Below are 202,922 nucleotides of genomic sequence, written 5' to 3' on the forward strand. Positions count from 1 at the left end.
ACTATTAGCGGTAAATATGCCCAATGGCCTGTGATGGGACACTAGATAGGGTGAGATCTGAGTTACTACAGATTCTTTCCTGGGTGTCTGGCTGATGAGTCTTGCCCACATGCTCAGGGTTTAGCTGATCGCCATATTTGGGGTCAGGAAGGAATTTTCCTCCAGGGCAGATTGGGGTTTTTTCACCTTTCTCTGCAGCATGGGGCACGGGTCACTTGCTGGAGGAGTCTCTGCACCTTGAAGTCTTTAAACCACAAGTTGAGGACTTCGATAGCTCAGACATAGGTCAGGGGTTTGTTCCAGGAGTGGGTGGGTGAGATTCTGTGGCCTGCATTGTGCAGGAGGTCAGACTAGAAGATCAAAATGGTCCCTTCTGACCTTAAAGTCTATGAGTCTAAATCTGTGCTTCCTAGCACTGAAAGGTTAACCCATAATAAAATGTTAGCTAGAAATCCTGAAGCATCTTGTCACAAGAAGAGAACTAGCTCACAAGAACAGACTCAACACCAGTGGGGGCTGGGCTCCAGTGGGCGCAAAAGGGGAGGGCCTGGGGGGCTAGCCAACCCAAGCCAGGGGTTCACCCACCGCTCATGCTCAACACTTCCCTTTCTTCCAACAGGTGGAAGCTGTTTCTCACCTTTCCCAGTTGCATAATAAGCTCCAAGTTTATAGCAACTCTCACTGTTCTCATTCTTTTCACAGTTTTCTTTTAGCACCTTGGCAGCTGCTTCAAAGTCCTTCTTCACCCCCTCCAAATAATCAGCCAATCGATGGCAACCTGCGAGGAAGACAGGGATTAAACAGTTTACAAACTAGGCTCAGCCTAGGCCATTTGGGAGCTTCACTGCAACACAAGAACCGAAGACGATTGGTCTTTCTAATATGGTATCTTGCTTGTCCAGGTTTAGCCTCATTTTTCTATAGTACAAACCCACTGGAAGCTTTACCGTCAGCTCTGAATTCCCACCACCCCAGTTTGTCTGTGCAGGGCTGCACCCCGGGACTAGACCGCAAGCACAGATTAAAACAAACATCCTAGACCTGGCAGCGCTGCTTTGCAAGAGAAACCCCACACCTCGCTTTCTGCAAGTAGAGCTGGCTTAAAAGACCGCCCCAGGCCCCCGAGCTACAGGCACTTCCCAGAGCGGTGAGGCCCAGTGACCTTGGCAGCATCTCTCCACTCGTGCATGAAGGCAGCAGCTAGGAGAGGCCAGGGACCAAGCGCTCCACCGGGAGGACCCGCCGCCCGCATCAGGGGCCAGCCCTCGGTGCCGGCAGCTCGGGCTGGGTGCAGCCGGGCGCTGCGCCGGGTTGTCCACTTACCGTCCGGATCGCCCTCCTTGTAGCACTGGTAGCTGTACTCGATGCCCAGGTTCTCCAGGTAGCCCTTCACCTCCTCCTCGTCCTCCAGGTTGACCAGCCCGGCCATCGCCCTTCCACGGGGGGAACCTGCCGCCGCGCTACAAGGTGACTCGACCACGAGCGATGCGCCTGTCCCTCCTGCAGGGCCCGCCCGCACCCGGAAGGGAATAGGTACCGCTCACGGCCAGCGGGCGGAGCAGAGCGCCGAAGAATCGATGCGCGGCATCAGCCCATTTACAGAAGCGGAGCGGGCGGGCGCGGAACGTGGAAGTTGTGGTCAGAGCAGCTGCTCCTGGATAGTATCCCCTGCAGGCTACACCCCCTGGCCAGGCCCCAGGGCAGGAGGGCAAGCTAGGGGCACGGGGCTCTAGCAACGGGGCTTTCCAGGCCATTCTCTTTCGCTCTCCTTTTGTCTGATCACTTTCACTCTTTCTCTAAACTTTTTTTTTTTCATTCACCCCTTCTGAAACTAGCCTTGGATCATTTTATTGCTATAGATACATGCAGTAAGTTGGCTCAATAGGTTATTATGCCTATCGGTGCTCTTTGCCCAAGAGCCATTTAATTGATCTTACTGAATTACACCTACGAATATACTTACAAGCACAATACTATTTTGCACCCAGACTTACCCAAGCACTTTACAAATGTTAAATATGCCTCAAAAACTAGTTATATGAAAATGGGGAATCTTTCCATTGAAAAAGAAAAGGGCTTATTCTACTTTCTATTCTCCTGCTTATTTCTCTTCTCCTCTTTCTTTGGGTAAAGTATATTTTAGAGATGCTGTGCTTGCTCTGAGCTGCCTCAATATGACAGTCTCAACAAAATAAGGGGCCAGCTGCACAAGGAAAATGCCCCAAATATCTCATGTGTTGCTGGCAACCATTTTGAGCAATAGGTCACTTTCATGGTGCAGATGGGCTCTTACTTTCTTGAGAATGAGCTCACTTTCCCTTCAACCAGCTTTGAAAACTAACTACTAGTAGCCGAAACAAACTGTTTACCTGACCTCAAGAAGAGGTCTGTGTAGCTTGAAAACTTGTCTCTTGTAACAACAGAGGTTGGTCCAATAAAAGATATTACCTCACCTACCTTGTCTCTCTAATATCCTGGGACCAACATGGCTTTACAACACTGTTACAAAAGCATGAAAGATGCCTGTTGCACCATAGCTCCAGGTCACTTCCCATACTGATGTTGACAATGTTTTTGGCATTGCCAAACCCAAGTGTTCACTAGTGAGTCAGCCTGTCTCCCCTACCCCCACCCTAATAAAAAGAAGTTGGTTTACAAATTATGAGATTTTAAAAATAATAAATTTTGGGTGGGGGTTGCCTTGTGGGTTTTGAGCCTACAGTGATCATGTTTTCAAGTTGTTCTTTACAGCTATTAGGGCTAGAAACTTAGTTTTAAATAAATGAAAGCTGAGATTGTTGTGTAATTATATGATTCCAGGAGCTGTGGCTTTAAGAAAAACATCAAATGTCATGACTTGTGATTAAAATTGTGAGTTGGCAACACTTTTTTTTTGCCTATCTGGACTAACAACTACATAGTATTCAACACCATTTTAAGGGGAGAAGGCAGTGTTGATAACTACTGTCAGCAACTGTGCATTTTCCAAGTATAGACAAATCTTTAACACCATATGATCCTGGGCAGGCCATACAACTTCCGTGCCTCAATATCGTCCTTTAAAAAATGGGGTTAATACTTATTTACCTTCTTTACATCAGTGTTGTGATAACTAACAATTTAATGGTCCTTTTTTACAGCCTCTATATAAGCAAAACTTCTATTGGCTTCAGTTAGAATTTTGCCTGCATATGGATTGCATTGTGGAGGGTAATATTTGTAAATTTGACATCCTCTAATGAAAGGAAGTATAAATTAATTTAGAAATTTGGGTCTTCTGATTTATTATTTGTTATTTTGCTGGTTTGGGAATGAGTATTGTTCATGTGGCTGTACCTGGAGTCGTCAAGAAGCTTAAATGCAAGCTCTTTATATTTTCATTTTAGCTAGTTACGGTGGTATTATTACACTTTACACTGTATCCTGAAACTGAAATAACTGAGACTGGTGCACTCTGTGCTGACAAGAAACTGTAGTGTATGTCCGTGGGAGAGAAGTGTTCACTACCACCTACATCTATGGACCAAATCTGCTCCCATTAAAGTCAATTGCAAAGCCCCCATTGACTTCAATGGAAGTAGGATGAGGCCTTTTACACTAGAGACTTGCAATTACTTTGTGCTGGAGCCTCTGCACAAATACCTGTTCCTGAACTTGATCAGTGACCAGCTCTACCATCAGCAATGCAGAACTGAGAATTCTGTATATCACTTAATGAGATAATAGATTATTTTAATTCTTGGTTTCTTTTTAATAAAACATGCTAACCCTGGTCCTTGTCGTCCCCATTCCATTTAGGTGTGTGGATGGGGGGGATTACCGTTTGAGTTACACCAGTGCACACTGTCACTTCATAGGCTAATACACCACTTAATACCAGTAGGGATTCAATAGATGTTAATAAAATTAAATAAAAAAAATCAATAATCACACAAACTCCTCCCAAGGGGAAACAGGAAACAATTGTAAGATGGACAGGAAAAGGAACGTACAATGGAATTGCTAACCACGATTTATTAAGATTTATTAAGCGTTGCTTGTCCAGCTTGACGAGATTTTGGTTTAACGGGGCTGATTTTCAACAGACCTCAGCTCCCAGCGGGCCCCCTGCGCGGCTGCGTCCCGACGGCTAACGCGGCTCCAGCAGCAGCAGGAGCGCGGCCCCTTTAAGGGAGGCGGGAGGTGGGCCCGGCCGCCCCTAGCCGGCTGAGGCGGATTCACTTCCAGGTCGACTGGGCGGCCCTGTGCCCCGGCTCGCTGCTGGGTGACGGAGCCTGGGGACCCAGCGCAGAGATGGTGAGTCCTTCCCCCCCCCCCCCCGCGCCATGGGGTTTGCAGCGCGCCCCACGCGGGGTGGGGTCGGGGCTGCTAGCACAGCCCCTGGCGGGCTCGGCTGAGGTAAATTCCCCTCAGGGGCTGTTAGAGGCGGGCGCGGAGGCCCTCGCTGGGGGCGGCCTGGCGGGCGATGGCAGCGCGGCGCGGCGCGGGGGGAGCAGGACCGTTCGCGTTTACTGCGGGCCGGCAGCCTGGGGAGCGGGTTGTTGTGCAACGGGCCGCTGAGCGGCGTGTTACATAAGCCGGGACCGAGGCTGCAGGAGCCGGGCGGCAGCTCCGCGCCGTGCAAGGGCGAGTGACGTTCCCTGACAGCGGCTCGCCTTGGGAAGTTAAAAACCAACCCGCCTCGGGGGCCCTTCCAGAGCCCCCTGAGGGCTTAGCCGGGCGCGCGAACTGTACCTGTCCCCTGCTAGGGTGGGAAACAGACGTTTTAAATATTCCTCTTTTTAATTTTTTAATTTTTATTTGTGGGGGAGAGAATTCTTTGCTGCGTGTGACAAATCTGCCCAAGACACACATTTACATGCTTATAATCAGAGGAACTTGGATTGAAGGAGGCATTATGCTTCAGGCTGCCATGTGCATTAGGTTGCTGTTAGTTGCTGAAATCCATGCTGTTTATTTTATTAACTTATAATATATACTACTAATTACAATTTAATTTTTCATGCTTAATAAAACATCTATTAAAATAGTCATTCATTGTTTTTAAACAAAAGCTTTTAAAAAGCCAAAGAAAACTATTCTACTTTATAAGGCAAAACTATAGTCACTCTTGGCTGCATTAGTATAATGCTGTTATGTATCTTGAGTAATAATATGTCAGTCTTTCAGATGTACACCAGAAAAGACACACGAGGTCTGCTTATCTTTTTGACTGCCTGCTTTGTGACTTTTATTTATATGAACTTGACAGGATGGAAAAGTACTGAGATCGAAGGGACTCAGTCAAGTAGTTTAGATAGGTAATTTAGGCTGTGTATACAAAAGTCTAATCACACATTTCAATAGAAATGTTTGTGTATACTTCTATATAAAACAGCTTTTGTTCAGATTTAATCAGTCCTAGGCAGTGTTTATAACTTGAACATGGCAGCACTGTGTTAATGCGTGAGAGCTGGAAAGTGAAATTAATTAGAAACGAAAGGGAAACTACTATAGTTCATTTCCATTTTCCAAGTTGAGTGAAATGCAAAAACTTAACAGCATAAATAGAAAAGTAAAATTTTGAAAATTATTTCACTTCTAACCTCATATGTTCTTAAACACAGGCAAGGACTCAATTTCTTTTTAGCATAAGATCTTGAACATGTCCTTTTTAAGGAAAAGGACAGTACATTAGAAGATCAGAAATGCTTCTGGCTCTGATAAAATAGTTATAGGGCATGTCCCCATTGTCATGTTACAACAGTAGAGAATTCCAAGAAGAGTCACTTTTTTCCCCCTGACACTTATTGAGGAACTTCATTAGAACACAGAAAACAGTATTGCCCCTACTGGGTCTTCTGCTTCACTGTACAGTTTATGCCAAAAACCTTCCCAAGCTCCCTCCCACCTGGCTTTATGCCACAGATTTACAGAAGCAGTGCACGCAGCCTCATGCCCACCACTATGGGAATCAATGAAGTTCATGAAAGATGTGTGGTGTTACTGGTGTGTGTGTATAATTAATCCTAGTTAATGGATATTGTTGGATGCCCTTCTGGCGTGAAGAATAAGCATTTTGAACGGAATCAGACTAGAGATGGGCTGAAGCTTTAATATTTTTATTTGAACTTCCCCTAAAATTCAGGGGTGTTTAGATCTATGGTATTGGTCTGGGCTCATCTCTGATCACAAACAGACAATTTTTTAATCTGCACCCCTATCTTCCCAATTTATTTCAGTTACTGGTCCATCAGCAAAGCCTAATAACATCATTGGACTTTAATCTCTGATACACAGAAGTACTTAGCTTTTCTGGCAAAAAGAATGGAAAGGTGGCAAAAGCAATTAATATCATCAATGTTTTGCCTCTGTCAGATGTTGAAGCAGCAAATTACAAGCACTGGAGTTGATGTGAGCAAGGGACATCTTTTATTAAATGGGAGTAGATTTCATATGCTGTTGATATGCTGATTCTTGATTGAGAATCAACAGTCGTCATATGCTCTTCAATGTGTGAAGTAATTTTAGGATAGACAATTTCTTCCCCCTCCACTTTTAAAGAGAAGTGATTTTGAAATGATTACCAAAATTCTGTTCAGAAGACTTTCAGGCATCCTTTATACATCATAAAGAAGCAAAAGAGTCTAGACATCCCATTCTCCCCCCCCCCCCCCCTTAATATCTTTGAGTATAGCTGTAGCCAAAATTTACTGCTTACTGGTAATGTCCAACAAATCTTATAAGAAAACTAGTTAATTAGTAATAAAGTACAATAACAATACTTCAGAGCATTTTTGTAAACACTAAGCACTACAAGTCCCCTGTGAGGCAAGTAAGAATTGTCTTCCTTTTACAGATGGGGAAACTGAGGCAGAGAATTTGAGTTACCAATCAAAGGTCATAGAGGAAGTTTGTCTGAGTAGGAATTATAATTTGGAGCTTCTGGTTCCCAGCCCTGTGCTTGCAACTCTCAACTGTGTTAAATTAAAATGTCTTTTAGCTGACTACATGTGATTGGTTAAAGATGGGACAAAGGTAGGGTGAAGTTCCTGAAAGTATGCAGTATTACATGGAACAGTTCATTTATAAAAAGATACATCTTAATGAGTTAACCAAGAGGATTACATGAGGCAGATGAAGTAACAGAATGGAAGCCACATAAAGGAGAAATAAAAGACAAATATAGCCAGAACATTCAGTTTAAAGGCAAAATAACATTGCTCTTGGAGTTTGAGATGTATCAAAAATTGACACCCTTATTTTCAAAATCGTGTAGGGGAACATGTACCGGTCACTCAGCGTTCTTTGGTGTTAGTGTTGAGAATGATTCATAATGTTTGTGAGTCACTCCTTATGATGATGGAATCTGGTTGATTAAAAACAGTAGGCTGTTATTGGGCACTAGAAGACTGAACAGAAAAACTATATTAAAAGATTAAGATTATGTATTAATAAGAGAAGTTCAGAGGTTTCTCATGATTATTTCCTGTCTTGCTGTTAGTGTCTGATATACCCAAGGATATGTTTTGCAATACCTTGGCACTATATGTAGGATAAATATGAAATTAAAGAATTAGGGTTAGTTTGGTTAAGGAAGAGAGGGTGTGTGTGTGTGTGTGTGGTAAAGAAGGGCCTTGACTAGCAAGTAGAAGGAAGGCCTTGAAAATACTGAGTTATAAGGTCAGTAGGAATAAAGTAGGGAGAATGTCTGGTTCAAAGAATAACTAATGAGATAAGGGAAAGCTTCTTTTAAAAAAAAAAAAAAAAAAAAAGCCTCTGACAACTGGGGTGGCTGCAGATGGTTTTAAATAAGACAAAAAGAATCGGTCTTAAAATGAGTTCCCATGACCCTTCCCAACCCACATTCCAGCGTTGAAGCCTCTGGGAACCCAGGTGCAATGGAAAAACTGTTGGTCAGTAAGAAGGAGGAGAGCAAAGACCTTGAAAAAGAAAGAAGGTTGTAAATCTTACCTGGATTAAGACTGGAAATAAGGGTGAACGGTCTTAAATTGGTTTTTAGCTGAAGTCAGTAACTGGCAATGATATCACTTGTTTGTTGACGGGTATAAAAAGTAAACTCTTAAAGGGTTCATTGCTAATACCTGCCTGACCATGTTGAAGCCAACAAGTATAGGTAAGCACCCCAGGTTTAGTCTGTTTGTAAGTATCTTGATCAAATGCTTATAAATGTTTGCTACTGTTTGGACGTAGTAAATTGCTTATTATTTAGGCTTTTTAGGCATCTTTAGAGCAATTGTATAAATACCATTTGGCCTTTGGATTTAATAAAGGAATTTAGGGTTAAATTAGTGTCATGGTAATACTCTGCATAAATAATAATAATTCCAACACAAGGTGAAAAAATGTTGGCTATGATTTGAAAGAAGACTATAAAAATTGTCACTTTGGGTCCCAGCTTTGTACAGTAATGAACAGGTCTTCTTCAGTCCTTTTTAATCTTGTACTTAAATACCGTTTGTCATTTATCAGTTTTAGTATTAATAGAATGTTGCCCCTTATTTTGAGGCTATTTTAAACTTTCAGCTTTTCATTTCTAGTAGGTTTGAAGCAGCGTGGGTTGATTTAAATCAGCAATCAGGAAACCTTGATTTAAAGCATTTATTTTAATCTTGTTTTGCATTTGTACTTTTCAGTAATTTTCCTAAAGAAAATTTTATTCTCATTGGTTGGTATAACCATTAAAACATGTTAACTCGCATCTAAATATAGCCTTTACTCTAATTTTTGAATACATTTTTGCTAATCAGGAGGACACACTAACTGCTTTAATGGGTAGATATATCTCGCTCCACATACATTATTCAGATTCTTAATTTTTACAATTTTTATCACATTAAGAAATGGTGAATGATGCATTTCTTATTTACTAGATAATGTTCCACTCTTGGTTTGTGTCAAGCTGCATTTGGATGGAAATTGGGATTCAACTAAAAATGAACAAAAATATTTAATAATTATTTTTATTAGTTAAATATTACTGCCTTAAATATGCTGATTACATAAGAAACATACGTTTATCAAAACATATTTTTCTTTTAGAACAAAGGAAGGATTAACGATAATTAGTGAATTATCTGCACATTTGGGTCAGATTTTCAAAGGTATTTTGGCATCTAATCTCCTTCCAGATTTTAGAATTAGTAGATCTCATTGTCTCCCACCTGGTTTTTATTTATAGATTGGAAGAGGAAAACAAGCTTTCCTGCTTTCTCAGATGCCAAGTAGTTTCTCAACTTTGAATGAACTAATCCAAACTAACAAAATATTCCCTCTGCATCTGCTGCTAAACTAAAAGTGATGAAGGCAAAAGCTTTTGTACACAACAGAAATAGAAATAGCATTTGTGAAACATCAGCGTTTGCTCCAATATAAAGATTGAAAATAATATAGATTCTTAATGAGTGCATGAAATTGTGACACATTTATAAAATTTGAGTTGACTGTCACAGTTAAAGATGTTTTCCTCATGAGTTTGTATATATTTTAAAATGTAACACTGATTAAAAATTTGAAGAGAGCTCATTATTGCAGTGTATAATTTTTGGTTATTTATTTAAATGATTTTAAGATTATATGATGTTTAGGCATTAACATTGGTTGTTATAAGTTCAAATTTTAAATTTAAACAGATTTATTTATAAAAAGAAAAATATATTTAACTTAAAAATCTGATTTTTAAATAATAATTATTCTGTTTTAATCCACCTTGCTATAAACTAATCCGCATTTTGGCTTTGCACTTCAGCAGACGATATACCAGTATCCGACAAAAGCATAGTCTCTACACCAGCTAGTTCATGGTGGGAGCTTAGTGTTTCTTTTGAATATAATGCGTTTTAAACATCCTGTCTCTCTTTTGTTTGGAATAGGGAAATGGAAACAGCAACATCATCATAATGCAGTATATTCCATTAAATTACTGTAGATCATATTTAATATATTAACTAAATTTAAAAGGATGTTATTCTTCAGATGCAAAGCGAGAGATTTAATAGTTAAAATTGAATGTATGATAATAGGGTGTCCCCTCAGCAAATTTTGTAATGCTATCCTTGACGTTAGTGATGAGAATTGTGCTAAGAAAACACTGACTGGTACCAAAATACTATGTTTATAAATGGGCTTGATCATTCATGGCCAATATTTTTGATTTAACTCTAATGTCTCAGTAATTTGGTTGTGTTTTGCTTATGACAGGAGGAGGCATCTCCATATACTTTACTTGATATCTGCTTGAATTTTCTGACTGCTGACCTAGAGAAGTTTTGTACAGAAAGGCAAGATGGAACACTGTGCTTGCAGGAGCCTGGAATATTTCCACAAGAAGTGGCTGATCGACTGCTGCAGACTATGGCATTTCATGGTAAAATCTTTATTTTGAAGGCAGCAGCTGTAGGTTTTCCACTAGAATATGACATTGCAGCCCCTACTTTATAGTCTAGTAGAATCTGGCACTGGAGCCACATGAACCTTCTTCCTTAATCTCCAATGAAGAGGGATTTTTGCTCTTCTGGCTTTGTCACAACTTCTGCTGAATGCATCATGGATGGATAGATAGCTCCCCTCGTGGATAAAATGTCCTTTGTCCCATGTTTATGACCTCAGTTTAACGTTTCTTTTCAATTAGATGTCAGCACTTTTCTCTCGGGTTCTTATTTGTGTCAGTTCATCAAATTCCTTTAATCCTATCTCTTTCTGGAGATGCTCAGATATTTAATTAGAATGTTAATAGTATCTTTCATGGAGTAATTAACTGAAGTCTGTCTGTTCCACCCTGTATCTGCATAATTACATCTAAAATCATCTGGCTATAACACCTTCATTCATTTCATGTTACACAGTAAGCAGTGTGCATAAAATGTATTTCCTTGCTGAAAAGACAATCCAAACCAGGGAATGCACTATAAAAAACTGTCAAAACCATTCTTTTCTTCTTCTAACTATATAGTAAATGCAGGCCTAACATATGTCTTCACTAAAGTCTATTTTTTGATAAGGGTGGCCACCCTGTTTCTGATATCAGACTCCAGGCCTTCAATATGGACCAGCCAGGAAATGGAGGGTGGGTGGAACCTCAGCAAAATGTTTTGAATTTTTGTCAAATTTCTAACCAGTTCTCATAAGTTTGTGGTAGGTCCATATAAATGCAGGTTTTAGTCTAAAATGTCCATTTCAAACATAATTCAAGGTTTTTTTAAAGACAGGTTAATTGAACTTCTCAGTTGAACTTTTCAGTCTTATACAAAGCAGATTAGGTTTTGTATATGTTGCTATTTATGCCGTGACCAACCTGTGAAAAATGTGTGATTTCTCCGCAGAGTTTCTGAAACTAGGGCCCCAGACCCAAAAGGGGGTCACAAGCCTGTTAGGGTGTTGCAGTATTGCCACTCTTACTTCTGCGTTTCCTGAAGCTGATGGCAGGATGGAAATACCATGCCACCCTTACTTCTCTGCTGCTGCTGGCAGGCAGTATTGCCTTCAGAGCTGGCCACCTGGCCAGCAGCTGCCACTCTCCCGCCACCCAGCTCTGAAGGCAGAGTGGAGAGTGGTGGCTGCTGGCCGGGTGCCCAGTTCAGAAGGCAATGCTGCCTGCCAGCAGCAGTGGACAAATAAGGGTGGCATGCTATTTCCACCCTTACTTCTGTGCTGTGGCAGCCCTGCCTTAAGAGCTGGGCAGCCAGAGACCAGATTTCATGGTCCGTGATGCAATTTTCACGGCTGTGAATTTGGTAGACCCCTAATTATAACTACATTGACTGCAAACCGTGTATTATGAACCAGTTATTCTTGTTAACCCTTGTCATTCCCCCCCCCATAGATTAAAAAAAAAAAATCTGTAATATAACATAAACTTATTGCTGTTTTCCAACAGGGCTGCTAAACGATGGAACTGTGGGCATCTTTCGAGGCAACCAGATGCGTTTGAAACGAGCTTGTATCCACAAAGCAAAAATCTCTGCAGTGGCTTTCCGGAAAGCATTTTGCCATCACAAGCTGGTAGAACTTGATGCTACGGGGGTGAATGCAGATATTACAATCACAGACATCATAAGTGGACTTGGCAGCAATAAATGGATCCAACAAAACCTTCAGTGCCTTGTGCTGAACTCATTAACTCTCTCCTTGGAAGACCCATATGAAAGATGCTTCAGTCAGTTGTCTGGTCTTCGTGCTTTGAGCATTACCAATGTGCTGTTCTACAATGAAGACTTAGCAGATGTTGCATCACTTCCAAGGTTAGAAAGTCTAGATATATCCAATACCTCTGTCACTGACATAACTGCACTCCTCACCTGCAAGGATCAACTTAAGTCTCTGACCATGCACCAGCTGAAATGCTTGAAAATGACGACCACGCAGATTTTGGATGTTCTAAGAGAACTAAAATATCTGAATCATCTTGATATTTCAGATGATAAACAATTCACATCAGATATAGCACTTCGTTTACTAGAACAGAAAGATATCCTACCTAACCTTGTGTCTTTGGACATTTCCGGAAGAAAGCATGTTACAGATGAAGCTGTAGAAGCATTTATTCAACAAAGACCAACAATGCAGTTTGTGGGACTGTTAGCTACTGATGCTGGCTACTCAGAATTCCTTACAGGAGAAGGAAACTTAAAGGTTTGACTTTTTAAGTTTGTCTATTTAAGGTGGTTACAACAAACATGTGGTTCTCCCAGAATGAAATTATAGGTTCACCTCCCATCATAGTATTTTTATCTGTTAATGGCAATTGCTAATAACTGTGGCTCAGGCCTTCATGTAACTGTTCCTGTGCCAAAATTTGGGTCATATTGTCTATTTTTCTATACCAGTCAGTGAGTCTTGAAGTACTGCTTTGAGATATCAAACCTATGGGAACAGGACGATAGCACTGGATAGTCTGAAACTATTTATTGGCATAATAAACTCTGGTTCCTTGGCGTGACCTCTAGCATAAAGCATCAATATTTCAAAGCCTCATTCATATTGATGCATTGGCATTTGACTGCAGCTTTGAGCAGTTCTACTTAACACACTAGATGCAATAAAACTTTATACTCAGGAACTACTTTTGTACTCCAGCTCAACATCTGTTTTTCAGATCGATGTTTCTGCCTGTCACCCAGCCCTTTTATTACATCAGTGACACACCATGATGTGAGCCTCACCTCTCCCCCCTCTTTTCTGGATAGGGCATTGGCTACCTTGTTCTCAAACCCCTCAATATGTTTAATACTCCTGCAAAGCTATACTCCAGTGTATCAATCTGGAGTTGGTTCCTTTTGTTCTCTCGAACCATATTAATGGTGAGTGATCTGTTAACACCCTGAACCACCTGTTGGAATTATCTGAGCTGTTTTACACCCCACACAATAGCGTAACATTCCTTTTCTATTACGGGGTAATTCTGTTCAGTGAGAGACAGATTTTTTGCTCAGAATGCAATGGGGTGTTTCTTCCTGGTCTGCATCAGTACATCTCCTAGGCCTGTGTTGGATGCATCAATTCAATTCAAATACTTTCTTAAAATCTGGACTGGCCAAAATGGGTGTGCATCTCTCCCTTGATCTGTTCCCTCATTGTCCCTATAGTTCTGTAAGCCCTTCTATTTACTAGGTGTGCATCACTGGTGTTAATGTGGTGGTCTCTCTGGTAAGTGAAACCAGGTTTGTTAGAGAATACCATTTTTTGACTTTGTAACACAGCCACTACTTTTTTTTTTTTTTTTATGGGGGTTAGCCCTTCACTTAAATTAATGCTCTCTAAAGAGTTCTCCTCATTACTCTCAGACATTAAGTCTAAGAGAGGCATCTGCATAGCATATCCTGTTTACTATAGCCTCTCCGTTATGGTAAGCTTTTACTCTGCTAATATGTACAGTTTGGGGTAAACCCCGACTATAGGGTTTTTGTACCTGATAAGTGACTTCATTTAGTTTCTCTATCACCTCAGAGGGACCCTCCCATGAGAGTATTTCATGCTTTTTGTAGGGGCTAATACCAAAACATCTATATTAAAGGCTCTTTCACTTGTCTTCTTGTCATACCATGCTTTTTGTATAGTTTGGCTTTCTTCAAGATTATGCTGTACCAGCTCCATAATGGTTTTAGCTCTGCCATGAATTTAGATACAAATTCCGTTATATTGAAATGTCTGCTAATGTGTGAGCAGCTGATTTTTGTACTGTTACCACTTAAGAATAAACAGTAGGCAGTAATTTCCAGTGAGATCAGAACAGTTGTATAACAGTCCAGCAAAACTTCTCTATGAAATATCTTGTGAAGATAAACTGATAACCCTAGGTAATATAGTATGTGAGACAGACATAAGAGACATAAGAGTTCCAAATGGTGTGGGTTTTTTTACTTGTAAAATGCATCGTAGTTTAGTGATAATCAACACTGTATTTTATCAATAGAGCAAGTAAAAACATGGCAACAGCATCCCTCAGAACACTGTAGTATGAAAGATTATTTCCTGGTCTGGCAGCAAGATCTGAGAGATTTGTTTGGCCCAAGCAATATGGGATGCAGAACATTGATTGTGGACTTATATAAACACATCAAATGCAAAGTCTCTTGGCAACTTGTAAAGGAGCCAAACATATATCCCTTCAGATATCCTGAGGTGAATTAACGTAACTTTTTTATGTGTATGACTGAGCCATCCCCTCCCCCCCCTTGCAAATAACAATTCACCAACTGCAGTCAGTGAACATTTACTTGCTCCTAGGAAACACATGAAGTACCAAAGCATATTGCTTACCTATAAAGAGATTTAAAAAGCAATGGCATTAGATAATGGGAGTGCTTGCTGTAACGGGGGTGAAAAAGATACCAGGTGAGCAAGGGAAATTTTTGAAAGGTACTCTCCAAAGCCTAAGTTCTTTTGTCTTGACTGCCAAAAAAAGAAGAGAAAAGTGTGTTCTTAACCTGAGTTTTATGGGGACTCATAGAAGTGTAGGACTGGAAGGGATCTCAGTAGGTCATCTAGTCCTGTCCCCTTCCCTCAAGGTAGGACTAAGTAATAACTAGACCAGGGGTTCTCAAACTTCATTGCACTGCAACTCCCTTCTGACAACAAAAATTACTACATGACCCCGGAGGGGGGACTGAAGCCTGAGCCTGCCTGAGCTCCACTGCCCCGGGCACGGGGGCCAAAGCCAAAAGCCTGATTCCCATCATCCAGGGCTGAAGCCCTTGGGCTTTAGTTTTGGCCCTGCGCGCTGGGTCTCAGGCTTCAGCCCTGGGTGGTGAGGCTAAGGCTTTGGCTTCTGCCCTGGGTGGTGGGGCTCGAGCTTCATCCCTGGTCCCCAGCCAGTCTAACGCCAGCCCTGGTGATCCCATTAAATGGGGTTGCAGCCCACTTTGGGATCCCAACCCACAGTTTGAGAAACACTGAACTAAACCATTCCTGACAGATGTTTGTCTAACCTGCTCTTAAAAACCTCCAATGACAGAGATTCCACAACCTTCCTAGGCAATTTGTTCCAGTGCTTGTTAATTAACTCAAGGTAAATTCTAGTGAAGGCAATTGTTGTTTTTCACATGAGTTAGCAAGTTGAGTTAAAGTCTAGGCTTTAAGAATACATCTTTTTCTTTTTTTTAAAAAAGAGAATATAGGACCTATGATACTTCTCATTAATAGAATTCTGGGAAGCTATAGCTACTGATTGAACTAATTAGTAACCTGCAAAAACGGAAGCTTTCTCTCATTGATGTGGCTAAAACAAAGCACCACCTCCAGCTGAGACAATTGCATCAACTATATTGTTTCAGCAGCAGCGTGTGCCCATTTGTGTGTGACGGATCATGCAGCTGTGAATCTTGCTTATAAGGCAAAAATTGACACCAGCAACATTAATTGGTTATGGAGTGACACTCCTCCTGCCTGATTGGTTACAGGGAGTTCTGGTCAAAGATTGGATTGAAGCTGAGTTTTGGTTTATAGTTAGGGCCCTACCAAATTCACGGCCATGAAAAATGCATCACAGACTGTGAAATCTGGCCTCCCCTGTGAAATCTGGTCTTTTGTGTACTTTTACCCTATACTATACAGATTTCACGGGGGAGACCAGCGTTTCTCAAACTGGGGTCTCGACTCAAAAGAGGGCTGTGGAGGGGGGTCACAAGGTTATTGTAGGGTGGTTGCAGTATTGCCACCCTTACTTCTGTGCCGCCTTCAGAGCTGGGTGGCCGGAGAGTGGTGACTGCTGGCCAGGTGCCCAGATCTGAAGGCAGCACGCTGCCAGCAGCAGTGCAGAAGTAAGGGTGGCAGTACCATACAATGCCACCCTTACTTCCACGCTGCTGCCTTCAGAGTTGGGTCAGGACCCCTAAAGTTACAACACCAGGAAATTTCAGATTTAAATATCTGAAATCATGAAACTTATGATTTTTTTAAATCCTATGACCGTGAAATTGACCAAAATGGACTGTGAATTTGGTAGGGCCCTATTTATACTGTACAATGTTACCTTATTTCGATGGGGAATGCTAAAGTGTGTCTAGTCCTGGGTTACTGCAGGCAGATCATGCACTAGGTAGATGAAATGTTAAAAACACAGGGATTTGGATAAAATGCCACCAGCTTTGGAACAATAGTTTTGCACAATTAAGAAATTTCAAATTCTGAAATACAGTAATGACAGCTTTTAAAAAATGGAAATATAAACTTCTTTGTCTGTTCATAGGTGTCTGGAGAAGCAAATGAAACTCAGATTTCTGAAGCACTGAAACGGTACAGTGAGCGGGCATTCTTTGTGAGGGAAGCACTCTTTCATCTATTCAGCCTTACACACATTATGGAAAAAACAAAGCCTGAAATTTTAAAGGTAAAACAATACACTTCAGATGAGAAAATCTTGCCCTGTTCTGTAAGTTTAACTTCAGATGAGCATCTGGAAAGCTTATAATATACTGAAAACTTAGTGTATGTTATGTAGTTTTCTTCTGCTGGTTTAGTTACTTGATATTGCTTAAGAGGTTTAGTAGAAATCATTAAGCTTCTGTTAATGTTCATGTGAAAGTGATTTATGTGGTAGTAGTGTGGATGGTGCAAAAGAGTTGATTTTCCTCTGAAAAGAGGCACCAGGCTAATTCAGCAGCAGTATGAATTCATTTTACAAATAAATACTTCTGAATATGGCTTAGAATAGTCTCCTAATATTGCATTATGACATGCTAACTATTGAACAAGTATTGCTTAAAGATAGACAGACTATTGAGTTACCTGTAGGAGTTATTAGACTAAAAGCCTGTCCCTAGGCCACTAGCTTTGTATCATTGGAGCCCCAGAGGTAGTTCAATCTTTATCATTCCAATGGAAGGAGAGATCAGAGAGGTTCAGTTTTCTAACAAAAAAGATTATTGATCAGCATCTTTCAAATTAAACAAGTGACTTTAAGAAAATATCATGATTCTTCCAGCCCTACTGTGTTAGCAGGAGATATTGCTGCTTGATCATGTTAGTGTCAATTGCAAAGAGCGTTTGGATATTCAATCACCAGCAAAGATTACTCTTCCATTTCCCTGTGTATAAGGTATTTGTGACAAGTTTACAAAGCCAAAAACATAACCTGAGAAGGGATGGCTATAGGCCTATGGTAAATTAGCAGTCTTATTGCTGTAGTAGCATTAAGATTATTTGCTTGAAATAACTGAGCAAAAGCAGAGAGGCTCTTTCGAGATACTGAAATGTCACTCATTTGTTGTTGAATGGGTTGTTGAATTGAGTGAGAGGTAGGGAGGAACTGTGGGGCATCAAATCACCAATGGATCCAGGGTTGCTCTTCAGTATGTGGATTTATATATAATGTGAATATGATTTTGTTTGTCTTTCAGCTCGTGGTTATTGGAATGCGAAATCACCCTCTGAACTTGCCTGTGCAGTTAGCAGCAAGTGCATGTGTGTTTAACTTAACCAAGCAAGATTTAGCAGCAGGCATGCCTGTTCGACTACTGGCTGATGTCACTCACTTACTCCTTAAGGCCATGGAACATTTTCCCAACCATCAACAGGTAAAAATATTAGGTTTCTTTTTTCTGTGGATTTCTCATCTTAACAGGAGGCCTAATAATAGAAATACAGCCCAGGTGTGTGATGTGTTTCTACTTTTGAGACTATTTTAATGCTATGAAGTATTGACTCTAAGCTAAATAGAGCCTCAGCTGTCTCGTAAACTTGATGGAGATCTAACCATCCCTGTAGATGTTGCAAAACAATATGAACTTAACAGAGAAGAGGCAAGGTCTGACTCTACCTCAACAATGGCCTTGAACAGATATACCCAAATACGTTTGTGTACAGTATGCACACGTGATATATTGTAACTTGAAAGGCTGCTCTTTGTGACAGTTTTACTCTTAGACTGCAGTACATTAATATAATCACGATGCATGACAGAACTTGTAGAAGTGCAGTTGGATAGTTAACTTACTAGAATTAAGGAATCTGTGGTTGTACTATTGCTATGAACTGCGTCACTGTACAATGAGATTCCACCTAACAGGCACTAATAGTAGCTGCATTTTCCCACTGACAAACACATGGGCAAGGAATGTCTGGTGCCTTTCTGTCCTTGATTTTTGCATTCCCTGGAGTCACTTCCCTGTTGAACTTTCTGCCTCATAGGAGTGCAGTTTGTAGAAGCAATGTTCCTCTAGCATAGCTTTTTTAAAGACTTTATTTTACTGAAATCAAACTAATCAACAAGGACAATAAGAGGCAAATAAAAGAATGCCTATTGTCATCTTTATCAACCATTGTATGCACAAAACTCAGTAACTGTGCTAAACGTTTCCTCACACAGCAAAAAACAAAGAACCAGAACAGAAAGGAGAGAGACAAACAGGAGAGATACCACCATTAGATATCTGACAGCTATGTCCCAATGGTTATCGCCATGATATTATCATTATCCAGGCAGGATTGAGTTAAGTAAAAGTCCAGAACTGATTGTGTTGTCTTTTACAAAAACAGCCCTAAAGTTTCTGGTAGAGAATTTTGGATATATGGGTACCACTTCTCTCTACATGGTGCCTGTGGGTTATTGCTCAGTAAAGCATGATTAATTGAATGTATTGGAGGAAAGCTTCCCTCCAACGAGGAACGTGGAAACTTCTTTTGTAGTCCCTAATTACAAAACTCATTTTGGATGATGAGCCGCAAAGTAGCATTAGGCCTGGCAGGATTTGCTTGTGAGGTGTTTCAAAGAGGTCAAGCTAGTTGAAAAGTGTGGGAGATTATCACATTCCACAGGCTGAGAGGAATGAATGCCTACCTTTTTCCAAAAGTTAGCAAATGCCTGATATAATGAAAGAGGCTGCCATTCTCAGCAGTATGTTTTGGGCAATTCTCAGTCTAAAATGTCAACTTTAAAGACTGTGTACTGGGGGCAAATAAGCCCTGTTTTTAATATCTGGTACAGTGTTTCCCTTCCACCATGGGTCTAGAGCAGTGATAATCAGACTGGTGGAACTGGCTCTTTGATGTGTCTCCTATGGCTCTTTGCAGCACATGATATTAAAACACTCTCTGGTTAATAATTAAATCAATAAGGATGCTTTTACTATGTTGTTAACTATTTAAAATATCATCTTGCACTAAGTTATTAACTTATTTGCTGTGAGAATAATATTTAGTTGATATATATATTTCTCCTGTCATTCACACTACTGTGGCTCTTTTGGGTAATGTTGATCGCTAATTTGGCTCCTGAACCACTGAGGTCTGAGTATTACTAGTCTAGACCAGGGATCTCAAACTCAAATCACCACGAGGGCCACATGAGGACTAGTACATTGGCCTGAGGGCCGCATCTCTGAAATCTTTTCATACAACGATACAAAAGTATTGTCAAAAATGAAGAAGGGGAAAAAAAAAGAGTAATACACTATGCTATTAAAAGTCAATGTATTAACTTTTAAAAAACTGTAATGTGAAGAGGGTTTTTAATAAAATATAAACACCTGTAACTATTCCGTATGTGGTCAGTAACACTGATGATCTACACTAACAGTCTATCAACACAGCTGTAATGGCAGGAACTTTTTAAAGTAACTATTCAGACAAAGTACATTGCCACTTTTAACAAACAGTCTTCCCAACTACTCACAGTAAAGAAGCATATGTGTCGAACTTCATACCTCAGACTGCTCATCTAGTCCATGAGGCCCCGCCCCTGCCCCACCTTTTCCCACCTCCTTCCCCAAAGTCCCCACCCCAACTCCACCCTCTCCCTGCCCCTATTCCAGAGGTGGGCAAACTTTTTGGGCCGAGGGCCACATCTGGGTGGGGAAATTGTATGCAGGGTTGGGGTGCGGGAGGGAGTGCCGGGTGTGGGAGGGGGTGTGGTGTGCAGGAAGGGGCTCAGGGCAAGGGATTGGGGCAGAGGAGGGGTGTGGAGTGTATGAGGGGGCTCAGGGAAGGGGATTGGGGTGCAGGGGACAGCAGGGGGTTCAGGGCAGGGAGTTGGGATGCAAGGTGCAGGCAGGGAGCTGGGGGGCGGGGGTGCAGGAGGGCTTCAGGCTCTGGGCTGGCAGCGGCATGCACCGGGGCCAGGGCAGGCTCCCTGCCTGCTTGCCCCGTCCCCAGCCCCGCGCCGCTCCAGGAAGCCGCCCCTGGAGGATGGGGGGGCAGAGGGCTCCGTGTGTGCTGCCTTTGTTGTGCCTCCAGGTACCTCCCCCGAAGCTCCCATTGGCCGTGGTTCCCTGTTCCTGGCCAATAGGAGCTGCGGGGGGGCTGTGCCTGGAGGCAAGAGCAATGCACGGAGCCCTCTGCCCCCCTGCCCAGGGCTGTGGTGCCGGCTACTTCTGGAGAGGGCGCGGGGCCCATGGCGCCACGGGAGGCAGTCCCGCAGGCCGGATCCAAAGCCCTGAGGGGCCGGATCTGGCCCGCGGGCCATAGTTTGCCCACCCCTGCCCTATTCCAATCCCTTCCCCAAATCCACGTTCCGGAGGAGGAGCAGAGACGCGGCGTGCTTGGGGCGGGGGGGGGGGTACCCGAGGGGGAGGGGATCTTGGCTGCCAGTGGAGTCGCCGCCTATGGGGGGGCCGCAGGAAATAACTCCATGGGCCGTGTGTTTGAGACCCTGGTCTAGACAGTTTTGATACAGACCTCTTTTTCCAAATATTTTGGGGGTATTTCTTTACCCAAGTCCACTTCCAAAGGTTTTCTAGTATTTTCCTCTGTTGGCAACAAATTAACCATTTTTATAGTATGGATTTTAGAGATCATGAATGATTTGCAGATCTCATTAATTGTGATAGGATAACTGGCTTAGAGTGCTCTGTGTTTTGGGATATAGCTTTGAAGAAAGTTATGGATTTTTTAAAAACTGTTTCTCCCACCTTATTGGACCATTGAGTTTAATTGTAAGAGGAAGAAATGTTCTAGGTGCAAGACTATAGTACAGCCAATTATATCTCTGTAGCCATGTCTACCTGGCTCTTATTAAGTTGTTGACCCTACCCATTTGGAGGTCAATTATTAATAGTCATTCTAGAAACCTTAATTAACAATAAGAAATTGGCATTGTACAACTTGACACCAGTTTCACCCCCAAAAAGCCTTTATACTTTGTATTGGGTAAAGAGACCATGCAAAACTTGACTCCCCAGTATTGTATGGCACATTCTGTAGTGAAGAGGGTGTTATTGTTATGTAAAGGACTTTGCTTTGTTCTAGAAAAATGTGCATGTTTTTGCTTTGACACTTCTCTTGTTTAGAAGTATAACCATTTACAGTACAGTACATGATCCATCAAACTCCACGATTCTTATCTAACAAGGAAGCACTTTGCAATTTTTGTATTTTTCTGCTGAACACTTTTTTGATCTCATACAGCTGCAGAAGAACTGCCTTCTTTCACTATGCAGTGACAGGATCCTTCAGGATGTTCCATTTAACAGGTAAATTTAATCCTATTAATTAAAATGGGATGTAGAGTAACATATCAATGGGTTTTGGTTGTTTAATCTCCTGGATTGTAGCGTTTATTTTTGAAATATGCTAATTGTTGGCCTAGTCTCAGGAAAAATAGAACTCTGCCATTTTGGAGACCAGATATTGATTCATAGGGTTAGATTCTGATCTCAGATCCCATAGTAACTCACTTGTGTATACACGAGAAATTTTTGGGGCCCATAATTCACAATTATATGGATTATAGGTCTGAAAAAATCCTTGTCTAGACAAGGGAATTGACTTCAGTTAAATTACTCCAGCTTTACACTGGTGTAACAGAGGTCAGAATTTAATCCCCAGTTTGCTGACTCTCTCTGGAATTGTGGAAGTGAGTTTTGTCATTTTGAAGTGGTCCCTTTATTTAGAAATGTCGTTGGAAGGCTTTGGAAGGTTTGCATCCAACATGCCTAGGTCAGATGATGAAGGATAAAGAAAGTGAGGGGTTATCTCTGGTCTTGAGCCAATTCTCCGTCAGCTCTTTACAAAAGAGAACCTTGTGCTTTTATATTAAACGTCTAGTAAAAGAGACAGTGGGGGAGCAGATCCTGAAATCTGAGTAATCCCTGTGATCTTGGCCTAACTGAAGATTTTATATTTTCTGTAGCAGGCTGGCAGACTGTAAGCTCTTCACGTTTTCAGTAGAGATTTCTGTTGGTGGTGTTCCTTGGTTTACCTAAAAGCTGTTGTAAAAGCTGATGTTGAAACTTTTCTGAGGGTATGTCTATACTACCCACCGGATCGGCGGGCAGAGATCGATCCAGCGGGGGTCGATTTATCATGTCTAGTCTAGATGTGATAAATGGACCCCCGAGCACTCTCCCATCGACTCCTTTACTCCACTGCCGCGAGAGGCGCAGGCGGAGTCGACGGGGGAGCGGCAGCAGTCGACTCACTGCAGTGAAGTAGGTCTAAGTACATCAACTTTAGCTATGTTATTCATGTAGCTGAAGTTGCGTAACTTAGATCGATCCCCCCCAGTGTAGACCAGGCCTTTGTGTTGCTCTGTAAATTTCACTCATTGCGTGGGCCTGACACTAGCTTTGCCTGCTCTTAATTCCAATGTTCACTTCCACCTGCTTGGGACAAAGCACAGTGCTTCCGATTTCTACTGCATGGGGGCATCCTGGTCTGATGTGCGGTGTGTATTTTCTATTTCAAAGGCTTATGCAACTTCTGTTCTGAAAATAAAAACTGTTAACTTTCAGATTTGAAGCAGCCAAGCTTGTTATGCAGTGGCTATGTAACCATGAAGATCAAAATATGCAGAGGATGGCAGTGGCTATAATCTCCATTCTAGCTGCAAAGGTACAAGACTTATACATGTAGAAGTGCTGAAGTATAATTTCCCAGGTCCTGATGAATTTTCTGATATTCACCTAATGTTTTTGTTTATAGCTTTCAACTGAGCAAACAGCTCAACTTGGTGCAGAGCTCTTCATTGTTAGGGTAAGTCCAATGCTGTGTCTTACAAATTGCTACCCTGGATCTCCTATTTTAAATCATTTTGAAATTGGCTACAGTTAGATGTATTCTATTAAACTAAAAATAAGTAGTTAAATTTTACCTTCTGTCAGTACTGCTACCAGGAAAAGATTGGCATTCCAGACTGTCAGGAGAGGACTCTGTCACCATGTTAATGAGGGTGGCCTTTAGGCCCAGCTAAATAGAAGCCAAAGTAAATAACTTGATTGCGTCAGGACTTAAATGACTGCAGTATGGATGGAAAACTCAACTCTGACTCAAACTTTTTATTATTTGCAATTTACTTTACCTTGAAAACAAGCTCCCGTGGACATGTTTACTTTGCCATGCAGGTACAGTACATAGGGCCACCGTGGTGTCAGCTGGCTGCAGCAATACGTAGAGGTTAAACTAAGTATCTCACGCCTTTTAAAAAAGTTTAACATGTTTTTACTGGAGTTTGGAATAAAATTGTAACACAAAACAAACTGAAGTCATTGTTCGTGGGACCTGGTTTTAGGAGCAGTTTGATGGCTTCAACTTCAGGGCAGTGGAAATACACATTTCAGAAATGGCTCTCTCAATTTCTTGAGAGAAACTATAATGCAAAACACATCTCTGCTGGCGCCTTACTTATGGCCAACCAGTATACCAAACTACATTTCCTTAATGTCTGTGCAGGATAGATGTTCAAGAGGAAGCTATTGATCAGTTATAAATCTTAATTCTCGTCAGAAGAAATTAGGTGTCTTAGTGGAATTCATTGCAGAAACAAAAAAGTCAGACTCTTGATCCAGTTTATTTGATGCAAGTCACTAAAAGTAGTGACTACTAGTTATTAAACACCCAGACTGAGGCTTAAATTAGTATTTAATATTTTCCCCTACCAACCTTTAGTTTAATGTTTTTCTTTTTTTTTTTAAATGTGCAATAGAATATTTAGGAAAAATTGCCACTGCTTGAAACAATCAAACGGAGGTGGTGGTCTTGTACAGATGGCCCATAACAATCCTGCAAGAGGTTTAAGAGGTAGAGAGATGGAAAAAAACAACAACCCACAAACATGTAGGAACAAAATTAAAAAGGCCAAGGTACAAAACAGGATTAAACTAGCTAGGGACAAAAAATGTTTTCTTGTTACCCTTTACAAATACATTAAAAGCAAAAGGGAGACCAAGGACAGGTAGGCCCATTACTCAACAAGGAGGGAAAGGCAATAACAGAAAACGCAGCAATTTTTTTGCCTCCTTTTTCACCAAAAAGGTTAGCAGTGATTGGACATTTAACACAGTGAACATCAGTTTAAATGGGGTAGGATCTGAGGCTAAAATAGGGAAAGAACAAGTTAAGAGTTACGTAGACAAATTAGATGTCTTCAGGTTGGCAGGATCCGATGAAATACATCCAGGATATTGAAGGAACTGGCAGAAGAGGTTTCTGAGCACCTAGTGATTATTTTGAGAGCTCATGGAAAGATCCCAGAGGAGTGGAAAAGGGAACATCTAGTACCTATCTATAAAAAAGGGAATAAGGACAACCGATGGAGTTATAGATAAGTCATCTTATCCTCGGTACCAGGAAAGATAATAGAGCAAATAATCAAACAATCAGCTTGTAAGCACCTAGAAGATAACGTGATAAGTGACAGTCAACATAGATTTGTCAAAAAAAAAAAAAAAAAATCATGTCAAACCAACCTAACATACTACTTTGACAGGGTAGCAAGCCTTGTGGATGGGGGGGGGGGAAGCAGTAGATGTGAATCTCGAGTTTAGTAAGGTTTTTTGATACTGTCTCATAAGCAAACTAGGGAGATATACCCTAGATGAATCTACTGTAAGATGGATGCACAACTGGTTGGAAAACTGAACTCAGAGAGTAGTTATTAATGGTCCACAGTCAAGCTGGAAGGGTATATTGAGTGGGGTCCCACAGGGATCTGTCCTGAGTCTGGTACTATTCAATATCTTAAAAAATGATTTGGATAATGGCATAGAAAATACACTTACAAAGTTTGTGGACAATACCAAGCAGGGAGAGGTTGCAAGCATTTTGGAGGACAGGATTAGAATTCAAAATGATCTTGGCAAACTGGAAAAATGTTCTGAAATAAATAGGATGAAATTCAATAAGGACAAATCCAAAGTACTACTCTTAGGAAGGAATAATCAATTGCATAAATACAAAATGGTAAATGACTGTGTAGGATGGAGTATTGTAGAAAAGGATCTGGGGGTTATAGTGGATCACAAACTAAATATAAGTCAACAATGTAATACTGTTGCCAAAAAAGCTAACATCATTCTGGGATATATTAGCAGAAGTGTTGTAAGCAAGACATGAAAGGAATTCTTCCACTGTACTTAGCACTGCTAAGGCCTCCTCTGGAGTATTATGTCCAGTTCTGGGCACCACACTTTAGGAAAGCTCTGGACTTTCTCAAATTTGTCCAGATAAGAGCAACAAAATCATTAAAGGTCTAGAAAACATGATCTACAAGGAAAGATTGGAAAAAAGTGGGTTTGTTTAGTCTGGAGAAAAGAAGATTGAGGGGGGACATAAGTCTTCAAGTATGTACAAGGTTGTTACAAAGAGGAGGGCGATAAATTGTTCTCTTTATCCAGTGATGACAGGACAAGAAGCAATGGGCTTAAATTGCAGCAAAGGAAATTTAGGTTAGACATTAGGAAAAACTTTCTAACAGTAAGGAATGTTGAGGAGTGGAAATAATTACCTAAGAAGGTTGTGGAATCTCCATAATTGGAGATGTGCTTTCATCATCTAACATGTTCTTTCATTTAAGAACATGTTAAACACCTGTAAGGGATGGTCTAGATAATACTTAGTCCTATCTCAGTACAAGGAACTGCACTAGATGACCTATCAAAGTCTCTTCCAGTCCTACATTTCTATGATGCTATGAATATGCTTGCTCTCTTATAAAAGAATGCAAGCATAGGGCGTATAGGAAAATAATTAGGAGAAATATACAGAAAAATGACTGTGTTAATCACTAAGTATATAAATCTCCATTCTAATCAGAGATGCAGTTACCCTAGTCATTGCCCTAGTCTGTGCATAAGTAAACAAAGATGATGATATAGGAATAGAGCACACAACTTCAAAGCTAACTGTCCTTTTTGTTCTTCCTTTTTCAGCAACTTCTACAGATAGTTAAGCAGAAAACAAATCAGAATCTAGTGGATACTACACTCAAGTTTACACTGAGTGCGCTTTGGAATCTCACTGATGAATCTCCAACCACATGTAGGCACTTTATTGAAAATCAAGGTCTAGAACTCTTCATGAGAGTCTTAGAGGTGAGGACTATGGTTTATGCGGTGGATTGCATTCCTTGGTTCTAAAATTTCAGCATTAACAAACCATTATTTTGTGGCTTACATAAGCTATATTTCACTTTACAGTCTTTCCCATCTGAGTCGTCTATCCAACAGAAAGTTCTTGGCCTTCTGGTAAGAAGAATAGAAAAATTATAAATTTCACAGAAATACAAGTTGTTCTTAATTGTCTCCCTATTTAATTTCTATTTGAGAATTGGCTTAGATGGTACACTGTTAATTATACTTTATTTTCTTAACCTTTAATCTTACATATTGGGTTCTTGTGAGCTATGCATTTGACATCATGATTTTTAGACTACATTGCCAGTGTTCCCAAAGCACCACCTTATGTAGGAGTGGCTATTTAATAGTTATTATGGACAGTCTGAGCCTTCAGGAAAGGGTAGGGAGTAAGTCCTCAAATGACTTCAAGGACTCAAAAGAAGGTTAAAGGTTGAAAGTCAATGGGACTTTAGGGTCCTAAATCACTCTGGGTAAATTCTCAAAAGGATCTGTTTAGAAGTTTTTATTCTTTTTTAAAATAAGAGCATAAATAACTTAGTGATCTATGTCTTAATGGTTTGAGGGAGTCTTTCATGGAAGGGAATGTTTTGAGGTAGGAAGTGAAAGCCATTAACTTTTAGACAAATTCAGAGTAAAACGGGGAGATTTTCAAAGGCAAAATTGGCAGTTAGATGCCTAGCTCCCATCTATGACTTTGAAATTTGCCTCTAATATCAATACATATAACTGAGTTAAAGTTAGACACCCATTAATACATCCTCATTTCTATTGATATTTTCTCAATTCTGTTTTCCTACAGAACAACATAGCAGAAGTGAAAGAGCTACATTCTGAGCTAATGTGGAAGGACTTCATAGACCACATCAGTAAACTATTGCACAGTGTTGAGGTAGAAGTCAGTTACTTTGCAGCTGGGATTATTGCTCACTTGATATCTCGAGGAGAGCAGGCCTGGACATTGAGTCACACTCAGAGGACATCTCTTCTTGAACAACTGGTACAGAAATAGCTAAAAATATTCCCTGCTTTTGTGTTATATTAATGTTAATTGCCTGTAATTAGCATTAAGTATTTCAGCACTTGGTTCTCTATCTTGCAGCACTCAGCCATTTTGAATTGGCCAACGCCAGAATGTGAGATGGTTGCCTACAGGTAACTACTGCCTTGATTTAAAGTTTGGAAAATACTAACTCTAGCACCCTTCAGCTTGCTCTAAAAATTACAGATCTGTGCCTGAAGCATTGTAGGCTGCCTGCCAAACCATGCTTCTGGACTGTAACCTCTAATATCTCACCTTGGACAAGGTGGCTTGACCTTTGGGAGTGATGGGAGAAATGAGTCAGCCTGGGTCTCCTTTCAGAGCCAGATATAGGGCTGTTCTTTTCCTGTCTCCTACTACAGCCAGCCTTACTTCTTTAGCTAAACTTTCGAATTAATGTTCAAAGGACCATATGAAGAAACTAAACAGCATATTAGCTATTGAGCTACAGTAATATAAGGTGGTATTGTATGCCACAGATTCTGGGTTTTAAGGCTGGAAAGGACCATTAGATCATCTTGTATGACCTCTTCTATAACACAGGTCAAGTACTCCTGCCTGTAAGTAATGTGAGGCACCAGATGCTATGGCAGGGGTGGGCAAACTATGACCCGCGGACCGGATCCGGTCCCTCAGGGCTTTGGATCCAGCCCGCGGGATTGCCCCCTGTGGCGCCGTGGGCCTGGCATCACTCTCAGAAGCGGCCCCCGGGCGGGGGATCAGAGGGCTCCGCATGCGTTGTCCTTGCCTCCAGGCACCGCCCCCCGCAGCTCCCATTGGCCGGGAATGGGGAACTGTGGCCTATGGGAGCTTCGGGGGGGGGGGGGAGATTCCTGGAGGCGCGGCAAGGGCAGCGCACACAGAGCCCTCCGCCTCCCCTCCCCCAGGGGCCGCAGCGCTTCCTGGAGCAGCGTGGGGCCGGGGACAGGGCAGGCATGCAGAGAGGTAAGCGGCGCCGGGCCAGAGCTTGAACCCCTCCTGCACCCCGCCCCCCAACTCCCTGCCCTAAGCCCCCTGCTGCGCCCTGAACCCCCTGCTGCACCCTGCACCCCTCCTGCACCCCACCCCCTGCCCTGAGCCCCCCCCCGCAGTCCGCACCCTTCCTCTGCCCCAATCCCTTGCCCTGAGCCCCCTCCTGCACACCACACCCCGCACTCCCTCCCAAACCCCTGCATACAACCGGCCCTGCATACAATTTCCCCACCCAGATGTGGCCCTCGGCCCAAAAAGTTTGCCCACCCCTGTGCTATGGCTTAGAGTCATGATTTACTGGTAAATAACATAAATAAACTATTTTAAGCCCTGGGAACAAATGTCAAATACTGCATCCAAGACTCTAACACAGCGGTTACACCCAAAGTGGGTTGAGACCCTATTGTAATGGGGTCGCCAAGACTGGCATTAGACTTGATGGGACCCAGGGTCGAAGCCCGAGCCCCACCACCCGGAGCCAAAGCCCGAGGGCTTCAGCCCTGGATGGTGAGGCTCAGGCTTTGGCCCCCCCACCTGGGCAGTGGAGCTTGGGCTTTGGCTCCTCTGCCCCAGGTGGTGGGGCTTGGGCGGGCTCAGGCTTTGTTCCCCCCTACTGGGGTCATGTAGTAATTTTTGTTGTCAGATGGGGGTCGTGGTGCAATGAAGTTTGAGAACCCCTGCTCAAACATATCACAATTGTCTTTCTTACCTAGACCCTTAACTAAATATGTAGTGAAGGTATGGTCTCGGTAGTAATGGTATCCAGTAGCCAAATGAAGTGCTGAGCATCTGTTTTTGTTTTTTATCTGTAGGTCTTTCAACCCTTTTTTCCCACTACTTGGCTGCTTCATGACGCCTGGGGTTCAGCTGTGGGCAGTGTGGGCCATGCAGCATGTCTGCAGCAAAAACCGTATGTACTAGGAATAAAACTACATTTAAATTCCTCTCTCTCAACATATAGTCTACCAGAATAACTAAAAGAAACCAGGAAGTTCTAATGATCTTCATCCTTAACTCTGATGGGAAAAGACATGTTAAGGTTTTGCTTAAAATAGGGGCAGAAACTCTTTTAAACAATACTATTTTATCTACATGGATTTTATTTTTGATATGCACATTAATTCAAAATAGATGCATGTTAAACAAATACTTCATTGGGCTTTCTAGAAATGCATTTTGTTCAGAAATTTCAGCAATAAATAAAATACAAAGTTATGGACAACATAAATTCTGATTCCATTTAAAGAAGACCAGAGAGTATAGCAAGCAGTAATCTCCTGGGGATTTGTGGTCATCCTGGTTCTTCTTCGAGTGCTTGTTCATGTCAATTCCATTCTAGGTGTGTGCGTGCCCACGTGCACAGTCATCGGAGACTTTTGCCTTAGCAGTATCCGTAGGGTTGGCTGCGGCGCCCCCTTGAGTGCTGTGCTCATGTGGCGGAATATCAGGCACCGCCGACCCTACGCCTTCTCAGTTCCTTCTTACCGCCCCTGATGGTTGTTTGGAGCGCCTTGTCTTGCATTGCAAAAGTGTTAGCAGTTTTTTCAACCCATTGTTCTGTCTCCTCTGTAGTTAGTTTTTAGGTACTTTAGTTTGACCAAGTGTTAGATAGTTTTAGTAGTTAGAGTCCTGACTGGGACTTCGCTGCGGAGCGGGGCATGTCCGGTTCCCCAGGCTTTAAGCCATGTTCATCGTGTACCCAGCTGATGCCTATTAGTGACCCCCACGATAGCTGTTTGAAGGGTCTGGGGGAATCGCACAGAAAAGACAAGTGCAGGATCTGCAAGAACTTTCACCTTTGAACTCAAAAGGAGTGGGATATCCGCTTGAGGGCTCTCCTCATGGAGGCTGCACTTCATCCTGGGTTGGAGCCCTCCCAGTTGTAGTCCACGCTAAGTACTTCGGTATTGGCGCGCAGCACAGCACACCGCCAGCACCAGAACCTGCCCGGCACCGTTCCCCTTCGCCGGTGCCCAAGAAGCAGCTGAAGCCCAAAGGCCCATCAGCACCACAGGACAAAGGGGCTTCGGGCAAAGGATCTGTGCTAGGCCACATGCCCACCCCGGAGCTGTTGTGGTCTGACCCCCTAGCCCAGTCAGGGATCTGCCTCCGATTCCTCAAAGCAGCAGGGGATCCTGGCCCATCGTAAGGCCACTTGTGCCCGAGGTGGCCCTGGCAGCCAAGGACCAAGTAGACTGGCCCGCACCTCAGGTACCAAGCCAGGCGATGGACCCGGTTAAGGCCCAGACCTCTAAGGGCAAGCCGGTTATGGGACCTCCCTCCAAAGCAATGGAGCATCCTTGGTCCCCAGATCGCAGGCATTGATCCCCGTCACCACGGCATAGGACCCCGGTGCTGCAGCCTCGATCTCTGGTTAGAAGACCCAGGTCTCTAACACCAAGGTTGCCACCTATGAGGCGTGGGATGCCCGAGTTGCGATGCCCATCCCTGTATCTGCGGTACCACCAGCCTCCCGCCAGAGATCGCTGCAGTGCAGATCCTCATCGCCTAGGCAGTCCCCCTGGTGTCGATCTCTCTCGGTGCGGGATCGTTCCCGGTCGTGGCACCGGTCTCCGACTCCCCGATACTGCTCTTCAGGCAGGCACTGTTTCCTTACCGGTCGCCGACGAGGGTCAGCTGATAGACTCGGGCATCTACGGCTGTGCCCTGGTTGCCAGAAAGGCAGTGGTCCGAGATGGAGGGAGAGTTCAGCCTCTCACCTAGGTGGCTGCTCCATTTCATCTACCGCTCCGGCTGGATTTGCTGTCACAAAACCTCAGCACCTTCCTGCACACGAACCTAGCAGCATTGCACTTAACGGCTTGGCTGCTGCATGGCTAAATGTGGAGGAGCAGGAGTGCTCGGCTGGAGTCCAGCAAGTCTTGCTGGCCGGAGAAAGCCCTCCACTAGAGGGACCTACACGACCAAGTGGAGGCAGTTTATGTGCTGGTCCTCAAATAAAGGCATTCAGCCCGAGCAGTCTTTGCTGCATTTAATCCTGGACTACCTTCTGCACCTCAAGCTCCAAGGCCTGTCCCTGTCATCCATTAAGGTCCATCTGGCTGCTATTTTGGCTTTCCACCTGCCATTAGAGGGCAGGTCGGTTTTCATCCATGGCATGTCTGTCAAGGGCCTTGAGTGCCTCTACTCGCACATCAGGGACCCAGTCCCTCCGTGGACCTAAATCTCATGTTATCTTGGCTCATGGCACCCCCCCGTCCCCTTTGAGCCTCTGGCTTCCTGTTCTCTCCTCCTCCTTCCTTGGAAAGTTGTGTTCTTGGTTGCAATAACCTCAGCCTGCAGGGTCTCTGAGATTAGGGTACTTACTCTGGAACCGCCCTATACAGCTTTTACAAGGACAAGGTCCAGCTGCGTCCACACCTGGCCTTCCTGCCCAAGGTGGTCTCCCAGTTTCATGTGGGCCAGGACATTTATCTACCCGTCTATTTTCTGAAGCCCCATAAGTTGGAGGAGTGTTAGCTGCATTCCCTAGATGTTAGAAGGGCGCTAGCCTTCTACATTGAACGGACCAAGCCACTCCGCAAATCTACGCAGCTGTTTGTTGCAGTGGCCAACAGAATGAAAGGTCATCCAGATTCTGCTCGAATAATTTCTTCTTGGATCACCACCTTCTTCGCTACTGCTATTACCAGGGGAAGGTGCCACCTCTAGTGATTGTCACCGCCCACTCAACCAGGGCGCAAGCCTCTTTGGCAGCTTTCCTAGCCCAAGTGCCTATCCAGGACATCTGTAGGGCGGCCACCTGGTCATCTAGCCACACGTTCATGTTCTAATACGCGCTTACCCAGCAGGCCTGGGATGATCCTGGCTTCAGTAGAGCAGTATTGCAAGCCACTAGGTTGTGAACTCCAAGCTCATGTCCGAGGATACTTGTGAGTCACCTAGAATGGAATCGAGATGAGCAAGCACTCGAAGAAGAAAAAACAGTTACCTACCTTTCGTAACTGTAGTTCTTCAAGATGTGTTGCTCATGTCCATTCCATTACCGCTCTCCTGCCCCCTGTCAAGAGTTGCCAGCAAGAAGGAACTGAGAGAGCGTAGGATTGGCGGCGCCTGAAATGCCAATGCATGAGCACGGCACTCAAGGAGGATATCGCTAAGGCAAAAGTCTCCGACAACTGTGCACGTGGGTGCGCAAAACCTAGAATGGAAGGGACATGAGCAACGCATTTCCAAGAACAACAGTTACGAAAGGTAGGTAACCGTTTGTTTTATTCTAATCTCCATTCTGCAATCATAGAATCATAGGGTTGGAAGGGACTTCAGAAGGTCATCTAGTCCAGCCCCCTGCTCAAAGCAGGGCCAATCCCCAGACAGATTTTTACCCCAATTCCCTAAATGGCCCCCTCAAGGATTGAACTCTCAACCCTGGGTTTAGCAGACCAATGCCCAAACCACTGAGCTATCCCTTCCCCCCATGACTTGCTGTGTATCATGAAGTGGGTTTCTTAATATCAATGCCCCATTTGAGATCTGATGAAAGGTGCCATAAGAGAAAAGTATTAATTCCTTTAGAGTACCTCAATGCAACATGACTGAACAAACTCACTACTTTCAATGCTCATTGTTTCTATTTCTCATGTGATTTAGGTGCATGTGTCCTCACTGCTCTCCATACTGTATGTGTATAGCAGCTTTCCTTTCAGAGATCAATGAGTTACTTTCAGTGCTGGTGTGTAATGCCATTAACAGCAATAGCTTTGTGCCTGCTTATATCAGGGCCAAAAATCACTTCTTCCACAACAGAAATGCATGTATACAACAGCACACCGTAACAGTGCATAACAGATTACCACAGGAAGGGAAAACTCCATTCCTTAGCTTTTTGGGCATATGCTTAGTGCTGTATAAATGTTCTGTAGGGATTTTCTTCTAGGTGTATACTGGTCCTGGGTCCAGGGTGACCATTCCTAGATTGAGAGATGAGCTGACAAAGCTGTATTATTGACCGGCCTAAAGATAATGGAGTGTATAACTAGGACACTGTAACCTATGTGGCAACATTAAACTGAAATTGCAAAGCAGGGACTCCAGCCTATCCCAAGCCCTTTTCTCCTCTGTGTCCCCCACATTACTATCAGATCAGTATAGTGCCTGCTATCTAACTTATTAATTTTGGTATGTATGTTATACTGACCTAATTTCTAAATTTTCCATTTGCTGCAGATATTTGAATTGACAGTGAGTAATGGCCTGATAGAAATTGTCAGCATAGGGAAAGCTGGAGAAATTGGTAGCTAGGTAACAAACCCAGGAATTACCATACAGGATCAGACCAGTGGTCCACCTATTCCTGTATGCTGTCTCCAACAGTGTCCAGTACCAGATGCTCCCAGAGGAAGGTGTGAGGAAACCCCATGGTAGATAGCTATAGAGTAACCTTCTTGTAGAGGAATCTTCCTAACTCATCATTTAGAGATTGCCCTGTGCCCGTAAGCATGAAGGTTCAGTTGGGGAAGCATGGGAGCTTTTGGTTATTGATATCCAGGAGGTGGTGGGGCTCTTGGTATTGGGGACAGGACAGAGAACTTTAAGGTTGGGAGGAGTAGGGTTTAAATTCCTGGGGGTGGGTGGTGGTCCCTTTTTGTCCCCCCCCCACCCCCATTGACAACCCTTGATAAGAACTAGCTGCCCCTCTGAACCGTGCCCCAATATTCCACACAACATCCAAAATTGACAACTAAGTATATTGACTTGATTCTGCTAAATTTGATCAGCAGTGAAATATTTAATGTCCGTGCTTAAATTGTTAACCTCCGTGTCCCCCCCACTGAGGTGAATGGGGACAGTTTAAACTTCTCCGAGCTGTTATTTGTGGATAGATTTGTTGACAGATATTTGTAGGCAACTATCACTCCATTAAGTTACATTAGCCTCATGATTTGAAAACTTTCTTTACAACCGTGAGAGACTTAATTTTCTAAAAATGAAAACTCAGATTCTCAAGCTAAGCTGTACTCCGGTTTAATTGTGCATTTTTGCATTATATACGTGGCTCCAGATACGATCAGTGCTCCTGTATGTAAGAATGCTGAAGTCATATATAGTTGAAATGTGTGTTACATACCTTTTAAAGTCAATAATACAAACGGTCAGAAATGTGGAGTTTTGTATCGGGGGGGAGGAGTGCATTCCTGGCAACTTACAGTAGGTACCATTTTAAAAAGTTGCATTTATCAATGGTCAGTGCACTGGGTTTCTGTGAAATTTTTTCCTGTTTACAGAATGGGGCAATATTAATATTGTGATATCTCTGATACTGTGTCATGCTAACTGATACATACTGCAGTCAGCAATAACAGCAGTTTGTCTGTTTAGGTACTTACTTAGATCACATTAGCATGTGAGTGCCAAAAATATTAGAGTGTATCATTGCAACACAAATGGGAGAGAGAAAAAAAAGTATTATTCACATTTTATAGGGTGTCACAGGAAGTCAGTGGCAGAGCTGGGAATTGAACCCAGATGATATGAGGCCCAGTCAAAGATCTTAACCACAAGAGCCTTCTTTCCCATTACAATGAAATTTTACTGAATGACAATGCAATTTTGCAGACACTTTTTCAAATTTCCTAAATGTTGACTGGAATAATAGATAGATCAGTGTTAACTCCACCACCTGAGTGTATTTCACAACTGGTTTTCTTCTCTACAGACAGTTAACTTTTTTTGTATATCTCATTTCAGCTGCCAGGTATTGCAACATGCTAATTGAAGAAGGTGGATTGCAGCACTTATACAACATCAAGGAAAATGGCCAAACTGATCCAGATGTCCAGCGAATTGCAATTGCCATTCTAGATAGCTTAGAAAAACATATTGTACGTCATGGGAGACCACCTCCATGTAAAAAGCAGCCACAAGCCAAACCAAACTGAAAGCTGCAGGTATAAGTTTGTAAACCATCCTCTCTGTAATAATTCTTTATCACGTGTGTAGTTGGAGTTACTTGTACTACAGTGGTCACCAGTGAAGTTATTTGCTAACAGTTGTGGTACTGGATACCACTTGTGGTAACTCATGGGCAAATGTCTACTTTAATGACAACTTCTGAGGGGATCTATGATCAATGCTTGATCTAGTCATACCTATAGGATTACTGATGACTACAGCAAGGTGGGACTTCAATAGTTTGGAATGCACATCCAAAAACAAACCTCTAGGAATATCTTGTTTTGTGACTTAATTGTGGGACAGAAAGCTTGTTTCATCCCTGTCATTGTTGAATATAGAACTGTTTATCAACTCAGTGTTTGAATAGAACTGTCTGCAAGAGTGGTGAATCTCACAATCACAGCTTTAAACAAAAATTCACGCATGCACTCATGTAACTAAGGTAACCAGAATGTCCCATTGTTTATGGACCCTCCATAAGCCCAACTAAGTCTTCAAAATTCCTTGTTTTGGACCTGCAAGCTGTGTCCTTTGTCTCTCCAGCACTAGACTGTTGTCTTTTCCAGCTGTTGGCTTCCCATGACTCATCTATGCTGCCTTAGCAAGGTTAGGATTAGCACTGCTTTGGTGCAAATGGGAAACACTGAATTGCCTGCTCTGAAGGAAAGCAATAAAGGTACAGGTGGCAGTGGGGGACAGGGGAAAGCTTGAAATGCTAAGGGGATAAACTGAGTTTGACTTTCAAACTTAAAACTAAGGTTTTTTTTAAGGAAGTGGTAGGAGAAGGAGGGAGCTCCACATCAGAGCTCAAAATGTTAGTTGAAGTAGGATAGCCCTTCTCATCACATGGAGCTGCATGTCCTGACAGGAGAACCAGGATATTTGGTCATCTTTTTATAACAGATTATTGATTGCTTTGCCATTTCTTGTACATATTTTGTCAGTATTGTGCAGTGATTTGTATTCCCAATGCATTACAGTGCAAAATATCACCCAACATCATATATAAGGTCCTTTGTAAATTGCATTGTTGTGCGGAGTGAAATTTTACATAAAGCTGTCAATGGTAATAACGTATTTCTTCCTCTGTTATTTATGAGTTTAAAAGCTGTGTTGAATGAAATGGAGATTCCACAGCGTACAGATGCTTGATTAAATACAAGTGATGGAAGCAAGCTACAACATGAGCTCAAATTCCCTTTATTTCAAAGCATTGTTTACTAATTCTCCTTGTGCTGTCTAATGGCTGTCTTCGCATCTCCCTGCCAAACAATGGAGCAGGATTCTACTATTGTTGAACTTATTGGCATTTTAGTTCCAATTCCTGAAGAGAAAATCGCTGTACTGTTTACCTTATGGGAAAGGGATGACTGACACAACACCTCTTTACTTCACTATAATAGAGTTAACACACCATCTACAATCTTGAATAGTTTCATTACAGTGTGTGTGTTAGAAACATTAACAAAGTGCTTTAGTAATGTTACCATTACCACATTGCATAATGCTTTGTTTTGTACTCAAGGTATTATCTGGGTAGCTTCATTCCTCTACATACATCTGAATGTATGTAGTTTCCTTGACCTAAAAAGAAGTGAAAATTGTCAGACATAAAATTATGGGATTTATTTTTTAAAAAAAGTTTGGAAGAATTGTGTTTTATGGGCAGTTACTTTTACCTTTCAGACTAGAGAAGTCTTGACTTCTACTGTGAAAAGTCCATTGCAGGAAATGGAACACACAATCTGCCAATATCAGAGTTTATGGAAACTTTGTATCACTTGGTACTGAGAGGTTTTAAATGAACATAACCATTTGGAATGCTGTTTTCCCCCAGTAAGATGGCTATTCTAAACACATTAGATTAAACTATACAAAGTCTGCTATGGTATATGACCCAAAATGGAAACTGGGGCACCAGTCTGGCTAGCTAGGGCATCACTTCATGAGATTATGTGGAACAAGCATAATGCAACCACACAGAGTTGCCAGTAATGCAGTCTTTCATGGTCTTTACAATAGCCCATTCCAGGTTACTCTTCAGAAGTGTCTGATGGTATATTGATTGTGGAGGTGACTACAACACTAAGATATCTATTTCACTTGTGATATTTGCCATATTATGAATGAATAATCTGTTAATGCCTCTACTCTAACTTAAATGTTTCTGTAAATGTATGAACTGCTGAGGTTACCTTGATTGAAATTAAATGAGATGACTTACAAGTAAGTAGTTCAAGCAGATCTAAAGAATAGTGAAACTGAGTTTTTTGCCCAAAGACTGTGCATGAGGAAGTGGCTCCTTATTCCAGTATAGATGTTTTTATCTATTTATAAACTACGTTTATAAAACAAAACAAAAACTTGTTTTCCAAAAAATACATTCCTTCTAATAGAGGAACCAGTTCTGGTTTAGCTGACAGCATTCAACTGTTTTAAGTACCCATTATTAGAAGCTAAAGGACAAATCATTAGCATATCTGCCTATCTAATAGGATTTCATAATATTCTGAAACTGCTGTGATGGGAAGGTAATAGTTATATTTAGAGTAAGCATTAGGGATAAATGCTAGCATGTGAGATGATGCTTTCTAACTGTTTTTAAAAAAAGGTTTTGAAAGTTATATAACTTAAATATTCTGGTGTACATATTTTAAATGAAATGATACAGTTTGTGCTATACATTTACCTTGTTTAGCCTGTGAAACTCCTGGGCCAAATTCTGCCTGGAGTTCACATCACTGGGGAGTCAAAACTTATTTTCTGTCACTATTGTGTGTGAGGTTTTATTATTGGTTTGTTCTTTTTGAAATGTCCAAGTTTAAGTTGAGGAGTAGAATGCAAAGAGCTGTGTTTTAAAAACCATCTTTAGCCATCGCTATGATCATTTCCATGGCTTTTCCCTTGCTATCAGTATTTCAGCTGGGCTCAGTGCTTTGTGACACTTCTGGGCTGTTAGGATGGTATACAAACAGAGGTAACCTTTTAATTGCACAGCTTTCTCCCTAAAAGCTTTCTGAAGCAATTTCAGAATTTTACCCGGGCAACGCTTACCAACTACTGTAATTTTCAAGATTAAATGTACTTAAACCGGAAAACTGTTCGATGTGGGAATGGTGTCAGATCTGTCTTCATTCAGAGTTGAGTCGTATAGGAAAACTTTCTTTAATATTCATTGAATGAATGATGTACATTTAGTCAGGTTTCAGAGTGGTAGCCGTGTTAGTCTGTATCAGCAAAAAGAACGAGGAGTACTTGTGGCACCTTAGAGACTAACAAATTTATTTGGGCATAAGCTTTCATGGGCTAAAACCCACTTCATCGGATGCATGCAGTGGAAAATACAGTAGGAAGATATGTATACACAGAGAACATGAACTGGAATTAATTTGCAAACTGGACACCATTAAATTAGGCTTGAATAAAGATTGGGAGTGGATGGGTCATTACACAAAGTAAAAACTATTTCCCTATGCTAATTTTTCCCCTACCGTTACTCACATCTTCTTTTCAACTGTTTGAAATGGGCCATCCTGATTATCACTACAAATTTTTTTTCCTCCTGCTGATAATAGCCCACCTTAATTGATTAGTCTCATTAGAGTTGGTATGGCAACACCCATTTTTTTTTGTTTTCTGTGTATATATATCTTCCTACTGTATTTTCCACTGCATGTATCCGATGAAGTGGGTTTTAGCCCACAAAAGCTTATGCCCAAATAAATTTGTTAGTCTCTAAGGTGCCACAAATACTCCTAGTTCTTTTTGCACATTTAGTCGTGTCTTTATATGATGCTATTCATTCCTTCTTAAGCTTTCTTAAATTATTGGATCAAAGTTAGGCAATGAGAAATGATTGTCAGTAGTATTTAAAAAGGAGGAGACCACTTAACTTCTTCACAAATAACCTGTTACAAAGCCCTTCGGTTTAGTTTTTTGTTACCTTTTTTCAAAGCAAATATATTGTTGCCATATAGCACAATCTGACTTAAATGACAGTGCGCTAAATCCATGGATTGACAACAAAAAAACCAACCAACCATAGAGATCGGCAGCACAGATGGTTATTGTATCTGAATTAATATGTGGAAAATTAAGTTCTCATTCAAATTATGAACAAAGGTGATTATGTTTATTGGCAAAATCTGGCATTTGCGTTAGCAGGTGGCTTATGGTAATGGACAAAGTAACAGAGCAATAAGTCTTTATGCCACAACAATGGTGTGAATTTCTGAAGAAAGGGGAACAGGATTGCAACATGCATTCTGTTGGACAGTGAAAAGAGTAGAACAACACTACTTACTTGCACAAAAGCTTAGGCAAGATTTGCCAAGAAACCATAATTGTTTCCCTACATGTACTACAACCTTTTAAACAGAAAATAGTTGTTTTTTTTAAACTATATGCTAAGTGTCAAGTATCATGTGCCTTTCTTCTGTTTAAACTGTAATACAGCAGCATAGTTCTGTAAAATGTGACAATTGTTCAGTAAATGTAATGGTTGTGTTTTTAAAATACTATTCAATTATCCAGACACACAATACTATTTCCCCACAGGGTCCAGATGAGTGGGGCGTGCTGCATATGGATTGTAACACAAATTTCTAACCAATGCTTTATTTGGGTGTTAATGTTGTATGTTAACTATAGGCTTTGCCTAAATAAATGTGTATGTATATATTTTTTTCTTTTAGAATAATGAATATGCTGTTTGACAGAAATGAGAGAGGCTGCATTGAGCCAAAACAAGTCCGTACAAAACGGACTATATATATATCTGTTTAAAGGTGTATTATTTTTTACTAGTAAAATAATGTACAAGCTGCCACCATCTATGAATGTAGCAAAACACTTATTTCCCTTTGACAGTGTGGCTGTCTTAAAATGAAAAACAAAGTGCATTACCATCTTACGTTATGATGTGAGGCAACAACTTTTTTGTTTCCATTAACAATCAAATCTTTGGACTAGACCAGAAATGGGCTACCTGACCCATTTCTTTCAGTAGGGGGAATTTTAACTAATGTTTCTCTTGCTTTTGTAGAGCTTTTGTGATTTTTTTTTTTTCTGATTTCACGAAATTTGATTCTTCAGGAAAATGGTTCTAGACAAGTAAAACTTTCTGTAAAAGTTCTTTCCATGTTTTCTTACGAACAATGAAGTATCTAAACGTTCAGCAGGCGATTGCTCAGTTTCCAACTTTCTTAAAACCAGTTAAAGCAGAAATGAAAAAACCTGTTTCTTTTGTTCTCACTGTTGCATTCCTAAATTTACATTAATTTGGTAATATATAAAATAGGATATGGAAAGGAGATGGGGGGGGGGAGGGAGTAATCAATACAAATTAAGAAACAGATACTTTACAAACACTAATGAACAGAGTAAGCCCAGTGGATGATTTGTATTTGGAAATGGGACATATAGTCAGCCTTTCCCAGCTTGACTTGTGTGGTTGATAGCAATCAAAGTATTGCTATGTGGTGGCTGGCTCCATGGCCTTTGTGAAATGAATTTTGTGGTTTCTCCATTAACAAAAGCCACCGCAGTTTGTACTAAATAGCAACTTTAAACTTCAGCTTCTCTATTGAGACTCAACTGGTGGAAGACTGAATGAAGAACTGTGCTCTGATACAATGGAAATGGTCTAGAAGGACAACCTCCCGCATACTCAAAATTAGTGACCTTCAGTGATGCCTAAAGAAGGATGAAGAATTGAGTCCTTCTCAGTATTCCTCACTTTGGGCCTGATTCTAATCTCACAGTAGCTTTGTACATTGATAGGCATACTGATTTCAGAGGGGCTACTCACTTACCTTAGGGTGACAGCAAAGTCAAGCCTAATTTCAAATGGTCTTCAATTTTCAAAGTCATTTAGAATGGACATTAATATGAACCTCAAACTGGAATTTGTTGGTTTATCCTCTGCACCCAGTATGAGTACTGTCAGCTGCCCTGGGGACTGATGCCATAAAAGCCTAAACCAAACATTGCAACAATTGTTTTTAAGTACAATAACCATATGCTCTAGATCACTGGTTCTCAAACGAAGGGGCGGCTTCCAAGGGAGGAGCAGGAATGTATCAAGGGAGGTCCAAGCTGTGTAGGGTGGGTTGGTTGGTTTTTTTTAAAGAGTTCTGGCTGTCAGCCCTGGGTGGCTGGGGCTTGTGCAGAAAAGCCTTGCACAGCTGGGAGATGGGGACAGCTGGAGCCCTGCTGTTCAGGCTCTCCTCCCCTGCCCTCAGTCCCTCACTTGGAGGTGGTGGGGATCTGGCTGTCAGCCCCGGGGTGGCAGCGGCAGCACAGAAGTAAGGGTGGCAATGGGCTGTTATCTGCTATGAAAAGTGATGACATGAAGAAGAGGGGACCCTAATCAAATAAGTTTGAGAACCACCACTGCTCTAGATTGTGTGGTTTTCATATATGCCCTTCCCACATGCCCAAAATATTTAGCTTGTAGGCTGGTGCCCAAAGGTATGCTTATTTAAAGTGTGGCTCTGCTCTGCTGATCATGTATTTCTTACTCAGTGGATTTGATTCTACTTCTTTATAATGGAGTTTTACCTTTTTGTAAACTGTTAACTCTAAGGGCTCACAGTAACCTTTTGTTTTACACCAGTCGATGTAGTATTGAGCCCACTACATCTACTGTTTGTGTGTAATCAGACTTTTATCTAGTCACTTTGTGTTGATAAGCTTTTCTTCTTTTTACTCCTGTTTAGCCCTCCAGACCTGACATAGCTAAGGTAGAGTGACCTGAATTTTATTCCCTCGTGCTTTATCAACAGAATTGTTTAGGAAGTGCCATTTATTTGTACCAGTCCATGCACCCTCAAGGCAATGAGGCTGCATAAGAGTCACTAAGGGCATAATTTGATCTGTAAAATCTTTTTACAGGGCAGGTGGTACACGTACAGAAAGGGAAGACTCCATCTTTTGTAGATTTGGAAGTTATAAAACTATATTTTAAATTGAGCTCCTAGTATGTTAAAAATCATGAGTCAAGCTATCCAGAAACATGAGATGAGCTTTAAAAATCATAAGATTATGTAAAAATAATCTTTTTATTTGCCTTGTGCTTTTTGAGCCCTGGGGGGTGCTAAGGTCACATTTTGAAGCTTTCTCCACAGTCCCAAAACGTACTTTTCTTTTACAGTAAAGGTTGAAATCATCACATAGCCACTTGGTTCTAGGAGTGGGGGCCTTTTTAAGGAAAAGAATAATTATGCGCATCGTGACAAAAGCATGAGCTTTAGCACTACTGAGCTCATTCGTTTGTAAAACCAGACATCACGGAGAAAGAAACAGAAAGTTACCAGGCTTGGATGGTTATTTTAGCACAATGTGACGTTATGGGTTTGAAGTTATCCCTCATCGTCTCGTTCTCTTAAACAGAGCTAAGGAAAGACAACGCCGCATCGATTGTGGGCGCGTCTGTAAGCGACCAGACAGGAACCGGGGGGGCGTTAGGACGCAAGGAGGCGCTAAACCCGCCAGGGAAGGGCAAGGAAGAGGCGAGTTCCTAGGACCGGCATCATCAGGCGGGAGGGGGCGCTGTGAACATTCAGGGGCTGCTCTGGGCTCGCCCCATCCACAGCTCGGAGCTCGCTCGTGTTCCCTGGCCCGAGCTCGGGCCGCCACGCCCCGGAAGCGAGCGGGCGGCGCCTGCGCTGTGGCCGGGCTGGGCTCCCGGCGTTCCCGGTAGCGAGGCTGGTGGCCCCGAGCGCCCAGCTAGGCGGAGAAAGCGGCGCGGAGAGGGCTGGGGGTTGTCTCTGCTGCGCAGGCCCGAGCCCCTCGCGCGCGGGGGCCCCGCCCGCCCGCCATGGTGCGGTTCCTGCACGTCCAGAACCGGCAGCGGCCGCCGCCGCCCATCTGCAGCGACTGCCCCGCTGTCCAGGTGCGGGGCTGCCCCGGAGCCGGGCGGGCATGGGGGGCGCTGCGGGAGGGGGGCGTGTGTCTGTCTGTGTCCCCCCTCCGAGGGGAGGGTGGGACAGGGATCCCCGGGGGTCGCTCTGTTTAGGGCTCTAGAGCATGGACGTGCCCGAGAATCACTGGATTCAAGGCTAGTCCGTTTCCTTCTGGATCAAACTCCTCTCCTGGGAATCAGGCCTCAGAGAGATCCTGAGGTGAGGTTGAACTAAAACACCCGCACTGGTTGTTACCACCCTTTAAAAAAAGCGGTAATTGACTCTGCTAAAGTGTTGGGTGAGTTTGAGTTGTTACACGTGTGGCCATGGTAGCCGTCCCTTTAAATCCTGACTTGTGCCCGTTACACATTAATATCAAACCAAACGAAGTTAAAGTGGACTGTTCAGGGTGGGAGATCAGTGCATTTGAAATAGGGGTGGCATGAGGATGTCTGGCCTGCATTAATATGCAGTTTATTCTGTCTGACAACTTATCTGGAGGAGCATCCACAATCACCAGCTACTCCTAACTGGATGCTTTCATGGCTACGCAGCAAGAGAATTTTCAGTTTCGAGTCTGAGCCTGCAGGACCTTTTCATAAAATGTCTATTGCTGTCAAGGTGTGGAGGGCTTGCAGGTTTGGTTCCTTGAAGTCTGAGGTCTACCATAATAGGTTGTTGTCTCAATCTCTGTAAGCTCCCTCATTGTGATATGTATTGAGCTATATAAAGTAGGTAGTGGGGCTGGAATACTTTGCTTTAACCTGAATTAATCATTGTGAAAGTATTTTGGTTAGTTGTAATTTGATTAATGTCTTATTAATGTGTGCAGGATTTTTATTTGCTTACAACAGGCTGAGGCATCTCCATACTCTTTACTTGACATCTCTTTGAAAGCACTGACTGCTGACCTAGAGAAGTTTTGTACTGAGAGGCAAGATGGAACACTATGCTTGAAAGAATCTGAAAGACTTCCCCAAGAAGTAGCTGATCGATTGCTGCAGACTATGGCATTTCATGGTAAGACAACTATCTTGGGATCAGCAAGTGTAGATCTGGTGGAAAAGCTGGATGTCGGGCACTTTAGTCGTTTGAGTTGTATTTTTAACATCTGAAATCTTGGCGTAATACCACCTCAAACGTTCTTTTCCACCTCATATTTCATCTTTAGAAATCTGATCACCACCACCTTCAGAAAGTTTGTTCTTTTTACCCCCAAAGTCATTTCTCTTGAATTGATTGCATCTTGTTTCTACTATTACATTTTCTCTTCTGCTTTTCTTAAATTGGAATTATCTAAATTTGAAGGCTACCAACATTTCCCCCCACCTATGGTGTCTCTCTCTCTCCTCCCCCCCCCCCCCCCCAAGATTTTAGTGTGCCTCCTCTGCTCACCTCAAAAATGAGAGAAGGGTGGACATTTATTTTAAAATATTAGTTAACAATATTTATTTTGGTTCTATCTTGGACTTGGTGAAGTTCTGGTGAAAAGTCTGGGAAAGGCAGGGCGTGTCTGTGTGTGGGGGGGGCAGACAATAAAAACATCTCTCTGGCATCACAAGTTAGAAATATGATCCATTTAATCTCTTTAAATCTTGCTTTCTTTTTTCTTTCAGCTAGTGATGGACACTCTGTTCATATTGTGATTCTGTACTGAGTATGGAGGAATTTATATAAAAATAAACGAGTGGAACTTTATTTTCATATCACACAGGCCTATCGGGCTTAAGGAATTTAGAGCAGTAAGAAGAGGGGTCTATGGTTGTTGTTTGCCGTCTTGTAGATTATGAAAAGATTATGTGGCTATTTTGCTTATTCATAAGATTATCCTTGTCTACAGTTAGTTAATTTAATTGTTTTATGCTTCTCATTAAGCATTAAGTGTTGGAAACTATGAATATCTGATTTTTGATTGGCCCTAAATAATACAGCAATTGGAGTTTCTTAGCAAAGTCATGGGAATAGGATTTATGTATAAAAGCTTGGGAATAATTACCAGATTTGGTTTATTTAAGTATTGTATATTGACTGCAGTAAGGAAAGCAAGTTATGTTGTTGCCCTGTGACTTACTGGTGAACTGGTTCATTTCAGGTTAACTAATTTATAGTTACACTTTTATATTTTTCCCTGTTGGCAAAGTTGAGGTAAAATATGTCACAAGCTAGCCTAGTCCTCCACTGAACAGACCCCTGTGTGTGGTGACTGCAGCCAGCCGCTGAGTCCCATGTGCTTCTCAGGCCTCTGGGTTTGGGTAGGAACTGATCATTGTTCCTAGCTCTGGGTCTCTCAAGCGTACTCCTTGGTCTTGGGCCTGGCCTATGCTTAAAAATTAGATTGACCCGGCTTCATCGGTTAGGGGTGTGAAAGAGAACCATAGTTAAGTTGACTTAGCCATGTCTATGCTGGGGGGTTATGTTGACAGAAATATTCTTCTGTTGCCCTAGCTACTGCCTCTTTGAGAGATGGATTAGCTACGTTGATGGAAAAACCCCTTCTGTTGATATAGGAAGCGTCTACACTATAGTGATACAGCAGCAAAACTGCAGCATAATAGCTGTGCCACTGTAGTGTAGATATGCTCTTAGGAAAACAACAAACATTCCCTCTCAATGTCAAAGTCCTTCAGCTCAGCAGCCCCTCCTGGTGTCTGGACTTCTTGCTTCTGATGGTGGAATGCTGCCCCTCCTTCCTCAGAGAAGAAGTCTCCTTAAATAAAGTATTTCCTCTTTCGCCAAGTGGTCAGGCTGGGCAACTCCAGCTCTTCCAGCTATGTGCTTTGATTATAACCTCCATCTTGGGTTAAGACATCCAGTTGGAACTGAAAAAAACGGGGGATTTTGGCCCCCTCCTCAGACATGTTTCTGCACAGAGTCCACTGACTTTCAAAATCAGCGATCCCTGCTTAACAGCAAGCCTATTCTTCCATTAGGCTAGTCACTCAGAGTAGATGGCCCTGAATGACTTTGTCATTGTTAGCTCTATAGGAGGTATTCCAAACCTCAGTATTATCACACAGTGCCCAGAATAGACTGTCTTTGGTAGGAATTAAACGGTTTTCAGTTCCACCTGGATGTCTTAACCCAAGATGGAGGTTATAATCAAAATGGGGTTCACAAAACAAGTTTGTGTCAAATTGTACATTCCATTTTATCTTTGTGTCACAGGACACATCTAAAGAGAGCAGCTACCAAGGGTGGAAGGGAATTATTTAAGGTAGCACAAAAGTGTAATGTACGACAGGGTTCAGTCTTGTCATCGTTGTTCAAAGTGTATGTCAGCCTGCTGGTTGAGATGGAGATTTTTGATTGTTAAATTATTTTTGGTTTGGATGTTTTAGGAAAAACAAGTATCTTACAAAAGGAGGACAATGCGGGGTTTTTTGTATGCTTTAATAACCTTCATACAGTTCCCGGGTACTTCTTGTCATAGGTTTTCTGACATTAAATACTTAGAAGTAATAGGATGAAATTAAGAAAACGAAAATGTAGGCTGTGGAATCATCGCTTAAGGTCAGCAGTGGAAGGCCCTTCAGTTGGGACAATTAAAGCTAGATTGAGCAAAGCACTAGGAAAAAGTAGTGCACAAAACATTCCGGTATTTAGCTGTTTATACTCTAATCAAGTAGGACTTACACAACAAATCCTTAACTAAAAATTCCAACATCGTCTCTTCCAGACTAACTCTGAGAATTCTGTCTTGTCTTCGCTTCTGCTTGCTGGTTGTGTTTTTTCTTGATGTTTCATTGGTTAACATCATGGATAAAATGCACACCATGGCTGAAATGATTCCAACAAATGTTTAAATGTTATACCATATTTCCTAATTTAGGTAACAACTTAAACTAATCTTAACAAAACTTTCCCACCGTTTCCCAAATAATTGAGGCTTATGGATTTAAATGCTGCCTGATCATTTTAAAATGGTCATGTTAAAATGTCCCATATGTGATAATTCTCACATTTTTTAACATAGTCCTGACTATATCCATAATCTGTTTTCCTGTAGAGTATGTAGAAATGGTGTCCTGATTTACTAGGATATAAGTATAGGGTTGAAAATCTATATATGCTGTATTTGTAAAGGTAGTCTTGGAAAGATGTGATTGAAAAGCTAACCACCAGTGGATGCTTGAATTTGAGGGACAGGTAAAGGATCATTAACTTATTCTTTTCCCCTTCTCTTGCTCTTCTCGCAAGTACACAGTCGTGACCTTTAAGGGGGAATTTTTATGGTTCTGTTAGCTCTCTAACAAACTGGAATATCAGTGTGTGTATAAATCTACCATTTAACATGAAAATAGAGCATCAAGGAGTTTGTACTTCAAGTTATAGTATGTTTTTACTCTCAAATACTTATTGTATAATGAACAGTATAGAACATAATGAAGATTTTTAGTCAGAATAGAGAGTTTAGCACATTTTAATATATTTAGTAACAGTGTTTCCACCAAGCCCACAAAGATGAGGTACCCTGCATCCAATGTAAAAGAATGTATTCCTTGCCACATACATGTTCAGGATGTAATATGTGAGGAAGGCTATAACACTTTATCAGTTCACTATCGTAAGCCTTTTTGAGGATTCAAAACATGAGGAAGGAGAAACATCTCCTTTCAAAATCCTAATGCAGAAAGATTTCACCAGCACTGTGCACAGCTGGCAACTGCAGCTTTACATTTAGGACAGGCTGGGTCAGTTCTCACTAGTGTCCTGGCAGCAGTGCCAGGGACTTGCTGCATAATTTTAAATTAAGGCTCGTATGTATGTGGGGATTCCAGAATTGTTTTACATTCTCAATTTTTTTCATTTATTCTTCTCCGTTACCTGCTCATAGATTGTTTCCTTGCCTTCTAAGAATAATCCTTACAATTTCCCCATGTATGAGTATACCTCCTGGCTAAAGTGTAGTGAACATGAGGGATGAAATACTTTCTATTGTTCCATTACGTTGCTGTCCGCTGTAACAGACTTATTGCTGTTTCCCAATAGAGCTGCTGAATGATGGAACTGTGGGCATTTTCCGAGGTAACCAAATACGCTTGAAACAAGCTTGCATCCGGAAAGCAAAAATATCTGCACTATCGTTCAGAAAAGCATTCTGCCATCATAAGCTAATAGAACTTGATGCTACAGGGATGAATGCAGACATTTCTATTGCAGATATTGTAAGCGGACTTGGTAGCAATAAGTGGATCCAGCAAAATCTTCAGTGCCTTGTACTGGACTCATTAAGACTTTCCCTGACAAATCCATATGAAAGGTGCTTCAATCAGTTGTCTGGTCTTCGTGCTTTGAGCATTACCAATGTTCGCTTCCACAATGAGGATTTAGTGGAGATTGCTTCACTTCCAAGGCTGGAAAGTTTGGATATATCCAACACTTCTGTCACTGACATAACTCCACTTCTCGCCTGCAAGGATCGACTTAAGTCTCTCTCTATGCACTATTTGAAGTGTTTAACAATGACTACGCCCCAAGTCTTGGATGTCATAAGACAACTAAAGTATTTGAACCACCTTGATATTTCGGATGATCAGCAGTTTACATCTGACATACCGGTCTCTTTACTAGAGCAGAAAGACATCCTACCTCAACTAGTGTCTTTGGACATTTCTGGCAGTAAATACATTACTGATGAAGCTGTAGAAGCATTTGTCAAACAGCGACCTGCAATGCAGTTTGTGGGACTACTTGCTACTGATGCTGGCTACTCTGAATTCCTTTCGGGAGAAGGAAACTTAAAGGTTTGAGTTTAAAAAAAAAAAAAAGACACATTTGCATGCAAAAGGAAGTGTGATCTACTGTGTTGAGTGTAGGAAGTAGAGTCAGGAACTCTGAATCCTACTCCTAGTGGGGCAAAAAAAGAGTTCAGGGAGAGGAGCAAAGATACGTTATTTGGCTCTTCTTTGCCCCACTTCTCTCTGACTAATCCTGTCCTCCTAATGAAAGTAACTTTGAGAATAAATCTAATAAAGGTCAAAACAGTTTGTGCAGTTAACAGTTGAGCTTGTTGAATATCAGGAATGGAAAAAAACAAAAATTAAAATAAAATCGATTAATTCAATGAAAAGGGCAAAAGAAGTCGTAGACTAACATTACTAGTGTTTGTCCAGCTCTGTTCTGCCACCCGAAGTTAAAATGAGCAAAAAATTGAATTGAGACAGACAACTGAGTTGAGGTGGGATCAGTTTTGTTTAGTGGTCTTGCCTAGATGCATTTATCATCCATATGGAGCACTAACAAACTGCTGTGTTGTATTTGAACTATTTCCGTGGCTCTGGGCAGAGCCTGGACAGAACTCAGGATTGAGATCTTTGAACAGAAGGCGCTGTCACAATGCAAAGAATTTATCTGGAGAATTTTCTAAGTATATTCTTAGATTACTACATGTGAGTTATATTATAGCTCGGGTGGGCAAACCACAGCCCGTCAGATCTTTTAATCCAGACTTCAAGCTCCCGCCGGGCGGCTCCCGGAAGCCAGGCTCTGCGCAGCTCCCAGAAGCAGCGGCATGTCCCCCCTCCGGCTCCTATTTGTAGGGGCAGCCAGGGACTCCATACGCGGCCAATGGGAGCTGCAGGGGCAGCGCTTGCAGATGGGACAGCATGCAGAGCCGCCTGGCCGGTGCCTTGCCTCCGCGTAGGAGTCAGAGGGGGGACATATCGCTGCTTCTGGGAGCTGCTTGAGGTAAGCGCCGCCTGGAGCCTGCGCCCCAACCCCTTGCCCCAGCCCTGATCCCTCTCCCACCCTCCAAACCTCTCAGTCCCAGCCCGGAGCACCCTCATGCACCCCAAACCCCTCAGCCCCACCCCAGAGCCCGCACCCCCAGCCAGAGCCCTCGCCCCCTCCCCCTGCTCTTCAACCCCCTGTCCCAGCCTGGAACCCCCTCCCGCACTCTGAACCCAGGTGTGGCCCTTAGGCCAAAAAGTTTGCCCACCCCTGTTATAGCTAGATGACCACTTGCTCATTGTAACGTCATATTTTGAAGGGTTTTGGATAAGACTAATTTATTTGCACAGTTTCAAAAGATCCAACTTGTCAAAGGTAACGTGAAATTTTCCAATTAAACTTCAGTGTATTAACTGTTTTGTGCCCCCAGGTATCGGGAGGAGCAAATGAGATTCAGATTTCTGAAGCTCTGAAGCGTTACAGTGAGCGGTCATACTTTGTGAAGGAGGCTTTCTTTCGTCTTTTCACCCAGACGTGTTTTATGAGAATAACTAAGCCTGAAATCTTAAAGGTAAAAATGAATTGCTGGTGAGAGTAAATATCAACATATTTGTTGTATTTAGGTATGTATGTATAAAAATCTGTAACTTATCAGGTACACATCCCAGACTCTTCTCCCTTCCCTTGAGTTAGCTAGTATGCTGAGTGGGGTTATTTCAGAAGTACACTTGCAGAGTAACCCAGGTGCTGTAATCTCCTTTCCTGTTGATCATAACTGTCACAGCAGGTAACAAAGGAAGAGATGGATTTGGAGAGAGTTCATGCTTCTCCCTTCCAGAATTTTAGAGATTAGGGCCAATACCCTTAAATGGATTTGAATTTAAATGGGGAGTTGATGAAGGCATGCTTTGTTTGTTTCCTCCATTTAGGATTCTGACTGCAATGTGATGGACTGGCTGTAGCTTTTGCAGTCAATTCTAGGTAGAACATGTTAACTAGTCCAGCCTGTTAGCTATGAAAGTATGGGTGGGACTGACTAGGTCTGCATCTGGTGCAATTTTGTGGTTAATCAAAGATCACAGAAGACATTCCTAGCAACTTCTTAGGTGTCCTGGAGAAGCAGTGAAGGACTGCCCTCTTGCCATCCCCAATACTCATTCTCTATTGGCTATTGGAGGTCAGATGCCATCAGGTGCAGTCATAAATCCTGCCTCTTCCCCAGGGTGTTCCCCCTGTTCACAATAATATCACTTCCATCTCCCCCCAAATTTAGTTTGGGTCACCGTCCTTTTACATCCTGCGGATAGTAGGACACACACCCTTCTCTAGGTGGTATGATTGCAGAATAAAGTTGATGCTCACCTTAGCCTCTAAGGATAGAACAAGAAGCAATGGGTTTAAACTGCAGCAAGGGAGGTCTAGGTTGGACATTAGGAAAAAGTTCCTAACTGTCAGGGTGGTTAAACACTGGAATAGATTGCCTAGGGGGGTTGTGGAATCTCCATCTCTGGAGATATTTAAGAGTAGGTTAGATAAGTGTCTATCAGGGATGGTCTAGACAGTATTTGGTCCTGCCATACGGGCAGGGGACTGGACTCGATGACCTCTTGAGGTCCCTTCCAGTCCTAGAATCTGTGAATCTATGATCGCCATTACAATCCTACTGCGCTACTAAGAGGGTGCACTGCTGGGTATACTTGTTGCTTTTGGTTAATAACTATTTAAAAGATTCAGTAATCATAATTAGAAGTGCATCATAACTTGTACAATGCAGTATTGTGACTGTCGTACAAAATTAGAAATATGAGATCTTATTATGTGAACATAACTTTTCTATTTCAGCTTGTGATTGTTGGAATGAGAAATCACCCCTTGGACTTGGCAGTGCAGTTAACTGCTAGTGCGTGTTCTCTTAACTTAACTAGACAGGGTCTGTCTGCTGGCATGCCTGTTCGTCTGCTGTCCGATGTGATCCATTTACTACTCAAAGCCGTGGAAAACTTTCCTGAACAACAACAGGTAAAAGGGCAGGGAGCACAATTTTAATTCGCTTCTCCTAACAAGGAGGGCTATAATATAAAGACAGAACAAGTATGTTTCTGCTCTGAGAAGGCTTCATCAGTATTGATGTACTGATATTTTGATCAAATCAAATGAAATGCCCCGATTAGCAGAAAAGACCAGATTTGTAGAATCTGTGGCTTTTTCCCCTAATTTCTCTCTTCTGCTTTGCATCAGTAGAGGCCAACACTAAGGTTGGATGACTGGTGCTCTCTCTACTCTCATGCAGCTTAACAATTTTCTTTTTTACTATTTATAAATTATGCATGCCATTAATTTTAACATTCAGATTCCTCTACAGTGTTAATCTTGCCTTGTCATGTTTCATCTTTGCTCTGTATTAGCCGACTTCTTATATGTCACTTAATATAGTATAATGAGTACACTTAATTACACAGAAGAATAAATCGAGAATAAGTAGTCTGAAATACATAGAAAGCTGTCATCCTGATTCTATGAAAATACAGGAAATGCAGGTTGGACTCCTGGGAAAGTCAGGAGACTGACAGACCTGTTATAAAGCATGTCCTATTGTTCTTAACCAATATTTGTGAATTGGTATAAGTGGTGAAGTGCCGTAAAATTACTCCTGAATTTTAAAGAAGACCAAACAACAAAAAACTCTGCTTGCATCACCGCTGAAAGTCTCCAGCTTTTCCTGTGCAATCAAATGTGGAGCTACATCAGAGTTGACTTCCTATGGGAAGTATAACTAAAATCTCAATTCTCACTGAGACATCGGCATCATTCACAGCTAGGGAAATATTGAAGCAGTGACAGGCATTTTAAGGACTGTACTGGAAATGGGTATAATTAGTAGATATTTACTAATCGAAGTTACCTTTCAAGCTAGCTGTCCTCTGTACAATGTAGAAATCTCTCTTGCTGTATAAAGAGACTTGCAGCATTCTTGCTGTCATGAGGCCTCAGATGCATTTTAGTATTGGCATAACTTAAAGAGAATTATTAGAAGCTTGTCTTTCAGCAAGCAGATGAAATTAGTCTGGCACAAATTCAGTCATTACTTCCTCCACAGCAATTAGATTTCTTTAGTTTCTGTTCAGAAACAAGAAATAGCAGTTCCAATACTTGTAATTCCACATCGAGGACTGATGTGTAGTGCTTTCTGAATTGGTGGTGGATTGAGATCTCCCACTTACTCCTATCCTCTCATAAGTCGAAAAAGCTAACAATGCTAGCCACCATTAGGAAAGGGATAGCTAATAAGAGAGCAAATATCATAATGCCACTATATAAATCTATGGTACACCCACACCCTGAGTACTGTGTGCAGTTCTGGTTGCCCCATCTCTAAAAAAGATATATTAGACGTGAAAAAGGGCAACAAAAATTATTACAGGTACGAAACAGCTTCTGTATGAGAAGAGATTTAAAAGACTGAGACTGTTCAGCTTGGAAAAGAGATGACTAAGAGGGGATATGGTAGAGGTCTATAAATGGTTTGAATTAGGGAATTATTTACCCTTTCACATAACCAATGAATTAATAGGCAGTAGTTTTAAAACAAACAAATGGAAGTACTTCTTCACATAACACACAGTCAACCTGTGGAACTCATTGGCAGGGGACATTGTGAAACCCAAAAGTCTGATTGGGTTAAAAAATAATTAGATAAATCCATGGAGGATAAGTCCATCACTGGCTATTAACCAAGATGGTCATGGTCACAATCTCATGCTCTGGGTGGCCCTAAACCTCCGACTGCCAGAAGCTGGAACTGGATGAAAGGGGATGGATCACTCAATAATTGCTTTTTCTGTTGTCTCTTTGAAGCCGCTGGCATTGGCCACTGTCAGAAGACAGGATACTGGGCTAGATGGATAATTGATCTGATCCCATATGCCCCTCTTACATTATTATGAGATAGCACACACTAATGGTTAGTGGCAGCAATATTCATGTGCTTTTCTTGAATCCAGTCCGGGCTGATAGCAAAGGCTGTTAAGGAAATGCTTTAGATCCAAAGCTGTGATACAGCCAACTGTAATCTTGTAGGATGGTACCAGTCTGCCCTGCTTGCAACACTGAATTCATACAGCTGATACTGACCCTTGAGGAGAGGTTAAGGCTGGTAGTGGGGACTTGGACTGAGATTTTACAAAGAAGTCCAATTCTTAGACTACTTTGAATATGAATTAAAAAAATCTCACAGATTTTTAAGATAAAATTTAACCTCTTCCCCATTCCAAAAACCTCCTTGTACGATAAAGTTAAGTAAGGAACAAAACTGGACTCATTAATATCATACGTTCTAGGGGAGATTGCATTATCTGTACTGCAGAAGCCTTTACATTGTTTAAGATTTTGTTTATGGTATCTCAATTCCATCCTTTACTTGTTTAATTATTAGTGTCTAATAATACAATACATGGTTCCCTAATGATTAGTGAACTGCAAAATTATTATAAAATAAAATATGAGAGTGTGCTTCTGTAACTTCATGAAATCTTTTTCTCCCCCCACAAACAGCTGCAGAAGAATTGCCTCCTCCTACTATCTAGTGTCAGGATCCTTCAAGATGTTCCATTTAACAGGTGAGTGACAGCCCAATAAATTGAAATAGGATGTCAAACAGCATGTCAAATATTTGGAACAAATTTTCTTTTTTCTGATTTTCTTTTTTTTTATCATAACTTTCATCTTTAAACTTTCTTTTGGGGATTCTCAATTAACTAGTCTTCTGAATTGTCATTCAGAAATTTTAGGTTCGCTTCCTAGGGCCTGATTCTTGCTTATAGACTCATAAACTGCAAGTAACTCTACTGAAGCTGATGGCGTTACATTTGTACAAAGCTGGTGGGAGATCAGACTGGCAGTAAAATCTTGGCCCAATTGACATCAATGGCAAAATTCCTGTTGACTTCGGAAGGGCCAACACTTCAAGGTTTCTAGCTCTTTGGACATGTTCATCTGCTGGAGGGATAGGCAGTTGCCTTGTATATGACTTCAGTGATCTTTCTTATCTTTCAATGGTGTTAATACACTATTTATGACATTGTTGTGTGCAGTGTTGTGGTAGACGTGGAGGTCCCAGGATATTAGAGAGACAAGGTGAGCGAGGTAATATCTTTTATTGGAACAGCTGTTGGTGAGAGAGACCAGCTTTCGAGCTACACAGAGCTCTTCCTCATGTCTTCCTGAAGAAGAGCTCTGTGTAGCTCGAAAGCTTGTCTCTCTCTCCAACAGAAGTTGGTCCTATAAAAGATATTACTTCACCCACCTTGTCACTCTATTGATGACATTGGCAATTGACTGCCTGGAGGGAGGAATGGGTGAAGGAAGCAGAAGGTAAGAGTGGAGGATTCTTTGCTCTGACAGGAAGAAAGGGAAACCTTTCTTCAGATGTGGAGAGGGGGGTTGGTGGTAGTTCTGTTAGTAACAAAAGGCATCACTCATGCATTAATAATGAGTTATTTACTGTTGCTCACTTAGTCATTTTTTAGATAGCCTTTTAAAACTATTGGATCCCTCTTAAAATCTTTCTTGTGGCCCGATCAAAGGCTGCTATAAATTAGTCTTTGTTATTGCCCACTTTCGGGGGTAGGGAGAGGATTTGCAAAAATCAGGCTTGTGCTTTTTTCTATCCTTTGGAAACTAAGCATGTTTCCTTCCGTTTCCAGAGGTTGATATGAGAACCCTAGAGTCTGAGATGCAAGATGAAATTTAAGTTTTGTATAACTTACACTCTGCTGTCATAATCTAGGTTTGAAGCTGCCAAACTTGTTATGCAGTGGCTGTGTAACCATGAAAATCAAAATATGCAAAGGATGGCAGTGAATATAAGCTCTATTCTAGCTTTGAAGGTATGTGATTTAAATTTGGAAATGTTCAAACTTCTGTTTCCTAATTTCCAACAGATATTTCAGATACTCATGTAACATTATTTACTTGCAGCTTTCATCTGAGCAAACAGCACAACTAAGTGCAGAGCTCTACATCGTTGTGGGGGTGAGTTGCACATCTCTCTGTGACATTCTTTATCACTAGGTATTAAACCAACATCATGTGAGAAATGACTCCGTTCTGAGCAACCCACATTTGTACAGCACAGAGCATGATGGGGCTTAAGGTCTTTTGGTGCTTTCACAATAGCAATATGAATTATTACTAATGTCTGCAATGAGAATCAAAGCCAAAATCTAAAACCTTATTTTTTGCTTTTCTTTTACAGGAACTTCTTGAAATAGTTGAACAGAAAACAAATTTGAATGAAGTAGATACTACTTTCATGTTTACCCTGAGTGCACTTTGGAATCTCACTGATGAATCCGCTACCACCTGTAGGCACTTCATTGACAACCAAGGGTTAGAACTCTTCATGAGAGTTTTAGAGGTGAGGGTGTGAGTGATTGTGGTAGATTGCTAGCATACATCAAAACTCTCTTTAATGATGACCTTTGTTTGTCTTTACAGTGTTTTCCATCTGATTCAGCTATACAACATAAAGTTCTTGGCCTTCTGGTAAGATCAAAATGAAGTTCTGTTTTAAAAGAAACATTAGTTTTCTATTATTTGTTTCTATGTAACTTTCAGTTAGGAAATACCTGGAGGGCATGTTAACTTCCTTTAGTAAAAAGAGATTTTCTCCCTTACAATTTAAGAGTATCGGCTTATATCCTTAGGCACTCATCTCAGCATCATTTTACATTACACTGATGATTTTCTGAAACCCAGTTTACAGTACACGGATTAAACTTGGAATAACCATTCAGCAGTCAAGGCATTTCCTTCAGTAGTTCTGCAGGGGTTAGGGGAGCAAGTGGAATGAGTACAAGTACCCGAAAAAAGATAAAGGACCAGTTCTGCTACTGCTGAACTCGATGGCAAAACTCTTGTTAAATTCTGGATTGGACTCAAAATTAAGTAATGTAACAAAATATGAACTGTAGGTCAGGGTTTGGTGTTTTGTAGTTGTGGTTTTTTTTGTTTTTGGCTTCAGTTTGATTTTTAGGTATTGAAGCTTTCAGAGAAACAACTGTTGTGATAGAAAATGGGAGGTATAAGGCCCATCATCCTTCAGAAGAAATTTATTTACTTATCATAATGCTTATGAACGTTGTATATGCTGCTTATCTTGAGCACACTGATTTTTTTCACCTATTCTGTCTTACAGAACAATGTAGCAGAAGTGAGAGAACTTCAGTCTAAAATAATGTGGAAGGACTTCATAGACTGTCTCAGTGAATTATTGTGTAGTGCTGAGATAGAAGTCAGTTTCTTTTCAGCTGGGATTATTGCTAATTTACTATCTAGAGGAGAGCAGGCCTGGACACTGAGTCAAACCCAAAGAAAATCTCTGATTGAACAACTGGTACGCTGGCTAAAACTGATACCCTAGTTTTATTCTAGTACAGTGCTTCTGCTGTTTACTGTAAATATTATAATATTTAATTTTGTATCTTTACAGCATTCAACCATTTTGAAGTGGCCAACACCAAAATGTAAGATGGTAGCATTGGTTGCCTACAGGTAATGAATTCGGAATAATGTCTTGACAATATTAACTCTTGTACTGTTTCTGAAGTTTGTGTACTTACTGTATTTCTGCTGCTGTCGCCGCCAACCTCTTCACCCTAAATGTTCTCCTTTATGGAACACTGCTTTTGTAGCAGATTTCTTGGACACGTTTGAGTAGGGAATGTAGGGGAGAAAAGCCATTTGGAGCCTGCTGAAATACTGTTCTGAGTAGTTCTAACCAGCTAAAATAACACACATCATTCACTGGAACCAGATTTGGGTCCTGCACCGATGACTTCAACATTCCAAGCCTTTTTTTAGGAGCATATAAATTGATATGCTGCATTACACTGGTGGCTTATAGTCTAGTATCCTGTCTGTGAGTGTGTCCGGTACTACCAGATGTTTCAGAGGAAGTTGCAAGATACCCCATAGCTGAAAATTTATAGAATAATTGGACTGTTAAAGGATGCTTTTGCCTAACTTCTGTCAGTTAGAAATTGGCTTAAATCCTGAAGCATGTGGCTTTCTCTTTTTAAAATAATTAAAACCACCACAACCTAATGTAATTGTGGATGCTCCCATTAGCCATATGGCTGTCTTAAAGCTTTATAAATCCTGCCAAAGCATTGGCCTCTCATGAATGAGTTCCATAGGTAACTATTGTGGAGGTGTTTTTTAAAATTTTCCTTGAATTAGGAAACTTAATGGTTTTAAATTTTGTCCCCTTTTTTCTTATTTAGAGTATAAATGGGAACGTGATTTTTTTTCCATATGCCATTAATTATTTTATATATCTTTATCCCTTCTTGTTCATCTACAATCTAAACTAAACAATCCCAATCTCTTTCCGTATGGAAGGCTTTCCATGCCTCTCATCACTTATTACCTATTTACAGAATCATATAAATGTAGGGCTAGAAGGGACCTTGAGAGGTCATCTAGTCCAGCCCCCTGTGCTGAGGCAGGACCAAGTAAACTAGACCACCCCTGGCAGGTGTTCGTCTAATCTGTTCTTAAAGACCTCTGTCGGAGAAAAACAGAGTTCTCACTCTTTCGGTTGGGTGCAGCAAATCAGATACTTTATTATCTCTAGCAATTGCGTGGAGGGAGAGAGCTGAACAGGTCTCTCTACAGGTAAACAATTACAGCAAGCATTTATACCTTTGTTACAGACAATAATGAGCAACAGCTGCATTTTGTTTATACATAGGTCATCCTGATCTTATTTTTCTCACTTATTTTTAGACTCTAGTCTACATTCCATATCATCTACACAAGGTCGCAACAACTTCTCACACAGTTCTTTCCCACTCGCCTCACACAATCCTCGCTTCTACAAATCTCGCGTTATTAGGGTTACAGTTAGCCTGACTCCTGCTAACAGAAGAGACTGTTTGCATTGAAATCCCCTTCCAATCCCTGTCAGGCCTTGCTCTACTTCCACACCTCCAATGATGGGGATTCTACAGTCTCCCTTGAAAGCCTATTCCAGAGCTTGAACTATCCAAGTTTTTCCTATCTAACCTAAATCTCCTTTACTGTAGATTAAGTCCATTACTTTTTGTCCTACCTTCATGGACTTGGAGAACAATTGATCATCGTCCTCATTATAACAGCCTTTAACATATTTGAAGACTGTTATCAGGTCCCTCCTCTGTCTTCTTTTCTCAAGACTAAGTATGTCCAGTTTTTTTAACTTTTCCTCATAAATCAGATTTTCTAAACCTTACATCATTTTTGTTGCTCTTCTCTTGACACTCTTCAAATAGTCTGTATCTTTCTAAAGTGTAGTGCCTAAAACTAAACACAGTACTGCAGCTGAGGCCTGCCCAATCCCAAGTGTAGTAGGACAGTTACTTCCTGTGACCTACATTCTCTGTAACTCAATCTTTACATCATGATTTGAAGACTTCAGTAACTCAACCAGAGGTTAGAAGTCTTTTACAGGAGTGGGTGGGTGAGGTTCTGTGGCCTGCAGGAGGTCAGACTAGATGATCATGATGATCCCTTTTGGCCTTAAAGTCCGAGTCTGTGTGACACTTCCATTAATTCAGCCCAGAATATTAGGCTATTTTGCAACTGTGACCACGTTTAGACCACATCTAGATCACATTTCCTTAGGGTTTTTTTTATGAGAATGTCACATGGGACTGTGTCAAAAGCCTTACTATAAAATCAAGATGTATCATGTCTGCTTTCCCCCCACATCTTCTACACCAGAAATTGTGTCAAAGAGGGAAATTAGATTGGTTTGGCACAATTTGTTCTTGTCAAATCCATGTTGGCATTTACTTCTTACCCTGTTATTCTCTATGTGCTTACAAATCAATTGTTTAATAATTAATTCCAGTATCTTTCCAGGTGTCAAAGTTAGGCTGACTGTTCTGTAATTCCCTGGGTCCTCACCCATCCTCCATGAGTTCTGGAAGATAATTATTTATTAAATACTTTTATTGCTGCTGCTATTAGAGAGTGACTAGAACTAGCCATAGTGTCCCAGAGGAGGGTCTACCATTGACTTCCATAATGGTATTACAGTATCTTCGGTAGTACTTTCCTATCCCTTTTGATACATAGCCTCCCTCTTCAGTCACTTTTTTGACTGCCACACTTGAGTGTTTCCTGGGTGTTTAATATTTAATGCAGAATCCAACACTGTGTAGGAGAATACCTAAAGCTTAATGTGCTGAGACAGCACAGTTACTCTGAAATAAAGGTATCTGGTATCACCATGACTTTGCCAAATATATTTCACTTTTTAACCCATAGATCCTTGAATCCTTTCTATCCATTACTTGACTGCTTCACGATATCTGGGGTTCAGCTCTGGGCAGTGTGGGCCGTGCAGCATGTCTGCTGCAAAACTCGTATGTATTCAACTTTACAGTTTAATCTTTTAATATGAAATTGGATGGTTCTCATGTTCACTCATAAGCCTGTTGGATAAGTACATCAAAGTTTAAGTCATTCTTTGCTGACCTCTTATTCATATAGGGTTTATTTTGGATATTACATTCAGTGACTCAAAACATTGTAACAAGCTGAGATCCAGTTCCTTGGTTTTTAAACTGATCTGTGTTGGGCAACAATAGGGTAGTAAATAAAATGGCTGGTCAGGATGAATTTGTCTTTTATATAAACCTCATGAGTAAGGCTATGTTTTAGTCACGGGTATTTTTAGTAAAGTCATGGATGGGTCACAGGCAATAAACAAAAATTCACGGGTTGGTGACCTGTCCATGACTTTTACTATATACCCCTGACTAAATATTGGGAACTCTGGGGGCGCCCGCTGGAGCTGGGGGCGGGGGGCTGGCTCCGGGGCGCCGCTGGAGCTCAGGGGTGGGGAGTGGCCTGGGACTGCCGCTGTCACTGCTGTCAGGGCGCGGCCCAGGACTGCCACTGTCACTGCTGTCAGGGCGTGGCCCAGGACCACCACCGCCGCTGAGGGGGGACTGGTGAGGCTGGCCCCCAGGTGGCCCTGCTGTCAGGCACATCTGCAGGCTGCAGAAGTCATGGAGGTCCCGGAAAGTCCCGGAATCCATGATTTCTGTGACAGACTCACTCATGAGTAAGTAATGCAATTCTGCAAACAATGTATTCTCTTTAAATTGAAAAAACAATCATGTAGAATTCACAGATGTATTGTAACTAACAAGTCTCATTGCTGCTTGCTTTGTTTTTTTATGTTACTGTGTACATATGTGTGAGAGTTGATGGATGTGTCATCCCTACTCACCCCATTGCTTTTGGGACTTCACTGTTCTGCTCTTGAGCATTTCCTAAGGTGTCCTCCATACCATCAAACTAAATGGCAATGTTTATGAGGAATATTTCTGTGTAAGGGAGCAGTTACCAAAAGTACTTGGGTTGTATTCATTTTGATATCCTAAGTGTTTGGAAATTATCATAATGTTTGGCAGATGCACCAAGTTTCTACCTTAAAGCAGGGTAATGTCAGGATACTTGCTCTCAGGATATATGAGGTGGGATCTGTGGCAACATTATGCTATAGGGGTTGCAGTGAGTTGAAAAAGAGGGTATAATTGGAGCTGCTATTGAGCCAATTCCCTAACATGGTGTTCGTGGCACTGTTCTGTTGGAGGTTCTGTGTTTCAGAGGAAACTTTTTAAAACCGAAGTTCTGATCTTTTTTTAAAAACCCTGTAATCCTCTTCAGAATAGGGTTTTACCTACTATTTCCTACAGTGTCAGTGTGGATGCTGTATTCCACTCCTCTTCCTGCCCTAAACTGTTGTGTAGCATGGCTGTATGCCATATTCCACCTCAGGTCTTTATACGTCTGTAGTAGTTTATAAATTTGTAAAGAGTATTGTGGACTACAAAATCATTTATGTAATGTACATCAAATAATTGGACCCATGTATGATCACTGGGTAGCTTTAAAGAGCAGTAGTGTATAGTCAGCCAATCTGCATATGCGTGCACTAAAGTCAATGTCAACTTAATAGCCTGTTTACAACTCAGTTTTTAATAAACTAGTTTGATTCCAAATCCTGTTCCAGTTCATTTAACTATATCTGGGAAATGTTGATCCTCCCTTCTATACTTAATAATTTTATTACTCTAAGGATGGTTTGAAGTCGTCATAAATGGGAACAATCAATCCAATGCTGAGTACTATTTAAAATCCTATCTAATATTGTGCATGTCAATTTAACTGCATCACTAATTATGTAGTCTAAATATTGGCTGAAGTCAGAGGCAGCATAACTGGATTAGCTAACACTTGAATTTTTCTCCTAATGTAGGTTGTCATTTTGACACTCTCTTAGCAAAGTCCCTAATAAAGATGCACTTTCTCTCTCTTTCATTTCAGCTGCCAGGTACTGTAGCATGTTAATTGAAGAAGGTGGCTTGCAGCACTTGTATGACATCAAAGAAAACAATCAGACTGATCCAGATGTCCTGCGAATCAACAATGAGATACTAGACACTGTAGAGACACACATGATGTACTATGGGAGACCTAAATATTTAAAGAAGCCACAAACCAAATCAAATGGATAGCTGTAGATATAACTGTAATTTTCCTTTGTTATAATCCTTCACAAACTGTACTGAGAATATCTGGTACTATTGATCACTGCTTAAGATGGGCATTCCTATAAGATTACTGCTGCTTACATTGAGGAGGGCTTGTTACAGCCAGAGTCCTCTAGGAATGGCTCATTTTGTGACTTGACTTTTGAGGCGGGACATGAGGCTTTGGGATAGATTTTTAAAGGTATTTAGATGCAGATAGGTGTGTAGATTCTTCTGAAAATCCCACGAGATGCTTATCTGCATCCTCAGTTGTCTAAATACATTTTAAAATCTGGCCCTTCACTTCCTTCAGTTACTGTTTGGAAACTGCTCCCATTTGGTTTGTCAGGCAGGGCTTAAACAGAATGCTGTGTGCTTGCAAGTTAGTATTTTTACACTCAAGTCTTTGTGCTCACTTCTCACTGTGACCAAAGTGTGCCAAGGGCCATCACCAACTGAGTCTTCAAAGTCACTTGTAAGCTGTGTCCCTTTTCTAGTCTTACCAACACTGGACCACTATCCTAGTCTTTCCATGCCGTATCAACAATGTTTGAAATGATATTTGTGGTGTAGAAAGGAACAGGCAGGAAAAACTTTAAAAATTAATCAAAAGTTAGGAGTAGAGAGCTTCTGCACACCCTCACCCAAAAAACCAAAACCAAACATGAAACTCAGTGGGTAAGAAAATACCTGAGATTACCCGTTTCCAATACAGTACCCAGAATATTTGGTCTCCTTAGAGGCAGACTAACGGTTGCTTTAGTGTTTCCAAATTCTGTCTTTAGCAATGCACACACTTTCCCACTGACTTTAGTGGGAGTGAAATACAGGTCATAGGAGGGTAGAATTTGACTGTGTTGTGCAGTGAATTATATCCCCATAGTCCAAAATATCACCAATGTTCTGTGTAAATCTCATTGCTATGAAATTGTAAATTTAAAACTTAACTATAATGGGAGTCTTCCAAAGGCTTTTTTAAGTTTTCGTATAATAAAATATAAAAAACAGGTCTAAGAACAGCACTTACACATGTATGGAAATTGGAGTTCTGTTGAAAGAAATGGAGACTGTGCAACATGCAAGTGTCTGATTAAAGTGTAATTGTTGAAGTAAATGGTGCCATGAATTCAGGGTTCTATTGTTTCTTAAGTGTCAACTTTCTGGAAAGAATATGTGGGTGAGGGCCCCTGAGAGGTTGTTCTGCACTGTCTGAGTACTGGGAAATTCCAGTGTGGTTTCCCTTCCCTTAATCAACTCATCCCCCCATGCCCCCCCCTTTTTTGAAATTCACATCAAAGTACAGTAAAAATCCATCACACTTACATGATGATGCTGGATGTTTTACATGTTTATCTTTATCTAAGGTAGTTAAGTGAATTTTATCAGATTTACTTGTCTCACTGTTTATATTTCAGGTAAGTCAACTTTCATTTTCAAATTGTTAAAAATTTAAGTATTGCAGCATTAGTAGTATAGGGCATTCTTTAACTGGTTTAATTGAAATTATTGAAGTCTTTCAATTGTTAAGAGTCTTTAATTAAACTTATTTGGGGGCACAGTTTTTAAAATTCCAGAGATCTGCTCCTAGAAGCTATTGTAGCAATTTCAAACACCTAGCTACGAACCAGGGAACTATCAATTTGTGAACTGGTTTTTTTAAAGCCTTGTAGCTAGCTGCCTATTGTCTCATTCCTAGAATTTAGTGACATGAGTGTACACTACTCAGTTTGAAATTGCCAACTAGAAATATAAAGTAGTTTCAAGTACTGCCCCTGCCAAGTTGATATTTTTTAAAATAGAAAAATGTTAGTGAAAATATTTTGTTTAAAAAAAAAAAAAGGAAGTATTTACATGGAAACGTCTGGTTCTAATATTACAGCAAGTTACTGGTCCTTGCCAGCACCAAGTACGTCACAGCAAACCACACAAAGAATTAAGGCACAGAGTTTATTTGTGGTTTTCATACAATACAAAGAGGAAACAAAGTAACTTTTGCATTCCAAAAATTGGTAATGAGTTCTGAAATTAATTTAGGCCAGATCCCATGACCAACAGCGATCTATGCTTTTCCTTTCAGGCCTGAACACCTCCATGTACTAGGAATAAGAGGCTAGTTCGGGCATTAAACTTATTTATCCATTTGGCTTATCTGTTGTAGTTACAAGCAGGTATAGTGCCCACTTAAAATGAACTGAGGCCAAATTCTTTCAGCTTGACCACTGTACTGGCCTTTCATTCACTGTGAACCTGTTCTGGATTTAGACCTGTAGCAAAAGGCTTTGTCTCTCCTGACAGCTTAGTATACAACCCCAGTCTCCCCTATGACTTTAGTCATTATAGCCTTACCAGTCTAAAAAGCCTTGTTTTTTGTTTAACGAAACTGTTCAATACCTTAATTATCCTTGTAAAACTGTCTCCTATGGAGTGTCCAGGAATGTAGCAGTGTCCATGGCAAAGAATTAAGATTGTAGAATTTAATATTTAACAATTTCCATTAAGTTTAAGGTTGTGCACCTCCATTTTACTTCCTAAAGACTCATGCCCTGGAATAAGGAAATCCTTGGAGGGCTATTCCCCAATAAACTGGGGTGGACGTTTCTCTCTGAAGGCAGCCATCCCTTCTTGGCGGTCTCTTGTAGGAATATTCTGCATTACAATAAAAAAGCAGTTTATTTTGTAAAGTTAGGCAGCCAATACTGAATTAAAATCACGGTCAATATACTTAGAAGTAAAAGCTTTTATGGATATTAAATCAACATCTCAGAAGTAAGGTGGTCAACTGCCACATCTTACAAGGAGGAAAAGTTTAAATAACTTTCAGGGCAGGGCATAGCACATGAGTACTTGATGCAGTCCAATGGACAATGCCATTGAATTTAATGGCACTGTCCTCCATTATGTACAGTAAGATCCATAAGCCCAAAATAACTCATTTTGAGGATACAAAGAAAATATTCCACTGGAAGAGAAGTCTTGCATGCTCCTGAAATATGGTTTTCAACCTAACCAGAAAACCTTCTGATACATACAGTACAACAGGAATCTAGTGTCCAACTCAACCAGCCCCCAAACCATCACAATGTAAGGGCCCATGCTAGAAATTGTATACGTGGGTACATATGGCTAAATCTAGTAAAACATGCAATTCTTATTCAGTAAGATCAAGTTAGGGCCTTGATGGACCAAGTTCAGTCTGAGGCAGGTGCAGGAGTCCAACTAGCATTCATAGGAACCCTGTTAATGGGAAGGTAAAACTTAAATCCATGTTTAAGGGCTTGCCTATACAAGAAAGTTATTGTGGAATAAGTCAGGGTGTGAATTTAAAACAGAACAGTTATTCTGGAAAGATGGCATGGACACTCTTATTCCAGAGTAAGTATGCCTTTTTGTGATTTAAGATTAATCCACTTCTGAATTAGTTGAACTGATTCAGAGTAAGAGTGTCCATAGATGAGGTTATTGCAGGATAGTTATTCTACAATAGCTACAATATAGACAAGCGCTAAGGGACTTCAGTAAGTTTTCAAATGTTTGTATGAGTTTTAACCATTAAACTTCTTATCTCATGGAAGTTGAGGCTATTACAGTATTTAGGAAATGTACAGTGTGATTTTTAAAAAAAAAAGATAACATACCTGTGCATAACACATTCCCTCAATAGCCATCCCCGATGCAATATCCACCTGAAGAGAAAAAGTGATCTCTGAAGTACACAGCATTTAAACTGCAGTACCCTTTTGAGTATTTTCCATGATTAAAGGTCAGAGTTAGTATTAAATTACTAACTCTAACCCTAGCATTACTGTTATAGTATTTACAGCTAACATGGAGTCAGAATCCTGCTCTACCAAACTGTTAGGTTTACCTCACAGCGCTGTACAGCTGCAAGTGTAGCCAAGGCCTGTCTTCGTACAGCTGAGTAGGGAAAAGCGCTGCAGTCTGTCCACACTGACAGCGCAGTGGCGTGGCCACACTTGCAACATTTGCAGCTGTGTTGGGAGCGGTGCATTATGGGCAGCTATCCCAGCATTCATGTGGCTGCAACGTGCTTTTCAAAACGGGGGTGGGGTGGGGTGGAGTGTGACAGGGAGTGTGGGGGGAGAGAGAGTGCTTTTTGGAGCGTGTCCGCACTCTATTTTGCAAGTTCCGAACTTCCGGCCCCCTGCTCATTCATTCACTCACTCAAAGTGAGGAGCAAACTGTTTGCTTTTTCTCTGTGGTACGAGCCCGCATTCCTGCAGCCGATCACAACAATGGAGAGGATTGGCCAGTTGACAAGGTGATTAGTACAGCGCTGCAAGCGTTTACACTCACACCCGTGAGTCGTAGCCACTCCACCTCCCCGAGAAGCATAAGAGATACAGCGGAGTACCTGCAGCGGTGTACCCAGGGAGATACAGCACTGTAAGTGCCCTGCCAGTGTGGACAGGGAGTGAGTTACAGCACTGGGGGAGGCTTTACAGCGCTGTAACTCGCAAGTGTAGCCAAGGCCTTAATTTTGTTCATGCCTCAGGAGTCACTTACAAAGAGACTGATCCCTTATTGAAAACAGGGATTAGAATCCATTTACAGAACTTTCTTCATGACTGTTCTAAACATTTTTACTGCTGTTTTATGAGTCGCTCTTAAATTTTTGCTTCACTGGACATTTCATAAACATTCTCTTGGGGGGGGGGGAAGTTACCTCTATCCCTCTGTTTATTGCCAGTTTGCCCATTTTCACAGCGATGGGAGCCTTTAAAACAAAAAAGATAACTGAAGTCACTTCAGTGTACACTAAAAGGCAGTAGTTCATAGCTTCCAAGGGCAGGAGGGACCATTGTGATCTAGTCTGACTTCCTGTATTACAGTCCATATTATTCTTTCTTCCAAATAGAGCAGGGCAAAATGTTTTGCACACTGTTTTCAGCAAAAGAAATAAAGATTTGGCAACAGCAAGACTTTTTAAATTCATGTTTAGGTTTTTTTTTTGTTTGTTTTTTTTACAAGGAACTGCCCCCCAAATTAAAAATAAAAGCTTTCATTTTAACATTTTCAAAACAATGTTTCAACTTTTACCGTTTTTTTAAAAAAAGATCATTTTAAAATCTAGTCGAAATTTTGTTTTGACAATCTGTTTGGAAATTTTGAAAAAATAATTTTCAGTTTAACCCAAAACAATTTTTGTTTTTTGGGTTTGTTTGGAACTGTCAACAAACTGAAACGTCAGTTATTCACCCAGCTTTTTCCAAAGGCAGTCTCTTGTCTTCAGGAGTTTGCAGTAAAGCTAATACTATATATAGCCAAAAAAGCAAAGACTGTCTACAGTTCATAATAGAATGTACTTTTAAGTATTCAAGCCAAAGTTTTCAGACTTGAGTGCCTAAATATGCATTCTTGCCTAAATATATGGCCTGATTGTCAGAGGCGCTGAGCACCCACAGCTTGCACTGAAACAGTGGTAGTGCTAAGTACCACTGCAAGACAAATTAGCAAAACAAAAATCAGCAGATTGAAAGTTATCACTTTTAGGGCTGGATGTGTACAGTGCTACCACTTTAGAGAGAGCAGTCCCAGATTGTTATTTCAAACAGTGTATGATGGTTATGTGTTCGATGCACAGAATAAGAATGTTCTAATGCTAAGGAACCATTAGTTGTGTCTCCTACCATTCCTAATGGAAGTAAAATACAACAGCTAATGCGGTGGGAGACGATGAAGGCTATTTTGATGGAGTCATTCAGATTCCATTCATGAAGAGGAAACAAAAATAAGTTCTGTTTCTCACACTAATTTCAAAGATCTAATTTTCAAAGCTTGCCTCCTTTTTGCTGGTGTAAGCAATGACACCTAGAGGTCTGATTGTGCCCACAAGTCAGCTAGTAGATGTCTACATTGCATCATTTGCACTTAATTGAATCTGCTAAGAGAGAGATTGGGTTGACGATGCTTTAAGAAAAATAAGTCCCCCGAGATTTTAATATTTCATGGAAAGAGGTAAGAAGCTAGCCATGTTCCACAAAGTAGCCAAAACACATGAGCCAAATAAACAATACTGACCTGAGGAAGAATTTCTTTAGCTAAGGTTAATGCTCTCTGGTAAGCAGCATCCCCTTCATCATTCTGTGGCACTGTGTGGTTTACTAATCCTATTGAGAGTGCTTCTTGTCCATTAATCTGTCTGCCAGTGAAAATGAGTTCCTTAGCAAGACCTATTCCAATACAGCGGGGCAGGCGTTGGGTTCCACCTTAAGACAATATACCACATTATGGTTTTCTGAGAAACAAATAGCAAAAACCACTCAAATATATTTTACCTGTTTATACATGTGAAAAACATGGTGTTTTAGTAGTACCGTGCACTATAGCCGCTGTCAGCAGAGGAGCTCAACATTTCACACATTAAATCACAGCACCTCGGTGGAGTGAACAAGTATTCACATGTTGTATAAAGGGGAAAAATGAAAGGGTGAAATGGTCTTCCTAAGATCACAGGAGGTCAGTAGCAGAGCTCGGACAAACTCTGCCATTCTGACTCCCTGCTCCTTGCACTGGCTACTAGATAACACTTCCTTTGTATATAAAAGGATTTTCATCAAGTACCCTACAGTAAAATTCACATGTAGCTGTGAAAATATTAGAAGATTTAATGAAGATAGGTTACCTGCACCTGGAAGAAGTCCTCTGGTGGTCTCAATCAGGCCCATTTTAGCTGATGAAGCTATTTTTAAATAAATTTTTTTTTAAAAGTTACTTTCTCACAACAGAAGATAGCTGTTAACATTACACTAAGATCATTTTCACTCAGAGAATGCCAGTGGATGAATCCCACTAGAGTCAATGGTGTCAAGTGGCTAAATTCCTTTCACACTAAACATGCCTCATTTTGTATTGAAAGGTATCAAAAATGCAACTAAAATGAGTGTGACTGCAGTGATTAGTCACATTCTGTGATTTGTGTGGACTTGGTTATGATGGGCATACTATTTGCTGAGCAAACTAGAGCTATGGATCTTGGCCTAAACACTTTTCACACACACACACACACACACACACACACACACACACACACACACACACACACACACACACACACACACACACACACACACACACACACACACACACACACACACACACACACGTTTGTTCCACAAAAAGAGGAGAAATTTTGATGGCAGCTTTTGCTGAATAAACGTCTCTCTGCCTATCTAATACCTTAGCACCAGCTGGAAGGTGATCTCTGTGCAAAGTTGATCTTTAGCATTCATTCAATGTGGGCATCCTGCAGCTAGACTCTCCGTTCTCAATTGAAGACCAGCCTCAAATGCTAGTTCTTATTGCATTTTTTAAGACATAAGCTGTTTAAGACAAACAGCTCTGAGGTGTCTGTTGTACAATCAGAAAATTTATCTTTTAAGGAGCATTAAGTTACCAAACTGCCATTTTGGGAGATTTCAGGAATAAGATGGGCCAGGTTACAACATTAACTTCAGGTAGCCAGAGAGGATGGGTGCTACAGTCAACCAACCCCAGCTACAAGTTAGGTGATGAGGAGCCTGGACTTAAATATCCTTTGTAGCTGACTGCTTCCAGGAAATTTGGCATTTTTTTTCCCCAGGAAAAAGGGGGCTAAGGGTGTGATATGAAGAATCAGAAGGGAGGTAGGAATTAAAGCATTTTGCTAACTTTTTAAAAAAACCTCACCCATTAATGTATATGCTGTGTTTACTAGCGATATTAAGCATTTTCATATTAAGCAATAAGAAGGAAATCTGGTAGCACTATGAGAGCTACGTGGGGACACTTATTCCAAAGGCAGGGTGCACTGAAGAAGTTGCAGTACCTCACTGGACTGGGAGCCTCTAGAAGAGAGTGTTACTCCCTCTGAAATGGATGCAAGTGGGGGAGGAATTAGGCTTGGAATTAGCCTGAGATCAGACTTGTGCACACCAGGTCACTGGGTGATAAGGTAAAACTGTCATAATTCAACTTGTCACATGATCTCAGATAATGGAGGTGTTTTGAAAAGAAATAGCAGCTCTCTGATCTTGTGCAAGTTACAAGTACATAGGGATGGCCCAGTCCCTCTGTTGATGTACTTTCTAAAGGGTCTATTCTCATCAAGGTGCAGGGACCTCACTGCTAAAAGTAGGTTGGACCAAACCAGAATTGATCAGTCACCCAATAAACCTGCTCTTAGTGGGCATTAACCATATACCCCTACCACCAACAGGAGATTAACCCCTTCCAAAAGAATTTTAGTGTAACTCATATTGATACCTCATCTAAAATTGTTTCCCCTTTTAAACAAAAGACATACAGCTTTCTCAAATAGTTTAATGTCACCAAAATTTTAGGCAAGTGCCTATTCATTTCCTACATTACACAAGTTCCTGTCTTAGCTTATCAGAAAGGGAACCAAACAGCCTTTACATTACTTTCAAATGTTGTTTAACTAAAACCAGTGAGTACTTTAAATATCCCATATTTGGCAGTACACATACCTGCTATTCGAAGATCACACGCTAATGCCAATTCCAATCCCCCACCCAATGCATAGCCTTCTATTGCAGCTATTGTGGGCATAGGCAGTGCAGCTATTAAAGACAAAACAGATTTGAAAGTTTAATTACAGGAGCGGTTTTTCAGTGAGTGTTTCATGTAATTACATCTCAAATGTTCAAAATTTGGTATGATGCTACAATGATTTCAGTAAGTCAAAAGGAACAAGGAAACGGTCTTCAAATGGTAAAAAGTTGTGCTTTTTTCCTTCCTCCTCCTCCTCTTTAAAAATAATTCCACATTATAAAGCACTGAAATGTAAAACAAAGTTTATTTTCTCAAACTAAAGCTCTGCCTCCTTGAAATGGAGATAACTGGATGTTCACATTTAATGTGTGACAATGGAACAGTCAATTAACAGATTCTACACTCTGAGGCACTCTCCATGTTCCATTTTATATGGCTACAAATGGTCAGTCCCTACTGCTGTCCAATTCAGCTGACCATTACATACTGCATTTAGTATGTTTATGAACATTACGTAAGTCTCCCAACACTTGTGAGCTAGGTGAGTATCTCTCCCGTTTTAAAGTTGGGGAAACCAAGGCACCTAGTGGTCAAGTATCTCTTGCAAAGAAAAAACAAACAAATCACACTGAGTGAATAGAAAAGTTAGGAACAAAATCCAGAAGTGTTATCTTGAAGTTTCTGGTTCTAACTACTCAACAACACTCCCTCAAACATCCCTTGGTGCTTTGTAACATGAAAGTCCCATGTGGGTGCAGGTATTTTGGATAATACATTTATCTTCTTCTTACTGTTACTTTGATTGATATTCTAGTCAGATTCATTTGTGTTTTAAACATCTAGCTAAAATATCTCCCTCCAGGGACAACAGAACAATTCATTAATACAAGAAGAGAATTGACTGTGCAAATCCACACTTGTCGAAAAAGGAGGTAAAATCTTCAGAGGCTATTCCAACTTGAAATTGACTCAATGATCCAAGCACCTTTACTATTCTATATAGGTTCTTGTATCACACCTATCCCTGTAGTATCTGAGCACCTTCCAGTATCATGCATTAAGTGACATGACTAACATCTGTCATGTATGGTTCATTCTTTCATATCCTCTCCCACTGGGGGAGAGCTGTGTGTGCTATGAAGTGGGGTTTTTTTGAGAGTGTATTTGCTGCTCTCATTTCTCTTAGAGAAGGTAGCTCCAAGAAGCGCACCTTGCACTTGGAGCAGAAGATAGTCCTTAGTTCCTTAGACGGAAGTTCATTCCGCAGTCTGGACCAGGCCCCAAGAACCGTCTCTTGCATGGACGAGTTTTACCCTTTTAGGGGAGGTATCCTTATAAAGTTTCCCTGATATAGCACCACTGACTGCCCCCCACGGTGTGGACATATATAGAAATAGATGTTTTATAACTGATCATTTACCAATTTCATCCATTAAACTTCTCAGCCTGTGAACAAAGTGTCCAACCTCTGTATCATTCATTTGTGCACGCTCCTTTAAGTCAGCACCTAAAGTGTGGAGGAAAACAAGGAATTCAGTGATAGAAGAAAGGTAACAGGCAGTTGAGCAGCAGTGCTTGATGTGACTATGCAGGAGAGTCAAGTTCAAAAGTGGGATGACAACTCTCTAGACTACTGGAGCTAAGGTGCAGCATCCCTGGAATTCAAGCATTCAGGCTTTAAGAATGGTTGTGGAGTGCTCTGCTCTGTTGCTGTCTTTGTTAGACAGTTCCTAGAGCAGCACCAATTCCTATGCCTAAGGAGGTTAAATCTCAAAATTGAAGGGTAGGGGCCCTCCTGTGAGCAGCCCATGGGTCTAACTGGGAAGAAATGGTAATATAAAGAGAGAAGAGCTAGTCTTCAGATGTAGCTTGCTCTGCCTGCTGAGGTCTCAATTTCTAAAGCAGGGAGTTACATATGCCTAGCCAGGACAAGGCATTGGTTTGTTCCTTGTTACCCCACAACATCAAACTGATTTCCTTAAGTTTGTTTTTACATCTGTTGCTTAGCATAGTCTAATCTGTACAACATAATTTGAAGGGATCTGTTTTTAATATCAAGTCACAGAACATTTGTTACATACCTGCACAAAACACGCCTTTGACTTCACTTTTAAACACTACCACACGGATCCTTTCATCACAACGGAGACTTTCTAGAACTCTGAATAGCTAAGAGTTTAATCAAGAAGAGGAGTTAAGAAAAACTGAATGTGTCAAGCATCTAAATTACTATGCATGTTTAAATGACTGAAGATCCCTATATTTTGATAAAAGTTTAATTTCCTTGTTCTCTGTGGGCATAGGGATCTCTTAGAAAGCCAGCCTCAAGGATGGTCCTTGCTCCACACATGGTTTCTACAAGCCTCTCCTGAAACTCTTTGAATTCCCCTCTTCTCAATCCCATCCACAGAGGTTTTTCTGCATCCCTGACTGTCCTTCCTCTTCAGAGTTGCGCAAGGCTTCCTCTGAAACAGGTCAGTCCCCAATTTGACCAAAGGGGTTGCTTATGACCAACACAAAGTCTCCTTTCCCCAGGGACTAAGCTGCCTTTTGACTACTCCCAGCCCCTGCTGGCCTAGCAACAAAGGACATAGCTCTAGTCTCAGACTTGGATCTCACACATGGTACCTCACTGCAGTAGGCCTAGACCATCAAGCTGAACCCAGCCCAAGTTGTTAAGCCCAAACAATGGACCTACATGGAGAGCTGCTTTGGGGTGAAGTTCTGATACCTTCCAGACCCCTTCCATTTGTTGATTTTGAAACCCAGTCCTACTGCAGGACGGACATTAAGGAAACCAAATACACAACTGGTTGTTAGTCTAACAGTGAATTTACACAGGTTCATTCACTAACAGTAAATTGTATATTCGATTAAAATAAAATAATGTACTAGATACAACAATGATTAGATTGCCAAAAGTAAATACCAGGGAGATTTCTGAAAGTAAGCAAGATGGGACCATTCTGAAGGCACACATATTTTTTGCCATAACAATCATGGCAGCATCTCTTTAAGTGGAATAATTTAGTGTTGTTATAAAAGCCAGTCAAATCTTGCTCCCTATCCAGAAATATTTTTGATAGTTCAAAGTTCTCCTGTTAGGAGATTAACAACAATAAATTCTTGCTTCTTTATTTTGGTGCATCTCTGATCTGTGAGTTCATTTTCCCTAGCTGGCAACACAACATGCTCTAAGTTTTTCCTCTTTGATAGACAGTGGAAACCTGAGATCATGAATGTCCAGGAGCTACTAGTGCCCCAAGATACGGGGAAAAGGAGACACTGAAGCTCTGGAAGGCGCATCCAACAAAAATGTAGCAGTGTCCCCATCTGTAAAATGGGAGTAACTATACTTAACCTATTTTCCAGCCTCTTTAGAGTGGTGAGAATTAGTTAGTATGTGTAAAGTCTTACATATTAAAAAAAAAAGCCAAAATACAAAGTGATTGGGTGCTTAAGTTTTCTCTTCTGCAATTACTATGGCCATTTTACTTCTACAGGATACATTTAGATACTGATCACAATTCTAAACAATATTTAGTCTAGAGATAGAGAAGCAGATATACTTACTTCATTAACAAGTACTCTTCCCAGTGAATTTCTGGCATGGGCTCTGTTCATCAGGATTTCAGCAATTCCTTTAGAAGAGACAATTTCAGTTACATTTTGTTTAAAGATACAAGTTATATTTGACATGGCAAGTCTTCTTGGAACAATAGCCCCAAGTACTGTAACTCTTCTTTCTTGAGACTTTGTATAAAGATTTTTTAAAATATAAAGTAGGCTGCTTAAGTGAGTGAGTTTTAAATGGAACACGCCAGACCACATTGTGAAATTCAGCACTACAGAATCAATGTGAGGTTACATAATACTGCAAAAATGTAGATAAATAATCCTTTAACTTAAAAGTGGACCTCTTGTCCAACTTGGCAGTTCTAGGTGTTCTTTGCATTTTTTTAAACCTAAGAACAGACTGGATCCATGTAACAGTTCCATTTTGCATGCTGTTCTGCTTTCCCCATACTGTCTTCCTGCTTGGATTAGCTGTTCAGGTATTTTCCTTAATGGAGAAAACCTTCTTCCCATACCTACTGCTTACAGGAGAACAACAGCACAAACTGGACAATATCAGTAATGGTTCACTGTCCAGAGCCATCTGGAAAATGCAAATCCATTTCTCATAACTAAGCCTGTTGTGTAATCACTAGTTTAAGAATCAGGGGCCTTGCCTTGCTCAAGGTTCTCAAAGTCCAGCAAAAAAAGCAACACATTGTCCGTAGAATATTAACATACAGCTTCTCCGTATCATGCTGTTCTTGAAAGAAAAACAGCCTCAGAAGTGATGTGCTGTAGCGAAGCCATTTACAAAGTTCTCACTGGTGCAGAACAGAAAGGGGACATGGGTTCCATTTCCAATACCCCACACATTCTGTGAGGGTGGGCATTAATAACTTCCTCATTTATTTACAGGCATTTCTATTGTGCTCATCACCTTCTCTGAGCGTTTCATGAGTGAGAATGAATAAGTCTCCCATCATCACAGGATGTTGTGAAGTATCATCCCCATTTTACAGCTAGGGAAAGCGAGGCAGAGAGGTGAATTGACTTGCCCAAGGTCACACAGCAAACTTGTAGCAGAGCAAAAAATGGAACCCAGATCTCCTGTCTCCCAGCAACTGACAGTTGTGAATGTGTACAGTTCCTTTTTTCCTGATTGGACTCTTACTCCTAATTTCCCTAGTCCTGTCCAGCTCCAAATTTGCTCTATGATCCTGTTGCTGCTGTACATGAAGATGCACAACAAAATATACAAGGTTAATATTTTCTACACTGCTAGAAGATCTTTACATTTGAGCCACTGCCTTTGTGACTGGCTGGCTGGTGTGATATCACCATCGACCAAATGGAAGAGAAAAGTCAACTAGCAATAAAGACATGTGCAACAGCTGGCATAGGGCTACGATGGAAGCTAGCACTATGAAAACTGTACAAAACCAAAACATTGCAGAAGAAGCTAGAGAACCTGTTTTGCAAATCCCAGAACAAGTTAACCTCCTTGAAAGCTTGTTGTGTGGAAATCTTACCTTATCCTCAAATTGACCTGCAACTCTTCTCCTCTAACCCTAAGGTTATCCGACCTTTATTACTGTACATTACTGACATCAGAAAAAAAATAAACCGAGTGAATGTAGAGAACAGATTATTTATATCCAAGTTCATTGCATGCTTCCTGCACAGCTCTTTTCCTGGTGCCCATCTGTGTTGGGTCTTTGTAGTTGTACCTGTCAGCCAACTGTGGACCAAATAAAGGACACCATGTAGGACAAAAAGATTATAGAGAACTTTATGAAATTTGCAACCTGAATAATCACCTTAACATGGTGTTTCAGCCCAAGCACAAATCAGTAAAGTTCCAGCTGCACTACAGAAAAACTAACCTATCACGGGAGCCTGTTACAAGTCGTTAGTACCACATATATGTAGAACATAAATCATTCCAATAGAGTAGATGGATCTGAAAGTGTTTCAGCCAACTTCCTGAATTACACTGAAGTCTTGCCAAGTCCAAGATTTAAGCACTGTTCAAGGTGACAGTTGGAATATGTTTTGTCCCTTTGACACAGGGTCAGGAGCTACCCAGTTGTAACCAGATCCTTTAACATGGTTGCTTTTCGGGGGTAGATGGGAATTGTTTTTTGCCCCATCTCTGCTATCTATCTATCTATAAATAAATACATACAGTTTGACAACAGTTCTGGTACAATATTCCTGGTTCTGCTTTGTTACAGAACAACATACTGCCCATATGGCCCATACGTACTGTGTGGATAGGCCCAGAGTGCATTCGAAATGGGTTTAAAATAAAGGCCAGGGCCCAAGTCTCTAGCTGGCCTAATGCTCGTTATAATCTGGCTACTGTACAGTTTACTCCAGCCTATACAGACCTGGCAGGGTCAGATCATGATCAGGCACATGATTATTAGCAGCTGTTAAACTGGACTGTGTGTTTTTTATTTATTTGCCAGCTGCGATTTCGGGGTAGGGAGGAGAGAAAGCACCTCTACAGAGTTACTTCGTGTAGCTCGGAAAACGGAGTCATTTTTGTGGGCCAAGACTTGAGTAGCGCAGGGGGAGAGGTAGGGGATGAGAGCTGATTCCCTCCTGCAGCTACCTCCATTCTAGGGGAGGAAGCTGCCTGGCCAGCACCGGACTTTCTACTTCTCCCTCCCATGGGACTGGAGGGGCGGGTCTAGACTCACCGCTGCTTTCGCCGCCGTGCACATTGACCATGATCTCCTTCCCCCCAGACGAGGATCTCTTGCTGTAGCCGCCGACCCCCCGCGGGTGCGGCGCGGCGAGCGCCCTGCACCCAGCTGCAGCTCTCCCCAGCCGAAGCATTGTGCTATTTTTCAAGGCTTTCAAAGCGACAACGGCGGCTGCTTCCTCCTGCACCTACCTCCAGGTTTGGGGAGAAGCTCTGCTGCGCCACCCTCTGGTGGAAATGCTTCCTGCAGCCTCCAGAGGGCAGGGGAAAGTAGGACCCACCACTCCAGCAAAATTGCAACTGGGCTTGGCTCTGATTTAATAGGAGCCGGGGGCAAGACCCCACTGTCCTACTGGGAGAAAGGGGGCTCAGAAAAGGTTGCTGATTTATTTAAATGATGGTAGGAAGCTCCATCAGAAATGGCAGGAAATACTGAGGGTCTGCAAGGAAAGGTGACAGGTTATATAGACCTGAAGCATTGCTCTGTGTGGCTCAAAAGCTTTTCTCTCTCACCAACAGAGACTGATCTAGTAAAAAGCAACAGAGGGTCCTGTGGCACCTTTAAGACTAACAGAAGTATTGGGAGCAGAAGCTTTCGTGGGTAAGAACCTCACTTCTTCAGATGCATCTGAAGAAGTGAGGTTCTTACCCACGAAAGCTTATGCTCCAATACTTCTGTTAGTCTTAAAGGTGCCACAGGACCCTCTGTTGCTTTTTACAGATTCAGACTAACACGGCTACCGCTCTGATACTTGATCTAATAAAATATATCATCTCACCCACCTTGTCTCTCAGGTTATATGAGAGGCAGTTGCCATCTACAAAATCTATGGCTTTGATCCTGCCACCCTTTAATTTTAAGCACTGCATGGGTTCATTAAGGTCTAATTAACTCATTTGTCATTAAGGACTAAATAACTAATTTGGGATCAGAATTAATTAATTATTTTAGAAAGGATATAGAAGTTAATCCAGAAGGAAAAACTCATTGTATCTATACATTTTTATAAAAACATTTTAGTCTATTTTTGTGTGTGTGTGTGGAAGGAGTGATTAGCTGACATGAGAAACAAAAAATCTACAATTTATCTGAAAAAAAAATGCTATATATAAAATAGTAATTTTATGTTACAAGAATCGGATCCCAAAACATTATATTTACTGTGACAGACATTAGACATGGTATAGCTGTTACCGAAAAAAATAAAAAATGATATATTCATGGGAGAATGGGGCCTGTTCTCCAGCCATGGGATACAAATAAATTCTCATTTTAAAAAAATGTAGTTTCTGTGATGGGAAAATGAGGGGGACAAAAGAGCGAGAAATACTTAACTATCTGTCCAGTTCAGTGGGGTGGGGACATGTCTGAGCAGAAGGGTTTTGCGGACTATAACACAAGAATTGGGGCTTCATTTTCTCATTCTATCACAGACTTTCCAAATGACATTGGGCAAGTCATTTAGGCCCAGATCCTTAACAGTATTTAGGCACCTAACTCCCAAAGGATCTGAGCCTTAATCTCTTTGTGCTACTCCCCCATCTGCAAAATGGGAACAATAAAACTTCACAGAGGTGTTGTGCAGATTCATTAGTGTTTGTGAGATGCTCAGATGCTACAATGATGGAAACTACATAACTCCATAGATGCACAGGACTAGAAGCCAGGAACTGCCTTTCTGTCATAGGATATGAGTTACTCCTCATAATTTATAGGGGGACAATACCACCCTGAGTTCTAATCTTACATCTGACTTCTTTTGTGGGCTTGAATAATTCACTTACCCTCTCTGCCTCAGTTTACTTATAAAATAGGGATATTAATACTTACCTAACAACACAGGTTTGTGAGGATTAATTAACAAATATCTGTACAGTGCTAAGTATATTAATTATTATTATTGAGGAATGTACCAATTGTACAACACGACAACTTTTCAGAGCTGTACAATTAATATTTGAAAATTTAATAATTTGGTAATCTGGCTATCCATTTTTTTCTAGGGACATTTCTGCCAAACTTGCTATCTGAATTTGACAATAGTTACAGATTGCAAAAGGCTCTTTAAATTTCCTTGTTAGAGCTATTTTGCAGACCTCATTCTCCCTTTCAAGTGAATGACCCAGCGACACTGACATCCTGCATGGCCAGGGACACTGAGCCACTGACACCTGCCAGCCGCCACCTTTGGCCAATATTGGGCATAGCACCGGGCCCAGAGTCAGAAGGAGAAAGCTGCCCCGCCCCTGCTGCACCCCTTCCCACCCCTGCTCTGCCCCAGCCCCACCCCCACTCCACCCTTTCCCCTCCAAGCCTCCTCCTCTGAGCCACGCATCCCGGGGGACTGCAGCAGGGGTCGGGCCTGTCCTGCACTCACCGGGCGGCGGGAAGTGGAGTGACCCAGCCCACTCCGCTCCGCCGGCTCCCAACCGCGCCACTGGTGAGTGCTGGGGGGCGGCTCCTCCCCCAAAGTCCAGGAGCCACAGGAGCAGAGTGGAGCAGGCTGGGACCGGGTCACTTCACTTCCCACTGCCCTGTGAGTGTGGGGTCAGGCCTGCCCTGCAACTACCGGGTGGCAGGAAGTGGAGCAACCTGGCTCCAGCCCGTTCCGCTCTGCCAGCTCGTGCTGGGGGGTGGTTTCCCCCCTGCCCCCCAAGCCTGGGGAGGAGATGGAGTGGTGGGGAAGGGGCATGGGATGGGGAAGAGAAGGAGATGGGGCAAGTGGGGGCAGGGGGGAAGCTGGAGCCCAGCATGCAGTATCCCCTTGGCAGAAGCTGGGGCTCCCCTGTTAAGCAGGCCCATTGAACCGTCACCCTGACAAGCCCCCCCTCCCTGCAGCTGTACCACCCCGATGAGCCCCCGCAGACACCCTCCCCACAAAGCCCCAACCACCTGCACCTGGACCCCCACCCAAATGAACCCCACCTCCCCTGCACCTACAGCCCCCCTGCTGAGCCCCAAACACCTTCACCTGGATCCCCTGCAGATAGGGTGACCAGATGTCCCAATTTTATAGGGACAGTCCCGATTTTTGGGTCTTTTTCTTATATAGGCTCTTATTACCCCCCACCCCCGTCCCGATTTTTCACATTTGCTGTCTGGTCACCCTACCTGCAGAGTCCCATTGACCCTGCACCTGGAACCCCAATGAGCTTCTGTGCATCCAGATCTCCAACTGAGCCAGCCACACCCATATTGCCCCACAGAGAACTCTCTTACCCCCACACTAAGTCCCTCTGCACTTGGATCCTGCTGCTGGGCTGAGCCTGCTCACCCATACCTGGTGCGCCTGGCACAGGCGGGCAGGGCCCAAGGGTGTTTCTGGGGCAGGCCTGGCCCTTGCACTGTGTCAGGGACGGGTGCAGCCTCACTGCCGAGTCCCTGTCCGGGGTGGGATGGGGGGGGGGGGCTGCAGGGTAATCTCCCACCTCCATGTAACCAGTGGCCTGTGCTCCCCACTGCCATGTTGGAGCCTCCACATTTATTTATTGACAAAATTTGCAGAATTTTACAATATTGTGCACAGAATTTTTAATTTTCTGGTGCAGAATCCCCTCAGGGACATGGGGTGCTGGGCAGCTGTGCTGGTGGGACTGTGAGGAAGGTGGTGGGCAGTGGGGAGGTCTCTAGGCGGGGAGCACTGGGCGAGCGGTGTGGTGTGCAGGGTGCTGTGCAGTTGTGGTGGGAGACCAACAGGGGAGGTCTCTGGGAAGGGTGGGGACTGGGCATAAGGGTGGGGCACTGGGCAGGGGGGCGGTGTGGTGCCAGCCCGCCCTCACGGGGAAGGGGCATGCTGGCAGCACAGGGCTGGGCAGGCCAGTGTGCCCTCCTGCTGGGCTGCACAGGGCTGCTCCTGCCACGCTGTGCCTCATTGCCCCCAGCCCGCCCTTCACTCTGGAGCCTGACCATCCCGCCCCCTCTGCACCTTGCCCAGGGGGGCCCACAAAAAGTTAATCCGGCCCTGCCTTTGGCGGAGGTTAAACATTAACAGCGGGCTCTGGGCGGCGCAGACCGCCCACCCGCAGGCCACCCCGCCCCTCGAGAGTTCACAGTCCAAGGCCCCGATCCTGCCCTTGGCGGGAGGCGGCACGCGCCACGGCCGGCGGTTAACGCTCCTCAGAGGGCACGCGGCCGCCGCGGGTGCGAGCCGGGGGCCGGTCCCGGGAAAGGGGCTAGGCAGCCGGACACCAGCGCAGCCCTCCAGCCCCAGCTATCGGCCTTGGTTGGAGCGACCCCAGCAGAGGCCCCACCCCCATAGGCCCAGTGGCCGGATCCGCTCTGCGGCGGTGCCGGTCTGGCTGCGACTCCAACTGCCCTTTCTACCACTGACACGGAGGCGACCTCGTCCTCCTCCCGCCCGCTGCCCTAATGTAAAGCCGATGAAAGGGACAAGTGGCGGCAAGGAAAGCAACGGTTTATTATAAGGGCGCTGCCCCTTTAAGAGAAGGGGCGGGGGGAAGAGGCAGGAGAACTGCGCCTGCGCCTACCCCTCCCCTCCCCGGGGGCCCCTCATCGACCTTTGGCTCTTCTAGCCTGGCAGTAAGGGGCGTGGCTCCGGGATTGGGCGACCCGTCCTCTCGGCTAGCTAGCGCCCGCCTCCTTTTCGCCCAGTGGCGGCTCGAGCGCGCGTGCGCGCGCTCCTCTCACAGCTGCAGGATGGCCCCGTTCGACAGGAGAGTGTTTGTGGTGGGAGTCGGGATGACCAAGGTACTCAGAGCACTGGGCGCCCCCCCCCGGCACCCTGCGCCTCCCCCGGGCGCCTATCGCATGTGTCTCTGCCCCCTTCTCTGAGGGGCTCGGGGGAGCTGTGTCCGCCCCAGCGCTCAGCCGGATCTGGGGCTGGACAGCGGAGATTGTGGGGTGAGTGGCGCCGCTGTCACCCTCCGCCCCAACGCCTTTTCCGCCTCACAGCGTTTCCTTGGGTCCCTAATTATGTAGCTGCGCTCCCTCTGCCGTGGGGTTTTAACTGCTACCCGTTATCGTAGTATCTGGGCTAGGGTTACCAGATAGCAAGTGTGAAAAATCGAGACACTTTGTGTGTGTGTGTGTGTGTGTGTGTGTGTGTGTGTGTGTGTCATATATAAAACAAAGCCCCGAACATCCGGACAGTCCGATAATCTGGGCACAGGATGTTTCCCTTCCCCCATCCCTGAATGCTCTGAGGGGACGAGATTTGGGGCCAGCTCCCTGTGCAGCAAACGGCTTCCACTCCTCTCATGCTTTAACCTCACGCCTGTCTCCCAGAATGGTTTTAGGCATGACTCTTCTGCCCCCTGCCTCCAAACTGTCCTGGTTAATAGGTGTCCCTCCTCCCCCAAAGTTGGAGCCAAGCATATTCCTCTCTTTTTGAGTTAGGGGAGTATGTAAGAGAGGAATGTATTTTTCTGGATTTGACAAAATCCAAAGACTTTCTTTGGGGAGCCGATCACTGAAATGGCTCCACTTGCCCTTGTTAGAGATCCATTCACAAGTGGCTAGTCCTCAGGAATAGACCATCCAATGCATTTTTGGAAGAAGTGCTTTAAAACTTGTTAGTTTGCATGTTTAGTAAAATATATAATCTTTTCCAATTAAGCTACTGCTTGTGGCACTGTAGAGATGTGGAACTCCATAGTGCACCAGTGAAATATTTTCTGTATCTACTGTAATTGAATGTAAAACCTATGGGGCTATTGGAAAAAACGTAATTGCAGACCTCCATTGTTCCAGAGGTTTGGACTTTTGTCTACACTTAAACCTCTACAGCGGCACCACTGTAACACTTCAGTGTAGACCAGGGATCGGCAACCTTTGGCATGCGGCTCGCCAGGGTAAGGACCCTGGCGGGCCGGGCCGGTTTGTTTACCTGCCACGTCCGCAGGTTCGGCCGATCGCGGCTCCCACTGGCCGTGGTTCACTGCTCCAGGCCAATGGGGGCGGCGGGAAGCGGCGCGGGCCGAGGGATGGGCTGGCCGCTGCTTCCCACAGCCCCCATTGGCCTGGAGCAGTGAATTGCGGCCAGTGGGAGCCGCATTTGGCCGAACCTGCAGACGCGGCAGGTAAACCGGCCCGGCCCGCCAGGGTGCTTACGTGCCAAAGGTGCTTACATGCTTTGGTGTGCCAAAGGTTGCTGTTCCCTGGTGTAGACACTACTCATGAGTGGAGGTAATTTGCCAAGGGTAATGGGGAGGGGCTGGGGAAGGCAATGGCGGGGCTAGAGGTAATGGGGAGGGGTGCCGGATGAGGCAGCGGCGGTGCCAGGGTGCCATTTTCCCTAAGGCTAAGCCTGGCAGGGCCAGCCTTAAAGGTGAGTGCTGTGGGCGACCTCCCAGAGTGCCATGGTCAGGGGGGCTCTGTGGTCAAGAGGTGTTGCTGGAGGATGCCTTGGCAGTCACCAGGACGTTGACTGTCTCACCCCTGACAGGCATAGCTATGCTGATGTAAGTTCCCATTGTATACCACCACTGGATTCCATGTGTTCTAAGCCTCCCCAGTCTGACTGGAGCCCAAGCACTGCCTTGGGGCCCCTGGGTACACTCATGAGGGTGAAGATCTGGCACCTCCTCCTGAGAGCTTAGACCACACAGCTCCTTGCCCAGTCCCTGGAACCAGTGCCCTTTATCCTCCTGCTGTAGCATTTGGCGACGCCTGGGAGGGGCAAGAAGGGTCACATTCCCCTCCCCAGACGCCTGGGAGGGGGCCACATTCAGCAGGGAACTGCAGCGGTGAAAGGAGCAGAACGTGGGGCCGCTGGTGGTCCCACGCCAGCAGCTCCTCCGGCGCGGCTGTACCGCCCCCAGCCCTTCCATACAGCTGCGTCTCCTGTCTGGGTTCTGTACAGCCCCGCTGGAGGACAGGACTGGGCTGGGGGCGGTACAGCTGCGCCGGAGGAGATGCTGGTGTGAGGCTGCCCGGTAGCCCCACGTTCTACTCCTTTCACTGCTGCTGCAGTTCCCGGCAGCAGGAGGACAGAGCCTTCCCCCCCCTTCCCCATGGGATAGGGAGGGGACAGGGAAAGCGTGGGCCCCCCCCGGGCTGGGGGCAGGGTGGAGTCGTGGGGGGGTCATGTTCCCCCCTTTAGCTGGTGCCCCCCTTTGTGTCCCTCCCATGAGTCGCCCAGCCCTTCACCTCAGTTTTCCCCTTTTTTCCTAAATAAACCAAATAAGTATTTTACAAGTTCAATAGCAACATCCCTCCTTAGGATCCGGTTTATTAACTTTTAAAGTTAAAAAAGAAACACAAAAGTCTTCCCTTCATCTTTAAGCTGGGCAGAGCCCCTAAACTCCCCTGGTATCTCAGGGTCTCCATCCCTTCCTAGGTGTAGGGTGATCATACATCCCGTTTTGGCTGGGACAGTCCCTTTTTTAAGCCCTGGTCTGGACAGCCTTTTTGGCAAAACTGGGCATTTGTCCCGTTTGCTCTTGCCAGTTGCAAATTGCTCGGAAAGACTCGCAGCCTTAATTATGACACTGGCAGACGAGGTGCCAGCTCATGCCAAGACCTCAGGCCTCACTGAACACTTACAAATGCATAGCTAGAAACTAATCTTGCTTACCTGTGTGTTAGCATTATCAAAATAAATGTTAGATGTTGAATTGTTAAGCATGTGTTCAGTGTTTTTAAAATGCTTGTAGGATGTTGCATGTATTGTTCTCACTCAGCTATACCCCATGTTATAAATTGATAGCAAGCATTTGCATTGTAAAGTAAACCTCTGTGGCTGTGTATATCATCAAACAGGGAAAAAGCCTCGTGTAATTCAAATGATGGTTTTCCCCCACCCCCAGCAGCAGCATCGGCGTCCCCCCCTGCCGCCCCCCTGGAGGAGCAGCATTGGTGGGACCCTGGAGCGCCCTCTCTCCCCCAGGAGCAGCAGCATCTGCGGGAGCATTCCCCCCCCCCCCCCCCCCCAGCAGCTAAGATTTAGTTAGTGGTATTTTTAGTAAAAGTCATGGACAGGCCATGGGCCGTGACTTTTTGTTTATTGCCTGTGACCTGTCCATGACTTTTACTAAAAATACCCATGACTAAATCATAGCCTTAGTCATGATTTCATTGTGTGATCCCTGGTTCTTGTTTTATTTGAAAGGGTAAATAACAGTTCTCAATTTACTTTCTCCACACCATCTATGATTTTACAGACTGCTATTATATCCCCCCTCAGTCATCTCTGATCTAAAATGAACAGTCCCAGTCTTTTTAATCTTTCCTCATATGGAAATTGTGCCAAACCCCTAACCATTTTTGTTGCCCTTCTCTGTAAATTTTCCATTTCAAATACTGTATATCTTTTTGAGATGGGGTGACCAGAACCACATGCAGTATTCAAGGTGTGGGTGTGCCATGGATTTATATAGTGGCATTATATTTTCTGTCTTATTTTCTATTCCTTTCCTAATGGTTCCTAAACTTCTGTTAGCTTTTTGACTGCCGTTGCACACAGAACAGATGTTTTCAGGGAACTATCCACAATGACACAAGATCTCTTTCTTGAGAGGTTCTAAATTAGCTGTTACCAATCATTTTGTATGTAGAATTGGGATTATTTTTCCAATATGCATTAACACTGAATTTCATCTGCCATTTTGTTGCCCAATCACCCAGTTTTATGAGATCCCTTAACTCTTCACAGTTTGCTTAGGTCTTAATTATCTTGAGTAGTTTTGTATCATCTGCAAATTTTGCCACCTCACGGTTTGCCCCCTTTTCCAGATCATTTATGAATCTGTTGAACACCATCGTCCCAGTACAAATCCTTGGGGGAGCCCGCTATTTACCACTTTCCATTGACCATTTATTCCTACCCTTTGTTTTTACTTTTGCTTAAGAGCCTTTGATGAGGGATCTTATCAAAGACTTTCTGAAAGTCCAAGTACACTTTCATCCATTGGATCACCCTTGTCCACATATTTGTTGACACCCTCCAAGAATTCTAATAGGTCGGTGAAGCATGATTTCCCTTTACAAAAGCCATGTTTGCTCAACCCCAACATAGTTTCAACCAATTTGCCTGGTACTAAAGTTAGGTTTACTGGTCTGTAATTGCAGGATTGCCTCTGGAGCATTTTTTTTAAATCAGCATCACATTAGCTGTCATCTGGTACAGAAGCTGAATTAAAAGACAGGTTACATACCAATTAGTAGTTCTGCAATTTCATATTTGAGTTCCTTCAGAACTTCTTGGTGAATACCATCTGGTCCTAGTGACTTATTTCTGTTTAATTTATCAATTTGTTCAAAAACCTCCTCTATTGACGCCTCAGTCTGGGACAGTTCGTCAGATCTGTTACCTAAAAAGAATGGCTCAGGTGTGGGAATCTCCCTCACGTGAAGACCAATGCAAAGAATTCATCTACCTTCTCTGCATGGCCTTGTCTTCTTTTAGCACCTCCATTGTCCAGTGGCCACACTGATTGTTTGGCAGTCTTCCTGCTCCTGATACTTAAAAGTTTGCTGTTAGTTTTTGTGTCTTTTGCTAGTTGCTCTTCAAATTCTTTTTTGGCCTGCCTAATTATACTTTAACACATGATTGCCAGAGTTTATGCTCCTTTCTATTTTCCTCAGTAGGATGTGACTGCCAGTTTTTAAAGGATACCTATTTTCCCCAATCACCTTTTTTACTCTACTGTTTAGCCATGGTATTGTTTTGTTCCTCTTACTTTTTTTTTTTTTATTTGGAGTACACATTTAGTTTGAGCCTGTATTATGGTGTTTTTAAATACTCTCCATACCGTTTGCAAGCATTTCACTCTTGTGACTGTTCCTTTTAATTTCCATGTAACTAGCTTCCTCATTTTTGTGTAGTTCCCCTTTTTGAAGTTAAATGCTACTATGGTCGGTTTCTTTGGTATTTCCCCCCAACAAGGATGTTTAAATTTAATTACATTATGGTCCCTACTATAGCGGTTCAGCTATATTCACCTCTTCGGCTAGATTCTGTGTTCCACTCAGGACTAAATCAGGAATTGCCTCTCCCCTTGTAAGTTCTAGAATTAGCTGTTCCAAGAAAGTCATTAACGGTGTCTAGAAATTTTATCTCTGTATTCTTTCCTGAGGTGACATGTACCCAGCCAATATAGGGATAGCTGAAATCCCCATTACTGGGTTTCTGTTTTTGTAGCCTCTCTAATCTCCATGAGCTTTTCACAATCACAGTCACCATCCTGGTCACATGTTTAGTAGTCTATTCCTACTGCTATACTCTGATTATTCAAGCAGGGAATTTCTATCCATAGAGATTCTACAATAAAGTTTGATTTCTTTCATACACAGTGCTACTCCCCCACTAGTGTGACCTACTCTGTGATTCCCATATATTTTGTTAAATCCTGTTCATTAAACGCAAATGAGCTATTGTGTGAGATCAGGGATCAAAGACTTTAAGTGCATTTATTTATTAAGTGCGTCTTTGGTGTGAGGTCTAGAATACCAGTTGATCTGGGGTAAGTGAGTGGTCTCTTGGGACTGGAAGCAATCTGAATATTTTGTGATTTTTTGGGGGTGGGGGGGGCGTAAGTGACCATTTATCACAAAGTCTAGCTTGCCTGGGTGGCACGACAGACTGGAGAGGCTAAGAGGACTGTCTGTGATTCCATGGTAAGACTGTTATAGTGATCCAGAAGTTCACATTTGTTACTGGATTGGCAGAGTCTAATTATAGAACATACCGCCTGCTTAGGATGTCTGCCCTGTTTTTGACAGCCTACCCTGAGGTAGGCACTCACAGTCATGAGCCATTCCATACAGCATAACAGAAATTAATAGGCAGCAGGTATAAAACAAACAGAAGGAAGTACTTCTTTCCACACAGTCAACCGATGGAACTTGTTGCCAGAGGATGTTGTGAAGGCCAAAAGTATAATTGGTTTAAAAAAAGAACTGGAAAAGTTCATGGAGGATAGATCCATCAGTGGCTATTAGCCAAGATGGTTATGGTTGCAGCCCCATGCTCTGGGTGTCCCTAAACCTCTCACTGCCAGAAGCAGGGACTGGTCAATTGGATGGTTTGCTTGATAATTGCCCTGTTCTGTGCATTTCTTCTGAAGCATCTGGCACCGGCCACTGTCGAAAGACAGGATACTGGGCTAGGTGGACCATTGGTCTGACCCAGTAGAGCCATTCTTATAATAACTTCATAATAGCAACTAGAATTCATAAGTCATACATAGGTTCTCCAAAGCATCTAAGGGGCCTTTATTTTCCCCCCCTCCCAGGCCCTCTGCCCCACCGTATCACTTATTTCAACAACCATTCTTGAAACGTAGTTTTAGGAGAGTGGTGGACTCTTTACTGTCTATCTAATCCCTTTCTTGTTCAATGCACATAGATGAATTCTTATTTGTTAACCATTATTTCTGTTAAACTAATTCAAGAACATATGTTTTAAATATGTAGCGTAAATGCATAATTTATGGCTAGCTCTTCAGCATTAGCCAAGTTTGCAGTCTGTTGAGAAGTCCTGCATGAGGACAGTTTGGCAGTGGAAGACAATATACCTCTACCCCGATATAAAGTGACCCAATATAACACAAATTCAGATATAACGCGGTAAAGCAGCACTCCGGGGGGGGGGGGACGGGGGGGGACGGGACACTGCACGCTCCAGCGGATGAAAGCAAGTTCGATATAACACGGTTTCACCTATAACACGGTAAGATTTTTTGGCTCCCGAGGACAGCGTTATATTGGGGTAGAGGTGTATTAAATGTTGGATGCTTAATATTAAGATTTCAAATACCTCAATAAATGTAATTCCAGTGCACCTTATAGGCATAGGTGACAACTTTCTCCGGCACGGTGGGTGCCCGTGCCCCCCCCCCCCCTGGCCCCGCCCTGACTCCACCCCATCCCTACCCCATCTCCAAAGTTCCCTCCCTAACTCCACCCCTCCCTGCCCCTATTAGATCCCTTCCCCAAATCCCCGCCCTGGCCCCGCCTCTTCCCCCAGCGCGCCGCGTTCCCCCTTCTCCCCCCTCCCTCCCTGCCCCACGAATCAGCTGTTTCGTGGTGCAAGCGCTGGGAGGGAGGAGGGGAAGCAGGATGCGGAGGTGAGCTGGAGCGGGGGGGTGGAGCTATGGGGAGCTGCCGGTGGGTGCTGAGCACCCACCAATTTTTTTCCGTGGGTGCTCCAGCCCCAGAGCACCCACGGAGTCGGCACCTATGCTTATAGGTATCTTTTACTGTATTTAATCATTCAGCTGCTAGTTCACTGTATATTTCTTATTTACAATAAACTTGCCCTGGTGGAGAAGGACTTATTTCCAACAGCAGTAAGACATTTTTATGCTTTTAGTAAAATGAACATATGTTTCAGTTGCTAATTTGAACTGATGTGGAGATTGTAATAAGGCATTTTATAAATTTAAAATAAACTCAAAGTCTAGGTAGAGAACTTAGAAAAATAAAGGATAATATGTCTTTTGTTTAAAAAAAAAAAAAAAAAAAAAAAAAGCCTGAGAAGAGAAAGGGGCCTTGTGCTACGCCTTAAAAATCACCAGACTTGGGCTTCGTTAGAATAGTGGGGAAAGCAAATTCTAGAGTTGAAGGTCTTCTGCTGAGAATACCCTATTGCTGTCTCCTTAAATCTTTGACTCTAGAGGGTATCTGCTTGAGGAGAGAGGAGGAAGAAATGATGTATGACAGTTGGTCTGTCACATAGCCAGGACCCAAGTCATACAGGATTTGGTAGATCAAAATCATTATCTTCTTGACAATTTGGCTGTATTTCTAATAACATTGTCTTAAGTCAGGTAAATACTATGTGAGCATATTCTTTGCACAGCTTTACTAGTTTTGACATAAATATCCTCTTCTAGTTTTTATCCTCTTTTAAGCAGACTGTTAATCATGTTGAGTGGGCCAAAGAATATAGCTTTTGGACTGCAGTGAGAGCAAGATGAGGCCCCATGTGGTGTGCTCAAACAAAGGACTAGGAAAAGTTGTGTAGCTTGTCAGAAACCACGCCTAAAAGTCTCATTAGCTTTTTGTTTCGGAGCCTTTCAGTATCATATAGTTGCACACTATTTGGCCTCATGGGAATATTTCTGTTGTCAATCTTTAACATGTTTGGCCAGTAGATAAACAGTTAATGTACCTATTATGACCATTTTCATAGATCATTTGTCATTAATTTGTCAAAAAATATAATAATGTCTTTGACTTAGTATAGGTCTGTATGTATCTACATTGAACTACACACTTCATTTTGTTTTGTGAGCATCATCTTGGTTGTAAGACTAAACTGTGCCCTGTTCTCTTTTTGCCTCCATCTTTGACTGACATTCTGAGAGGCCTTGACAAAGGGTGAACAGTGCAGAGTAATCAAGGGTCCTTAACTCTGGCAGTACAGTAGATATGCTAAAGAGGATGGCTGAGCTGCAAGAAAACAGTGCTCCTCAGTTGTCTGGTAGGTGGTGTTGAAGCAATGGGAAACCCTTAGCAGAAAAGAAGGAATAAAGACAAAAACTGTTAGAAGTTGCTCACTAAGCTAAGGGGAAGCCTTTTGATGCTGGACCTGAACAGCTCAAGGGAACTTGGTGCAGGCGTCAGAGATCCATGATCAGGAAGAGAAGATTGAATCAGAGGAATAGGGTCCAGGAAAGTGGACCTAGGACCCCTGAAGATACTGACCAAAATCCAACAAATGCTTAGGAATGGTGGTGACTCCAGGGGATTGTCCACACTACAGAGCCTTTGCTGGCATGGATATGCAGGCAGAGATCCCTAGTGGAGACATAACATATGCCGGCAAAACAAATTCTGCCAGCATAGCTACACCACCACCTAGACGACATTACCTATACTGAATAAATTACTCTTTCATCAGCATAGTTGCGTCTACATCAAGGGTTTTGCTGCCATAGCTGTGTCAGCAAGGGGGTGTGATTTTTTTCACACTCCTAGCTGATATAGCTATGCTGGCAAAACTTTGTCATGTAGACCAAGCCTGAGAGAGGGAATTGCATACAGGTGTTCATTTTTGCCTAGACCTGTGTCTCTCATGTGATTTGTCTATGAGTAAAGTATGATTTGTTTAGAAATTCCTCTGCAGAATCTGTTACGTGCTTTAACTGTCACATGGTCTTGGAGCTTATGACAGCTGGACTACAGAGTCCCTTTCCTTAGAAGTGGTACCAGATAGTCTGTGCCCAAGAAGCATACCTGAGAGGCCAAAGCTAGACACTGTGGCTGAATTCTGCCCAGACACAGAGTTGCTTAAAAGCACGTGGATTCAGTATGTAGATCCAAACACAACTTCATGGTGAGCATCTGGAAGAGAGAGTTTAGCCAAGACTGTGACAACCTCAATTAAAACATCAATAGGGTCTGAGAAATTGCTAATATAGTAGTGTAGGTAGAGAAAGATCTTTTGAATAAGGGATGTTATTAAACACAGAACACTCTAAAGTACAAGATTGTACATGGATCCATTCCCTTTCACTGAATCTTTCTGGCCTTCACTACAAGGGTATTGGTATATGTTATTAAAAAGAGGTTTTGAAAAATAGAGATAATGAATGTGAAGGGCTGGGATTGGGGCTATAAAGGTGAGCATATGCAGATGTAGAATCACATTTTCATATTGATAATAGTGATGAACACAGATATTTTAAAAAACATTGGGAAGGGGATAATGGATTTCACTTTTTTTTTTTAAGCAATTATGTTTCAGTTAATGATCTAAACATGGAAATAAAATCTTTTGTTAACATATTTTATCACTATTTATTAAACATTTGTATGTAGCACATTCATGTTTGTCTCTTTATATAGAGAGAATAAAAGTACAGTCCCTGTTGCAAGAATGAAGGCTAGACATGACTTGACACCTAGGTTATGATGCATAGTGAGATGACATCAGGCATGGGAAGGGAGGCTTACACAAAATAACACTGAACTTGCTTGCTTTTGTAAGGTACATATATATTTGCACATAGCCATAAAATTGTGTAAAAGGACAAAACCTTTGTCAAAACTTAGTGATGGTTATAAGTACTGTATTAATCAGTAAGAATGAAATTCATTCCGTCTGCGCCTCTCTCCTATTCACAGATCTGTCTTAACACAGAGCCAAGAACGCCCTGGCCAGTCTCTCCTTTCTGGCCAGTTCAGGGCCAGCACAGAGCACAGCCTTGGTTCTCGGGAGGAGATGAGCCTCGCCTGCATAGTCTCTGTTCATGCTATACCAGGGGTGTGCAAACTTTTCCAGTCACGCCTCCCCCGCCTTCCCATTAATGGAATCTGTCTGCGCCTCCCCCTCCCATTAATGCAGAGCCAAGTCTTCCTCAGCAGAGGAGCTTGGCCTGAAGGCAGAGCTGGGGGAGGAACTGGGGATTGGGAGGAGCTGGGACTAGAGGCGGAGCTGGTCTGGGGGCGGAGAGGGAATGAGGGCAGAGCTGGGCTAGAAGCATGGTGCTCCCTCCCTGTCCTCCATGGGGGCTGGCCCAGGCCTGGAGGCAGAGCAGGACTGGGGGCTGAATGGGGCTGGGAGAGGAACGAGACTGGGGGCGAAGCGTGGCTGGAAGTGTGGTGCTTCCTCCCTGTCCCCTCCCCATGGGGGCTGGCTTGGGCCTCACTGCATGCCCCCCCAAAGGTTCCTCCTCAGCCCCATAGGGGTATGCCCCACAGTTTGGGGAACACTGTGCTATACACTGTGTAGTTTCTGTGGAACAACGACTTTGCATGAGCCCTCTGCAAGAGGGATTTCACCCCGGGTGTTCAGATATCAAAACATAATTTACTCATATGACACTTGAGTGTAGCAATTTGAGCAAAATATCTATATTAAGTTTAAATCTTGTTTTTCTTCCTGCCAGTTTGAAAAGCCTGGTGTGCGGGAAGATTGGGATTACCCTGACATGGCTAAGGAGGCAGGTAATTAATGGCCAAGATGACTTTTAGTTTTAACATTTTTTTTCTGAATTGTATTATGAGAAAGGGTAAAATATACAAGAACAGGGAAGCAACCAATGAACATTCAAGACAGCAAATTTAAAACCGATGAAATGAAATACTTTTTTACATAGCGCATAATTGACCTGTGGAACTCGCTGCCACACAGAATCAGAGCCAAGAACATAGGATTCAAAAATTAATTAGATATTTAAATAAACAATATCCTATGTAGTTGCACTAGCTAAAATTAATGTACATAAGTGATATCAACTTTCATGCATAGGCATACCAGCTGATCACTTAACAGCCAGGAGGAAGAAGCTTCTGTTGTTAAAACTATGTACTAACGAAATTTGAACTATGTGGCCCGAGAAAATGTTGGGCATATATCACAGGGCTCAAATATTTATTATATTCCAGCATTATCATCTTATCTTTAGACCTTATGCAGCCATTTTGACACTTTCATTGAAATAATTACGTATTAGACAAGATTTTCTTGTCTTAAATATACTAGTCTTCTACAGATTCCTGATATAACAATGAGTCGGTTAAGATACATTGTTTCCTCTTTCAAACACAGTGGGCCTTTAAGTTTGTTTCTGTAGTGCATGTGTAATACTATTTTTGTATATTGTTTACATAGATGCATACTATAATGTGCCTTTTTATTCAGAGGGATGAAGAATTTATTTTACTAGATTAGCTTCTAAATTTTTGCAGAAATCAGAGCTACATTCAATAAAAAATGAATTAGACTTCTATGGTAGAGGATGAAAAGCTAAGTTTTGTATGTTCCTCTAGACTGCAGAAATCTGTAAGAGTATTTAAGTCTGTCCCTGTGAGAATAAATAATAGATTTGCCCTTGATTTAATTTCTTTAATTGCCTCTCTATAACTTTTGTTTGGATCATTTTCTCAAAAAATATTTTATTTACTTTTTAAAAAGTTTTGACTGCTGGATTTAAAAAAAACCCTCTCTCTAGGTCAGAAGGCTTTAGCTGATGCAGGTGTTCCTTACTCAGCAGTGGAGCAGGCATGTGTGGGCTACGTTTACGGTAAGTTATGTTACCTGTTTAGGGTGTGAGTTTGCAAACACCCACTTACTTAACTTTATGCATATGAGGTGTCTCATCAGTGAGAATGAAATTTGTCCATTCCTGTACAAAACCTAACATCCACTCCTCCTTCCCCATTCCTGGATCTGCCTTAACACAGCGCCATGCTTAAAACTATGCACCTGTATAAGTCTTTGCAAGATTAGGGCCTCAGATTTTTAATTAACGCAGATTCAAGCCTTAGTGACCTGTAGAGTGTCCCGTTATTTTAATCATTGGTAGGTATAGATTTCAAGGCAACGTGGTACACGTGCGAATATCCTAAGTAGCTCCCATTACAGGATCAGGCCCCTACAGTGTTACCTTTTGTGTTTGATCATCTCCGGCACCTTATGTGAGTTGTACACAATCTATACATTCTTATAATTGTTATGGTAATGTCATTCATTGCAGTAGTTTAAATGACAGTATAGTTTTGCCAGCTGGTGCCACCTCTGGAGGTTGAGAAGTTATGCTAACCTTGCCTGCAAAGCTAGAACATCACCTTTTTAGAGATCAAGTCGTTTTCTCAGGAGGCATTTCTGTTGTTCTTTCTTCCTTATCTTTTCTGTATTTTTTTTTCACAGTACTTAAAGATACATTTATAAATGTTCTTTTTTGCAGAGCACGTTTGCCCAAAATCCTGAGCTAGTTATAGAAAAAAGATTAATTATTATTTGGGCAAAGTCAGTCCTCCTTCAAGTACATTATGGAAAGGAAATGGTATAACAGGGAAGTTCAACGGGAAGGTTAACATTCTGAGAATTCTTTTCTTAAATCACCCAATTTTGAGTAGACAGCACAACAGACGATGTAACTATGTAATTAAACTACTTCTAGCAGTAACACTACCACTAAGAAGCCAAACAACATGGCAAAGCTCTCTTTAAAACAAATTAGGCCAAGAAGAGTGAATGTCAAAATACAGTCTTTCAGGGTCATTTCAAAGAGAAGGATACAGGTCAGTGAAGAGCATTTCTGTGACTTTTTTTATAGTCCTGTAAATAAGTGGCATTTTATTGACGAAATAAAGAAGAAATAAAACTAAGGTGATTAAGTTTCTTTGAGGATTTATGTTATATTTTTGTAATCATTAGAAAGTAGCCAAGAACTTTCTTAAAACGAGTAGTTAAAGATTTAAATAGAAATATTGCTCAACCTCCTACGTTGAAAAATTATTAATCATATAAATTAACAAAGAATTTTGCTACAAATGCTTAGAAATCAAGTACCGCATATACTCGTTGATAAGCCAAATATTTTTGGTAAAAAAGTGACACATCAAAGAGCGGGGGTCGGCTTATAAATGGGTCTACACCAAAATTTGATGATTTTAAACTCTCTGGAATCATTTAATTAAGTATTTAATACATTGTCATTTTGATTACCTGGAGCGTTCACAGGCACGCAGCTCCCATTGGCTGGGAACAGCAAACTGCGGACTGGGAGCTGAGGGGCTCCGTGCCTGTGAATGCTCCAGGTAAACCAAACGCCCAGGCCCGCTAGCGGCTTACCCTAACGGGCCAGGAGCCAAAGTTTGCCAACCCCTGAAATATAGAGTCAACTTATGAAAGGGTCATAGAGTTTTTGCTATTTTTACCTAACCATCTTGGGGGGTTGGCTTATAAACGAATGGGCTAATGAATGAGTATAGACAGTAGTTTGAGTAGTTTGTTTTGCCATTTAAGAGCAAAATAGGCATTTTGGGGTCAAGTGAATATTAACACATTTACAGCTGGAATTGAAGAAAAGGAAATATACTCCCTAGATAATCACTTTTCAGAATTTTAACCAGCCAGGAAAAGTCAAAGGTAAGCTTGAATCTGAGGAGTTAATTTCTTAGGGTGAAGGAGAGAACTGTATTTATTGTCTAGAAAGACATTTGGTAATAAATACTGCCATATTGGTATGTGCCTAAACATGTAATAGGCAAGCACATGGTCCTTCTAGCTTATTTTAATAGCAACTAATTTCAAATTTCATTTTATTTTAATACAATACTCTTTACAGAAAATTCAGTCTGGCACACCACTTTAACCACCTGTCTTCCAATAAATGTGTTTGTGATTGACCAGATACGAGCAGAAGAAAATCTGCTGGGATATTTAGGGAAATGGAGTCCATGCCCTTTGAACACAGCTCAGGTTGACTCTTAACCCCTCGTGATGCTTCGTATGTGTCTGGGAAACTAACTCCCCTAGTGTCATGAGTGTATGTATCTGGAACAGGTATTGTATTGTAGACTATTATTTGTACAACCTGGCAATAGTGACTGGACCGCTTTATAACAAGGTTAAGTGCTATCTTAGCTTACCTGTTGCTATCCATTGAGTTGGAAAATTGTGCTCTTCAAAGATTTTAGAAGTGTCTTTTCAAGAATCAAAATATAGCATTACCCTTATGTTGTTAGAATTTTTGCTACTATATGACTACTCTCCACTTTCTTTTAAATGTTTCATCTTTGTCTAAAGGTGACTCAACATGTGGTCAACGGGCGATCTACCACAGTTTGGGATTAACTGGCATTCCTATCATTAATGTTAACAACAACTGTTCCACTGGATCCACTGCTTTGTTCATGGCCCGGCAAGTGATCCAGGGAGGTAAGCTATGTTTGTTTAGAATTAATTAGCAGTGATGTTATATATATATATATATACATATATATATATATATATTAATTTTGTGAATCGCACTCTGAAACAAATGGGGTGAAAGGGAATAGTATGTTCTCCAAATTTCATAAATTACATTTATTCAGTTTCCATAAGCAGAGCTACATAAATTCTCTGCCTGCCTCCTCAGACTGGGAAGGGTGATGGGTATCATCTATTGATCAATTTTGTCATGCTCTGTGTGTGAATAGGGATCCCTCCATATGGAGTAGATTGCAGGATAGTAGACTAATACAGTAAGCAACATTGGTTTAAGTAATCTAAAATTGTTTGTCTGTACTTTCATTTTTAAGAGTAAAACTTAATGGAAGTGCCAGCATTCAATTTTTTGTTATTCTGCATTTTCTTTACAAAATATTGACAATTTCTGTTGGAATTATTATTTGAAATTATTAATATAGGAGGCCACCGGATACTAATTTAACCATAAATTCCTTTATTAAATCCAGAGGCCAAATGGTATTTTATACAATTGTTCTAAACATGCCTAACAGCCTAAAGATAAGCAGTCACTACACCCAATACAGGAACAAGTATTCATAAGCATGTGAGCAGTATACTTACAAATAGGCCAGACCCAGCGCAAATCATCTCACTCTGGCGTGCTTTAGCATGATCAGTTAAGGTCTAACAAAGAATCTTCAGATTCCTGGCTCTCTTTATATCCTTCAGTTAACTTACAAGCTTTAGCAAAACACAGTTTGAAGCAGTTTATCCTTGCTGCTTTCCTCCCTCCAAGGCCTTTCTTTCTTATCTTCTCCCCCTGCCTTGCTTACCAGCAGAACAGTGAGAAGGTGTGTGCTTGTTTCTTTTAAGACAGTTTTTCTTTGTCTTTGTCTATTGCAGCTCTTTATTTTATTAGTTACCTTTTGAACTATACTTCCTTCCCACACTACAAGTAATAAGTAATACTGCACTGAAAATTCTCTTAGTTAAAAGGTGATCTTGGAAAGGAAAGCGCCTTTTTTGGTGTATAATGACTTTTTTTTTTTTCTGCTTATGTTTTATGCTTGAAATATCAGGTTTTGATTTTCAGTTTTACTGGAAGGACTTTTTGAAGAACTGAAACTAGTGGGATTATGGCATCATGAGAGACTGAAACCTTGAACCACTGAGAGCAGAAGGGAGTTCTAGTCAGACTGTTTAAATTTTGTTTGGTTTTGTATTGTGTTAACTTTAAATAACTCAAACTCTTGACTAACACTTTAGGGAAAAACTCTTTGTGAAAGATTCTATATCTACTCCTTTTCAACTGAAGGGTGAGGGAGTTTACACTCTATTTCTCTAGTTCTTCAGGGAGTTTTATAGCACAAAAAAAGGGGAGAGGAGGACACATGATATTTGTATTATTTCTATATTTTAAAAATATTAACCATGATTTCCTCTAAAAAATTGTATTTCAGTATTTGTGGCTGAGGTGAGAACACCTGGCAATGCTAAGAAATTGATCTTTCAGAATTAAAATAATTATATGGTTTGAAATAAAGAAATCTGATCTTCTAAGGTACATTTCCTATTTGACATCAATAATTTGTGTAACCTCAATACCATTTTCATTCAAACTTGACTCAAATTCAGAAGTGAAGAAAAAGAAGGAAAATGTACCAATTTTTGTATTTTTTTTTTTTTTTAGGAAAATGCATATTTATAGTACATGATCTTTAGACGTTTAGTCATATTTCAAATAACGAAAGCTTTATTTTAAGGTTTGGCAAATTGTTCTTTGGCTCTTGGCTTTGAGAAGATGGAAAGGGGGTCCCTTGAAGCTAAAGTAAGTGTCTTTTTAAAATATTTGCACCTTTTTTTGAATGTAATCCAGGAGTACAAATGTTTAAAATGTATAAAAGACTTCCAAATCCCCATGTACACATCAATTTGTTTAAGATATCAGACAGATTGCTTACGGTAAATTATCTACATTTCCATCAAAATAGCTAAGGTACCTTTCACAACCATTTATTGGGAAATATAAATGTACAATGTGCAAATCTTGTATCCACAGATAAGCGATTAATTTCCCAGTAAATTTATCACTATCGGAAGACTAATGTTCAATAGTTCCTAACACCTGCGGTATGTGACCTAGATGAGTGGCTCTCAACCTTTCCAGACTACTGTACCCTTTTCAGGAGTCTGATTTGTCTTGCGTACCCTCAAGTTTCACCTCACTTAAAAACTACTTGCTTACAAAATCAGACATAAAAATACGAAAGTGCCACAGCACACTATTACTGAAAAATTGCTTACTTTCTCATTCTCAAATAAGTCAATTGGAATATACCATATATACTCGTTCATAAGCCGAATTTTTTTAGTAAAAAAGGGAAGCACCAGAGACGGGGGTCGGCTTATGAACGGGTATAGAGAGGGAGAGGTGGGACACAGCCCCTCCCCCCAACAGAGGGGGCAAGGAGAGGCAGCACAGCCAGCAGAGACAGAAGGGAAGAGGCGGGGCCAGAGTCTCTCCGCTTCTGGCCACGCTGCTCTCCCCCCAGCCTCCGAAGCAGCTGTAGCTCCGGGGCTGGCAGGCTGCTGCCGTGCTGCTTGGCCCCGACCCCCAGAGCAGGCTGTGGCCGCGCCGCCCGGCCCGCCAGAGCACGCTGCAGATGTGCCGCCCGGCCCAGCCCGCTGGAACATGCTGCGGCCATGCGGCCTGGTCCAGCCCGCCGGAGCAGGCTGCGGCCGCTCTGCCCAGCCTGCCGGAGCATCTCCAGCCAGGCCAGAAACATCCTCCCCTGGCCCTCCCCAGATAAGGTGGGAAGGGATGGGATGGGGAGAGTGTGGGGGTTCCGGGCTAGGGGTAGGGTCATGTAGGGGGTGGTCACAGGGGTTGCTCCCCTGACTCCCAGCTTCTGCCCCCGAAAAAATTTCCCCACCAGTTGCTGTCCCGGCCTGTCGGGGTAAGCAGCTGGCGTGCCGGGACACTTTGTTTACTTAGGTTTACCTCCGTGCCTGCGGACGCTCAAGGTAAACAAACCATCTCGGCCCACCAGCGGCTTATCCTGATGGCCCGGGAGCCAAAGTTTGCTGAACTTAGGGTCAGCTTATGAACGGGTTATAAAATTTTTTCCATTTTTACTTATCCATCTTGGGGGGGGGGGTCAGCTTATAAATGAACTGGCTTATGATCGAGTATATACGGTAAATCTTGTACTTACATTTCAGTGTATAGTATATAGAGCAGTATAAACAAGGGTTTGTCTGTATGACATTTTAGTTTGTACTGACTTCACTAGTGCTTTTTAAGTAGCCTGTTGTAAAACTAGGAAAATATCTAGATGAGGTGATCTATCCCCTGGAAGACCTCAGCATACCACGAGGGTTATACATACCCCTGATTAAGAACCACTGACCTAAACCAGTGTTTCTCAATGACCGATCTGTGGACTGGCGCCAGTCCCTGAGATCTCTCTGATTCAGTTTAGGAAGGCAGCAAGCTGTTCCCTGGTATCAAAAAGGTTGAGAAACACCGACCTAGTCTATATTAAAAACAAAATTGAGGGGAGGTGCAGAAAATTACAAATGGTAATACTGAGGTACAGAGTGGTTAAAGTGATTTGCCTAAAATTGCACAGCAAGTTGGGGGGGGGGGGGGGCGGGGAGGAGGAGGAAGAGAAGCCAAGTCTTCTCACTCCTAGTCCCATGCTGAATCCAGTAGACCCAAAATGCCCTCTGGGCTTTTTTTAAGGGCTTCAATAAGGTCTTTTCCCTCCCCACCTCCCATAATGCAGTTGCTGACTGTCTTCTGCTTATCTGTCCTTTCTTACAAGTAGGCAAGTTATTGACATTTCAAAATATCCTACCCAGGCAGAGTGCTGTCCACCTGAGCTGTTAAAAGAGATATTCTCTTTTTCTCAAAATCCATTATATTTTTGCAGGAATACTGTAGTTTATAAAGGAAATGGATAATTCACCTTAAACTTGCCAGTTGCTTAATTTACAACTATTTTTATTTTTAGTTCCCAGACAGGACAAATCCAATAGATAAACATATGGAAGTGATGATAAACAAATATGGCTTGTCTGCAGCTCCAGGAGCACCACAGTTGTTTGGAAATGTTGGAAAAGAACATATGGAAAAATATGGTACTGTTCAAACTTGTGAGGAAAAATCCTATTGCAGAATAAAGTATTAAAAGAAAAGTGAAAAATTTGTTTGGGAACTTATTTATAAACCGTTATTTCATGACTTCCTTTTCACCAGGTACAGTAACTTGCCATACCCAACATCCACAACTAATAGTGTTCGGAAATGGGAATCTTGATCAAGGGATATTTTTAGAAAAGTAGATTCATGAGGCAGAGTTAAGGTTGTGGTGTATACTCTATGCTGTACAGTAGTTGTGGTAGTAGTAAGGTTTGTGCCTGTATAGGGTATGTACTGTAAGGAGGCTTAATTTTTAATTTATTTGCTTTTGTGGTTTTGCGCTTGGTATGGATGTGTTTAGCAACATTAACAGTTTTATGACTACTTTTGTGTATTAGTCATATCTCAATTTACATTCTCAGAGTACCACCATTGCAATTCCTTCAGCTCTCACCAACCAAAGGAATAGCAGTGCCGTAATGGCTTCTAAAACTTAGTCTCTTATTTGGCAGCACATATTCCTGCCAGACGAACTATTGGACATTTCGTATTTAAAATTTATTTCAGATGATTTATGGAAATAATTTAGAAGACAAATGTTTCAGTGTAATTAAATTGCTGTGAAGTGGACAAATAGTAATATATGAACATATCTCTGTTCAAATTTGGGTAAAATTGATAGCTGTTAGCCTCTTTTGTATTTTCTATGTGTCTGATAATGACAATACAGTGCATTAGATATCTAAGTTGGACATTTTATCAGCTGGAAATCAGCCAGTTTTAAATAATCTCTCATCTAGTAATTGAAACATTTACTGACCCAAACCCAGCTGTATTGCAAAGAATCCTTAATATAATGGATCTGTTATAACAGAGATTTTATAGCTAGTGCCATAAGAATTTGAACTGAATACAGCATCCCTATCGCTTGTTAATAAGTCTGTGAGAAAATATTACAGCCTCTCAGTATAACTTGACTTTTTTCTTTCAGGGACAAAACAAGAACACTTTGCAAAAATTGCATGGAAGAATCATAGCCATTCAACTAACAACCCGTGAGTGCAATATTGTACTTTGGTAATGAAAATATAGCAAGAAAACCAAATTTGAAAGAAATCATGTATTGCACAACAGTAAAACTCAAAGTATAAAATAGACAAGACACTTTCCATTATATACAATGAGAACAATACTCCAATATAAATTCTCTATTCATTGCCTTACGCTTTGTTAAATTACAGTATGAAAGCAATACAGTGGGTGTAGCTATGATTAATATGTTTTCTTCCTGAGATTATGCTAAAATAAGATGTGTGTTTTTCCTAGGTTTTCCCAGGTCCAAAAGAAGTACAGTTTAGATGAAGTGTTGCAGTCTCGCAAAATTTATGATTTTTTGACTCTTTTACAGTGCTGGTAAGAACAGGACTTTGATACTATGTAGAAATAAATGCTGAAGCACTTTATATTAAAAAATATTTTAATTTACCACTGGATTATAAGCTGTAGACTTTTTTCAAATGCTGTACCATCTATCTTCAGAGTATTAGATGCATTTTATAAATTAAAATTTAAATAAATAAAACAAAGTTCAGCCCATTTTGCTCTAACTTTAACTAGATAATTCTTATACTATAACTCACTAGACAATAGTATACCTCATTTTCCTGTTTTCATATATTAGTGCATTTCTGCTGCTGTTTAACAAGGTTTTTTCCTCACTGCTGCCTTTCCTGTCCACCAATGAAAGAAATTTTCCAAAGTCAGCACCATTTCTAATAGAAATTTGAGCAATATCCTCTTTTAATTGAAGAAATCTGTTTCAATAAAAGATTTTGCTAGAAGAGTTCAGCCAACTTTTTGATGGAAAGGTCAAGGTGATGTCAGCAAACCACTTTGGAATAGTTTATGGATCTAATTTGGTTACATATCAATGACTACTGCCACGAATAGCACTCTTTTTCTGGAAAACCATTTGTTAATTGTGTGCAATGAGTAAATCATTCTTTTATGTTCAATTAGCCCAACATCTGATGGAGCTGCAGCTGTGGTTTTAGCTAATGAGGAGTTTGTGAGAAAACATGGATTGGAGTCAAAAGCAGTGGAAATTGTGGCCCAAGAGATGGTCACTGATCTTTCAAGTACATTTGAGGAGAATAGTTGTATTAAGGCGGTAGGTTTAAAATTTTTCTTTTCCCCTGCTCCCCACTTCTTATGCACATTGATTCTAATACTACTACAGATGTTTCCATGATAAAAATATCCAGATAGCACATGCATTGTACTTCACTATGAAGTAAAAATAAACTATATACTGTACACTTCAAAAAAAATCTTCTAGGATAAAAGACATCCGTGGAGTAATGCTAAGAAAACAATTTTTATATGTGTATATGTACGTATATAGATATTAAGTGTAGGATTTTAAAAAGTTTAGTGTTACGCTGCACTTTTCAAATTGTTTAGAACATCAAATTAAGGAGAGAACCTAAAAATTTTGAGACAGATGCAGCAATCATTGAATAATCTGTTTGTGACTTGAACCCATGTATCTAGTTTTCCTTCTTTTCTACAGAAGGGTTATGAACCTGAAAACCACGTAACCATCAATGTGTGGTGGTTATGTCATTCATAGGTATAATTGCTAGTTTGATTAACTTAAACCCAGAGGTAGGCCTAAACTGCAAAGTTTGGATGCAGAGCCAAGTTTTCTCAAAAGTTAGGGGTTATTTGCATCTATAGTTCTAGTATGAGTCAGTCTATTGTAATTAAGGACCAAATTCTGTCCTTTGTTGCATAGGTTAATGGAGCTGTGACAGTTTTCACCATCTGGGAATCTACCACATAATATTCAACCTCACTGATGTCAGTGGGGTTGCACGGGGTAATTGAGGGCCAAATTTGGCCCAGTAGGTGCAAATCAAATTAATGCATTCCAGAAAGTCTGATTTTAAAAAATATTGAATATTAGCATTAAAGTCAAAGATGGCTGGCAGCAGAGGTACAGATTACTAGCTAAATAGAGATTTGAGGCTAAACTTTCAACTGACATAAGCATTTGCAATTCTTCTGACATCTATGGAATTGCGCCCAATTATACCAGCAGCATATCTTGCCCTTAATGACTAAATAATTTTGGCTGAGTATATTTTTACATGTGGGGAGAAGGAGTGGAGGAAGAACACAGAGGAGCCATCACTTAGACTGTTCCTACAATAAAGCTTAGAATCTCAGATTTCTTGCTGCAAAATTATGCCACATAATGGAAATCTAAGACTGCAGTACGAGGCACATTAATATTAGAATAGATTACCGTCACTTATAGGCCAGCTCACTTATAGCACATGTTCCGGTCACAACTAGCAGATGAGCATAGTCTAAAGTCTTGAACTGTGTAACTCACAATTTGTTGTTGTAGGTTGGCTATGATATGAGTAAAGAAGCTGCGAAAAGATGTTTTTCCAAAGCAGGTCTGAAACCTACAGATGTGGATGTGATTGAACTCCATGATTGTTTCTCATCTAATGAGCTCATTACTTATGAAGCTTTAGGACTTTGTCCGGAAGGTAATAACATTAATGAAGAATTTTAGTTTATTAAAATGGACAACATTAAACATGTCTTGTAACTTTGGTGTTTGTAACAAATGTTATTACTGCTTCATTGCATGAATCTGTCCTGTATGGTAAGAGCATTATTCTGTAACTTCATAAGAGTGAAGAAAAGCAAAATATTAATAAGTCATAAATAAACATATTGTAAAAACTGTAATTGGACAAATGACTCCATGTGGTAGTCTAAATGAATATCAAAAGATAAATTAATGCATCACAGATACATGGTGCAAAAAATCTTGTGGTTAGCAAGTTGCAGGGGGAGAGTTCTCTTAAAAGGAAGTGTGTGTGTGCGGGGGGGAGTTGACTCACTTTCCTCCCTCTTATTTGTGTCTCAGCTTCAGGTCCCCCTCTTTTCAGCTGCTCAAGCTCTTGTTCCCTGTTCCTAGACTTGTATTCATTTATCCTAGATTTTGCTCTGCTTCCTTCCAGCTACTGCTGTGGCCAGTTGATCTTGCTACTTCTCAACCTTCTTAACACCATTGGTGCTTCCCTGCTGCTTCCAGTGGCAGTTAGGTTGCTATGACCTAATTTTCTGGCTAGTGTGAGTAAACACAGGTTTTTTTTTCAATTTTTCTTTCACACTTAATTCCCAGATGCACTTAGTCAACATTTATAGTTTTAAAAAAATCCACCAACACTTAGAAAGGTATATTGAATTGGAAAATTTGGGGGCTAAAAAAATTAGAAATCTCCTAAAAGGTGTCTCCTATTCTAATATCTTAGTTTTCCATAAGTTTGCTGACTATGCATTAACATTTTGTATTTAAGGTAAGACCTTAAATTTTAATGTTGTAGTGTTTTTTTTACTTAAGGGGTTTGAACAAGAAGCATCAAATATAGATTTAAACCAATCATACAGTAAAGTTATGTGGCTTTATTTGAAATTTAAAGATAGTTTTGCTGATCAATTGTTTCAGAAGTATTCACAGAGAATAAAGGAGGGACTCAGTCTCAGATATGATTTTTTTTTCTTGATTCCAAATACAATACATCCAGAAGCCTTTGAATAGGTCCCACACAAAGACTCTTAAGCAAAGTAAGCAATCACAGCAGAAACGGGGGAAGGTCCTCTTATTGGGTCAATAACTGGTTAAAAGACAGGAAACAAAGGGTAGGAATAAATGGTCAGTTTTCACAGTGGAGAGGGGTAAATAGCAGAGTCTCCCTAAAGATCTATATTGTAACTAGTGCTGTTCAACATATTCATAAGTGATCTGTAAAAAGGGGTAAACAGTTAGGTGACAGTTTGCAGATGATACAAAATGACTCAAGATAGTTAAGTCCAAAGCAGACTGCGAAGAGTTACAAAGGGATCTCACTAAACTGGGTGACTAGGCAACAAAATGGCAGATGAAATTCAGTGTTGATAAATGCAAAGTAATAAACATCAGAAAACATAATTCAAACTATACATACAAAATGTTGGGTTCTAAATTAGCTGTTTACACTCAAGAAAGAGATCTTGGAGTCCACAATGATAGTTCTCTGAAAACATCGGCTCAATGTGCAGCTGCAATCAAAAAAGCTAACAGGAAGAAAAATTAGGAAAAAATAGAAAATAAGACTGAAATTATCAAAATGCCACTATATATATCCATGGTACGCCCACACTTGAATGCTATGTGCAGTTCTGGTCACCCCATCTCAAAAAAGATATATTAGAATTGGAAAATTTACAGAAAAGGGCAACAAAAATTATTAGGGGTATAGCACAGCTTTCATATGAGGAGAGATTAAAAAGACTGGGATTGCTCATTTTAGAAACGAGACAACTAAGGGGGATATGATAGAGGTCTATACAATCATGAATCGTGTGGAGAAAGTGATTAGGGAAGTGATATTTACCCCTTTACATGACACAAGTGTGACGCTGGCAGACCAGGTGCCAGCTCATGCCAAGGCCCCTACTCCTCTCTGAACACTTACAAATGCATAGCTTGAAACCAGTCTTGTTTACCTGTGTGTTAGCATTATCAAAATAGATATTAGATTTATAACAATGTGCTTAGTGTTTAGACTTTATGGAATGCTTATAGGATGCTGCATGTATATCAGTATCCCATGTCATAAAGTGATGTTACAGCGCAAACTTTTAAACTATAAAAATGTTTGACTGTAAATTCCCCACAGTCACGGGAGAAGCATTGCCAAGTGTGAAATATTAGTTTACCCCAAAAAGTATAATCTCCTGCCCATCAGGAAGAACTAGTGCATTCAAATGAACCATTGTTGAGCAAAGACTTTGTTGATTGCTCCCCCTAGTCACCTATATGCAGGAGTGCTCGTCCCATCAGCTTGGATTCTGGGGTGAGTGGGGATAAAAATCTCTGACAAGGAGAAACTGTCTCTTTATACTGTTTGAACTCTGAGGGGAAAAGATTCCTAGACATAAGCAAGAGATTCCCAAGCTTCTTGGCTTGGGTTAGCCCCAAAGGACATAAAAACTTGCTTATTATAGAAGCTTCTATTACCTTTTGAATTTAAGATTGTACCACATTTGTGTGTGTATGCTTACCTGCTTTAATCTTGTAAATAACTATAATTTCTTTTCTTAGTCAATAAATCTTTAGTTAGTTTATTATAGGATTGGCTACAGGTGTTGTCCTTGGTTTGAGATCTGAGTACAATTTACCTAAGGTAAGTGACTGGTCCTTTGGGACTGGGTGTAACCTGAATATTATTGTGATTTTTTTGGTATGAAGTGACCATCTATCACATAGTCCAGCTTGCCTGGGTGGCAAGATGAACTGGAATGCCCAAGGGGACTGCCAGTGATTCCATGGTAAGACTGTTATAGTGCTTTAGGAGTTCACACTTATTACTGGGTTGGTGAAATCTAATTATAGAACATACAGCTAGTTTGGGGTTTCTGCTCTGCTTTTGACAGTCTGTTCTGAGTTTGGCATTCAGTCTTGAGCCACTCCAGACAGCATGACAACAACAATCAGGGGTCACCCAATGAAATTAATAGGCAACAGCTTTAAAACAAGTGTAAGGAAGTACTTCTTCATGCATCGCACAGTCAACCTGTGGAACTCATTGCCATAGGATGTTGTGAAGGCCAAAAATATAACTGTGTTTTAAAAAAAGAATAAGATAAGTTTACGGAGGATACGTCCATCACTGACTATTAGCTAAGATAGTCAGGATCACAACTCCATGCTCTGGATGCTCCTAAACCTCTGATTGCCAGAAGCTGTGACTGGACAATAGGGGATGGATCATTCGATGATTGTTCTGTTCATTCTCTCTGAAGTAGCTGGCATTGGCCACTGTCGGAAGACAGGATACTGGGATTGATGGACTGTTGGTCTGCCCCAGTATAGCTTTTCTAATGTTCTAATGTTCAAAATATATTGAAGTATTACATTTCAGATTTTAAAAAGTTCAGCTTTTAAATTTATTATTGATTTTTTCAAAAATTGAATTAAAAAGTTGAGAACATCCTCTGTGAATCATTTTCTGAAAAATAGCATGATTTTACTTAAAAACCACTAGGTGGTGTATAGTCTTATTTATGAACAGGCAAGCTGAGATTGAGGATTCAACAGAAATGCCTGCAAGACTAGACTCAAGATTTTTAACTGAACGAAGCTTTAAAAAGATCTCTTCCTCTGTCCTTTTCTCCTTACTATCCCTTCCCTTTCTCTGACCTGTTCCTCTATACCACATTATTATTTGCTGGGTCTCTGTGGCACCAGGAGCAGCAAAAATGGTTGCAGTCATTTTCTATTTATTTAGATATGTACACTCATTAGTAAAAAGAAGCACCCACTCTTTGTTCTACATGTGTCATGGTGCACCTAGAAAATGCAATACACTGCTCCTGTTACTCCCATTTGGTCAATTATTAACTTATAACTCAGTAGCATATTTTATATGGCATTTTTTCCTTGTGTTCTAATCAATTTCACTCTTCAGTCAATGTCATGAGAATATGTTTTTTTAACTTCTTACACCCTGAGAGCTCTTCAGTGGGAAAATTGCTCAATCCAAATGCACAAGATTATTTGTTCACCCCTATGAATCAAAATCTGGTACTTCATGTGGTTTGTGTTGTTTGAATACTGAAACTGTTAAGTAAGAATGTATGTATTTAAAAGTATTGAGTCTGCAGCATGCCAACAACTGCCATTAATATTACTGCTTTCAGAGTTGTAGCCATATTGGTCCCAGGATATGAGAGATACAGTGGAGGAGGTAGTATCTTTTATTGGATCAACTTCTGTTGGTGACAGAGACAAGCTGTTGAGCTACGCAGACCTCTTCTTCAGGTCGTGTACTTGAAAGCTTCTCTCTTCACTCTTGGGGGAATTTTGTGCCAAAAAATGAAAAATTCTGCTCGCAGTATTCAAATTCTGCAAATTTTATTTGTCAAAATAACACTGTATAATCACACCAGTTTCAATTATTTTGGTAATTTATTTCAAAATATCTGTCAGCAAGTATGTCTGTAACAATACAGACACACACAAAAATTCCCCCAGGAGCAGAGATTTAAAGAAACCGCTATGACAACTCAGTTCCTGCTTCTCTGACCCCTCCCCCACAGAGCCCAGCCAGGGGGCCAGAGACTCACCCCCCCCTTCCCCTCAGAGTCCAGCCATGGGCCCCCCAACCCAGACACTCGCACCCCCTTTCTCCCAGAGCCCAGCTATGCCTCCTCCCCAGCTAGGGTTGCCAATTTTGGTTGGACATATTCCTGGAGGTTTCATCACATGACCTAATATTTAATTGAAGATTAATCTTTAATTCTTGGAGATTCCAGGACAATCCTGGAGGGTTGGTAACCCTATGCCCAGCCCATACACTCATACCTCCTTCCCCTCCAGAGCCCAGCCGTGGGGCCCTCCCTGGCCCAGACACTCTCACCCCCTTTCCCCCAGAGCCCATCTGCGGGCCCCCCCAGCCCAGACACACCCCCACAGAGGCCAGCTGCGCCCCCGACCCAGACACTCTCAGATCCTACCCTTCTAGAACCCAAGGATCCAGAAGCAGAAACAGCCTGATGTTGGGTCCCAGGCTTGCAGTTTCCTGCGTGCCACCACCTCTTTTCTTCCAGGCGTCCTGGGAACTGCAGCTGCTGGGAACCGTCCAGTTCCCTCCCCCTCTCTCTGGCCTTGTTTTCTATTTAGGAGCTGGACTCTGCTGGGTCTAGCAGCCCTAGTGGCGGCCAACATCTCTGCAGCCCATTTCTATGGGGGGGAAAAGGAAATTCTGCGTGCCCAACATTAATTTCCTCAAAATTCTGCATTGCGCAGTGGTGCAGAATTCCCCCCAGGAGCATTTCTTTCACTAACAGAAATTGGTCCGATAAAAGATATTCCCTCACCCACCTTGTGTCTCATTAATATTACTGCAAGTTGTGATTTCCAGTGAAAAACATAACAGTATTTGTAATGACTAACTGCTCCTTTTCAGGTACATTTGCTCTTTTCATTATAATTTTACCAATTATTAATTTAATTATTGTATAAACTGAAAAGCTTATATAGTGTTCTAAAATATATATTTAGTAGGCAATGGAAGCAAATTAAGACCTATTGTCTAACAGCTTACACTGTTTGATGTTCATATCATTTGGTTATTTCACGTGTTCCAAAAGTTTTATGCACTACAATTTTCTGGTTTTGGCTGACTCAAAACATATGCAATAATATCCAGAAGTAACAGTAAGGTTTAAAAATGTACCATAAGGTGACTTTTTTTTTTTTACCACTATTTTCCCCTTTTCAATTACTGTTTTATAGGAAGAGCTGGGGAGCTGATTGATAGAGGAGACAATACTTATGGTGGAAAATGGGTGGTAAACCCCAGTGGTGGTTTGATTTCTAAAGGACACCCATTGGGTGCCACAGGTAAGGCAAATATAGAATTTGTATTTCTAATGATTTTGAGGTCTGCATGTGGAAACTGACAGTTTCTCCATCAGGTTCTGAAGGTATCCATGATTATGAATGGTGAAATAATTGTGCAGAAGGAGTGCTGGGGTCTGAGAATATAATGTGTCTGTCTAATGACTTCCAATATGTAAGAAGTTATCTTGCTATTGGTGGTTTTTTTCACTTACAAAGGTCAAAATACTCTCTTGACTTCATGCAGTTTACTCTTAATGTTTGCCACCTTTGAGCTATGAATATGAATTTTGTATTTGTCATATACATTTCATTATTTAACTAAATGAATAGTTCAAATAATAGAGGATGATATGTGACATAACTTTTGCTTAAATTAAAAGTGATTTTTTTTAAAAGGAGTGGGCTAGAATTTGTTTTTCTTAATTAAAATAAAATCCATTTTCACTTGACTTAAAATGTCTAAGTAGCTAGATGTACAGAGGTATTTTGCACAGACCTAATTAATCTGTCCGGAGAGAGCAAACATGTTCAAGAGAAAGTTCATATTGTTGACAAAGCATACGGAGTTAAGATATAATTTTTTTTCTTTCGAGACTTGAGTACTTACTACTTTTTCTTTAAGTTTCAATAGACTATACTAAGAATACATTTTTGTACTTTGCACAGAGTACTTGAATATACAGTTTACACTGAGATATAAACATATATTTTTCTGTTTTAGAGACTACTCCAATCAAAATCAAGCTATTAGTTTTAAAATGTTGTAGTTTTATTTTATATACAAAGTCTGTCTCCAGCTGCCTATTCAGAGAAAGTATCAGGGGGTAGCCGTGTTAGTCTGTATCTACAAAAACAACAAGGAGTCTGGTGGCACCTTAAAGACTAACAGATTTATTTGGGCATAAGCTTTCGTGAGTAAAGAAGAAGTGAGGTTTTTACTCACGAAAGCTTATGCCCAAATAAATCTGTTAGTCTTTAAGGTGCCACCAGACTCCTTGTTGTTTTTATTCAGAGAAAGGGATTCAAAGTAGTTGAGGTGAATATTATCTTCTGCATTATATAATGTGTCCGCTGAAGACTTTTATGTTTATGCAGTAATTTAAATCTCAACCTTCAACCAACTTTCTCATGCATTCCTTTGAAACTTCCAGTTTTGTACTTCAGCAGTCTTTCTCAGAAGCTAAATACCTGTGGTTTTAGAAGTGCCATTTTAGCAAGACATATCCCAACTTCTTTTTTCAATGATAATTTTAGTTTAAGACCATCTGTAATTTCTCTCTGGATTGCCACAATTTAATGGGTTTCATTAGATGTTTTCCATATGTATATAGGAAAGTATACTGCACATAACATAATAAAATGTGATTATAGCGTACCCATGTATTTACCATAATATACGTTTATCCATAAATGCTGCAACACTTCTTTGAAGAGCTATTCAGTTATAATCTAAATGTAAGATGCTTAAAATGTAAATCTTAAACCAGTTTCTGTGGTGTTATATGATGAAGGGTCAGGCTGGCATTGAACTTTGTACTTAGCTTTTTACTGATTGTGAACTTTGTAAATTTCATTTTTCTTTTGACCTGCATATATTTGGATCTATTTGGGACAATCCTTACCTTAAACACCAGCTATCACTTCATGGAGTACTTGAAGTATTGTTTCAATTCAATTGAAAAAGAATTATGATTTTTATAAGCAAATAATCCACCACCACTGTTAAAAGTGTGGAGAACCCATCAGATTTTTGATAGAGCCTTGAAATCCTATCTGGGTAATTTTGCTTCTCACTGAGCCAGTTGGTCATTTCTGGAAAAAAACTCTAAAGGCTTTTTAGAAATTACGTGTGTATTCTCTGCTGATTTGCTATTTAATATAGTATGTTTTAACTTTCAGCAATATTGTTAACTGAGAACTTTTCTAATATTGATTTTGGATGTGCCAACTTAGATGATTAGGTGTTATGTTTTTCTTCGAGCAATGATCCCTATGTGGATTCCAAACATGGGTATGCATACGCCGGAGTCAGAACGGTTCATGGTAGTATCCGTTGACCTGCACGTGCGTCGTGCATTGACCGCGTGGCGCGTCTGAGGCTTTAAGAGGCTATGCGGGTTGATGCTGCTCCAGTTTCTTCTTACCGCTGGATGGCCAGAGTCTGAACCCCTGTTCCTCGGTGCTCTTAGCTTACCAAGAGAGATGTTCTTTGATCGTTGTCTGTAGATAGTTTTTACTAGTTGTATGTGGTTGTCCATTTGTAGCTAGATTTTCTTTGTTGGACTTCTCCCCTTGCGGGGCTCCTCCCCAGCCCAGGGACTATGCCCTGGCAAGCCAGTTTTAAATACTGTGCTTCATGCCCACGGTCCTTCTCTGTGAGTGACGAGCACCAACATTGTCTGTATTGTTTGGGCGAAGCTCACGTTGCTGCCCGCTGCTTCGTCTGCCACTCTTTCCCGGATTGGCCTCAAGAGGCCAGAGAACTTTGCCTTTGCAAGTTCTGTATGGAGGAGGTAATGTGACCATGTGCACAACTGGATCTAGGACCAACAGATCCATCAGAGTGGCGCTTCGTATGGGCGGTGAGCTCCTCCCTGGGCCTTTCCCAGCTGGCACCAGAGGCACTACCGCTACTGCCCAAGACCCACCATGCTCATAAGAGGCACAGCTATGGACATAAGGGCGGCTCACCGACGGGGACTGTCTCTAAACACATCATTGCTTCCCTGAGCTGTGCCAGGTCAGGTGGGAAGTCACACATCAACTCGGATGCTCCAGCGACAAAAAATCCCACTCAGAGCATAAGTCCAAGCACCGCGCTCCATCGGCCCTGCCACTGGCTGCAGTGACTGGCCTGCTGCCGTCACCTCTGGCTCCGTCCACTCCACTGGGATGTCTGGACTTGCATGCCCAGTCTTGCATACACCGGGGCGCTTGTCCCCTCTCATGCCAACGGCTGAACTGATGTTGCCATATGCCGGCTCCCGTTCACACTCAGGCATATTGTTGCTCCCAGAATACCGGCTCCCATGGATGAGCCCCTTCTCCTTCAGCATCCTGCTCTGCTCTGCCTCTCTCTGCTGGGCCCTTCCACAGAGGAACCTCTTTTGCTCTTGGACCATCCGGCTTCATCTCATCCCACACTGACGGTTCCGACGACTCTGCCTCTACTGGACCTGTCTTTGGCCTCGGAGTGGTCCTCCAAGCCGGACTCTGCCTTGTTGCCTGCCCAGTCATACAGCCTAGATCCCTGGCGCCACCCATGTCAACCAATGTACGCCCCACTGGTCAACCCATGGTTCCATTACTTGCAAGCACTGCTGATGCCAGGCAACCATTAGGCCTGACCCTACTGAGCTGCTTGGGACCCCGACAGCAATCGTGGGGGACAACCATGCCTGCATCACCGGCTGTCCCCAATGCACACCGTCCCTCCCTCTGTCTATGAGAAGCCCCAGGACTTTCCGGCACTGGCAGCACCATTGGACCCTCTGGTCGCTATTTGTGTCTCTTCCTCCCCGGACGATGCCCTTATTCTGCTCTCTCTCTCCCCATTGACCACCTGCAACACCAGGATCTGCTACTGCCCTCAACCTGCCTGTAAATGATGTACAGGACCCCCAGAACCATTTCCTGCACATATTGCAACCCCCCCGGGCCTTCCCCTACTGTTCTGCCTATTCACAAGGCCGTTTTACAACTGGCTCAAACGGTCTGGCACACCCCAGCTTTTTGTGCCCCTGCTTCGAAGCGGGTGGAGTGTCTCTACTTCGTGCCCTCCAAAGGCACAGACTTTCTATGTAGTCACACGCCATGAAATTCTCTTGTAGTCCATGCAGCGACTTAGCGTGCCTGGCAACAGCACTTTAAATCTAACACCCCTTTTCCCCCTGTGCCAATCGCAGTGCCAAGAAGCTGGACTTGTTGGCTGCAAAGTCAACTTCTCTGCGGGTCTACAATTCTGTATTGCCAGCTACCAGGCCATCCTGGCAATGTACGACTTCCTCTCATACTCCAAACTGAGGGACCTTCAAGCCTTCCTCCATCCAGAGAAGCAGCAGGACTTCAACACCTTCTGGACGAAGGCAAGTTGGTCCCAACGTTCCTCCAGGGAGCGGTTGATGCTGCTGATACTGCATCCCGCTCTCTGGCCTCAGGGGTTGTCCTCCGCTGTGATTGCTGGCTATAATCCAGCAGGTTTCTGAAGGAGGTCCAGACTACACTTGAGGACCTCCCCTTTGACAATAACAAAATGTTTAGCGACAAAACCAGTGAGTCCCTGCACTCCCTTAAGGACCTTCGTGCCACCCTCCGGTCGCTGGGCATATACACCCTGGCCCCAACCTGCAGGCAACAAAGGTTGTCCTTCAGCAGGGCCGTCCCTAGAGGGGTGCAGGGCCTGGGGTGAAAGTGACGAATCCGTCACTTCCAAGGGCTGACCCGTCACTTCCGGGACTGACTGCAGCGGGTAGGGGAGGCGGTACCTCACCAAACAGCCAGGCGTGGCCCCGCCCACACTACGCCTCTCCAGGGCCCCGCTCCGGCGGTGCCGCTGAGCTCCAGGGGGCTGGGGCCATGCTGCCCGCCTTCCCGGGGCTGGGTAGCCTGCGGCGGAGCTGTGCGCTCTCCCTCCTGGTGCTCCGGGGCTGGGGAGGCTGCCGCCGCCATGCTCTCCCTCCCGGCACGCTCTCCCTCAGGTGGAAGGGGCGGGGTTGGGGGTTAACCTCCCCCAGCAAGCGGTTCACACGCCATCCATGTGAGCCGGCCAATCGCACTGGCCCGCGGGACCCGGAGCGGTCACCCCAATTCGTCGTACCCGGAGGATGGCTCTGTCCTTCAGACCCCGCTCTCATGCCACCTACCAGCCCTATCCTCAATGTCCACTGGAAGTGTTTTAGCATCATCTGCTCACTACAGCCCCACTATTCCACTGCCACTGCTCCTGCCACTTCTGCCTTCCTGCAATGTTCCTCCAAGCAGCCCTTCCTGGAGACCCACGAACCTCCCTCCACCCCTGCAGTCACCCCCCCCCGAATTGTTTTTGGGGGTCATCTTGCCCTTTTTGGTCACAACTGGGCGCGATTACCACCGATGGCTGAGTGGTGGACACTGGTCACCAGGGGTACCTCATAGAATTCTCCTTCCTGCCCCGTCACTCACTTCGGGGGCCTCTCAGGGATCCCTCCCAATACTATCTTCTCTGAGAGGAAGCAGATGCCCTCTTTTGGAAAAGCACCATAGAATCTGTTCAACAGCACTACCATGGCCGTGGTTTCTACTCCCCTTACTGCCTCGTACTGAAGAAGGGGGCCTCCATCCCATTTTGGATCTCCGGTTGTTGAACAAATTTATCCGCAGATTCCGTTTCTGGATAGTCACGCTCCCCCTCATCATCCCGTCCCTTCCCCCAGTGGCTTGTTTCACGGCTCTCGATATGAAGGACGCATATTTCCATATAGACATCCCCCCGCTCATCGCAAATTCCTCCACTTCACGGTGGGGCGTTCACACTACCAATTCCAGGTCCTTCTCTTTGGGATTGCACTGCCCCCCTCGTCTTTACGAAGATTTTCGCCATCGTGGCAGCCTACATGTGTCGCCTGGGTCACTCCATGTTTTCCTACCTGGACGATTGGCTCCTCGTGGCTCCATCCCAGGCCTGCTTCCTCATCACTGTCCGGACCCTTCATATCCTCCTAGACACCTTGGAGATTTGAATCAATGAGGAGAAATCGGTCCTTACCCCTACCTGCATGTTCATTTTCATAGGGGCTCGTCTGTACTCTGTCGCGGCCCACACCTTTTTTTCCCCTTGGACTGCTTCACCGCCCTCACTGTTCTCATCACGCAGCTCCACCGTCGTCCATGCACACGAGTCCGTCAGTGCCCCCTCTCTCTTGGACCAAATGGCTGCCTGCACCTCTGTCATGCTGCATGCCTGCCTCCATATGCGTTGCCTCCAGCTGTGGCTCCACTGCATCTATGATCCTCAGTAAGACAGCCTAGGCAAACTGGTCTTGCTTCCTCCCTCTGTCCTCACCTCGCTCATGTGGTGGTGCAACCTGTCCACAGTCTTAGCCAGCATCCCTTTCATGCCCCCACAGCCTATACCACTCTCACCAAGGATGCCTTGCTCGTTGGCTGGGGTGCTCATCTGGATGGCCACGTGGCTCAGAGCCTCTGGTCCCCCAGGGAGGCGCAGATGCACATCAACATCCTGGAGCTCTGTGCCATCTGCCTCACCTGCCGAGTTTTCCTGCCCTTCCTCCGCTCACGGTATGTTCAGCTGTTAAGAACATAAGAACAGCCATACTGGGTCAGACCAAAGATCCATCTAGCCCAGTATCCTGTCTTCCGACAGTGGCCAATGCCATGTGTCCCAGAGGGAATGAACAGAACAGGTAATCATCAAGTGGTCCATCCCCTGTCACCCATTTCCAGCTTTTGGCAAACAGAGGCTAGGGACACCATCCCTGCCCATCCTGGCTAATAGCCATTGATGGACCTATCCTCCATGAATTTATCTAGTTCTTTTTTGAACCCTGTTATAGTCTTGGCCTTCACAACATCCTCTGGCAAGGAGTTCCACAGGTTGACTGTGCATTGTGTGAAAAAATACTTCCTTTTCTTTGTTTTAAACCTACTGCCTATTATCCAGATCCAAATACATCATGGCCCTGTATGCCAACATACTTTCCTGTATAACATAAAAACAAAGCACTACTTGAGCAGTATGCCTTTTTTTTTTAACTTTAAAAAAATACAACCCCTAACTTGTTCAGGAGTCTTTGTGATCAGTTTTTTATTTCTGTAAGAAATACTTAACAAATGGTTTTGAATTCAGCTTGTTACTGCCAGCCTTTGAAGTATTTCATTATTACTATTATTTATTTATTTATTCCTACAGCAGAATTGAAAGAAGTACTTATTTCCTCTAATTCCTAAAAGTGTCAAGAATGCTCTGCTAATGCAGTCTTTTGACAGACTTTTAGCAGAAGGATTTATAGTACTGCCATCAAGGTGTGAAAAATAGAACTACTTAAAAATTCTTTATATGGTTTTCAGAACTTAGTCTCTTTTTAAAGACTAAACACTGTCACGCAGCTGTTTTTGTAATAAAGCCTTCATTAAAGAATTGGAATTTTCTTGAAGGGGGGACCCTCACGTTGGTAGGCCAGAATTTGACATTCTGAGTAATGACTTCATCTGGAAGGTATTACCATAAAATGGTTAAAGAATAAGGAAACTAATCTTCCATACAGTGGACATTTGAAGGGGATGAAAGTGAAAAATGCATCACTTTGAGTCACAAACTCGTATGTTTATAGAGTATGCGTGCACAGATGTAAATGCTATGTATTTTTCTTTTTCCTAAAACTGTGAAAATATTAGTTTTCTAAAACCAAAGATTGCTTAAGAGAGACAGCCTGAAGCCCAAAGTCAGGTATAAGAGTACTAAAATATGCCAGTATTGCAGCTCCAAAGTCAGGATAAAGCTAACTCTGCGGGGTGTTTATTTCACTGGAGAAATTGCACAATTTCTGTCCTATCTTTCAAGGAAGATGAAAGTACAGACAAATACAGTGATTGTGGGCTTTTTAAAATAAACTTAGGCAAATTAGTCAAAAAATTTAGGTACCCCGACGTATCAACAAATAGGGCTCAATCCAAGGCCCATTGAAATCAATGGAAAAATTCCCATTGATTTTAATGGACCTTCGATCCAAGGCCATATTCTGCTTCACTGTTTTACTTATATAGTTAGTTTTTTAATTGCTGAAAAGATCTTTACAAATTTCAATAGGGAGGCAAAAATTATTAAATATTTTTAAAGGAATTAAAAAAAAGTTCATGCCTATAGAACAATTGAAAGGGTGCTTTATCAAAAAAATTAAAGTTGACAGTGTTCTTTAAGCTAAAGCTTTCCAGAACCACCACTCTCTGAGTATTGGTCAATTTTTAGTCTTGCCCAGGTTCAGTGTCCTTCTTGTTTGCTTGTTCTTTTTAAAACTACAGTCAGAATTATCAAATGGTAAGTTTTGTATTGTGCAGAAATAATTCTCTATTAAGTGTTATATCAATGATAAGAAATGTTTGTCTAAGCAATCTTATTACAGTATTACATTTTGACATGTACTAAAACTTCATGAAACAAATATTTTCAAAATAGATTGAAACGCTTTGTCATATTATCCCATATTTTAGCTATATAAGAGCTAAATAATATTATTACCTAAGTCATGGTCAGTATTGGATTTGACATAAAAGAAAACAGCATTTTTAAGATTGTTCATTTTTAAATCAGTATAACTTTCTAGCCCTAAGCACTCCTAGTTTTTGTATTCCTTTCAGTTGATGTATGCAGTGTAGTTGTAGCTGTGTCGGTCCCAGGATATTAATAATATCTTTTATGGACCAGCTTCTGTTGGTGAGAGAGACAAGCCTGAAAAAGAGCTCTGTGTGGCTCGAAAACTTCTCTCCAACAGAAGTTGGTCCAATAAAAGATATTACCTCACCATTTAAGCTTCTGTTTAAAAAAAAAAAATGCATTTTTCTTAGGATTTTGGCAACTGGAGTTCTTTAGATTTCAGTTTGCTGAAGAGGTAGCATGATATAAAACATTATTGTATTTGTTGCTTGCTCTTGCAATAGTTGGAATGTTTTAAAATCTGCCTTCTCTGTGTTTGATTTTTTAGGTCTGGCTCAGTGTGCTGAACTCTGCTGGCAGCTAAGAGGGGAAGCTGGGAAGAGACAAGTTCCTGGTGCAAAGGTTGCTCTGCAACATAACATAGGCCTTGGTGGTGCTGTAGTTGTAACATTATACAGAATGGGTTTTCCTGAAGCTGTAAGGTGAGCTTTTATCTATTTGTGTTTATATAAATGTCATCAGAGAAGAGGTAGAATTATTCTTTACTTTGGAAGACAGAGATTTTCTGTTTGAGTGCAGCATAAAGTAGGATGTAATGTTTAAATAGTGTGGTAGATCCAGTTTGGTAGTGCTGAAATGAAAATGTGCATATAATTGGCTTATTTTGCACATGCAATACAGTTTTCTCAGTACCCTACTAAATAGACTGCTTGGATTATGTTTGTTCCCTCACAGCAGGGAAAAATGCAGTTCCTGAATGCACAACTCTTTCTCAATGCTTATGTGCAGCTATTTTTCCTGCAGTCTATTTCAACTTTTATAGTGGTTTTGGTGTTGGTCATGATGGCTTCTCCCCCCCCCCCTCCTTAATTGTGTTCTAATAAGTATCTGTCTCCATGCCCAAAATTCTAAATAAATTTAAGGAAAAGGGATATGAAAAACTAGCACTGATACTTTGATATGATTCTTGTAAAACTCCAGACATTTTAAGACTGCAATTAAATTGCCATAAAGCAGCATGAAAGCTACAACCTTCATACCTTTAGTACTTCAAAATGCTCCAGTTTGAATGCACAGGTCACTGACCGTTCCTAGACAGTGTAGTCAGTAGTCATAGATTCCTTTATTTGTTTAGATGTACAAATAATAGTTATTTGGATAAGAAATAAAACAGTAGCTTCATGCCTTTTCTGTTCAAGAGCAGTTATTTTTTGTAGTAGAAAAATCTTAGTTTCACAGAGAACATGTGAGTGGGATTTTGTTTTTTAAACTAGCAAGTGCCTGATATTTTTCTTTGGGGTTCTTATTTAATGGAGTTTTGCCATTGTCTTCAGTGGGGCCAGGATTTCCAATCCTACTAGCAACAGAGATGCCTGTTTCAAAATCTGTGCAGTGTAAGGTTTGTTACTACTTATTGGAAGTTTGTTTACTATTGGGAAGGGTTTAATAATCCCTATCACAGATTTTGATAGTGATGTGAATATTTGATGACTTTGGTGATGACAACAGATGTGGAATATTTGCATAGGAATTGGGGTTGGTGTTTCTGCTTGTACAAATATTTTTGCAATAATATTTGTTTAAAAAGAGTATTGTAGGCATAAACCCCCCCCCCTAGTTTAGGAACAAGTGTATGTATACGTGTTCTTACAGCAGAACGATAATTGGGATTATAGGCGTATGAGGGAGTTTCCATACAAAGAGAGATTATAGGATATAGAATTTCATAATTCAGACAGGTAAAAGTAAGAGACGATACGCTACAGATATATAAATGAATGAAAGGTATATGGAAGTCCATTTGAGTTTTCATATTTTTCTGGTCCCATAGTAAAAGGATAAGGGGGGTGGTAAACATTAAACAGGTAATTAATCTGAGGAACTCTGTCATGGGATTATCTAGGCCAAGAATTTGGTAAGATTAAAAATGGTAAATCTATATGAGTAAAAATATCTTCTATAGTAGCTGTAAGGGTCATCAGGTTTTCACTGGTGAACTATCAGGTGTGGTCATAGAGAAATTCCCTTGTTGTATAATACACATATTTAAGTGGCATTGTAGAAGTTTTATACCTTCCTGTGGCTCATCCAGTTTTGGTCAGGGTTGTAGAATGCCATACCATTGTAAATGCATAATTGGTCCATTCCTGTAAAGCAATTCCAAACTGTTTTTATTTTCAAAACTTTATATATGTTGTAGTTTTAAATTATTAATATGAACAGGAGTTATACCAAAATATGCCAGTCCATAAAAATAAAAGGATTTGGGAACCATCGTGAATAGTTCAGTCTTTCCTTTATATAGCTTGTACCTTTAATTTTGAGACTCTGGGAATAGGTAATCAGCAGACAATGGTCTTCTGCTCAGGGTGTAGCTTCAAAAAGCTGGATTTTTGCATAATCAGAGATGGGGAATTTGCGTTCAGGTTCCTATAGAGATTTCCCAGGCAAACTGCTTGACTGTTTGTCCCAAAGGTCCATTTTTGTCTGGCCCACTTTCAATATAGCCCTTTGAAGTTCATAACCCTTTCCAGGTTTCACATCACCTCTCCCCCCTAAAGAGGTTACATACAATCCTGGCCCACAATAATACATAACCTTTGCATTTAATATAATGGACTCCAAAGATACTTAAACTTAATTCAGTTAGGGCCATTTCCTGCAATATACGTGAAAAAAACTATCTGCCACAATTATTTACTTTCTTGCGCCCCCTTTTTTTTTGTCTTTCTAAATTGTAAGCTCTTTGGAGCAAGGACAGTCTTTGCATTGTCTCTACATTGCTAGCATATCCTGAGTTACTGACAATAGTGCTCTCCTTTGTGTAGGAGGAAAGGTTTTGCATACTCAGCTGATTGTGTTCCTCCTAAATAACTGCAATTAGAAATTATTACTACAACCCATTTATTTGACTTTTCTTTGACATAATTATCATCTTACAAAAATTTGGTTGGGGGAACTGCTCGTGAGATTTTTTTTCTTTTTTCCTGAAGATAACTTTCAAAGTATAGAAATTAAAATCTAGACAGCTATCAATTGCTGCCTTCTTATTAATGTTGTTTTTCCAAAAGGCTTTGCCTGTAAAAGACCTCTAATAGAAGAATTGCACTAAACATATGTCAGATGTTGGCATTAAAAAAGTGAGGTTCCTCTGTTCACATCATTTAGCTATGCAATTGTAGTGTGATATGTTAACATTGGGTAACAAAGGGAAAGCTATTGCATTTCATGGTCATAAAGATCTTAATAAATTTTATTTCATACTGGTGCAATCTTGGTTTAAGTCATCAGAGCTAGATGTACTGTATTCAGTGGCTCCAGTAATTAAAAGTTACTCTGGGTATACATCCAGGTAAATGAGAGCAGAACTTGGTGCCTTTATATGTAGCTCTAAATGAGATGGATTTGTATGTAATAGAGGGTTATTTGTTAGGTTCTTCACATGATTCTAAGGTCTTGTGTTTACTGCAGAGTTAACTTGCATTATAGCTTGAATCCCATTCCCCCCCTCCCTCCCCCCCCCCCCACACCCATTAACTTGAGTGTGATGGTGCTTTTAACTCTAGCTGGCTGGCCTGTCCGGGTATAGGCTACAGCTTGAGTTTGCATAACTCATCAGCTGCTAACATAATCACTCTGTGCAGTTTGAGTGTTACTTTGTAGTGTGGCTGCTCTCATTTGAGCCAGGCTAACTTGAATGTAGATAACTTCTGTTTACTTTGCAGTGACAGACAGCCTAAGTGATTTAAATGAGTGGTTTCCTTTCATTTCAGCAGCCAGCGCATCCAGGCTATTCCCACCAGAGCAACTGTTGATGGATTTAAGGCCCATCTTGTCTTCAAAGAGATTGAAAAGAAACTTGAAGAGGTAAATCCCTTTATTTCTTTTTTTAAAGTCTTTATAATGGGAGACTTAACTTTTTATTTGTTATGCTTTGGCTTCAGAGATAAGGTTCATCATCTAGCTTTAATTCACACCTCAAGTGCCTCACTGCATGCAAAGACTTGAAAAATGTACTTGTCCAGAGCGAGAGCTGTTCAGTGTAAGGAGCATCAACTTTTGCAGAATCCATGCATGTTTTTAAAATGAAAGATGTGACCCCTTCTTAAGTCTACTAAGAGGATCACTATGTGTGTTGAGGGAGAAAATTGGTTGTTGCTGTTGACAGTTGGGTGTCTGTCTGTGAATGATTTGCCACTCCACACTTTGGAGTGGGAAGCACTGTGTAGGTGGTAACTGTGACAGATATTGCAATCCTATGCAGTATTTTTGGGGACCATTGTACTAAATTTATGGATGAATTATGTATGATTGTGTTCTGCTCTCTGGGGGTGGGTTATCACAGTTCTTCCTGGAACTAAAAACTGTGGGAGGTAATAACCTGGGATATGTAAACAACTCCAAAGCACCACCTTCTGGGGTGTTTGCATATACTCGTTCAAACTGGGTTTTCCAGAGACTCTTTTGGTATAAAAAGCTGAACTGATACAGGTCGTTCTTACTGATCCAGCAAATGGACAGGACCTTCTCTCCAAGGGGGCACCAACCCTTGTGGAAAGGTTGGAAAGACTGTCTTATTAGGGCCCCATCAGACTGATGGGTGACTTCTGGTAAGGTTTTAGCATTCGTGTAGGAATGCTATTTGTTTTTTACATGTTTTTTTTAATGCTTTTTTGGTCCTATTGTTTGCTGAGAAAGTTCTGTGTGGTCACTGGTAAAAACCCTGTCATTGTTTTCAGAGAGAAAGCACAGCCCAGGTGCTGGCCTTTAGACAGATGGCTTTCTGGGGATATTACAGTGTGACACAGGGCCGGGCAGCCTTAAAACCCCCATGCGTAAGAGAGTGGGACAAGAGTTCCTGCCCAGAGACAGGTGATGGCTAGAGATCTGAGACCTCACTGGGCAGTATTCCTGGAGTGGACCACAGAGAGGGAATGCAGATGCACTTATCCCAAACTGACGACAACCACACGGATAAAGGGCTCTGTGTGCTGGGTGGGAAGCTCACCAATACTAATTTGGGTGGAGTGAGTGTGGGGAGCTTCTGCCACCTCTACAGAGGATTTTGGGGCTGAGAGAGGCTGCTGTTACTATGCCTGCAAAATTTCAACCCATCCTCCCTCCACCTCTGACAGGTTGCTGGGAGAGGAGCTACTCATTATAGGCTCGATCCTGCAAGGTGATGAGCACACTGGCCCAGTCTATCAAAGCACTTGAGCATGTGCTTAACTTTAAGCATATAAGTAGTCCAGTTCTCTTCATTAGTAATATAAAGTTTGAAACTGATGTGATTTGTTGTGAATTTGCTAGGCTATGCTTCTGGTACACAGAAGGTGAAGTGAGTTACAAAAACACTTTGATTACTCTAGAATATCAAACTGATCTTTGTTCTTAAAACTATTTGCTCCCAGTTGCGGGCAGGTGCTAGTAGTTCACTGGGTTCTTCTAATATGGCCTCTCCATTACTGGAGGTTTGCAACTTTGGTAGCCCATTCTGTGTGGTCCTCTGCTAATCTCTTTGTGGATGAATCGTCTTTTTGATCCACCCAAGATACCACATCATCCATCTAAATTCTTCTTTTTCTGCCTCACGTTCTTCTGTCATCAACTTTCCCTTCCAGTGCCTGTAAACATGCATCGCACTCTCAACCACTTAAAATGTGGTCTGAAATAAAAACTTTCTTGTCAGAAAATCTAACTTTTGCTGAGTGCCAATCATTTCCAGTACTTTTTAGTTAATGTGGTTTATATATGATATTTTCTGAATTCTTCTGTAACACCATAATTTGAAGGATTGAATTTTTGTTATTAAGAATGTTTGTTATTAATTCTTTGTCTGTCCATGATTCACAGTTGTGATTTAACACAGACCAATTACAAGTTTTTATGAGTTGGAATTTAATCTTCAGATTCATGTCCCTTCTCATCAGATGTTTATTCTTCCAGAATGTCTTTTGCTCCAGCTGTATTGGTGCTGACTTCAGTATCCAATCTTCCATCTTCTGTAATGATGCTTCCTAAGGCCTGGTCTACACTAGGAGGTTATGTCGAATTTAGCAGCGTTAAATCGAATTAACCCTGCACCCGTCCACACAACGAAGCTATTTAGTTCGACATAGAGGTCTCTTTAAATCTATTTCTGTACTCCTCCCCAACGAGGGGAGTAGCGCTAAATTCGACATGGCCAGGTCGAATTTGGGTAGGTGTGGATGGAATTCGACGCTAATAGCTCCGGGAGCTATCCCACAGTGCACCACTCTGTTGACACTCTGGACAGCAGTCCGAGCTCGGATGCTCTGACCAGCCACACAGGAAATGCCCCCGGAAAATTTGAATTCCTTTTCCTGTCTGGCCAGTTTGAATCTCACTTCCTGTTTGGACATCGTGGCGAGCTCAGCAGCACTGGCAACGATGCAGAGCTCTCCAGCAGAGGTGACCATGCAATCGCAGAATAGAAAGAGGGCCCCAGCATGGACTGATCGGGAAGTCTTGGATCTGATCGCTGTGTGGGGCGATGAGTCCGTGCTTTCGGAGCTGCGATCGAAAAAACGGAATGCGAAGATCTACGAGAAGATCTCCAAAGCCATGACGGAGAGAGGATACAGCCGGGATGCAACGCAGTGCCGCGTGAAAATCAAGGACCTGGGACAAGGCTACCAGAAGACCAAAGCGGCAAACGGACGCTCCGGATCCCAGCCCCAGACATGCCGTTTCTACGAGGCACTGCATTCCATTCTAGGTGCGGCCGCCACCACTACCCCACCACTGACCGTGGACTCCGACGATGGGGTATTGTCGACGGCCGCTTCCTCGGAGATGTTCGCGGACGGGGAAGATGAGGAAGGAGATGAGGAGGACAAGGCAGTCGACAGCGCTTACAACGCTGATTTCCCCGACAGCCAGGATCTCTTCATCACCCTCACAGAGATCCCCTACCAACCCTCCCAAGGCGTTAACCGTGACCCTGAATCAGGGGAAGGATCAGTCGGTAAGTGTTTTAAACATGTAAACATTTATTTTGAACAGAACAGGAATGGAATATTAACAATGGGTTTTTCATGATTACTTTGCCCTAGGCGCTCTACTTTTTAGTCCTTGCCAGTGCAGCTACTGGAAAATTATGTCAATATGTCCGGGGATAGAGCAGAAATCCTCCTGGGACATCTCCACGAAGCTCTCCTGGAGGTAATTTGAAAGCCTTTGCATCAGGTTCCTGGGGAGAGCGGCCTTATTGCGTCCTCCATGGTAGGAAACTTTTCCGCGCCAGGCTAGCAGCAAGTACTCTGGGATCAGTGCCTCGCACAGCATGGCCGCATACGGCCCTGTTTTTTGTTGGCATTCACGCAGCATGCGGTCTTTCTCAGTGTCTGAAATCCTGATCAGAGTGATATCACTCATGGTGACCTGCTTTAAATTAGGGGAATGTTAGTATTGGGACTGATTGCCTGTTCCTTTACATAACTGTAACCGGCGGTTTACAGCCACGCGGTGAAGGCGGGACAGGGGCAGCATACAGGAATCCTTCCCGGGGACAGCCGCGAGGGGGGGTGGGACAGGGGCAGAGTTCATGCTGGCCGGATCGCCGGCAGCAGGAACTGGCCAACGCTAGGGGCATAGCTTTGAACGTGAAAGGAGGGCACTGCTATAAATTAAGCTTTCAGCAGCCAAAAGTCTACGGCTTACCATGTCCGCCTGCTACCCGAATTCCGCTGTCCTGCCCCGCTTGTGTGATCTGTACTCCAAGACCCCAGGCACTGAATGGGAAGGCCGAAAATTCGACCTTGTCCTGAGTGCGCATGTGATAGGTGCTGTGCATGGTCTTGTTCACAGAGAAAGACTATGTTCATTGTTCACAAAAATGTATCTTTGTGAGGAATTCACTCCCTTTTTCCCATCCCACAGCTGCGAGTGTCTCCCGACCTACCCCGGCATCCCCCTCCCAGAGGCTGGCGCAGATTAGGCGCCGAAAGAGAAGGACACGGGACGAGATGTTCTCCGAACTTATGGGCTGCTCCCGAGCCGAGGCGGCACAGCAGACCCAGTGGAGGGAGAACATGTCGCAATACCAGCGATCACACAGCGAACGGGAGGACAGGTGGCGGCAGGAAGACCAGCAGGCGACTCAAACGCTGCTTGGACTAATGGAGCAAACGGACATGCTCCGGCGCCTTGTAGATGTTCTGCAGGACCGGAGGCAGGAGGACAGAGCCCCGCTGCAGTCTATCTCTAACCGCTCTCCCCTGCCACAAAGTCCCAAGAAGGAGGGGCGGCAGGGGCCATGAAAACAGTCACTCCACCCCTGCAGACTGCTCAAGTACCAGACGGCTCTCATTCCCAAAGTTTTGATAAGTCCTTTCCTTCGCTCCAAAAGCACCTCACCCAAGCCCCCGTCCCAGTGTCATCCCCTACCTGTGTAGTTGTTGTTAAAAAATAAGTTTCTTTTAATTACTGTTTCCGTCAGGTTCTTTTAGAGGAGAGTGTGTTTGAAGGGGGGAAAGGGGGTTGGTAATTGGAGAGGACAGTCACCTTTACCAGGGTACAGACACAGGGGTAGGTTCAGCAGCAGGTCACACACACATTGCAGTCACTAGGCACCCTGGTCAGTCTGTGAGGTGGTTTTCATGTTCTGTGTTGGGGGGCTATGTGAGTTTGTGGCGGGGGAGGGCGGTTACAGATCTTATGCAGCGGTCCTTAGCCTGGATGACAGAGCCACGCAGCAGGGGATCTGTAACCGTCCTACCCCGCCACAAAGTCACATAGCCCCCACACACAGAGTCCCGAAAAGGAGGGGTGGCAGGCTCCGTTGAAACAACCAGTCCACCACTGCGGACCGCTCTAGGAGCAGGAGCCTGTCATTCCTCGAGTTTAGAAGCGTCCTTTCCATCACTACACCCGCTCCCCACCACAGTCTGCGTCCCAGTTTCAACCCTTTACCACGAAACCCTTAATAAAGAAAACGGTGTTAATGAACAAAGTTCCATTTATTTTATTTTTAAAGGTGTGTTGGAAGGGGGGAAACGGGGTGAAGGGGGTATGTAACTGGAGAGGATAGTCAACATTAACTGGGTAAAGAAACGGGGGCAGGTTCAGCTCTTTAAACAAACTTAATAGTCACAGGTTACCCTGCTCACTGTGGAACCTAGCTTTCAAAGCCTCCCAGATGCACAGCGCGTCCCGCTGGGCTCTTCTAATCGCACGGCTGTCTGGCTGGGCGTAATCAGCAGCCAGGCGATGTGCCTCAACCTCCCACCCCGCCATAAACGTCTCCCCCTTGTTCTCAGAGATTGTGGAGCACACAGCAAGCTGCAATAACAATGGGGATATTGGTTTCGCTGAGATCAGAGCGAGTCAGTAAGCTTCTCCATCTCCCCTTGAGACGTCCAAAAGCACACTCCACCACCATTCTGCACTTGCTCAGCTGGTAGTTGAAGAGTTCTTTTTCACTGTCCAGGGCGCCTGTATAGGGCTTCATGAGCCAGGGCATTAGCGGGTAGGCTGGGTCCCCGAGGATTACTATAGGCATCTCCACATCCCCAACAGTTATTTTGTGGTCCAGGAAGTAAATACCTTCCTGCAGCCGTCTAAACAGACCAGAGTTCCTGAAAACACGAGCGTCATGAACCTTGCCCGGCCATCCAACGTTGATGTTGGTAAAACGTCCCCTATGGTCCACCAGTGCTTGCAGGGCCATTGAAAAGTAGCCCTTTCTGTTAATGTACTGGCTGGCCTGGTACTCCAGTCCCAGAATAGGGATGTGAGTTCCATCTATAGCCCCACCGCAGTTTGGGAATCCCATCGCGGCAAAGCCATCTATGATCACCTGCACGTTTCCCAGGGTCACTACCTTTGAGAGCAGTAGCTCAACGATTGCGTTGGCTACTTGCATCACAGCAACCCCCACGGTAGATTTGCCCGCGCCAAAGTGGTTCGCGACTGACCGGTAGCTGTCTGGCGTTGCAAGCTTCCAGAAGGCTATGGCCACTCGCTTCTGGACAGTCAGGGCTGCTCGCTTCCGGGTGTCTTTGCGCTTCAGGGCAGGGGACAGCAACTCACAAAGTTCCAGGAAAGTTCCCTTACGCATGGGAAAGTTTCACAGCCACTGTGATTCATCCCAGACCTGCAGCACTATGTGGTCCCACCAGTCCATGCTTGTTTCCCGGGCTCAGAATCGCCGTTCCACAGCATCAACATGACCCATTGCCACCATGATATCCACGGCGCGGGGTCCCGTGCTTTGCGAGAGGTCTGTGCCACTCTGACTTAATGTCCTCACTGCGCTGCCGTAGCCTCCTCGCCCGATTTCTCAGCATCTGCCTCTGAAAAAGGTGGATGATAAGGTGCGAGGTGTTGACAACGGCCATAACTGCAGCGATGGTCGCAGCGGGCTCCATGTTCGCAGTGCTGTGGCGTCCGCACTGTCACTCACCAGAAAAGTGCGCGAAGTGATTGCCCGCCGGCGCTTTCAGGGAGGGAGGGCGGGAGTGACGGTTGAATGACGGCAGTTACCCAAAACCACCCTCGACACATTTTTTTCCCCAGCAGGCATTGGGGGCTCGACCCAGAATTCCAATGGGCGGCGGGGACTGCGGGAACTGTGGGATAGCTGCCCACAGTGCACCGCTTCCAATGTCGACGCTTGCTTCGTTAGTGTGGACTCACAAAGTCGAATTACTGTTCTTAGTGTGGATACACACGTTCGACTTTGTAATATCCGTTCCACTAATTCGATTTCAGTAAAATCGTAGTGTAGACATACCCTAAGTAGCAATAATTTCTCACTTGCTGTATAGTTGTGCTGTTCACTGGAATCTTGCATGTTTTCCTAGGATCCTTGATACGCCCATAATTTTTGTCTTGTCCATATTGAACTCTGGGCCATATTCTTTGCCATATTTATATATAATCTTCACTAACTTCATCAGACCGTCTTCTGAATCAGCCAACAATACTGTCATCTGCTTAGCGAATGTTATTCACCCATTTTCCATTCATGTTAAAACCTTCTATTTCTTCAATTAATTTAATCAAATACTTGCCATGAATGTTGTATAATGTCACTGACTTTATTTAACCATGTCTCACATCTTTCTTAACCTCTATTAGGTTTTCCATTTTCATCTCCCAATATAATTGCCTTCTAATGCCATTCATTACTGGGAGTTTGTACCCATCAGTCCCTACAGATCTTACTATATTGAGAAATTTGTAGTGGTTCCCTCAAAGGCTTTTTAGAAGTCAGTGAAACACAAGTATGCTGTTTCCCCATTTCTACTGATCTTTCTAAGATGAGCTTCACGTTCATAATACTGTTTATGGTGCCCTATTCATGTTTGATTCCATATTGTTGTTCACTTTCTTCCTTATCAATCTTTCCTTGTATTTGGTCTTGAACAACTCACAAAAGTGTCTTAGAGGCATGTGATACTAGTCTGATTGCTTTATAGTATTTACAATCCATAGTGGTGTTCTTTTTGGGGATTTTGATACACAGTGAAGTTGTAAAGTCATTCATACTCTTCATTACCTATGCCAGGGCTTTTTACCCTTCATCCTCTATGTTTTTTAACAATTCAGCTGGTATTTCATCACATCCTAGTGCTTTTCCATTCAGAAGCGTTTTTATTGCTGCCATGATTTCGTCATCAGTTGTTGGTGGGCTTCTCTGATTGATCTCTAGTTGAGGTTTTTCAGGCTTGTCATCATAGTTCCTTGATATATTTTTGCCATAACTCATTCTTGTCCTTTAGATATTGAGATATTGTCCATTTTTGCTCTTAAGGGTCGTATCGATCACTTTTGTTTAATTAAAGTCTCTTATGTTTTTGATATATCTCACTTTGTTCTCCTTATCCACTTGTTCAATTTCTTTGTATTTCTCATTCAAACTTTGCTAATCTGTTGCATTTATGTGTTACTTTATTTAGTCTTTGATTTTCCTCCTTTTCTGTTGTTGATCTTTGTGTATTGTGCTCACCTAGTTACTGTTAATAATTTTCAGCTTTTATTTGGTGTTTGCTGCTTTCTATCTTGATATAATGAAAGAATGGTAATGTCGTGGAAAAATGACCACGCGTTGTGTTTGGATCAGAACAACCCTGAGGCTTCCTTTATTGAATACAAGCGTGCAGGGGGTGACAGCTATCGGAGCTGCCCCCCTGATTCAAGGAACACACAAGCTTTTAAAGCTTAAAACCACAAACAAATTACACATACTTTCGTCTTAATTACCTTATTTGGAATACATTGCAAAATCAATACAGGTCAAAAGCAAAAAGAATAATCATATTCCCTTATTCGGCCTTTCCTGTTGTTGTTATTCACAGTCTGGTTCTTTTGCGGTTTGACTTTTTTAACAGTACTATTGCGGTTATATATTTCTTAAGCTTGGCTATTGCAAATTGTTCTGTTTGGGGACTTTTCCATTCCACCTCTTCATGCCCCTTATACACAGAAAGCCATTGTTCCGTTTTGGGGACTTTCCATTAGGCCCTGAAAAAACAGAAACCTGCTCGGCCAATACTTTAGGCCTACTAGCTTGACCAGAGTTTTAAGGCCCCCTTTAGATTTTCCTCCACAGTAACATGGCCTTTTTCCAAGCTTAAAGCAAAAATTATAATAGGGCAAGCCTATAATTTCCAAGCAAGTATTAATATTTACCTGGTTTTATAATATATTTGATCTTTGCTTTTAAACTTATATTTGTAAATGGCAGTTATTTGAGACCTTGGAATTATTTGTTCTTTTTGTTTTTAGTAGACTTTTATCAGTATGTTGGGAGGTGGTAACTCCGAAAAATGGGGAATGATTACATTAATTAAAGCAATTATATATTACCATTGGTCTCAAAATTAACAGATATTCAACTTCCAAAGAGTATGTATGTATGTACAATATCTATAGTATATAAATTCAGGTTTGCGTGTGTTAAATTAAACTTAGCAGAATGAATTGAATAGATCTTTAATAACAAGTTGAAAGATTCATCTATTGCTACTTGGTGTAAACATCTGTTAAAACAAATTATTTTAATTGTGCCAAAGCCGATGGAATGAAGTGATTCACTTGTCCATCAAATGTAACTTATGCATAATCATTACAGGAAGGAGAACATTTTGTCAAGAAAATTGGTGGTATCTTTGCCTTCAAAGTAAAAGATGGTCCTGATGGTAAAGAAGCAACCTGGATAGTAGATGTGAAAAATGGTAAAGGCTCTGTAGATATTAATTCAGGTCAGTGCTGTTATCTCTACAGTATGTCTTTTGGTATAACCTATATTGTCAGAATGAAAGGGAACCATCAGGTCCTTGAAAGTCACATACAAAATATGAACTTCTTTAGTTAAACAAGAACTACATTATTTTTTAAATCCCCACTTCATCATTGACAAATGAAGTTAAGTTTTAATCCTCATTGTTTGGATATGGCTAAGATTAAGTGCTGTTCCTCTTCTTCTCCTTCTGTCCTCATGTTTCCTATGACACTTTTTTAAGACTTCCCAGTTAGATAAGCAGCATTTGAGGAGATTATAACATACATGACTCTTGGAAGGACCAATGCCAGAATAAACAAAACTGGGTAGCTACTACACCAATGGATATCCTAGAAATGCCTGAATGGACAGATAGAAGATTGTTCTTGAAATCTGGGGGGCAGACTTAATTGCAGCTGCAAATTGGAGCATGCCTGGCCCATGTCCAGAATTGCTGCACCCACTGATTACAAGATAAATCAACATTGGCTGCTTGGGTAAGGGTACAAAACTTGGTGGGGGAAATTATATATAATGGTATTACAGAAAGAGTGGAAGTATTTGACATTCTCCTCTCCACTGCTGTGGAGTAAAAATATCTCAAACTTGTTCACTGAATGTACTTCAGAGAATTGGATGGTTCATGGCTTTTTTGTAATTTTGTCCTTGGACATAAATCTGCAGCTGAGTTAACAGAATTTAAATAAGGTATTGTTAGTTTAAGGAGATGTTTTCAGTCGTTATTCTTTCTGTTATGAATGCATTAAAGAACAATGCTATATATAGATACTGGCCTATCTTTTGTCATAATTAAAATCTATTCAAGAAAGTCAGTGAAAACTCGTTGAGGTTACAGATACAGATGAAATAGATGATAACATTTTCAGCTGGTTTATGGTTAAGGTGATCTTGAAATCTCCTGATGTTGCACTAACTCAGCAGCTGTGGCTGTGAGCTTTTTGTTAAGAAATGTACAAAGGAAAACAGAACACGCACGCCTCCTCTTGAAAATCTCTGGGCAGGAAATGCCTCAACTTGGAGTTTGTGTAGGAACTGCCTCAGGAGAAAATAAACATCTAATCCAAGTTAAAGTTTTTATTTCTACTTAGAAATTAAGTTCACAATACAAATCAAAAGGGTGAAAAAATATGAATCTAACTCCTGGAGTTAACTTTTAACTAATCACATAAGGATCTGTTTCTCAGTGAATGGGGAATTAAATAATGTTTCCCAAACCTAATACGAAATAATACTTCTTAGTTTTCAGCACCTTTCACAAATATTAAAATCCCCTATGTAGTTCCAAGAGCAGAACAGGAAGTGACATTTCCCTTCCCTGCAAATGAGCATCAAGCTGGTTCGGGGGGACTATGTAGAGTAGATAATGTCATGCCATTGAAGGTGAAGTTCTGTGCTGCATTTCTAAAGGTACATCTACACTGTGATAAAAGACCCGTGGCACTGCAGCAGCTGGCTCAGGTCAGCTGACTCGGGCTTGAGCTGCAGGGCTATAAAATTGCTATGTTGATACTCTGGCTAGAGCGTGGGCTCTGGATCCTCCTCCCTCGCAGCATTTCAAAGTCTGGCTCCAGCCAGAACCTAAACGTCTATACTGCAATTTTATAGTCCCACAGCCCATGCCCTGCGAGTCCGAGTCAGCTGACCTGAGCCAGCTGCAGGTCTTTGATTCCAATGTAGACATACCCTCAGAGGTATAAACACAAAACTCGCAAACCAGGAGAGGGGGAGGCCTTAAGAGGCCCCTGATCCCTCCTGATCCTAGGCAGCTCTGGGGGCTGTGGTGGCCCCTAGGATCACTGTCGCACTGCATGCTGGACCCTACATCTGATGTTTCCCTCCCACATTTGGCACACCCCCTGTAGTTGGGCATGTGAAGAGGTCCTCATAAGACAGTTTTATAGTTGTTTTTCTGCAGTGCCAGCAATAGGGAAATCCCAACCAGCCAGGACTTCTAGAGGCCATTTATGTCTGATCCTTTCCCCAGCATAAACGGGCTAAAGTGTGGTTGAGGATCTCTCCCTCATCTCAGTTGAGATTAACAATTGTGATGGATTATTGCTGTGGACTCTAATCCTTTTGGAACTGGATTGTGATCACAGACTCACTTTACAGGCCCCAAACAGTCCTCAGATATTAGCAACTTCCAGTTGCCAGTGACCTGGGTCTGATTTGTACTAGCAGTCTAGAGAGAGATTTTAAATCTTATTGCTATACTCCAGCCCATCTAATCCCAGTGCCCTTTATTATTAATGGGCTTATTTTTGTAGCAAATGCTTTAATACTTAGATTTAAATACTGCCTGACTATATAGGCTATATTGTAAAGACCTGTCTGGAATTCCTGTTGATCCTTCTGTAACAGGGTTTCTCAATCAAGTTCCCTCTGACACCCTACAAATATTTGTTAGTGATTATGCAGTACCTATGCTGCTATACCTGCTAATGAGGCTCACTCATATTTTATCCCTTCCTTCCAACTTCTGCTGAGCTCTGTTAATAAGCAGCATGTGACCCTATAGACCATGACTTCTTTTAATATCATTCCACTACTCTACATTCACAGGAGCTTTAATGTGACTCATGCCTGAGAGTGCTCTGTCTCTCTCAACTGGAAGCTAAACAGTCAAACTCTGTCTCTGTTATGTGTTACAGATAAGAAAGCTGACTGTATAATTACAATGGCTGATTCTGACTTGTTGGCTTTAATGACGGGCAAAATAAATCCACAGACAGTAAGTAAAATGAAGATTAAATGAAAAGATGAATATCTAGAATTGTTTTTATTTTACATGGGCTATGAAGCAACACCTTTATTTTTTTCTGGATTCTTTTGGCTAAGTGATCAATACTTTTTTATGCAAGAGTATTTTTTGAACACCTATTAGCTCTAAAGGATAGCAAATATAGGTTTTTACACTAATGTACTTCCAGTGTACTTGGCAGAATGTTTACCTGGCAGTCAGTAAGTGCAATGAATAAATTTCCTGTTTGGAATTGCTTCATTATTCAGCCTTATGACGACAAGGCTACATGCTGAAGAAATGAATAGCAGAAAGTACACTAGTCACAGACCACCTAAGTACTGAACAGTCTAAAACAAGGCAGTTACTGTGCCACAATTCTAAGATTCTGTAGGTGCTTTAGTCATATATTGCTTCTAAAAATGTTACTCTCATTCTTGAAACTGTTTATTAAATTCCTGCTGTTTTGTAACTGCACTACTGGGACATTTAGAAAATTATGAAAGTGCCACTCACCGTTCCATAGTTAAGGGTGAATTGAGCATTTTTTGCACTTAAACCAGAGATTCAACCAGTTTGTTGTGTACGAAGAATACAGCATATCCTCACCAAAATCACAGCATTCACTCTTTGAATACAGACTACAATTCTGTGAGACTTTACAAGCAAATATATTAATTAGTTTACAAGCAAATTTTATTACTTTAAAATGAGTCCTTTGAGTAATTTAGCACCTGATGTTGGACCTTATCTTTGTCCTGAATAATCTTAATAATGGAATAACACAGATGTTTTACACTTTTCTGATATTTAAAAACTCACTGAAATCTTATGTGCAGGCTATTTTTGAAGACAATTTTAGGATTAATGGTCATTTTTCCCCCTGTTCTTCATAAGTGGTAGTTTCTCCTTTAGCATGGAGATGAAGAATGTTGTTCTTCTGCATAGAATTTTACATAGAACTGGTCTCTTTCAAAATGGCTGTCATCTCCCATTATTTTCAATAGGATGGAAGACATTGGCTGTTCTCAGATGGTCATTTTTATAAGGGATTGTTTCCCATAGTGTTCCTCTCTGCCTTCTGATAGTATAGGGGGCTTCACTTATTGGAAACAAGTGGTGGCAGTGGTCAGTTTGACTGAGGGTGGCAGCTAATGCTCTGTCCCATTGAAAACCATGGGAGAGGATGGCCATTGAGAAAGAGGGCGATTCTTGAGTCTCTCCGATTTTTATTAATCAGCCTCTGTGACAGATAAACTTTCATTTTTGAAATAAAGGCAAAAAAGACCATTAATCCTAAAAATTTGTTTTGAAAAGCTACACATTATACTGGATGTACTCACCAGATAGGCCAGGAGGGGAAATTTGAGGTCTGAAGGTTGCAGGAGAAGAGGAGGGGGAAATTAGTATCTGTATGCAGGGGATTGTGGGGTGCACAAAGGAGGGAGAAACTGGTGTTGTGTACAGGGAGATAGAGGCAGGCACAAGCAGCAGGGAGAATTTGGGCAAGAAGAGAGAGAAAGAAACAGAGGTACACACTGTGGCTGTTTTGTGCTGCTCTGGTGATGCAAAGCAGCTGTAAAAAAAACCAAACCAAACCAACCCCCCCCCCCCCCCAAAAAAAAAAAAACCCAGTTGAATTGGGCAGTATGCTCTTGCTGATTTGCTGTGCTTCAGCGTGGCATAAAGCCATCAGAACATACTGATGAATCTGGCCTAAAAGTTTAAATTTATTTTTAATTTTAAGTTGATACTTTATATTTTCAAATCATCAGAAATATCTCAGGGTAACGTTCTCTTTGGGATTCTTGCTTGTGGTTCATATATAACGCTTTTTGTCTGGGAATTCCCTTGAGTTTTATTATTAAAATTACTCAAGGAAATTCCCAGACTAACAGTGTGATAAAATGGAGTTAAGGTTGAATTTACCCACCACTAATTTAGGGTAAAATACATTATAGGGATTTTCTAATTATCCCAAATAACAAATGTTGCAAACCCAGGAATACAGATTTAACCTTAAACTTAAATATCCAAATATGTGAAAGTACAGAAATCCAAACAACCTTAACTGTCCTGTACTGATACAATATGGGGGTGAGAGAAAAAAATCTCTTTACAAATCTGTTTAATCTGATCAGGCACCACATAACCCTAAAGTGCCTTTATCAGAATCATATAGTTACTGTGTTGTGTCACTACAGAGAAGTTAATGTTGTTTGGGGACAGTAGTGCCAATAATGCTCAATCTGGGAAGGCTTTTCAGCTGATGTTAAGCATGTTCCACTGTGAGCTCCAGTGTGTAGCCTATGAATCACTTATGAGGAGGCTTCATGGCATACAGAAAGGATGCAGTCTGAAATGAAAAAAAGTAGTAGTTAGCCATCCCATTCAATTTGGGAATGTCTGGCATTCCTCATCACCAGCCCCCTCCAACATATATGATGATGGCTTAATGAAATTTATGAAAATTAACTTCTCTCTTTGCACTGTATACTTGCTATGCAAAACTGAGAATATCACAAACAAACAACAACCCCAAAACTTTTTTGTCAAGCTTGGTAAGATATTTAGATAGAATATTGAAATCCTAATTTTTCCAAATACACTTTTGTTTTCCAATATTTCTATGTAATTTGTCTGAAGTAACCATTAACTCTGTTTTGTGGTCTGTCACTGAAATTTCAGGGGTTCTGACATGCTTTTGTGGAGTCCAAGTCCTTCCTTATGTAGGAAAAGAGACTTCTGACATTTAATATACTTAACTGCTTAGATACCACAATTATGTAGCACTATATATAAACTTCAGGAAGTTCCATCAGGCCCTGATCCTGAAAAGATTTACATATGCGCTTAACTTTACATATGTGAATCATCTCATTGATTTTATTGGGACTGCTCACATGCATAAATTTCTCCAGGATTGGGACCTAATTCTCAAAAGCCCATATTCTAGATATTCTGTTCATTCTTCACAGACACTTGGGGTTGGCGATTTCCATTATAATCACATTTTGGATTCAGTATTTAAAAGGTACAAAACGTAATGCAGCATTTTCACATGGGGAATTGTTATATGCCTGCTTCTCTACAATTTTTTTCCCTTTCCTTGATTCTTTAACTGAGTCTACATGTAAGTGCCGCAGAGGTGATTGTGTTTAGTCTATAAAGAAATTACAGCCCATGCTACAAAGTCTTTATATATTCTGTATTGCCATACTGTTTAAAACCTCCGAATATTAAGTATAAACTTTGGATGAAGTGGTGCACTAAGGACAAGACATTGTCACCTGAAAGGATTAGAAGCATCAAAACCAAAGGACAAAATAATATTCTTCATTTCCTCTTTGCAGGCTTTCTTTCAAGGTAAATTGAAGATTTCTGGGAACATGGGCATGGCTATGAAGCTTCAGAGCCTACAGCTTCAGCCAGGCAAAGCTAAACTTTGAATTCATTTGACTGCACTTCACACACAAGACTTGATATCTATATTTGTCAAAATCCAGAGTGGAACTAGACATTGAAAGTAACAGTAGTACAGGTTTTTCTAAATTTGGGTAATCAAATCCATCTTTCCTAAACTTAATAGAACATTAATAGAGATTTAAGTACTGTCTTGCTGAACTCCATATATCTGTCTAGTGCAAAGTGAATGTAGTAATTGTGACTTTAGACTAAACTGAGGCATTCATGGTTATAAACAGTATAATGCAAGGAATTATATAAACAAAATTTGGTGTTAACCAGCCTGAATTTTTTTTTAAAAAGCCTTACGTATTTTTAATGAGAGAGGTCACTTTGCTGTCATTGAACTTAAATCTAACAAATTGGTTCTTTAATTTAAAATTATTTTATGAGAGGAATCTCTACAGCCACATAACTCTTTTTAAACTCTTAGGAATCTGCTTTTAAAATATTTTCCATACTACTGCTTTGGAAATTAAAAAAAAAAAAAAACCTCTAGAAGTAAATAAAAACATTCAAAATTAGTGGTCAGACCAAGATTTGCTTTGAGATTCACAGCATTAATTGTAACGCATCATCACCTTGAAATAAGATTGAGAGGAAAATCAGATAGCATCTGCTTTGGTTAAATACTTATTGATAAAATGTTCCTAGAGCTGATAATTCTTTTAAGTTCTTACCGAATACTGTAAAAAATTCTTATTCCTTTTTATTCGGTTTTGGAGAAATAATGTATTCTGGTCAAATGTTTAATAGAAAATTAAATATGCTTTTCCTATTCTGTGTGGCTTTTTTGTCAGATTTTATTATACAAATCGATTTTCATGGTGCATACTGTGAGGACTATTGGGGCCAGTTTTTCTATGGACCACCACCAAGTGGGTGACAGAGTAGTCTGTTATCTACTGCAGGATTCATTGTAGAGAACCGAGTGTCTGGGGAAGAATATCTCACATAATGTTCTGATTTTATATATTTGTTGGCTAAACTAAACAAGCAAAAAGCATAAAATACATATAAACAAATCAAAGCCCTGGCTGGGGTGATTTAGTTGGGGTTGGTCCTGCTTTGACTACCAGGGGGTTGGACTAGATGACCTCCTGAGGTCTCTTCCAACCCTAATCTTCTATGATTCTATGAAATTAAAATAAAATGAATTAACATCAAATCTTTGAATTAATCTAAGTATCCGTTTGATTAAATCATACCAAATAAACCTAAAATTCTTAAAAAGCTTTACCTAATCATTTGGAAGACAGTCTTAGCTATCAGCCCCAAAATAATAGGACATTATCAATTTCAATGCCAACTGATATATTTGTCATAGCAACAGGAAGGGTCAAATCACTCCAAGTTGAAATTTTCTGATGCCCAATGTGGCATTCCCTGCCCAAATGACAGATGATTAGGCAACAGTCTTTCCCATCTCCTCTAAAACAGTTACAAAAATTTAGATGAAAATAAGTTTCAGGATTTAAGCATCTGACCCTGAAACCCTGAAATATGTGTGTTCCTTTAGATAGCAATGCTAACCTGAGGCAGTTTTAGGTGTTTGAGGAAATATTCTATGGATTCTATCCACATGCCCACTACCAGCCATCGTCTGGAGTTAAAAAAAAAAAAAAAAAAACCCAAACCCCAAGTGCGAGCATGTTAAGATAGAGGTATCCCTATACTAGTAAAAAATGGGAAAAGAATACAAAACCAAAAAGGCTGATATTCAGGGTGGTTTTCATTCAGCTTCATGAGGCTGGTATGTGGTTGAAAAGATTAGCTGGTGTGTTTGTTAGCTCAGCTATTAAATGTCAACAGAGTTGCTGACTGGCTAGAGGTCACTTGGTTGTAGCTGCTGTATCTCAGACATTGCTGTCTGCCTGCCCCCTTTTGTCAGTCATTGTGGCAGCATATGGCAAGAGGCCAGCAGCGATCGCCAGAAGCACTGGTTTCTTCTTTACTTTCATTTTTTTGAAGATTGTGGTCTGACTGGTTCTTACCCTTTGGAACTACTCAAGAATTTCTTGGCAAATCCAAATGAGCGACTTCCCTTCAGAAAACACTGCCATTATCCAATGGGGTTTGGATAGATCTCCTTTATGGAAACAAATAACTGCCCAATGCTACTAATTTCAAGCACAGAAAGTTTATAGATCAAAAACATACCCATGAACCTGCTGACTGGGTATTTTGACACATTTGACAGTCATGGGCCCATCTGCAGACGATATCTCAACCATCCTAAAACAATCCTTACTTGAAAATAATCCAAACTAGCAAAAACTGGAACTGAAGTCAGAGAAAGCAATCTCTTGCATTTAATCATGCACTTATTCTTAAGACTAAGTGACTGTTCCTGTTCTACAAAACTTCCCTTTTACATTTTGGTACTCAGCAGATGAACTCTGAACAGCATTTTTGACACACAGTTTCAGTGAAAGATTAGATTTGAATTCTTTCAGAGCAAAAAGTCTTTTAAAATTTCAATTTGGTACTCCAGTTTTCAAGGCCGCTATCTGCCGCATAATGTTTGCTCCTGATATATAGGAACTGCAGACGAAGTATTTACTGAACCCTTTAGAGTGATAAAGGAAATGGATGTAATTGGTATACGCACAAGATACAGTACATTGTAATAATGACACATTCTAATTGTACCTAAATTAAAATAATGCAGGCTATATTGTTGCATAAACATAAACAGAACTCCACTCTGGAATCCTCAGAGCGTTCTGCTCAAAACTGAAGCCACAATATGTTCCAGTGAAACAAAATCACAACATTGGGGATCTTGCCAGTTTCTTCCATTGGTATATTCATTGTCATGTTATAATAGTACCTTACATCACCACTGTACTTCTGAATACATTAAGAAAAGAGAGTTACGTTTTACGGTATGCTCAATCTAATGGTTTCTGAAACAGCAATTAAAATGGTTTGGTCCTGGCTACGCTTGCAGTTAACCTTGGTTTCCAGAGCTGGTTCAGCTGCCCCTTTCACCAGTGGGTCAACTTCCTAGTGTAAACAAGGTAGGTAATGAACTGATATAGATCACAGCAATTGTTAACAATCAAGGATTGGGACAGAAACACTCACTTGCAAATGGAGATGATGTAAATAGCATAACATGGATATAAAAGGAAAGCCTGCTTGACATGCACAGAGTTTGGTTCACTTTTATCAAGTACGCTGAAAAGGGATGCAGGGGAAGAAATGTTTGCCACCGAGTTGAAGAGCATCCAGATCCAAGACCTGAATTTGCAGAGAAATCCTAGGTTTTACACAAGGCCCTGGTCTTTCAGTTGGAATGTTGATTTTTCTCCAGCGCTTCAGAACAGCAGCCAAAGGGCAGAAATACCTTGGAATTCTCACACTACTGTCTCAATCCTTCTGCTGTTCTCCCTCCTCATCTCCTTGTCATAACTTGTATTAAAGGAGGAAAATCCTTCACTCTTTCTCCACTACTACTGGATGTAATGCATATAAGATACACATTTCCTTAATGTCTCTTTTATTGGGCTTCTTCTAAAAGCCCTCAGGCTTGGAGAAATTAAGTAACCCAAGCTGTGCTCTTAGCAGCACATCATATGCCAGCACCACTGTACAGTCATAGTTAAGGTTGTGTTCAGTTTTGCAGTTAAAATGGAAGTTCAAGCTTGTTTTGTGGGAAAAACCGTGCATCTGCCCCAAACTTTCGGCATATAATCTCTTGAGTATAGCTTGAATTTTCTGAACAATTTCAAGAAAATCATTTAACTTCTTCCCCAAATACGAATGAGTGTTTTTCCAGAATAGAGAGTAGGAGTGAATGCTGGGGGAAGTTTGGCTCTTAATGTTGGTGGTGGTCTTGGGAAGGCGATATTGACGAGTTGGCATCCTAACAGGGGCAGAGTTAAAGTTGTGCAGTGTTGGCATTGTTATAAAGGTCATTCTGGTAATGAGATGTGTGTCTTTGGGTTGAGGAATGAAAGCTATATTGTGTTGGATGATTTAACTTTGTTTTCTTGGTTTTGTGTTAGGTGTGTTGTGTATAGAGAAACCTTAACTCTCACAACAGTGTTTTTGTGTACTATATTAGAAACAGGCAAACACCATCAGGATTCCCCCGTTGTGCAATGTTCTTACCTTTTATAGCCACAACAATCTGATCACATGGGATGTTTACCCCCATCTTATCCTAATAGAGAACAATCTGTTCAAGTGTTAGTGAGAGGTGAAAACCAGTAAGTTCCCTGCTTATGTGTGGTAGAATGAAATTCCTTCATGACCCCAAATTTCGTGGTGATTTAAACTCTGCTCGTGCCCAAGAATCACTTGCTTCATACACTGGTGATGGGGAATGGGGGCAAGTCCTTTGATGTAACGTAAACTTGGTTTGCATGTGTCTTTCATTTCCAGACTGTCCATGTGTTTCTCATATGTTGCATAAAATAAATAGATCATTACCGAAGCCTTTGTCACCTCTTTAAGAACCTATACATGCAAGAAGATTCCCTGTTTGCCTCCATAACCTTGTCTTCTCCAAACAACGTAGGCTTAAGCTCTTCACCATCTCATAACTAAGATCCTCCAGGCCTTTTGATCATCTGTTTTCCTGATCTCCAGAATGTGTGCATCTCTACATTGACAGAGTGCTCCAAACTGGATGAAGTGGTGGAACTCTGGCAAGCTGCTATTTCAAGTACCTTATCATCTTTTTGTGTTAGCCTGATTCCTTTCCCCATCTCTCTGATTCTCCCTTGCAGGCAGTGAAGTATTGCACTGGAAATGTTTGACTACTAGCTTCTTCTATATAGTGAAAATAACTTTTGGTATTAAAGGCCTTAAAAAAACCCAACACTTCTCCTTCAGGCTTAGTAGTTTCAGGTTCCCAGCTCATATGAGCAGAAATTTCAGCTTCAGCAATTAAACCTTATAAAGTTTCCCCTTTGTTTGTGGGCGTCAATGAATAATCTTTTTCTTTTTGAAATATGTCACTATTTTTATCAACTGAAATTAAGTTGTTGATCATTTAATCACTGGTAAAGAAACACTGTCAGAGTTGGCAGACCTAATCTTTTCATCTTTATATGTTTGCAAAGTCCATGTAATTTTTATATATGAATTTTTGTATTAAAAATGTGCAAAACACATGTTTCAGTACATGTAGAAAATCAAATCCATGTCTCCAAGGCTGAGCTGATGAGCAGAGCTGTCTCTAACTCAGCAGATTTGGCTTGCAGGAATTTGTTACTATTTCACTTCTGGTTCAGAGCCCCTGATTTTTTTGTTTTGTTTTCTGTCTCCTTGAATTTTGGATTTGAACCTAGCTGTTTTGCCTGATTTGAAGACAAAACTAAGCACCATGGAGTTCTGATAGATCCACCTAAAACCATAGGCCTAACTGCTCAAAAGTGATTAGTGATTTTGGGTGCCCAACTTGAGACACTTAAAGGGGAGATGATTTTCAGAGTGTAAGAGCTCAACACTTTCTGAAAATTAGGCCACTTTAAGGTGTCTCAATTTGGGCACTTAAAATCACTAATCACCTTTGAAATGTAGGCCATACATTCGGTGCAGGACCACAAACTCTTGATAATGCCTCTCCCAAATCAGGCACATTTGCTAGAGCACTCTCCATAGCTGAATGAGTGTGCATGAACAACAGGTCTGGGATATTTAGGGAAAGAGGTTTTGGCTTCAAGTTTCTACAGTTTTATAAGTTGTCAGACAGGGCTGGCCCTATGATTAGCATGGCCACATGGGAAGGATGGCATGCAGGTCCATTTTGAGGTGGGGACAGGATTGGACAGATGGATGGGTCATATTTTGTTATACTAATGGGAGTATGTGCTCATTTTTATAGGGAAGATGGAAGGGTTTGGTGAATCGTGGAGGGAGGTCAGGTTGCGTGTCACTAGTGGGGAGTATGGATGAAGAGGCTTAGTCAGCAGGAGGAGGAGGAAGGAAGGATTATGGCAACTGGGTATGTGTGTGTTGAAGCCAACCGTCCACTCTTTGGGGCCGTGTCAGGCTGTGGTTCTTAACCAGGAGTACACATACCCCTGGGGGTACGCAGAAGTCTTCCGGGGGGGGGGGGGGTACATCAACTCATCTAGAGATTTGCTTAGTTTTAGAACAGGCTATATAAAAAGCATTAGCAAAGTCAGTACAAACTAAAATTTCATACAGACAATGACTTGTTTATACTGCTCTATATACTATACACTGAAATGTAAGTACAATATTTATATTCCAATTGATTTATTTTATAATTGTATGGTAAAAATGAGAAAGTAAGCAATTTTTCAGTAATAGTGCGCCATGACACTTCTGTGTTTTTACATCTGATTTTGTAAGCAAGTAGTCTTTAAGTGAGGTGAAAGATAAATCAGACTCCCGAAAAGGATACAGTAGTCTGGAAAGGTAGAGAGCCACTAGTGTAGGCATATTGCAGACTGCTGGGAGGAAAAGTTCTTGGTGGCAAATAATCAACACAAGCATGAGGCTGTGTGTGACCATCCTCTTGACACATACCCACTTCATAGCTGATCATTTTAGATTGTAAACTTCCTGGAGCAGGGACTTTCTCTCCTCTGATTTATATGGTGCCAAGCTGAATATCAGCTCACAATAAATGGAGACTAATAATGCCCAGGACTAGACTGGCAGATAAAAGGCAGGGGAAAAAATCTCTTTAATTATGAAAAATCAATACTTGAGGGAAGCAAACCACATGTAGAGGACAAATGCTGAAGAGCAACTCAGTGTGGTATGGAACCAGTTCTTAGAGTACTTAAAACAAAAACCAGGTGCACCACTTGCAGGAGTGACACCATGGACCATATTGTGCTGTATATTTTTAAGCAGAATTTCCCACCAACTTCAACAGGTAGTTCTGCTTAAAAACAGATGACCAAATACAGCCCTTTAAGTGGGATCACAAACCCGGAGGTGGTAGTTATTTTTATATAGGTACAGAAATATCAATGCTACATCAAATTAATCCGGATTTGTAAGATACATAATAGAGCAAAGTATAAAATACACTTTGTATCAACTGTATATGGTCAGTTAAAAGCCATACACAGTTTTATTGTTAGGAAACATGAAAAAATGTATGTCCTCCAAGAAAATTAGGGGTCTGAACTAAAGTCACTAAAATCAGTGGAAAGAGGCTAGTGGGTTTAGGACTAGGCCGTATAGTTTATATCTTGGATTTGAATACCTGCCTCAGAACTGAATCACATTGGATACCAAAGTTTTCAATCTTTAAGAGAGTATATATGGCAATTTACCTGAAAGATGCTTTTTATAAAAGGTTTGTCTTGGCGTCTCTTCAGGAGTATCAGTGTTTCTGTAACAAGCCCAGGTTGACAAGGACGGATGCAAAGGATAAGAGAAAGCAAAGGTAAGCAACTGTTTGCAATGTTTTAGACTCTATTAAAAGTAAACTTAATCTAACTAATCCCTCTATGACTCGCTCCTTCCATGCTGCCCACGAGTGAGTCAATAATCCCATGATATATAATCACTTGTAACTGAACGATCAGAATGTGCACCTCTGAAATGAGCTGCCAGGTTATCCCATTGCTCGTACCCTTTGTTGTCCTCACCCCAACCATCTCTTTCCTGATGTACTCATCATGTCAGTCTACATTTATATTGCCCTTCTCCTAAAGAGTTTACAGCCGGTGAGATTATGTGCTGAGCCTCTAACAGGTACAGGCCAGGGGGAGGAGGGCTATGATGGCTTTAAAGCCACCTTTGTGCCTTCCTGATCCAGGGCTGCTCCGGGGATTGGAGAGGCCCTGGCCTAAATTACACAGCCCTGAGGGCCTGCCTAAATTATGGCAGCCTCCTAGGGTGGCCCTATGCACCATAGCCTTGGCGGTCTGGGTTCTCCACAGTACTGTGTGCTGCAGCTTGGCCCAATGTGAACTCTGTGCCAGAGCTTCCAATAGGGTCCTTCACAGCACCTGTGCCGGGAGAGGCCTCCTCTGGCTGGAACAGGGGCTTTTAGGGCCCCTTTTCGCTGCTCACGCCCTTTTAGCCTGGCCAGTGCAGAGGTGGAGATCTCACACCATGTATCTCTTGTGCTAGGCACTTTGCAGAAACACTTTTGGGTTCTGTAAATATATGGAGTACAGCAACTGTCACTTTAAATAGCTAGACGTCCTGTCAAAACCAGACTGCTTAAGGACCTATTTCTGCAGATCCCAGTGACCTGCAGAAGGGATTGTATCACAATTTAAATTTTGGTACTTAAGCTTTTCAGGCTAAAAATATTCCTTCTTGCAGGTGTTAACTGCTAATGTTATCAACTGGGTATGGCACTCTTAGAGGTGGGGCATTACACTAAATGAGTTTGGCTGGAAATATTTTCTGCCTGTATTCCTTAGGCTTAGATTTTGAGCTCGTTGGGGGCAGGCACAGCTTCCTTTATATGTCTGCATAGGGGATCTGATCTAACTGATGGCTACGATCACATACTAAGGGTTACATAAGTATACTGGAGTCATGCCCTTCAGTTTGGATTAATAGTCACTGTAGCAAACTCAGACTTGGCATGATTAAAGGGCTGGTTTGGGAGGGGTTTGTCTAGCAGATTCTCATAATGGAAATGCAAAGGGACCGGGGGCTGAGCACATAGGAAAGAGGCCAGATGGAGTGTGCTAGAAGAGGATAAGCAAGTGCAGAAAACAACAGTTTGGGAGTATCTTGAATCATGATTAATTTAAAACGAAGCACAAGCCTCGGGAAAAATACCATTCCCAAGAGGGAGCAAGTCCTGTCCCCTCTCACTTAATGTCTTTTTTTCTAAAATGATTAATGAGTTGGGCTGCCCTGGGCCTCCTGCTTCTCCTCTCTTCATAATCTGATTTTCAGAGGCACATGTTACTCTGAGCGAAACAGCACCAGACCCCTCCATAATTGTCTTCTGCTCCCTGAAAACAGATTGCTGCTTTGGGTTGCCTTTGTTGTGTGTGGTCCAGGGGTGGGGGGTCACACAATGGGGACTATGGCGGAGAGGAGGGTGGGAAGTGCAGAATAAATCCTAAATCTCTGAATCATTTTAAAACACAGCAGCCAAAATTTTTTTTTTTTTTTTTTTTTAAATAAAAACACACACTTCCCACACTGACTTTTGGGAACCTGCTCATGGTCTGGGTTGGATCAGTTCCAGTTGATTATACAAGCCTGGAAGAAGAGGGGACAAAACAACTGAATTGGTGTTAACTAAATGTTCAGCTGGAGTCTGAAAGGAAGAATCTTTTTCTGGAGCACAGCAAGGACCAGGAAGGCCTTTTTCCGAGCAGGGAGATCTTGCCTGCAGATTTCTTACAGGTACAGTACAGGGCACAGCAGGCCATTCATGCAACAGAGTGTTTTCTTTACAGTATGCCACCTCTTACTGGAATAACCCACTCCTAGTGTCAAAAACCCATCACATTGCCTGGAAATGCTACTGCACTCAGAGCTAATTATGTGATAAAGAGCCGCTCATCTTCCTCCTGCAAAGCGGAGAGTGAACAGGAAATGCAATGATCCTGCCCAAAACATTGTTGGGGGGAGGGGGAGGAGGTGAGTGAAATGCTGGGGTGTGGGAAGTGGAGGAGAGGAAGATGGACTGGGGTAGAAGGAAGGATTTTTGGTTTGTCTCAGATTCTGGAACTCTATCCTGAGGTTTCTGGGATTTTGCAGGCTTTCTCTAGTCCCTGAAGATCTGCTGATGGGGTGAAAACCAAGGAGAGCTAGAGAGGAAAAGATGGGGCTGGATGAAATTAACAAATTCTTCCCAACAGCAGGGTGGGTGGGAGATCCAGAATTTGGCATGCTCCGTAAATAAATAAATAAATAAATACATTTGCACTGACAATGTAAATATCATGCAGTGAAATGTTAAGCATGTACAGCCTCTGCTTCCCTTCCATCAGTTCTTTAAATTGCTCCTCTTTTTGGCATCTCTTGCTGGTCTCGCAAAGTGTGCTGACGAGAGACTGGAGGTTGTTCCTTGCCCAAGTCTTTATGTTCAGACTACAGCTGCTTCCCCCCTTATCTCTGCTCACATTTTCCCATATGGTAAGTTTGGAAAATTCCTCTCCGATTTCACTGCAAAGGACAGGAAATTCTCTTTGGGAGACGGTTGCCTATTTCTCGCTCTAGTTTTGCTGCTCACATCTGGAAAGGATCTGACTTGGGAAAGGGAAAATATCTTTCTGAGCTCTGTGTGTGTAACTGACATGGCATGAACTAAGGGGAGTCTTTGGGGGCAAGAGAAACGCTTTTCTCCCTTCCTTTGATCTCTGTCAACAACGGTGAGTTGTTTTAGCACTTTCTTTTGTTACAGTCTGGTACACTGAGAGCATTGAACAAGCCTGCCTTGTAGCTACAGCCTTTAGAAAAGACATGTAATGAAAATAACAAATACACATGACCCGCTGATCTTAAAAACAAATGAAGATCATGTTTTTTAAAATTGAGACTGTCTTGTAAGGCTGAACGTGGAGAGCTGTAGACATGATGGTAAAATATAGAGAACATGCTTATGCTGTTTGTTCAGATCATCTTCCTCGCTGTACAGTGTATACTGACTCTGCAACTTCACTTGCTGCTTGAGACTGATTGCTGAAGCACTGGGCTGCTGGTACTGCAGTGGATGATGGTAGCTGCAATGTGATGGAGTAATTTTTGGTTCTATATGGGACAGTATGCAATGAAATCAGAAGGTGCAGCCACAACCCTGAAGAAACCCTGTACTGACTTCCAATACAATTGCAATTTTTGTTCTGAGGCACAGGGCCTGATCCCAAGTTCACTGAGGTCTTTCCATTGACTTCAATGGGCTTTGGATCAGGCCCTTAGTAAACGAATGGGTTTTGGATTATGCTCTTAGGGATCTTAACAGAGTTTAGTCTCTTCAAGCTTTCTTTGAACTAAGAGAAATCAAAATCCATGCCCATATTTACTTCCTGAACGCTGAAAGCAAGCAGATGTTCCTTATCCAAAGTGTCAGTCTGTGGCACCATAGCAACTATCACTTCAAAGGCATTGTAGCAGAAAAGGACATATTGATGACAGCAGTGGGAGACTTCCTCTCACCTATTAGAACATGATGTCAGATTTTACACTCATCTTGCTTTAGTCAACCGCTGTCTATGTAAAAGTGTCAAAAAGCACTCGTTTTAGTCCAAAAACGGTCAGCTCAACTATAGCCCGGTTGTAAGTTGGTTCTACTACATTGACTTCAATGTAGTTACACCAGGGCTGCCTCTGGTTGATGTTTAAAATATTTTAATTAGTCCTTTTTGTCATCAACTATAAGAACAAATCAATATATGATTTTAAAAACCCAGAAATTGTAGTTTTCTAGCTTTTCAATACATTCAAAAGACATCAGTCAAGATTCGGGAACAAAGATGGATTGCAGTAAACCAATTAGCTGTGTCAGGTTTCTGAGGTCAGGTCTGGTACTAAATACTCTAGAGTTCTACCTGCCGCACTGCGCTACATTTTGATCTCACAAGTGGACATCTAGAGTAACTCCATTCAAATCCACGAATTTACTTGAGATTTACACCAATATAACTGGCAACAGAAAGCTGGCCCAGTTACATCTGGAGTGTCTAAAGTTTTGTAAAAACAAAGACCTACCCGGGAATTAAACACCTGGGGCTGGCCCTGTGTGTGTTGCTTCATGCTTGGGCTACGGGGCTGTAAAATTCTGACGTAGACACACAGGCTCTGGCTGGAGCTCAGAGTCTAGGGCCCTGTAAGGGAGGTGGTGCCCAGAGCTCAGGCTCCAGCCTGAGCCCAAAGGTCTACGCTTCAATTCCATAGCCCCAGAACCTGAGCCCCACAAGCTCAAGTCAGCTGAACTGGGGCCAGCCGCAGAGCTGCAGGTGTTTCATTGCAGCGTAGATATATCTTTAGACAGCTGACCCGGGCCAGCCACGGGTGTTTAATTGCAACAGAGACAAACCCAATGCGTCTGAGGTCCAGATTCTCACTTGCTTGAAAACTGCTGGTCTCCCAGTTCACACCATCTGAAAACCTGGCTCTGAGAGATTCTTGTTTCTGAACTCAAAAGAGAAGCATTGATTGTCAGAGCTGAATGGAGTAATTATGTCATATTAAGGGCAACAACCCATCATGTTTGGATCTTGAAGGAGCAGTATCCAGACGAGCTAGCTGTCCCAGAAAGGCTGTTCCATGACCTCTCCTGTTTGGAACTGGGTGGAGCATGCAGTAGACCCTAGATCACATTGTCTCCAATGCTGAATCCTCTGCAGGATTAAAAAAAGAAGAAAGGATAAAATAAAAGCCACTACCTGCTCTTACGGCAAATCATCATCTATGAAACCTGAGATGTGCTAAGAATGAAACAGAGGGAGCTGGGCCTGGGCCAGCTGGCTGATTCGGCAGATATTTAACTTCTGTTTAGATTATTCTAACCTGCAGCCAGAAAGATAGTGGTTGAATAATAGCCAAGGCTCTAAGGTTCAGATAAATGTTGCTGTCCAAAAGCAATAGACGGTCCAGACCATATTTTACTGCAGTAGCTCAAGATTTCATTACTGTTCAATGCATATAAAACAGACCTAGTGGAGGCCCATCCTGACAGCATGAGTCACTATTTTCCAGCACACCTTGTTTACATTAACCAGGGTAGTGTGTAATGATGGGAATTTATTTCCATATGCAAAACTCTGTGGAACATTCTGATCAACAGTTGCATAAGAAGAACATTGCATAACCTCATATATCAATCACCCCAAGGACCTGGCGTTTCTCCGTTTGAGAAAGGGAATAACTTACTTCAGTAGCCAGGGCTAGTTCAGCTGAGGCTGCTATGCCTGCAGCCACAGGGGGCCTGGGGTCTCCATTCTTGAGACAAGTTGAAACAATAATGCAGTGGTTCTCAAACTGTAGTGGGTATGGCACTGCCCAGTCACATGGTCTTTATTCCTCTCCTTGTTTCCAGCTCCTAAATTGCTTTAAAAGAAACTGAAAATACATAAAGGGAGAGTTAAGAATGGGCTAGTGGTTAGGGTGCTAGTCTGGGGCTGGGGAGCTCCAGGCTCAAGTCCCAGCTTTGCCACAAACTTCTGTGTAACCTTGTGCAAGTCTCTCTGTGCCTTAATTCCCCCTATGGGGATAATACCAGGGCTCTAGCTCATTGGGGCACTGTAAGGATAAAAAGAATAAAGACCGTGAGGTACTCAGATACTATGGTTATGTGGGTCATACAGACATACAGAGAAAAAGATGGGGTCTAAATTAGTGTTACCACTCAAGAAAGAGATCTTGGAGTCGTGGATAGTTGTCTGAAAACGTCCACTCAATGTGCAGCAGCAGTCAAAAAAGCTAACAGAATGCTGGGAATCATTAAGAAAGGGATAGATAAGAAGACAGAAAATATCATATTGCCTCTATAAATCCATGGTATGCCCACATCTTGAATACTGTGTGCAGATGTGGTCTCCCCATCTCAAAAAAGATATATTGGAATTGGAAAAGGTTCAGTAAAGGGCCACAAAACTGATTAGGGGCATGGAACAGCTTCCGTATGAGGAGAGATTAATAAGATTTGGACTCTTCAGCTTGGAAAAGACAACTAAGGGGGGGATATGATAGAGGTCTATAAAATCATGACTGGTGTGGAGAAAGTAAATAAGGAAGTGTTATTTACTCCTTCTCATAACACAAGAACCAGGGGTCACCAAGTGAAATTAATAGGCAGCAGGTTTAAAACAAACAAAAGGAAGTACTTCTTCACACAACGCACAGTCAACCTGTGGAACTCTGCCAGAGGATGTTGTGAAGGCCAAGACTATAACAGGGTTAAACAAAGAACTAGATAGATTCATGGAGGATAGGTCCATCAATGGCTATTAGCCAGGATGGGCACGGATGGTGTCCCTAGCCTCTGTTTGCCAGAATTTGGGAATGGGCAACAGGGGATGGATCACTTGATGATTACCTGTTCTGTTCATTCTCTCTGGGGCACCTGGCATTGGCCACTGTCGGAAGACAGGATACTGAGCTAGATGGATCTTTGGTCTGACCCAGTATGTACCTTAGCTGGACAGATGAAATGCTTTCCTAATGTTCCCTATGACAACTAGTATAATCATCACAGGGATAATATGTGATCCCCAATAGGAGGGGACAGTGGGTCAGTATCTCTGAAGAGTTCTCTGTTGAATCACCAGCGCCACTGCTCTGTAAGTGAGATTGCTGTGTTATGTGTAAATAGTTAATGAAGTCCAGCAGGTGGTGCTCAAGAATATGTAGCATACTTCTGAGTTCTGCAGGACCAATACAATGCAGTGTTGTGCACTGCATAGGACTTCCTCTTTAGATGGAGCTCTTAATAGCCACCCTCTGCGCCCCTGGTCCTTTAGCCTCTTTTATGCACTTACTGCAGAATTCCTACTTTACCCAGATACTTCTGTGTGCTTAAAAGGGCAGATCTGCTAGGCTCTGTGGCAAACCATTATGAGGAACAAATTAAACGTGAACTGTCGTAATGCCATCTGGCAATAATCCAGACAGGTGGAGGGTTTCCACAGCTGGGTTGGCTAATTGAAATATGCTGCAGTCTTGCCAATCTCAGTTTCCACTGGGCCTGGAGTCAGTCCGGTAATGATGCGAGAAACTCGAGTCCATTCCTGAATTTTAGCTTTGCCTGGAGGGGGGAACCTCCTTCGGATTGGCTGCTTTCCTTGCTTCGCTGGCTCCTGGGGAAGAGCAGCCAATCCAGGGCAGTTGCAGGATGCAAGCTGAGTTCTCTTTATCTCCCTTCCTTGCAACCTAACACCCTTCTCAATAGGAGAGTGGGGGAGGAAGGAAGCAGAAAGAGCTCAGGGCAGCTCTGCTCCCTCCCTCTCTTCCTGTGAGCAAAGGGATGGCTCCTCCCCTTCCCTTCCCTCCCAGACTGGGAAGGGACAATGGGGGGTAAAAAACTCCTGGAGCTGTTCCCAGCCCTAGCCTGGCAAGGGGAAGAGGGAATCCTGCTGTAGGTCCTTGCCAGGCCTGGGTGAGGGAGGTGAAAGAGTCCAGGAGCTGCAGAAGGAGCAGAAGTGAAGCTGGAGGGGCAGTGCTGATGGGGAGTTGAAGGGGCAGAATTAGTTGCTGGGCAGGGGGACAGGCCGATGTTGGGGTGAGAGCTCCTGCAATGGGAGCCAAAATCACTTGAACCAATTTAGGAGTGAAAAGAAAAGAGAAAAGCACAATATAAACTTTATAAAAAAAAAATCTCATGATTTTTTGCCAATCGCTTTATTGTTGGGAGGCTGACTCAGGATTTTTGACTCTGTGGGGTTGACAACACTGATGCTGAGAAGTTAGTTTGGTTGCCCGCACAGCAATTAGACCCATACTGCTATTTGGTGTGATTTTTACTGTTTAAATCGCCTGCTACGTGGCAGTCAACCCCACATGATTAGGTCCTTTACCTTCCACTTGCAGTTTGTGTTGGGCTTTAAAACAGAAATAGTACTTAGCCTGCAAAAATACTAACTCCCAACTTACCGTGATGTTTGTTTGGTTTCAGTGGAAATGCTTCCAAGCAGCAGATCCCTGCTGGTGCTGTGGCTTTTGGTATTTAGCTACAAAATGATCCATGGTCACAATGATGAAGACAATGAGTTTCTGGAAAATTCATCCGAATTACTGAATCCAGACCCTAATTTCCTGGCTCCAGACTGCCCTAGAGACTGCACCTGCACCCAGGAAGGAGTTGTGGATTGTGGAGGGATCGATCTGAAAGAATTTCCCATAGATTTACCAGAGTCAACAAACCACCTTTCCTTGCAGGTAAAATAAAACACAACAGGATTGTTCACCAAAACAGCAGGCCTGATTCAGCGCTGTCCCACGGCTCCTTTGAATAGCACCAGTGCAGGGGGCCTATCCACCTGACTCAGAGCTGGGGTGTGCTGGGACTGGCGGAGGGTAGAGAAGATGGGTGGCAGGGCATCCCTACCCTCAGCTGTTTCTCACTGCCATAAAGCCCAGGTGGTCTAAGACAGTGGGGAGCACAAGGTAGAGCAGCCCTGATGGCTAGGCCGGGGCCACCCGGTGCCCTGGCAGCCCACGGACTAGCCCCCAGAAGATTCCCTACCCCTAGCTCCAAAGGCTGCTTGCATTTTCCCTCGCTCTCCTTTCTGTTTCTTCTTTCACCCTCCTGGCTCAGAGGTCAGCGATCTGATCAGCAGAAAGATTCTGTGCCTGACAAATATTAATTACATTGAACTTTATATTCCTTTATTTTAAAATGTTTTTTTCCTCTCAGACAGGTATGGGAGAACTTTAACTCCGGTATTAGTCCTCCCCGAGATCTGGGTGTGTAAGGGGAGCAAATGATCAGAGTTGAGACCTTCCTTGTGGCTCAGAGGTGAATTTTTCCTCAAATAAGAGCCTTCAGTGTATAACCTTTCTTAATTCTGCTCTCCCTTTGGAAAACCTGGGCTTAATTCTTCCCTGGTGTAACTGCAGCAGCTGCCAAGAAGTTTCCTGGTATCACTTATTAATTGAAATATCCTAATCAGGATCCACTGGCCCAGATGCATTCCTCTATCCCCAGTGCCAAACATCCCCCAGACTCCCATCTATACAGAAACATGGGAAGTTAAATGGTCATGATGAGCAAAATCACCCAAACGAGAAGAACTTACAAGGGCTGAAAAGAGCCATCTTGCAACCTCATTGGGAACCCACAGGGAGGGAATTCCATAGATGAGGCCCTTGCACTCAGCTGGTGCTGACCTCATCCAGGCCAAGTTCAGCAAGATGATCCTGGTGGGTTGTTTTTAAATAGAAGGCTGTAGGCATAAGTTCACTTCCCTAAATGGTTATGTTTATTGAGGCTGAGTGGTTGTTGTTCAGGGCAAGCGTATGTGTGTGTGAGGAAATATGTTCTAAACTTCTTAGGCCTTGTCTACATGGGAAAGTATTACCAGCATAACCCTCTGTGTGGACTCTCATTCTGGAGGGTGGCTTTTTTTTTTTTTTTTTTTTTTAGTTTATTTTAAACCTCTTCCCAAGTGACATAAACTAAATGTAATAAAGGCCCTCAAGCTGATGTTAGAGTGCTCTCCTGGGGGATTATACTACTGTAACTATACTGGTTTAAATTAATGCCTTAAGTTATACAAGTCTAATTTTCCCATGTAGACAGGTCCTTAGAAGAATCAGCTAACAATGTGCTGTCAGTAGCTTCATTTGCCAAGCAGGGTTCTTTGTAGAAGTTTAGTAAGTTTCAATTTAATTAAAGGCATATTTTCCCTCCCTTTGATCTATTGTCTGAGGCCTCTGGTAGAGCAGGGCAGTTGTGTTCAAGACAAGATAATTAATGCTGGTGTTTATCAAGTCTCACTGAGAGTCCTTAAAATTAAGCCATTCCAGTTCCTTGCTTGCTATTCTTTTTTACTGGAGTACGTGAGCCAGATTGTGCTCTTAGTTAAAACAGTGTGAATCCCAAATAACTCCACAGTCAATGCAGTGACTTGCAGATTCCCACTTGTATAGAATGTGTCCTGTGGTCCCTAATTAGTGTCTTTTTGGTATTTATCACATTTGATAAATTGATAGAGTGCAGTTTTGCAATGGAAAATTCAGAGTTGTCAATCAATGCACAGCTGTAGTCAGAAAAGTTGTAATGTAAAATGACACCTTATTACTCAACTTGGCTTTGCAAGATTTCAAACTCTGCTAACTTTGAGTTTGTCAGATTTGGGATCTGAGTTTGGGGCCAGGGGTCTATTTTTGACATTCAGATCCAAACTTTCCAAAAGTTCAGAGCTAGGGTCCTTCTCTGATTACTTAGCTGATGATTCCTATTCTCCCTTTCCTTAGAATAACCAGATAGAAGAAATCTTTCCAGAAGAGCTTGCACGTCTTTACAGACTAGAAACGCTCAATTTACAGAACAACAGGCTCACTTCGAAAGGTAAGCTGGAAAAGCCAAGCATCAGAGTATCGAGAGCCACTGACAAGCTCTGCAACATAAGTTTATGCAACAAGCCAGTCAGTGGTCACAGATGGAAGGCGTGAGGAATGGTATGTGTGCTCAGATGTTAAATGATTAGAATGGTTGGCTAATCAGCGTCACTCCTTTGGCCAGCACACAAGACGCGGAGGCACTTCATCATCTGAAAAATAATGCTCAGTGCATAAAAATGCAGTCCTCCTTGTACCAAATGAAGAGACATGGCAGCTATATTGCGTACTGTGGCATAGCGCACGCTTGTCCAGGAAACTCCCTCCAGTCCCTCTAGAGCGCATCAGAGCAATCCAAATTGGATCCAGAAATATCTGCATGCTGAACAAATTCCCTATGACAGAGCCTGCTTCTTAATTCACTCCTTCAGTTCAATTCAGTTAATTTGATGTCTAAATTACTCAAAACCTTTGGAACCAAACCATAAGCATTAAAAATAACACCACTCCCACCCTTTCTGTCAACCCACTTTGATTGCTTCAGGCAAGTTTTGCTGGATAAGTCAAACACTCGCTATGGGGGGAGGGATAGCTCAGTGGTTTAAGCATTGGCCTGCTATACCCAGGGTTGTGAGTTCAATCCTTGAGGGGGCCATTTAGGGATCTGGGGCAAAAATCTGTCTGGGGATTGGTCCTGCTTTGAGCAGGGGGTTGGCCTAGATGACCTCCTGAGGTCCCTCCCAACCCTGCTTTCTATGATTCTATAGAACATTGCTATTTAATTAATAAGGAAAAGGCCAGATTCTGAAAGAGGAAGAAAATAGAGGCTGGGGAAGAGCCACATGATGATAAAGGGGGAAGGTGTGTGATTCAGAAATGGTACTACTGTCAACACACTCAGGTGTGACCCTGTCTGTGAGATGCACCCTACTACTCATCTGGATAACAGGAGCAGCCTCCTATTTCAGGGGATACAAGTAGACATGATTGGAAGCACAGGACCATTGTACAGCAAAACAAAAAGTATAGATTCAGGACCTGGTCTTGTTCCCTTTTCAGTTAAGAGAAACTTCTTCCATTAACTTCAGTGGGCGCATGATTGAGCCGTAAGTTTCAAATATGCTTTGATTTAGACTATGACCTTATGAGAAGAATTTTCTACAAGTTCATAAAAAGAAATTAACCAAAAGATGTAGCAGTGGAGGGGAGGGAAGAAAATCCACATCTGATTCCTGTCCTTTCTTCCCAGGCAGCATGGATGCTCTGTGCAGTTAGTAATATATATCTCATAGCAAGCGACCTTAAATCTGGTGCACTCTTTTACATCTTCTGATCATCACGCAAATTACTACAGACTAAACAATGTGCTTTGTTCAGCTAGTGCTTTTTATGAATTTCTATAGCCTTTATAATTATAGAAAATGAAACCACAACAAAAAGCATGAGTCAGGTTGATTCTGAAAAATATTTAAAACTTACATTATAGATACCCTTTGGGGGGGAAAAAAGCCCCTCTAGCATTCTCATTCACAAAGGGTGTTGACTGTAAATCATTCCTGTTGTTTGAAGGGCTTCCAGAGGAGGCATTTGAGCAGCTGGAGAACCTGAATTACCTGTACCTTGCAAACAATAAGGTAAGAGGGGGAAATGGTTTTTGGAGATGCCTTCTGAGGTTATTCATAAAGTTAAACAATGATGATTTAAAAAATACATTTATGTTCTCCAGGCCTGTAATGTTGTGCTGAGGTGTGTAATTCCAATGGGGGCTCATCTAAGGCTATCTACAATTAAAACTTCCATCATGCTGCAAAACTGTTAACACAAAAGGGCTATTTATGGAGTTGCTCTTAAGATGTTGTGTGAAGATGTTCGTTTGAAGAGTGCATCAATAGATAAGAGAGAGGTAGAAATTAATCATTCAAAATAGAGCTCTCACCTGTGCACACAGAGTTTAGCGCCATCTGGAATCTGTGTGCACTTTTGTGCACAATTGCCTCAGTGCAGGTGATTTAAATCCATTACTTCACGTGTATACAGGCAAAAGAGTTTTCACGCACAAGCTCATTTGACCACGTTTGGTGTTGTGTGGTGTTTGAACACGTAACGTCTAGAACCTGCACTCACTGGGGACCTGATCCAAAGCCCACTAAGTCAAGAGAGAGACTCCCACTGACTTCAAGATGACATTCAATAATGACAAGTTCAAAGTACTACACCTCATTTAGAAGGGAAAATCAAATGCGCAAATATAAAATGGGGAATTACTGACCTGGCAGTAACACTGTCTGACTCCGATGTAAGACACAGGAGGTAATCATTATGCTCTACTTGGCACTGGGGAGGCCATAGCTGGAGTACGGTCTCCAGTTTTGGGTGCCACTTTAAAAAAAAAAAGTCAATAAACTGGAGACTGTCCAGAGAAGCGCAACAAAAATGATAAAAGATTTAGAAAACCTGACCTATGAGGAAAGGTTAAAAAAACTGGGAGTGTTTAGTCTTGAGAAAAGGAGACTAAGGGAGGCCCTGAAAAATGTCTTCAAATATGTTAATTGATCACTGTCCTCTTTGCAACTGCCCTTGTTTTCCAGGTCCACTATAGGACAAGCAATAATAGGTTTAATCTGCAGCAAGGGAGATTTAAGTTCAATATTAGGAAAAGCTTTCTAACTATAAGGATAGTTAAGTATGGAATAGGCTTCAAAAGGAGGTTGTGGAATCCCCATCATTGGAGATTTTAAAGAACAGGTTAGATAAACACCCGTCAGTTATGATCTAGCTATACTTAGTTCAACCCCATGCACTGAGGCAGGACCAAGTGACCTCTTGAAGTCCCTTCCAGCTCTGCGTTCTATGATTCTATGGGCTTTGGATCAGGCCCTAGTTGATGGACTTTTTCACCTGCACACAGAAATGATAGTGCACATAAACTGTGAGTGCAGGTATACAAAGCTGCACACACACTAGAAGAGGCTGGGTTAAGCCTCATTGGAAAAACAGGTCCTAACAGTTTGATGTGTGACTCTCATAATGAACAGTCAGGAACTGAAAATGCCACAACATTCTCCATGGAGCCCATTCCCATCATGTCTACAGGAGCTATACACATGCATAGTAGAGACAACTGCCCGCCAAATGTGGGTTCTATGGATTAGGAGAACTGTGGAATGAGTGGAAGTAGATGTTAGAGAGGAGCTAGTGCTACTGAGGTTTTGGGACATGATGAAAGTGTAACCCCCTTTCCCCCCCCCAATGTATTGTGTGCTGTGTCCCCCACACTAGTGTCTGGTCCACATAAGAGACTAAGTGCCTACTGTTGCTAGCAGCTAATCAAGTTACCTCTTTAGCTCAAATGGTTGGACTGCATACTTCTAGTGATTAAGGTCCCAGGTCCCTGCTGATGACCCATGGTAGGAGTCACAACAGATACCCCAAGCCTTGATTTAAAAGGTTATGCTATCTCAACAGGGATGGAAATGCCCTCTCTGATATCACCTTACTCCTGCTTGGTTCTGCAGTGGAATAATATTTTTAATGAACCCCCACAATTACTTGCTATGGAAGGAAACGTGATGCCACAGAAAAGTATGGCTTAAAGCACCAGGCACAGGTCAGTGGGGAAAGCTCAGCTGTGCAAGCAGGGAGCCCCTTTCAGACAGAAAAAAATGTAATTGTCTATCTGTTTAACCACACTTTTATTTTTTTTAATGTCTGTGATCCTTTGGCCTTTAGATTATACACCAAGTGGCCAGATTCTGGTCTAAGTGTCCTGCCAGGACAAATCCATAGTAACTTCATGGATTTCCCCTGGTGTGCCTGAGCTCAGAATTTGCTCCTTAGTACAGCTATATCACATTCTCTACTTTTTCAAGCCACATTTCCATGTAATGGTCTTGGCAGCAAGTAGATCCATAAAAGAGAAGAACAAGCCAGGCTGTGACTAATATTCCAGAACTTTGCAGTCCAACTTTTCCCTGTGTGACAAAACAAAGTGTTTGGCTTTTCCTGACACTGTTGCAGAGAGAGACACACATCCAAGATAAAAATGCAAACATCAGCAAATTGTCAGAAGCAGTTACAGTGAGAAGTTGTGGACCCACAAAAATAACACGTCTTCAGAAATCACAAGCCAGGACAAACCAGATTGGCTTTGTTATGCATCCATGCTGCAAAGGGAAGTGCTACAGCAACTGTGGTGTCTGGAGGAGGGCAGGGGTTTGCTGGTAGTTTACTCCTCTCATTTTATGGAAGGAGGCTTGTCTTGATGTTTTAGTTAGTGGCCGTTCTGATTACTTCGCAGACAGGTAAATTGGCAGGGTGGCTTTTTTAATTAGCATAACTAGGCTAATACATAACCCTGCTGTATTGCAGGTGTATCAGTCACCATAAGTAAATAACTTATATTGTCGCTTCTTGTTTAAATTCCCCAAGAACACCCCCCAGAAGCCTTGGTCACACAGCCTATGGGGAGCCACAGCATGCCTCATTTTTAACAAAAACCTCACCTGCTGAAATGGAGAGCAGGGCACTGAGCTGCTGTATTGATTACTTTACATTATCAGCCCTTTGGGTCAGGGAGTCTTGAGATTTCTCAATATTCCCGTAGTGATATGGGATTCACTGGATCCAAGGCTTTTCTGTTTGTCTCAGGGTCTGCAGCAGGCAAGGAGAAAATAGCTTTTATGGCAGCACTGTAATTGGTTAATCTACCAGTTAGCCATGGAGGAAAGAAACCTGCAATATGGAGATGGGCGGGGGAGGGCAGGAACAAGGCTGCAGAGAAAATCGCATTAGTTGAAGTCACTAGATTGCTGTTAGACAATAATGATGGGAGAGTGCCCAGCCACTGAATCTACTTTAACTCTAACAACTATGAAAACCCAGCATAAATTCTCCAAAGAGCCAACTAATGAAAATCATCATTCAGTACTATAGGTATTACCCTAGAATAGTGCATTCAGTACACCATCCATCCTGTGTACTGCATTAGAAGCAGCACAAGTTTGGAAAATTCATCATTCTCTGCAGGAGCAGATACAGCAAATAACTCTCAAGACAAACTTGCTATTGTTGGATAATTGAGGTCCCTGCAGGGAGTGTCTTCCCCCCCCCCTAGTTGGCAATACCTCAAATGCAAAACGCACACTTGGATTGAACATTTGTTAGACCTGTCATGGCAGGTGAGAGAAAGGACAGTGATGTTCCCTCAGCTGGTCACATTACCATTTCTAGTAAGAGAATGGGATTTCCCTTCGGAGATGTGTTCTGTAATTTTCAACAGGCTTCTACCCACCTGAGGTGGATGAAAGTATAACTTGCCAAACATCAGAGTAACTGGTTTATAGGCTTTTGAGAGCAGCCATGTTTTTCTGATGTCTGCCTCATATCAAGAGGATGGAAGGCAGAGGGGTGATGAGACGGTAAATCTGATATTGACACTTCTGTGCAATGGAGTTCCTGGAAACCTACACAAAGATCCTGGTGCTCTTCAACCGTCTCTTGGCTCTTGGTGAACGCACACACACACACACACACACACACACACACACACACACAAAACAGTTCATCCAGTTATAAAAGCCAATGAGTGAAAGTTCTAACACTGGGACAGTTGTTGTGTCAGTTCTATCATTATTGTACCCCTTCAGCTCCTGCTACCTAGCTGTGAAACAGATTAAGAAAGGGCTGTCTGCTTCTCTCTGCTAAATCTGAGCATGCCTTCTTACATCTGAAATCTGCCTGGCCAGCAGTAGCTGTCCAACCCCAGATAGTTGATGCGAGCTGGTCCTGGAAGAGGAAGAGATGCCGAGAAAAGGATCTGAGCAGCTTGAATCAATCAATCTCTTTCTTTCTTTCTTTCTTAGAGCAAAACACCTCCTCTCTATTTTCTTTCTCTGTGGTTTTCAGTGATTCTGTTGTTTCTCTGAGTGTCGCACAGGGCTGTTGTGTGTTTCATATATCTGCTTTGACCCAGGTGACAATGTATGCAGACAGGAAAGCTTGAACCTGGATGGAAGTGATTAATTGCATCTCTGAGTGATTTCCTGTGTCTGATTTCTGTGTATTATGCCATGGTAGAGAATGTTGCCTTATGACGCGTTTCTAGAGCTTCTTGACCAGGCTTGTTAGCATTAACCCACTCCCATGAGATTACATCTCCCAGGTCAGCAAGTACAGCATGTACCCATGAGTACATCTAAAGCTAAAGGCAATGTGGTGTCAGTGCTGGTCTTGGTAAAATGCCTCTAATTTCTACCCATTATTTCTGGTGCTGAGAAAGCTTCACAGGGGATAATTGATTTGGGGAAATGGCTCTTGTTGCTTGATTTGGGTCCATCAGACATTTTCAGGCAGCCTAAGGAGGGAATTACTGACACAGGAGAGAAAGAGACAAATAAACTAAACAAACTTATTTTCGGTTTAAAAATAAAAGTCTGAGTTACATGTCTGGTGAACTACAAGGTGATAGAAACACTACTCTGCCAAGTGCATGCTTGACATACCAGCAGAAAGAGAAGCTTGATACTCTTCAGCTATTCATTTATTTAAGAAGTTAGGCCAAGCTATTCCCCATTAAAATCTCTGTTCTTCCCCAAGGTGATAATAATAATGAAGTGTTGTTAATAATAATAATAATAATAGGAGTAATGACTTAAAAAAGAATTACTGACATTCCTTCATGTGCAGTCTTTGTGTCTTGCCTGCTCTATAGGCCTGACTCTCCCTTCACTGACATCACCTAAATCATGAGTAGGACCATTGAAGTTCATGGAGTAACACTGTTGTAAAACTTGTGTGAGAGGAGGATTTATAGATTCAAAGTATTTAAGGCCAGAAGAGACCATTATAATCAGGTAGTCTGACCTCCTGCATAATGCAGGCCATAGAATTTCACCACGTGATGTCTGTATCTAGTCCACAACTTCTAGTTGTATTCTCCAGAACATATCTTTTTAGAAAGACGTCCAATCTTGATTAAAGGTGACAGAGAATCTATCACACTCCAGGTAAATTGTTCTAATGATTAATTACCTTCACTTAAAAAATGTGCACCTGATTTCTGATCTGAATTGTCTAGCTTCAGCTTCCAGCCATTGGATCTTGTTATACCTTTGTCAGCTAGATTAAAGAGCCCACTACTATCAGAAATATTTTCATCATACAAGTACTTACAGACTGTGATGAAGTCACATCTTAGCCTTCTCTTGGATAAACTAAGATAGATTGAGGTACTTCAGTCTCTCCTTGTAAAGCAGGTTATCTAGACCTGGAATCATTCTTGTAGCTCTTTCCTGAACCCTTTCCAATTTGTCAATATCCTTTTTAAAAATTAACTGGCCCAGTATTCCAGTAATTATCTCTCTAATGATGCATACAGTACTGAAAACATCTTCCTATTTTTACTAGTTATTCCCCTGCTTATACATCCAAAGATTGCATTTGTTCTCTTAACCACAACACTGCTCTAGGCGATCGTGTCTTGAGTTATCTTGTCACCTTGAACCCTAAGTTATTTTGAGTTGCTGCTTTCCAAAATACAGACCTCCACCCTAAAAGTGTGACCTGTATTATTGGTTCCTAATTGTATGACCTTGACTTTAGCTATTATTCAGTAAAGTCATTTTACCACATGATCCAGATCACTCAGTAGAACTGACTTGTCCTAATATTTTACCACTCCACCAATTTTTGTCATCTGCAAACTTTACCAGCAACGGTTTTTTCCAGATAATTGATAAAGATATTGAATAGCGCTGGGCCAAGAAGAGACTCAAGCCCTGTATCTGTCTTGTTTGGATTATAAGATCTTTGGGACAAGAACACTGTATTGTGTTTCCAATACACTGTCTGTGTTTAGCAAATAAGATGTAACTCTTAATACACATCAGATATTTGCTTTTGTGCCAATATTATATTCTGCTGTGTTGTTTGGAAAAAAACACCCCTGGTAACCTGCATCCTGTTTTGAAGAGATTGTCAAACATGCATGGGACTTTGGAACTAAAGTGTGGAGTAACCACCACGTGAGTTACTTTCACATGAGACTCTGGCAGTGAGGGCATTATGCTGCTTTTTTTAAATTTTGGCATAGTATTTCACAGGAATTATGACCATAACATGAAATGTATTTACTCTCTGAACCCTTGATTTCTTCCAATCAAAACAAAACCCATCCAAACATTTTGAAGCAAAAGTCTAGCTCCTTCCTGTAGAGATTATTTAGTAAGGACAGAAATCCTCACTGTTTTTAACGAGACCACGTGGACTCTGTCATTTACTGTTGCTTCTTCAAAGTAAATAGCCTGCAAATATTCTGTTGCTAACCCAATACTGGTGGTTAAAGCATTCATTGCATCTAACTGGCTTCCTCTCTCTCCCCCTCCCTTCCCCCCCCCCCCCCCCAATATTTGTTTTTCAGCTAACTCTGGCTCCGAAATTCCTACCAAATACCTTGATCAGTGCAGATTTTGCAGCCAATTCCATCACAAAGATTTATGGGCTCACGTTCGGACAGAAGCCAAACCTGAGGTAAGGGATCGAGAAGTGAAAGGAGGAGTATGTTCTGTCACTGCTTAGTGCAAATAGGTTGGTGGGAAGAACTGATTATTTAGATTGTTTACCAAAACCATTTTTGGCCCGCAGATAACTTTTGGAGGAGGAGGATTGTTTAGGTTACCGAGGGGACCAAAACCACTCTCGGATGAATGCATTCTAGTGGCTTTTGTTGGACATCACACAAATATACACACAACATTTTTAATAAACACGTCTTCTAAATCTTGTTTGTGTTTATCTGTTATGAGTGGCAAGGAGCAACATTATTAATCAAATCAGTGACTAACTGGTCAAATATTCCCAACTCCATTTTAGTTCCTTCACTGAAAGGCTGCGATCAAGCTGAGACTGTAATGCAGTTGCTAATGATGCAACAGTATTGGATTCAACAGTATTTACCAACCCCCATCAGTACTTCAACTTTGTGTGGCTGATTCTCTAGGCACCACCGCTATTCTTTAGTGATGATTTTCAGGCTGGACCCCAGTGCAGTGCCACAGACCACCCTCATTTCACAAGCCTGCTGTGAAATGTGGTCTGCTCCACAGAAGTTTTACCTAATCTATCGATACAGATTCCATTACTGCAGTAACCATTGCAAGAGCATCACGAGCTCCAGTGCTGGTTACAACGTGCACATTTGAATTGTAAGTGCCTACCACTGGCTGGCACAGTTGAGCCCGCAGGGTCTAATCCTGCAATATGCGGGGAGCCCTCAATTTCCATTGACTTCAGGGGGAGTTGCGTTAGCTCAGTACCTTCTCGGCTCTTAGTCTGGTAAGCCGTTACAGTCACCTGAAAAGGTTGGGTCAGTCACTCATCTTGAGTGATATTTCATCATGACTGCACCTAGCTTATGCATGTGTCTTCCTTCCAACCTGAATTACAGAAGCTGCTGAGTTCCTGTATCACATTAAGTAGCTGGGCTCTTTCTGAAGTGAGTTTCACAAGTTCTCCCGTAGCAACCATTGTTTAATACAGAATAGCAGCCCATTGTTTCCTGAGCTGGACGGACACAAGATCTTAACTCAGAAATTCAGTTGCTGTACTTTTCCCCCCGCCCCAGTAAAGTATGTACTTTCAGGCTCTGCTGACTTGGAACGAGAGGTTTTTAGAAAGGCAAATATTTGTCAGTTAAAAGCATAGCTGACCATACAGAGTGAATCATATCCTTCCCTGTGGTTCTCTGCTCGTGGAGCTGTCGTGTTTCTATGTTGAGTCCAAAAAATCCCCCCAGATCATCTCCACAATCACAACAAAATCCTAAAACAAGTTAGAAAATGCAGACTTTTCAATCCCCGCTTTGGAAGTGGTTCCCTCTCATACTGTTAATCTGCCACCAGGACTTTAGTCACAGTGCCTCCTGCAGCACATGCAGAAACAACGGGACTATAGAAGTGGGAGTCGCAACCCATTGTTTATGACAGTGGGTTTTTGTAAAAACAAAGGGAGGACGGTTTGGACCTGATTCTCCTCCAACTTGCGTAGGTGTAAATCGGGAGTGGCTCCATTGACATCACTGTCATTGCACAGCTATAAAAACTGTGTAAGAAAGGAGGTTAAGGCTCTGTTTCCTTTTCCCCTCGCTCTGAGATAGAACTGTTTCCCCTTATCTGATAAGGACTCCCTGGGAGGAATTTACCTAGGGATGGGGCTAACTGGTGCAGAGGGAAATAAACATATTTCCCCAAACCTTCACCTTAAGTTTAAAAGTCTTACGGACTGGTTAAGCCTATTCTTTTATCTGCATAATGGTCTCTGCACTCCTGAGTTCTAGGAGCAGAAATTCTGAAATAGCAACATAGACGCTATTCTTGTATTATTTCCCACCTTCGTGGAAGCAGAAAGAATGGAAATCTCCCGAGATGACCAATCCTGAAGAGATTTATAGCCCAACTTTGCAAACTCAAGGTTGGGATGTGCTTTAAACCAGGGGTTCTCAACCTTTTTCTGTCTGAGGCCACCGTCCAACATGTTATAAAAATTCCACAGCCCAGCTGTGCCACAACAACTGTTTTTCTGCATATAATAGCCAGGGCCCGCGTTAGAGGGTAGCAAGCAGGGCCGTTGTGTGGAGCCCCACACCACAGGGGGCACTGTGAAGCTAAGTTGCTCAAGCTTTAACTTCAGCCCCAGGTGGTGGGGCTTGGTGCCCGGAGCTGCAGCCCTGTGTGGCAAGACTTCAGCTTTCTGCCTTGGGCCCCAGCGAGTCTAACACCGGCTATGCTTGGCAGACCCCCTGAAACCTGCTCGTGGCCCCCCCAGGGGGCCCTGGACCCCTGGTTGAGAACCACTGGTTTAGATTAGAACCTAAACTTTGGGTATGTCTCTGAACCAAATCCAAACTCTAAACTTTCTGAGGTTTGCCTATCGCTCCAATAGCTTCTCTTTGCCTTGTGGCCAAACAGTGAGCTGGGCTCAAGCTGCTAAATTCAGATCCAGATTTCAAACATACCCAAGTCTTGCCATGTACAGATTCCAGGCTTTCATAGAATATCAGGGTTGGACGGGACCTCAGGAGGTCATCTAGTCCAACCCCCTGCTCAAAGCAGGACCAATCCCCAGACAGATTTTTACCCCAGTTCCCTAAACGGCCCCTCAAGGATTGAACTCACAACCCTGGGTTTAGCAGGCCAATGCTCAAATCACTGAGCTATCCCTACTTTGTCTCAGCCTGTTAAAGATGTGGGCGATTCATAAAATACAGATCCAGATCCAGGTTTGGATTTTGAACATTCCACCACTCAGAGACTGCTTGGGGCCAGTATTGTGGTTTGGGCACATTTGTTCTATACTTGGCAGAATAAGTGATACATTAAAAAATGAACATGTGTATCTTAAGACAAGGAAGAAGATAGACTGAGGTGTAGATTTCAGAAGCCTGTATTGGGTAAGAGAGGAAAGCAGACCATACTGCCTAATTCAGTCTTTCTTTCTTTCTGGTAGATCTGTATATCTTCACAACAATAAACTTTCAGATGCTGGGTTACCTGATAATATATTCAATGGCTCTAATAACGTGGAGATACTGATCATGTCCAGCAATTTCCTGAAGTATGTTCCGAAGAACCTGCCTCCCGCACTATATAAACTACACTTAAAGGTAATGGAACCAACTTTGTGTATTCTCTTACATCTGGGATGCAGTTCTGTGTGTGTCTGAGATTTAAGCTGCCGAGGCAGGCCCATTGTTAGATTGTGCCTGCTAGGTTTGGGCTGAACTAAAAGCAAGCCAGAGAGTAGCCAATCTCCCCTGTACATACAAGTTTACTGGCATGAGACGTGATGGCTGTTTTGCAGTGCAACAAGCTGTTTGCCTAGATCAAAATTCCTTTTTTTCTCTTTCCAAGGGAATTTATTGCTGGTGGCTGGCTGGCAGCCTTGCATGTCTCAATCCTGAGTGTAGCCAAACACCAGGCAGTCCTTGGACAGAGAGAGTGCACATTTTGTCATGCTGTCCTCACGTGTTGGAATCACACAGAGGGCAGATAAGGGATGAGATGAGAGGGCAGATAAGTTCGGCCTTTGTCCTCTTTGCTGAGCCTGCCATGTGTGATGGTGTTTTTTCTGACATAGCTGCTTATCCACTAGGAAGGTACTGTCTTTGCTCACCAGATTATTTCACATAGGCTGTATCACCTTCAAGTAGCAATGACTTTTGGTCTCTACTGAACTGGCAACTGGAATATTTGGACCAGTAATTTTCCACGGCTGCAGCTAACCCTGGCAGAGGCATTGGTGGACGTTGTAGTGTAGCTGTGCTCTGGTATTATCTCTGTGTCATCTAATCGTGATTAAAATCACGTGTCGCCCATTTGCACTAGAGCTCTCACCATAGCTAACATGGAGGAGCTGCGATGGTGGAGAATTCTGGATCCAGTTGTGCTTAGTGCTGACAATCCCTGGGAGATGAAGAGGGCCTTTAGCCTATTATCATCTCCTTAAGCTATGCAGTCCTTTGTTGCCTGCCCTGCTTTCCTCTCCTTTGAAGGTTTCACCGTTGACTCTCATGCAACACTTTTTAGGAACTAGGGTCTCCAGTTTAGAGAGAGGTAAAAACAAAGGGCCTAATCTTGCGAATTGCTGGACTCCTCCTGCAAGATGTTGAGTGCTCGCTAATCCCATTGACTTTAATGGGACATGTGGGTACTCAGCCCCGTGCACAATCAAGACACAGAGTTTGCCCAGTGCTGGACTTTAACTGTCTTTCCTCAGTCAGTTGTGAGAATGGCAGTCTTGGGCCCTGTGGGGGAAAAGAGGAGGACTGGAGAGGGAAATATGAGCTTTGTTTCCAAAAAGCGTCATCCGCTGGTAGCGACACATGGACCTGTTGTTTTGACCAGCCAATGGGAGAGCAACAATAAATGAGGGATAGCCGCTGGGAGTTGAAAGGGGAGAGGCCGGGTTAGTTTTGATGTGACACAGTCATGTTGTCTCTTTCCTCTCTCTGATCACTTCGACACTGGTGTAGTCCCATTGATCGAGATGTTGTATAAGACATGAAGCTGTCCCAGCGTCCGGTGCATTCTTCATATACTTGAACTGTTTTGTGTCTGCTAAATTCAACATTAGTGCCTTTATATATTCTAAAAGTGTGGGGGCCCACTTATAATTCCTGCTTGTAAATGAAATGCACCAACGAACACAACATTTTTAATGTTGGCTCAGGGCAACAGCAAAGGTTTATCTTTTGCTGCCTGTTGGCCACTCAGAAGCCACATTAAGGGGATAAGGTAGCTTTCTGGAATCTAACTCTTAGGAACTGTACTTTTTGGTAGATAAGGAATATTGTTAGGATTGTAGAATTGGTTGGTCCACTTTATAGTGGAATCTGGTTTGCTGAGTCTAGATTCTTTGGCCAGGGTCGATTGATAGGTGCATAGATTTCTTGGGGGGAAGGAATAGGAACCTGTACAGTAAGTAGGGCCAGTTAATGGGCCAAATCCTGCAATTCTCTTACTCTGTCTTCAGTCAAAACTCTTGGGGAATTGTGCTAGAAGAGTGAGTGAGAAAGGACTGCAGGATTTGGCCTACTGTTTGGATATATTTCTCTCACAGCCTGATAGCCCCATGTAATATATCATATGCTAGTCCTACTGATTTTTCATTGCTTCTTATGCCCATGGACATGAGGCCTATGATGCTAGCTGCTCAGAGTTGTGCCTGATGATTCTCTAGACTCGGATATTCTCAGACTAATAATGCGCTTTCTGTGTCTATAGAACAACAAACTGGAAAAGATTCCCAAAGGAGCCTTCAATGAACTTGCGGGCCTTCGAGAGCTGTATTTGCAGAACAACTACTTGACTAATGAAGGGATGGACAATGAAACCTTCTGGTGAGACTCTGCTCTTTAAATTTGGCTATTTTTTCTTTACATGTACAAGAAGGTACAAGGTTTCTATTATAAAATGTGCCATTTTATTTACTGGGTCTATATGAAAAGGCCTAGATTCCGGTGCTGCCACCCAAATGCAAACATATTGGTGAACAGTTTGAACTGGTATCAGACAGTGTCTTTAAACAAAGGACACCAATGATCCTAGCTCCCTGGTAGCTACTGGCCCAATCATGCAAAATCCCAGGTGCCTATTGGGAGAGGCCTAGAGTCATGCTGAAGTCAGTAAAAGTTTAGGGCTCCACTCCTGTTGAAACCAAAGTGAGATCACTCAGCACTTTTCACGATCAGATCCAAGTGCAGTTTTCTGGACATTAAGGCTAGATCTTCAGCTCTGCTGATTCTCCTTTGTGCTGCTCTCACAGTGCAAAACGGACTTGAAAACTGCCCTAATTCTGCAGTTCAGGATTACCCTGGCATGGGGCTACCCCAGTGTAGGAGGAAAGCTGGAGAATGCTGTGCTTTGATACTTCCCAGAAGTAAAATGGCCCCTAAGGGTTTTTTACAAGCTGGTGCAATTTAAAATAGCCTTTTGGCTTCTCTATGCTGTGCCATGGGTAAACAGAGACTCTTGGGATCCGTGTGTCACAAAGCTACCTTTGCCTTCCCAGTTGTGTGGAGTACTTGACTGGCTGTACCTGAGGATCTGACTCGCAGTACGTGTCCTGCACACAACTTGCTATGTGCTCTATGAACCTGTCAGACTATGAAGAAAGGAAAATGCAACAACCCCTTTATTCTTCCCGCTACTATTTAGCATCCTCACAATTGCATAGTAATTTATCTGTGGGTTTGCTATCTTTATCTCCAGAATAATGATGTGTGTAACATTTCTGATAAGGGTTGGATGAGCACAGCACAATCACTCTGGCTAAGCCACAGATCACCTTTCGCAGTGGGGATGGGGTTTGATCTTTTGCACTCAGTGGTCAATGAAGGTTGCACTACATAAATCCATATTTCCTGGGTAGAGTATACTGTTTGACTTGAGAAGCTATCCAGTTCCAGAAACGTCTGCCTTGAAACACTGGGCTGGGAAATAATACCACTTATCTGCCTCCAGTTTAGGGTGACCAGATGTCCCGATTTTATAGGGACAGTCCCGATATTTGGGGCTTTTTTTTATATGGGCTCCTATTACCCCCCAACCCCGTCCCGATTTTTCACACTTGCTATCTGGTCACCCTACTCCAGTTGGTATAAGTGGCTAGACTGAAGATTTGCTTTAGCTACAACGGAGTCCTTAGAATCTAGTTTGAATAGTTTACACAAAGCAGATCTGGCCTTGAATCACTTCCATAATACTAGGAGGTCACGAGAAGTTCACAATCTTGGCATAGGCCTCTGAGCTTATGTTTCCCCCTTTGGTGAGAACAATTCAGCATCATCTCAAAGTCAAAACTTGTGTTTTTAGTGTGAAAAATACCCTTTTATTTGAAATGAGAGACAGGAGTTAGTGTTGATTGTGATGTAGTCATTTTAAACTGACAGCAGAACTTTTAAACGTTAATGGTCTTTCTACTGCATCTCTACCGGTCTTTCTGGTGGCATGCAATAACTTTGATCATTCGGCTGTAGTATTTTGTATGTGGTGTTAACAGAGAGAACTACCAAGCTGAAAGACAGATCTCAGCTCCCTGGCAGATGCTTATGGAATCCAGCCAGCTCTCCTGCAAGTGTAGCTGGTGCTTGATGGCACTGGATATCCCCTAGTGGCCAGTGAGGAACTACATATTCTGCTGTCCCGACCAGGGATACAACATCAAGGACAGTAAGGGAAGTAGCAGGGTAGCCATGATGGGGGGGAGAAAGTCTTTTAAAAAGGGGGTAAATCCCCCAGGGAAACAGATTATTGTTTCACTTGGCAGTATGTAAATAGAGAATGTTTTCTTTCCTGCTTTTCTAAGGAAACTATCCAGCCTTGAATATCTAGATTTGTCCAGCAATAACCTTTCACAAATCCCAAGTGGCTTACCTCGAAACATCGTCCTCCTTCACCTGGAGAAGAATGCAATTAAGACGATTGGCAGGGACGTCTTGATCCAAATTAGAAACCTTGAGTACCTTCTACTTCACAACAACAAATTAAAAGCCCGAGGGATCCACCCGCTAGCCTTCCAGGGCTTGAAGAAGCTGCATACTGTCCACTTGTACAACAATATGCTGGAAAGGATTCCCAGCGGGCTACCGCGGCGAGTGAAGACACTTATGATCCTTCACAACCAGATCTCTGAGATTAACAGGAATGACTTTGCTACCACTTACTTACTGGAGGAGCTAAACTTAAGTTACAATAAGATCACAAGTCCTCATATCCATCGGGAGGCCTTCCGCAAGCTGAGACTGCTAAAGTCCTTGGATCTTTCTGGGAACAACCTCCACACGCTGCCCTTTGGCTTTCCAAAGAATTTGCAGATTCTGAAACTGAAGGAGAACGACATAAGCACCATTCCAAGAAGAGCCCTGGCAGGAATGACAAAGCTGCAGGAGCTCTACCTGAACAATAATAAACTGAAAGTCAATTCCATTCACAGGGCAGCATGGCGGGAACTCAGCAGTCTCCAGGTAGAAACACCACCTTCTCTATTGTATTGATAATATGGATGTCCCTTCCTTATTTGCTTGGTCCAATTCAGTGGGCATTAATGGTAGATTCAGATTGGTCCTTATTTTCTAGGCCTGCACATTAAGTGCAGGACAGTGTAGAAAGGGGACATTATCTGATTTTAAAAGACTTGTGGCAGAGTTGTCCTCCTAAATAGAAAGACAGCTGCCATTGTACTGTTATCAGAGGAAACATAAGGATTTCTTTGGTCCTGGACTCTGAAACTGTGTTATATTTTCAACTGGATATTAATGACTCATGCAGCTAAAACTCCATATGCCGCCATACAAATACCACTCCCCACCCGCAAGGGTTTTAAATAAGCTTTATTGTGTAGAGTTCTGAAGGGAGGGACGTTGGGAGGCAAGGAGTGCATAAATAAAACAAGCTGTTAATGCACAAAACATTCATAGCAGCTTACAGTCAGACAAGCCAAGCTGTAAGATTTAGCAGCTCAGCTGGGTAAGGCACCTGGATAGCAGTTAGGAGGCCTGGATTCAATCAACTGCCTGTCCTTTGGTTAATTGTCAGGGACAGTTGAATAGAAACATAAGGCAGGCAGGAACAATCACATTTGTGCGATGCAAAATGATCTTGCAGTTGTGTCAGTAGCTGAAGGATTTGTCTGCATTTCCTTTTAGGCAAGAGCCCCATTCCCTGCATTAAAAGGTATTGCCCTTGTCATATGGCAACCATCCACTGTACCTACATTAGTGCACTGTAAGGAGGGAGCTTTTGTATCTGAAAGCACCGCAGGGATAAGAGATGCAGAGCATATGTGATGCTGGTTATCAGCATAAGGGCTTCAGACGTGCCAAGAATTTTGATTTGTACAGCAGTTCATCTCGTGTTAGTTCTGCTCTTGAAGTCTATGGAGAAAATGGTGCATCAGATTTCAGGTGGTATAAATTGGCATAACTCCATTGAAATTAATGGAGCAATGTCAATTTATACTAGGTGAGGCTCTGGCCCATGATTTTTATCATACCTTTTTAATTTTCTTGTCAACTTGGTGCTTTTAATGAAGGCAGGTAAACTAAAGTGTGACTCACTGTATGTTTGTATTTCAAAGCTGGTTAGTTCAAAGATGGAATTTAGTTTCGAAGGATGATGTTACCAGTGAAGATTACAGATGGTGGGATTGTTTCACTGTACTACTAAAGACATTTATCCATCCTAACCCATCTGTTTTCAAACCAAACCAAATGCTCTTAAGTTCTTGGAAGCTTTAATTATTAAGAAGACATAAGCTTCTGTTATCTAGGGGTCTGATTCACTACTACATAACTCTGGTTTTAGGCCACTGTCACACCACTGAAATTAGTGTCAAGCCAGAGTAATGCAGAGCCCCTTGAGTCCAGCTGTACCCTACTACATTGTAAACTCTGTTCAAGAAAAATGACATTACTATAACAGGCCCATTTTTTTTCTTCAAGTAGCCTCTAAGGACACTGCTTAAGGTTGCATTTGGCACATTGCATTTTTTGAGTGGCTTTATTACTTAGTTATTTCTCTTACAGAATATAGTAATTTATACTTCATTAAGGGGTTGACCTTGCAGTTCTTACATGAGTAGTCCTATTGTGGTAGCTTTGACAAATTGTAGCTGAGTAAGGCCCCGATCCTGCAAATACTTATCCACATGCTTTGCACATGTGACTATTCCCACTGAAGTCAATGAAACTACCTGCATGTGCAAAGTTAAGCATTTGCATAAATGTTTGCAAGTTGGGGGCCTAAATCCAGAATGAATGTACTGAAGTCACTGGAATTCCAGATTTGCAGTAATGTAACACAGAGCAGTGGCCAGATATTATGGCGATTGGTGCTACACAAATATATCTTAGATAGGGAGTTGGAGAAATATTCGGCCCATTTCTTTCTGTAAGACTACACATGTGAGTAAGGGTTGTGGCATCAGGCCCTAGCTAATAGCTAACACATTGGTCTGAAAAGTAACTTTGAAAGTGACATTTGAAAAGTAACTTTAATCAATGAAGTGTTTGAGAGAATATCATCCAAGGAGTTCTATGCATAATTGAAACCCAGTATCTTTTTCATTCATTTACAAACAGGCCTGGACTAACACATGAGGATAGGGATAGAGAAATGTAGGTGCCCTTAAAGAAAGCAGCATGATCTTTGATGTGATACTGCTAGATTAAATAGCATTATGGGAGGACAGGAGCCCCTACAGCTTTGGCTGGCCAGAATCCTCCTGGCCACATTGATCTTGACGTGAAACGAGGTTTGAAAACATAAAAATTCCTCCACCTTGAACTGAAACTGAACCTTTTTACAGGGTTGAAAATGCTCAGTTTCTCTCACACAAACACAAACACACACCAAAAAAAGAGCCTTTTTTCAGGTGATTTCCTACTCAGATATTCAGACCCAGTAATCCGGGATAGGTATTGCACATGTACCTAACTTATGGATGGTTACCCATAGTGATAGTTACCAATACCCATCCTTTTGAGATTCACACATCATGATCTGGTTCACCAGTAATGAAATATGCTTGGTGCTGCTGCTGTCTACACTCATCTCTTCAGTTAACCCCTGACTTTATGACTCTTCCTTTCAGCTATTAGATATGGGTGGCAATCAGCTGATCTCTATTCCATCGGACCTGCCAGGATCCCTAGAATATCTATATCTCCAGAACAACAAAATCACCATGGTATCAGAGAATGCCTTTGAATCCACACCCAACATAAAGGGAATTTTCCTCAGGTAAGGGCATTTTCTACGTTGAGTCTGCACACAGGATGTTCTGCTTTTTTTCTGTTTTGTGATTGCTTGCTTCGGGGGTGGGAGGAAGGGGAGGCATTTAAAATCCTAGCTTCTCCTATGAGCAACTTGATCGTACTGTAATCCAGGGTGCAGCTAGGTTTATATGCAATGAGAGGTCATGTGTGCACCGCATACACTCACTCGGCTTTGAGTGCTGCATCCTTTTAAATTTCAGTGTTGATAACAATGGGTCAGGCAGACGGATTAGAGAGACTGTAGGATGTCAATGTACGTGTTTGTCATGTGCCCAGATATAGCCAGGAACTAAAAGTTTGGAAGGTCTAATTTTAACTCAGTCAGCCTTGCCACTGATTTTCAGTCCTGAATTTCTATAGTATAGCAAATAGAAGCTTGTTAGTGGTTTGGGGGCATGCATGACTATAGCTTTGCACAATGTGTGTGTGTGTGTTACATTGGTAGTTTTGTGGGGAAGGGGTGAGCCCATGATATGATTATGATGCTTGTATGATCATGGGTGGCATAGGGCGATTGTCCTGGCCCTCTTAGAGGGAGAGGGATCCAGTGAACCTGGACTGATTACCTGCTGCCCAGTTGAACTTAAGGGGAGATATCTTGGCCTTATAAAGTGGGAGACAGCTGTGGGTTTGGCAGATTCCTGCAGACACTGCAGGGATTACAAAGGCTACTGCAGGGCCCTATGTGAGCAATGGGAAAACACGAGTGGGGAAGGTCTGTGGAGAAGGCCATACTCCAGGTATGGGGTGCTGAGAGAGCAGGAAGACAGAGACCCACAGGGAGAAGGGACTATGTGACCAGCTTAGCACTGGGGTAAAAGAAATAAACTGTAAAGAGAGGACAGACCCTCAGAGGGGCTGGGCCCAGCTGAAACTGGGATGAAGACTTTGTAGGTGTGAGTTCTATTTTGAATGACTTTGTGCAGCACTTAATGAATTGGACCCCAGAAGGAGAATGTTTTGAATATATGGACCATGTGGACTTTTAAAGGGGCCCTGAGCGAAGGGGAAATTGAGGCAGACTTTTGCAGAGGCACCCCTGGCCACCAGGAGGCAACTTGGGAGTGGCTGACAGTTTGACAATTGATCTCTGTAGTATTGCAGACTGATCGTTCTAGTCCTGATGTTGTGTAATAATTGATTTTCAATAACCATTTGAAAGTGCCCTGCAGATCTTTTGGGAAGGAGCATTTTCAATCCTGTGCCAAAAAACTGAATCTGATTTCTATTATATGGTGGTGTAGCTATGTTGGTCCCAGATTATTAGAGAAACAAGATGGGTGAGGAAATATCTTTTATTGGACCAACTTCTGTTGATGACAGAGACAAGTTTTCAAGCTTACACAGAGCTCTTCTTCAGCCCAGATCTGAGGAAGAGCTCTGTGTAGCTTGAAAGTTTGTGTCTCATACCAACTAGGGTTGCTACCTTTCCAATGGCAGGTAACCGGACCCCTGAGGCCCCGCCCCCTGCTCCACCCTTCCCCCCCAAAACCGCACTCCTGTCGCTCGCTGGATCGTCTCCATCCTCCATCTTCCCTTCCCATCTGGGGCTGGGATGAGAGCTGCTGCAGCCTGACAAGAAGCCCGCCTACAGGTACAAGGTGGCCCTGGCTGAGCAGGGGCTAGTGTCAGTTAATGACCCCACGCCTCCTCCCTCCCCGCGGTAACTGGATTTTTGGTGTCTGGTCAGTACATCTGACTGGACACTGCCAGGTCCCCTTTTCGACCAGACTTTCCGGTCAAAAACTGGGCACCTGGCAACCCTATCACCAACAGAAGATGGTCCAGTAAAAGTTATTACCTCACCCACCGTGCCTCTCCAATTTCTAATATCTCCCATGAGTATAAAGAATCTACAGTGCAGAGGAAACACATAATACCATATATTTGTTCAGCTCCTGGCTCCAGTCATTATCGTTGCTACAGAGGTGGGGAGGAGACCCCAAAACCAGCATGCCATGCTTGCTGAAGACAAGATCTCTTACCATTGGTAACAATCAGCAATATTACAGCAAATCTTTTCAACGTGGCCGTTAGTGCACTTTGTGCGAAACATGCGGTGCCACATTCTCAAGTGTGCTATGGCCACTTTACACAGTTCAGGCGGCACAAATGGTCCAGATCACACACAAGTGACAGGGCCATGCAGACATATCCCCCACTACCATTGTCCTGCACTGAACAGAACTTGCCTGCAGAAGAGTGACCTGGAATGTAGGGATAGAAACCCAAAGTTTTTCAAACTAGTTCATGGCCTTATATTCAGAATTTCAAGTTTAATTAAGGACAGAGACTAGAACTGGGTGAAACTTTCAAAATGAAAAGTGAAACTCATCCAGGAACTTGGGCCAAGTTCACTCACTTCTATAAACTTTTCAATGAGTAAGTTTCATACTTGCCTGGGACAATTTATTGTGTTTCCTGAGCTCTGTTCAAATTCAAAACTCATGAGCATGAAAAGCTCTACAAACCAAGAGGTCTCAGTTTCCCACGGCGCTGACAGAGACTTAATATTTTCCCATCCTTTTGGCTCAGGAAAAGATTGCTTCTTTGCTTTGTAAACCACTGCAAACCTTTAGATACTGATGTCTATCCAGGATACAATTTAGATTAAATAGCATTGAACTAGAAACTCCACCAGACGAGGAGTTTGTTTTTTAACTATGTACTTGGTAGGTGTAATGGGCCACATACTCATCTCATCTATACTCAGCATAAATCCAAACTGTGGTGACTAACTTAAATGGAGTTACTCAGGATTTACACCAGTGCAAGTGAAATCAGTTTTTGGGCCAGTAAATGTATGTATTTTTATTATTCTGAGAGACTGATGTTAGCAATACTGCTCAGACAGGATTTATAAAACCCCTAGATAGTATGGAATATTTGATTAATCTGATATTTTATCCCTGCAGTAATGTGTTCAAAAGCCTGGGATATGCATGGCATAGTGAGCTTTATACGGTCTGATCTTATTCCTTTATATGCAATTAAATTGCTTTGTGTAACCTACAGATCTGAATAATTCCTTCCTGGATAATTTTATTTCCTTACTATGCAATAATTTAAAAGCCTGCTGTCTGTGAATCCAGCTGCTCAGGGTTCTGAGAATTTAGTGAGAACTTGGATGCAGCTCAAAAACCAAATTTATATAAGTGTGTGTGTATATAAAACAAATACACTAAAATGTCTTGCGATAGTATTTAGTAGAAGGCCTTGTCAGCCTAAGATATATTTGTCAACAAGAAGCCGTTAGTCATCATACCATTGTAAAACAATAGCATGTGCATCTGGGAATATTTAAGAGAATACAACAGTGACCACATTCAAGTGTGATGGGCCACAAAATAGACATGAAGGAGCCTTAAAAATACATATTGTATGTTTACATTGTTTACAGATTAACAATTGTTGCACTCTGTTGTGTTTCTGCAGGGAGCCTTTGATTCAATATTTAAGGGGGGGAAATCTAAAAGTATCAACAGATGTCATTGAGTCTCATAGACAAGCACACTATACTTTGAGAGAGACATAGTAGGTGAGATAGTATCTTTTATTGGACCAATTTCTGTTGGTGGAAAGTACAAGCTTTCAAGCTTCATAGAGCTCTTCTTCAGGTTTGGGGAAGGAAACCAGAGTGTCTGAGCTAAATACAAATTGGGATGGATTGTTAAGCACAAGGGTTTACTCACCCTGTAGGAGATCACTTAAAATGAACTGGGCAATTTAGGGGTAGGCAGTGTTGTGTGTTACAAATTGTTGTAATGAGCCATAAAACCAGTGTTTCCGAGTCCGTGGTGTTTAGTGTCCAGCAGAGTTATGAATCTAAGTTGCCAGGCTCATCTTTTGAAGCTGTTGTGCAGGTTTCCTTTGGAGGACGAGTACTGAGAGGTCAGATACAAGAGTGATCGCTTTGTGAAAAGTGTTCGTCCACAGGTGACATGGTATTTTTGTCTGCGTGAGTTCATTTGAGAGTGTAGTGATTGTCTGGTTTCATCCACATAGTTAATGTTGGGGCATTTGATGCACTGGATAATGCACACAGCCACATGTTGTGATAGGTGTGTGTAAGACCGATGAATCTTGAAAGGTGTGTTGTGTGGGATTTTGATCATTGTAGCAGAGGAGATATGTCTGCAGGTTTTGCATCTGTTGTTCTGGCAGGGTCTGGTGCCACTTCAGTTTGGTGTGTCCTGGTCTGTGGGGAACTTGTTTCTGCACAACATCTTCAAAAGCAAGCCTGGGAACTTAAATTCATAACTCTGCTTGATGTGAAAAACTATGGACTCAGAGACACTGTTTTTATGGCTCATTATAACTATCTGTAAAACACCCCACTGCCTTCTAACCTTCAGTTGCCCATTTCGTTTTATGTGGTCTCCTATAGCAGTGTTTCTCAACGACCAATCTGTGGTCTGGCGCCAGTCCCTGAGATCTCCCTCACACAGTGTAGGAAGGCAGCAAGCCAGTCCCTGGAATCAAAAAGGTTGAGAAAGATTATCTCACCTACCTTGTCTCTCTCATATTCTGGGACCAACACAACTACAACAACACTGCAAACACACTATACTTTGAAACTTAGGACATGCAGCTGGTACCATTTCCCTATGGGAAGGAAAGTACTGGGTGCTGGGATAAAGAATACGTAGGGGAGACTTTCCAATACTGTGATTTTTCTCTGCTGTGTATAGCTGTAGAGGTTAGGGGCAGGGTAATAGATGGAATCTGGAACAACTGTTTCTCTGACAGCCAGATCAGTTGGAATCCCAGTGAGCAGTTACTCTGCGTATCACTCACATTTTCAGGGTTTCCCTGCTGTAAAAGTCCTTTGTCAACTCCGGTACAGTTAAAAATAATCAGGGTATATAAATAACTAGGCTGTTCACAGATCATTACATTCCATCTCTTCCTCTACCCATCCAGAAGGGCCAAGTCCTCTGGTTTTACTCAGTCCTCAGCCAGAAGTCTCAGTTTAATCAATGGGAGTTTGTCTGAGTAAAGTCCACTTATGGACTTCAGGATTTGGCCCTTGCATTTTGCCATCCAGGCTGTTGAACCTGAGACTTTTAAAAAATGTCCACCTTTAAAAGGCCCTGCTCTCAGAAGTGTCATCCTAGAGCAGTGGTTCCCAAACTGGGGTTCGTGAACCCCTGGGGGTTCGTGAAATGTTACAGGGGGTTCTCGGGGAAAAAATTCCCTAATGGCGGACAGAGCTGTCCCTAGGGACCCCGGACAGCAGGGGGCCAGCCGCCCGGAGCCCCTGGACGTAGAAGAGCTAAGCAGATCAAAGCAAGCATATCTATCACACTGAGGAGAATTAAACTTCAAGACTCCTTATAAGAAATGGAAAGGGAGTGGATATTTTTTGCTGTTTTTAAAATTAAATAGGCAGCTAGTATTGTTTTTAAAATTATCATGAAGAACAAGTTTAAGCTTTGTTGTAATGTGCGTTGTTTGCCTGGACTGCTCAAGACCTGAATGCTTGTGTAGGAGGAAGTCTTTGAGTTGACTTCTTAAATACCTTCATGCTGTTTCACATCTGATACTCCTTGATGAAACATGGGAGCCTTGTCTTATTACAGACTTATTCAAAGTGATACAAGCTACGAAAGTGAGATTTTGGAAGAGTGTTGCCGTTTTCATAATGTAATAAAAATACTGTAATGATAAATAATAATAAATAATAAATAGTGTGTAATAAGCATGTCATAAAAACAAATGCTATATTTCCAAGATCACTGCTTTTATAATTTATACTCAGGTAAAGGAGAAAATCCCTGGAAATATTCATTTTTAGGAGGGGGTTCATGAGACTTGACATTTTAGTGAAAGAGGTTCACAGGTTGTTAAAGTTTGGGAACCACTGTCCTAGAGTCAGGGCAATCAGCATTTGCACTTTGAACAATGCTGCTTTTTTAGGCTGGAACAGTACTTCTTGGAGTGATATCTGTGCCAGGATGAAGTTATGGCAAGTTTGTACCCAGGCTACCTTCTAATCTCCAAACACTCCTGTGTTGGTAGGAGGTGTACTGTACTTACAATATATAATCTCTGTAGATGCTAACATAAAGGCAAAGTTCAAAATTAGAATGTAGCACACTGCAGAGAACCATTATTTTAAACACAGTGGTCACACTTTTGTTTTGAAGGTATAATAAGATAGCAGTTGGAGCAGTGAAGGAAAGTACATTCCAAAGCCTAAAGCATTTACAGGTGCTGGATATTGAAGGGAACTTTGAATTCAGTGATGCTTCAAAGAACAGGGATAATTCAGAAGAGGAGGAGGAGGAGGAAGAAGAGGAAGAATCAAGATAACTATGAACAGACTCAAGCACATCATGTGGTAGGTAACCATCCTACTATATCTACTCAAGGGTCCAATCCTGAAACCCTTACGTAAGTAATCTTAATTCACAAGAGTTGTGCAATTGAAGTAAATGGAATTACTCATCATGGGTAAGAGTTGGGGTATTGGACTCAAAGGCCCATCCTAAAATATAATGGGACAGAGATGGCAGAGTCAAAGCTGGTTGGAAAATTTCTCTTAAAAAATCATTGTGTATCTGGTGTTTATCAAAAATACTGGACAGACTCTAGCAGCCTCTGATTATCCACACAGCAGGTACATCAGTGGAAGCAGGAGCACTTGACTTTCCAATTTGCCCCCATGATATGTCTCAGGTATGGCCTGGAGGAATGGCCTCTTGGGATGACAAAGTCTCCATGCCCACTTGCAACCCACATTGATACCAGTGTGGCTCTTTGATCCACTCAAGTAGCTGGACTGCATTTAGAGGCTTCTGTCTGCTAATGCCTGTGAGCTCTAATGGTCCTGGTCCTGTAGCTCGAGGCTTATGTTTTTAGATCCAGATATAATGACCCATCCATAGGGTCACTGTTACATATTCACATCCAAACCATCACCACCCCTTCCAAGGCTGAAACAAGAGTCCCAGTTGTAGTGGGGGTGGTATTTGTATAGTTAGCACTGTCCATTGTGGGCTGTACTGAAACCATTACGGGGGGATAGCTCAGTGGTTTGAGCATTGGCCTGCTAAACCCAGGGTTGTGAGTTCAATTCTTGAGGGGGAAAAAATCAGTACTTGGTCCTGCCTAGTGAAGGCAGGGGGCTGGACTTGATGACCTTTCAGGGTCCCTTCCAGCTCTATGAGATAGGTATATCTCCATATATTTTTTATATTTTATTTCACATAGGTTCAATGAAGAGCCTCCAGATCACGACAAGTCCAGGTCACTACCGACCTGGGCTGATTTTGAGCTGGTGACCTAGAGATGAAGAGCTCTGTATCTCATTACCAATCTGATTAGCCAATTAATCCCTCTATTTGAACTTTTTTCTCTCTTCTATTGTTCACGATAAGGTGGAGGAGCAGCAGTGTTTGGAGACCATTGATTATTTAAAAGTATAATGGGGTTCAAAAAAGAATTAGGCCAGGTCTACACTACCGTGGTAGTTCGACAGCTGGCAATCGAAGTTCCGGGTTCGATTTATCGCGTCTGGTCTGGACGCGATAAATCGATCCCGGAAGCGCTCGCCGTCGACTGCGGTACTCCAGCTCGGCGAGAGCAGTACCGCGGAGTCGACGGGGAGCCTGCCTGCCGCGTGTGGACCGCGTCTGAACCGCGGTAAGTTCGAACTAAGGTATGTCGACTTCAGCTACGTTATTCACGTAGCTGAAGCTGCGTACCTTAGTTCGAATTTGGGGGTTAGTGTAGACCAGGCCTTAGATAAGTTCATGTAGGACAGATCCCTTAATGGCGATGGTCAGGGATGCAACCTCAAGTTCTAGGTCTCTCTAAACCTCTTACTGTCAGAAGCTGGGACTGGACGACAGGTGATGGATCTCTTGATAATTGCCCTGTTCAGTCCCTCTGAAGCATCTGGCACTGGTCCCTGTCAGAAGATGGGATACTGGGCTAGATGGAGCATTGGTCTGACCCAATATGGCCATTTTTATGTTGTTCTTATTGTTTGCTGTGCAGTGCACTACTCTTAAAAAAAGACTTTTATAGGTGGGAAGGTGGCAGGGGTCAAGGTACATACTAGCCTTTTGCCACTGGAGACCCAAGCTCAAATTCGGATTTGGTTAGATGTGAAAACAAATGTGGTCTCCACCTTGGTAAATGTTTTCATCTTAGAGTATGGAACAATTCAGTACTGGGGATTGTCTACTTGAGATACCAGCGTTGGAACAGGGCAGGAACTACTGGGAAAGCCAAATATTAGACCCATGCCTGTGCTATCCATAAAAGTACAAGAGAACTTGTGGTCAAACTAATCTCCTAGGAAAATAGTTTACACTTAATAACTCAAGGTACATTTAACCTTCTAAGAAGTACATCTCTGCTTTGGGCTGGGACACATCTGACTTCTGTCAGCATGCATTAAGCTTACTGTGTTTTGAATCACAAGCTCCAAAGTTATGTAACTCTTTTTGCCTTCCTTATGTTTTGCAGGAAAACATATGGAAAACGACATATATTCCTGTATCTATATATAGATATACTGAGCGCACTTAGCGAAACGTGCGGTGAATTACACCCAGACTATTTGTTGTGGCACTGGGCCAGGCTTGATGAAGATAGCCTGTTATAGTGCCTTAATCTGGGAGAGACCCTGAATGCCATCCCAAAGCTTCCAATTCATCTTATACAAGACTCTGGATCATAAGGAATTGCTCTGGAACTCACAAAAGCTGGCTTTTGTTTCTTCTATTTCTCTTCCCCTGCCATTTCCATCTATAATAACAATATGGGACTGTTTTGAACACATGCCTTCAGATGCTGTTTTTGTCACTCCATTTTAAATGAACCATATATATGTTTTGTCTCTTTTCTCTCACCCCGAACAGATTGATAGTTGATCAAGAGGGATGGGTATTTACAGTAGCTTCATTTGTGGAGCAGTATATGAGGCATCTTCATCACCAAACAGCAATAAGAACAACCAGACTGGATTAATCCATTCCTCTGTTAGTACAATATGTATATTTGGATGAGAAAAGCAAATTAAGGCTGGGTCCCATAGTAACTTATCCCTACTATCAAAGCCTGCAGTATATGCCCGTGTTAGAAAGGTTTTTAAAACAAATCAACAACTCTTGTACATATATAAAAAAGAAATGCATTTTTACATTATAGTCCTTGTCAAAGTTTCTGCCGTGCTGCTTTTTGTCCATGAGGCATTTGTACAAATATCCCTGAATAGTGACCAGGTGAATGGACCAAATAATATTTAGGAGCTGTACAGCAGCACACATTCTCAACTAGATGCATATTGTATAGCATACATACTTAAGGGCCTGATCCTGTGACCACCAAAGCCAGTGAGAGTCGTGGGTACTCAGAACCTCTCATAAGCAGACCCTAAGATGTCATTAAGGACAGCTAGGGGAGGGGTTTCTCATCAGAGTGCTAGACTGGGACCCAACCCTTGCAGGACCTTGGGCCCTTAAAACTGCTCTCACTTTTAAGACCCCTCCTGTAATATCCTGAGTGCCCTCAGTTCCTATTGAAATCATGGAACAGACCTGAAAAAATAAGAATCAAAGCTTAAGGGCTGTGAGGTTCTAATCGGCTTGTAATGTCCTTCATCTGAGCTATCTAATCAGTGCAAGGAAGTTGTTGATGCAGTGAGGGTTTCTGGTTGAGCACATGTTGTTTGCATAATGTGCTCCTAGGATTTATTTGCAGGTGTTGTGTTGGCTTGTTTCTACACCAGCTGTTTTCCCTACTGGAGAAGGTCTAGTTATACATTCTCCCTTTTGATTTCTCTAACACATGAGTTATTCCACGGCCTTGCCAGTTCTCAATGGGGACAAGTCACAGAAGGGAAAAAAAAAAAAGGCAAAAAATTACTTCCAGAACAAAGAAAAAACAAAAATCAAACATTAAATGTGAACAAGAAATACAAACATGAGCTTTAAGTATGTGTTTGAGGCAAAAAAACAACTGCCAACTGATTTCTGGAATAGATTTCCACGTAGCGATGTATATGGATCACTCTGAATAACGGCTCACTCAGACTGTCACCCCACAAAACAGATCAACTTACAGCACCCCCAAACTATTGAGAATATTTCTGAGGTGACATACAGATATCAGAGTTGCCATGAGACCGTAGGCAGCACCCTCTAAAGATGTAAGCAGAGTAACAAGAGAAAGCATGGTTTAAAAAGCTGAATATATTTTACAAAGTTGTCTCAAACCTACAACCCCTCTCTTTGCAGCCCTGGCCGATATTTAAGTTACCTTATGTAGAAGTGACAATGCTCTTCAGAATCCTCAAACAGTTGAAAGTTTCTCTCTACCCATTACTACTGGAATGCAATGGTGGTAAAGATGGGGTCCAACAACTTATTCCCCCCCCCCCAAAACAAACAGTCACCTGATTTTTTTCCAGGGAGTCGCTGAGCACCTTTTGATTCCCATTAAACTTTCCATTTCATTTGAGTGCTCCTGGGAAGGGGCTGAGTGCCCTCATCTGCCTCTGAAATCAGTAAGAATTGAGGATATTCAACACTTTCCAGGATTGGGCCCCCTAGGGCAAGTATTAGCATTTGCTAAGGAAGGCCTAACTTCAGTCTGAGGGCCAGAGTCTGCTTTCTTTTACACCAGTGTAAATCTGGAATAACTTGATTGAAATAAAAAAACAAAACTGCTCTGGCTTTATACCAGCATAACTAAGACCACAATCTGGTTTTAGGCTTAAAGAAGTCACTGTCTCCTCAATAAAAATACAACACAAAAAAACGTATTTTGTCCATCGCAAGCTAAACTACTTTGCTGCTCAAAAAAGAACTATAGGTCTGATTCCTCATTTCAAATATCATTTCTGCCTGTGCAAAATAGACATAAAATTCTATCAAACCAAAATAGTAGGGTTTGCAACTCAGTTTGCACAGATCTAAATGACTCTACAAACGAGGAGGGAGTGGGAGGCAGATCCCTGGCTCTATTCCAGCTAAGTGTGCTCTACCCTGCCAGCTCAGAAGGGCTAGAAAGCCAGGATTACCAGCCAGCTGGGGATTCCCTGGTTGGTGTAGAGCCAGCATATTTGTCCCTGTTGGAAGGATGTGGCTGGGGCAGGGGGTACGGTTGGAGTCCTTTTGCATTATAGAGAGCCCCAGCTGGTGCAAAGACCTATTGAAGGATTTGTCCCAGGGACTTAACCAGCCCCTGAAGCTCTGAGTATCAAGGGACCCAAAGATCAGGGCCTCTGTTTTTTTCCCTGTGACAAAAATGAGGACAGCTTGGAAATCAGCCTATCTGCTTAACTTACAATACTGTACCAATAAAAGAGACCAACATAACCACCATAAAAATAACAGGAGTACTTGTGGCACCTTAGAGACTAACAAATTTATTAGAGCATAAGCTTTTGTGGGCTACAACCCACTTCTTCGGATGCATATAGAGTGAACCATATATTGAGGAGATATATATACACACACATACAGAGAGCATGAACAGGTGGGAGTTGTCTTACCAACTCTGAGAGGCCAATTAAGTAAGAGAAAAAAAAAAAAAAACTTTTGAAGTGATAATCAAGATGGCTCAGTACAGACAGTTTGATAAGAAGCAAGTGTGAAAATACTTACAAGGGGAGATAGATTCAATGTTTGTAATGGCTCAGCCATTCCCAATCCCTATTTAGCCCTGAGTTGATTGTGTCTAGTTTGCATATCAATTCCAGCTCAGCGGTCTCTCGTTGGAGTCTGTTTTTGAAGTTTTTCTGTTTTAAGATAGCCACCCGCAGGTCTATAACCACCATAGGGTATGACTTTGTCTTCTCCTGTGAGTTGCTCAGGCTTTGAGAAGAAAGAACTGATGTTCCTGAAGTTGATATGCATGTTGTTGGTAGTGAAACGCACAGATCTGGAACATCTGTCCTAGAAGCATTTTACTGAGCTTGCATTTCAACGCACAATATGTTTGCATGGCCTGTATGAGTGTGTATACAAATGAAGGCCTCAATTAAATTTTTTTCTTAAAACCCATTTTCCATACTATGGAGACAATGCACAAGTCTGAAAAAAAGAAAGAAAAGATTTTTCTGAGCTTGGACAAAATTCTTCACTGCAGCAACTGCGCAAATATTTTTGACGGGATCTGGTTCATATAGAGAAGATGCAAATAAAATTGTACAGCACAAGGCCATGCACACACCAGTCAGTTCCGTGGTATTGTAGATGTGTAATGGTTTGCAATACCACCAGCTCACCAACCGTTATAGTAAACTTTTTTGAGAGAGACTGTACAAATACCCCAAAAATCAAGTGCTATAGGCTCTTAAACCAAAATCTTTGAAAAAGTAAAGCAGTGTTAGGAGAAATATATTGTTTAAGGTGAGATATTTGAAAATGCTTGAGAGTTAGGTGCTTTTTAAAATCCCTCCCTAAAATACTCCTTGCATTTTAGAACACTGTACTAACCTTGACCAATTTTGAAACCCACCCTAGACACAACTCTCTATTTCAGTACAGTTATGGATTGAAACCCTTGTAGTTGCTGGGAGTGTAATATTGGAAATGACTTAGTTTGTGTTAGGTTTCCTATCCTATTACCAATCCCCTTTCTGCTCCCTGGTTGGTGCTATGAGAGTAGCGAGTGAAAGTTAATGTCTGAGCCTGCGTTAGCCTAGGTGAAATGAGTTAGTGGACTTTGGTCCAGTGCTGTGTTGCAGTCGGCCCTATGTAGAATCTCTCTAGCTACCTATTGAAGTTCTTACAGTGGCACCAAGCCAGTGTAAGTACCTGTAAGGCAAAGGGTTGAATGGGCATTGAAACTAACCCTCAGACAACTGGAGTTAGCCCTCCAATTCGGAGTGAGGGAAGCTTGCACTGTCATTACCTTTTTGTGGATTTAGAAGAACATTATCATGGATGTTAGCCCCAAAAAACCTGACTTACCTAATTATCCCATTGGTAAGTTCTCACCAGCAAGACTCAATCTTTTATCACTTTCCTTCAAACTGAAACCTTCGGAGGGATTCTGATTCTTCCTGACGCTGCAACTATTGAAGAGGAACAAGGTTAGTGGTTTATTGTGAGATTTAAAACAAACAAGTGAGTGTGTGTATGTCCCTCTTCCCTTATGGGATGCAGAGCCCCATTCTCCCAGAGAAACTTCTATATACTGCTCTGTCAAGTGTCTAACAACTTCTCATTAACGACGGGGGAACAGACTCATTCTTGCCATCAGAGTATGAGCCAAAGACAACATCTCACATATAATAGGTAGAGAGGGAAATGTCCTGTTGGGCTAGCCAGCCCTAATCCAGTTAGGGCAGGATTCATCCCTACAGTATATTTTCTAAAATTTTTTGTCTAGTCTATTATTTATATTACAGAAGTGCCTACAGGCCACAATTGCAGTTAGGGCCCCATTGTGCTACCCATTCTACAGATTCATAGGGCTAGATCCACAAAGGGGCCTTAGGCTTTGCAGTGCCTAAACTAGGCAATGGGAAATGTTAAGGAGAGGGGTGGAGCCTAAAACCTGCCCAACAAAAGGAGTTAGGTGCCTAATGTGAGGCACCGTCCTCTTCTTGGGATCCACTGCTGCCCAACCTCTCTTGTTGTTAGGTGCCTAAGTCAGGTCAGTCATTTCAAACAAAGAAGAGCCCTTAAACCCAGTAGTCCCAGCAATCAGGCCGTGGGAGACCCACTCTGATGCAGAGTAAGAACTTGAACCCAGTTCTCTCTCTTCCCAGGTAAGTGCCTAGCATCTGGGTGATTGGGGTGGGTGTCTCTGTCTCTCCTGAGAGAGCTTTATATAAAATACTTATTCATTGGAGTAGGGACTTGAACTTGCGTCTAACATCCCATGTGGGCCCTTAACCCCTGGGCTGTAGAATCCTTCTCATGCTCTTGGTCACTGGCCTAATAAATATTTAAGTATTTTATACAAAGTGGAACAGTTTCAACAGAAGACATTGAGTGTGGTCCTACCAGATCTGTACCTAGAGGTGAGCTAGGCAGGGAATCAGCTAGTTTGAAGATCTAGCTGGGGCTGGCATAAGCTAGACACCAGGTGTCAGAACTAAGGTGACTTTGCACATGCCTGCTATCAGAAATGTAGGTGCCATGGGGACTTTACTGACAGAAACTTAGATGCCTAGGGAATTTACATGCCCAAAGGGTTTGGTGGCAACTGAGTGGGGGTTTTGGATTTAGGTGCCTAAAGTGGCAGTTAAGCATCTAAATCTCTTTGTGGATCTAGCCTCGTCAGCAGTTCCTGCACTTAAAAATTGACAATCTACAAACCACAGGAGCTTCCTCTTCCTAGCAATCATCAGTACTGTCCCGATCTCCAAGTCCCTTGCACCCCCCATGCTCCACAGTCCAGATCTCAGCTCTGTTCTTCCTGCAACTGCTGCCACTACACACCCCCTTACTGCCAACCAACCTGCCCTCCTACCCCTCTTGTCTCAGATCTGATACTGTCCATTGCCCCCACCCCCCTTAAATCTCCCCCACTCTCCCATTTCAGCTTTGCCTCCTCACTTCCCCACTCCTGGCTCAGCTCCATCACCACCCACATCAATGCAACCACTCCCAATTCCGCTCCTCCTCTCCACATGCTCCCATTCCTGTCTCAGATCCGCCTCCCATCTTCCCGCTCTGCACCCCACATCCTCTTCCTGCCAGTCCCCTCACTCTCTTTAACCGATAGTGTGCTGCCCCCACTCTCACTCCCCCCGCATTGCTCTTACACCCAGCTCCCAATGCACTGACTCCTCTATTCCTGGTGTCCCCCTCCCCATGTTCAAACCCCACCACTGCTCTCCCCTGTCCTCCTGCTGGACCCCATAACTCACCCTTGGAAACTTCAGGGCCTGAAGTGGGGGGGCAGTGGTGATTCCACCCTCCCATCCCCACCATAAGCTGCTTCTGGGAGTGGATGTGCCCCTCATCTTCCCCCAGTCTATAGGGAGGTGTCTGCAGAGGCAGAGCAGCCTCATGTTGAGGCCCAGGCCTGCCTACCCCCTACAGACAGGGAGGCCCTGTGAGGAAGGATCCTGCCATATAAAATATGGCCCCACCCCCTAGAGGTGCAGCTTCCCTGTGAGACAGAGCTCTGACAGACAACCCCATTCACACTGGGGGATGTGGCTTCTCTAGGCCCAGCCTATTAGGCACAGACTGGAGCTGTGTGGGGCCCAGGCTCTGAAAGGTGTGGGGCAAAACAGCCCTGTCCAGAAGATGGGGCCTCCTCATGGACTGAGGGGGCACCCTGAAAATCTCCCTTGGAAGAGGGGGGCAGGGGCCTGCTGAAGAGAAAAGCCCAATCAGGCAGCCCCAGAAGCTGATGGGAGAGGAAGGGAGAATGGCCACTGCCCTGCCTGAAGACTGCACACAGTGAGTGCTGTGGGGAATTCCCAGGAGACCGGGGAAGAGGGGCTGGGCTGTGTAGGGCGAGGGAGGTTCAGAGTTGGTTAAGGGGATGTGTTGGTGGGGTGTGAGAGCTGCTGCAGTGGCTCCTTCTCTGCCATAAACTACTCCAGCTGCCCTTCTCCCCGTCCCCAAGCATGATGGTGGGGGAATGCTGCTGGAGCAGCTAGTAAAACGCAGGCACAAACACAGCTCCTGCATCCACTCCTGTGGGTCACAGGCACCTCTAACGACCGCTGGAGGTCACCTCTTGGTGCAGGGAGGTTGGTGCATCATTAGAGAGAAAGTCCACCTGGCGAGCCTGGCCCCACAGAGAATGGGAGCATGTGACACCTGAATTACAATGCCCAGGAGTTACCACAGTGCTATTTCAGAATTGAAATATTTTGGGGTTTGGCTATTCCCTTTTAGTTAAAAAAAATCAGTTTTCCAAAGAAAGCAGACACTTCTTTGGTGAAAATTTTGTTTTAATTGAAAATCCAATTTTCTATGGGGAGGAAAAAAGAACATCAAAAAGTTTGGATGGAAAAATTTTGACCAGTCCTGTCCCTTACCCATCACGGGGCTTGTCAAAAGAACCTTCCTTTTCACAAGGGAGTTCTATGACAAGCCCTTAAATGAATAAGTGGGGATCATTTCTGTGGGAGCCCTTCCTCCTGGCCCTCCAGGGACATAGCTGGGGGAAGCAGGGGGGAGAGTGAAGTTCTCCCCCCCCGCAATCAGGCAGCAGTGCCGGGGGAAGGAACTGCAAGCCCTCCTTTCCTGAGGAAGAACAGCAGCTGGGAGAGCCTGGAGACTCTCTCCCCCAGGCCCCAATGCAAATACCCCCAGACGCCCATTAGGAGGGTGCAGGGGGAAGTGGTTTGGGGCCAACAGGAGAACCCTGTAGCACCCCCAGACACCCGAGGAGCTGGGCTGTCATGCCAACTCCTGAGGTGTGTTTAGGACAAGTCCCATCTCCCTGCCCCCTTGCAGGCAGGAGAGAGGGGGCTTGTTCCCTAAGCTGCCTCAGGAGGTGGGGTTGCTGCATTAGTAATAAAGCTCCCTGCAGACACAGCTGGACTGGAAGCTGTGTTTGTCACGCTATCAGCTGCCCTTTCTATGATCCATAGGGTCAGGGCCAGCTCTACTGTTTTTGCCGCCCCAAGCAGCGCGCCGAATTGCCGCCGCAGACGGCGGGGGCAGTCCGTGTGCCGTTAGGGCGGCATGCGCATTTCCGCGGCGGTTGCAATTTGGCAGCAGCTTCTGTCTTCAGCCGGAAGGTAGAAGCCGCCGAATTGCCACCGCGGGGCAGCTAAACATAGAAGCTGCTGCTGAATTGCCGCCGCCGTGGAAACGCACGTGCCGCCCTAACGGCACACGGACTGCCCCCGCCGTCCGCGGCGGCAATTCGGTGTGCTGCTTGGGGCGGCAAAAACACACGGACTGCCGCCCCTTGCAGATTGCCGCCCCAAGCACCTGCTTGGAATGCTGGTGCCTGGAGCCGGCCTTGCATTGGGTGCTTGAGTGAAGACAGAGGTGACAGTTGGAAGCTGAAAGGTTGTGAGGAACTTGGCTCTCAACCCCACTGCACCTGTAGCAGCAGATGTATGGTAGGGAGCTATGCACCTGAGAGTCCTGCAGTTCTCCGCTGCGTGCCCGCTGCCCTGGTCCATGGCAGAGCTGAGAGTGCAGGACTCTGAGGAACGCAGCTCCCAACGGACCCAACCCCATTCTGCTTGCAGCTGTGCTCACCTGGGGACTCTGTATTAGCACGCTGGTTTTTTGTTTTTGTTTTGGTCTGGGAATAGCTGCTTTATAAGTGCGAGCACACTCAAATAAGTTTAGAGAACTTGAGTTTGAGACTTCATGAAATGCAGGCTGCTTTATTCATGTGGTTTCTCTCCCGAATGGGACTCATTTTATGGAAGCCATTGCAATATAACAAAGCAATTACTAGTGTAAGCAACAGTGAGTGAATTCCCTACAGAAGCCTTGCATTCTGCGTTTTTATTAAGGAAAATATTAGTGTTATATTGCAACTCTGATTCATCGTCATGCATTTATGAAGTCAGCCAGCTGGAGTTGTATGTGGAGGGAGTGGATATTGAATGTATCGTACAATCAATCAGTCGTACAAAGTGTTTCCACTAAAAAAAAATCTTCAAATGCAATTTGAATGTCCAAGAACATTAAACAGACCAACACCAAATTCTGTGTCTAAAATGTCCTCATTCTAAATGCTTTTAAAACAGGTGCTAAGGTTTTCAAATTGTTTTATACAACGGATGGAAATACCAAAATCTATTTGTAGTGTGAGATTATGGCAATGTCAAGGATGTTGCTTTGAATCGGTAAATGAGACTAAATTTGCAATAGTCTCTCAGCCACAGATGAAGGAATTAGTATGTCTCGTGCTTGAGTCACCCTGGGTGTGGTAGCATGCTATATTGACAACCTGGCAACCTTAGAGAAAAACCTGTGGGTAGGTCTTCACTGCAGAATTAACTCAGGCTCTTACTTGGGCGTTGTCCCTAATCCCACTCTTATCCGCACACAAAACTCTCTCACCGAGTTTAGTGGTACTTTCAACCTGGGCTAGAAGGCTCATCTGGGTTTGTGGGCTAAAAGTTATTTGAAGCTTTCACTGAGGCTGTTAGCCCACCTACTTTGCAGTATATGCTAAATCACTTGAGTGCTGATAGTCCTCCAATGCCTTCCCACAATTCCTGCTGTGTACCAAGAAGGACAAACAAGTTCTCCCACAGTTCTCTTAAAAAGAATCATAGAGCAGGTCAGTTTACTGCAGCACAATGGGATATGCCCACAGTTAGTGACACACGCAGGTGAGTGCAACACCAGTGAGGACCCAGTAACTCTGGTATGGTTTTGCAGTGTGGCTATTTGCACCTGGACTGTTTGCACTTACACTCATGTACTGATCACCTGAGTGAAAACATACCCTGAGAAATCGCGTTCTGAGTCTTCTAATGTGTAAATAATGACAACTTGAACTGTACCCAACCACAATTATGGATCCAATCCCCTGCCCCAAGTTTTGGGACAGTTAGCATTTGGCTGTCAGCTTTGTAAATAGGGCCTTTCTCCACTAATACGCATTTGTGTGCTTCATTCGGTTTATTTATTATCTACATGTCATGATTAATTTGATGTAGATATAGTCATTCCTGTATAAAAACCTGAGTGGGGGGCAAGGTCCATTTTAAAACAATGTATTCCTGCTGAGTAAATTATTGATCAACTGCAAACTAGGCAAATCTCTGCATTTTGAGTTTAACTATGTTTTCAGGAAATAAAGCCACCAAAGATTAAAAACACTCAACATATTTAAATGGAACAGAAAATTGGCAGATTAGGGCTCAAAATGTCTAGTTTGACTTGGTTCTGTGTAATTTCCACATGTTTTTAATAGCCTAGTAGTAAAAACCAATAAAACCACTAGAACCAGTGAAATCATAATGAAACATTTCAACATTGGTATTTTTTTCTTTTTGTTTTTGCTTTTTCTTCTAGCTCTTACAGTGTTTGTGGTAGATGCAATGTGAGATATCAATGGAACATAAAACATTTTTAAATCTGCTTCCCTTGCTTTTTCCATCTTATTAAAATACCCTTCTCTGGGAAAAAATGCTAAAGATGTAATGTCCCTGCAAGCAGGGTCTGAATGAACTCTCCCCTGACTGCTATTTGGGGCGGGAGAGACTTCAAGAGCAAACTGTATTTCCATGAACACACCTACTCTGCATAGGTATCTAGCAAACAGGAGCTGTGTAGCTGCAAGTGATCAGCTTTGGCTGGTGTTGGGTTACAAATCACTTTAGTACTGAATGCAGGGGTAGTGAAATGTTGCTATCAACGTTATCTTCATTGTATGATTAAAGGGGAGTAGAACTGTGCTGAGCTTGTCCCGATTGAGGGGTCACCCTCAGCTGAAATGAACTTGCTAAGCCAGATTCCTGTGAGAGTAAGAGGGGTGGGGACAGGTGTTCCAGCCAGGAGATGTGGATTCTCCCTCCGGGTCCCTGCTCTGGTTTAACCTGTTCCTCTGTTTAAAGATGGAGCTAAATAGGCTTCATTAGGAGCCTTTTGTTATTTTAAGTACTCAATAAGAGCTGAAATCACTTGTGGTGGGGCAGAGTTTCTGCTCAGACTGCTGAGACTGACCTACAGAGGTCATAGCAGAGGGGCAGGTGGCAGCAGAAGGTGACTGATGGGCGACCAGGATGGGGAAATTGAGACACAGAGAGACTAAGGTTTAGATTCACAAAGGGGACACTGGCATTGCAATGCTCAGGGTTGCAGTGCCTAAATCCTAGATGCCCTACTGCCCAGTGGAATTCACAGACCTGAGATCGGAGCCCAGGTGCCCTATGCATTGTAGGGGGAGAGTTAGGTGCCTAAAAAGGGATTCTCAGAAGCCAGCGAACTGAGCAGGGAGCCATCTAAATTAGCCAGGAGAGGAAAGGAGAGGAACTTAAGTACATTTGAGGATCTGGGCCATAAGTGGCTAACATTGATCTGAATCTTAGGCACTTCACTGACAGGCTTGGGTAGAGTCGCTGCTTGGGATTGTTAGCTGTGAACCCTCGCCTCGATTAAGGTGCCTAAGTCAAGTCAGTCCATCACTAACTCAATATAAAATCCTAGTGGAGACAAGGCCCTGTAGTTTTTACCTTAATGTAACTAGTGGAGGCCAACCCTATACCCACCACCTAGGGTTGACCTTGACTAGCTACAGCAAGGTTAAAAACTATCCATGCCTCATCTCCATTAGAATTTTAACTAGGTTGCCAGGCATCCGGTTTTCGACCAGAATGCCCGGTCAAAAAGGAACCCTGGCAGCTCTGGTCGACACCACCAACCAGGCCATTAAAAGTCTGGTCAGCGGCGCAACGGGGGAACGGGGCTAAGGCAGGTTCTTGCCTGCCCTAGCTCTGCGCAGGTCCTGGAAGCGGCCTCCAGGTCCCTGCAGCCCCTAGGCGCATGGGCAGCCAGGGAGGCTCCGTGCGCTGCCCCCGCCCCCAGCGTCAGCTCTGTAGCTCCCCTTGGCTGGGAACCATGACCAATGGGAGCTGCAGAGGCAGCACCTGTGGGTGTGAGAGCAGCGCATGGAGCCTCCCTGGCCACCCATGCACCTAGGGGCTGCAGGGACCTGGTGCCCGCTTCCTGGGAGCTGCGGTAAGTGTCACCGGGACCCCTAACCCTTTCCCGTGCCTCAGCCTGGAGTCCCCTCCTGCACCCCAAACCCCTCATCCCCAGCCCCACCCCAGACCCCGTACCCCCCAGCCCAGAGCCCATACCTCAACCTCCTGCCCCAGCCCAGAGCCATGTCCTGCACCCCAAACCCCTCATCCCTGGCCCCACCCCAGAGCCCACACCTCCAGCTGGAGCTGCTCAACTTTAAACACAATTAACCACATTGTGTGTTAACTATGTCCAACAATAAGAAGAAGCTTTATATCAAGTGCACTGCTAGTGAGTCAGAGGAACACAGTCAGATTCTGTTACAACTGTGGTGTTAGGAGCACAAGACCCATGTGTAACGATGCTGGTTCTGGCGGGACCCAACTGAGAGTGCCAATTCGGGACAAATTGCTTAAAGCAGGGCAGTTACAGCCCAAGGCTGGGGTTTCTACGCACACCAAGACAAACCAAGCCAGCCAAACAGAGACGACTTTGGTCTCACCCCACTGGCTAACCACAAGTCACACAAGCAATTCCCTCAGACACTCCAGTTTCCCAGTATCACCACCAGTGCCACTCGTTATGGGGATGAATGGTTATGAAAACTAGTGCCCCAGTAAAAGAAAAAAGGTTCTCTCGATCCCAAAGGACCAAGCCCCAGACCCAGGTCAATCTACAAATCAGATCTTACCCACAAATCACGCTGTTGCCAACCCTTTAGAATCTAAAATCTAAAGGTTTATTTATAAAAGGAAAAAGATATAGATGAGAGCTAGAATTGGTTAAATGTAATCAATTACATACAGTAATGGCAAAATTCTTGGTTCAGGCTTGTATAGCAGTGATAGAATAAACTGCAGGTTCAGATCAAGTCTCTGGAGTACATCCCCCGCTGGGTCCTTTGTGTAGAACTTCCATTTGTAGCAACGTTCCTCCAGAGGTATGAAGTAGGATTGAAGACAAGATGGAGATGAGGCATTAGCCTTTTATAGTCTTTTCCAGATGTAAGAACACCTCTTTGTCCTTACTGTGGAAAATTACAGCAAAATGGAGCCTGGAGTCACATGGGTATGTCCCTGCATACTTTGCTGAGTTACAAGGCATATCTCAATGGGTCAATTGTATAGCTGATGGTCTTTAATGGGCCATCAAGCAGGCTAGGCAGAGCTGAAACCAACTTGTCTGGGATGTCACCCAGAAGAATAGCAGAAGTTTGAAATACAGACAGTATAGAGCCAATATTCATAACTTCAACTACAAAAATGATACACATATACAGATAGCATAATCATAACCAGCAAACCATAACCTTGTCTTGGACACCTTATTTGACCCCCTTATACAATGTTTGGTGCCACTACAGGACCTTAGTTGCAACCATGTTCTATACGGTCCCAGTTCAAGTCAATAACGTGACACCATGACTTTGGAAAGAGTGCACAAAAGTATCTCAGAGATGCTAGAGGATCTACCGGACTGCCAACAATCAATGGCAAGAGTGATCAAGTGCCTTAAAACTGCCTATTACCAAACCCAGGATGATAACTGCACCTCAGGGAACTCCCTTTCTATGTTCCTCTTCTACAAGGAATTCAGTTGGGTCCTGGGAAATGTGCCAAGCCCAGAGCCCAGAATGCTGCATGACAATGTCCTCAGTGGAGAAAGAAACTTCATCATTGCAATCCATAAGCAGTGAGCTGCAGTTCGTTAACTGTTTTCATAAAACTCCTAACCAAATAAATAAAAAACCTTCTTATGCAAAAGTCCTTTACTGTATGTGGAAATACGTGAACAGTTTTTATCAACTTCTTAAGCTGACCCAGGCCCTGAAGCTGAAGCATGGGATAACTACATTATGTCACTCCCCCTCCTCCATGTCACCCTGCAAAACCAATATGTGGGAGCACAGACCATCCCTGATTTCCCTTGTGCAAGTGGAGCCTGCCCCAGTAATGATAGATGCTCTTTCTGGTTGTGTGTTCCATGCCAGCAATGCAGCAGTATGAGTCTACTCCTGGGAAAATGGATCACCTTTGGCCTTGCAGATGTTGTGCAGTGCACAGCTGGCCACGATAGTATGGATAGCACTGACAACACTGGCATCCAAATGGTCCTGAAGGCACGGCTAGCTAGATATCACTCTACCAAATGCACATTCCACCACCATCCAACAGCTACTGAGCATGTAGTCAAACCTTCTTTTGCCAGGGCGTCTGAGATCAGGTGCGGTTTCATAAGCCATGGAAGAAGGGGATACGTGGGGTCCCCTAGAATAACAGTGGGGGCAGAGACTCCATTTATAACAATGTCATTTGGAAGGAAAAATGTCCCAGCCTGTCCATGAAGGTAAAGTCCCAATCTCCAGAAAACCCTGGCATCATGCACCTTGCTAGCACATCCCATATTGGTGACCATGAATCTGCCCCAATGGTCGATCAGGACCTGCATATTGATGAAGTAGTACCCTTTCCAGTTTATGTACTTATGTGCTCCTTGGGAGGGCAAACTATGGGCACACGAGTCTCATTGATAGACCCACCACAATCAACTTGCCAACACCAAACTTATTAGCCAGAGAACTGTAGCAATCTGGGGTAGCCAGCTTCCAGATGGCTACAGCGACCTGCTTCTGGACCAGCATGGCCTCCCCTCATGCCTGTGTCCTGTTGCTGGAGGGTCAGGGCAAACTGTTTGGACGGCTCCAGGAATGTCTGCTTCTTTATGCAAAAGTACTGGAGTCACTGCTGGTCATCTCAGGTCTGAATGAGAATGTGATCCCACCAGTCTGTGCATGTGGTCCTGCTCCAACAGCACCAGGCTCTACATGGGGAATCTATGGCTATGGTAACAGGCATGAGCAGCATCAGCTGGTTTGCAGATGCCATGTCTGTACCCTCCTCCAAGAGGGACCTTTCATGCTGCCAAAAAGTCCACCAGCATCTCACAAATGCACTGCCTGATTCCTGAAATAGGAGTGAAAGCACAAGCAGGAGACGTTCTTCCACCGGCACTGGATCCATGTTGCTAGTTCTGGTTGCAGGGAAATAGCTAAACTGGATGGGCCAATGGGCTAACAGCATTTCCAGGCTGTGCCACAGGATGACCAGACAAGTTCTCCCATAGTACACCATGAACCAAGCCCGAGTGCTGCCACAGCTAGCATGGGCACTAAGAACCCTGGAAGATGTCCCCAGAAGCCACAGTGTCTAACTCGTGTCTGCGTAATGCAGTATGGAGGTGTCAGCACAGCTATGAGGCTTGCATAGCAATGCAGTATGGACGCTCAAGTGTAAGCTTGGAAAGAATGAGTCTGCAGGCATGGGTCATGCAGATCTGGGTTTACTATGTAGGGCAGACATACTTCTAGAGGTCCCATTTGAGTGATGCACTGGACAAACATAAAGAAAAGATAATCCTGGTCCCAAAGAACTTACGTACAATCAAAGTATAAAATTAGAGACTACGAGTGAATACAACAAACAGACAAGGTAACTGAGTTATGATCGCTGTAATAGGCAGTAGTCACAGCACACATACAGAAGGCATGCGCCGCAGTGATGGCTGAGGTTTTTAATGGCACCATTGACATAATATGAACTAAACATTTAATATTCTCAAAGCAAAGTCTAAGCTATTTATCAATGGGGTATAGATGCACAATATGACTAACAGAGCATTCATTTTAAAGTACATTTCCTTCCTTCCTATAAAAATGTTCCATTTTGCCATTTCATACCTAAGACTTTCCCATGCCCCACCTACTGAAAGATGGTGAGAGAGGGTAAACCATTATGTAGGTTAAAGATATTCATTAGATAAGCAAGACTCACTGAGGACCACTGGCTTTTTCCTCTGAGTGAGGAAGCTTTTCCTTTTGAGAGGTGTATTTTGTGGAAATTATACAATTTTCTAATGCTAGGATTGATTTGGGTCTCTTGAGGCCTCACTACACTCTGAACTCATGGAGGCATTCAGGGTAAGATCTTAACATTTGATGTGACTGTTCCAGGAAAGAAAAAGATGGATCTCCTGCACAGAGAAAAGTTAGATGAAGGTCATATAAAATCAACCAGCAGCAGTGCAGTAATGTTCGATCTCCTTTGTGTGCCTGATATTGATGCCCCATCTTTCAAAGCCCTATGACCACCAAGAGGACATCTAGTCTTGAGTCTTGTTTCCACTTTTGTGTTGGTAATTTTAACAAAGGAGGGTTTAAAACAATATTTTTAAAATTGGGGAGCTGAATTCGCAACTGTAGGATCCTAATTAGGACATCTTTTTTGGAAACTTGCATCAGGCACCTAGCTGCCTTAATGATGGGAGCCATATAGTGGTGTGGAGTGATATACCATGTATATAGTCCAAGAGCTATCCTGACGTCACAGGGTAAGAAACTACACCTAGATATTATGATGCATGGTGTCCTATATATACCTAGAAGATAATTAGGAAAGAAGGCACAGGGCAGGCAGTGGGGGTTTGCAGTCCTTCATAGATCTTACCATTTGACTAAGGACTTGTCTACATGGTGTGTCAGTGGACACTAGCTGGGGTATAAAGTCTACTGTGCATCAGCATATCATGCACTAACCAGCCTGCATGGACCCTGCTGGTGTGCACTAAAAGTTCCCTCGTGCACTTAATTTGAAGTTTGAAATGGCAGCGTCCACATGGGCCAATTAGTACACACGAGCTGGAGTATAAATTCCAGTGCAGGCCAGCGTGTCTCGCGCACTAACGCACTGTGTAGACAAGGCCAAAAAGTAGCATGTGGCTTTGCTGGCTGGCACCCTGATGGCACTTTTTAGCTGGCACTCCAGGGCACCTTGGAATCAAGGTGTGTGGGCAGACTTGTCTAAGAAGTAGGTACCATATGACTGAACTATTCATTACAAACATTGGGTCTGCCTTGCCCCTTTGGCAGTGATTTACACCTGTACAAAGTAGGTGTAAAAAGCTACCAGTTCAGAATGATAGGATTTTGCAGCCACTTGCACAGATATAAATGACTACACAAGGAGCAAGGCAGTGGAGAATCAAACTTGAAGGTTGTTACAATTTAGCGTCATTTTTGGTTTAGTGAACCATTCCTCAATTGATCCTGATTTCTGCAAATGTATTCATAATACATAGGCATTCTCTGATAAGTTTGGATGAATCAGTTCTATTCTAGGGCTTGTTCAGGAATTGTTTGCTTTGCATATTTGAAACTACTCTTTAATTATTTGTGAAGTGGAGTTCTGTGCCCCTGCCGATTACTGGGGGGAGGGGCATGCCCTTGCTTCCCCCTGCCCCTTTTGCATGCCCCTGCTTTTGGCAAGTGCTGAAAAAATTGCCCTCTCTGAATAGACTGTTTAAATTCAGAATTTTTCCCATAGAAGACATCTCAACATTCAGCAATATTTTATAGCACCAGCTAAAGATTTTCAGGAACTGATGTGGCAGGCATAACAATAACAAAATACACAGGTATTTGGCAGGAAATAGTTTGTGATCTTTGTACCTACCTGGTTCTGTATCCTTCCAGAAATCCTTTCCCCCCCAAGACCTACCTAACAAAACATGAAAGTTTGAATGTTCTGAGCACGTCATGCCGCCCCCCCATCCCAGCTTTGAACAGAGAAGTAAGAATACATTCATTCTAGAAGTGCACAGATAGCCTATTTTCACAATGTCAGGTTTATTTTAAAATGTTCTTCATTGCAAACATTGGTAACACACCCAGCAGAATTTATTGTAACCAAAGATTCAGTAATGGCTAAAAAAAGAGACAACATTCAGTGTAGTCCAACCCATGGTATAATGAAAAATAAAAAGCCAGTTTCCACAGCAAACTCCCTACAAAACCCAAATATTACTCATCTGCATTGGATTCCAGTCTGTGTTTAGTCTGCCCTTGGAATGAAGCATATTCGTCAAGAGCTTTGAGAATTGAGCTTATACATATACAGTGGAACAGTCTATAAATGAAAAGAGAACAGTGAACACTCTTTAGCACCAGTGCTTATGTGTTAGGGCTTGCATGGTTCTGCCATTGCAGGTATATTGTACTGATTCTACTGCAGAGATAGATTTTTAAAAAATTCTGTGTGGATCTGGCACTTAGAAGGCAAACCGTCCTTTGCAAGAATCTAGACATCTTTGAACCATATATTGCAGTTTGATGCCTGTCTTTGAAGTGTGTATAACAGAATAGCTTTTTAAATGTGTTTTCTTGCAAAGATAAATATTTTGCTTTGCTTTCAGTTTGTGGCATTATTAGTTACAAAAGATTTGCCTCTTGAGATCAGTGCAATTTTCTTAGTGCTATTCTAAAACTAAGCGTAAACTCTTTGTTTAAGGAGTAGAAGAGAAGACAAAATTAGTACACTCTCAGTACG

General features: G+C 42.4%; 6 protein-coding genes across 7 annotated transcripts in view; 4 read left to right on the top strand and 2 right to left on the bottom strand.

The window, feature by feature from the left end:
- The window catches only part of LOC135882715 (cytochrome c oxidase assembly factor 7), a 3,485-nt gene extending 1,976 nt beyond the window's left edge, over positions 1-1,509 (bottom strand). The window contains exons 1-2 of the mRNA XM_065409709.1: positions 1,324-1,509; positions 638-778 (exon numbers count right to left, since the gene is read on the bottom strand). Coding sequence (XP_065265781.1) covers positions 638-778; positions 1,324-1,429 — 247 coding nt within the window. The 5' untranslated portion in view covers positions 1,430-1,509. The remainder of the gene's footprint in view (positions 1-637; positions 779-1,323) is intronic.
- A 2,725-nt stretch (positions 1,510-4,234) lies between these two features.
- ZYG11B (zyg-11 family member B, cell cycle regulator) lies at positions 4,235-36,838 on the top strand. Its single transcript, XM_065409263.1, has 14 exons — positions 4,235-4,296; positions 10,201-10,366; positions 11,876-12,630; positions 16,685-16,825; positions 17,835-18,011; positions 21,838-21,902; positions 23,163-23,262; positions 23,353-23,403; positions 26,577-26,738; positions 26,844-26,891; positions 27,583-27,780; positions 27,883-27,935; positions 29,607-29,704; positions 35,503-36,838. The coding sequence occupies exons 1-14, from the start codon at positions 4,294-4,296 to the stop codon at positions 35,691-35,693; spliced, it is 2,208 nt and encodes a 735-aa protein (XP_065265335.1). The 5' UTR covers positions 4,235-4,293; the 3' UTR covers positions 35,694-36,838.
- Positions 36,839-43,528: 6,690 nt separating this feature from the next.
- On the top strand, positions 43,529-63,951 carry LOC135882527 (protein zyg-11 homolog B-like). 2 transcript variants are annotated; one of them, XM_065409460.1, is made up of 14 exons: positions 43,529-43,603; positions 44,468-44,633; positions 48,603-49,357; positions 50,713-50,853; positions 52,125-52,301; positions 54,834-54,898; positions 56,068-56,167; positions 56,259-56,312; positions 56,536-56,697; positions 56,778-56,825; positions 57,478-57,675; positions 57,772-57,833; positions 60,594-60,691; positions 62,664-63,951. In XM_065409460.1, exons 1-14 carry the CDS (start codon positions 43,529-43,531, stop codon positions 62,852-62,854), a joined length of 2,292 nt encoding a protein of 763 aa, XP_065265532.1. In that variant the 3' UTR covers positions 62,855-63,951. The 2 variants fall into 2 exon arrangements, with proteins under 2 accessions (XP_065265532.1, XP_065265533.1); XM_065409461.1 differs by lacking the exon at positions 43,529-43,603 and having other exon boundaries at positions 44,606-44,633; positions 56,259-56,306.
- An 892-nt stretch (positions 63,952-64,843) lies between these two features.
- ECHDC2 (enoyl-CoA hydratase domain containing 2) lies at positions 64,844-77,771 on the bottom strand. Its single transcript, XM_065409482.1, has 10 exons — positions 77,644-77,771; positions 74,954-75,021; positions 73,462-73,549; positions 72,801-72,887; positions 71,356-71,448; positions 69,513-69,569; positions 68,909-69,096; positions 67,554-67,604; positions 66,505-66,552; positions 64,844-65,515 (listed from the first exon to the last, which is right to left on the bottom strand). The coding sequence occupies exons 1-10, from the start codon at positions 77,672-77,674 to the stop codon at positions 65,438-65,440; spliced, it is 789 nt and encodes a 262-aa protein (XP_065265554.1). The 5' UTR covers positions 77,675-77,771; the 3' UTR covers positions 64,844-65,437.
- Positions 77,772-82,281: 4,510 nt separating this feature from the next.
- Positions 82,282-139,469, top strand: SCP2 (sterol carrier protein 2). The gene is made up of 16 exons (XM_065408994.1): positions 82,282-82,356; positions 93,444-93,501; positions 94,509-94,580; positions 97,091-97,222; positions 99,001-99,065; positions 101,254-101,380; positions 102,373-102,436; positions 102,708-102,794; positions 103,401-103,551; positions 104,797-104,944; positions 110,746-110,853; positions 119,550-119,703; positions 122,995-123,088; positions 132,321-132,450; positions 135,143-135,222; positions 138,585-139,469. Exons 1-16 carry the CDS (start codon positions 82,306-82,308, stop codon positions 138,678-138,680), a joined length of 1,617 nt encoding a protein of 538 aa, XP_065265066.1. The 5' UTR covers positions 82,282-82,305; the 3' UTR covers positions 138,681-139,469.
- An 8,444-nt stretch (positions 139,470-147,913) lies between these two features.
- Positions 147,914-182,257, top strand: PODN (podocan). The gene is given in 11 exon segments (XM_065409670.1): positions 147,914-147,948; positions 147,950-148,017; positions 154,229-154,491; positions 156,532-156,625; positions 158,185-158,249; positions 165,032-165,141; positions 168,115-168,271; positions 170,391-170,506; positions 172,474-173,131; positions 175,759-175,907; positions 182,092-182,257. Coding segments are annotated over 11 exon segments (1,881 nt in total).
- Positions 182,258-202,922: the final 20,665 nt, after the last annotated feature.

Source organism: Emys orbicularis, chromosome 8 (genome assembly GCF_028017835.1).
Source record: "Emys orbicularis isolate rEmyOrb1 chromosome 8, rEmyOrb1.hap1, whole genome shotgun sequence".
In the NCBI taxonomy this organism is placed as follows: Eukaryota; Metazoa; Chordata; order Testudines; family Emydidae; genus Emys; species Emys orbicularis.

Excerpts from the sequence above, each read along its gene's own strand:
- ZYG11B (XM_065409263.1), top strand. Across the intron at positions 23,263-23,352 it reads TCTCCATTCTAGCTGCAAAG|CTTTCAACTGAGCAAACAGC; the intron begins GTACAAGACTTA and ends TTTTGTTTATAG. Across the intron at positions 27,936-29,606 it reads TGTGAGATGGTTGCCTACAG|GTCTTTCAACCCTTTTTTCC; the intron begins GTAACTACTGCC and ends TTTTATCTGTAG.
- LOC135882527 (XM_065409460.1), top strand. The coding sequence starts at position 43,529 with ATGGTGCGGTTCCTGCACGTCCAGAACCGGCAGCGGCCGCCGCCGCCC. Across the intron at positions 56,168-56,258 it reads GCTCTATTCTAGCTTTGAAG|CTTTCATCTGAGCAAACAGC; the intron begins GTATGTGATTTA and ends ATTTACTTGCAG. Across the intron at positions 57,676-57,771 it reads AATCTCTGATTGAACAACTG|CATTCAACCATTTTGAAGTG; the intron begins GTACGCTGGCTA and ends GTATCTTTACAG.
- ECHDC2 (XM_065409482.1), bottom strand. The coding sequence starts at position 77,674 with ATGGTCAATGTGCACGGCGGCGAAAGCAGCG. Across the intron at positions 72,888-73,461 it reads CAAAGGCGTGTTTTGTGCAG|GTGCTGACTTAAAGGAGCGT; the intron begins GTATGTAACAAA and ends TCCACACTTTAG. Across the intron at positions 69,570-71,355 it reads GTGTGATCTTCGAATAGCAG|CTTCATCAGCTAAAATGGGC; the intron begins GTATGTGTACTG and ends ATTTAAAAATAG.
- SCP2 (XM_065408994.1), top strand. The coding sequence starts at position 82,306 with ATGGCCCCGTTCGACAGGAGAGTGTTTGTGGTGGGAGTCGGGATGACC. Across the intron at positions 82,357-93,443 it reads TGGGAGTCGGGATGACCAAG|TTTGAAAAGCCTGGTGTGCG; the intron begins GTACTCAGAGCA and ends TCTTCCTGCCAG. Across the intron at positions 93,502-94,508 it reads TGACATGGCTAAGGAGGCAG|GTCAGAAGGCTTTAGCTGAT; the intron begins GTAATTAATGGC and ends CCCTCTCTCTAG.